The sequence below is a fragment of the Oculina patagonica genome, chromosome 1 (genome assembly GCF_052425735.1).
Source record: "Oculina patagonica isolate OP01 chromosome 1, crgOcupat, whole genome shotgun sequence".
NCBI lineage: Eukaryota > Metazoa > Cnidaria > Anthozoa > Scleractinia > Oculinidae > Oculina > Oculina patagonica.
The window spans coordinates 32,207,874-32,444,996 of NC_135758.1; the positions used below are offsets into that span (position 1 = coordinate 32,207,874).

Genomic DNA, 237,123 nt, shown 5'->3' on the forward strand with positions numbered 1-237,123 from the left:
AAAGATGTATTTTTCAACAATGACACAAGCATGGGACAAAAAAAATTTCTGAGTCCGGGCGGGAATCGAACCCATGGCCTACCAGATACCGGTTAGGCGCTCTAACCAACTGAGCTACGAGAGACTCGTGGTGAGCTGGGCCATTTACTAGGTTGATATGTGACATGCGTCCTGCATACTGCTGGGATCATCAATGTCTTTATTATTTACTACACACTTATTTGATGAATTCGACATTGCTGTAGACTGTTCACAGTCCTCTATTTTTTTCGTATTTTTTGGACAGTCTAGCATTGCTGATATCCTAGCAGTACGCGGGACGCGTGTCACATATCAACCTAGTAAAATGGCCCAGCTCACCACGAGTCTCTCGTAGCTCAGTTGGTTAGAGCGCCAAACCGGTATCTGGGAGGCCATGGGTTCGATTCCCGTCGGGGACTCAGAATTTTTCTTTGTCCCATGCTCGTGTCATTGTTGAAAAATACATCTTTATTAAAAACATTCATACTTTGTAAATGAGTAACGGAAACATTTTGATTTATACTGTTTCTCTCCAAGACCAAATTAAAAATGCTGGCGTGTAAGGCTCTCAGTGAAGATTTCAGGGTCTTTTAGCATCGAGATCATACAGGCATACTGCAATTACTTCTTGGTGGTTTTATTCACATGGATCTTATTTTATGGTTTATTTTACCACTGTGTATAGATCACAGAATTTGTTGTGGAGAAAAGCTGTTATGCTACAACAGTGGACAAGCGTGGACATGCATTTTGAAGACGGAACTACCGGGCTGGACGTTTCGATTGTCAGCAGTCCTCGCCATTGGCCGTTTTCACACTAGTTCTGTTATCGCTCCCACATTTGAGAGCAGTTATCTGACTCCAGTGTGAAAGTAGCTACTGTTCGGCTGTGTTATCTGTAATCCAGTGTAAGTTAGGTTAATTAGACCGAACCATCAGGGCTTGGGGAAATACACCATGAAAATAAGTGCCGTTCACGCGTTTTCGAGCTCTTAGCCGGCCGTGACTTATCATGCTGTTTCTCATAAAAGCGGTCAGAAAACAATGAAAGGAATAAGATGGTTTTTGCTTATTAGTCGATTTCAAGTACCCCAATCACCATTCGAGGCCTAAATATTGAGCTAACAAATTACGACTGAAAAAGTCTTTATAAAAATAATTTTATGATACAGCTATTGCTAGAGACTCCTTTGGTGCTCTGGTACTGACACTCCAGGAAACGAGCCAGTGGCTGATCCCGGTGACTTCCATACAAAGTGATATCCTATGAAACTCTTTCGGAATTTTTCTGCTTTTCCGACTACAACTACTTTTTCGCAGAAATGGTCAGGGATTTGCAGCCCCCAGGTCCCTTGGCAGGTTGTCTAGGGTATAAAAAGATCCGTGGTAGTCAGCTCGAGGGCTCAGATACCATAAATCAACATAGGAATGAATAAAGTTTCCCAGTATTTTTCTCTTATTTTTATTATGGAAAGCTTTACGTCAATCCATGTAATAAATCCGACCACAAAAAAAAAATCAACAATTACAGGCATTCCTATGAATACTGCTAAGAGAGGATAGTGCTGATCCGAAGTTGTAGCTAAGCCTGCGGCGAAGGAGTTTGCCGAGCTTCCCCTGACTTTTAAAACACAAAACTGTTCAAGTGTACTTCTTGGCTCCTTTTCTCTTATTCTTGGCTTGCAACCACTTGAAAAGGCGGCCATATTGGAGTACAAAGCAATAAAAAAAAGTTTTCGCGGAATTTGCTTGATAAAAGAGTTTAGTTCCCAGAACTTTGTCATCTAGCATCAGTATACTGAATCGTGCAGTTCGAATCTCCTTCCACGTAAAGTAACGCCACTTTGAACAAGATAATCACGAATAATCCGACTGCTCACCAAAATACACCAGCGACCTGCGTGTTCCTGACTTATAAGTTTTATAGCTCCCAGCTGAACAAAACCATCGAGACTCTCGGCGATTTCTAGTATTGAAAAGTCAGGAAAACTCTTAATTCTTTCGCCCCACTGTACTCTAAAACCAAGTTTATGTAGACTTTCATCCTTTGCATTTGTTTTTTCGTGTGAATGCTCGATTACAAAAACAGAAGAGCTGCCATCTACCGAATCAAAGCGATCTTTTGAAGACATTTTTGAAAACTTCTTTGCCTTACTACTCTTACTTCTTCGTGCGGTATCTTCCTCGCGAAAGTTTCTTGAAGTATTTTTGTGTTTGCTCTCATTGATGTCGTTGTGAATTTGTGGGAATAGTTCCTCTTGTTTTACGCCCGATTTCAAGGCCTCCTCCACCCACTTGGACGATTTTTTGTTCTGCATTGATTCAATGTCGAATATCCCTACACTGCTGTTGTGAAGCATTTTCAAGAAATTTGTCTTCGGTTCTACATGCAAGGGATACGTTTTTGATCTTGCGTGAAAACGACGCGATTGCAGAGTGGCGGTAACTTGTTTAGATTTTTTGACCTTGTTTTCCTCTTGACTTTTTCCTGATTTTGCAGTTTCTTCTTCAATAGTAAACGTTCCTTGTCTAACCAGAGGGGTCGCAAACGATACCGTTTTATTCTTAACTTGTGTTTTGAGTTTCGATTGCGCAGCGGTCTTCACACTTCCTCCAGGAGAACGCGTCTTTGCATCTTTGTTATCATGAATAACGATTAAATCTGCTCGTTTAATTTTCTTCTTGAGTGATGGAAAATCTGATCCTTTTGCCGGAGCATTATTTGAGGAAAGATTTTGTTCCTTAGCGGCAAGGCTGACTCTACAAAGTTTTCCTTTCTTGTTTTTTGCCAATGAAGAAACTGCGTTACCATGTCGACGGTTATTTTTTACTCCGTGATTATACGGAATTCCTCCTGGGCTTGAGAGAAAACGAGGTTCTTGTTTGTTAAAATCCACTGAATCGACATCGCCGAGAATTTCCAAAAACTCCTGCTCACCATTCTGGTTTTTCCTGTCACAGCCGATACAACCTCTACCGGTACATAAAATGTTACCTATCTTGGTGAGATGAACTCGAGCTTTTGCGTACAATGGAGCCGTGGATATAAGCTCGCTCATTCCTTCCGCTTTGGCGTACAGGGCAATTAAATAGGATTGTTTAAATCAAAAAGCGTACAGCGAAATGTCTTCAATCACCCCTTCTCTTGTTTCAATCCTTTCACCGAAAAAAACGAAAATTTATCATTCAACTGCGACATGAATGTCTTTACTGGTCTTTTTTAAACGTACGACTGAGAACGCATAAGATATATTTAAATTTACATCTAGTGAAAAATAAAGATAAGTCTTATAAATTTCATAGGTTTGTGATTGGTTAATGAGATCACCTGCTGGTTTTAATGAATTTGATTGGCTGGGGATAATCAGTTATTCAGCGCATTATTAGCCTACGAACGCAGAAAGAGAAACGACAGCCGGAAATACGTCTGTTTTCGCAGGCTAGCGCATTATGGGCCTACGGAACTGAACATTGTGTTGTTATTAATTAACTAACTGGACAAAACACAGTAAAAAGAGTAAAACATGAGAGTGTTCTGTTGGCATGACAACCAATCTTGTAAAGCGCCATTGGACCTGTGGATTTTGGTGCCATATAAATTATTACAGGAGCCGACTAATGGGTTTCTGGTACTTTATAATAGAGATTAGGGGAGTGCGTTCGACCCAAGATAGGTCCCAATTATTTAAATTAAACCGGTTCGCCTCTTTTTATATCCCATAAAAATTTTACTCTTTGCGTACAGCTCAGGGGTAGGAGAAACAAGAAGAATTTCAATATCGCTATTTCAGGAATGAGAAACCTGCTGCTGCACTGGACCTTATCCCTACTGAGAATCAAATAAAGGACAGGGAATTAACCTGCGATCAGGCGTTATTTTTCTCGCTCAACGGAAAAATGAACGGAAAACTGATCGCAGGTTAACATGGAATCGGATTGACTTCCCTATTCGAGATAAACTATTTACAGTCTATTTTTTCTAAACGCAAAAAGGACCGCCAATATAGTGTACGCTTACTCCCTAGAAAGACGTCATCTCTCTCAGTGAAGGCGGTGTTACACGCGACAACTTGCAACATAGAATTTTTGAGCAACAATAATCGAACGCCGTGTAACATACATACATACATATACATATACTTTATTGACGCTCCCTAAAAAGGGTTTTTCAGCTCAATATAATAAAATTACAAATACAGATTAAAAATTTAAAAATTTAGATTAATTAAGAATATAATTATAATTATAATTACAATAAATATGTCAAAAATATTCTAAATGTAAAAAAATTAACCTAATAATACATTTGCTAAATGGCGCCTAAAATTCCTCGGACATTTTAAAGACTTGATGTTACTATTTAAAGAGTTCCAGAGTTCAGCTCCTCTGTAGGTAAAAGAGCGTTGTCCTGTGGACAGGCGGCATAAGGGTATATATCCAAGGCACTAGACGATCGAGTTTGTCTATTATGGACATGGGAACGTAGTTTAAACATATCGACAAGATAGTCTGGAACAAGTTTGTTAATGCATTTGTGCATCATGGTTGCATCGTTTAGAATGAGTCTCTCTTTAATAGGAAGCCAGTTTAGTGATCGCAGCCCATCCGAAATATGGTCATACTTTCTTAGTCCCAAAATGATTCGTCCAGGGAAATTTTGGACTTTTTGTAACTTGGCAATATTGCTGTTACTGGTGTTACTCCAAACAGTTGAACAATACAGTAGTTTACTAAAAACAAAGGAATACATTACTAACAAAAGCGTTTTCCTGTCCAGCAGATGCTTGATTCTGTTAATTTGTTTCAGTTTAAGAAGACAATTCGAAACGGTTTTAGTGATATGTTCGTTGTAACTGAGGCATGCGTCGAGATGAACACCTAAGTCTTTAACAACAGGCACAGGTGTTAATTCTTTATCAAGCAGTCTTATACTGAATGATGAAAGTTTCTGCAACAGTTGTGGTACTCCAACGGCTAAAACTTTAGTTTTTTCCGGATTGATCAAAAGGGAATGTTTACAGCACCACTGAGATATTCTCATGAGATCTTCGTTCAAGGCAGAGATAGACGTGGATAGTTCAGCAGATGAGAAGGACAGATACAGTTTGCAGTCGTCGACATAGGAGGCAGATATACAATGTTTAGGAACAGAAAGGAGGTCGTTAACAATGTTAACGTAACATGAAACCGGGGACGATTTTTTGCACAACTTTTGACTCGGCAATACGTTGCGGGATTTTTAACCCAAGTTAAAAACTCGAAATGTGTAGCCAACATTGTTGCGCGAAAAATCGTTGTTACAAGTTGTCCCGTGTAACACAACCTAAGTGAACAGAGAATACGGCTGAAATTCTGGCTTCGCGAGGAACGTAATCGATGCGCGCGCGGAGTGCATGCAGTGGGGTATTGAGCGGAGCGCGAGTGCTCAAGTTCACTTTTTTCGCGATCGATTGAATAGTCGCCTGGCGCGAGTCGCCCCATCCTCGGAGACCCAGGGGCAGTTAGTGGGGCGAAACGAAGGAATAAACCGGTTTATTCCTTCGTTTCGCCCCACTTACTGCCCCTGGGTCTCCGAGGATGGAGTCGCCCGTGAAAGGGACAAGATGCAACTAAATTTATTTCGATTGCAAGGGCTACCTTATTGTTACTTCTCTTACTAATTTTCGCGGGAATTTAATTTCGCGAAAATAGAACGGGCATATTTCGCGGGACTTAATTTTCGCGATTAGGCCAAAAATACGTAATTAACATAAAACATATAATAGAAAACGTTTAAAATAAATTTTCGCGGGTCTTTAATTTCGCGATTTTTTGAAAATCGCGAAAGTTAAGTCCCGCGAAAATAAGTAACAATACTAAGCGTTTTAATGAAAAACATGGATGATTTCCTGCAAAGGCTGATTTGCTTTTGTATACACATGACCTGCAAACGCGTCATTTTACACAGCTGGAAATACGTCTGCGTTCGCAGGGTGTGCCCTACCCTGCAATGCGGGCGGTTTTTTTTTATAGAGCGAGCGCCATCGATCATGTATTCGAACTAGACTGACTAGAAGGAGGCTTGGGGAGAGATTTCAAAAGCGTCCTAGGGAGACGTTTGCGACTCCTACTAGGCCAGGAGCGCGAATAAAATTTTCCAACGCTCGCCCATCGAAAACGCATGCATTGCAGGCTATGTATGCCCCAGTCGGCTCCCGCTTTTCGCTGACTCGTACCCGTCGTATTCATACTCCGCACGGCGTGAGGTGGGTTATGGGAAGGGAGAAAGTGCAGAGAGGTGGATGGAGTCTTCGCTCTTCTTGCTCGTCACTGGTCACGTACTGATGAGAAGAGATTACGTGACGAGTGACAAGCACAAAGAGCGTCTCAGTAGGAAAATAAACCCGATCCAGCTGCTTGGATAATCATAACAGCAGGAGGGCATTTTGCGGGCGCATGCGTGCAACCGCTGTACAAAGACTGCGTGATCTTGGGAATAAAAATGGCGCGGAAGATTCAAACTTTGTTTTTTGTACTGTTTATCGTCACATAATTTAATATAGACGTAAATTTCGCTAAGAAAAAAGTGTTATGTGTGTGGCAAGACTCTTATAAAGCAGATTTTCTGGCCTGCTTCGGGATCGTTGTTGCAAATAATGGGAAAATATGTGGAACAGGTAGGAAAGCCTTCACCGACAAAAATCAAACAGGCCGTAAAAAGAGGAAAACATTTATTCGTGTGCTGGAGTGTGATATATTAGGATCAAAACTTCACATCAAACCAATTGCTGTAATACAGGCAGAGTGCGAGCAAAATTATAGCTTGTCGGGAGATGTTTTGCCTAAAGGGACGGCCACCAAAGAAAAGGGTTTTCCCTGAGGGGGAAGACATGTTTGGGTGTTCTGCACATGATAATGCAGCTCACTGATGACTCTAAAACAAAGCCAACTTGCCCTCGACTGGCAAACAGGGTTTCCTGGAACAAGAACTGCAGTCAAATCACATTTAGGCGACACAGAAGTAAAACAGTCGTTATAACAGAACGAACATCAATCTTAAACAAATAAACATTGAATGAAAAATTGAAAATAACATTGTTTATAGTCAAAAATTATTTCTTAAGACATTTTATGCAGCAGTTATTAGAACGTTTCTGAAAAATATATATATCGCTTGTTCGTTTCATGCTATTTTTTGACTGGTGATCAAGACTAGATTTTGATAAAGGAGCCAAAAATGTACTAATTAACATAGTAAAATGTAAACAAATAGTCTACCAGCAGAGAATTACCATAACACTTTAAAATTAAGACCGATCGCAGTAATTCTTTTCTTGTTCAACGGAATAATTGTGGTACATCGAAATGTGAAGTTATTTTGACCACTGCTTAAGTTTAAGGAAATAATTACAAACGATAGTTTCTCTCTTATAATTAACCAGCGAGAAGGTACGTTAAAGAAAGCTAAAAATTACCACAATAGACCATTTTTTAACGCTACCTTCGCAGCATTAGACGATAGTTCAAGTACTTCAGGCTCCATATATCATCGGTAGACGCTGGAGATCAAGGTTAGATTTTGAGATTTTCGCATCGTGAGAACGATGAAATTGCACTTTTATGAAAAATCTGAACAAAATCATGACCACTCGCTCAAACCCGGGATACTTGATTATAACATCGTATAGTTAAAACTGCTGTTTTATATTTTAGTACTAAGTAGCCGTAGCGCTTTGTCGGTTTAGATCTCCCGGCTATTAAAAACAAGGGCAAGGTATTTAGGTTCTCGACATTCGGTCGCCATTTTGTCCACGCGCAATGTTTTTAAAATACACATAGCCAAAGTCGATCAGATAAACGGCACGCCGACACCAAAGTATGCTTGTTGTTGTCAGAAGATAAAGCAAGGACTCTTAGTATTGTATACAGCAAATAAAACTTAAAACACCTTTTATTTTGAGCTAAAAATTAGGCCATAAATTGTGAAAAATATGTAAACAATCGATAGCAGAACTTCTCTGTCGTGCGCACTAGCCCATATCGACGCATGCGCACGCAAAATGCCCTCCTGCTAATCATAACAAAGAGAAGTTTTAGACGCAAAGAACATGTTATGACTAGCAAGCAGAATTTTAATACAACGGTTGAATCAAATTTCAATATTTTTTGTTTTATTTCGTTTTGTCAAAATTAAATATGTCGTATTTGACATAAACAGAAGCATGTGAAAGGGACCCTCACAACTTTGAGACTGCGTGATAAACAAATTTAAAACGATTTCGCGCTGACAATGTGCGCATTATTTGATAAATTTACATACGGTACGTGTTTGCGGCTCGTATTACTCAGTATCACCTCGAGGAATTTCGATCGGTCGAGTAAACGCGCACGCGGTACGGCGTTGCTATATATTCCGGTCCAGCGAGTACGAGCGCAAATCATGAAGCGCCCTTTTGGAAAATGGAAACGAATGGCTATATTGCCAAGATTGAGCTGCGCACGTTTGAGACAACACAGATTGAAACTTATCATGTTATTGGTTTTGTGTTCGTGTATTTTCCATCTTCTTATTATGAACTTCACTGGAACCGGGAGTATGAACAAACCTAACGGCGCAGTCGTGCGTTCACAGACGCAATATTCCACCTCCGTGGAAATCCAAGAAGATACTTCAACGTCTTCAACTCTAAAGGCTTCTAATTGCGAAACGAAGCCGTCGCTTTCGGGGTTAGGTTCATTTGGTTTTATTCATTCGAATGGTGAATGTGGCGTGACAGATGAAAATGCTTCGTTCTTTTTGGTTCTTCCTTATTCAAGTAAAGAGAACAACATTTCACGGGAGTTACTGGAAAATAAGTTTGCCTTCTGGAAGTTGAGCGAGTTTCTTAGTGCGATGAATGGATACGACGGCGCAACTTGTTTGCTGACAGAAGCCTCGACACACAACAGAGTAAACGATCACGTGTGGCAACACGAAGAAATCAACAGCACAAGGAATATTTACCTTGATTCGTCTTGGTGTCGATTTATTAAAAGAGAATGGAGTATTCACATCAGAAATACAGGCCAGGTACAAAATCTACAACTACAAATGAAACCCTTTAGAAATGAATCTTCATTGCGAAACGAATCCATACCAGTGGATTTCAACATAGAGGAAACGATTTTGTTTCAAAACTGTAATATAGTTGAAGGGCCATTTCTAATAAGAAAAGATGCATTCGACAGGACAGGAGGGTTGACCGAAAGTTTTGGAAAAGTCACTCTGTTAGAATTTTTCATTCGATCTAAAGGCCAATTGAAAATGGCAAAGCTGTCAAACTGCGCGTGGACACCTGGGATAACGCGCGTGGATCGTGGATCCCTCGAAGGGTCATACGACGTTTCAGAATACGCCTCCTTTGGGAATAAACACGGGGTTCTTCGCATCGTTACGGAAAGTAGAATTGAGTGGACAGCATGCGTTGCAAACTGGAAATTATGCCCGGAGAAACCGTACGTCAAACCGCAAGATCTTCCCAGTATAGCCAAACCAATATGTTGTAGCACTGTTTTGGGTCAAATGCTAGCGGACATTACATGGGCGTTGACTCGTCTTGGTGTAGAATATCGCATAATTTATGGTACTTTGTTAGGCGCTGTCAGAAGTCAGGCCATAATACCATGGACGGCTGATGTTGATATCGCAATAACTAAGTCTGCGATTGATAACGCTTCAACATTTACTGCTGTTGAAAAATTTCTTATGAACCAGTATTATGTAGGGAACTCTTTCATGGATGTGCCACGGGCTCACATGCTTATGGGGCCTTATATCGATGTTGACACGACTCCCTTTTTTGACGGACCCGATGATCTAGAAGGTAATTTGTTATTTAGCAGCGACATTGAAGAAGCAGTACGAGGCATGCTGCCGGTGTCATCAGACTGGAGAGGTCGTTGTTATGCGGACATTTACTGGTCTCCTTCGGCGTGGATGAACGGTTCTTCTCTTGTCACTATTAACAATCAACAATTTGTCACTGTGAAAGAAGTTGAATACGAGTTAACAAACTGGTACGGTAAGGATTATCGGGAACCAGCTATTAAAGAAAACTGGGTGGGTTTTTCAGACCATGGAACTGCGTAGCAAGAGCCTGATTGAAAAAAGAGCTACGCTGACTTTCTGTGTTAGTTTTGGCCATTCACCTGCAAATTGTCATTCGTACATCTCAGGTCGTCGCTCACATCATTAACGGGGTAGTTATTAAATAATGAATTGATTGACTGAGCTTTTCTTTTTCCGTATAAAAGGCCAGGTTCTATTTTTTACTCGGCTTAGTTTCCTTTTACCGGCCATTTCTCTCAAGCTTTTTTGTATTTTTGCATCTCAATTACAAAAATTGAAATCATAAAACAATTTAGTAAGAAGTCATTCAAGCTATTTAAAGCCCTATTGAAAAATAATATAGTTACGTTGAATGAATAGTATATTTATAAATGAAATCAATTAGTTATCAGATGTATATTTTTCATAATAAAAATTAAATATGAATGAAGATTAGCCTGTTAAATCTCGTCCTCGGATACCAAGGGGCAGTTATTCGGGGCGAAATGTAGTAAACTCGACATGAGCCTTTGACATTTCCTAATACATGTAATAAAAATATATGTCGGAAAGATCGAAAGTGACTCTCAGTTAGCAGGGGAATCTCACGGAGACAGTAAGGGCTTCAAACAGCAAAAATAAAAAAGGCCTGCCATCAGAGAATGATCATTTGTGCACTTTTTTACAGGTTGGACGCTTCTTCCCAATAGGTAACAGATCATTAAGTAAAAGAACAAGTCACAAAGGCGATGCTCCCGCAAAACCACATGATAGCCCCCACTGAACAACTCTATGCAAAAAGAAACTCTATGCATGTTCGCACGACAGCACCCAATCTGTAAAAGTTCCCAGTCGACAGGTGCCCCTGCAAACTCCAAATAACCAAAAAACAGCATCCATGTTATTGTTAGTAACAGAAGGTTAGGTTGAGTCCACTAACAAAGCAGCAATTGTGTCGACAGGGTGAGGCGCTTATCATCCCCATCACGATCGCGCTTCAAAGAAGAGGTAGTTAGCCTCCTACGCAGGCGCTCTTTGTGCTCGTTACGTTATCACTTCTCCGCGACGGAGGGGAAGAACACGTGATCAAGCGCAAAGAAAGTCCGCGTAGGAGGTTAGGGGGTAGCCGCGGAGATACTGGTGAACGCGAAGCACCGACCCATGCCCCAAACGACAAAATAAAAAAAAAATAAAAAACGCTTCGCGAGAATCATTTCCAGAGATATTAAGACGTGATCAAACAATAGTCCATAACCCTTCTTCTGCTAAAGGCGCAAATCAATAAAATTCGACAACTGGTCAACTTGGGCCATTTACTTGAGAAAACGTTAAGTCAATACGACTGAAAACAATGTAGTAAGTCTCAAAGGAACTTTGTGAATCTCGCTTCGACTTGAGAAAATAGCGAGCCAGTGCCAGAAGGAAGTGATCGCTTGCAATTGTCTGTATACATTCGTCCAGGTTTTTAAGGAAAAAAGCCGAACGCACAGCCCAGCTGATTTACTGTAGTGCCTTGTCCAGAATAAGTCGCAGTAAGCTCACACTGTCACAGCTTTATCTCGTAAAATTTAAACGCCTCAAAGAGACTGGTGTAAGGTTGGGGTAGAGTTTGAGTAGACATCCCGGCCAAAAACGACAAGTATCCCTCCCCTTTTTGGGAATTCGGTCTTCCATTTTTGAAATTTTTTAAGATTTTAGTTGGGGAGTGAAAATCACCTCAATTATAGTAACAAACAACCTTTAATAGAATCCATGTTGGTATTTTATTAGAATCAAATCAAAGTAGTTAAGGTGACTCGATCGAAATAAATGACGTGCTGTATGCCCGTCAAAAAGTTCTAATAACTTCACCATTTCTGACTCGATTTCCCTGAAACTTTCGCATTTTACTCGAAATTTACGCACGTCAATATGTCGATGTAATGATTACGAGTTTTGTGCGATGTTACTTTTATTGAACACACCTATTTGGATAAAATTGCTATTTACTGCAGAAAACTGAGCGCTAAGATTTCGTTTAAACTACTGCAATTATCTCATTATAACATCTTATTATGACTCTCTAAGTTTCCGAAAAATCGTCGAAACAGAAACCTCGATACAATTTGATCATCAAAATATTAATCTCGGGCAAACCTCGAGGCTTGGAACGCTCCAGCACTTCCACATTTCGCCCAAAAGTACCATAACCGAAGACAAAGAAAGTTCAATGCATCAGTTTTGTTAGCTCCAAATCACATTCGGCTATTTACAACGATGAAAAAGTTTGAGCAAATATTATAAACTCACCATTTGCGTCAAAATGTAGGAAGGTCTCCAAATTTACGTTGTTTTGAATTACATGAAAACTAACCGTACAAATTAAATAAAACAACCGGAACATTAAATTGAACATCTTACACAAACTTTGTGCTACTTTACGTTTCTGGAGCTGCCTTGATTTGGATGAAATAATGTTTTAAAGTGAAGCACTGCTCCAACTCTCTTTTAAACACGGCCATGTTGATGTTTGAATTCTACAGCTGACGCTATGCAAATTGCCTTGGGTTTGGTGAGAATTTGAAGAATTTACACATAGATAAGGGGGTGCATTTTACGCCATAAGACGGCGGTTATTTGAATTACAATAAACAGACTACAATGTCTTAATTTCAACTTTAGTACCAACCCTTTTCAAATTTCATGTGGCATAAATTAAGGACACCTCTGACATCAGAACATGAAGAAACCGAACACTGTCAATGCACCCCCCTTATCCATGTGCAAATTTTTCAAATTCTCGTCAATTTCAAGGAAATTTGCATAGCGTTAGTTGTAGAATCCAAACAACAACATGGCCGTGTTCACAAGAGAGTTGGAGCAGTGCTTCACTTTAAAACATTATTTCATCCAAATCAAGGCAGCTCCAGAAACGTAAAGCAGCGTAAAGATGTTCAATTTATTGTTCCGGTTCTTTTAAGCAATTCGTACTGTTATGCATCAGTCAATTGAAACCCCGGCCCCCCGAACCCCGGGACTTACCGGGGAATTTAACATGTACCAAGTGTTAAAACTCGGCTTATTTCCCCGCCCTAGGGGCCAAAACGTCTGTTAAAAGCCCCGCGTAGCGGCGGCATCCGAATCGACTTTCAGGAAAAAGCCGGACTTGATTTCGTTGCAGAAGTTGAAAAATCTATTTCTTTCATTTATTGTCCATATATAGTTATGAGGTAGGAAAGAAACCTGATGTAGTTTGTTTCCGCCAAAAACCTATTAAAATCGTTTTTCGTGGTCAGAGACACAAATTTGTCAAATTTCAACCCCGAAATTAGCCATTATGAACACACCTACCGGAAGACCCATAATATCGGGGTGTGATTGCCCTACAGAACGTATTTTAGCTTTTGTTGACCATCTACTTCAGCCGATAGCACAGCGACAAGCATTGAGAAGATTACACTGCCATGCCTCAACAAACTAAAAAAGCCTTCCTTGTGTCATTACCCATTAACACTATATGCGAAGCATACGAAGAATTTCATCAAGGAAACCCTTCCGTACCTAACAGGTTTTTAAGAGAGATTCTCAGTGTGATCTTTCAAGAAAGCTCGTTCCAATTCAGTGGAAAAGATTATCTTTAAGCACATCAAACAGCCATGGGCACGAAAATCGCTGCAGCTTCTGCTGCATGTCATCCTCATGGCCAAAATAGAAATCGAAATACATGTACTCAGACAAGCAGCAATAAGCCAATCCTTTGGAGACGATTTATTGATGACGTCTTTTCAACTGATGTGGGACACGAGAAAGAAGAGACAAAATAGAAGAATTTCTTCTAAAAGTAAACAGCTTTCACTCTACGATATAATTCACGGCTGAAATCTCAGAAACAGAAACTACTTTCTTGGAGACGATAGTGTACAAAGGTGTCAGATTCCAAGTACAAGGAGTCTATTTTTATCGTGCAAACACATTAATTACAAACCCAGGCGTCACGAAAGGCTTAATCAAGGGAGAAGCGTGGAGACTTCTTTTAGAACGGATTCCTTAGAACGAACATTTTGAGAAAAAAACATTTAAAAACATGTTAAATCCCGGCCGTCGTCCCCGCTTCAGGTGCTCGCGTGCTGTTAAATCACCGCTCCACGGCCCCGGTCTACTGACATTTTGTTAAAACCACCGCCCACCGGGGCCAATGCGCCGTTAAATGTGCGTTAAATCCCGGCTTTGGACGCGTTAAATCCCCGCTAAGTCCCGGGGGTCGGGGGGCCGGGGTTTCAATTGACTGATGCATTAGTTTTCATGTAATTTAGAAAAACGTAAATTTGGAGACCTTCCTACATTTTGACGCAAATAGTGAGCTTATAATATTTGCTCAAACTTTTTCATCGTTGCAAATAGCCGAATGCGATTCGGAGATGTCAAAACTGATGCATTGAACTTTCTTTGTCTTCGGTTATGGTACTTTTGGACGAAATGTGGAAGCGCTGGAGCGTTCCAAGCCTCGAAGTTTGCCCGAGATTAATATTTTGATGATCAAACTGTATCGAGGTTTCTGTTCCGACGATTTTTCGGAAACTTAGAGAGTCGTTATAAGATGTTATGAGATAATTGCAGTAGTTTAAACGAAATCTTAGCGCTCAGTTTTCTGTAAATAGCAGTTTTATCCACATCGACATATTGACGTGCGTATTATTCTTTGATAAATTTCGAGTAAAATGCGAAAGTTTCAGGGAAATCGAGTCAGAAATGGTGAAGTTATTAGAAATTTTTGACGGGCATACAGCACGTCATTTATTTCGATCGAGTCACCTCAAGGCTCCTTCACATGGTAAACACTAGCCTGTTCCAGGCGTTAGGTCACTCGGTGAGCAACGCGAAAAATGGCGACTGAAAAAAGACGGCTGATGCCCCCTCAGCCCTCGCCTATTCTCTACGCAACATTTTCCGTACTAATCACCAACTTAAACTAACCGAAAGCCTCAAACAGGTTACGTTACGCTAAAATAAGCTCTCTGAATGCCTTTTTTATGCATCATATCCCATAAATTGACAAGTTTTTTATTAAGGCTATTGCTACGCGGTCCCTTGGTCCGAGAATCCTACCCAGTTTCCTCTAATAGCTGGTTCCCGATAATTATTACCGTACCAGTTTGTTAATTCGTATTCAACTTCTTTCACAGTGACAAATTGTTGATTGTTAATAGTGACAAGAGAAGAACCGTTCATCCACGCTGAAGGAGACCAGTAAATGTCCGCATAACAACGACCTCTCCAGTCTGATGACACCGGCAGCATGCCTCGCACTGCTTCTTCAATGTCGTTGCTAAATAACAAATTACCTTCTAAATCATCGGGTCCGTCAAAAAAGGGAGTCGTGTCAACATCAATATAAGGACCCATAAGCATGTGAGCCCTTGGGACACCCATGAAAGAGTTCCCTACATAATACTGGTTCCCAAGAAGTTTTTCAACAGAAGAAAATGTCGTAGTGTTATCAATCGCAGCTTTTGTTATTGCTATATCAACATCAGCCGTCCATGGTATAATGGCCTGACTTCTGACGGCGCCTAACAAAGTACCATAAATTATGCGATATTCTACACCAAGACGAGTAAACGCCCATGTAATGTCCGCTAGCATTTGACCCAAAACAGTGCTACAACATATTGGTTTGGCTATACTGGGAAGATCTTGCGGTTTGACGTACGGCTTCTCCGGGCATAATTTCCAGTTTGCAACGCATCTTGTCCATTCGATTCGATTTTCCGTGACGATGCGAAGAACCCCGTGTTTATTCCCAAATGAGCCATATTCAGCAACATTGTGTGACCCTTCGAGAGATCCACGATCCACGCGCGTTATCCCAGGTGTCCACGCGCAGTTTGACAGCTTTGCCATTTTTAATTGGCTTTTAGATCGAATAAAGAACTCTAGCACCTTGAGTTTTCCAAAACTTTCGGTTAACCCTCCTGTCCTGTCGAAGGCATCTTTTCTGATTAGAAATGGCCCTTGAACGATATTACAGTTTTGGAACAAAATCTTGAAGTTCACAGGCAAAGAAGATTCATTCCCTAATGGTTTAACTTGCATAATTTCACTTTGCACCTGGCCCGTATTTCTGATGTGAACACTCCATTCTCTTTTAATAAACCGACACCAAGACGAATCAAGGTAAATATTTCTTGTGCTGTTGGGTTCTTTGTGTTCCCGCAGATGATCGTCTTCCCTGCCGTGTGTCGGCTGTAGACATGTTGCACCGTCGTATCCTTTCATCGCACGAAGAAACTCGCTCAACTTCCAGACGGCTAGCTTATCGTTTTCTAGTAACTCCTGTGAAATGTTGTTCTCTGTGGTTGAATAAGGAAAAACCACTACGAACGGAGCATTTTCATCTGTCCGGCTGGATCTACCGTCCGAATGAATAAATTCGAATGAATTCCACGTCAGCGCTAGCGGCAGTTTCGGTTTTGGAGTAGTAGGAGTGCTTGATGTGTGTTCATGGTTTTCCGAGTCGGTGAAAACAAATGAATCATTCCTCGACAGCGGCTGTTTCGGTTTAGAAATAGGGATGCTTGAAGTGTCTTTATATTTTTTCGCTGAAGCGAAATTGATTGGCACATTTAATCGATTTTCGCTATCAGAAGCTTTGCTAGTACGGATGTTTCCACTGAAATTCAAAATAACGAAATGGCATATGCACCAAAACAGCACTAGTGATATGAAAAGTCTTAGTCTATGTCTTCTTAAACAAACGTAGCCATACCATGGCGATTTAGATATTTCTTTCCCAATTCCTGCAATTCCAGCAAGCCGCTGCATGGTCACGGTCCTGGCGTTACGTGGTTGGAGAATGAAGTTGTTTTATGGTGCCATTCTGTAAACACTGGGTTCTCAGTGTATTTTACCATTCCTTTTGTTGCATCTGTTATCTTGAATACACAAACCGCAGCTTTCCTTCTTCTTCTTGTTCTGATCTGAATAAATTCCGTTTGGTGTTGAAACCTGATCCCCAGAGTATTGCATGTGATGGCGACTTTGCATTGGCGCACGACTACAGAAGCGGCGCAGCGAGAGACTAGTTCCGGAATGCGTTTTCACGTGGAACAAATTCTGGCTTTTGGTACTCAAAATTAGCTTTGCTTACCGTTTGTTCAAACTGTATACTCTAAACTGCAGCTGATGTAAATATGAATAAGGGTGCTCAATGTGTCGCCATGGTGAAAATTGCACCCAAAAGGAATTTGATTTTTCCGCTCTCTGTTTACCAGCCGCTGTTCGAACAAATGAGCCGGCGCTCCAAAAAACAACGGGATCCTAGCGGGACAGTGTCACAGTCAGCGGGACAATCACCCCGTGGGTCAGACCATGGTCAGACATCCAGCCATGAAGATGATGAATATTGCCCTTGAACTTGCTTATGGCAAATAATACGTTGTAAAAGTGGGGCACAATAGACACGCCACATCAGCTTATTTGGTTTATTTGAAGGTCTTTGAAGAAAAAGTATTTTTGACAGCGCGAGTCGGCAGCGCGCGCATACATTTCTAGCTTGGCTCACTGTTGCTAGGCTACAAAGTTCCATATCATCATGGCCTCCCACCGGCGGTGTTGTGAAGGTTTATAGCAATGATCTCAAAATTGTGATAATTTCCATCGAACAAAATGGCTTTTGACGTCTCCAATAAGGACTTTCCGTGGACTCCTGGTAAAGGGACGCCGTTGAAAACGTGGCAAAAGTCTAAGTTTGAAAAGCAAAGAGAAGAAGAGGTTCTTCGCAATGCTCACGAGCGAGGTTATTTACGAGCTCCCACCGTGAATGATATTTGGGACAGCATCGGCGAAAAGTGCGATCTTGAAGATATCAGCTACTTGAATATGAGCAGGATATGTCTTCATACTGTCCAAACAATTGACTTGTGTGCGAGACTTCGAATCTGCGTACTGCATTCCAACTACATTTCTTCGTTTGATTCTCTGTCTTTTTGCAGAGATCTAGTTTACTTGGATCTACATAATAATCAGGTAACTTTAGATTATTCCGCTTCTGTTTGTTATATTTCTTATTCTTATTGATTGTGGTTTAATACCTACCTTACAAGAAACAAGTAATACTTCAGTTTGAGTAAGCAAAGAGAACTCTCTATTTCTCCGTGAGAGAAAGTTTATACGTCTGCGATTTGCTCCCAAAATTCCATTATGAGATGCATTTATAGAGATCTGTGTAGTGTATCTGGTTTTGATTTTTGTGTGCAAGTAATGCAATCGGAAACACTACACAAAAAATCTGAGCTACTGTAAAATGCTGGTTATAAACTCTCCCCCCCCCCCCACTAGGGGCTGACTATTGTGGTCATTTTGCCTTTTGGGATAGTATTGCAATAGTTGAATTACTATTGTGATACTATTGTGATACTATTGCGATACCATCGTGATAGTATTCCATATCAGTTGCTTTTGTTTGGTACGATTCTAAAAGACTCTGGATGATCCTTCACAGCTAGGCTCTTACCGAAAGTGCTCGTAAAAAAAGCATTAAATGCTAAAAGAAGTGCTCGTTTTTTGCCGAAAAAGTGCTAAAATAATGCTAGTTTTTTAAAAAGTGCTCGTGGGTAACATAAAAATGCTCACTTTTTTCCGATTTTTTTAAACATAGAATATTACATTTTTCAGATTTTCAGTTACATTTTTCAACAATAAAATGTAACGGTCAATGTTTGGTGTTAGAGTACGCTCTCGAGCAATCTCTGCCTTGGCTGGCTGACTTCCATTGTTCCTCGATGACAACGTGGATGATGTCATCTTGAAACGAGTGTGATGGACTGGGTTTCTAGAAGGATACCACTGACGTATCAAACCTATTCCCCAGGCCTCCACGGCTCCTTTGACTAAAATGAGGGCTAATGCATCTTTCGACGCCATAAATAAAGTCAGATTGTGCTTTTTAACACAAAATTAGACAAATAGTCAGTCGAAAATCCAAACTAATGCTAGCAGTGCTTTTTGGGATAAAATGTAAAAAAAAATGCTCGCGAAGCCAAAATGCTAAAAAAAGTGCTAGCACTTTCGGTAAGAGCCTATTCACAGCTACCATGTTTGTTGGCGATGTGAAAGACAATTCTTCTAGAGGAGACAATTACTTGAACTACCATTTTCGTGATGCATCAGAAGTTTGATGTATCATTACACTTCTACCCCCCCCCCCCCCACTGAAAGGGTCCCTAAGTTACAGGCCCATTATTCAGCTAATGAAAACATACTCTGGTTATTGAAGCCTCTCAATTCAAATTACATGTAAATGGGCTCTAGGGTCAAGTAATAATTATCAAAGGTTACCTGTGGTAGCCAAGCATGGACCTTGAAGAAATGGTGACTGATTTCCTAGACAAGAAACTAAGGGGCAAGCTTCAAGGGGGTCCAGGGGCATGCTCCCCGAGAAATTTTTTAGTTTTTAACTTCCTAAAGTCCCCTTTCCTGGGTTTCAGAGTCATTCAGACAGATATACATTTATAAGTCTAAAAATTCTGAATGATTTTTCATAAAATGGTGGAAACCAGTATGGATCCGCACCTGGTATCTTTTCTCCTCCTTTGTGCCAAGAGTGTCTGTTTTCAGTAGTTTTGACTGTTTAACCTATATTTACTGAAAAAATAAATTTGATTGCTTTCTCATCAGATTGCAAAACTGCCAGGTCACAAGTTTTGGGCATCACTCACTGAGCTTAAAGTTCTTTTTCTTCACAACAACAGTATTTCTAAACTTGATAGTGTAAACTACATGGCAGCATCTCCAAGCATTTCTATACTGACTTTGTATGACACCCCACTGAGCCTGAAACCAAACTACAGACATCATTTGGTTAACAGTTTGTGGTCACTGAAATCTCTTGACAATTATGTCATTTCCGATGAAGAGATCATAGAGGATTCGTCCTTTGGTGGCTGCTTTAGACCTCTGCAGCCAAGTTTTTATATTAACTCTTCCTGTACTCTCACAAAGGCAAGTATATACATATTTTTTTTTTTCATGCACTGTGATACCCATGGACCACCAAACGTTGTGTTGTTTCAGAAAATATCCATACCTCGGCTGCATAGGCGTACGAGACGGGGGGGGGGGTGAGGGGGGCTGCAGCCCCCCCAGTGCCAAATTGTTTCGGGCAAAATGCTAAGAATTCGGGCAATAAGCCAGAGAAAAAATAGAAGATAGGCAGAAAAATCTTAACATTACAATTAACACGTCATTTATCTGCGTTCGTTTCCTCTCGTAAATTGCTATTATCATATTCAAATTTTCTCGCAAATTCTTCGTGACCCCTCAGTTTGATTCAGTTGCAATCATCTTTTGTATAGCTTTAACATTTACGCGCAGTGGACCCAGTTTAAGACCTTGAAAAAAAGCTGCAATACGGTTACAAATGCAATGAAGCTAATGCTTTTGACTCAAATGGTAAGTTCTCAGGGCTGGCTGAAAACTTTCAACAAAATGTTTCAACCCATTCATTCGTGAATGTTTCACACGCTTTTTAATTATATAACTTTCAAGTGGGGGAAAACAATGTAAATTGCCTCCCAAAAATTCGTTTTTTTTTTGCTGAACTTAAGTGAATAAAAAAATATTTCCGAAGAAAAAGGATTCAGTGCATTACACCTTCGGGCAACGCCACGAGATAAGTACAGAAGCAAGCAGGCAAGGTTTGTACACAACTATTTCAATGCACGTTGTGCTGTCCATTTCATATGCCTGTTTATTGTGTTTTTTTTCCGGCAATAAGGTCCCCGCCCCCCCAGGTCCAAAGGTACCCGTACGCCTATGCTCGGCTCCACCTTAGAAGGTTTTTGCCTCAGCCTTAACTAGTAGGGAGAAATCCAGGCGGGGGGGGGGGGTACTTGATGTATACATGAGAGGGGGTCAGACGGAGCTTCATTTTGCAAATCCAAAAAAATACACAAACCTGAAATTTCAGACCCAATAAATACCTGGCATCAAAATTTCCAACCCAAAAAAATACAAGACTTAAATACCTCAATTCTGAACTTCGCTCGAAGATAAGATCCAAAAATATATGTGTATTTTTTCAAGACCTAAAAAAATACATGACAGATATTTTGACCCAAAAAAATACCGAGCGTGTAAATTTTCAACCCACAAAAAAAACATCCGACCCCGCCGTCATAAATACTTCGAGTACCCCCCAGCGGCAGAAATTAAAATCTCCCTGTCAGTGTATCAGTGTATAAAGCTGGGAACATGGGAACAAGAGCTGTGTTTCTGATATTTTAGGGAACAGGGATCACAAAAATTGAAAAATATTTTAAGGAAACAAGGCAGGTTGCCTTCTTGAGTCTGGGTGGGCTCATTTTCCCAAAAAGGCGGCTGAAAATCCTTCCTAGGAACAACGCAACACAAGGAAATTTTTTTTTTTTGGGGGGGGGGGTGGGACAAGGGAACACGGATCCCACCTGGGAAGGGCTCAGCTATGAGCTAAAGGACTTGAAGAGTTGTATGATCATAAAGGCACATAGCCTTTGGCCACGCTTTCTGCTTAGGATTATATGGTGGTTGAGAAATTCTCAAGCAGTGTCTGCTTGTAAGCTAGCAAGACTTGATCTTTGTCTGTTTTTGCAAGCATTTAAACAGAAGTGACTTTGATGTTTTAGGAGAACACATATGAAGAAGCAATAAAGGAAGTTAACAGGCTCATAGCTGAAGTGAACAGAATTCAGGCAAAACACTGTCCCGTATTGATAATCCAGCGTTATATCAGAGGGCATTTGACCAGGATGAGGTACAAGTTTATTCAGGACATGAGAATATGGTGAGTGCGATGATCTGCAGCTTTATCATCATTGGTATACTTGGTAGTATGTTATATGGGGGATATGGACCACTTACAAGTTAGACAGCTAAAACCACACGCATTTGTTATTGTCGAAAGCAAAGACTTCTAGCTTTAAGGATTAAATCCTATGAAGGGCAAATATTTGCTGAGAAGAAAATCGCAAGCACTCAGTCGGCTGGCATGGGCGTGGTCAGGCACGATCTTTTGAAACCAACTTGCACTTTGCGCTCTCTTTTCCGTTTCTCGTACCCTTCCTACTGGCTGTGACACGCTTCTCGTACACTTGCTACTGGCTATTCAGACACGTCTATACTATACATTACAAGGATATTAATGGGTTGTTTTATGATATACCTTTCTCATTGCTTGACAGGGCTGCAGTCTCTATACAGCGCTATTACCGTCACTACAAAGGATACACCGAGGGAGGTACTCTGCCACCGCCCACGTCTCCAGTCCCTAGCCGGTCCAGCTCGGCTCTGACTCGTTTTGATTACGAGGCCTATTTGCATGGAGTGAAACCCGCCTATCCGCCCAGTCCCAGAGCTTCCGCGGGGAAGATTGCAAGACGACCCCGGAGTCGCAATGTGTCGATTACCGTAGAGCCCATTAGTAGCATCATTGAGGAAAGCGACAGGAGGACTGAAGGAAGGGTTACCACTTCCCCGGTGGAAGATCTTGAACTGATAAGAAAAGACAGTTTCCCTGTAAGAATCACTACTAGAATTTCCCTAAACCTCAAGAAGCTTGAAACCAGCACTTCTGACGTCATCAGAGCTAAAGAGGAGGCCGTGACTATTCACAGAAACCTGGGTCTGGTCGGTACCAAGTCCAGGAAAAGTGGGATCGAAAGTCGTGAATCGATGCGCATTAAGTTGGCCACACGGAATAACATCAGGGTGAAAAGCAAGGAACTCGAAAAGGAGGAAAAGAGAATGGAAGAGAAAGAAAAGAAAAGAAGGAAACGAGACCGCATTGGAAAGTACTCTGCCGTGCAAGTATTTCTGGGGCCAGTTGTCGACACCTACCCACGTACCGAATATGAACCGAGTGAAGCCGAGGGTGAGCCGAAGAAGCTGCGATTTCGATTGTCAGGGTTTCGCGCCCCGATTCAAACAGTCGACCCTTTGCGGGAAATGCTGATTTCGAAACGAGAGGCAGGGAAAGACGTGAGGCATGCGGCAAGGGAAATAGAAAGGAAGGCGGCGGAGGAACCTAGAAAGGTTGCCATAAAACGTCAAACTGTTACCACAGATCAAAGACTTTTCATCCGCACTCACGGCACAATGGGCCTGGCGTGCTTACGAGCAGTACAACATGCCTATAGAGAAAGAGAGCGTGCTGACGCTGTGTCGTCCAAAGCGGTCACTGTTGCACAGTTAAGAGAAGACCGAGAACAAGCTAAAGAACGCGTTAAGATATTCAAACAGGAATACAAGGAAGCGTCGCTAAGGAAAAGAGTTCGAGATGGTGTGAGGACTGCTGAAGCACTAAAAGAACGACAAGCGAAGGAGGTTATTGAACATGAACGGCTGTCCACTGCACGAGCTGTTACGGCAGAACAGGTTAAATCCAGACGAGCGGATTTGGCGTTCATCACAGACTTCAACTGTCAGCACACTTCCATATCGAACGCGCTGCAGCGCCACGATCGAGTCTCGCATAGAGACGAACGAGTGCAAGAAATTGAAGACACCGTGCGAAAAGAAAAAGAAGTTTCACAAGACCAGCAAGCTTTGGTGCGCCGGTACATGGAGCACAGGCAGTTGTTACGTCAGGCAGAGACTGCCATGGCGCGTGCTGAGCTGAACACGCATTTGACGCGGGAAGCCAATCAGCGCAAAGCGGCTGCAAAAGAGCGCGTGGCACAGATAAAGGCGCGAAACCAGGAGACGCAGGAGTTTTACTCGCCGCCGGTGACGCATGCGCCAGCCAAACTCCCGCCTCTGGCTGTTGTGTCGCCAGAGCAGCTGGACGTTTGGAATGACTTGGAGAAATTTGATTGGACGCCTGTGAATCATGATCGTAGCTACTCTGAGCCGTACGGAAGAGTGGTTTCTTCGAGGAGACAGCGGATGAACTCATTAGAGCCGACATACGGCATGGCATAGGGCACGAAAAAACTGCTTTAATTTAGATAGTAATATGTTATTTATTTGAGACGTTCTTATTTACATATAAACAATAACGAATGTTTGAGGCTCAAAAAACAGGCCCTGTGTGTCAATTCGTTGATTAATTTTTACTTGTTTTGCCTGTTCAGGTGAGTGCTCAATTTATTGATAACGTTACTCTAAAGAGCCGACTCGCCAATATCTTTGTAATTTATGTATTCTGGGTTAATAATCGAGGAAATTCTGTGACTCTAAACGAAAGTTTGATAGTCAATGTGCTATAAAGTAGGAGCTGGTTTAACTCACCACACATCGAAAGGTAGCTCGAGTGCATTTTAAATACCATAATTTATTGTTTTACATTTTTTTTTTTCAAATCAGAAGAGATAGTAGAGAAAGGAACTTATTCAATAGTCTTATATGTGAAAGTATATTATAAAGAAAAGAGAACAATAGAGATACAGTAAATAGTTGTACAGATCGATACAGAGTAAAACAGAGTGCAAAATAGTTAACAAAAAACGATTGTAAAAAATGTTTGAAATTATTTGTACAAAAAATAATGCGTTCATTAATTAAAACACTTTACATAAAGCTTGCCGCTGGATTTGATTTAAATAGAAAATAAATACAATTAAAACTTTATTAACCGATCATCACTCCCCATATTTACCGTAAACCTTACCTCTTTGACATGAGAGGCGCGGTGGCCTAATGGTTAGTGCGCAAAATGTTGCAACATTTTCATTTTTGCCACGACGGTTAGCAAAGCATGTTTTCAAAGATAATCAATAACTTGTGCACAACTTTTGCTGATACTGTATTCTTTCTAAAACAACGGAGGATCAGAATCCACAGGTGCCGATTGATTCATTCACAAAGCCCCAACAGATTCGTTTCCAGGCCCTGCTTATTCGTTCTCAAAGGTGATAACGACTGGAGAGGAAATGATATGGAGGTTGCAGGGCAGGCTGGGAAGGGCGAAGAAAAAGTATCGCTACCCAATTTCGTCCGGCCCTCCCTTCATGCAATGCGTTCCAGACAAAACCCATTCTCGTCCCATAGCCCTTTCGTTTCTCTTAGCCGGCTGGGCCTTGGCACGAGAAAACGAAGGGCTCTGGGGACATAGGATTTTTGAATTAATTCGATTTTTTTTTTTTGATTGGCTGTTTGGAACAAAGAATTACTAAACGGAAGTCATAAACGTAACGACTCTCTCATACATTCTTTTGAAACATGACTGCATACATGAAGACCGGAAGTCCTAGAATCTAGGACTGGAAATCCTGTGTCTCCAGAGCCCTTCGTTTTCTCGTGCCAAGGCCCAGCCGACTAAGAGAAACGAAAGGGCTATGGGGACGAGAATGGACAAAACCGCCTCGGGAGCGACTGGGAACGAGTCTGAATCGTCTGAAGCCCCAAGTCGTCCAGTATACTTTATATTGAAAAGGACTGATGGTCTGCGCTAAGGAGGGTCCCCCATCTTTTTCAATAGCTTTTACTCGACAAAAATTTGTGGATTAATCAGTATTCGGATACAAAGTATTAACTTTCCGGAGACGCGACCAAACCGAGATGTTTCTATTTCGAATTCCCTCCTCTTTTTACGCTTGCCACGCAGGCTAACGAATCCGGTAAGTACAAAACATCCCGGGTTCATCGTGAATCCGGAAAAATATCCCCTACTAAGTGTAAACGTAGTCTGAATGGACTAGAATGAATGAGACCACTCACGTCTCTTCGATGGCCAAATGCCTGATCTGGCGGGAGAGGTTTTGCGTCAAATTCCCCAACTATCAAGGCAAATGCACCGGAGGGGCGCTCTTGGATGATTTGACAGATACAAAGAGACACGCCCAAACAAAAACGCACAACTGCATGTAACACAACTGTATGTAAACTAGCCTTTTATTATTCGTATGTATCGTATTACAGTAAATCAAAAAACTGATCGTCAAGAAATTTTCTCGTTTCTTTTTGACAAGGCATTTTATAAACATAAACCTTTACATGACTGTAATCTTATGTATATATATAGCTATCCAGTTATATGTATAATTCTATTTATTACTATTTACAACAAATTCTACATGTAAAACAAGACAATTCTGTACATTGTACAATTTGCGATCTTATTCGTGGCAAGACCACTAAGAATATTATAAATTGAAATACCGTTTAAGGTTTTATTAAAGGTTCATTAAGCCCCACGACGGAACTTCCTTTTTTTCCAAGACAATGTCTGGGATGGGAAAGTAAAATAGATTATGAAACGCTACCAGCCGTCTAAACGAAGAGCGCTTTATTGTGTGTATTGTTATAAATACTTAAAATGGTGAGTTTTCTCTCTTTACCTATCTTTCTAATGCAAATGGTTTTTTCTTCCACAAGTTAAATCTTCTCTCTGTTGTGAAGTGGTATTAACCTCTGAATTCCAGCAAAATTAGCAAGTAACACTTTCAACTTGTAACTCATGTATAATTGCTTAGCATTCAGAGAGGGTCTTCAAAACCACGTTAACAAATTCGTTTTAACGTGTCAAATGTATTCATCATTGTACCTGCAATGGATATTTTCTATCATAGCTACCTAAACTTGTAAAATCCTTGATGAGACGTTATCGCCCCAATTCTCGTTGTAGAAAGGGGGCTGATTTACAGTCCGGCATCTTCTTCAATGGGCTTTTAAAGCCCTTCATTCCATATGTTTATACAAGTTGTTTAATTCATGGCACTTAATATTCTTTTGTATTGGGTAACAATGTCACCTCAATTTATTTTTGGATACAAAGCATCGTAAATTAAGGCGAGCAATGTTATTTAACCCCTAGGGGACCAACGACGTCCACAGACGTCGAAAATTACGTCACCTCTTTTCTGTTGTTATTTTCAGTGTTTCCGTGGGGAATGGGTACAAATATGTTGTTAAACCGCTGGCTGAAATAATAAGGCTCATTTCTGTGAAAACAGCTCATCGAAACTCAAAATGGACGATTTTTAGCGAATTTTTCGCTCTGTTACTTGTGAATTTCGCGTCGGCCTTTTAAATATGGCGTCGCCATATGTTTAGTGTGAAAAGTTTTAGCGAAATTATTCGAAATTGCGGCTGCAGAGCCGACTAATTTGGCTTTGTGGACGAAGACGATGTCTCTGTTTCGTTTCTTCGTGTTGTCCACGCGGATTCTGACAACGAATTCACGCTCTGTTGTCGATCGTAGCGAAGAAGAAGAATCGGCCGATAAATGTGAAGAAGAAAGCGATGACAGCGAGGACATTGAGGAGCGTGAGTACTCAAATTTGATGCGGTTATCCGTGATTTGAACTCGACAAGACACAGACTGCAATGAAGAGGTTCGTACGAGAGTAGAAATGGATAAACAACAGCAGTTATCCTAAATATTTTGATCTGTTATTCACTGATAATGTCTGCCAGCTGGATTTGAATGAGACCACTCGGTCAGAACGCCGAATACTCCGTCTTGATCGTAATTCGCGAATACTCAAAAGATTTGCATTATTTGTTATTGTTCGGTGCTTAGGACATGTCTAGACAGATATAGCAATTGATATTTGAAAAAACTAATGTACCAACAAATGTTATTAACGAAAACGCGACCAGTTTTGAAGAAAGAAAACCGATTCATTTGCATTTGTGGATTTTTCATATTTTTTCTTTAAGACAGATTAAGTTCATTTTAGCACTAAAAGAAAGTCCAGGATCTCTTCTGTTCAAAAATGTATGGGTTTATGGGGATTTATGGTATTAAAAGACATTTACAGTGGAAAAACTTGTGTCATGTCTGAAAATGTTGAAAAAACCCCCCTCCCCCCCAGTCCCTGAGGGGTTAAGGCCCCTGTTGGTTGGTAACACAGCCACAGTCTGGTGGGAAATTGTGGCTTCTCTCTAGACTGTATAATTAAAATCAGACTCACCTGGCAGTTATGTTACTTATAAAACGCCATTTAAAAGCAAGCCATAAATATCATAAATACCTATTGTCAGTGTACGATCGATATTCAGTGAATGGCCGTTATGATTTTAAAGATGCGAAAGGATAATGTACAATCGCAATGCAATATTAAAATATAACGATAAGGAATTGTCTTTTGAACTATTCTGTAAAGCTTAACCTTTCTTATATTTTAATTAACTATTCCGTAGAGCTTCCTTATATTTCAGGGACCACGTAAAGGGGAGAGGGGTGTTGGGACAAAAGGAGATCTTCGAACTACAAATAACACTCCCGTGCCTGTTCCACAAGCTTCGCTTAATTCCACTTGCTTCGTCAGTGAAGTCTAGCTGAACTTACTTTATGGCTGACTGCTATCATTAAATGTCTGAATCTTGTCTAACCCTCAAGGTAGCATTTCCTCTCAAGGCAAAACAAAGACTCTTTCTTCTTATAGATAAAACCATTTCTTATCAGTGGAAATCTTGACCGCTATGCGTTTGGTTGGCCATGACCATGAAAGATCAGTTCCACACGTCACAAAAAATTGCAGATGACACTAAAAAGCACAAAACCATTACGCAGGCATACAGCGGGTTAGTATGACTGGCGAACACGTGTTCAAGAGGATTTTATGACGCCTCAGATTATTTTGACGCTGCATCGCACGAACCTGCAGGGGATTGTTCGTAATGCTACACACTGTAGACTGGCATATTTTACTTCTTCTGATCACTGCTTCAAAAGACTGTAAAGATCGCCAGTTTGTTGTCTAGGTATTTGTCAAAACAATTCTAAAAGATCCTTGCAGTCTCATGTCAGCTTTCAGTTTCAGAAACATAATCAGGTCCCTAGAGAGAGAAAAGACCAAGCGTTAGATCATGCACCTGCTTTTGTGATAAAACTGGAAATTTTTTAAATTTACTATACAACTTATTTTAAATCTAATCATCTAAAATTCGTTGCCATATTTGTTATATAATGCCACTGTTCAAAATGGTTTTATTTGTGTGTATTTTGCTAGCCATACATATAACTTCAACGAGACAATTGTACTGCCAAAAGTTGCGCGTTTCATGCAAATTTCTGAGCATAAAACAATACTTTTGACAATAAAAACCAGCCCCATCCCTGAAATAACATTAACAGTAACAACACAGAAGCTTACTAACCGCATCAATTTTTTGATCAAGCATTCTGAAAAACTCTAGTTGAGACTTTGTCATCTGCCTAATGGAGAGAAAAAGGAGGCACTGTGAGTGAAGCAAACTCAAGATCCCTGAAGCAAATTACAAGAAGAGGTACAGAGCACATACCGTATTTATTTGATTAAGCGCCCAACCTCGAATAAGCGCCCACATAAGCGCCCACCCTGTAGGTAGGAAAAGTTAATAAGCGCCCAGCCTCGAATAAGCGCCCACCCCCCACCCCCTTCAAAAAATACTGAAGTGCACAAGGGGAGTACTTTGATTATTATTGAAATTGAGATTGAAATTGACTAAGTACTACTAAGAGGCTTCCCCGAAGACCGAGTTTTCTTAGTTTTTAACAGAAACTTTCAATGAACAGTAAAAAATTTGGTTTGGTACATCTTTACGTTTTATTATTATTCATTGTTTTGTTGTAAAATAAACTTACCACTTGCGAGAAATGGCGAAAATTTAATAAGCGCCCAGCCTCGAATAAGCTCCCATTCTCAAGGTCCAAAAATTTAATAAGCGCCCAGAGCGCTTAATCGAATAAATACGGTACATCTTTTACTGAGGAGTGCCAAAATGCAAGGTATAATGGCTTGCCAAGAGTTCTGTAAGTTCTACAAGCAGGAACTTACAGTATATTTCAAAAGCATAAAAACAATACTCATACTAATTAACAATATTGCTGAAATATTAAGCAGCTTAAAACAACTGTGTTAGCTTATGATCTTGATCATTTAGTGTTCAAATTAGATCTGCAATACTTACACTCTGATTTGGTTAACTGGAACAGGCTTTGGAGTTGTGCAGCAGTTGTCACTAGACCTGATAAATAAAAACATGATAATAATAAGAAAATAGCAACTCGAAAGTTATTTTGCTCTCTATAAATGTATCATAATATTTGCCTCACTAGATACTGCTTAGAGAACAACATTCATTTTGTTCTAGAGAAATAACATTTATATCCACAGAGAGAAAAATGTATACACACTGATCTGTTTTAGGTTAACCCCTTGCCTACCAAGGACGTATATATACGTCCTCTCTGTTGTCACGCAACGACCGAGGACGTATATATACGCCCTCAACCAAAAGACATCACTGAAAGCCTGGTTGTTCGCGATGCCTTGAATAAATCATCCCCGGTTGTTGAGAAAGGTCTGGCACTACTTTTGAAACACCGCTGACCCAATAAAATTGCTTTTTGCTCGGACAATGTACAAAATGGCGGCTTGTGTGCGTGAAGCCAGAATGGACACAAATGAAGCTATTGCTGAATTTTTTGCCGATCGCGATTCTGATGTAAGCGATTTAAGCCACAGCGAATTAATGCCAAGTGATTCTGAAGAGTATGAACAAAAAGAAGAAGAAGGTGGCGAAGAAGAAGCCTCGATCGATCGAAGAAATTGAACCTCCAAATGCACATGGTCAAGGAGTTCGCCGGGGAGCTGTACGAGTCAACAGTACAGTAAGAGAATGCGGAAAAGGCAGAGGAACTCGTTGTAAATGCTTAATCTAGATGTACTTTAATATTTTATCTGAAAAGATGCTATTGCTTAGCCAAATTTAAAATCTCATTAAAAATTCAATATGGCCGCCGGTTGCTTGGTGTGTTTGGCTCTGGTAGGCAAGGGGTTAATAATTGATTGCATCGGACACATATTAGAAGCTCAACTAACTATAATGATAGTGATAGCTGACATTAGTGCCCCTGCCACTCCAACATCCTCTCTAGACTTTCTTTCCAAAGCTGTACTTATCTTTTGCCTTGGCATAGCCATTAAAAGCAGTTAGAAGTTAGAAAGAATATCATATTAATTTTGTGATATTTCTAACGTAAGTAATATAAGGTATCAGCAGTTTATTGGTAATGCCAATGGTGCAATCACCAACTAACGTAAAACAAAGGAATCAATTTAGGTTTCTGGGAAACTGCTCACCTACCCCTCCCCAAACCTAACATTTTGCCCAAAGCGATAAGTAAGGGTTAATGTTAGGTTTGGGGAGGGGAGGTGAGCAGCCCAGAAACCTAAATTGATCCAAACAAAGGAATCAAAGACAATAAACTATACCCACACAACAACACATATCTAATAAACAATAGTTTCTGCAATGCCAAGATATACCCCAGGTATCTTCTAAGTGTTTTTAATTTACCTTATTGGAATAGGCTTCTTTGACAAGATTCGATCTTCATTCTGAAAAAGGGCCCAATATTGTACTCATTAATATAAGATTAACAACACTGACTGTATCTTCCTTATACCTACCATTGAAAATTTAGTCTATTTTTGGTTTTACAACGTTGGTTTATTGGCATACAGTCAACTCTCTCTACAATGGACACCATCTGGACCAGCTCCAGCTGTCCGTCTTAGAGAAGTGTACAGGTTACAGGGAGTTTTTTACAGTAAGTTGACTGGAAATGGCAAGGATGGGACCAACACCAGGTGTCCATGCAAAAACATGTTTTTAAAAATTATGCCAATTTTAGTATCTTAAGCAGACAAAGTTATTTTTGCATTGACTGTCTCTCTCTTCTGGTTGAGGAGCAACCAATGCAGGAAACATATTTTCATTCACAGCTGGAAGTCTGAGTGCTAGTATGAAGTAATGGTGGAGGCCAGGAGGGCGGGAGCCCAGGAAAAAATGACGGGAGACAGGAGAAGAGAGGGGGGAGGGGGGAGGGAGTGGGATTCCTAAGGTGGCGGGAACTGGGAGAAAACAAGTAACATTTTGCAACATTTTGTTATATTTTGCAATAGATATGGGGCAAAGAGGAGGGAACCACTATGGAAAGGGACGGGAAGTGGCAGTAACAAGTACCGGAAGTGGGAGTAAAAGGTACAGGAGGCGGGAGGTTCAGATCTCCCTGTCTCCCCTCCACTATAAATGTCTTGGTTGATGTCAGCTTCCATTTCTTTGTTGCTGTCAACCATTGCCTGATCTTCTATCCACCTGCCCTTCTAAATCATACAGTGGAGATGTTTGTGACTTTGTGGCCATGCAGTGCACAAAATATTATACAAATTTGACAGGATTTCCACAAACATCTTCACTGTATGATTTAGAAGGGCAGGTGGGTAGAAGGTCAGGCAATGGTTGACATATATGAAGTTTCCATGGCTCCCAATGAAGTGTGTGAAAAGGCAACATTTTTACTTTAAAAATACTTAAACTAGGTCAGAGGTTAAAAATTATAACGCCTGAAAAGTTTGACCGCATGTACTACAGGATGAGGATTTTTACCTTGTCCTTGGATAGTATAGAAAACATGTCATTTTTTGGTTCTGGGATATCAGGCTCTTTGATTGAGGAAATACTGTTTGATGAATCTTTTCTCCAGCTGTTCAAGGCACTGCTTTCCAGTGAGTGTCTGGGTACATCTGCAATGTGTTTCAAACAAGTGTTAATCACACAGTGAGCGGCACACATCCAACACTAAAACTCAAAGTGATGTGCACGGTATTTGTCTATGTATTAATATACAGGGTGCCCCCCCCCAAAAAAAAAAAAAAAAAAAATTTGAGCCCTTACCAGGTGAGTGAACTGCGCAACCATTCTCCTTAGTTGAGTGGGAACTGGAGCTGACCTCTGGACTTGTAGTCATATGTTTACCAGCAGAACATCCCATAATATTAGCCCACAAGGGGCGAGTCTCTCGCCAAGACCACCCAATGGTGAAAGGGCTTATACCTTGCTGTTTTATTTATTGACAAACTGTAAAGATACAAAATAGAGACAAATTAGCCTTAGTGTTTACAATTATGTGTCAAGGGAACTTACTATGTCATAATTATTATTTAACTGAAAGCACATCAGACAACAGCTTTTCACTTGGCTCTGAGATGACTTCCACTCAGGTTGTCAAAATGTCAGTCACCAACAACAGTTCTTTTCAGAACTATTCTCACCCCCAGGGGGGTACTCCGGCTTGTTAATGACGGGGATGATCGAATGGAGGCAAAACTCAGGACCCAAAAAAATCCCTAAGTCTTCCGACATTACCCAAAAAAATCCCTGGACCAAAAATAACCCCCCAAAAAACCCCTTGTCAAATTACCCCTAAATTGCCAGGAGGGGCAATAACATAACACAAAGAACACTCGGTTTGTTTATTTATGATACCATCAATATGCCAAGGCCGTGCCAAGGCACTTTAGTTCGTTTTTAATACCCAAAACAATCCTTTATCTAAATCAAGTCACCCCCCAATAAAACTTGCCAAATTTTTCAACCCCAAAAAATCCCAGAATCAAAAATTTCAAACCCCAAAAAATCCTTCGATCATCCCTGTCATTAACAAGCTGGAGTACCCCCCCCCCCTGGGCTCTCACCTGGACCATCACACTAAGATGAACTACATCAGTTGTAGTAAAGAAAGCTAGTGGATAGAAATTTTACACATGTCAGCTTCTTATATTTTTAATTAACTTGGAACCGTTTATTAGTAGAAAGCAATGCCGGAGCCACTCTTTCTTTTTTCAATTCCCATCTAAACTTTGACATGTATGAGCTCCATATATAGCTAGAGAATTCTTACTTAAACTTATATATATGTTTTGGTGTGCTAAATCGATCACTGAAAATATTTAACTTACCGGTATTTATAAATGTCTGATCACTTCTTAATACAACTCAGCTCATAATCTTACGTTAGAAGTATATTTTCTTGTGACTGGATTATTAGCAAACTACTTGACCTGTAGTCTTTAAATTCTCTTAGAGTGTATAAATTATTAATAAATACAAACAATAAACCTTAATAGGTTCCAAACTTTCGTGATCAACCTGGCTACACACATACCACATCGAGACACTGACTGAAGTATTGACTTACCGGGGTACATTAAATGTCAAAAGTTTTACATGCAGCATGGAGAATTTAGGAAGCACATTCACTTAACAATTTTCAAAGGTCATATTTTCAGGCAAGCTGAATTATTATTTTAGACAGGGCACTTTCATATGATTATGTAATATCTGTTAAATCCCTGAATTTTTCCAGGCTAAATTCTTTCCCCAAAATGCTTAATTGGTCTGGGTTCACAATGAGAATGGTGTCATTGCTTATGTTCCAGCTCGTTTTGATTCGAAACTGACAGCATGGTGTCGATGACAAACTGCAAACATATCAGAAAGACTTTACAATAGGCAAAACATTATCAGGGACAATGAGACAGGAATGACACTTGGAGTCTCGTGTATAAATGGCTGCAGCTGCTTCTACGTTCTTTCTATATGTAACAGTAAAATATTAATGCCATTTATTTAATGGTAAAACGTTTAAAATCTGGGTTCAAAACACTCTTCAGAAGGTGAAGAAATTCCCTGATTGTATTTTTTCGCAGTTAATAATTTTTTTGATAGATTTTTGTATGTTTTTTTAAAAAAAGGATGTGCAGAAAACCTTTAATACATCACCAATGCAATTATGAATAATAATTATCAAAACATTTGTAAATCTAGAGCTTCAGTAAGTGCAATTGAAAGGCAGGGAGTGAAAGTTAAAGTGACTCGGAGGAAATATAGCAAGTTCCAATGCAAGCAACAGAAATTAAGGTCATTTACAACTATGTACAAGGTTATCATTCTGGGTTATACCTACAAAAAATGAATGACATCGTCAACCACAGTGGCTTGTGGTGAAAATAAAATCCACTATAAATTTTACACACTCGTGTCTGTCAATTATACATTATCAAAATAAAATGCCATTTTAAGTGTGTTACTGTTTTAAAGTGATTTCCAGTCCGTTTGGGTTTTTTTTTTTTTTTTTTTTATGAATAAAAAAAAAAAAATTTAAGTATGGTATGTGTTATCACAATTATTAACATTACCTATCTCTAACAAGAAGCTTATTTGCCTGTCTCTGTTGTCAAATGAAAAGCAGACATACCATATCAGCTTGACATATAATTGTATGCTGATAGCTATAAGCTTCGAAAGATCCTCCAAATTATCAGTTTATCAATTAACATATTACTCTGTTAACTTTGTGAGTGCTTTAAGACAAAATCAAAGTAGCTTTATTGGGCCAATGAATCTGGAAAATAAATACAAAACCAGAATATAAAACTGCAAATTTTAACAAATAACGCTTTTCCAGAACAAATCTCGTTTTTAACCAAAAGGTTCAATCCCCTTTCCGTCAAATTATTTACATTGAACCGATGCAAATATATCACCTTTGTACATCATCGGATAATCCAGCTTAACTTCCCACACTTATTTGCATTCAAGGTAACTTGGACTCCCAGCCAAATATATTTAAACTGACGAAACTCAGTTCAATCCAGAAACCATTAAAATAATAAAAAAAACACATGGTTGTTTGCATTTGCAATGCCTGTTATGTTGCAAAGGTTAAGCTCCAGCGGATTAAAAACAAAAATGTAGTTCCTAATTATAATGACCATTTCTGGCTGACAGCCCCGGGGGGGGGCACCCCATATATGAGCTATATAGGTATGTGCCGCTGTGAAGGGTAGGGTTTTCAAGCAGTTTAGTCTGGGATAGGGTTAAGAAATCAGAAAGTTTTGGTCTAGAAAAGGGTAGCATTTCCGGAAATGATCTTTTATGACGAATTTAGTCCAGAATAGGAATAGAAACTCAGAAGAGAAAGAGGCTTTCCTAAACGTAAATAAAATCATCGCAGCATCGTTGTTGACAGATGGTTTTCCATTAAAAACTGATAGTGATACAGTTCTAAAAAATGCAAGTCTGGGATAGGGTAGGGATTTACGGTGTCTAGTCTGGTATAGGGTTGCAAAAATCAACTGAACATGGTCTGGTATAGGGCAAGGGCTTCAAATTCCCAGCGGCACACCCCCACCCAAAAATATACAGGGTGCCCCCCCCCCCCCGGGGCTGACAGCTGACTCACTGTGAAACAGAACTTGCTGGACCCTTCAAGCTGATTAGGAGTAGACAACACCTTAACGGGGCCATGTCATGGTATATTTGGTATTTTTATGCTCAAGGTTACCTTCAAATTCAATGAAACATCAAAACAGAATAATGAAACAAAATGGGACAAGGATTGTTTTAATTGAGGCAGATTACATATAATAAACTTCAAAAATTTAGGCTAAATTTCTCAAGATTGCCATCTGTGACAAACATTACACATAGAAACCCCACACTGAGAATGCAGCCCAGTTGGAGTATCAATTTTTTTTTTTAGAAATATATAGCCATCCCTATATTAAGTTTTACTATGTGATGTAAATGATTCAAGCCAATTACAGCTATAAAAACAAAACATAAAACCACACAATTCTGCATTTATATGCTCAGGACAGAAAATAACCAACAGAACTTTAAACCATAAAAACGAATTCATTGATGAATCACAGATTGATCAAACATAATTCACAAGTAAGATTTATTTAGCTGTTTCCATAGCAACAAACTATGTTGAATGAATTGTATCTTCTAGTTGACAGTTGCTTTTGGACTGTTTAAGTCAAATTGAACCTAAAACAAATTATTTTAAGCCTTTAATCATATAGCAACAGCGACTATTTTCCATACATTAATTTGCCACTTTTCAACTAATCCCTAACAATAATGAAGCCCACAGCAAGTCACCAAAGAAAAAATGTCTTCAATTAGAACTGTACTCTTATTCGGGGATGTAGCTATTATAAAATTAAAAACCAAGCCAGCTCACTGAAAAGCCTAGCCAGCTCTTTATACATCCAAAATTACCCCAAATCTTTGTTTTCTTGTGAAATTTCAGTCAGCAGTAAGCTCTCTTTCAACCGGCATAGTTACTAACTATGCAACCGGTGAAATTATCCATTAGCGGGCTCTTAGCTTCAACCTTGCTTACTAGGCAGCTTACAGAAATATTTGAGAAGAGGTAAGAAGAATATCAATGCAATCATCGAGGTAAATAAAATTTACAAGTCAAGTAAATGGAATCTATTTGAAAAAGAATACAACATTGGCAAATTCATGTTTGTACTCAAATTTTTAGTTTGGACTGAGGAGCTATAGAAAAAGAAAAATATTGACAAACGGTAGTCGTACAGTACAGTACTTTGCTGTATGAATATTATAAAGTTCTCCTCTCATTAAGCAGGTGAATGCTGTTTTTATGTCAGTATCATATCTTCCAAAGAGGAAAAAACTCGTTGTGTTAAAATTTTATACAGCAACTCCAAAAACAGTTATCAGATCCAAGCATTAATGGTTGTAAACTTTACACTTCGCTACATCAACAAGATGACACAATTTCTTCGATGAGTCCAAAAAAAGACACAATCCGTCGAGCGTTTCTTTAATATTGACATCTATTATTCTTGAACGTTATGAAAACAATAAAAGTGTTTAAAACATTTCCAAGGAAAAGGAAACTGGGATTTATTCGTGCTATACATAGCCTATGGGCATTGCTCAGAGAGCGAAAATGTCTAACACCAATAAGGCGATGTATTGCTTCAATGGCTATTCATTATCGCTCCTTGGTCCATAATCCTCGATAGGTGTGAACTTGTTCCGAAAAAACAACCATTTCATTGCTTTAATTTATGGTTCCATGCCAACAAAATAATACTCACGCCCACCGCCATAAATTAAAAGCTAGCCGCTCTCGTGACGCAAGGAAGAACCGAGTTTTCAACAATTCTAGAGCACGAAATACAACGGAGCGAGAAAAATTAAATACAATAGCATTAAAGTTACCATACAAAAACTGCAGCTGTGCAGCTGTACATAGTAACTCGATGCGCCAGGTACATGTTGCTCAATCGTGGCGAAAAAAGAAAGTAAAACTCAATTAGCGCCAACCGCCAAGGTGTGTTCCCTAGCGAGTCTTTCAATTCTCAGTAGCCATGTTCGTTTGTGTCTGGTAATCCTTCGACAAACAACGTCAAAACAAAGAGATCTCACACTGTTACACAGAAAACGGATTACCCACTATGCAAATGACCAACATAAAGTTCGCTTGCTTCAATAATCCTCACATATTCCGGACAATTCACTTCAGTTTGTCAACGTTCTAGTCCGTTAATTTTTGCACAAAATGAAATGCTCTGGTTACAGATGGAAAGAATAAAAACAGTCTACAAGGTGTATCAATTTAAATCATTAAAAAATTACGCGACAGCAAGAGAGCGCAATGTAGATTCGCTTAGCTGAATATCGATTAACTGCTTGTTTTCAAACGGTGAACGAAGCGAATGATTAGTTATTTTAGCAAAACAGCAAACAGCTTACCTCGTGATGAAACAGCATCTATTTTGCGTCAACCATTTGCCGGATACAAAAGTTTAAAGTAAGTTCAGCGACATTCGACGATCTCTGCATTGCCTCATCTATTTATAACGAAAATGTCGCGCCAACGGGGAGTTCGAAGCAACTTGCTTACATCGCCGCAAACTGGAAAATATAAACCGTCGTAACTATGTTTTAAACACAGTTAACGCAAAGCACCGCTAGGAAAACGTAAAAGCTTTCGAAGTATCCAACGATAAATCTTAACATGAATAACCACGACTATATTACGAACGAACCCTTTGATCATAGCTTTTAAACACTACACAATTCACAATTCTCACCACAATCAAACGTGGCCGACAGACCTCACGAACAACCAACACTCCGAAGGATTCGTACTCGAATGATTCCGTACTGTCCACTTTTATAACGAACTCTTTGTCCAGTGACTATACAGTTTATTTTAACGCCGTTTGGACGCTTGTAAAAAAGCTCTATAAGAAGGGTTGATGGCCCGGCTTATGTGTTTTTCTGAGCGAAGTTTGTGACGTTGCCACGGAGAACGGAAGGAGGGAATGGGTGACGGGAATGGCCCCCTGTCATCTCCGGTCGGGGATAATTTGCGGCTCGTTTGTGTACCCGTCCGGAAATGTGGATCTAAAAAAATCCAATTTTTAACATTTTTTGGCTGTGCTTTTTCTTATTTATACCAATAGCACTTTTAGATCTTTTAGAATGCACTGGAATAATAATAAAGAGGTAATAGGTTAGGAATAACAATGAAGCATTCATTAAAACATTTTTGGTTCCTGACATCACGTCATATCCATAAGATATAAGACTTTAGACAGTCTTGTTTCCAGTGATCAACAAGAAAATGACATGATCCTTCCATACAAACAATTCCTTTAGTTTAATTACAGGTAGAAAAGGTAAAAACGGTAATTTTAAACTCCTACTCACTGGCCTAATGGCCCACTCAATTACCGGAGGTTACTCCTCCGAGTTTCCGTGGCATAAATAATGTAGTTGAGTAGGTCCCTGACTTTGCTTGTCGTTCATTTATAAATCTGCAAAAGTTGTTCAATAGATGGAAAATGTTATCCACTGGCTCTTGTCGACACTTAGCAGGCTGGAGTATTTATGTGGATCACCAGAGCGTTATCCACACTTTGAACATCTGGGGCAGGTCGTTGGATCATGGAGAAAGACACTGGCAGCCGGGGTAGTAAAAAGTCGAAGTAAAGAGCTGGTTCACGCGTGCAAACGCAAACGCTAGGGAAAATATGTGAAATTGCACAACGGAAACGCAAGGGCAAAAATATGGAGAATTGTCGATTTTCTCGCACCTGGCTTGCGCTTGCATTTGCACTTGCTTCGCGTGTGGTCTGGACATTGCTAACTCAAATGCAAGTGCAACTGCAGCAAATGGCTCCTGGCGAAGCTCCGGCCAGCATACGACCCATATGTAATGGAATCCATGCTCCATGGCAACCATTTTAGGGCTCGCGGGCTACGGCCATCCCCTTTTGGGACCCTGAAGCGAAGCGTGACTTGCTTGCCAACTTTGGAAAAGACTTCAACTGCGTCTGCGTATCTTACGTTCCTTGCGTTTGGGTTTCATGTGTGAACGTCGTTTGCATTTGCGCTTTCGTTTGAGTTGCACGTGTAAACCAGGGCACGGGCGTGACGAAAGCCGCGTGTTATGAAGCTGTAATGAACTCGGCTACTTTACATGCGCCTGTAGACAAATAAAACATTTCGTGTGTGGGTGAACTTTCATACTTCAGGAACAATTATTACAAAGAAATGAAAAACAGCTTCCGAAATATGCATCAAACTGACTAAATAAAGTTTTAAGCAACACCTGCAAGTTTTTAATCGATACCTTTAATTGCGTATTTAGCTTATGTATGTATTCTGTGAAGACTGTGAACTTCTGGTGCTAACATATAAAATGCTGCACGTTTGGCAGTGAATGAAGCCCAGGGGGGGGGGGGGGGGTACTCCGACTTGTAAATGACGGGGATGATCGCATGAAGGCAAAACTCAGGACCCAAAAAAAACCCTAAGTCTTCCGACATTACCCCAAAAAATCCTTGGACCAAAAATAACCCCTAAAAAAATCCCTTGTCAAATATTACCCCTAAATTGCCAGGAGGGGCAATAACGCTCGCGTTTGGTATTCATCATACCATAAATACGCCAAGGCCGAGCCAAAGCACTTTAGTTTGTTTTTTGATCCCCTATTTGAATCAAGTCACCCAAAAAAATCCTTCGATCATCCCCGTCATTTACAAGCCGGAGTACCCCCCTGGGGAATGAAGGGCCTCCTGTAGGGGGGGGGGAGGTATAAATCCCAATTCCATTTCCCAGCCCAAATTTTGCCCAAATCCCATTTTCCAGCCTATTGTTTCCCAATTTTTTCCAAATCCCAGTTCCAGTTCAGTTTGTTTGTGATTACGTCCCAGTGAGCTAAATTTGCCCAAATCCCAGTTCCTATTTTACCCCTTCAGGACCCTAAATGAAACTAAGGTTACTGTCTACACTCTAGAAAAGAATAGAGGTAAAGCAACACGCCCGCAAGAAAATGTCGGGTCAACGAGTGTGGCGTATGTCACACCTAGCTAATGACTAAAAGCTAAAATGGGGAAAGGGAACAGCTAAGTGGCAGTGTGCACCCAGATTAACTCCAAAATACTGCTTGTTTTAGAAGATTACGTAAATGTCATTACGATACACGTGTCAATTAGTATTTATACATTCATTTTTATGACATTACTAAGCAACTATTTAGGGGTGTGTCAACACGAGCCGTGTGCGACGTCTTTTATTATGTCTTCTCAATCAAAACAACATACTAATAAATATTACAAACAACTATGTGCAAGATAGCGAAAACTTAAAGTACAACTGAATAATAACTATAACTATAACTGAATAATAGGTGTTTTTCACTGTCATGCTACTGTCACGCCGCAAAAAAAAAATCCAAAACTGTTTAGTCAAAAAAATCAAAAATATTACAGGTTGTAGAAAACTACTATATAAACTACTTGCCCAAGTCTCAGATCTGTACGTTATTCCGTACTCGAGTTATCCGTCAACACGTTTCACGCAAATTTAAAGAGCACAGTATGGAAACGCCATGTTGGAGCCCAACTGCTTGGGCTCCAACATGGCGGCCGGAAACTGATCAATGAAAACATCTGGCATTAAATTCTGCTACAAAGTCAGATTACCCTCATGAACAAGTAAACATTCACATAAACACTTCTCGCAAAACCTCAACTGTCAAGATTGTTAAAAATCACAGGATGAGGCACTTTTTAAAGAAAACGTGACAGCCTTCTGGCGGCCATCTTTAATCTCGTGTTGCATGAAACTCCAAAATTCGAAATGCTCTATCTTAAAGACGGCGAATGCTATCGAACTAAAAACCTTCAACAAGATATATACTAAGGACGACTAATAACCAGTGAAAGATAAAAACTCAGGGGGTTGCGATTCTGGGTTTTAGAATTTTGATGACGTCACGTAAAACCAATAATAATAATAATAATAATTATATTTTTTCTTACATTTATTGTCACTGACACGCCCTTTTGAGGACAATAATATTCTTACTTACTTATTTACTAGATAACTAACTAAATGACTGACTGACTGACTGACTGACTGACTGACTTATACAAATATCAAAAGGAAGAAAAGGATCTGTAGTGTAACGATATCAGTATAAAATTCATCAGCTCATATCTCAGATGTTCCTATCCAGTCATGGATCTAGGGAGGAGTGGCCCCCTTTTTGAAAAAGGAGAAGTCTCACTATCAGCTTGTTACTCCACCATCTATATTTGAACACATTTAGATCAACCACTACTCTAGTGAGTAAAGAAAGTGGAACGCTCATTTAGAAGACTGCGAATGCAGTCACCCCTTATCGCTCCCGGCCACTTTGGGTGTCCGCGAGAGAGCTCTTTCTCATGACCACCCAAAGCAGACGAAAGTGATAGGTGGCTATAGTCGAGGGACGAGTTTTCTTAAGACACAAGAATAGCCAATAACTGGAGCCTGGACACATTTTTGAGGTTCCCTCGCACAACTGGGATCAGTCGTCAATGTCGGGTGTGAAGTAGCTAATACAGCAGACCATGAGAATAACCAATGTGAAAGGAAATAAGAGCAGTCCTATTATCAGATAACAAAAAATCAGCAATGCCAGTTGAAAAGGACTCTTGCCGTGCATCATGCAAAACCAGCGGGTGCATTTTCTTACAAATTCTGCCCCCTCCTCTTCCGTGCTGACACTGGAGGCTTGTTCACTCTCGTAACCTGTACGCGCTACTGACTCGACAATCGGCACCTCGACGTCCACAGTGACGACCTCAGTCACGTGATGTATCTGCTGGAGGCTTTGAGTGGTACTAGTACTCAGGTTTAGCTCGGCGCCAATTGGATTTTCGTTCCCAGTAACACCTTCAGCAGCTGCGGCATCAGTATCAACCGCCGATGGGAAATAGCTGCGGCCCAGGCTACTTGTTGTGGAGGATTTACACACGGAAAGCATTAAGTCGACAAGAGTGCGGGAAGTGATTGAGGATCCCAGATCTATTCCCTGAAAGCCGTCTTCATCTTCCCCATGTTCGTCTGATCGACAACGGCGACTGTTTTCCCTGTAAGATGAGAAATTAACAAGTGATGGTCAGGTCAGTAAGCTACTCTAAAATTCGAGAGGAAATAAAGTTTATGTATGTATGTAGTTTCTACGCACTTGCTTTTATAAAAATGCAAAATTAAATAACACTTTTAATTAAAAAAAAGTAAAGTCTGTCTCCGAGCCATGAGGCCCATACAGCCGGAGCATATCCCGGTTTCCGTAGCATTAAGCGACTAGGAGTATTGCTACTCCCCCCTGGATGGGATGCTTGTCCATCGCAGGGTTACCCCCCAGCAGTAAATTCGCCGGAACCCATTTATACACCTGGGTGGAGAGAGGCACTGTGAGAGTTAAGTGTCTTGCCCAAGAACACAACGCAGCGCCCCGGCCAGGCCTCGAACCCGGGTCGTTCGACTCGGAGTCGAGCGCGCTAACCATTAGGCCACCGCGCCTCCCACATACACTTTTAGTTGCATGTTTTATATTTTCATGAAAATCAACCTCAGTTCAGTCGGGAGAATAAGTGCCATTTTTGACAAATCTTCGTTGAAGCACTCGAAGGATTTCCGAATCATTTTATCCAATCAAAACCTAGCGGGAGAGCTCACGGGTACTCCGAAAGCCATCGCGCGTATAAATGCGTTACGTTGCTTAGCAACTTCTGGAACAAAAAACGCGGGCTCAGTCACTTCTCGGAGAAGTGATGTCGCCATCAACTGGCACTTGTTCCCCCGACTGAGTTTTAAATGGAATGGTCAGTTTTTTCCAGGCCATTTAGTTTGAGCAGAGTTAGTTTGGTTTGCCGGAGAAAGAGCAAGATGAGTGAGACAACATCTCAAAAATCGCCTGCGTCCAGTAACCGGCTCCTTAGTTCCAATAGTAATCTGTTCCTTATATTACTTCATTAAAGATTCCTCTTATTACATTTCAGACATTTGTGATCTCAATATTATATCGATCGAACAAACTATAGTAAGGACGTGATGACTCCAATTTTTGGGGGAAAACGGATAGAAATCTGCTTTAAAAACTGATTAATACCTTTTTCTGCCCAGCCATAGAAACGTTTTTTAACTTAAGGCTTTTTTAAGAAGATATGTCATTGAAAAAAATAGCCAGTGGTAAACCAACTTATTCCTGTCATACAATTGCTCAAAACAGCCTTAATTAGTAAAAATTCATGCTATTCCAGGCGGTCGGTTAGAGCGCAAAAATGACACGAAAAACGGGATTGACGCGAGGAACGGCAAATGTAAAAATGGCAAAGGATTTTGGGCAAGGGAACGTCTCTCCGACCTATCCTTTTTTGCGGTTAAGCGCGAAAGAAAATGGCGGTCCAGCCCCCTCCCTATTTTTTCGCTTTTCCGTTTTCTTCCGCTCTGTTCCCCACTAACCAAACTGAAACGCCTATAACAGTCATAACAGACAACAACTGACCCTCGGGGTTTTTTGTCTGTTTTGCTTTCACTTGCAGTTCTTTGCGCTGCTCACAAACACACCTAACGCCTCGAATAGGCTAGTCTAAACCTGGCAGATTCGTACAATTAAATACGATACACATTATCAACAATTTAAATCTCACCCATTATCTAATTTGGAAGTGGACTGAGATTCCTCAGATTCTTCACTTAAATCCGTTTGACAAACATTCGCTTCCTCTGAACGGACCCTGTTTAAAGACACGGCATGCACGACTTATTACAAACAAACGGTTTGCTTTTTCTTCTAATTTTCAAGGATATTTAAGTCATATGACTGAATAAGAGACAGAAGAAAACGTTAACATTTTGGCAGTGCTGCGTTCCTCCACAGGTAGCCCAAGCTCCTAAAGGAGCCGTCAACATATGACATTGCGTAATAACGTTTATATGTATGGAGAGGAAAACAGAGAACCTAAAACTCACTGGAATCGCCCTTAAACGCCTCCAAATGGCATAGAAACACCAGATATACACAGAAGGGGGCAGGTAAGTAGATTTTGTTAGAACCTTTCCCCTATTTTGAATTATTTTTTACGATCGTTATATCCCCACTGTATTCCCATGCAAACTCTTATAATCACGTTATTACGCAATGTCATGTTGTCGCCTCTTTTACGAGCTTGGGCAACCTGTGGTACCTCAGGTCTAGTTTGAACACTGTTAACCGAACTTCGCTTTCTTTGCCTAATCATATTGTTAAAACTACCTTGACTATTTTTTCGCAAAATGAATTGCATATGGATAAACAAAAATATAGAATTTGGTCAAAACTCGGACAAAAATAGTATGAGCGGTTGAGATTTGCCGCCGTCATTTCACCGCTACGAAGTCGTCATGCCTGCCTTTGTAGAAATGACTATGCAATCGAAACTCATTGTGCGACTTGGCCTGTTCACAGAAGTTTCTTTCTTTCTTGCTTACGTTTTTCTTGACGAACTTCTTTATTGAGAGGACATAGGGGGTCTGTGAACAGACCATGTGCGACCACCACTTTAAAGAACACCTCCCGTTGTTACGAACAGGATATTACTAAAATCCTGCAAATGTGCAATGTTTGGGGCTCACGGCTTTAGCGTCATACTCTGCGCGTAATCTCCTTTTGTTAGTCATATCCTGCGCACAATAATCTGTAGGAGTTTCTGGGTCGGAGAAAATTAGCAAGTTGACTAGATCTGTTTTTGTGTGCTGCTCACTAGTTTTAAAGTAAAAAAATTAAAAAAATCCGCGTCCGAGCACTTCGAGAAGGTAAATAATTGACTGATACATTACAAACTACTTGTATGGGATGAAAATTTTGCTGCATTTTATTTATTTTTTTGCGATTGGGAGAATATTTGTGTTTGACGGGTCAGATTTTTGCAATTCGGATGGACTTAAATTCCCTACAGGGAACTATTTTTTTGTGATTTCCAGAAGGTTTTTTGTCACTTAAGAAAGGGAGAAACCGTTAGAATTAATTTTTGAATTTAACGAATGAATGAATGATTTTATATTAATTTTCTAAATAATCTAGCTGAGGGTAAAAATCCTCTACTAATAGGGGACACTTAAAATAAATAAAATAAAATATAAAATGTATGATTTAAGATATATCATCGACTTAATGTCGAAGAGAGGGTACCGTATGTCAAGGACACTAGAATACCGCGAGAAATAAAATCGCGGCTCCCGCTAGATTTTAGACTACACTCAAAATAATAGCGTAACTAAAATCAAACGTACAAGAAATTATCTAAAGGAGGGACTCATAATAGGAGCCGCCGAAAGAAACAATGTAAAAAAACCGAATTGAATAGGTTGTTTCGTACATCGTAGATTATTCTTCAAAAATGCGGTCATATTGTCCGAATAACGATCTCCGAAAATACAGATTTGGAATGGTTATCGTGTTACACGAAAAACATTCGAAATGAGATTTAGCCTGACTGTTAATTACGGATTTGTTTTGAAGGGGACAATACCGACCCAGCCCAGTTAACGCATGCTTAGTATCGAGTTACCGTACATGTTGAGCTCCATGTTGTCTTGAACAGGTTGACTAGTTCTCCTATCTTGTGGAACCTCATCTGCTGGCCATACTCTTCCACTTTCACGATAGAGAATCTTAAAAGGCAACGACATGACAAATCAACGCTCAGACAATAACACGACTAGAAATCTCCATCCTCGAGTTATGTGTTTTGATACAATTCACTCCCTTTGATCTGTACCGATTATTTAGGTGTTTCCTCGTTATCTTCGCGATCAGTGGTAATAAATTGCGGTAAATATTTTGACGTCATTTCATCTTCAAGATAATTGGTCGACAGCACTTCCGACAAAGGTTACCATAGGGATAGAGTTTTTGCTAATATGAGGGCGTGTTTTGTATTTTCGCGATGACTGGTCGGTGAAGTTTGTAATGAAGGGCACCATGGCAACTAACTTACAAACTTGATTTGCCTGACACAAACCCCTTAATTAAGGATGTACGGTCATTTACCCTCATTTTGGAAGAAATCGCCTCATCTCATGCTAAAAACAGCGGTTACTGAAATCAAGATGTCAGCCGACAATTAAAAACCCAACAATACCGCCAGCTACGCAGACTACCCTGTGAGTTTCTCTCAGTTTTCTTATTTTCTCTTGAGAACGTGAATTTCAAGAAATCCTTCGTGTAATCGCCATCGTGCTTATGGATATCAAGATATCCATGAGTGCAATACGTCTATCGGAATTTTAAATGAAAACAGTCATTTTATGACATTATAGGACGAAAACAAGCATAGCACATCTATTAACTTTTTAGCTTTAAATTCTAATTTTAAAATCACACTAAATCTTCAATATTTCTTTATATTTCTCCGAATTTTACTACTCCTTTAAAGAAAACTATCTCCTCCCAAAAATTCACCAAAAAATTCACAAAACTTCCGCAAAACGGCATAGATTTGTGAAATGAGCAGGGAGTTTTTGGATTGTTAACGAGATATTCGCAATAAACCCACATTAAACAGTGGGAAAACGGCTTTCAGGTGAACCCCCGCCTTGAGGAATGATAAAACAGAATTTCAGTCACTGAAAAGAGGAGGCTAGGGGAATTTGGAAGACTGTAATCTCGGGAGCGGGAACTTCACTATTAAAACGGTAAAAATGGGGGTGACCCAGGGCCCCCCTCCCCGTCCCGGGAGTGACCCAAAGTGGGGAAAATCATCGCGTTTGCCCAGCAGGTCAGCATAGAAGGACGGGGGACGCCCAAGCGCCTTAAAATAACGTCGTTTTGCACGAGTTACGTACACTTTTCGCCGTCCCTCGCGCCTCTAGAAGGACAGTTGAAATTTAGAAAATAAACTGGTATAGGATAATGCCCGAGGCTGAAAGTGTCTGATACCTGTCGTCCGATTTTGTACCACGTGAGGCCGATTTGAAATTATGAGCTCGATTATAATTTTTAATACTGTTAAAAATCAAATGAATACATAAATAAATATTGTTGAGAAGATAAAACAAGGGCTTAAAGTTTTGTACTAACAAAGTAATCAGACATCACTCAAGAGAAAAGTGACTTCATAATTTATTTCACTTTACCATGCTGACTGTCAATGACCTCACTATACATACTGTTATATAAACAACTACCTAATCTTCCTTTTCTCTTGTTCCAATATAAAAGAAGATTGTTAAATGTGTACAAATATTACAAGACAGATTGCAAGTACCCCTTCCTTGCACCCTAGATTCTCCACTTAAAAGTGGAAAAGACAAGCCATGAAGTCTGTACAAAGGCTGGAGGAGTTTCCAGTGCTTTCTTAAATAAAAATGTCTTACGTGTGACTAGCTTTATAATAATGGTCAATAATAGGTTATCCAATCAAGGAAAAACTGAATTTTCCATCGATTGCCAACTGTTGCATGATTTTTGGTTTGTTTGTGTTACTTGTTTTGATTTTTTTGTTCACAAGTTATTTTTGGTTTATTACACAAGGCACAGTCCCAGGATATATCCATACTACCCACCCCTGGGAAGGACAACAGAAATTGAAGTTAAACTGGAATTTCCAGAATGGCGGGAGGCTTTGTGTTAAGGGTGCAGATATATTCTGGAACAAAAGTCAATACTGTCGCCACAGTGATTGATCACCAAAAAAATCACAGTTTTACGACAATCATTTGAAAGCTACTCTGGAACACAATGTTTGCTAATAAAATCTTGAAAGTTTCTTTGAAGATGTTGCTGATGTGACAATAACATTTGGCATTTTGTCTTTAGTATGAAAGTTTACTGGTAGTACAGCTCCAAGTTCATACCATCATGAATTTCATCTGAAGTAGTCAATCAAGGAAAATAGCAATGCAATGTAATGCAAAATGTCCCCAAGGACATTGTCATCTAACACACAGCAAATCTGTTTTGCAAAGTTTTAGTCTTTACTCTAGCAAAGAGCCAGAGCTTATCCTGGTTTCTACATGAAGCAAATAAATAAATTACATTTATTTAGACATGGTAGCATTTAACCCTATAAGCTTGTGGGGCCATGTTTTCCTGACTGAATTGGAGTTTGGAAGTGTTGGTTTTAGTGAAATGAGGAAAACCGGAGAACCCAGAGAAAAACCCTCGGAGCACGGATGAGAACCTACAACAAACTAAACCCATATATGATGCCGAACCTGGGCTACAAGTTTGAATATTTCTACTCCCTCACACGTTACATATCCCCAGAATTTTGACAGGTTTCCCAAACAGTTCACCAGTAGCCATGTATACTGCAGGGTAGCGAGTTAAACTGTGAGGGTAAAGTGTGATGTCCAAGAACATGACACAATGAGCCTGGCCAGTAGTGTAAAATTTGACTGCTCAACCTTAAGTCCAATGCTGTAACCATTCAGTCACTGTGCTAAGAGAGATACAGTAAAAACCCGCGTGTAAGAACCTGCTTTTTTAGAGTTTGGCAAAACAGGTTCTTATATTTTGGGGTACTTACTGGCATTTTTTAGCTTCCCTGTGCAATTCTTGATCTCTAAAGACATCCTTTTTGATAAAATACAGTTCAGGGTTGGAAATTAGCGCTCGCCCGCTCGCCCAGGCGAGTGTGAAAACTGTCGGGCGAGTACAAATCACGGATCACTCGCCCGGTTTGGCGAGTACAATTGTCATATCCAGAATATATTATTCAAAATAAGCGAAACTTTTACTTCCCACTTTAAAATAATCTACGCTGTCCACAAGCCGATAGCTTACCAACATTTTGAAATCTCAAACAAAGCTGTGTTCGCGTTCGTAAACAGACAAAAATGGCTTCCGTTTGGTGCATGTTACATGACGGACGTACTTATACAAAGTAATACCTCTGGTCAAAAATTCACTGACTCGTCCACCGAGCCGCGAAACGTAAACGCGGCAAGATGGCCATTTCTCGCCTCTTTTCCTGTACAATTTCGCTTGCAAACAACGAGAATTTGGAAATACGTATCAAATAAAACTGCGTTTCAACTTTTGAAGTAAGTGTGCGCGTGTTTTTATTGTGGAGTAAGGTCTATATATGGCAATTTTTCACTGAAGAAATAGATTGCAGTCTGTTTTGCGATTGACCACCAAAGTTGTATATTTTATTATTCGTAGGGGGAGGGGGCCTAAATTTTTCTTTTTTAATGGAAGAAGACTGGGCGAGTGAAAATTGATCTGGGCGAGTGCAATTTGAAGGTCACTCGCCCGGATGGCGAGTGCTCCGAAATTTTAGTTTCCAACCCTGCAGTTATTGTATTATAAATAAAATAGTTTAACCCCACATATAAGAACCTTTTGGGGTACTAAGGAAGCAAATATCTGCCAGGAGGTTCTTAATTTCTAGGTTCTTACACGCGGGTTTTTACTGTATGAGGGAAATAACACACATAAAGCCCTGTAGTTAATTTATATACTGGCAAAGGGATTTATTATCAAAGGATACAATCTTCAAGTGTTATGTGATCTTTAAATATTGTATACCTGCAGGAAAATACAGAAATAGAAAAGGGTTATCAACCTTTTTTTATCAGGCTGGACTTAAATTTCCATAAGTCAATTCAGTTAACTCTAAAAGGGTTCTTTGAAAAACACAGTTTAAATTTTACAGTCTATCTTAGTATATAGAAGTTTATTCTGTTAATATGTTTAAAGGAACTTTAGCTAAATTTAGACATGAGTAAATGGCCACCAAATTGAGTGAAATATAAAAATAACCACTTCAGTCAATAAGACAGTGAAGGAACAGATGAAAAAAATTGAAGAAGATTAAAACAGATTGCGATGTGGCTTTTTGAAAAACTGTTTAGGCTGAACAGTTTTCAAAGTTAATCCTGTTTGTTTGTAACACCTAAGAGACATGTTTGTTTGTAATGAAGCAAAAGGTCATTTCAAGCACAGTTAGTTTCCATTAAAAGGAAAACGTTACACTATTACAAGTGGGGTAAATGACATGAAGTCCAAAGGAGTACTTGTTATAGTGACAAACATTTTTATCACAAAATTGTAATTATTTATCTATCTATAAAAAAAACACTTCTATGTACCATTTCTTAAGCACTATCCTTTCCCATTTGGTTCCTGTCTGAGCAGCGATAAGTTTCTTCAAATCTCCAACAGTATCATCAGGACTAAAAACAAAGTCAAGAATTCACAACAGACTGGCTCCAGTAAATGGTATTACTTCATACACATAATACTTTATTATCACCTATAGCAGTGCTTGGTAGCAAACAAGGTTTCAGTGACTCTTTTCCAATTTCAGATATAGAACTTCCAGCTTGCTCAGATATATTAGCCCGAAAGTCATTTTTAATAGCCCCCCCCCCCCCCAAAAAAAAAGTCTCATTAGCACATTAAGACTGCAAAAACCACTTGCGAAGACTGTGTTAAGAGTACAATTACACACGTGGTAGATTGCCATAGAATTAAGGCTACTTCATTTCTTAGCAATTATCGATGCTAGGGACAAATTTTGATTTTCTGTTTATTTCATGATCACTAGACTTTGCAAGTATTTTGTTACATTCTTTTAGGAATGATATTGGAAGTAATCTGTTCTCTTTCTTTAATTTAAGGGAACAAAATAATTTCATTAAAAGGTTTTGCCCAGCTTGTTTTCAAAGTATTATGTCTCCAGCAAAGAGACATGCATAATGGGTTTTCTATATGAGTGCATGACATTCAGTAGGGATGTTTATGATTGTGTGATAAGTATAGCTATCATGCAAAAACAATCTGCTTCATTGCACCGACAAATGATCATAATGTAACGCAATATTAACTTGCCAAAGTCCTTCCTGTTTGACACACACTGAAACTTAATATCATCTGCAGGGCTGTCACTAAGGGCTGGGGGCCGGGAATTTTCCCCTGGCTACAACGAGTTTGAGCCCCGGCTACTTTGATACAAAACCAAAACATGGAAAGTGAAAAATACATCAAATACAGAATAGTGAATAAAAAACAAACCAATAGTTTATTAATTCAAATTATTTTTTACCTTTTAGAGAGAGCGATTGACATTTCATGTGAGGCTGTGATTGAAAACACGTAAATATTGAACAATCTTTGAAAGCGCATGATTTCATGTGTTAGTTTCATTCGGATTCTCTTGTTGTCGGAGATTCCGGCTCCGCATGGAAATGTCATCGAAAAAACGGAGGGCAAAAGTGGATAAACGAATACGAACTGAAGAAACAACAGTTTGGGCTTCAGCATTTCTCTTTCGAATCGACAAGTGACCTGGATGATGCATGAAGGAGATTGCACGACCCATGTGGCCCAGTAATAGTCACACATGTACTTTCCATAGTTGAACTATAAACACTTTCCACACAAATAAAATCAGCCATCAGTTAACTGTAAACTTGCAACATTATGTGTGTTCTCCTCTTGCTTGTTTTAATGCTGTTTGATCAGCTACACGTCAATAAACACAGATCAGTCGTACAGGGCTCGTATGCGTTATTACATGTACTTTGTATGACAAAACATTGGCTTGTCTGAGTATTCTACATAAGTGCAGAAAGTTTTGTTGTGTGAATTTCTCAAAGCAATGGTTTTGGTTCAAGAAAAACAAACAAAAACAAACCAGTTTGACGTTCCTGACGCCATGTTTTTTGGTCTTGGTCACAAGTTACTTTCTCTCATTCCCAGTCTTCCTCAACTTTTCTTTTCTGTCATGCCATTAGTCACAAGTCAGGCTGTTTCAAATTCCATAAACGATAACTTTTCGAAAACAGATTCTTGTCGAATGGTGTAGAGAAAGAGAAAGTTGTAAGTTACCACGGTGTAAAAATTGCATAAAAACAAATTCGTATTAGAGTTTGATCGTAGCGCGAGTCAAGTTCGAGCCCGAGTCAACTTTGAGTCACGAGTCAAGTTCGAGTCAAGTTAAATTTCTTTTTTTTTTGCAGTTTTATTTTTAATTGCTGTGTGAAAATTATATACGTACCGGAGGTATAAGAACAGCAAGATTTGAGTCATTTGACCTCTAATTCTTTCTGTCGATTGCGACAGTTTAGTCCTGCATTTGTTCGCAACTGCTTTTCAAACATTCCTTGGGCATTCATAATAGATTTTCCTCACAGATTCCTACCTGTATTAATTACACACAGCTGAGGCAGAGGTTCCATTTCAACAAGAAAGCGTGAAAATTGACGTGAAGTTCAAAAATATTAGCCCTTCTTGACTCGAGCGCCATCTTGTTTTATCCACAGGGATCCCATACAAGAAATAAAACATTCTAGCCCATTCTCTCCACGGTCAAATTGGTGGAGGACATGTTGTTTACCTGTCAAACAGTTTATATCATTTCTTGCATCAGAATAACCACGTCCAATGTATTTTTTGTGTGTGCGGGTTTTACAGAGAGAATTTGTCTAAGATTTTCGAAGCACCTCATAGCTGTGAATGGAAACATTATCAGTCTTGAAAACGCAGCAAACGTTTTGGAAACTTGAACGACAATTCTGTCGCTGGTGAGTTGAAAATTGTTTCGTGTCAAACCAAACAACTGATGTTTATCTTACCTATGCGACATTGTTTGACAATAACAATTACGGTATAGTCAAACGATATTATTGAAAAAAAAGTGAAAAAAAAGTGACTTGAACTTGACTCGTGACTCGAAGTTGACTTGGGCTCGAACTTGACTCGTGCTACGATCACACTCTTCGTATTAGGAACAATTTTTGTTGTTTCCTAAACCCTACCCCACCCCCCCACCCCCCTCAACAACCTACAACAGAAAAATCTTGTCCCCCGGCTACATTTTTCATTTCCCCACCTCTTGAAAAATTAGTGACAGCCCTGCATCTGGTCAGCATTTACAAAACACTTTGCTGAATAGGATAACTCTATACTGCTTGTGTATTTCAAAGGATACTTGCACTTGACCCGAACTTTCTTCCCAAGACGATCATTACATGTGACTTCAATCATCCTTGAATACAATAAATAAATAACAAAATATTACTTACAGGCTCAGTCACAAGTTTTTTCCATGACATGACACTTTACATGGTGTATTATTCCGCCTTGGTTATTGTCATTAATGAGATATGGAAGCACAACTCCGACCAGAACTAATCCGGTACGAAGTGGCAAGAATATGAGAAAAGGGTTCCGGGAACTAAGGAGCTCAGGGCAGACAGGTTACTTGTATTTCACTTAATCAACTGCAAGTTCCCGGAACACCTTCCCATACCGGAGATGGCATCAACCCCGGCTTGAACTGGGTGGGTGGGTGGGTGCCAACTAAAGTTCCCTCTTTGTCGGTTTGAATTAACTAATCACGAGTTACAAGCGTCTTTTTCCCTTTATATTACCCAGCGACCAATGAGCAACAAGTCCTATTGCAACACATAGCTCTGCATGTGCTGAAGGTGATTAATGACCTAATCTCAGCGGAATATACATATTTACATGACTGTGCATAGTGTAACAGTTTACCAAGCAATGTTCTACATAATAACATTTAAAGTGATGAAATGATCCTTGCAGTGAATTGCAATTAAAGAAATTACAAAGAAAGAAACCAGAAAAAATTCTGGCTCCAATGAGATTTGAACCAGTTGCAATTTCTTTAATTGGCCTTCACTGCGAGGACTATTTCATCACTTTTCATCTCATATGCAGTTCACATATATGATTTACTTCATATACTCTACGTCATTCTATTCCTTTTTATTTGTTATAGCAAATAGCTAGAAAAGTTACACAATGGATATTACACTGTTCACAACCCTCCAAGTTAATTTTTTTCCTTAGTGGCCATTTGCCCACCACTGCTCAAGTTTGGTCGCCAGTGAAAAATTTCAGTTGCTAAATTAAGCAAACACTTTAACAATAACAATACAATGTTTAATGTGGTCATTACACTTAGCTATGGTTTCGGTGCGTCCCTTCTTCTCAATTTTAGTCCCCAGGCTGGCAACTTCGGTTCCAATTCAGTCGCCAGCTCCCAAATTTTAGTCACCATGGCGACTAAAATGGTCTTAACTTGGAGGATTGTGTGCAGTGCATTTGAAATTTGTCCCAGTTTTTCTTGGAATATTATGCTGATTACGCATACAGTGTTTAATATTTGTTATTTGGTTTGTATTTTTAGGGAAGCTTATTTTACAACAGATCAGTTCTTTTGGACTCACTGATACTTGAGGGTGTAATTAAGTGGCTTGAGCTTACTCAAGCCACTAAGCTTAAATCTGCATTTGTTCTAATCTTGGGATCAAAGCAAAGAATACTGCAAAATACAGTGAACGCATGAAGCTAAACTACAGTCTCTTGCCCAGTTTCCGGCCACTTTAGTTTGTAATTGCTATAACTTCTCATTTATGCATGGAAAGTTACTGATTTTTTGTTCAAAGACAGTTCATTTACTTACCTTAAAAATGTACAAAAATTGGCTGTGCACGACAAGTATTAAAGAAATTATGCCATTTTTTGCAGAACTAGTAAGTTGCCCAGTTTCTGGCCAGGTGGTCCAGTTTCCGGCCGTCGAGGTAAAACACACTTTTCCCTACAACCGCTCGACTTAAACCGACTTGTAAGTCTCTTGGCAAACGAAAAGTGAGTTTCAATATCAGTTTATTCGAATTTGCTTTCTCGCCTGCCGTTTTATGGAATATTTCCTCGTCAATGACCCGTTACCTTTTCTTTCGCTTATTAGGACGCATTGGCAGTGTATACATACATGTATAAATGTTGTAGTTTATCACGCTATGCTTGCTTTAGTCGCTTTTGTACTCTTTGCTAGATTTCATTTCATAAATTTCTCGAGCAGGAGATACTAAAATTCAGTTATTTCACTTAATAAAAATGCTTTTGTACAATGTGCTACTTGGTGGCCGGAAACTGGCACAGCGAGTCCAAATCTTTGTTAAAACTATGACTTCTGAAATTCAGAAACAGCTGGATTCAGGCTTGTGATGACAGAACCCCTAATCACTTTCATCTTTAATCTAAATTCTGTCAAAAAATTACGAAGCTTCTCGAAAAGTTTCCTACGAAACGAGCTCTTTGTTTATGTACGGTAGCTTTGATGTGCAGTGAAAAGCGCAAAAATTGGTCGCCTAACGTTTAATCGCGTAAACAAAGCTCGACCTTGCTCGTCCGTTTCTTGACCAAAAAGCCTGCCAGAACCATCAATTTGTAGCTGAAATGTTCCTTTTTCTGTAGGAAAGCTTCGGTGGACGAAAATAAAAGATAAATACGAAAATAACCGACGAATGTATTTTTTGGCCGGAAACTGGTACCGGCCAGAAACTGGGCAACAGACTGTATGATTCAAAGACATGCAGCTGTTGGTAAAACTTACATAAGCTTATTTTACTTTGGTATTCTTGAACATACTTACTTCTCAAGAATAACCTCTACCCTGCTAGTATTCGCCTAAAATTCCTCCAATATCGTGCAGCAAACCGTAAGGCAAATAAACCGTCAATACTGCGAGATAAAGAAAGTCGAGAAAAAGTCGTGGATCGTCAAGAGGAACTGTTGCGCGCCCGCGATCTCTGGCAGTACTGTAGTTAAACTCGTCATGTAACACAAACTGCAATGTCTCCAACAAACCCAGGCCAACAAAGTTATAAAATTGGTCAATCTTGTTGTGATTCGCACCTAAAACGCTATAAGGGTCCTATAAAGGGCTGGCTTTGACCAGGTTGGTTATGTAAAAAAGTAATAAAAAAAGAGAATTTAATTAAAAGCAAGGCAGTTGATGATTATTAGATGAAGTAACCTTGTCTTCGCTTCAGCCGCTGAACTCATATAATGAGGCGCATTTTTACATTCCAAAATGGCGGCTCCTTCTTGCTTCGGAGCACTGCACGGTGGCTACAATCATCCCACTACAAGAAGCTGGCAAAGCACTAACACAGAAATCACGAGCAAGAACTTGATCTACCCTCTGTTCATTTCGTAAGTGCGTGCAATTTGGAATAAATTACCTAAGGAACTAAAAGTATTAAAAACATATAGCCTATTTAAAAAATCAGCGAAAGTCTATGTGCAAAATCATATGTATTCCTTAAGCTAGATTATAGTTAATTTTTAAAAATAGAAAAACCCGTGTTAGATACTGCATTTATAGAAATTATATCCATCTGCTATATTATTGTTAGTTTTTAACATATGGGGATCTTCTTTAGAAAAGCTCAGTAGAGCTTGCTAAGATCTCCAGTCATTATATATTAATATTTTTAGGAGATATATGACATTTATGTAAATTAGAAATATAATGGACGAATAAAACTACATACTGCAAGGTGTATAACCTCAGTGCAATCATGTACGAAAATCATTTTACTGTTCACATGATATCAGACATACCATACACCCCATGCCAGACACTGGGGAGCCCGTGGCCGGGATGAATCGGGAAATACGCTACGGTGGCTACAGTGTATAATTACATTACATCAAATAAGTGTTTGACGTAGAAGATAATCGTGACATACAGGTTGTAAATAATCAAGGAATAATAATTTAATTTTTCTTAGCACCAGGGCTTATATCAAAACTTACTGTCTTTGTAGAGATGAAGCAGACGCATTGGAAGAAATATCAAGCCTTCCCGGGCAATACAGGTAGGCTATATTACAATGATAGTGATAGCTGATTTCAAGATTTTTGTGTGCAAGTAACACCTAATCTTGACACTGCACGCGGGGAACAGGGGGTAGGATCCCAGGAGAGTGGGGGTGTGAGGGGTACTGGAAGAGGGTAAGGTACTAGGGGTGGGGGGGGGGTACTGTCATCAGTATGCATTTTTGGTGGTTGAATTTTAGACGTCTCTTTTTACATGTACTTGGATATAAATTGAGCACTGTTCTTAGCAAATATGCTTTGCCCATTCACAAGGCCCTGCAAGTGCTATACTTTATATAATTTTCTAGGTGCAAATCTGGATGTATATACTGTATTTATTCGATTAAGCGCCCAACCTCGAATAAGCGCCCACCTCGAATAAGCGCCCACCCCCACCCTCCTAAAAATAGGGCACAAGAGGAATTTAGATTATTATTGAAGTTGAGATTGAAATTGACTAAGTACCATTGAGAGACTACCCCGAAGACCGAGTTTTTAAAAGTTTTTTACTGATCAGAAACTTTCAATGAACATTTAAAATTCAGCTTTAGTACACCTTTACGTTAAGTTATTATACATTTTTTTCTTGCAAAATAAACATACGACTTGCTAACAATGGTAAAAATGTAATAAGCGCCCACCCTCAAGGTCCAAAAATTTATAAGCGCCCAGGGCGCTTAATCGAATAAATACGGTAATCAAAGAAACCATGTGCTGATGGATGGCTGGTCAGCCCTCTTTACTCACCAAAATGTTAAGTTGCAGGCAGCAAATTGAGAAAGAAACGGTCTGCTGTCAAAAGGAGTTGTACACTTTTTGAATATATAATCAATCATTTGCAGGTTTGGCATTAACAACATAGAGAAGATAGTTTCACCCTTGGTGGAAAAAGGACTCAAGTCTGTTTTGTTGTTTGGAGTCATCCAAAAACTAGAGAAGGTAAAGGTGTTTAGAATTTTTTTTTACTACCACTGCACTTCATTGCCTTGGGTGTTCAAAATTTTGTTTTTCTGAGTTTAAGTTGCAATGCAAATATTTCTTGGTGAGCAAGCTGTGAACCGAAAGGGTGTCTGGGTTCCCTGTGGATATCAATTCTGAAGAAATTATAGGGAGAAACACCAAACAAGTCATGTGCAGTTCAATTTTGCCGGATGAGTTAAGGTCATTGCCCCGAAATAAAACTGAACATAGATTTTTAACCAAACTTCGCCTACTGGTTTATTACTTCAAGGGAACTTAAATTTTGAAATAAAAAAGGGGGGTCACCAGATTCGTTTAGGAGCAGGACGACCCTGTATATTCCATATAATTCCTTTATAATTCCTCTGCGAGTACTGGCAAAGTACACTTTTTTAGCGATAATTTATTTTTCAAACACATGAATTGATCTGTTTTCATTTTACAGAAAGAATTTGATCGCTACACCCAAAATATGAGAAAAAATTGATAGGTCACCAGGCTCGTTTAGGAGAAAGTGACAATATACTTCTCTCGCGGACTAAGCCGCATAGAAAAAGCCGCCATTTTGTTGATGTGCTCGCGCGCGCGCGCTAATTACACGTAAAATTCTGCGCAGTAAGGATGCGCAATGCAAAACAGGGCAATGACCTTAAACAATACTGTGAAGGGTTGTAATTTCAGAATATTTGATAGAAGAGTTTTAAAACACTGTGTTATACCTTTGTTGAATGTGTTAGTTCATAACTGAGAAGGAGAGGCCTTTATTGCCATTTGTAGATATCATTATCCCAAAACTTACTTCCAGTAATGCAAAGCTATCATTTGAACCAAGGTCTAGTGTAAGATTATGAGAGATGATGAGATGATTTTAGATACATTTGACAAGACAATAAATAGAATTTTTGTCTCACGATGCTTTAGACTGCTGATGGTTACAATGCAGACAGTGAAGATTCCCCAGTGATCCTTGCCACTAAGAAATTATCTTCCTTGTATCCTGATCTGCTGATATGCTGTGATGTTTGTATTTGTCCTTTTGCAACTCACGGGCATTGCGGTATGTTATTTGCAGTTTTTGACATCTTGTGAAGTCTGAGTGAAAGGCACTTTGTCCTGCATCCTTTCAATTAAAATATTTCATTTCCTGGCCTTATTACTTTCCAGTTAGAGAATCATTTACAAAATACAAACCAATATAATGTTGATGAATTTATAGTAAATACCAGTACATGCACATGTTCAGTAGTGAGCTAGTGAGTGTAAACCCCGGGGGGGGGGGGGGGGACTCTTTTAGGGGTCAAGAAAAGCTTGAGCCACACCCAGATTGGTCTCCTTTAGGGGTTCTTTTCAAAATTTCCGACGAGCATCCCCATCTGTTTCATATAGGAGTCCCCCCTCCCCCCCTGGGGTGTGAACCTCGGCTACAGGCAGATGTAACAGAGTAGGTTATAAAGACAGTTCCAAAGTACAAGAACTCAATCGGCAGACAACGCTTATAAACTTCACTTTTCACTATTTCAGTTTGTTCAACCAGTTGCAGTTGTGTGCAGCATAGGCGTATGGGCAATTTTTTTGCCAAGGGGGGGGAAGGGGGGCAGTGATCCATTTGCCCAAATAACCAGCATGTCAATTAGATCTGATACAACTTTGCAGAAATTAATTATTGTAGAGAAAAAAATAAAGGACACTTTTACCGATAATTGGCAAATCACAAATTATATCGACTGGAACTCCTTCTTTGATGTCCTGTTTACAAAGAATCAAGGAAATTAATTAAACTAAAAGCAGTGTATCTCTATCAGGTATTCTCAATGATGATGGTTCTATCAACAATGCAGCAAGTATCAAAAGACTGGCTGAAATATCTTTGTCTTATGCTAAGGCAGGTATGAAAATTAAGCTGGAAGATTCAGATTTTGGTACACAATTGAAACTATTTAAATAAGTTGAAAACTTTGATTTTTTATTTACTGATATACCACAGGAACTCGGTATCTTTAGTCCAAAAGTGACGTCAGGTATGGGTTTTAGCCCTGACCCTGGGATCATTGTCAAGTTGCATTCTTGGGCAAGACACTTCAAACTTAATTTGACTCATGATTTTTTTACTAAATCTGTTGTTTAAAGTATATGTGAGGTCCATGAATTTGGTTAAAATTTGTGTGTGACATGGGATCCTCCCAACCCCTCCCCGGGGGGGGGGGGGGTGGACTCCCATAAATTTCGGATAGGGGTGTGCCGCCAAGGTTCTTAAACCCTGACCCTATTTAAGGATAAAGAAAGCGAAAATTGATACCCTTTTTAAGGCCCAAAACCGAAAAATGACACCCTATTCAAGGGAAATCATACCCTATCGGGCGGCACATACCTATCTAGGCCACATATGGGAGTAACGCCCCCCCCCCTTCTACTCTGTTAACGCCAACTTGCAGTGCTTTTTTCCACCTAAGAATGTAAATGGCTGCTGATAAATTGCTTCAGGGCAATGTGACAATATGCTATAGGGTAACCTGCCATGGACCAGTGTTTCATCCAGCAGCAACACTCCTACACTTTTTATACTATAGAAACCAGAGTTAAGTGCTCATACTGATGAATCATCTGGATCCTCAGACCCTTTGGAATAAAACAAACTTCTCAATCTCATTAATAATTCATCTAGTTGAAACAAAGGAAATCAGAACCGTGACGGAGTTTGGAAATCTGATCTTAATTAGCATAGATTTTGACGATTTTATTTTTCCGTTTTCGTTGTAGTTTTAGTTTCGATTGAGAAGATATATCAACCACTCGACAGAATGTTTCATCACATTTTAAAACACCTCGAAGTTTGTCAAAAATACCCCGCTGCGTGTCATACTTTCAACTCTCTTCTCGGTGTTTGGAAATGTGATGAAAAATGCTGTCTCGTGTTTGATATACTACTTCAAGCTTGTATTCCATGCAGAATTCTTAATTCTTTCTTGTTAACTGTCATCTAGGATGCCATGTCATAGCTCCATCTGACATGATGGACAACCGCATAGCGGCCATTAAGGAAATTCTACACAAAATGGGTTATGGCGGAAAGGTACCAGCATCTTACAAAACAATGACTAACTCTTGCCTTCTTCAGTGTGATGATAACTAGAGATGGTTTCTTGAATGTGTCACACAGTATGTTTTGTCTGTACCTCCTTATCAATGTTTGCAATTCAATCAGCAAAATTTGATTATGTGGTACAACATAAGTATGATGCCATGCGATACATATTGTAGTGGCAGTTTTAAATCAAATTACACCCTTATGCAGAAAGTTGATTCTCAAACTAACTTGTTCTGGAGACAAATGAAAATGGCACATAAAGATGAGGAGTAGTGTTTATCAGTAAGTATTAAATAAATAATTTAATATTGAATTTTTTGACCATTCATTATATATGCACTGTACTTTCATTATTTTTAGGTTGCAGTTATGAGTTACAGTGCCAAGTTTGCCTCTAATTTTTACGGCCCATTCAGGTAAGTTGCAAAATACTGACAATAATATATTTTTTCTCTGGTGACTCTTACGGTTAAGGCCTATATGATGTTTGGTTGTGTTTCATGTGGTAAATGCCATTAAAGCTTCACTTTCGAACTTGTAATTTTAGTCATGAATGAATTCCCCAAAGCAGCAAAGATGAAATTAATACCCTCACGAAACACACATGAAGGTACCAGAGGTTTAAGAAGGATAATTTTTACATCCATGAAGCTCTGAGTTGACAAGCAAATGTAATCAGACAATAGACCTACATGCATAATTTATGTATATTGACATTCCCTCTATCTGTAGTTGTAGATTCAAAGCTAAGAAACTCTGCCTGATATGAAGTAGAGTTACAACTAGACTTGCATACAAGTCGAGCTCACAGAGCATGGAGTGGGAAAGTGAGCGCAAAGGGACTTTGAGAAAGTCTGAGTTGCAGCCAGAAATCAAGATCTTTATTAAAAGTAAGCTACATGTATTTGTAGAGACGCAGCTAAGAGTGCACCAGCCTTTGGTGACAGGAGATGTTATCAGTTGCCGTTAGGTTCCAAGGGTCTTGCAGTCAGAGCTGTCGTAAGTTTTGTTTTGCCTGCTGCATACTGTACTACCATATGCCACACCTCAACAACCTGTTAAAGGAGCTACATCATGGTATTTAAAGCCCAGGGGGGTACTCCGGCTGTAAATGACGGGGAGATCGAGGATTTTTGGGTTGAAATTTCGATTTGGGATTTTGGGTAGAAGATTGGCAAGTATTTTTGGGTGACTTGATTCAAATAGGGGATCTTTAGCGTATTTAAAACAAACTAAAGTGCTTTGGCTCGGCCTTGGCGTATTTATGCTATGATGAATACCAAACGCGAGCGTTATTGCCCCTCCTGACAATTTAGGGGTAATATTGACAAGGGATTTTTAAGGGGTTATTTTTGGTCCAGGGATTTTTTGGGTAATGTCGGAAGACTAGGATTTTTTGGGTCCTGAGTTTGCCTTCATTGATCATCCCCGTCATTTACAAGTCGGAGTACCCCCTGGGATTTAAAGTTATTTTTCTAAATACAGTCAACTCTCTCTAAGAGGGACACCTTCTGGACGGACCGCAGCTGTTCGTCTTAGAGAGGTGTCCGCTCGAGGTAACATGACAACAGTAATTCTGAAGTAATAAAGATAAACCTTTGCACAATGCAACAAACCTTTGCTTACTGCAACAAGAGTAAAAAAATAAAAGGACCGTGTTTGCCTTTTAAAGCAAAAATTGAGAGCTTATACAAACTGTAATACTGTAAGTAGAGAATGACCTCTTTAGTGTCCATATACCTAAGCAAAGAAGTAATCCTATAAAGCGTCATTGCGTTTGTAGCTAGTAAGCTTGGTATACACGTATCCTTAGGGCACTGACTAACTTTGCGATGTTTGGAAGTATTTTCACTAAATTAATAAAACATGATTAAAAAAACACTTCTCAAGTGTCCGTTGTCCTTCTTAGAGAGGTGTCCGTCTTATGGGGAGTTTGGTTACAGTAAAATGACTGAAAAACAGCAGGGACTATCACCAGATATCCGCCTTATGGAGGTGTCCGACTTAAGAGGTGTCCGTTGAGAGAGAGTTGACTGTTTGACTTTCAAATTGAAGGAAACCTCAAAATAATAGTTTTCTAATGTAGAAAAACACCAACGGAGTAATAAAATGCTGAAAATAAACAAGGATGGCGTCGACTGAGGACGATTAAGGTAGATTATGAATGACAAACGTGAAAAAAATTGCCAATTTTTAAGATGCTTTGTTTGTGACATAGCTACTTTAACAACTTGAACAGAAGTCGAATTATAGGCATTAACCAATCACAGTTTATATAGAAGATGAATTTTCACTCACTTTCTAACTAATGACTCATTATGAGTGTGAAATGCAAACACCATTTATTATATAATGGTCAGCATCTGTGTCAAATCTTAACATTATTGCTTGTGTTATTTGACCAATGTCTAGGAGCGTGATGTCAAAGAAGGTGCAGATATGCTCATGGTGAAACCAGGGATGGCTTATCTTGACATTGTGAGGCAGACTAAGGATAAGGTATTGCAGGTTTTGATTATTTCAGCCAATGTTGTACTACAAAAGAAATATCACATTTTGGCATGAATCCCAGTATAACTGTCACTTAGTGATAGTCGGGAGAAATGCTATGTCTTGAATCTTCAATCCTTTATGTCTCCTCAGGGAGAATAGGGCCTTATGAAGTTGTCCACCCGAGTTAGGCAAGTCGTCGTGCTTGATCCAGTGTAGACTGTCCTTAACGAATCTCTGGTTTCCGTAATCAGTAATTTTTTTTATGGTGCAGGGTGATTAGCCCTGCGACCAACTCCAAAAGGAGGGGTTGGTTTGTTATAGGGGTTTTCCTTCCCCTTGGCAGCTCCCTTCTGGGCTGACAGGTGCTACCACCTGAGTTTTAGTTTGGAGTTTTCCATCTCCTAGATGGGCCGCCTTCCACAGCTATTGAGCCCCACCTTCCCTTTTTGCCTCACCAGCCTGGTTGATGCCTAGCCACTAAATAAGAGAAAAATGATATTTGGAAAATAATACAATTATTTTTACTTGTAGTCTCCCATGCAGTCATTTTTAGGGGCAATTGTGTGGAGTGAATCACGATCACCCCTAAAAAAACTGTGTGGGATTCTATAACATACATACATACATAAACTTTATTTAAGTGTCAATTGTATTTAGCTAAAGAGTAATTGGGGACACTAAAATAAATATACAAATATAAAATATAAAAATACTAATATTATATAAATAGATATAAAATATAAAATATAAAAACACTAATATTATATAAATAGATAAATAGATAAATAGATATAAAATATAAAAATACTAATATTATAAAAATATATATATTTTTATAATATATCTATTTTACCTGGGAACCCCAGGGGAAGTGAATATGCCATGCTACAACTTTGTGAAGCACAAGAAACCACTGCGGCTTGATTGAAAAGATTAACAATGATTATAATATATCAAGCAGTTTGATACTTCTCATCTTAATATTACTATGTGTACTCTTTGTTGCTTTATAGTTTCCTGACTTGCCCCTGGCAATTTACCAGGTTGGTTTATAAATAACAATGTTTTGTATAATTTTCATTAAAACATTTCTGGAAACTTTTTATTTATTTAATTTTTAAGTATGGAAAATATGTTGATTTACACACAAATACACAGAAGTTCCATAAACTCAGTAACTAAATTATGTGAGGCACACATTCAATGGCTTTCAACTCTCAGAATTCTCAGTCTTACTCTCTATATGCATTAAGCCCTAAGTTTGTCACTGTTGTAATTATCCTCTTTTTAGTTTGTAAAGAGTTGTTGTGAATTTTTGGATGTTTCTGCAGCTTTTTGTTTTTTCTCGTTTCTCCAAAACCCACAAAGCAACATTTCAATTAGAAGACCGCTCAATTTGGTATTGTAATTTCCCATCAATGCCACTCAGACTGCACTCTTTTTTTAAGAAGGTTGCCAGGCGACCCGCTCTATTCGGGGTGTCTCATTACCCTGCAAGTTATAACAGATCTGCACAACAAACCGCCCAAACCCCCACCCGGGGGGAAGGAACTAAGCACAACAAAAAGTATCTCAGATTCCGACTAGGTCTAATTCAGGGCTGTCATTAAGTTTTTACATAACTGTTGCATTGCACTTATCACCTGTAGCATTTTACTCTGTTTGCAAGTGTAACATAACACCATGAATTGACATCTTCACCCATAACATCAGTGAACTCAGCGTAACAGTAACTGATCATAAACTGTTCATTTCATTGCTACAGGTCTCAGGTGAGTTTGCCATGCTGTACCATGGGAGCAAAGCTGGAGCTTTTGACTTGAAGACAATCGTGTTGGAATGTTTAACATCAATGAGGAGGGCAGGTAATAGCAACTGAAATAACAATAATTGATTTAAACTACTGTTATAAAAAGAGTATGTTTTGGAACTATAGTCATTAAACACGAAACAATGTTGGTCAGCGGCCTCCCAAGTCATGGACATGGGGGTCTGCAGGGGGTCGCATGGTTTTACAGCTCGGCTTAAGAGGTCAACTCATTTTTACATGCACTTTTGCAATTTTAACTGTGCGCGACTACGCTCCCTGCCCTCCCTGATGGTTCGGGTACCTGGTGGTTGCCGCTCACAGGGTTGTCATGGTTACCTAACGCACTAGGCTCGAGGGTCCACGATCATCATTCCAGGTACGTTTCTCAAGCTCATCTATTGTATACGAGTTTAATGCTTATCTTCACTGTTTTATTGTGTTTCAGGTGCAGATATCATCATAACATATTTTGTTCCACAATTATTGGACTGGCTCAAAGAAAACAACTGAAGTTCAGTGACCACAATCTTGTTACGTAATATCTTTATGCATCATGTAGGATTTGGCAAGCCCATGGGGAGAATTAAAAAAAAAAAAACACACACACACACACAAGTACAAGTATTTTTAGCTAGGCAGTTTATTTCTACAAGGCAGGGAGTATTTTGCGTACCTTAAACTGAGAAAGGTACAAGTAAGAAGTAACAGTTAATTGCTAAACTAAACGGAAAACTATGTATTTTTATGTTTTTCAGACTTCCACCTAAAAAAAATGAGCATAAGTTACAAACTCGCTAGCATAAAATTTTATTATTCAGGTGACTCTGAAACAGTAATACTGGTACTTTATGCTGAACTGTTATTAGATGTCTCTTTTGAGGGAAACAAAATACGGTACATCTTGAGATAGTGGAACTTCAAGATGCACTGCACTTTAGGAATTACCGTAGGCACAAGGGTTACATTTATTTTTTAAACAAATAAGTGGAGTAAGAAATTGTAGATAGTATTATAATAATAAACTATTTTTGCTAATAAAACCACCAGAATGGGACAATACAGAGTAACTGTTGATATTGCTTTTTGTGTTTTTATGAATTTATTAAGGTTATTCATAAATACATTATATATTTTTGTAACTGCACACTTCTGCTGCTTGTTTTTATAGCAGCCTTCAAATTGTTTAAATAATATTAAATGAATTTAATGCCAAAAAAGCTGACAATTATATTTCATGATTTCATGCACATATTCTTTCACCCAGTTACATTTTTTGAAGAACCATTTCTGTTCCTATGTACACCTTATTACTGGTATTTTGTTGTAAAAATAATCTTGAATTTTGAAATGGATAAAATAATTCTTTGCGCGATTCAGGGCAGGCCCTTTAAAAATCATTTCACAACATTATGTGATTATAATTCAACACAATAAATATAGATTTTCAGCTTTAGAAGCTCTTACACACATTTTAATTTTATGATTCCTGTTTTTATGTATTAAGTAATTCTTTTATTGCTGAACTGTCTGCAACATCAACTGGTCGGCAGCCATCATTGTCGGCAATTGAAGAATCTGCTCCAGACTGTAACAATTCTTTTACTATTGACAGAAAGTCACACGTGGCAGCTGTAATTTGGAACAAACAAACATTTTTAAATTAAATATTTATTTAGCTTACATGCCATTCTCATCCCCACCTATACCCCTTTTTGTTTCTCTTAGCCGGCGGGGCCATGGCACAAGAAAAGAAGGGCTCTGGGACACAGGATTTCCAGTCCAAGATTCTTTCCAGTCTTCATGTATGCACTCATAATGTTTCAAAAGAATGTATGAGAGAGTTGTTGCGTTAGTTACTTCGGTTGAAGAATTCTTCGTTTCAAACAGCCAATCAGAAAAATTCGAATTAATTCAAAAATTTCATGTCCCCAGAGCCCTTTGTTTTCCGTGCCAAGGCTTCACTGGCTAAGAGAAGCGATATGGGCTGTGGGGACAAGAATGCTTACATGCATTCCCAAACTACATGTACCTGCCCACAACTAGGGCATGTTAATGAGATTGATGAAAGCTGCTTTGGCCATTAGAGCAGTTTTCAATTGAGTGTCGTAAAACCAAAAAAAAGTATTTGCAATAAAAAAGGAACAAAAAATAAGTAAAAAAAAAAAATAAAAAAATTTTTCACAGGGGGGAAAAGGGGGGGGGGGGGGTTTTGTGAAAGGGGGGACAAAAAAAAAAAAATAAAATATCAAAAGAGGTTTGACAAGGAATGAGCCTCATCCTCATGCTACTTGAATGTCCAACTAGTTGCAGTATTTACGAAGTAGAAAGGAAAAAAATTGTAAATAAAGCACTAAATGCCCGAAGTGTTTCAGGTAACAGGGATGTAGCTAAGATTTCCAACAGGCAAAATTTTCTTGATCACATGCAGAAAATTTGGGTCACATTAAAGAAAGATCTAACCGGACACAATCTTTTAGCCAGAAAAATCAAGTCCTCAGGTGGTTATTTTTTTTCGCCTTCCACCTAAAAGTATTATTTACCGGTACATCCCTGGGTAAACCCCTTCATCGAGTCGAATGATACAGACCCATATGTCATATGATAAATTACTTCTACAGAGTAGTATGATTCGTTTAGCGCCCGGGCGTTTTTTTTTTTTTGGGGTGGGGGGGTTTTTTTTTTAAAATTTATTTTTGGGGGGGGGGGGGAAGGGGGGGGGGGGGGGGTAGGTCAAAATCAATCTGCTGATTAAATCCCTCTTTTAGCACTTGGTATGCAGTGATGCTCATCTTTTTAAGTTTCTATCTCTTGACTAAGATGGTACCTACCATAATGTAATGGTGTTTGGCCATCAGCATCCTAGTTTGAAAAAGAAAATCAACTTTACAAATTAATGAAGTCTGGGCATTACAAACTTTTGAGTAAACCATGTTTTCCACCAGTCTGCCCTACAGCAAAAAGCCAGGCAATAATCCAATTCAACAATCAAGAGTGGCAACAAAGACTAATTCTTGAAGCTTGGCATGCCGTGCGAGATAGGAATGCTATAAACGAACACATAGCGCTACCAAACATATACAATAACATTAATGAGTTATAGAGTCATTAAGAATAATCTAGATACTACTGTTCCACTTAGAAAGTTTCTTCAAGGTGTGATTTAGTTTTATCACACATCGTGTACATATACAGTATTTATTCTTTTAAGCGCCCTGGGGGTTTTTATTTTTTTTTTTGGGGGGGTTTTTTGGGGGGGGGGTTTTTTTTTTTTTTTTTTTTAAAAAAATATTTTTTTTTTTAAAAAAAAAATATATTATAAAAAAAAGATTTTTTTTTTTTTTTTTTTATAAAAATTTTTTTTTTTTTTTTTTTTTTTTTTTGGGGGGGGGGGGGGGGGGTGGGGAAAATACTAAGCAGAAGGCTGTTAGACATTTGCATTTTTTAACTTTGCTGAAGAAGGCAACATTAGTGGGCGAAAAGTCCAGAACAATATATTTTTAGCCAGTGTTAACCCTTTTTAATTCTTTTTACCAATATTTTTGTAACATGTCTGGCTACACACCAAACTCAGAAATCTGTTAGTCACCTGCTGGTCAGGAAATGACACAAACAGTAGGCTGATTACTGACAATATAATGTGGATGTATTTGCCAGTCATGTGTTACCTGTGTGTTTACTTCAGCCTTGTTTTTTATTAGATATGTCACTACATCCTCATGGCCTCTGTCACAGGCCCAGTGAAGTAAAGTCAATCCCTAGAAGATGACAGATACAAATTAGCATTACACATGCATGATTGCCCTGGTGGGCACATGCTATGTTATTCAAATAAAATATGCTAGGTTTCTTGTAAATATAAGTAAGCTGGATATTTATTGATAGTCCTATCACAAGCAATATATCAAAGCAATTGGGAATATTGCTTGCTCCCCTGAATGGGATGCTAGTCTATGAAAAGTAAATCCCAGCATTAGTTACTGGTGAAAATCTTCCAAGGATCTTCAAAGATCTTCACAAGACCCTTCGAGGAGACCCTCAAGGTCTTTCAGGGTCTTGCACATTTTCTAAAGGTTTTTGAAATGATTCCCAAGTACCCTGCATTAATCCTCAAGGATCCTCCAGGATCTTGCAAGATCCTGCAAAAAAATTCCTTCAAGTCCTTCCTTCTTTGAAGTCCTCATTAAATTTTTGAGGATCTTGAAGGATTTTTACAAGGATCTTTGTTGATATATTTTTGCCAAAATATTTGTTAGATCTTCATCATCAAGGATCTTTTTAGATCTTTCTAAGAACCTTAAAGAATCATTGAAAGGTCCTTATCTTTTCAGAGTTTTGGCAGGTCTTTGATGATCTTCAAAAATCGTGCAACTTTTTTTTTTTTTCCAAGGGTGCCAGGTTTTCCCTCCGAACAATTTTCCAATACCCATTTGTACACCTGACTGAAGTAAGGCACTGTGAGAATAACAAAAAAAAATTTCAGCTCTCACATTGTGCCTCTCAAGCGTATACCTTTAATTTATTTGTATGCTCAGTAGCTTACCTGATCATCCTTATCATTAATGTTTTCTCCTCTTGTAAGAAGAACATCCATCTTTTTGACATTACCTTCCTTGCACCAATCAAACACTGATTTGTTAGCATCACTGTACAGTGGAATTAAACCAAACATATTCCAAAAATTAGATGAAAAGTTTAGCCCACAGTTTCAGTACATTAACTCCTGAATGTCTTAGGATTGAGTGCTGATGCACTGAGATATTCAGTTTGCATGTCAGACCAAAATTTGTAGTTTATTATTAATGGTACTCCATTAGAAAATAGAAATCACTGGCCATATGTGAACAGAGGTCTTGTGACCAACAAAAAATTGTGTCAAGTTTCTAATTTCCCAGTGCCAAAACAGCTGGGTAAAACATGCCAACATTGAATATTTATGTAACAGGACAGGTGTAACCAATGCAATGAGTCCATTTCAGAGATAGAGGGTCAAACACCCAACTTCATCCAGCAACACATAGCAATATAGATTATAATAATATTAGAAGGCATTTTACCTCACATGAATTCTGCTTACAGGGCATTTTGGTTTCTGAGGAAACCACTACAGTTTTAAAGGTAGACTGTAGTGACATGCTGAATGCTGCATGTTTCTTTTTTGCCCCTTAATCAGCCCTATTTGATAATAAATTACAGACCTTATAATATCATCATCATCATCATTTCCTCGCAGTGTGCTGACAGCAAGGCCCATTGTCTGCTTTTGAGCTGGCTTTTCACTTTCCTTTACAGTCTGTGTCAAAATATTGGAGTTAAACAAGATTGAAACAGCTTTGCAAAATTCTACACAGTCATATCACAACATAATTATCTAGTATGAGTTGAAATTTGCAACAATTAGGAATAAACAGAAGGAATCAAAACCTCTAAGGCCTTAAGCTGTTATGTCCATAACAAATTTTAAACCAAAAAAACAGAAAGCTAAGAATATGTAAGACTTCTTTAATATTTTTCTACGTCCTTAGTACAACAAGGGACTTCTTAATTATTATTTATAACCTACCAAGTCATCTGTGACGGCATATTTTGCCTCCCATTCTGGGTCAGTTTCAAACAGTCTCTGAATATAAAGCTCTGAGGCTTCTTGTTTAGACAAGTCTCCAAGCTTTTTCCATGAGTCCCTTTAGAAATAAAAGATACCATCCTTTTATAAGTTATTAAAACTTGTATGTTTTACAACTACTGTTTTTTTTTTGTGCTACAGAAACTATGATAAGCTCTGCTTAGACTTAGGTATGGCCAACCGGTTAGCTCAGTTGGTAGAGTGCCCGACTACCGTGCGGGAGGTCTCGGAAACAGATCTGCTTAACTATTTTATTACTCTTATTAAAATACATATTTGGATAAGTAGGAAACATGATGTAAAACCCAATTTTGATGTGTTCAAACAAATCGTCAAGGAAAAAATTCAGGACCGAAAAATATTTAGCGTTGAAAAATAACACAGAATGTAAATTTCAGGCTAGATGGCTACCTTATTTAAACAGTAGATTAAGAACTTAGATTAACTCAATCTTAGAGCTTTAATTTAATTTAAATATGATAACAGGACACACAACTGTTAATTCCAGTGGTGATAAGTGTTATAACATTCTCATTAAGCAAAATTGCTGAAATGTCAGTCATCTCCTCATTCCTCAAACTTTGTAAATAATGTATTTACTCAAATAAGTGCCGCCCCCTGAATAAGCGCCGCATTTGGGACAAGAAATTTAATAAGCGCCTCCCCCAAATAAGCGCCGGGTGCAAGAAGTTAAGACCCCCTGCCTCCCTCCTGGTTAAAGAACCTGGTCAGTGTCAGGATAGTCAATGGTTTGAATCCTGACAGAGGCTGAGAAAGGCTTCCATTGTCTGCATTAAGTGGGAGGTGTCAAATAAGCATTAGGCAAAGTGTTTAGCTTGAGTGTATGTAAATACTGAATTACCACTTTGCTCTTCCTACTATGTCCCAAAACCCTGGTCTTGAAGTATTGCATGGTCCTTCTTTCGCCTTGCACACAAAAAAAGCAAACAAGCCATTAGTTTAAACAAAGAAGATGTGTTCTGATGAATTCTGTTTTAAAAATATTTGTTCAACTAACAGTTCAGTCTTAAAGATACCTTTTTTTCCGCGAGAAATAAAAGAAAATATTTTATCCTGGTCTTTCCTATAAGCCTTACGTTTCACGGGCTTTTTGCAGCATAGAAATGTTTCCATTTTTAAATCAGTTTAACAGACAATGATGACTTTTAAACTATATTTGGCCAATTTGGAAAACTGTATTTGTGAAGTGTGTAAATATAAAACGGCACTTAAAATAACATAAAAGGAACCAACCTGCTTGAAAAGAGCATAGAAGGTAAGCTTTTTCTCGTCACTTAAATTTTTTATAGTTCTGACATATTCCGTCGCTGCTTGAAAGAGCTTTTCCAAGTCTTCCGCGTCAAGAACAACTTCATCAAAGTACTCCGCCATCTTGGAAATTCTAACTGCTGGCGTATGGTGGGCTCACGCCCTAAACCTCGTCCCCAGTTACCCGTCACCAGACAGTCACCAGGGTCTTCTGTTTGAAATCGGGGACTCTTTGAAAGATGATATGGCAAGTAACAAAATGGAGAATTGGATAGTTTTCGATGGGGATATTCCCCTCGACGAGTTTTTGGAGAAAAACCGGCCTTCTGCTATCAAGTTCATCAATATGGGGGTTTTCGCAGGTGATCCAAAACAACGTCCAAGCGAATTCGAATATCCATTGGCGATTCCCGAACCTCAAAAACAGACGCTTCTTGAGGAGTGGGGGAAAAGGATAAAAAATCCTCGAAGGATCACCAAAGAATATGTTCGACATTTAGCCGAGGAATATTCTTACAAGTCGGGAAAGTGGTTAATTTATTGTCCAAGGTAGGACGAAAAGTAATGTTTTGTCTGGATACTATAAATAAGGTCGAGGAAGCAAACTTTAGAGAAATCAAAATAAGCTTTCACGCTTATAAAATTTCACAGGTGTTAATTAAATTTTGATTCAAAACGGGGCAAAACAACAGTCAAGAAAAAATGAAAATAATATTCATAAACAACAAGAGCGATTTTGACATTTTGTTTCAAATTTCTAATATGTTATACTGAAAATGTGTTTATTCAGAAACGTAGCTTGTTTTTCGCCAAGGTGGAAGTAAAAAAGATTTCACTTCACTGGGGTGGTGGTCGTCGTGGCGGGGAGGGGGGCTGGTTTGGATCGTCGTTTTCAAGCACCGGATTAACCTGCGATCAGGCGTTTTTTTAGCCCCTGTAAAGACAAGAGAGGGTAGTATTAGTAGATAGGGAGCAGAGGGCATGATTTCAGGTTAGTCCCGGATGTGAAATAAGCCCGTAAACTATGCAGGGTCCTTTAGCTCAGACCGAACGAAATCGAACAAATTTTTCATCGAACTCAATCGAACGAAATCGAATCTAATCGAACGATTAAATTCGATTTTGTTCGGTCATCGAGCGAAATCGGACAACAATTTTTTTGTGAGTTCGATTTCCGAACCAAATCGAACGAAATCGAATTAAGCGTTCGATTAAGTTCGATAAAGTTTGGAAATCGAACTTGAAGCTAAAATTTAAAATAACAAAATTAGAACCTAATGAGCGTGTAAAAAGTTAATGATTATCAGGGATTATTCCTTAAATGGTTTTGGAATAAGTGACTGGACACGGTATTGTATTAAATATTTGTCTTTTATTTGATCCTAAACACCCTAAAGAAACAGAACATAATATTCGAGCAATCTAATACGCCCGGGAATACGTTGTATTCAACGAACGCAAAGCTTTTCCTCGCGCTTATGTGCCGTTATGAACCGGGTGGGGGTCTGGTGCCCCCCGGTTCATAATCTACCCGGCGTTTTTTTGTTTTTTTTTTTGTCGGTAGGGCATTGAAGGTCACGAATGTTGATTGGCTTAAAACTGGTCATCTTTCATCACCCACTTGAAATTACCTCAATGGGGCAAGGGGAATGGGACGGAGGAAATGTTTTAAATTACTTGCCACTTGAGGGATTAAAATTACGTGCGTTATACGCGTTTTCCATGTGTTTAACTTAACAATAAATCATCGTTTAGACCACAGTGCAAAATAGAATTGCTGCTAAGTTGGAAATGACCAGTACGAGATATAAATGAAAGAGTCACGTTATATTTTATGAGTTTTAAAACAACTCTGATATATCCACCTTCAAAGTCTTCAAAAGTGATCAATGTGCCTTTGACCTTTCATACTGACGGCCGAGTATCGTATATCGCATGTCACGCTTTAGCATAACGCACTACTTGTTGAACAGCAACAAAAGGAAATATAAATGCTACTGGGTTCGTCTAAAAGCCTTAGGCTTTCTTGTTAGCTAAAAGAGTGGTTAAACATTAACCACTCGGTTTCGAGCTACTAAGTAGCTACTTGTTCAAAATTAAAATGTCGCACTAACGCACGGATTGGTAGCGCGAGCACCAACAAACTTTCACTTACTCTGATGAAGGTGAACAGATGTCACCGAAAATTTAGAAAAAGAAAAACAGATCGGCTTAAAAAAACCTTCTTTAAATACGTAGTAAGCCATTTATAAAATCGTATGAGGGATCTAATTATACAGAAATACTCAAATACAACCCCCGGCGTATCGGCGTATCGTTTCAAGTGAAAACCGTATTTTAGAATAACATTTTGCGAATTAAAACTTTATATGATTTAACAATATAGCATTGCACATGGGGATGAAGGTGCATGCCGTATGTGACATGTTTTAACCGTAATTTTATTGTTGTTAGTGACAGTTTTATTTTTCCATTTTGACATAAAAAGTATAGAAATAAAGGAAACATAACTTTAGATGGCTGGACCGATTGACGCATTTACTCGGGCATTTATCCCCGTAATCATCAAATGAAGGAAAACTGAACATTCGCTCGATTCAGATCATATCGGACGTAAGCCGCTCGCTTTGGTGTCGTTCGACGCCCGAACTAAATCGAACGTCATCGGACTTTATCGAACGTTCGATTTGGTTCGATTTGCATTTATTTTTTGTGAGTTCGATTTCGTTCGATGACCGAACAAAATCGAATTTAATCGTTCGATTAAGTTCGACTGCGTTCGATTGAGTTCGAAAACCGAACGTTCGATGTGATACGACATTGTAGTGTCGAAAACGAAGACCGAAGACCTAAAACCCGATCAAAAACGAAGACCCGATCGAAAACAAAACATGATCGAAAACAAAGACCTGATCGAAAACGAGGACCCCGTTGAAAAGCAGTATTGACCCAGAATTGCGTGACGGAAGCCGGAAGTGACAGAATAATATTGAAGCAGACGGAGAGTAATATACTGAGATCGTATTGTCCAAAATTTCATTGACATCCTTCAAATATTTGTCTTAAATGTTGATACTTTTGTAATATTACCTCTCGGCATGTTTTTGAAGCACTAAACTCAGTCGAAAGCAGTGTGTACGCCGCGCCGCAGGTTCATAGTTCAGATTAGAATTCAACCATCTTGGCAGGGATGCCGGTTGAATGCCCTAGCCTGCGATTCGGCGGAGAGAAACGTCTGCCGGTAATACATGTGTTCGCAGACTACGGTTGCCCGGGTAAATGCCTGAAAACAGGTTTTTGTGCATTTTGTCAACCTTGATTTATTTTAGTTTAGTTTAATGGGGTCTTCGTTTTCGTCTGAGGTCCTTGTTTTCGATCAGGTCAGTGTCTTCGTTTTCGATCAGGTTTTTGTTTTCGCGATGTCTCTCGCTATGCTCAAACGGTACTTAAAATTGCTCAGGTCCGCACTGTCTCGTGTATTGCGCATGTGATTAACTGGTAGAAACAGCTGATTTGCTCATGTTTATCCAGTAGGGGACCGGTCCCTTGTCAACAGCCGCTTATAATTTAAGGAACGATTCCGAGTAACAGACCCGGTCCGTGTGAACAAACCCTAACATTTTATTAGCAACCAATGTTTAACCTTCATCTCCTTTTCTCTCTTTCTTTCCAGCGAATGTGCGATATTTTTTCCTTTAACGCCAAAATCTAGCCTTTTATCACGCCAAATACTCGCTTTTATGCGTATAAACTTGAAAATTCGCCAAATTTTAGAATCGCTTGCGCTTCTGGTAATCAGCAAAATATTTTGCCTGCTCAAAAGATGCTCCGCTCAAAACGGCGTATTTAACCCCCTCTGGGCGTATTAAACCTTAAATTTTAACGATGCTGCAGGGGACATTTTTAACACGAAGGCCTGGTTTTTGAAAACAATATTAACTTTGCTTTACAGCACTCAGATAGACGAGATATGGACTACAGTTGCCAAAGCAGTGGTTACTGGCACCCTAGGAAGTGCTGCCAATGTGTTTAAGACGGATGATTCAGGGGAGGAGTATTTAATCTGTGTTTACACAGAAGATTTCACAAACAAAGAGGACGTGTGGGCTGTGGAAAGGAGTATCAGGAAATTGGGAGTCAAGTTTACACTACGCTACAAGCCAAATATTTACACAACATTGGGAATTTATACTGGTAACGAATGGCAATTGAGGCCAACAATATATCGTTCATGAACAAAGTTCTGATATTGGAAGCCTGGAGAGACTCAGTAGACTAGTGGGTTTATTTATCGGTGTAACTTAACCTTCGTTAAACCCATGGGAAAACGTGTTTTGTTTCTTGGCATTAACTTTGAGATAAGCTATCTCTCCCAAGCCATAACGGGATTTTCGAGGGATTTATAATGATTGAAAAAATATTCAAGGTTTTGTGTAAGTCATTTTTAATCTTTCTCTTAATAATAAGCCGACTGCCGTTAATTACGTGGAGCGTTACCATTATTTTGACCCCAATTTCTCGATACATTCCAGACGTTTTTGGCTCCTAGGAAAAAGCATTATTTTATTGAGAGTGGAAATCAGCCGTTATCACTTAAACTACGAGAAACGCTCGAAGCGGCCAGTTTTGGTAAAATGAGTACCACGAACATTGTTTCCGTTAAAGATTATACGCCTATTGTTGAAATAAACTTGTCCTGTTGTCTCAACAACTTTTGGTGTCTGTTCGTCGCGTTAATTTCCTTCATTTTGAAATATTCCCCCTCTCTCGCGTTAATTTCCTTTATTGTGAAGTAAGTTTTTCCTTCAATTCGCGTTAATTTCAAATACCTTAATTAACACAAGCGTTAATTTCCCATTATAAGGTACACCGGTACTTTATAAACTTCACTGGCTACCTACATAGCTTGATGGGTTTAGCACCATCATATCTGTCTGATCTGGTTGAGAAATATGTCCCGAGACGCAACTTACGTTCTATGAATGGCCATCAGTTGCCCAGGGGGGTACTCCGGCTTGTAAATGACGGGGATGATCGAATGGAGGCAAAACTCAGGACCCAAAAAAATCCCTAACTCTTCCGACATTACCCAAAAAAATCTCTCGTCAAATTACCCCTAAATTGCCAGGAGGGGCAATAATACCCAGGATAATATGCTCGTGTTTGTTTATTCATCATACCATAAATACGCCAAGGCCGCGCCAAGGCACTTAAGTTCGTTTTTAATACCCAAAAATATCCCCTATTTAAATCAAGTCACCCAAAAAAATACTTGCCAAATTTTCCAACCCAAAAAAATCCCGCAATCAAAAATTTCAAACCCAAAAAAATCCTTCGATCACCCCCGTCATTTACAAGCCGGAGTACCCCCCCTGGGATCAGTTGGTTAAGGTTAAGTATAATTTGCGCAAGTAATGCGCAAGTACGGTTTTCGATCATTTACTTTCTGACATTCGAGCTGTCGATAATATACCAGAGTTTAAGCGCAAATTAAAGACATATCTTTTTAGGAATGCTTTAAGTTAGGTATTTTTATAATTAAGTGTTTTCTTTTTAGAATTAATTAATATACTATGCGAAATAGCTTGTCTTTTTAGTCTTTTATTGATCTTTTATCTTTTATTATTATATACATATTGTAACGTTTTTTATATAGATTTTTTATTTTAACATTGTAAAAAAACTCGTAAAGCGCTATTGGAAAGCAATAGAAATAGCGCTATATAAATAAAGTATTGTTACAATTATTATTATTATTATTAATAAAAATTATTATTTAATAATAATAATAAAGATAACGATAATAATAATAATAATAATAATAATAATAATAATAATAATAATAATAATAATAATAATACAGTAGAACCCCGGTAACTCGAACTCTGAAGTAGACTACGAGCAGTCCCTATTTTTTTGCAGAGTCCGTCGAGCTTGAAGCGAAATTTTTTTTCCCAAGAGTACGTCGAGCTTGAAGCGAGAAAAAAAATGAACGCGCGGGGGGAGGAGGCGGGGCGAGGCGGCTTCTCGCCTCGCCATTTTTTTTCTCGCTTCAAGCTCGACGTACTCTTCGAAAAAAAATTTTCGCTTCAAGCTCGACGGACTCTGCGAAAAAATAGGGACTGTTAAGAGTGGAAAAAGGCTGTTAAAAACGTGATCTTCGTTGCTCTAATCAATGGGCATCCGTGGCGAGTTGCAAGAACCGAAATTCGAGTTATCGGGGTAAAAATTGTTTGACCCAAATTTGGATCAAGGGAAACGAAATTTAGTTCGAGTTAGCGGGGTTTTCGAGTTATCCGAGTTCGAGTTAACCGAGTAAAAATGACTGAAAAGTGAGTTCAAATCCAAGGGAAATGGAAGTTAGTTCGAGTTAGCGGGGTTGTTCGAGTTATCCGAGTTCGAGTTACCGGGGTTCTACTGTAATAATGGTTTAATGATGATTCCACAAGGTGGCTATCACATCATCACATGCTAAAATAATTTAGTGAGAAAACCTATAAGGACAATAAAAAGAAAAGCAATTGAATTTACAAATCTACATAAATCGTAAATTCCTAAATTATACAAATAATAAAGTTTGTCGCATTAGTCTACAGATGCCATGTCTCTCAAGTCAGTGTCAAGTGCGCTCTGACTTCGTGTTTAAAAGTAGTAAAGCTATATACTATTACACTTGAGCACTGTTCTGCAAGGAAATGCACATTATGAAAGTTCGCATAGTGAAGAAGCCTTTTTTACCAAAATAAACGGGGATTTCCCGGGACCGAATGATTGGAAAATATTTACCAGTAGATCATTGATGCTGAATATTCCCCCTATGTTAACAACTGAGATTGCTCCGCATTTTATTGAGTTTGAATGTTTTGCTTTGCCGTTTAAGCACTTTCGGCATCCTTTTGAATGTTTTATTTTCGTTTAAACGCTTCCGGCTTCCGTTTGAATGTTTTGCCTTGCTGTTTAAACGCTAATGGTAACCGTTTAACTGTGCTTGTCCGTTTAAATGGGCTAGAAGCCGTTTACTATTCGTTTACTATCCGTCCGTTTTTATCCGTTTCGCGGATTTTAGTTAGTGTACGTTTTCCCGTGTGAGGTCACAAATGAGTGAGGCCGGGTTGTAAAGAAAAGGGAGTGGTGGGGCTAGATCACGTTTCATGAAAAAAAAAAAAAATAGCCATTTCCCAGAATGAATCAGTTAAAGTCATGCTCCGGTCATGCAATTCATCACACGTTGTCTTATATTCAGACGCTTACTGGATATTTCTTTTTGAAGAAAGAAAAAATCACGGTTTACAGTCACATTTCCGACAAATAAACAATATTCATTTCGCAATTCTCATAAAAAAAATTGCCGATTCACGGTTCGCGAATATGTAACCAAATCACGTTTTATGAGAAAAAAAATAGCCATTTCACAATTCACAGGGAACATTATCAAAAGGCCTTTCACGGATCACGAAAAAACCCATTACGACCCTCATGAGTGGCACCTCGCGTTGTCATTTTCAGCGTCATTTTTAACTCGGAATGGCGAGGACCCCATCACAGAAGGTAGGAATAGGCTGTAGTCTGTCCGCACCTAACAGTATTAAGTGTTAAAGCCAGTAAAAATCATAGATGATCGTCAAAAACTCGGTCATAGAGCCCAAATATGATTTCGCCCATACTTTGTATATTGGTAGACCCAAGTCCGATACACATGCCAAGGATATTCATTTACTGTAATATTCACTTGTTTAAGAGAAAAAAGATTAAAACAATTTGCAGTATTTTCTTCAAAACATTTTCGCAAATTGACACAATTTGTGGCATTGTCAAGTCAGCCAGGCGACAGTTTGAAATGATTTCCACACAGGTTCAGTTTGATTGATGCTTCTGTAATTGAATGACAGTGAAAGCGGTCCATTATCTCTGCTCACAAATTTAATATATTTTTTTAAATAAGTGTACCTAAATCCTCTCTGAAGAGTGATCGTTGGGACATCAAACAAACTCGCCAAAAAATGCATGTGGTACGCAATGAATCTCAAAAGTAAAACCTCCTGAGGCAAGTTTAAGGATGGTTTTAGTTTTTTACCGTTTAGTTTTTTTAGGATCTTTTAAAGCAGTAAATTAGAGCATGCCCGAAGTTAGCGAAATTACACTATCTGCCATGATCCAATATGCAAATTAGGTCAACACTCGAAAGATTGCCGCCTTCGCATTCGCAAAGAATTTGACAATACAAATTCCCCTTGGCGTTTATTGGGCGACGTAAGATTAGCAGAATGAAGCAAGTATTTGTCTGAGCGAAATGTTGAGATAAACTGAATAAAAACCAGTCGAGCATTCGTAAACATTTTGAAATTCGCTTACCTCAGTGTCCTCATTCAACAATCCTTCGTGATGTTTGGCTGCGTTTTGTTCGTTGCGCGGTAATTTTTGCCATATCCTTAACACCAGTCAAATTTGATACTGTAAGAAATCCACCTTATCCGACAATGTTTCATAACAGAGCACTGTTCGCTGTTGCATGGCAGAACAACATCTCGCTGTAAACATCATGACAATATTGGCAGTTTTCACGGTCCGATTGCTAAAAGTCACGCAACACGATAGCCGTGACTAGGTTAGGAGAATTTGACGCTGAAATAGGCCGAAAAATTTTGAAAAACGTACACAGAGTGTGACGTTTGTTCTTTCTTATAAACTGCTTAAGTTTGGCACCCTAAACGTCCTTTTTAAAAGTAACCTGGAAACATAACTTCTTATTACCCTAATATCGGGGTACATTAAACATTAGGGACGGATCATTAGAAATAGCCGGAAGGGGGTGACTTTTACCACAAAATTCCTGCAAGCGAAACTTGTCAGAAAAAAATCCTGTACGTGGTTGTGACTGAAAAAAATTCGTGCAATGGAATAGGCTCCTTTCGATATATTAAAATTCAGCCTGGTAGCGAGGCCTAGAGGACACAAACAAGAGAAGTTTCAAAAGCATGTTTTTTCATTTCTTTTGTTTGTGTCCTCTAGGCCTCGCTATCAAGCTGAATTTTAATATATCGAAAGGAGCCTATTACCTGTAAGTGTTGTATAATGGCATATATGAACCGCCCATCAGAATGCCTAATAAAATAGCGTTTTTGAGGTTCTTTTCCCGGGGATCATGCCCCCCTAGTTTGAGAAATACCAAGCGAACAGCATCAGCTCAATACTATCAACTATTTGGTTGCAAACACACTTTACCCACACTAACAATTGCCGGCCTCCCATCAGTAAACAGTAAATCAAAAGCACAAACAGTATTATCATCACTTTAAACTGTAATTTTGTCTGATATTCATCTTTTTTGCAGGGAGACCAGGGTTTACATTTCTAATAAGGGGGGTGGGGGGGTTATATTAAACAGGCACTACCTATCCAATCACTTCAGCTCCTTTATAGAATCAAAGTCTCTTCGAGATGTCGACGTTTTTGCATGAAGTATGAGTCGAAGGTTTATCCTGTGCATTGTTCTTCGAACTTATCATTACAGTTTCTTTGTAGTTTAGTTTAACAATTTCCTATCTTCGCGGAGGAAATGCAGCCATATAATTTTGTCAAAAATGGCTCGTCCGCGCCGGGTATTTATACACATATTCCTTAACATTACACAAATAAACAGTGCAAATTTCACCGAGATCTGACAATTCTATACTTTAAAATTGCAAGGACCTTTCGAGGCAGTCGATTACGGCAGCGAAATTAGCAAATGAAACAGCAAAATATGCGTTTGACGCTTTGTTTTTGCGACGCCATATTTGAATTGTTATAGCCGGGTAGACCGCTGTTCAATGTGTTCAAGGCCGTATCGTTACGATTGCTCCACGAAAAAGCACGAAAAAAAATACGGATATTTCCGACTAATGTCGGAGAAAACATTGCGCATATAATTGGGGCGTAAACAAATCGTTACACTCAAGCTGCGTTTTGTCTAGGCTCTGCGAGGGTCGGATATCAAGACCCAGGATTAAGACCCAGGATTAAACAAAAGCCATATATACAGTGAATGCTTTCGAATTATATTTGAAGATGAAATACGAAAGAATTTTGCTGTCTTTGACTGAAATTCCACTCGAACTGCGTAGATACGATCGCATGTTGTAAAGCCGATTCATGCAACATTGCTGTCATTCCCTGTCAACGCGAGGTCACGTCCCTAACGACCTAGGCTGATGACGAAATAGAGTTGCGCTTACATGTAGCGACCAAATTTGGCCTAATTTTTAACCGCTCCTAAGCTAAAAGAAGCCCCATTTCTTGCATTTGTTTTAACTTCAATAATATCTTTGAAAAGAGCGAGTTTTTTGGTATGGTTTATTTTTGACGTTTGTAATTTTTAAACGATGTAAGTGCTAGTGATTATTTATTCGTGTTTTAGTTACGCAATCCATTGTTTGTGCGACGCTTTTTATAGATCGCCTTTCAGACACACGTGCGTTGAGATAAGAAAGCTGACATGTCACTTTTAAAATTGTTATATAACGTTTGTAAATGTGACAAGTCACGTTTTTTTTACGAGATCGCAAGTGATCACCCACAGCGGAAAGTAATCCCTTGAGAAATTAAAACGGTCCCTTGATAAATTAAAAAAGTCCCTTGAGATTTTACAAATATGTGGTTCCAAATTTTGTCCACTAACCCCTATTCTACGTTTTTAGCTTGTAAACAAGCAAAAACGTCGAAAAAATGAACGGTCCTTGAATCAGTGTCGCTCAGTTCAAGGAACAAATCTGCGGAAATGTAACAATGAGATGCTATTTATTAATGATAATTGTTGCATGAATCTTAGATGCGTTACAAAAAAAATGTATCTTTGGGCGAAAAAATATTCATGCAAAGCTTCAGCGTCAGAAAAAAAGTTCCTGTAGATAAGTAGGCCTTCAAATAAAAAAAAAGATTCTGCACAGAAAATGTTTTATCCCCCCCCCTCCTGTTATTTTTTAATGGTCCTCCCCTTATAAAATATTGTATCATAAAAAAATGAAATAAGAAAGATTGTTGATTTTATTGTTGTCGTTTCTTTATACCAAAAGAGAGACGAAAATTTACTGATCCCGCATGACCAATTATTTGCTAAGGAAAAACTTTGTAGTGATGTGTGCGGGGAGAACGTTCAAAATCTCACCCTAAAATTTCTTCCACGATTTTTGTCTTTTTCTCCAGTTTTCTGCCTAATCTCGGCTTTAAGCGCTCAGGCTTATGGCTTGGATTATACTAGTTACAGTTCCAAAGCAATAAGCTTGCGAGAATCTTCTCCGTTCTTTGAATATTCCATTTCTTACACACTTGACCATTTCTAAAGATAACCGATTCCAATCCTTAAATGTGCAGCTTTGAATGCAAGGGGTAACGCGGGACGATAAAATAAGGAGAGAATAAATAACTGATAGCTTCTCAGACTGTACAAAAACCCGTTTTTGTCAATTCCGAAACAGACCGCACTCAAAAAATGCTTGCTACTGCTGCACAAAAGCATCCTGCCTTGCGAATGAATAAAAAGGTTCTCTTGGTTCTCCGGTCGAAAATAACTCGTTTTTTTTTTAGAATTCAGTGAGGGTTTCGGTAAGTTGAAAACAAAATTCGCTTGTTAGTTTACCAATAACTGCAGTTCAGTTTTTTTTTTCAAAAGCAAAACGTTTGGAAAAGACAGAAATATGCAAGATGCTACATGTCGGCGCGACAAAAAGTCGCCGGTTGTCTTTGATTAATCTTGAAGGTTTTACACGAAAACATCAATACCTCCGTTTCTTAACGAAAATGACAATCACGAGATCAAAACATGGATTTTATCTGTAAATTTTTTTAAGAAAATTATCCACCGAGACCATGGCCTCGGGGACTATAATTTAAAATTCCGTCAAAGCGCAAACAAAATTAATTAGACGATAAAACAAACACGATTCTTAGTGTCACGCAAACTGAACAGACAAAAATAGTGCTACACGGGCAAATACGGTTACGTTCAGATAGGTTTATGGCCTAATTGCCTAAACTTTAACTGGGGCTAACTATACTGCGCTTTGTAAGAAAAAAATTAAAATAAAGTTAAAATAAGGGGTTATTGCAGCAATCTTCATCGTGTTTACTGTCGTGCACGTAAGTCCATGCCAAAATGTTTTTCACGGTTTCTACTGACTCAAGTACTCTTATTTATTATTAAATTTTCACGTATGGACTAAGATTGCCAATCAAAATACGAAAATTTGGATTCGTGCATTTTAACAGTGAACATTAGAGATTTGAATATTGTTAAAAATATATAAACCTCATCATGATAAAGTTGGCGTCACGGGCACGCATGGACCCCACCCTTCGCTCGGGTCCTTGGCTTATCACGAGGTAGGATCCTCGGTCTTGAATCTGGTTTATCTTTGACTAAAAAAAAGGCACATGCCATTCTCAACTTAAAACAATTTGCAATGTAGCCAGTTCATTTTCTTGTGGGTACAACTTAAAGAAAACGAATTCTAAAAACTTTTTATTCTATTAATGAATTTATATAAAAGCCTGAATCAACCACATATTGATTACTGTAACGCCTGACTGTGACGTTGATTGGGATAACTGCGGCATCGTTTTTTCCGAAATGCTGCAGACGCTCCAAACAGCTCGTATTATTATGTGAGGGTGCATAATCAGTCGAGCCGTAATTCCCCCCCCCCCCCCCTCAAAAAAAATAATAAAAAGAGAGATATAGGGAAATCCTTTCTATAAGTCAAATTTGGAGAGAGTCAAGGGGACTTTTTTGTCGGCCGAACAAAGGAACTACTTGATGAAACTTGTTGTTACTAGAGGGAGTCTGGTAAAAAAAAAGACGAAAAATAGTTGACATAATTCAGTCACAGTTTGTATTCGTATTGCGTGACAGATACCACTGGACCGTGAAGACTGCTAACATGTCAACAACGAACTGTAACAGTATTTGTTTATGGCCTGCACTGAACAGTGCTTTAAAAGGAAGTATTGCTGGATGTGGTGGATTTATTTAAATACTAAGCTTCAATTGCATTAAGGATATAGCAAAATTTACCACACAACGAACAAAACGCAGCCAAACATCACGAAGGATTGTTGAATGAGGACACTGAGGTAAGCGAATTTCAAAATGTTTACGAATGCTCGACTGGTTTTTATTCAGTTTATCTCAACATTTCGCTCAGACAAATATTTGCCTCATTCTTCTTATCTTACGTCGCCCAAAAACGCGAAGGGGGATTTGTATTGTCAAATACTTTGCGAATGCAAAGGCGGAAATCTTTCGAGTGTTGACCTAATTTGCATATTGGATCATGGCGGATAGTGTAATTTCGCTAACTTCGGGCATGCTCTAATTTACTGCTTTAAACGATCCCAAAAAAACTAAACGGTAAAAAACTAAAACCATCCTTAAGCTTGCCACAGGAGGTTTTTCTTTTGAGATTCATTGCGTACCACATGCATTTTTTGGCGAGTTTGTTTGATGTCCCAACGAACACTCTTCAGAGAGGATTTAGGTACACTTATTTAAAAAATATATTAAATTTGTGAGCAGAGATAATGGACCGCTTTCACTGTCATTCAATTACAGAAGCATCAATCAAACTGAACCTGTGTGGAAATCATTTCAAACTGTCGCCTGGCTGACTTGACAATGCCACAAATTGTGTCAATTTGCGAAAATGTTTTGAAGAAAATACTGCAAATTGTTTTAATCTTTTTTCTCTTAAACAAGTGAATATTACAGTAAATGAATATCCTTGGCATGTGTATCGGACTTGGGTCTACCAATATACAAAGTATGGGCGAAATCATATTTGGGCTCCATGACGGCCATTTCTTTGATTCTTACTGGCTTTAACACTTAACATCTAAATGATACCAACCTTTATATGTATGTGTACGGTTTATGTACGAACATGGTTGCCACAGATATCAGTTTCAATAATTGCCCGACTTTTCCCTGACCAAATAAATACAAAATGTCGGCTGTAGTTGCGGTCTCTGGCTTCCTCTTCCAGAAAAAAAAATCATCGCTGAGATCACGTTGACCTGAAATGTTTCTTCCAACTTTCAAATGTGTTAAATTAGCAGTGTCACAATTTCAATTTTCCCTGACTGTTCTTAGAACTTTCATTTTTTCCAAAATATAATTCCCTAACTTTTTCTGGCCTTTAAGAATTTTATTTTTCCCTGGCCTTTTACCCAGGCAATGTCAAACTTTAGGCAATGTCAAACTTTATGACAATGACAAACTTTATTTACTCACGGTAAAAACATCAGCAAAAGAGGATAAACTTATCTATTCTACTGTTTTACGTGTTTGCCGTGTGGGTGCCCGTTGGGGAGTAAAAGTCATTGATTCCCTTTCTAAAGCTTGCAAAGGATAATGGCTTACGTAGTTTGGATGGCAGTCCGTTCCAAAGAACAACCCCGGAATAACCAAAACTGCGTTTGGGCCAACCCAGTTGGTCCACTTCAGTAGCTTTGGGCATGTATGAGTTCGAGAAACAAAGAAATAAATTGTATTTCATGCGTTACTATATAGCATAAATTTTAATAGTTTTGAATATAAAATCCTTAAAAATCAAATAATCAAAATAAAATCTATGAAATCTATTGACTAAGAGAGTTTGACTTGTTAAGTGGAGTGTAAATAAATTAACAGAAGCGAATTGCTTCAATACGTATACAGGGTTCGACCCTGACTCATAAATAAATACATAAAACTAGTAGTTACATGACAAAAACATCGCATTCCTAAATTTCCTATCTTTGGGATTTAATTAAAACTACTAATGTTGGTGTATTCAGCTACACTGTTGTCCTAAAAAAGGCTAAAATTGGCATTTCTTGGTGAGCTGTGGTTTGCCTTCACAGGACTCCAACATACACTGGTACACACCCATATTTGTTGTGGAAACGCAAATACTGAAAGGTTAAAAAAAGGAACGAATAAATAATTAAAAAATAGAGGTAAGAGACAGAACTGTGGTATAGCTGTACAGAAAAAAAAGTGTTATGATAAGTTTAGTGTAAATTGAAAGTGCAAATGCCTCAAACCCTGAAGTATTAAAACGTTACTACATTACATGCAAAAAATTCGGACGTTAAAATTTCGGACGTTTAATTTTCGGACACTTTCTTTCTCATTTCGGGCAAATTTCGGACACTTTGCTGAAACATAACTGAAGCAAATTTACACCTACAAAACACGAATGAGACCGAAACACATATGTGAAAATGATAGTTTTACTGCACCCTCAGATACACCGACGCGAGAATAACAAATACTATCAAGCCGTGTCTCAGCTAGAGTTCGCCCCAAAAAGGAAACTAAAAGCTTTGGAGCTCAAAGTGGCTTAATGATCTGCTAAAGATCTTCAAAAGTGTCATCTGGTTCTAGTTCCTTTGTTACAGCTTTCACCATTTCTGCCATTTAAAAGCTCCTCCTTGTCACATCAGGTTTGTTTGGTACTGTAAATATTTCGGACGCTTTGAAATTTTCGGTGGGTTATATTTTTTGGACATTTATTTGTCTGGCATTAAAATCGTCCGAAATTTTTTGCAAGTAATGTATAAAGTTCTAGTTAAGGTAACTGAACTGCTGTACCTTCCATCATCCCACACACAAAGGTCTGTCAGTGGACCCGCTCCAGAAAAGTCAAGAGAAGTAACACATTCTGAAAATATACAAAAAAACTTTATTTTACCCTAAGCTTGGTACAATTTGTTTTTTTCCTTTCTTCTGGTGTATGGAAATACACCAAGGGAAATACCAAGGGTAAAATTGAACGACATTTTCTCCACTGGAAAGACAATGTCAAAGACCCAATTTCACCTTGCATGCATTGCGTGCTGAAGTACATTTTTCACATAAGAAAAACATAATCTTGAAGCAGTCACCAGCTTGCTTGAACACTGGCTCGGAATGAATCATTTTTATCTCGAGTGCACAAAGACGGGAGCCATACTTTTGAATCAGGGGAAAGGTAGGCTCAATTTCTGGCCATTTTGGGAGTCTGGTGTGTCATCCTCCTCCCAACGTGGTTTGGGGCAAGGAACATGGGCTCCCAAAATGGCTGGAAATCAAGCCTAGGGAAAAGGGGACAGACCAATCATAGGATGCAATCAACCAATCATAGCAAGAACCAAACAGCTGCTAAGCAGGCAGGATGACAATGTTACCTGTTCCTTCTCTGTCCCAGATTTTTACAGTTGAATCATGTGAAGCTGTAGCAATTCTGGAAACAAATAAAAGTGATACCTTACTAAATAATAACAAGCACTTTTTTGTACAGGTCTGCAAGGTCGATTGGTTGCCTAGGTAGTTTTGCACAAGTTCACATTAATACACTTTCACTTTGTAAATTGACAACACAAAAACATATTAGCTTTGGAAAAAATAAAAAAAGATAACTTACAGATCTTTTGACCAAACATGTTCCAAATGAGGAAGAAAAAGACAAGCTGATGTAGTTTGATAGTGGCCAATGTACCGGCAGATCATCTGTTGTGCCCTCACATCCCACAGCTGTCAATCAAACAGATGTTAGTGCATGTAGTGGATTTGAGATAAATAGGGGGAACTGCTTGTTGAACCAAGTGGAAGGCAGGGTGGCCTAATGGTTAGTGCATTGGATTCCACATCAAGTGTTACAGGTTCAAGCCCTGGCCAGGGTCATTGTGTTGTGTCCTTGTGTAAGACACTTTACTCTAACAGTGCCTCTCTCCACCAAGGCATATAAATGGGTACCAGTTAACTAAATGATAGAGCTCGAGGAGAGAGGTAACCCTGCTAGTAGACTAGGATTCCATCTAGTGTGGATGCTACTGGTACTAGAGACAAGGGCTGACCTGATGGCATAATTTATATACAGAAAGGACAGTCCTCATGCTTGTTTTTTTAAGCTAACTTTCTTATCAATAAGAGTACAATACAAAACTAGTGCAACTCACAGTGGTTTCACAGCCTTTTCCATTGAATCCATTGCTACATGTCAAAATAAACTTTCCATCCCTTGAACAATCACAGTATGTCTACAAATAAAAGTTGGTAAACCCTCTAAATTTAAAATGACACCGTGATACGTCTGCAATGCATGCACAGGGCTACAGCTAACCTATTGTGTTCGTAAAATGCTGGAAAGTTGCTCACTGGAATGCAAAATAAAAAAGCTAATTTTTTTTCCTTCCTCTGACAATTCATTGCTAACACTGACTGCAATGGATCATAAAATATAAACAGTCCTCAAACAGATACCAGCAATTAACTTTTTTTTTCAAGAGATGAAAATAGAAGTACCTGAAAGTATTGTTGAGCAGGAAATGTGAATGCAGGTTGCATGTTTCTTGTATCCCACACTCTGATAAAAAAGACCAAAACATGCAGATCAGTTAATAATCATTATTGATAATACATGCTTACTCATCTTTTTTGCTATGCTACTTGACGTTTCTCACATTGGCTCCTATGACTATGGACAATACCTTAGTTTCAATTTGAGGCTGGGGTGAACCTAACAAATGGTAAATGCCACATGTACCGCATGAGTACTATTGTACTATTGAGTTATGGATGTAAGTGGAGGTTGCTAGCATGAAGGAGCATAAGAGTCGCTCCAGGTGATAGCGTGATCTGAGAAACTTTTAGCTTTTTGATTGCTTAGCAAACTTCCCAAGTGCATCCTTACCTAACTCAATAGTGCACAGCTGTATGTGGTATTTACTAATTGAAAATAGTAAATGTTTTACAGCATAACTTTAAGATGATTTACTACTTAACAGTTACTATGAGACACAACTGTGTGTGCTAAGGTTACTTTCTGAATTTTGAAGTAACATGTGCAGTACTCATTCAGTCCCCAACAAAAACCTTAAAAACAGATCAAACTTCTGCACAGGTATCACGTTTATAGTGTCAGATGTCATGTTCTTTTAACTAGTGAGTCATTAGGAACATACCTGACCATTTTGTCCTCTCCAGTTTGAGCAACTTGAGTCTGAGTTCCAGGAATCCATTTCACACAACTTACCTATCAATATTAAACCAAACCACATTAAGCATCATAAAAGATAATGGGTTAATAATTCTTGTCACAAGGTCTGAAAATTTCTTAGCAAAGCTTTCGACTGCATTGCACAGTCGTCATCAATGATTGAAATGATTATAATCATTGATGAAGACTGTGTAACCAAAGTCAAGATGAGCGTACATAGTTATATCATAAAGATGTTTTATTTAAATATCTTGCTTTGAACCCCACCCTTACCTCCCCCCCCCCTCCCACCTCTCCACAACTTAACTTTACCTCTCAATGTAGCTCTTAACTTTATCATGTTCTAATTTTTATAAGCTGAGAAAAAACCAATTAAATCTTACCAGATTTCTAGACACTTCTGTTTCACTGATACTTGTTTTTCTTGTGGTATTCCACAGCCTCACACAGTTATCTCTTGACCCAGAGAATAATAATGTTCCATCTACAACAGCCATTGGGATAGGGTGGTGTTAGAACTTAGTTGGCCATTTCTGAGTTCCTTGCTAGTAATTTTACTTCAGGTTGACAAAACCAACCTTTTATATGAAGATGAATTCCCACAAGTTCATTTTCACGCCAAGGAAACATGTTTCCGTATCAAAGGTTTAGGATCAGGATCAGGACTTGTTGTTGAAACTGGGAAAAGAAACTTGAAAGGGCTTGGAAGGGCTTGGAAGGGCTTGAAGAAAACTTCCAGCTTGCCCTTCAGACAAGCAGCTCTCAAATTTTGCTGGCTCTGAATAGTTGCATGCTTGTCTTATTTTTGCCCCCGCAGGGCTTTGGCCCAGAAGCCAAAGTCCGAGGAGGCATTATAGTGGTCCCCACGTATAAGTAGTTACAGAAGGAAAATACAGAGGAAATACAGTACATACTGTCAGAAGCCAGAAAAAATCTCAACTTGGTTGAAGTGAGCATGCAAGGTGGTCTCGGGTAATGATGACGTAACAAAAGGGTTTGCCTGCAAATGGTCTTGGGTAATGATGACATAGCAATAGCGCTTGCCCACAAGGTGTTCTCGGGTGTTCTTGGGTTTTGGGTAAAGATGATGTTAAAGCAGTTTCCCAGATTACGCGTCCTCACAATTCCACAACTCTCACCTCCACATGTTGTGAATCATATTTTGAAAAAATCCAAACAAATACCCTTACCTTGCAAAAGCTTAAAAAACTCAACTGCCACGTTAAAAATCGTTATAGTTTAGTATTTTAAAATTGAAAGAGAAATAAATATTTTACAATAAAATTGAGCTATCTTCAACTTCTCACTGCCCATAAATGCCTCACGCAGTACCCAGATGCGATAGCCACTCAACCTTGTGACACTACACCGCAAGCTACAGTTTCGCGCACATTTACAACTCTCAAATATAAACACAAACAAGTTTCCATTTTATTCAAATCAGATAAGATCAAAAGATCGGGGGCACTTTTAGTGTCAACTACCCCTGGGCCCTTGCCCATCAGGCAAGTGAGAATAAAAAGCTACTTGCCCAACAGGAAAATGTTAGTCTTACAAAAGTGTGAGGCAGCGAGGCGTGCAAGGCGTGCAAGGCGGCGAGGCATGCAAGGCAGAATTACCTGCTCCAAATAGAAAGGCTAACCACAAGCTGCCTACCTGTAGGCTAACCAAAGTGTTATTCAAGCTAACCAGAGTGCCATTAAGGCAAACTGAAGTGCTATATAGGCTAACTGGAATGGATAAAACACCTCGCTGTCTTGCACTTTGTAACTACCCGGAAAATTTACTTGTCCTGGATGACTGCATGGCTCTTTTTTGAGCTCTGCTAGAAATACATTTCGTATCATTACAGTGAGCTTTACACATTGTTTATTAGGGTCATCCTGCCACCACACTTCCCACTGGCAAACACATACCGTAAAATTCCGGTTATAAGCCCCCCCGGTTATAGGCCCATCAACCTGGAAACAAAAAAATACATCCTGTTATAAGCCCCCCCGGATATAAGCCCCCCTCTACTAGATGACAGTACTGAACAGGGCTAAATGACGCTTTTTGTGCGTTTTTAACTTAAAAACGTATTTCGATCAACACTCCCGAGGCTCGTTTCGAAACATTTTTTTCCTTCCGCTTATAAGCCCTCCCGAATATAAGCCCCTCCACTTATAAGCCCACCCAAAAACCCTTACGAAGTTGTATAAGCCCAGGGCTTATAACCAGAATTCTACGGTATTTGAACAGTATCACTGTCACAATTTTTTTATCTTACCATCATTTAGATCTATAGCAGTTACCACCAGTCTGTGACCTTCAAATGTCAAAAGAGGATCATGTCGCTCATTATGGACCTGCCAAGCCTTTATTGTCTTATCTCTAGAAGAACTATATACAGTGGCAGCTACATGTTTTACCTGTTAAAAATAAGAGAGCAAAAACATATGTGTACCACATCATATTCGAGTGTTGTCATAATTCCAGGTGTTTTTTTTTTTGTCATGATTTTGCTATCTAATGAAGGGGGGACCTATTGAAAATTTGAAATTCTGAGGGGAGTGGAGCTTCATAGAGCACTAATAGTTTTCGCATGGAAGTAATTTAAGTTCTTGATCTGGAAAATGCAGGTAATGCTTTAAAGAGAAGAAAAAGAAAAAAAAACTTAAGGAGCATTCTCTCATGGCCACTCAAAACACATGAGCTTTTCTCACTTTCCCAGCATAACAATCGCCTCTTTTCTTCCCTGGATACATGGCTTGGAACCTCAGGCAAATAACACCTCAATTTTCAAACCAATAGCACCTGCTAGTAAATGTAATTTTATTGTTTTTGCATATTAGGCTTGTATACGAGTTCCATACTTTGTATACTGGAACCTACTTTAGTGACATCTCTTGTATGACCAGTCCATTTATGACGTGGTATGCCTTGCTTCCAGTCAAACAAAACCACAGACTGTCATGTGAAAAAAAAAAAAAAGATAAATAAATAAACAAACATTATAAACATTGAAGAGCATATAGATTTCTCTGCACAATATACATGTAATTCCACATGGCCTGTCTTAGTATGACTTTAACATCCCCACCCATCCCAAGAAAGGTAATTGGAAATTCTGAGGAAGGGGGGAGGGAATTTCAAAAGCCAAAGAGTTTAAATGCAAGCCGGAGCAAATGAGCACCCACTAAATTTTTGTGAGCATTTCAAGCTTACTCCTAAATTTTGCAAGCATGCAAAATACCGGTAAGCGTGCAAAATGACCCCTCTTCCCCTTCAAATTTTTTTTGACTATTTATTACTAGAAACTATTAAAGTTAAAGTTAAGGTACCCATTTGAATTTTTTTATTAGGTCATTATGGCAGAAAAATATATATATTCCTGGTAAACTTAACTTTAAGGTCTTTAATTTTCCAGGAGGTGGTAGTGGTGGTGGTGGGGAGGGGGGCGGGTTATTTGTCATAATTGACCACCTTGAGAGAGCCATGGAAGCTATATATTAGAAAAATTGAAGTTCTAGCTTCAGCACTGGGCCGAAATAACATCCTTCTCCAGACTTTTTCAGAGCAACATGCTTCACCTTGTGAGCTCCCTTGTATAAAGGTGCATATATGCGAAATCTTGTGACGCCCCCAAAATTTGCTCTTTTTAGTTTCAAAACTTCCATCGAATGTCACAGTCATTTTAATGTAGGATACCCCTCACATACTTACGTTGTCTTTGCTTCCCGTAACACAAGTTCCAGGTGCGAATGCGTCGATACAAGTGACAGAATCTCCGTGAATTGCTCTGTATTCCTTTACCACTGTTTGTAAAGCCTTGCTCGCTTCATCAGTCAAGTTAACCCCATCATACTGATCGTAACCTTCGTGACGTCGGGGCTTTGACTTTTTCAGACCCATGCACAAACTACCGAATCACTGGAAACAACCTGGCTGCATGGAAACGGTAATACATTCATGTATTATAAAGAGTCTAAAGCCTTGTAAAGCTCGTCAAAAATTTTGTTTTGTTGACGGATCGTCGCCAAACGGAAGTTTCACTGCAGGTTTTCAGCCAGCGGCTTCTCCGGTTGTTTCATGTAAATACGTGGTGTAACAAACATATAGTGTAGATCCGCTTCTACTTTTGGGGACACTTTACTTTAGGCAGGGTAGCATTCCCCGCCATCCCTTTCCCGGAAGGTTAATTTCGCCAACTTGGTGAACGACTTGCTCCAAATCGTTCGTTTAAAATTGTGGACCTCTAATCCTGACTAAACCTTACTGACCTATGTATATGTACTCTAGCAAAGCCAATTAACGCTATCACAAAGCGCGCGGATGCTTGCCTTTACATTCTTGAATCATAAATATCGTAAATCGAGCAGATAAATACTCAGATACTTACTATTTAAAGGTCAAATTCACCTTACCTTTCGCGTAGAAGAAAGGGACTGATAGGGTCAGACCGACGATCAACACTGATGAAATGATTTTTTTTTTCAATGTTTTGAAGGGGTTTTGAATTTCCGCACTTCGCGTTATGGGCAGGAAAACACATTGTAAAAATAAGTAGTCACTAAAAGCAAGGCATTTTAAAGCAATTAATTTTTCTCGGCAACAAAAAAAGTTGAGTGTATCACTTTTCAGCAAAATGCAGTTAATCAAGGAAACGTGAAACGAGAAATCAAACAAATTTGTCGTGATATCTAATTTAAGTATTTTTTTAAGTTTTGTAATCTTAATTTTTAGTCCAATTTTACTTAATTATGCATTTTGATTTTTATACAGGAAGCAGCTTTACAATGTTTCCGTCAGCCTGTTTTATTGTTAACCTTCTTTGGCTGTATTTATTAACAGTGTTTATCTCATACATTTTTAGTCATAAATTAAATATTTCATATTTTTATTTACTTTTTGTTTATTCTTTCTTTCTTTCTTTATTTATTTATTTATCTATTCATTTATTTATTTACCAATTTCTTGGCCAGTGATCTACTGAGCAGTTCTTCAAAGGCGGAATTTAATGACAAATTTAAGGATATTTCATTATCAAGAACAAACAATTAAAATTAGAGAGAACAGCTAGCGACTTCAGTATTTTAATGATTGCTCAGCGCCGAGCTTTGGATGCCAAGTTTGTTGAATTTTAGCTAATTGTTTGATGTATGTTTTAATTTAATAACGTTTGGAAATCATATCACCGTCCAGATACTCGAAGAAAGCTGATTATACTTGACTTGTTTTAACGAAAAATACTGAGAGCACTGTCTTGAAAGTTCAGCCCATGTAGAAACCAAATCTCGTTCAATCTCAGGCTTTGGTACGTCGTTTTAAAATCGTGTCCCTCTCTTCGTGGTAGCTTGCAGTCAATACATTTATCCTTTTAGCCATGTCTGCAAATCCCTGCTTTAAACTATTGGTATCTTCTTGAATCAGTTCCACCTGCACTCGAACGTTTGCAAGTCTTGATAAAGTAGTCGCAAGCGAGCTGTCAGCTTTAATAGCTTGTGACTTTATTTGTGCTTCCTCCATGCTGAGTTTCGCTCGGGTAAGATTAACTTCTGTAGGCTGGTTCGCTCACCAAGGTGTGTACGCAATTCAGGCAAAGCCCTCGTCGATGGATTATATGTTTCCGATTTTCGAGGTTGCGACAAGTCAAGTGCCCTTCGACTCGTAACCTCATTCAACAAAACGAGTACCAAATCGAAAAGTGGAATTGATTAAAATCTGGTAGAGCGACATCCCCCGCTTTCAAAGTGATAAATTGTTGTCAAAATGAATGCCAGTTCGCTGTCATGTCTTCATATGAAAATAGCGTCCTATCGCGTTGCGATTATAAACAATTCATAAACAGGACGCAGTTCAATGCGCGATATCAAGGCTAGCACCTGCTAAAACTTGCTTTGTATTATCTGAAATTTGCATAGCTATCGCTAGAATTTTCCTTGTGTTCTTTTGAGGAGATGTAATTTATTTTGCCGTTTATTTTCCGTCTTTAAATGATGTTAAGTAGCTTTTATGAAACGTTGTCGTGGACTTACGGTATAATTCAAATGCATTTATTTTAATTTCATGGGCAGGTAAAACCTGGGTATAAAATCTTGTTTAGCGAATTACAGCTCAGAGGAGGCGAAACCACAAAAGATAGACATAATGGCAAACCGCTAACCTCAGTAAACACTTTGATGTATTCGGGAAAAAGCGAGCTCAGTATCTCTCTTAGTCACTAGCGAAAACTACTCCATTTTATTTCTTGTTTGTTAACATGTTATGTGTCCCTAATTGCTATAGATTCAGTTCCATTTGTCATTTCATAATAGTCATAATTATAGCTTGTAATCTTCTATCAACCTTTTTAAGGTTCTAATTTCGTTTCGAATCCGTCGAATAATTTGCCCTTTTATTCAGATTACCAATCAGTATGATATACTAAACGAAACAAAATTCAAGAGTTCGAATTATTAATAGGAAATGTTGTGATTAGTCAATCATAAAGAATAATCGCGCACGCTGATTGGTTAAACTTGAATCCTCTTCACTCTTCCGACACTCTTCTCGTCTCCAGGACCGCTCCATGTAAAACTCCGAAACGAAAATGTCTCTAGCCAGTTTCTATATATTCAAACTGTTTCACATTTCGTTCGCTACTTTTGCGCGGAAGTCGATGGCCGTGTAGACTAGGAAGAGTCCCTATTTTTTCGCAGAGTCCGTCGAGTGTGAAGGGAAAAATAAATTACCTCCCCCCCCCCCCCCCCCCACGCGTTCATTTATTTTTTGGCTTGTAACACAATCCGCTGCGATTTTAGTAAGAACAAAACAGTTTCTTTAGATACACTAACACAATTTACTTTACATTTCTTAATGAACGTTTCCTATTGCTTTTACATGGTTTTTCTTTAGACAATAAACTAAAATCCTCTATTGTTTTAACTACTTGTTAAGATAGAGACGGCTGTTTCTTTTAATGATTAATTCTTCTCTCAGCGGGAGTTGCAGGTACATTCAACTCGTCCTATTATGCAAGTGTCTCATGTAAATATTTTATCGAACTGAATTACGACAACTGAAAACTAGCAGCCATAAGGTAGGTAAATGAAATCGAGATTGCTTTCGCATTTCTGCTTAATATTACCAGTTCTTCATTGGTAATTGTTCAAACAGAAAAGTGTGACCGATATTTTATTCTATATAACTTAGATTTTCGGAAAGCCAGAAGGCTAGTTTCTGGCTTTAGGCGCGAAACTTAATCCGAGACTGCACTTGCTGCGTTCAATTTTCACACCAATTTTGAGGACGGGCTACGATATCGAAATTTATAACTAGCAGCTGCCTAAAGCATTTCTCTTTCAGAACCGATGTCTTTTTCCTCATTTTTTATCAGTCTTTTTTCTGCCAATAATTTGCCATTTGTTACATGCACTACCCGCATGCAACATCGACAACTCAAGTGAAATCTTAGAACATTAAATATAAACAGCTTCCCTTCACAGACGAATCATCTTAACATCATTAAATTGAAATCAGGCCTTTGCGCGTCCAAAAACACTACGGAATAACACTCAGATGTCTAAAGAAATTTTCCATTTTCCAAAATGCCTTACCGTAGACATTGTGTTGCATGCTGACTTATTTATGGAGAAAAAATTAAAGTCGTGTTGCCAGTTATCGAGAAGAAGGTAAATATGTTCTAATTGCCTTGATGCTAATTACACTGATTCATGGCTCAAAAAGAAAGTACAACATGTTGCATTATTTCTTTTTCAGAAACTATTCTTCAGGCGTTTGTTTTGAAATGAGATCTAACAAACAAGTTGCGTTGTGGATGTTCATCTTTATTACGTTGTGGACGACGCTTCAAATTCAAGGGACCTCAGGTAAATCCGTTCATACACATTATAAAGCTATGAAATAAAATAAAAAATGGCTGCATGGAGCAGGATCGGAGGAGCAGTATTTGTTGCGGTATTTCGAGGTATTGATAAGGTGTTGATAAGCAGAGTTTGTTGAACAATTCCCCGGGGGGGGGGGACACTTCCTATAAATGGGCTAATGGGGATGTGCCGCTGGATGGGGTCGCATTTTCACGACTGGACTGACTATAATGGGGTCGCCATTTCAAGCATTTTTTATAGGGTGACTAGAATGGGGTCACACTTTTCCGGGATTTTGAGAGTACGAAAATCTGGCAAGTTGTGATTTATGAACGGAAATATTCGCCGAAAAAAATGTTACCGTATTTATTGCTGTTGTTCAATATTTGACAAACGGCTCCCAGAAAGTGACTAAGTTGGGGTCGTAAAAATTAAATTTACCCAAAAGTGACTAAGATGGGGTCTATAATTGGCCATAGAATATGACTATAATGGGGTAGGGGTTCTGAGAGGCTAGCGGCACATACCCAACAAAAATTTACCCAAGTACCCCCCCCCCCCCGGGAACAATTCTCATTCTTAGCCAGACTGAAGACATAACAATATCGTGGTTTTTATATTGAAAGCTGTCTGTGTTTGTTTAATTAGTGGATTATAAGTTACAGAATCATTTATATTTGTTAAGTCGCATCCACACGAGCAAATTTGATGTGATAAATTTTCTGTGGCAAATATATTTGCTCGTATACGCGACGCGACAAATGTTATGTTAAAAACTTGTTTCCATACTCACCAGGAATGCCTTTGAACAGCAGAGACATGCATGCAGAGGCCTGGGGCCTGTTTCTCGAAAACCCCCGGGAATTATCGAATACATCATTAGCCCGCAGTTCACATATATGTCTTTAATATATTCACTGTGTCATCTATTCCACTTGCGGGACATTAGAACCTATAATTGACCTGCTCCCAACGTATCAAGGCTTCATAGCTCAGTTTGTAGAGGAACGCATCGGTATCGCGGAGGTCATGGGTTCAAATCCCGTTGAAGCCTTGAAATTTTTTTCAAGCTAAAAAATGCAATTGATTAAATTGCTCACACAGTGCGAGGATTACTTTATTCATTTCATCATTAACCCGCTGTTCAAATAAAGGTCTTTTATATCTTGATGTCAAAGATAGAAATAACCATTTATTTTGTCAAGTGATGATGCGCACACTTTAATTGTTCGTTTTCTTTTTTAGGTTCTCCTCGAGAATGCAAACCTGAAGCAGCGCAGTTTAATGTGACTATAAGAGGAGGAATTTTGTCAGGGGAATTCCCATATCTTGGCGAGGTCGCCAACATGAAGGAATGCATTAAACTTGCTTGTAATAAAGGCGAGGGAGATCTGGCATACCTGTTGGACGATCGATGTTTTTTGGTGAAATGCTACACCACATGTGACGTGGTCCAGGCCCCACATGCTAACTCAGCCGCGGCTCGTCTTGGGTGGTCAGGTAGGACTGGGTACTATTTGTAGCCTAAAACTAAATTTAGCAATTTGGGTCCAGTTGTTCTTAGGGTGGATAACGCTATCAACCGGATAAATCACTATCCAGTGGATAAGTAAACACTTATCTTTACTTATCCACTGGATAGAAATTTATCCTCGGTGGATGGCGCTATCTACCCTTTGAACAACTGAGGCCTGGTTTATCAATATTTAGTGACTTTTTAATTTAGCGATTTCTTCAATTTTAAGACTGCGATTTCAGCTGAATTTAAAGCAATCCTTAAATTTTAGTGAACTTTAAAGATGATAAATAAGCGATTTTTCAGTAGATTGGGGACTGGCTTAACTCAGTATATTAACTAAGTTGTTAAATCTACTCTCTCGCCACACAAAAAGTAACGATAAAAAATTGTAGGGGACAAATAACTCCAAAATGATATATTTATACCTCAAAACAATTGTTCTCTTGTAATAAATTGTCTTTGCTTACAAATGTGGGAGTTGTAGATGATTTCTAGACAAGGGGCTTTTTAGAGAGCGAGTGTGGGGAGGAGGTCCGAAGTCGGTAAATCTTTTACACTAAATTGTTCCAAACTACCCTTCTTCGCAACCAGATGTAGATACTTACTATCAAAAGAGTTAAATGGACTACTCTCTTGTTAGAGTTCAATATTCTAACATGAATTGAGGTTTACAAAGTAAGGAACTCTGCAATATTATTTGTCCTTGCAGGGGATCCTATTCATACTATTTTTCCAAGTAACATCGACTCTACAACTGCCTCAACAGCCACGGCAACCACGGCAAAACCAAAGACCACTGAAACTCCTGAAAAAAGAGGTAATACGATTGAGCGATCTGAGCGTAAACTAAGCCACAATGAAGAATACTCGTCCCGAATTTCTGGGATTGCAACTAAAGCGCTTTTTGCTTTGATTTCTTATGTTTAAACTCATTTAACCCTCCCTATATATCTGACCGATTTTCCAAGAACCTGGCGCCCAAGGCCCAAAACAGCCCGGGGCTAGTACAAGTCCCCAGCCCTCCCCCCAGGCTAGAAAGTTGTCACCCAAGGATCCCAACTAGTTGGCAGCTGCAACACCGGCCGGGTGCCTTCTACACAGGGAACCCTGGACCGGTGTCATTCAAAATATTCACAGACTACACAGGTGCATTCCAAGTTCACACAAAATTGCTCAAAGGGGCCAGAACCTCGCTAGGCCCAGCGGTCAAAAGTGACACCCTCCCCTCCCCCCAGCTTTTGACGGCTACCCGCCAGCTGGACACCAGCAGATCGCCCAGTGCCTGGGCAAGGTCCCCACACCATGGTTGACATAAAGCCCCCTCAAGTTAAGGTTTCTGGCTAGGTTTGAACTCGGGCGAAGCCCGAGTTCAAGCGAAAACCTGGCAGCCAGGTTTTTGCGAATTCTCTGAGTATATAGTGTGTTATTTTGACACATTTTTGGTAGAGATGTCGCAAACAAAATGACGTAACAACTTCTTGCAATCACTTCATTACTTTTGCGTTTGAACATATAAAGAAAGATATAACTTTTATTTGGGATAAAAAAACGAGCTTCGACTATAAATATCGATTTTTTGTGAAGTTGCGCGGAAACAATTTGAAAAGTAAAGCCTCGCTTTATTTTTTTCAAGCTATCCGAAGCCAAAGACGTTTGTTAACAGTTTCAGTGCTGCTAATATAGCAATTATTAACAAAAAAAATGGACCATTATTTTTCAGTTTAGGTCTCCTAAGGCACTAATATAAAGTTTGGCTGAAGCCCCTTTAATGCATACATGACTTTAGCTTCTGCATTTGTTTTAATTTAACTATTTTTAGTTAAACCGGGAGAGGTTGGTCCAGATGATAAAATCGCCAAGTCAGTAGAACATCGTCTCCTCCAGGATCTGATTTACAGTACCAGTTACAACAGAGAAGTTCGACCAGCGCTCAATAAAGACGATGTGGTCAACGTAGCGTTCTCTCTGAAGCTTGTTCAGATTGTGGATGTAGTGAGTTGTAACTTCCTATTGTTAGATAAGTAAAACATAGCGGCAAAATGGCTGAATTCCGATTCGTTTTTGAGGCCAAGAACTGCATTTCTATTATTATTTACTTTGATGAATGCGAAGATTAGCAGTGAAAACCGAAGATTATAAAGTACATTCGAACCGCTCTTCGAAGATTTCCGAAGAAGACCCAAAGACTTCCGAAGATTTTCGGGGATCCGCATCGGGACGCCACTCGCCAGTAAGTTTCCGATTCTCCCGAAGATTGCCGAAGATCACCCGACGTATTGAATACACTTTCTAAAAACGCGTAAAATCAATTCTCATTATTTTGTACTTTATGGCTTACCCTCTCTCTCTCTCTCAACGATAAATCTGTTACATTGTAATGTGATTATATTCTGTGGTTCTAATAGGACGAGAAAGCAGAGACACTAAAAGTTAACGTCTGGACAAGACAGGTTAGTGAAATATAACTGATTTTTTATCAATTTCGAGTAGATCAGGTTATACCTTGGTAGCCTAACAACATCAACTAAAGCACAGTAAATGGTTCGAACCTAGGAGTATCAGTAGGTCGTATAGTGTGATCGTCCGGGTGAGTAGTTCTGAAAAAAAAAAAACTGTTGTTGGTGACTGACGTTTCGACAACCTGAGTGGAAGTCATCTTCAGAGTCAGGTAAATAGTTGAGTCAAGTAAAAAGTTGTTGTCAGTCGATGATGTTATAAGACTGGTCCGTTGAAGCTGATTGGTCAGTTTGCCGTGATGTAGTTGTTGGCATCTGTTGATAGGCGTCTGTTCTAAGTGTTTATCAGCTGTCTAGAGTCAGCCGTTGAAAATAGTTAGTACTGTAGGTTAAACATTCAGCAGAGTACCAGTCGATTTTGTGATTAAACTACAAAATTAACAAAAACAAAGATAATTCTTGCTTGGTAATGAAATAAGGAGCTGTCATCTGTTTTCTTATTTTGGGAAATGACTGATATATTTTCTCTTTTCCTTAGGAGTGGAAGGACCCTTTTCTGCGCTGGAACCCAAAGTATTACGACGGAATCAGCAAAATCAACGTAGAACCAAATTTAGTGTGGCTGCCTGTAATAATCCTATATAACAAGTAAGAAACAATTGTGTACATAAACAAGCCTCTTCCCACCCAGGAAGAATGCTTAGTTTTTAATGACACTGATTCTGAGGAACTTAGCCAAATATATCCCATGATCAAGTGAAATCCAGTTATGGGCCAGATGGCTGGGAATTGATTACAATATAAAAGACCTGGAAACAACAGGCCAACATTTTAAAGCTGCCCTCGAATAGCTTTGATATCTGATGGACTGCGGTACTACGTTTATCAGTTAAGTGTGCAAGGAGGAAAGTTTCTTGCCCAAGTTTTACTGTTAAAACTCTGCTGTTGTTAGGAGCGACAGAGCTAGTTTCCATTGGAAACTTCTCGTTCTATTGACGTCAGCAGTCCCGTCCACACGAAAATTGAATCACTGATAAGTGCAACAGACTGCTGACGTCAAATAATAATAAATAATAATAATAAAAAGTATTTTTATAGCGCCAAAATCCAGTAATTGCTCATGGCGCTTTACAATAAAAAATATTAATAAAATGATGTTAAAAAGTTAAAAACTCTAAAAATTTTAAAAACGGATATTTACAAATATCCAAATAGCACGAGATGTTTCCAATGGAAACTAGCTCTGTCGCCCCTGACAACAGCATAGTTTTAACGGTAAAACTTGGAAAAGAAACTTCCCTCGTTGCATACTTATCTGATAAGCGTAGTCAATATACCCGTTAAAATTCCGGTTATAAGCCCTGGGCTTATACAACTTCGTAAGGCGCTTTGTGTGGGCTTATAAGCGGAGGGGCTTATATCCGTGAGGTCTTATAAGCGGAATAAAAAAAACGTTTGAAACAAGCCACGGGAGTGTTGATCGAAATATTTTTTTAGTTAAAAGGTTAAAAAGCAACATTTAGCCCTGCTCAGTACTGTCATCCAGCAGAAGGGGGCTTATATCCGGGGGGGGGGGGCTTATAATCGGATGTATTTTTTTGTTTCTAGGTAGATAGGCCTATAACCGGGGGGGCTTATAACCAGAATTTTACGGTATGCGGTTAACTGTAAGAGTCAATTTGCAGTCGCTGGGAAAGGGTACGGGGACCGTATCCTGAACATTTTTCGACCCAGACAGGTTAGTTTGAGCCGTAGACAAACCAAAAATCTTCACTATTTTTATACAGGATTCAGTAAAATGTCCTTGATGATCATTATTCTTCCTGTATATTTCAGCGCTGCCAAAGGTTTCACGGGTGGCCTGGAAAAGTACAAGACCAAAGTGGTGATTGACAGCAACGGTACGGTCACGTGGTTTTCTGCTACGCAGTTTATCTCGTCATGTAAACAGAACATCCGCTTCTTTCCGTATGACGAGCAGTTCTGTTACTTGAAATTTGGGTAAGTGCAACTGTGCACCGGCAACATCGTTTTGCCTGTTTTGACACTGATTCCTGGCTTAATAAATATTTTTAGTAGTTTCACTTCAAGACGCTACGCAACAGTAATTATCACAAGCAACCCTCCACCTCTGGCGTAATTTCGAGTAGTGTAGACTTTAAAACTTAGTACCCTTCAATACGGCTGATATTTTGAGTATAAATAAACAATAGCCTCCATTTGGCGCGAAAATATTTAACAATTATCCTGCGAAATCGCGCGGAATATCGCCTGATACCTAGCCGACGAGGCCGAAGGCCGAGTTGGCTAAAATCAGAAGATATTCCGCAAGATTGAGCAGGATAATTGTTTAATTATTCAACAAATTGTCAATGAAACACATTTTGCAGATATAAAAACTGTAATTATGCAGCGCTTTACAAGACTTCGGACGAATCTTCGCAACCTACGTATATCGCAGGATATCTGTTATGTACGGATGACAGATAACGTTAACATTTTGACTATTTATGGGCAGCGCGCACATTTGTTGAATAATAAGCACTGATATTTGTCCGCTGACATTATCTGTTCCGAGAAGCGAACAGTTTTCCGAGAGCGAAGCTCGATAAAATAGAACTTGTAAACAGATAATGTCCAAGGACAAATATCAGTGCATATTCATAGTTTTGAAGCCTAATGGAGGTTATTGTATTTATTATCCTTCAAATATTTTTTCTTAAGATCGCTTATTTTAGGAGACCTTTCCTTTTCTGTCGGCATTCAAAATATTATTGGTCTGTTCAAAATGTTCAGTTCTATTCAATTTAACAATTTACTCGGGATGAAAACTAAATGTACGAATGTAAACCGCAAAGTTCAAAAAGTGGGGAATATCACTTGGGAGATATCATTTGTTATTATTCAACAAATGCGCGCGCTGTCCATATATGGTCAAACTGTTAACGTTATCTGTCATCCGTACATAACAGATATTAAAATTATCCTGGAATTGGGTTTGTGTTTTTGGGGGGGGGGGGTTTTTTTTTTTTTTTTTTTTATTTAAAAAATTTTTTTTTTAATGGGCGGCGCGGGGAACTTGCGATATACGTAGGTTGCGAAGATTCGTCCGAAGTCTTGTAAAGCGCTCCATAATTAAAGTTCTTCTATCTGCAAAATGTGTTTCTTTGGCAATTTGTTGAATAATAAAACAATTATCCTGCTCAATCTTGCTGAATATCGTCTGATTTTAGCCAACTCGGCCTACGGCCTCGTCGGCTAAGTATCAGGCGATATTCCGCGCGATTTCGCAGGATAATTGTTAAATATTCCCCAATTTTTGCTGCATCAGGTGACGCGTTTAGAGCAATCGCGCGTGCGAAAAGATATTTGATAGAGTAAAATAACAAACGCGTACTTTAGTGTACTTTATGGAGAATTTATTTTCTTCTGGATTTTCCACAGCTCTTGGACGTACAGTACAAAGTTTCTGGACATGAACACGCACCAAAAGCAAGCTGACATGTCGTCCTACATTAAAAACGGCGAGTGGGAGGTCATAGATGTCCCCGTGACAGAAAACAAGCTCTACTACGTCTGCTGTCCCGACGCGTACGCTGACATCACCTTCACCATCCACATGAAGAGGAAGGTGCTGTATTACATATTCAACCTGATCGTGCCTACCACCATCATCGTCACCTTTATTCTGGTGGGCTTCTGTCTCCCGCCGATCACGGGTGAGAGGATCACCTTGAATATCACAGTGCTACTGACAATGACAGTGTTCTTGAACATTGCGTCTAACACTCTGCCTTCCACGTCGGACAACATTCCCTTGCTTGGAGATTATTACCTCATTTTGATGATCCTCGTGTGCTTTGCTATTCTCTCCACGTGTATTGTCCTGCGGTATTGCTACGCTGGACCAACGCGCATGCCCGAGCGACTACGCATCATAATCAATGAGTGGATCGCCTCGTTTCTGTTTTTCGTCATCACTAGGAAGCCCAAGGGAAAAGGCATCAACCAATGGTGCGGCAAACGAACCGAGGAGGCGTGTTTTGACTGCGACGAAACTAACAATCTGATGGCTGCACAGAGCTACATTGTCCAAAACGAGAACAACACAGTCGAAGAACGAATTGCTTTGATCGACATAAAATCAAAAAATCACGTCCCGCGGGCCAACGGGATACAAGACCCGCATCAGCGGGCACCGTTGGCTACATCATCCCCAATGAAATCAAAGAGCGAACCAGCCATTAACCTCACTAGCGGTCCCTCGGGCGCGGGCGCGGGAGCTTCAGAAAGGCGGATACGACGGAGAAAGGTGTCGATCGTTCCCAAACGGGGCAACGCTCTGAATACAGTGCAGAATAGAGTGATGGACGGGCTTGGTGTCCTGACCAGGAAGGTTAAAGATGACAACGAGCGGGGAGAAATGCTGGAGGAGTGGGAGTTCGCGGCCATTGTTCTCGATCGCTTGTTCTTTGTATTGTATTCTTTGACATTTGTGATTCCGCTGCTTGTTTTCTTTTTGACTTCTCCGGCTCCAAAGCCAAGCCTGGTGGAGCCACAGTGATGCCGAATGTTTGATGTTCATAGTACTGCAGCCAAAAAAAATTTACTTGCGCCCAATTCTCAAAGGTGGCGCTGTGATTTTTCTATTTAGAAAAGGAAACTGATATTGAATGGATTCGATCCTGTGTAAGGCTGACTCCTTAGCACTGCCAGTTACAAATACTAAACCCGGTTGATAAACTTGAATTACTAAGCCATAACCTCAAATATTAAACCTTCCTTAATCTTAAATACTAAACCACTGATTATCATCAAATACTAAACCATTACTTCACCAAATACTAAACAATTATTACTTGACCTCAAATACTAACACCATTACTTAACATCAAATACTGAACCATCAAATGCTAAATCATTACTTAACATCATCATCATCATTGTCAATTAACCTCACCACTAAACCCTGCATTATTTAATCCCAAAAAAGTCATTACTTAACATCAAATACTAAAAAACCCTTAACCTCAAATACTAAACCACTGCTTGACCTGAAATACTCAACCATTGTTTAATCTCAATTGATGATGTAGCAAGGTCTAGTATTCTCAATCAATACATTGTAATCAGAAGGAGAATCTGTGTTTTGAGCTGGAAATTGTAATGTTAAGAGCGGAGCGGCGGCAACGACAAATGTTTTATTTAGACGAAGTGTTTTGCACGATCCACAACCTACAGGCAACCTTTACCTTTTTACCGACTAAATTTAAGTAGTTCACGCAGTAACGTAAAATGCAGCGATATTTAATGTTTGGATTTACATGTACTGTTAAATGACTTCTATTGTAGTTATTTAGTTCTTTGTATAGTCTCTCCAAATGTTGGCAGTTTGATACGAGACTAAATAAAATGGAGTGAAAAAAAAACGTGTAATGCAGCTTCACTTTAAGGCAAAAATTCACCTAATGTTCGGTTACAACCAAATAAATCTTGCACAGTAAAAAAAATAAAAATAAAATGCAAAGAAATATTAAGTAACGGACTTTTAATTGAACTTCAACCTTTCGACCACTAGTATCTGGGCACCGGCAAAAAATATCATCGTGTTCACACACAGAAAACCAAAGTACCATTAAGTGTCCGAGTACTCGGCACCGTGCCCGAATTATGGCATGGGAACTTGAAAAAATGGTATGTTCACATTAGTGCCCAGCAAGAATCGTACTCGGCACCATGCCCAGGCACCAAGTGTGAACACAAGGCCTAAAATTGCCAACTACTTGGGGATGAACCACCAAACCCTCATAAGTAACAGGTTAAAACATGTGTGGTAACTACTTAGGAGAATTCACATTTCGAACTTGGCACGGGAGCATCAATTACGAGACAAGTCTATTAAACAATCGAGATGTGTTTATTGACTCGCTTTCCGAATATCATACAAATTTCACTAGATAGTTTATATATACTACAGTTTAATTTATTGCTAAAAATTTCGGTACCAAAATAAAAATATAAAAAATATAAACGATAAAAGAAACAAAACATGCCGTTGGTATAAAATGCGCTTATTTACAAGCTTAAAAATAAACACGAATAAAAAATCTTTTTACACAGCTGTCTCTAAAAGGAAACAGATATCGGAAAAGTTAAATTATCAAAATAATTTCCTAGTATTTATATATTAGTTGATGAGATTCACAAGTTCGGCACGCAACGCGTACAAAGTCCAGAGAGTTTTACAATTTTGTGGATGAAGCAGTCGAATCTATTATTATATTACAATATTTGTGGCCGTTTGATATATTAAGTTGCGACTATACGTTTGATACAACGCAGGGATTATGTACATTGTCCTATACTCTCTTTACAAAAATATACGGAGGTAATTTATTTATTTGTCTTCTACAAGGCCTGTAAGGTTGCTTACGCTGTTGCGAAATATTTACATGCTACGAACGTGTGGTTGACTGGCTTTCCTTGCATAAGACAAAACAGCGGAAATGAATACACGGCTTGTGTCTGCGGAAAAGTTTCAACGTGGTTTAGACGCAAGGCGTCGAAAGTCAGTTAAAGTTGCGTCCGTACGCGCGTAAAAATTACGCGTCAATGGTAAGCAACCCTTACATTACGAAAAAGTCCCACTGCTACTGTCTCTTTCGCTGCCGCTATTTGGGTCACGCAACGCTTTTTACCTGGAGAGAAGCATTGCGTGACGCAACTTTGTTCCCAGGATTTTCTCTTCTTACGCTCTGGGGGCGAGGAGCGAGAGACCCTGGGAACGACGTTGTGCGTGACGAACCAAATAACGGCTGCGGGGCTAGCTTCGACGCGGTATGTACTACTCTCTCATTTTCTCCTTTACACTTCAATGTGGTACACGAAGGAGAGGAAGGACTGTTGCTCTGCGTAAATTAAAGCTCTAGATGAGTCGTTCGTCCTTCTCCAGTTGCGTCATGGGATAGGCACCACCCTTGAACTCCTCGTCAGACGGGTAATACCTGCCGCTCATTTTACTCATTTGTTTCTTGCGGTACAAGAACAACAACACGGCCGCCACCAACGCCACAAGCAGCACGAATCCTATCGACAATCCGAGTTCCATTTGTTTGTTTTGTTGGCGCGCAGACGCCGTGGGTTCGACCACGATCGGTAACTTGCGCTCGCACAACACTCCAGTGTAACCAGGTGCGCATGTGCAGTTGTAACCACCGTTATTATCCACGCACTCGGCGCCATTTTGACATGCGTGTTCACCACTTGTGCATTCGTCTACGTTGATATCACAGCGAAATCCGTAATACCCTGTCCCAGTACAGCTGCAGTAGAAGCCATTCACGAGATCGACGCATCGGCCATTATGAATGCACGGGTCACTGGCGCATTCGTCGATGTTCACTTCACAGGTTTTCCCGCCATAACCAGCCACGCACGAGCACTGGTAAGAACCGTCGTTGTTTCGACACGTTCCACCGTTAAAACACGGCGTCGATAATGTGACGCATTCATCTACGTCAACTTCACAATGAGTTCCACTGTACCCAGACCCCGAGCAGTCACAGAAATATGAGCCCACGGTGTTGTTGCAAGCGCCGTGAACGCACGGAGTCGAGGCGCACTCATCAATGTCAAGTTCACATTGTGAACCATTGAACCCAGTCCCTTCGCAGTCACAGTGATAGTTGTTCACGTCATCAGAGCAAATTCCACCGTGACGGCAAGGCACTGAAGAACAATCATCAATGTTAATTTCACATCGCCTTCCTGTAAATCCGGGAACACAAATGCACGTGTAATTGTTGATTGCGTCTTGGCAGGTAGCACCGTGCTTACAAGGGCTGGAATCACACTCGTCAATATTAGTTTGACAGTTTTTTCCTGTATAGCCTGGCAAACAGTTGCAAGAGAAATCTCCAACAAGATCAGTGCAGCTAGCTCCATTCTTGCAGGGGAGTGTTGCGCATTCATCTATATCCACCTCGCAATTTCTTCCCGAGTAACCAATGGCACAGTTACACGTGTAATTCGCGACGCCGTCCACACATGTAGCACCGTGTTTACACGGCTTTAACGCGCACTCATCTATATTGGTTTCACAGTTTCTCCCCGTGTATCCCTGTACACAAGCACAACTGTAGCTTGCAATCAAGTCTGTACACGTTCCGTTGTGTTTGCAAGGATCTGAAGAACACTCATCAATATCAATATTACAATTTCTTCCTGTGAAACCCGAAACACATTGACAACTGTAGTTGGCTGTAAGGTCTGTGCATGTTGCGCTGTTCTTGCAAGGCCCAGAAGCACATTCATCGATGTCAACTTCACAATTTCTACCAGTAAAACCCAATGGACACCGACAGCTATAATTCCCTACAAGATCATCACATGCAGCGCCATTTTGACATGGGTTAGGAGAGCATTCGTTTACGTCTGTTTCACAGTCTTTACCAGTAAAACCCGTAACACAATTACAGGTGTATGCTGCTATAAGATCAATACAAGTTCCTTGGTTCTTACATGGGTCAGATGAACATTCGTTGAGTTCCACTTCACAGTTTCGTCCTGTGAAACCTAACGAACAGCTACAGGAGTAGTTCCCTACCAAATCTGTGCACGTAGCATTGTTCAAGCACTGATTAGGGGAGCATTCATTAATGTCTGTTTCACAGTTTCGCCCGGTGTAACCCAAGCTGCAGTTGCAGCTGTAATTTCCAATTAAATCAGAGCATGTACCGTGATTTGAACAAGGATTTGAGGAGCATTCATTAATGTCTTCTTCGCAGTTTCTGCCGGTGTAACCCGTTATACACTTACAGCTGTAGTTTCCAACAAGATCCGAGCATGTACCATGATTTAAACAGGGATTTGACGAACATTCATTGATATCCACCTCACAATTTCTGCCGGTGTAACCCGAAATACAATTGCAGGTGTAGTTTCCAACAAGATCAGAACATGTACCATGATTTAAACAGGGATTTGAAGAACATTCATTAATGTCTACTTCACAGTTTCGGCCGGTGTAACCCGTTGTGCAGTTGCAGCTGTAGTTACCAATCAGGTCAAGGCACGTAGCATGATTTAAACAGGGATTTGGAGCGCATTCATTGATATCTACTCCACAATTTCGGCCACTATATCCCAAAATACAATTGCAGGTGTAGTTTCCAATAAGATCAGTACATGTACCGTGACTCCCACAGGGGCTTGAAGCACATTCGTCAATATTAGTTTCACAGTTTCTCCCTGTGAAACCCGGAAGACATCGACAGCTGTAGTTGGCTGTAAGGTCGCTACATGTTGCATTGTTCTTACAAGGCCTAGAGGCACATTCATTAATGTCAACTTCACAATTTCTTCCAGTAAATCCAATGGGACAACTACAGCTATAGTTTCCAATTAGGTCATAACAAGTTCCTTGGTTCAAGCAAGGGTTTGGAGAACACTCATTGATGTTAACTTCACAATTTCTCCCCGCAAAACCGACTGAACAATGGCAGCTGTAGTTGCCAACTAAATCATTGCATGTAGCGTTGTTAAAGCATGGATTCGAAGAACATTCTTTTATGTTTGTTCCACAGTTCCGTCCTGTATATCCTTGCGAGCATTTACAGCTGTAATTGCCAATCAGATCCTCGCATACACCATTATTTAAACACGGATTTGGAGAACAATCATCGATGTTCGTCTCGCAGTTTCTGCCAGAAAAACCTGAGGGGCAATTGCAAGTATAGTTACCAGTTTTATCGACACATGTTGCGTTGTTTTGGCATGGATTTGGAGAACACTCGTCAATATCGACTTCACAATTCCGGCCAGTAAAACCCGCAACACATGTGCAACTGTAGTTCCCACTGCCATCTGTGCAAGTAGCCTGATTTAAGCACGGATTAGGAGAACATTGGTCGATGTCAGTTTCACAGTTTTTCCCACTGTAACCCACTGGACAACTACAGGTGTAATTTCCCACAAGGTCTGAACATGTGCCTTGGTTCAAGCAGGGATTTGGAGAACAATCATCAATGTTAACTTCGCAGTTCTTCCCTGTATAACCTACTGTACAACGACAGCTGTAATTTCCAACTAAATCATCACAAGTGGCGATGTTCAAGCACGGGTTTGGAGAGCATTCATTAATGTCCACATTACAATTCCTACCGGAGTAACCTGAGGTGCACACACAGCTGTAGTTGCCCACATCATCCATGCAGGTCGCCTGGTTTTTGCATGGATTTGGAGAACACTCGTCGATATCAGTTTCGCAGTTTCTGCCAGTGTAACCCAACGCACAACTACAACTATAGTTGGCTATTAAATCAAGACACGTTCCTCGGTTAAAACAGGGATTCGGCGAGCACTCATCCACGTTAACTCCGCAGTCTCTGCCAGTAAAACCTGCAGGACACAGGCAGGAGTAGCCACCTGTCAAATCATTACACGTTCCGTTGTTTTTACATGGACCGCTTGCACATTCATCGATATCAGACTCGCAGTCTTTTCCGGTGAATCCCACGGCACAGGCACACCTGTATCCTCCTGATATTTCATGACACGTGGCGCTTTACCTGCAGGGTGTGGACTGGCAATAAAATACCCTGCTCTCGCAATACCGACCAGTATATCCCTGGGCGCACATGCACCTAAAACCGTGCGTAACATTGACACACGTTGCGCCGTTCGTGCAGTTATTTACCGTGCAGTCCGGAATTCGAATATCGCATTTGTCGCCCGTCCAACCCGGGTCACAAGTGCAGTTGAAACCATCCCACGATGGCACGCAGACACTGTGCGCTGGGCAAGGGTTGGGTGAGCAGGTCGAGTTTCCATGACAACCTACTGTTACATGTTTCTTATTGACGTCAAGGCCCTCTTGAGAGTTGGGTGACAGATAGTGAACCCGGCGTGAGTTAAACTTGATATCCTTAATACATCCCTTGAAAGTCTTTGGTGCTGTAAGACCTACAATAGAAAAAACACAAAGTATTACTCTTTCTGTAGTAAGAAATATGGCACAATTATATGAATGTTTCTGTTAGAAGTTACCCTGGGCGCCAAAGGCTTTTCTCGCGCAATGTTTGCTCCGGTCAAAGGTTTATCAAGTCTCCTGAGCGCAAGAAAAAAAGCCCCTGGTACTCCTTGGTAGTTATAAGTGTAAATATAAAATCCAAGTCTCGGGTCGTTAAGCGATAACCAAATAACCACTTAAATTCGAAGAAAAACTACTCTCTACTCTCTTTACTTCTCTGACAAGGGCATGATAGTAAACGCTGCCATAACTTAAACAACTTTCAAAAATTGCAAAGAGCAGTTTACCTTTGGCCTGTGTTACACCAGCCGGGAGCCCCCCGATATCAATAGAAATCACAGGATCCTGGGCAGCACTGAACTCTGTGTCTGCTCCAGGCAGGTCCGCCTGTCCCGTGGACGTGCCATCTAATGTGAGTGTAATGTGCTTGTATCTTCGGGTCCAGGTCACGTGATGCCAGTCACCATCCGACACGGGTCTATTGATCAACACCGCACTCGAGCCTGAAATGCGCGACAATGCTTAGTTGTGGCAAATTAATTGGATTAGAACTGTAACCGGTATCAATTCAATTGGATAAATTAAGTGTTGTCAGTTAAGTTGACCCTGGCACTGGTTACACGCATTCGCACAGTGCCTGCTAACTGGCTCGTGCTTAACCTGTGTTTTTTTTTTTACAAAGTTTCCTTTATTTTGTATATTTAGACACGGTAGTATTTAGAGCTAGAAGCTCATGGGGCGGTGTATTCTGGATCGAATTGGAATCTGAAAGAGTTGGTTTTTGTGGTGGGAGGAAAACCACAAAAAACCCGGGGAAAAACCCTCGGAGCAAGGACGAGAACTAACAACAAACTCAAACCACATATGACGCCAGGACCGGGAATCGAAAGCGGACCTCATTGGTGGGAGGCGAGCGCTCTCACCAACTGGACAATAACTAACAATATTTAATGGTTTACAAAAAAGAAGAAGGCAAAATGAAAACAGTCAGCCGTTCTTTAACCTGAATTTTATGCCTGGTGAACGGCAAACTTTATAAACCTTGACCATGCCCGGGAAAAAATTACGTTGAGAGTTTATAGGTCTTTTACCACTGGTATCAAGTTGTCAGTAATAATGATTTCGTCGTATTCATTGAAAAACAACTCCGAAGACAGTCAGATAAAAAAAATGTCGTGAGCAGTAAACCCGAATGTAATTTCTTACAGATCAGTTACTTCTGAGTTACGCTGGAACAAGAATCATACCTGAACCAAGGTCAGCAGTAAATCTAGCCTGACCGGAAGTGACGTCAAGAAGAAGGTATTCTGTATTCCCTCCCCCAGGCTTCCGCCCAGCGTACATCAGTAAAGCTTCCGTTTCACGAGTCCTAAACCACAGGGATCCACTCTGACCAAAACTCCAATGCGATGAGTTCAGCGACAGCTCAACGTGGCTATCGTTTGATAGGAATGACGTCTCAGAGACTGAAAGGGAGACGATAACCACTAAAGATCAGCAGATAGTGACTTGCACAACGAATAGACCATTTCCGAGTTACCCTTTGCCTCTGTTTCAAAACGAGTCTACGTGCGAAACCATTGATATGAAAATGAGTTTCCATTTTCATGCAAATCAAACTCATTTTCATTTGAATGGTTTCGCACGTAGACTCGTTTTGAAACAGAGGCAAAGGGTAACTCGGAAATGGCCTATTGGTTCACCAAAATGGTACAACTTTTCGCAAGGCTCTTAATACTTGTTAGTAAACTAAAGAGGGTTGCCACTCATTAGAACCCTAAAAATTCTCTGACTTTTCCCTGACCTCAAAACAATTTTCACTGGCCTTGCATTAGGCGAATTATCAAATATGCCAAATCCACTTTTACATTTGCTTCAGCTTCTTCTGCAGACCATCGATATTCTTCTCTTCATTTTCGATCTCTTAACGTTTTTCACGGGATTTTGAACGCATGGAATTTGAACTCCCTGACTTTTCACTGACTTTGGCAAGAACTAAGATTTTCCCTGACCTTGAAAAATTTTCGTTTTCCCTGACTTTTCCCTGACCGTGGCAACCCTGTAAAGAGACGGATATTTAACTTTTTTATTTTTCCAACCAGGGTATTTCACTTACCATTTTGGCAACGGTTGCCAACAAAATCATTCAAACAGCCACACTTGAACCCAGTCCACGTGGCATCGCACGTTCCTCCATTTTTACAGGAGCTTGGTGCACAGTTCTCATCTTTCTTACAGCTCGGTTCCGGCAGAGGAAAACTTCCACTTCTCTGCGCAGTTTCAAACGTAATAGCATTTCCATTTATTGTGACGCTTCTTGAACAACCGCTAAACGTTATTAATTTGCCGCTCAGAGCAAGCCCCAAAGCTGTAAACTGGCCCAAAAGACCTCCCATGTACAAAGTGACATCAAGATCCGCGATGGCCTGGGAACCTCTCGGTGGAGTCAGAACAGTTTGAAATACGTCTACACCAATCACCACGTTTCCGGAAGTGACGTTGACTTGTAATTTGTGCCATCTACCGTCAGAGAGGTTTTGACCAATCACATCGGTACTCCTTTCAAAGAAAGACTTCACGTATGCTGCTCGTAAACGTCCATTGTCCAAGGCCAGACCAAAATTTCCTTGCGATGACTGAAATGCAAGTTAGACATAAGTTAAATACAAATTCTTCTTGCTGGTCTCTATACATTAAGTTATAAAGCCAGTGGGGATAATTTCTTTGCTTGACAAATTGAATGCATTTGCTTGAAAGGCTCCGCTCTGTTCTGCTCTTCGCTCAGGAAACATCTGTTTCTCGAGCGGGTAGAATGCTTGCAGGCTAGTTCTGTAATTATTTTCCCGGATCTATGACAAGACGACACAAAACTATGAGTTCATTGCCGTACTGTACCAGTTTAAGAGCACCCGTAGACATAAGCAAAGACTACAAAAGATCAATCAAGCGTTCACTGAGACATCTTATTAGTAATGTAGCAGCTCTCGTAAGCTTGCAATTCTACTTTTGCAGCAGTTGCTATTGTTTTGAGGGCTAGGGGAATTTTTCCTGTTGTTTGTTCTATTGTTCTCCAGAAGGGTAGCGACTCAGCAGGGCTCGAGACTAACGGTAACCAACTAGCAATAGGCTAGTAGAAATTAAGTTTTGGCTAGTCGGTTTTGGGCTTTCACTAGCCAAAATGGCTAGTAAAAACTTCAGGCAGTTTTGTGAAATAACGAAACCGCAAATTGAAATCGGCTCTGACAGAATATAAAGGATTTGGACATGCTAAAATTACCAAAAAGTGAACAAACGATAACTTTGTTTAGACTTTTCTGATGACGAAAGTGACACTTGAAAGAAAACTGTTTCTGGCAATTATAAGTTGCCTGGGAGCGCTGATCGGTGATCAAATAAGGTTGCATGAACAACGAGGACGAGAGGTCACGTACATGGGCGCTTTCAAAAAAGCGTGTTGAGAGGGCATGATGTTCTACTGTTCGCGAAGAAAGGCCGATTTTGTCACATTTGTCATCTGCTTGTCTCAGGTGACAAGCGGAAAAGAAGGAAAGAAGGAAATGAAAAAAAGAAAAAGAAAACCATGCTTGAAAGTTCTGGCTAGTAGAAAATTGGTTTTTGCTAGTGAAAGGTGACACTAGCCACTGGGCTATATAGCAAGGTTAGTCTCAAGCCCTGAGCGAACCATTCATGTAAGACTTTGCGAGAGCTTCTTACCGACCCCATCTTATACTGATTATAAAACGTTAACAACGTGGATTATAGAAATATTTGCCAAGTACTGGAATCATAATACTCGTACATGTATATTCTGAAATAATTAGGGCATTTCTTGTTGTTGTGAAAACTATTGTTGGTTAGTGACTGTGCTGTGGTTTGGTTACTGTTTATTTGCGTTTGAATCCTTTCATTAATGTCACTTGGTAATCGTACCATCCGCAACCCCAAGAAACAGCCGATAATTTCCACTTTTTATCAGTTCCCCTTCTTTTATAACCCCATGTCAACATACCGTTGTGAACGCCAGGACTCCGCTCGGCATTGTAGGATCAATTGAAAACTCCAAAGAAAACGAGGTAATGTTGGCGGCAGAAGTGAACTTTAGACCAGAATTATCATCACTATCAAACGTGGCTGTGATTTGATGCTCGCAAAATGAGCCCACGAATCCTTGAGGACAGCGACAGCTGTACTGACTCCACTCATCTACACATGCGCCACCATGTTTACATGCATGGTTACTACAGACGTCCTGTCTCTGGCAACCGGTGGAGACTAAGTACGACTGAGCAAAGACATTCTGCAGACCAACATCCACATTGCCGAACAAAAAGTCCTAAAAAAGAAAGAAAACAAACGATTGATGTTTTTCAACTGTATGTTATGGAGAGGAAGTATAACCTTAAGACCCGAATAGACTGATGAATGAATAACTTTATTTTAGCACGATGAATTAATTGCAAAGACAGTGAGGATTTTATTACAAATACTGACAAAGTATAACAGTAAAACTGTAAGTGTATATTCAATCCTTAAATGGCTGTCTAAGTACTTCGTTATCTACTTCTAAACTATGTACATTTCGCAAATTGGCAGAGCAAAAGTCTTTTATTAGCAAAATCACGGTCACATAACAAACTAGGATGATTTTCGAGCATTGTAAATGACACTTTTATAAAAATTGAGATAAACTTGAAAAAAGTCGGGCCGACGTTTTTCAAGTTTACCCGAACGCAATCCGTTTTAATCTTTTGAAATTTTGTCCATCCATGCCCCTTTTTGGCTTTTCTGTGTTTCTTTTGAGTTCGTCTACAATTTTAAACCGTTATTGTGATATTTCAGTTAATTGTCTGACCAGTGACGAAATTGCCTTAAATTGCGTGACATAGCCCTTTTAATCAGACGGTAAGCACAGGACAAGTTAAGTTTGTTTAAACACGTGAACCTGACACTCCTTAGTAATGCACTCCCGCCTTACTATAAATACCTTGATGCATCCCACAAATGAGCCATCAGTTACAAGCTGATGTTTTATCTGCGGGACCAGCCTCCTAACACCTCCGAAGTAAGGTTGACCGAAAAACTGCGAGGTGCCATCACTGGATGTAGAGACGACCACTGAGGAGCAGACCGCACCACAAGTATCCTTATCGATGTATAAAGTAGCCTGGGAACCAGATATTTGAACGGTTATCTGGTGCCAGGCCCCGTCGTTGAGTCCGCTGCCTAACTTGGCCGTTGCCGTGTCCAGGCCAGTGTTGAGTGACAGGCGAATTGAACCGTTTGTTAGCTCTAGAATCACATGATCTGGGTGCTCCTTTGTGAGGTCCTGGAAGAAACGAAAAAGAATTATATCTACTTGTAATTTATGAAATCCGGGCAAAACAGAATTGGGATATGCGTACAGAATATCATCTTCTGACTTCAGCACCTCTCAAAATAGTCTTTTGCTTGACACACAAGGAAAGATAAAATTTGGTCGCTCAAAAGCAGACGAAAACAGGAGAAACACGATAGAAGAAGAAACCAACATAAGAAACAACTAGATCGAAGTAAGAAAAATTTACTTTGGCAAAAATCCACGATAAACAGTTACGATTAAATAAGATAACCGTTCATTTTCTGCTTACCGCTCCTTGGTAGAATAAGAGTCCATCTGGCAGAGTGGTCCGGAATTTAAATGAGAACAAATCCGACGGGAAGAGCGGAAAATTTAAAGCAGGAAGGTAGGACCCACGCTGAAAGCTAACGGCAAACAGCACTTCGCATGTTCTCCCTCGATATCCATCAGCACACTGACACAAGTAACTATCCACATTGTCTACACATGTGCCGCCATTTGAACATGGATTGGAAGAGCACTCGTCGATGTCGACGTCACAGGTCAAACCGGTATAACCGGGTTTACACAAGCAGTTAAACCCGTTTCCACCAAGCTGGCACGTCCCTCCGTTCTTACACGGCTGCGCAGAACAGTCATTCAGTGGTACCTCACAGTTTTTACCAGAAAAGCTCGCGGTACAAGTACACCGGTAGCCATTGACCAAATCCTCGCAGGTACCCTGATTCTGACAGGGCTCATCAAGACATTCATCCACGTGCTTATCACAGTGTGTACCCGTGAACCCTGCTAAGCACGTGCAATAATAGGCACCGGGCGTATTGTGGCACGTGCCTAGATTACCACATGGTGATGCGCGGCATTCATTGACATCGATGCTGCAGTAAGGACCGGTCCAACCGGCTTGGCACGTGCAGTTTGATCTGTTGTTGTGAAGTGTGCACGTGCCATTATTTTGACATGGACTTGGTTGACAAGAAGAACTGCTGAATTCACAGTGAAGACCTACAAGGAAAAACAAGGGTGTTCTTAATTGGCCAAAAAATGACATAGAAATTAATAAAAAGCGAACAAAAAATTTTGCTCATTGGCATGATGCAATGGTTAAAATGGATGGTTGTGATGACAAGGATTAACATGTTTATGACTTGCAGAACTGCGTTCTAGCAGAGCCTGGGTGCCACAGGCGACTTACTTTTGTCTTTGCGCGGCATGTATGAATTTGCTATCACAAAAGCTTTTAAAAGCTGGGCACCCAAGATTTTTTGCATAAGAGCCTGCAGGTACTCTGCAATTATTCTAAGAGTACAGCTTTGACTTCTGTTACCTAAGTGGGATTTGAGACACTTTCATCCCAATCTTTTGTAGCTTGACCAATTTCCGATTCGCTCTATGAGAAATGCCTGCAGGGAATCATGTTAGATGTATTGAGCACGGCCAACTCTAGGACAAGTTTTGTTGAATACAACTACCTTAATTCCCTGCAGGCATGTCTCATAGAGGGAATTGTGAATTTCCCCCCTCACACCCACTCAAAGCTCTTTTGTCTCAAGTCTAAATATACATGTAAAACCTACCTTGAAATCCTGTTGGACAAGAACATGTGTACCCGACTAGACCAACGCTCTCTACACATGTGCCGTCGTTTTGGCATGGGTTGGACAAACACTCGACAATGTTTGCTTCACACTGACTGCCGATAAAACCAGCAGGACAATCACAAGTGAAGCCGTTTAGTTTGTCCTTACACGAGCCACCGTTGAAACAAGGTTGTGAGGCACATTCATCAGTGTCATTTTCACAGTGCAGCCCTTCAAATCCTGAAGCACATGTGCAGGAATAGTTACCTGGAATGTGAAAGCTACACTTAGTGTCCATCACAAAATACATCGAGTTCTAAAACTTACCAGTGTATTTAATTAAAAAATTCCACATCCAATGCCTCTTGGCAATGCCAATATGTATTGATAAGCAGATGACTCTAACTTCTTTTGATACATTTTTCTTGTCACTTTCTTGACAACGGAATATTAAATGTGTATATTGTGCCAATGTTGTCTAATATCAAAATATCAATTTTCACTATTGATCACAACAGATTTCTTTCCATACTGGAATTTCAGGTTACAATGATTTCAAACTAGTTTGATTTGTACTTTTCGTTGTTTAAGGGTTATAAACCTGGGACAAAGCAAAATACAAATGAAACTGGTCTACATGTATAATCATTCTAACAGCTCACTTTCTACTCTGACAGTCAAAATCTCACCTTGAAGGTTTTTGCATGTTGCACCATTTAAACATGGCTGGCCCGAGCAGTAATCAATATTAACATCACACCATTGGCCAGTTTTACCAACAGGACATATACACTGATAACTGTTAACCCCATCAACACACTGCTCAAATGCTCGACAAGGGTTCAGTGAGCAATCATCAATGTTATGCTCACAGTTCAGACCAGTGAAGCCAGAGACACAAGTGCAAGTATAGCTGAAAGAAATAATATTTTAGACGTTATAATTAAACATGAGTTGAATTTTAATCACAGAGGTTGAAATGGTTAATAGCGAGGTACACTCCCTAAAGTTGCAGTCCTTCACTAGACAGCAGTTTGAAGAAGGGAACTGCATGCTTTCCAAAACAAGCATGACACATTTTTTGATAATTTATATCATCTATTAGTTACAAAAAAATCCAAGACAGTTAATTTAATGTACCGATATATGAATAAAATTGCAAATAAGCAGCAGGTATAAAATTAAGTGAAGAAATGACCACCATACATGTATCACCATTTGGTTTGCAATGAAACTAATAAATAATCCTGAAAAAATTCAGGCTTAAGTGAAATTTAAACCCATGATCTCTGTGTTAACAGTATGATGCTCTTCCAGCTAGAAGCTCTGAAGCCACATAAACTGGGTGCATGTCAGTAACATAGTTATATAGCATCACAGGCATATAGTGTGTACAGAAAGCTCTTTGCACACATTGCAGGCCTATGATAGCAGGAGATACTGGTACATGTAATTTTGCACCAGTCATGCTAGTAGCTTACCCTGACAGATTTTCCACACAAGTTGCACCATTCAGACAGGGGCTGCCATCACACTTGGTAACTGACACATTACAGTACGGTCCAGAGAAACCAGGTGGACACTGACAGCTGTAGCTGTTGATACTGTCAACACAGGTACCGCCGTTATGACAGGGAAGTGCTGTCTGGTTACACTCGTTTATGTTTGTCTCACAGTGGATTCCTAGGAAAATTAGGTAACAATCTGAGAAACTGAGAAATGGGGGGGGGGGGTGGGGTGGGATGGTGGAATGTGCAGTTCCTGAAAATATTCATACCCACCCCATAGAAGGTCATTAGAAATTCTGAGGGGTGGGGAGTCTCTAAGGGCAATTATGAAGCTTAACTGGTGGGTGGGTGAGTCAAACCAAAAAATCTTCCATTAGGGTAAGTGTGGATATGAAACAAATGGGAAAAAGAAACAAATGCTCCGTGAGTGATTTCAATGTAGTGTCCCATTGATATCTGGGGTGGGGTGGGTGGTGAGTTATTCAGTAGCAACTACCTACTGCAGTTGCTTCAGCCTACAGAAACATTTTACATAAATTTTGATTTCCTGAAATGTGTAACAGCTTAGCTAATTTAAATAAATCAACCACTTTTGAGGTGATACCACCCACCAGTGAATCCAGCATGACAAATGCACTGATAGCCTCCAGTCTGAAATCTTTGACACACAGCATTGTTCTGACACAGGTTAAAATGGCACATGTTTATCACAGCCTCGCATCTTTTTCCTGTTATGACGGGAATGGTACATTTAGCAAGCATACATGTTAAAGCAACTGTCTACCTTAAACTTTCAATTAACATAGTTTATTGACTGAGATCACAATTTGATTGACTCATGTACTCAAAGTACAAACTATGAAAAATGACAGGGGGAGAGAAGGTCAGGATAGGATAAGAGCTAACAAAATGTTATTTGCCTTTTGACAAGATTTTGGCAGGGAGTTAATGAATAATATTCAGATCAGGGCAATTAAATTTTTTAAATAAATAAAATTAACAAATTATAATACCAGATATAAAAATTTTTGTTTCATGAAAAAAAAGGTATGTAAGGGATTAAGAAATAAACAGTCTTATTATATGACTAGCTCCGTGAGCGGTCAAGATGAAACGAATCCTGTGCTCTGATTGGCTACCCGAGCGGTCAAGATGGAGCCATCTTGACCGCTCGGGATCGCCCGCTGTTCCCGCAAGCGAAAAAACTTTTCAGTTCTGTCGACGCTTTAAAAAAAAGCTTTTCCGTCGTAAACTTTAGCTATGGAACCATTTTCCGAAACAACACAAATATTTTCTGCCTGTTTCTAGCGAAAGAGAGTCTTATTACAAAGAAATAGGTCTTCAAGCGAACGAGAACAAACTAATTAAACAACAAATGTTAACAAGTTTTGTGAATTTTATTTGCCACAACAACCAGCTATAAATACAAAAATTAAAATGCAAAGCGACCTGAAGACATGATATAGGTTTTGTTCAGCGGAAAAGGGAGAGAAGTCAGTGACATACCTGAAGAATAAAGAATTCGACAAACTTGTCAGATGTCGTTTGCGAGTGTAAATCTTGATGGAGAAAGCGGACGGCACGGCGAACCAGGCACTAAAAGCTTTCAAAACATCTTTTCACTGAAGCCTCTAACGCTCACGTCGAATAAGGTCGAGTCGAACAATTAAATCAATGATGTAGGAAAGTTCAGGCTTTTCCCGTGAATTTATAAGTAGGAAAGTTCAGGCTTTTCCCGTGAATTTATAAGTCCCAAACGCTCTCAACATCACAATTTCAATATTCAGCTCGTGTCAACGTGACGGCAGGTTAGCACCACTCTGAAGCGCCAGCAGCGAGCAAATACTCTGCAAAACGTCCAATAATCAAACGCTGGCGGCCAAATGGAATGGACATTCTTGTTTTAAGGCTTCAAACTCAACGTTGATTCGCAATTTTAGCCATTTCAATATCCTTTTGACGGTTAAAAAGAGTTGAATTTCGCTGTTGTCGCGTCGTTTTACTTCGTCTCGATTCATTCAAGAATTTGACAGTCACTCATTAACCAATGAAAGCGTGCGCCATTGAATGTGCATGCAACTGGCTTCCTTTTCAGTACTCGAAAAAAGTCATATAATAAATCCTTTATTGACCAAGCTTGTTCGGTCAAGAAGGCAGGATATTGGCCTCGTTCTTTTTTTGCGCGTTTATGGACCTCGACTTCGTCTCGGTCCATAAACACGCAAAAAAGAACTTGGCCAATATCCTGCCATCTTAAACTCACGCTTGGTCAATAACCCATATATATTACTTTTGAGGACCCATTCTATTAAAAGCAGCTCTTTCTGTCGGTTTGTAACTTGTCACTTTTGAAACAATCTCAGTGATCTAGTGCAGATACGGTATCTTATCTCACCTGTAAACCCAGTGGGGCAGTTACAAGAGTAGTTATTACTGCCGATCTCAGTACAAGTTCCGTTAAAGTAGCACGGATTGGAAGAACACTGCTGACCAGCTACAGTGTACAAACCTGAAAAAAGTATATTACTAACATTAGTTCAACAGTCGAGATTTAAATTAACCTGAAGACCACTGAAAAAAAAAAGACTAAAAATACATCTGTACAGGGTTAGTCTCAATTTCCAAGTAAAATATTCACAAATATCACTGATACATTAACTATTTCAGCTCTGTGTATTGTTGTATTTTGTGAGCCTGGGCTCGTGAGAATGGGCATGGATTAGCTTTCCATCCAGGACCAGGGATTAGTAAAACTTCTAGTTTCCTTATGCTATGGAAACTGCAGTTCAATCCCATCGGTTACATCCCAAACAGTAAAACAGGACTTAACCTTTTCAGAAGTCCTATTCATCTTGGAAAATTTCCAGGATTTCATCCTTGACTGGTTCACTGGTAACTTCGTTTTTTAACTTCGGGATTATTTTAACAGTATAGTGTTGAAATAACAAGGATGCATCACACCATTTCTTTATAGCAACTATACTCAGAAAATTCTTGGGGGCAGATCATCACAAAAAAAAAATATACTATTTAAAAAAATGCAAATGTGCTCTTGATTGCATGGGAGGGTTAGAGAAGGGGGAAGTTTTAATTTTTTTTATTTACTGTAGGGAAGTATGCGTGTTCTTAAAAAATTCCATTATTAAATTATTCATTAATTGAGTCGGATTATTAACGTGCACATACCAGCAGTGAAAACAATAAGCCACAAGATCCAAATAAATTGAGAATTTAAAGCCCTGTCTTTAATCATGTCTCCATAAGAAGCTTCTCCACAACAGTTCAGTACTTTGGAAGGTCACATTTACGCCACTCTGCACCGGCTGCCTTTGTTGGAGACTCCTTTAGATACTCTGATAATAAACAGGACAAAGATAATTTTAGAAACTACACTTCTCGTCTGCATGTGTGAAGACGATCAATTACGCGTAGGTGTTTACAAACGCAAACAGCGACAAAATTCTCGTAAGAAATTTTAATCTCGCGCGAACTCTCGATCGTCCACGCATTTTGTTTTCTTCCATCCTTCGCGCGTCGTTTTTGAAGCTGTGGAACGTTATAAATTCAAACTGTGGTCTTGTTCAGCTAGCGACGTCCATATTGAAATATAATCTTCAGTAATAAAGTTAATAATGAGCTCACTGTGAACTGTATGAAACTCTGGAAACGACATCAGGAAACTCTGGAACGTTGTAGAAACTAAACGTCTGAAAGACTACTGTGTCGCCTTAACGCTCAGTTTATAATTATTTTCAAAGAAATTCATTTGCAAAAACCTCTTAAGGAGGCTTTGATTCCGTTGAAAAAGTCACCGAAACAAGAATCGAAATCAAATATCTCCCTGACACTTACCTCGCTAAAATACACACGATGGAATCAATCGCACCACAATCCATGATGAAGCGAACATTGGTAAAACGTTTTACTGTGAAGTTTCCTAACTTCAAATTTCTTGAGTGTTATATTCGATGGAACAGCTGCTTCGAGAGTTTTCAAACAAAGTGCTCGAATATTTGACAACCCAATTTGTATGCAACGCTTGCGAGTTTCTATGCCAGCACAAGATCGAGGCTACCTCATCGTTATTTATGGCACACCTTGAGAACCAATCAGAAACAAACATAGCGACCCGCTTCCGTTTAAAAGTGTAAACAAAGAAATCATGGGCCAGCTTAGGGCCTGTTTACATGGAGGGAGGGTGCCCCGGCTAACCGAGTTACCGGCTAGAAGGGATAAAACCTAGCCCGCCTTTACATGCAGAATTCACAGCCCTTCTACCCGAGATGAGACAGCGTCATTGAAGCGTGTCACGGCGTGGGAAAACAATGTAGCTCCAAATGATTGAAGAAAAATATGACTTTTTACTGAATAATCAAGGCTTTTCGTCTTCAAACCTATTTTAATTTGATGTGCAAGTTCTCAGAAATTTACTGCGTTCATTTTTGGCGAAATTCAATCGAAATTCAACAGTATTTGGCCGCCAAATTGAAATTAAATTTGTTGTGTCGTGAATTAGGATAATCATTCCCACGAAAATTTCGAATTTGCTCAAAGAAATGTTTCCAGCCGACCGATAAAACTAATTTTGATCAAATAGCACTGTTTGGGTCCAGAATTTATACATTTTATGCCATTAACTTCAAATTTAGTTTAAAACACGCGCGAAATTAATTAAAACTTATCCCGGTGTCGCAGTGATCTTGGTATCCCCCAATTTTAGGCACCCCCGTACCAAGATCACTAAAACAGCGTCGAATACAGCAGACTGGGGCAAGTGAAGCAAACCAAAATTCCACTCAAAGACCATTTTGCTTTATCACAAAGCTTTGTTCGTAAATTTAATCGTTCTTAGCAAACAATATTAGCGTCTTTGCAGATATTGGCAAAGGAAAACAAACCGTTTGTCGGTTTGATTCAAGTCCGCGCAATTATTCTTAAAGCCGAACCACGCGCCGGAATCCCTTATACTAACACGCACATGGTGCTTATCGATAAACTTTTCAAGGCAGGTTAATATTTCAAACATAAACGATTGTAAGAGATTCCAATTTGCTCGGTGGATGAAAATTTCACATGCGAAAATGCTTGATCAAGAAACCGACAAAGGACTGTCACGCAATAGAAACTCGATATGAATGCAATCACCAGGCTTTGAAAATTGACCTCTCGAGTCTGTCAAAGATTTTAATAACCTTAGACCAAAGATTTTGTTTTTTGATTTTTTTATTAAATGCTCATTTATTCCATGTGAACTAATCCCTTTTATTTGTATCGTTATTAACAATATAGTTAAGTGACAAATAAAACAGGTATGTGTAAACAAAGAATACGTAGTCTGATTGGGATAACGTAATAACCTTTACTCCTGCACATAGTGATTTATAGGTATTTGATCATCGTCCCAAGAGTACAACGAACAGCCAAGGCACAAAGATGAATAAAGAAAATCTCGAACGTTGAAAACGTGGTAAGGACAAGACATATTAAAACGTCAGGAGAGAGAGATATATTGGGGATCAGGGGATACCGAAATCCCTAGTGATATGGGTATCCCGTCCTACTACAATGTCTCTGATGAGTATGATGAAGAGAGAATTTACCAAGAGAAATGAAAAGTAGGTTAAATAGACGAAAAACGTTCAAACGGTAAAAAAAAAAAGTTATTATTATTTAAAAGTCTTGTTATTTCTATATATAATTAAGTTAACCGATAATGTATATTTCATAATGGAAGGGGGTACGCATATCGCTAGGGATTTTGGTATCCCCGTAGCTAAATTCCTCTCTCCTTACCTTTTCTACAGGTTAGAACGCTTATCGTCTAGGTAACACACCTTTTTATCTTTAGTGTTGGTTACTTTTCTATTCAGAATTCTAAAAAATGGGATACAGAATGGGATACGGAAATCACTAGGGATTTCGGTATCCCCCAAAATTCCTCGTCCTCACTTTTGTACCCGTTTGAAAGCCTTGCTTTTAGGTAACTTCTTTTGATAGGTTAATTCTCAGAATACTCATCGGAGATAATATAGTAGGAAGGGATACGCATATCACTAGGGATTTCGGTATCCCCAATAAATCACTCTCCTTAGATGTCTTGTCCTTTCAACGTTTTCAACGTTTTAAAGTTTTTTTTATTTTTTCTAATGGTAAATGTTCTAACCTTGGGTCGATGCTCGAATACCTATATAGACTAAACCGAAATCACAAGATAAAAGTCATTAAGTTAACCCAGTATTTATTTACCCCATTTACCCTAACCTGCAATAAAACCTTTTGCTGATAACAATACAAACAAAAGAGATAAGTTCACAGACTCGAGAGGTCAGTTTTCACGCCGGGCGATCGCATTCATATCGAGTTGCAATATTGCGTGACAGTCCTTTGTCAGTTTCTTGATCATGTTCGCATTTTTTCTTAAATGTTCATTCACCGAGCAAATTGGAAGCTCTTACAATGCGCTTTTTATGTTTGAAATATTAAAGGTTAGCCGGTATAAGGGATTTCGGCGCGTGGTTCGGTGTTAACAGGTTTTAAGAATAATTACGCGGACTTGAATCAAACGGTTGTTTAGCTTTGCGAATATTTGCGAAGTCGTCAATACTGTTTGCTAAGAACGATTAAATTTATGAAGACAAAGCATTCTGATAAAGCAAAATGATTTTTGAATGGAATTGTGGTTTGCTTCACTTGCCCCAGTCTGCTGTATTCAACGCTGTTAGTGATCTTGGCATCCCCTGAGGGGATGCCAAGATCACTAGGGATCTTGGTACGGGGGTGATAAAATTGGGGGATACCAAGATCACTGCGACACCGGCAAGCCGGGATAGCTCGGCCATAACCGTTTACATGGCAAAAAGCTATCCCGCCTAGAAGGGTGCCCCGGGCAAGTAGACCGAGTGCCCCGGCAAGGCGGGTTACCCTTCTAGCATGTAAAGACTTCAATACGTTTTCTTAAGAAACGTATGAAAAGTTGGCTCGCCCAGGGTAGCTCGGTTAGCCGGGTAACTCGGTTAGCCGGGGCACCCGCCTTTCATGTAAACAGGCCCTTAGATAGAATTTTTAGTTATCAAATTATACCGAACTTTTCTTTTTCAAGGTAACAGTCGGAAAGAAAATTTATTATGAAAAATTATGCACGTAAACGTGCATAATTTAAACTGGCAGTCTTTAACTATTTTTTAAAAAGAATCGAAATAAATCGGGCTTGCTTTATTTCTATCTCCTGTTATTTTGATGTCTGTTCCTGGATCCATTTATGATTTCTTGTGTTTCAATTTCACTTAAAGCTGATTTCCAGTCCGTACTGCGCAGACTCGGGGTTTGTTTTCGTTTTTGTTTTGAATTCGTTGAAACGTTACACTTCGGTGACAGCATACATGAAGTTTTTTAGTCCGCCATTACAGTTCGTTTACTTCAAGAATTTCCGATGAGCTGAAACGTCGGTTTGAAATAGCGTCAAGGTTCCTCTACTCGTTATTTTTTGTTCTGCAAGGATATCTGGCGTTAATAATGAAGAAAAAGGTAAGTTTGTCGCGGAATTTTTAGTTTTGCTTGTAAACATTCTTTCGTGTTGGGCTCCGATTCACTGGCGAAAAATGTCTGATTGGTCCGCGCGCAACCACGTGACACCATTCAAAATGGCGGACGATGCGGACAAGATGGAAAGTTGTAATGCGAAGTTGTGGACGCATACTGAAAGAATACGGATATTTTTTCTTTCTAGAAGAAATCTTTCATGCGAGGCCAGTGCTCGAGTCCGTATTTACGCACAATGTAACGTAAAGGACGGCCGAGGGAGCAAGGAGCTTGTACAGTTGAATGACGATCATGGAGGAGCTCATTTCAAAAATCCGCAAAAATCAAATGGTTTCATTGAAGTGCAATCAAATTGTCGGTAAGAAATAGGGCTGTACTTTACACTACAGTTGCAAGATTGGTTTCCTTCGGGAAAATGGAACCGATGCGTTTCGTAACAATAACATATAAGCTTATTGAACCTATTTGGTTTGTGAGGTTGTCATCCGATCGACCATATTTTTGCACGTTCGTCAATTAGTCATAAGACTTATTTATTCATTGTCCAACTCTCTTTATAAACGAAGTTGCCAAGACAAGTACATCTGTCTTGTGACTTGAGGTTAAATTTCCTCTGGCATTTGTAGCTCGTTAGGTAGTAATATGAATGATAAATCTGTTTTGGCTTTGAAATGAACAGTTTTTGTAAACAAAATTGATTATTTGTAGCATTTCTAATAATTTCTTATAGGTTGCATGCACAAATACCGCTATACATATGTGAATACTGTATTATACATCAGTCCCTGAAAATTATTGCTTTTTCTTCATAGACATTTCTCGTGCATAAAAGGGGAAATATCAATTCAATGTATGCTATTATTTCTGTACTGTAATGATATTCAAGTTCTCCAGGGGTGTATCATTGCACTGATTTAGTTTGTTTTTTGTAACATCTACTGAGTGCTATGAGAAAGATAAAATTAATTAAAAGGAACTGTGAACATTGGTTTTCAAAGGTTGTGAATATTTGTTTTCAATACATGTCTTATCCCTTTAGCACCCCCCACCCAAACTGCATGCAGCCATCCCACCTGAAAAAAAAAAAGACCTGGTTGCATGCTATTGAAAACAAATTGCTTACACTTAAATGGTTTGTTGTGCGTTCCTACAAGTTATTTTTTTTAACAAGACACAGTGTTTTGAATTCATTAACAGATTCACTGAAACAAAATTGTGACACAAAAATATCTTCAATTTCAATACAACACGCTGAACTTTGCATGAGGCTGTCAAAAGGTATCACTATGTGGGCTGGAATGAGCATCTTTTTACTGTAATTGTTACTGAAAAACCATTTTATTGGAGTGACAAATAAAGTTTATTATTTTTTACTATCTAACATCTCCCAGTAACTTATGCGAAACACAAAGAGAGCAGCAGTCTGAATGAGAGCAAAAGAATTTCAAATTTATTGTCATTTTAGTGATCCTACAGTCAGTAAACACTGGTTTCTATTTGTTGCCATTTAGCCAACTGCACAACCTGCAAAAATAAAATATTATTTGAAAGTTAATGATTGCTGAAAAAAACTGAAAATGCTGAAAAAAAAACCTTTAGGGAAATGGTCAAAACTATTGTACTCAGACAGGACCCACCACTCTGCAAACAGACAGGTGGTCTCTTCATGCCCCCCCCCCCCAAAAAAAAAAAAACCCTTAAAAGATGGTTTCTTGTTTGTATAGATTTGTATAGCCCCCACTCTATCAGGATTAGAAACTAGGAAAAAGGTTCAAACCTTGTGCCATTTCTCCAGCAATACAAGCTTCATGCACACTGAATATGAAAGTATCAACTTGAATTTTGAGGCCAATAAATTTTGTCCATATGGCTAATCAGACAGGTGGTGTCTTGCATAGCCCCCCTACCCCTACATGAGGTGGATCCAAGATGACCTTCAATCCAACACGGTATCCAAATCTGGATGGCTAACAATGTATAAAGATTAATTCAAAGGAGAGTAGCAAAACTGATTTTTGAGGCATGTAAAGCTTAAAAGGAAAGATATCAGAAAAGGAAATAAGCAACAATTTTCAGTAGTTACATGTATGAGGCCCCTTGATGATAAATTTTGTTGAATTTTACTATTTCCTGCAAATTTCAATTTTCAGTAGTTACATGTATGGGGCATCAGTTAGTAGCCTTCTGCCACACTGCCTGTCAATCTTTTACCAAACTCCCTCTTTTACTGAACACTGTTACTTGTGCAAATTCTCCTCACTCTGCAGTTGGAGAGCAGTCATTTACACACAAGTTGTCAGCTACATTTAGTTATGTTAATTTGATAAATTTCCTGAAAATTATTGAAGCTCTCCTTGTAAAACATCATCGCTTCTAGCATTGGGTTTCATTAATTTGGAGTTGTTAGTACTTAAGTTGATCCTGAGTCACTGAGTTTTTGCTGAACGAAAACTTTGATGTACAAAGCTAATAATTTTGAGGTCAACCTATTGAAGCAAAAGTCAAATCCTTTGATTGTTCCAGGGAATGTACAAGCAGTTATTTTCCTTTTGTCAGTCAAGCAAATAAAAGAACTTGGAAGATTTCAAAATGTAGCTTTTGCTTTAGTAAAACATGTGTGACATGTAGTAATTTTAAACAGGGTACATTTAAGTCATTACAATGTACATTGTATCATAAATTTTGTTATAATTTGTTTACCCATACATAAGTTACATGGTTAAACCTAATTCTGTTTTTTCGATTAGGTATCCACATCCTTAATCCTCTGTTGCAGTTAAACTATGACAAAGCTTTATCTTGTAGAACAGCATCTTGCAACACATTCATGGTGTGTTGTAAATAAAGCTACAAAACCAGATGGATATGTGAAATGAATATTCCAAGATGTATGAATGCCATATTTTAAGCCCTAAAGTTTGCATTTCTTATGTAATTGACTGGCAATCAAAATATCCCCAAGCCAATTAAAAAATCCCACTTCCCTACACAGAAAAATATGCATCCAAACAAACACAAAGTGGGGTGAAACTGAACCCAGAATAAGCATTTCCTAAAGCCTGGTTTTCATCAGTGAAGCAAGCACAAGTGTAAGTACAAAAACTTGAACTAGAGTTCAAACAAACACTGATAAATGCAAGTGCCACACAAGGATGAAGACATTTTGATGCTTGTGTTGGCACAAGTTGATGGTGAAATCCTGTGCACAAGACTTGACTGAGCCTAAGGTGTTTGTTTTTTATAGATACAGAAAATTGTAAACATCAACAAAGATTTGCCAAGATATTCTTACAACACATTGAAACTGAGAACTGAATTTAACCGGCCTTCTTGCTACAGTGAAAAGCATCAAAATTACATGTGGGATGCCAAACGGAAACTGATGTACCAGTACATGTAAACAGCTCATGAACAAAAAGAGCATGTGGTATACTTGACAGTTGTACTTAATATCACCGGTTTTAAGAAACTAACAAAAGTGAAACCAACAGGCAATGTCAATTAAAATACTGTACAGGTATAAATGCCATTTGAACAAATCTGGAACTCTAGAAAATAAATTTCTTTTGTATTCTGTGTCTGTATTTTTCTTTGAAATTAAAGCCTTCTTTATTTGTACTGCAGTTCCAAAAGGAATGTCTAACATACCGAAAGCTACATATGTAGGCCTCTGAAATATAACAAGCCTTCTGGGGAGCAACATTTAAACTTAGGAAGTTTTATGTTTATAATGCAGTATTCTGGCAAAGAGTTTTTAGAAAGAAAAGATCATCAATACATGTCATACATGATATTTATATTTGGACCAGACAAGATCAAGAAGAAACGAACAACTGAAGAAAAGAAAACTTCCAAGGTAAACAAATACGAATCTCTAAGGCCCTATTCTCCCAGAGGAGATTTGAGGATTCAGATGAAACAAATCCGAAAATATAGACGAAAAAGCTATTTCTTCAAAATTCTTGCCATGTTAGGGAAAAAAAATTACACACAAATTAAAGATTTACAATTCCATGGAACCATTCGCATTTACACCCGTGCCGCAATAAATAAATAACAAATTAAGCAATGAACTATCGAATTGTACGATAACAACATCATTTTTATGTAGGATCGATCAGCCACTAAAACAGCTCTCGGAGACCCATTATTCCTTTGAAGGAAAACTTGAATACACTGTGCGAAAATCAATTTTTGGGTCGCGTTTTTATAGTGGAATATTGTTCTTCGATATTGATTCGATAGACATCGATGTCGAATTCTCTCTCCAAAATACAGTCCAAGTTTCAGCCAATTGCCACTCCCCTGCAACTCGGTACAAGCTAATTTATATATCTACAAAAAGCCTAGAAAATGTACTTTTACTTACTTATAATCCCTTCGTGTACCGTGCTGCACGAGACATACCGTAAGCAAAAACGTGAAATTCACCCACCTTTTTTGCATCACTTTTCGTCGCGATACTCCATTCCTGAACGCCACTGACCGTGAAATGCATTAACCAACTGCATTTGTTAATCGGTCCCAGGATGCAAGAATAACTGGAGAATGCGATACATTTAACAACGTGAAGAAAACAATCTTTGATCTCTCACAGAGGTAAAAAATCACAACACCTTCCTTGGTAAAAACGGCGGCCATTAACTTCTTCAATTTTGCCGGCATCTTCGCGATGAGCCAATAAAAAGGCTGGAAAGCCGTCACATGACTTTTTGCACAGCGCATGCGTATTACATTTTTCGCCAGTGAAGGGCTCCGATAAACATTGCAGCCGAGATTGCGCAGTACGGACTGGAATTCATCTTTAAGGACGTTCGCGCTAATTGTTTATGCGCATCCTTACTGCGCACGTAATTCATGTCGCAACGTCACGCCACGTCATGCATGAGCGCGCGCGCTGAGAAAACTTTCCAAACACATATAGGGTTGGTAGCCGTTCCGTTAACTTCGCTTGCAGTTTCCTCTCTTAAACGGTCGGTGACCTCCACTTTTTTCGGGATATACCAACTTTACTAATAAATCTCTACTGATTGACAAAAAATGAGCGAAATTCCAATGTTGGAACTTTGTTCTTTTTTCATTTTCTCCCCTCGCGCGCGACCAAATTAGTCACATTTTCCAGTCTCGAGTGTTCGCAAATCCAATTCTTTAAGGCAAGATTTTCCTTAAGGGACTTCAAAACCGAAATATATTTGTACAATAGACCCACTAAAATAAATTCAGACAAAGAAAGTTAGCCTACATCAATTACTTTAAAATATTTTGTCGCCCGAAGCCGCTGAGGTCATATCTTGTGACGAAGTGAAATTTATCCAAATACGCGCCATCTTTCGGTTATCGTATTTCGGAAACGAGGTCGGTGACCCCCACTTTTTTTTATATTTCTGATAAAAGTAACTAATAAACTAGCTCTGGTGAAATTTTAAGAAAAATTGCAATGTTGGAAGATTTTCGCGCGAACGTCCTTAAGTAAAACAACACAAAGAAAGAAATTCGTATACAGAGTCTGGGCCGCATTATGACAACGAATCACCAACAAAACCAGAAGCTAGATAAAGCTAGATTAAAGTTTAAAACGGGGACTGGGACGACTACTGTATAGAAAATAAATCAAAAGAAAGAATAGATTCACGCTAAAAATAATTTTACTCGTAACTTTCTCCAGAACACCGAGATCTCAAAGTCTTCTATAACGACAACAACCTCGATCCCAGGAAAGTGAGCCTGGAATGGAGGTTGTATAAACCACGAGCGCGCGTTCCCTTGTCAGCGCGCGCTTGCTGCTCAACGTTATGACGTCACAATGCAATGGATCAGTTTAAAAAAAGTTGAAAACTTGAAAAGCGCTGTGAAATCAAATCGCTCTTTCAAAGAAATGACTGCAACTGACTTCAGCGCTTCAAACGACCTCCTATCACAACAAAAAAGACGACTAAGAATGTGATCTAGACTTTGCAAAAAATTGGAACGGCGCAAACTTGCTGGTAGGTAGATAAAATCGTTTGTTTAAGTTTAAGCTTTTAGCCATGGGCGGCAAGACATGAAGCCATATGTAGCCTTTTCCAGGTTCTCGGTAGTCGGGGGAAAGCGAAAAACGCGGGAAAAAACGAGGAAAAAAAATCGAGGATTTTTTTTTCTGTGAAAAATTTGAACGGTGGTTCAGCTGGAGAAACAATGCAAAAAAATGAGATTCCGCAACAAAGTTGGAGAACGAAAAACATTTTTTTATTGCAAGAAGTCGCCTTTTGCTCGCGGTAACCTTGGTAAATGTCTCGTTGTAACACTAGAGAAAGGAGTATTATGTATAACACAGGAGAGAGGAGCAGCACATATAACACAGAAGTAGGGAGCAGTGTATATAACACAGGAGGAAGGCGCAGTATATATAACACAGGAGGAAGGCGCAGTATATATAACACAGGAGAAAGGAGTAAGTATTTATAACACAGGAGGAAGGCGCAGTATATATAACACAGGAGAAAGGAGTAAGTATTTATAACACAGGAGGAAGGCGCAGTATATATAACACAGGAGAAAGGAGTAGGTATTTATAACAAAGAGGAAGGCGCATTATATATAACACAGGAGAAAGGAGTAAGTATTTATAACACAGGAGGAAGGAGCATTATATATAACACAGGAGGAAGGCGCAGTATATATAACACAGGAGAAAGGAGTAAGTATTTATAACACAAGAGGAAGGCGCATGTATATATAACACAGGAGAAAGGAGTAAGTATTTATAACACAGGAGGAAGGCGCATTATATATAACACCGGAGAAAGGAGTAAGTATTTATAACAAAGGAGGAAGGCGCATTATATATAACACAGGAGAAAAAGAGTAAGTATTTATAACAAAGGAGGAAGGAGCATTATATATAACACAGGAGAAAGGAGTAAGTATATATAACAAAGGAGGAAGGAGCATTATATATAACACAGGAGAAAGGAGTAAGTATTTATAACAAAGAGGAAGGCGCAGTACATATAACACAGGAGAAAGGAGTAAGTATTTATAACACAGGAGGAAGGCGCAGTATATATAACACAGGAGAAAGGAGTAAGTATTTATAACAAGGAGGAAGGCAGCAGTACATATAACACAGGAGAAAGGAGTAAGTATTTATAACAAGGAGGAAGGCGCAGTATATATAACAGAGGAGAGAAGGCGTAGTATATATAACACAGGAGAAAGGAGCAGTATATATAATACAGGAGGAAGGAGCAGTATATAACACAGGAGAAAGGAGTAAGTATTTATAACACAGGAGGAAGGCGCATTATATATAACACCGGAGAAAGGAGGAGTATATATTACACAGGAGGAAGGAGCAGTATATATAACAGAGGAGAAAGGCAGCAGTATATATAACACAGGAGGAAGGCGCAGTATATATAACACAGAAGGAAAGAGCAATATATATAACAGAGGAGAAAGAGCATAGTATATATAACACAGGAGGAAGGAGCAGTATATATAACACCGGAGAAAGGAGTAAGTAATTATAACAAGGAGGAAGGCGCAGTATATATAACACAGGAGAAAGGAGTAAGTATTTATAACAAGGAGGAAGGAGCAGTACATATAACAGAGGAGAAAGGCGTAGTATATATAACACAGGAGAAAGAAGCAATATATATAACACAGGAGGAAGGCGCAGTGTATATAACACAGGAGGAAGGAGTAAGTATATATAACACAGGAGGAAGGAGCAGTATATATAAAAAACAGAGGAGGAAGGCGCAGTATATATAACACAGGAGGAAGGCGCATTATATATAACAAAGGAGAAAGGCATAGTATATATAACACAGGAGGAAGGAGTAAGTACTATATAACACAGGAGGAAGGCGCAGTATATATAACACAGGAGAAAGGAGTAAGTATATTATAACACAGGAGGAAGGCAGTAAGTATATATAACAGAGGAGAAAGGCGTAGTATATATAACACAGGAGGAAGGCGCAGTATATATAACACAGGAGAAAGGAGTAAGTATTTATAACAAAGGAGGAAGGCGCAGTATATATAACAGAGGAGAAAGGCGTAGTATATATAACACAGGAGGAAGGGCCAGTATATATAACACAGGAGAAAGGAGCAGTATAGTATAACACAGGAGTAAGGAGCAGTACATATAACAGAGGAGGAAGGCGCAGTATATACAACACAGGAGACGGGAGTAAGTATTTATAACAAAGAGGAAGGAGCAGTATATATAACACAGGAGAAAGGAGTCAGTATTTATAACACAGGAGGAAGGAGCAGTACATATAACAGAGGAGAAAGGCGTAGTATATATAACACAGGAGAAAGGAGCAGTATATATAACACAGGAGGAAGGCGCGGTATATATAACACAGGAGAAAGGAGTAAGTATTTATAACAAGGAGGAAGGCGCAGTATATATAACAGAGGAGAAAGAGCTAGTATATATAACACAGGAGAAAGGAGCAGTATATATAACACAGGAGGAAGGAGCAGTATATATAACACAGGAGAAAGGAGTAAGTATTTATAACAAGGAGGAAGGCGCAGTATATATAACACAGGAGAAAGGAGTAAGTATTTATAACAAGGAGGAAGGAGCAGTATATATAACAGAGGAGAAAGGCGCAGTATATATAACACAGGAGAAAGGAGCAGTATATATAACACAGGAGGAAGGAGCAGTATATATAACACAGGAGAAAGGAGTAAGTATTTATAACACAGGAGGAAGGAGCAGAATATAACACAGGAGAAAGGAGCAGTATATATAACACAGGAGGAAGGAGCAGTTCATATAACACAGGAAGAAAGGAGCAGTACATATAACACAGGAGAAAGGAGCAGTACATATAACACAGGAGGAAGGACGCAGTATATATAACACAGGAGGAAGGAGCAGTATATATAACAAAGGAGGAAGTAGCAGTATATATAACACAGGAGAAAGGAGCAGTATATATAACACAGGAGAAAGGAGCAGTACATATAACACAGGAGGAAGCAGTGAGTATTTATAACACAGGAGGAAGCAGTAAGTATTTATAACACAGGAGGAAGGCGCAGTATATATAACACAGGAGGAAGGAGCAGTATATATAACACAGGAGGAAGGAGCAGTATATATAACACAGGAGGAAGGAGCAGTATATATAACACAGGAGGAAGCAGTAAGTATATATAACACAGGAGGAAGGAGCAGTATATATAACACAGGAGGAAGGAGCAGTATATATAACACAGGAGGAAGCAGTAAGTATATATAAAACAAGAAGGAAGGAGCAGTATATATAACACAGGAGGAAGGAGCAGTATATATAACACAGGAGGAAGGACGCAGTATATATAACACAGGAGGAAGGAGTCAGTATATATAACACAGGAGGAAGGAGCAGTATATATAACACAGGAGGAAGGAGCAGTATTTATAACACAGGAGGAAGGAGCAGTATATATAACACAGGAGGAAGCAGTAAGTATACATAACACAGGAGGAAGGAGTAGTATACATAACAGAGGAGGAAGGAGCAGTATATATAACACAGAAGTAAGGAGCAGTATATATAACACAGAAGGAAGGTGCAGTATACATAACACAGGAGGAGGACGCAGTATATATAACACAAGAGGAAGGAGTAAGTATATATAACAAGGAGGAAGGAGCAGTATATATAACACAGGAGAACGGAGCAATATATATAACACAGGAGGAAGGAGCAGAATACATCACAGTGGAAAAGCGGTACACACTAAATAGGGGGAAGGTGAGAAAAAACACAGGGGGAAAGCGAGTAAATACCACAGTAGAATTCCAATGGCGAGAGGTAAGGGGATCGTGGCCAGGAAACTCTGCGAGGCGCCCAAAAGTAGTATCTTGTGATCACCATTTAATGGCCCTTCCAAGAAGACGTGGTGATATCTTCTTTCTTCTAAGCTCGGGTAATCAATCAGTCGTGAACGACAGAAACGCTCTAAACAACTCAACAATTATCGACCTTGTTCAAGATACACAGGGATGACAGATGGGATGGAAGACTGACTATAAAAGGATCACCCTCGAACATTATGGGCTGTTTTTTCCCCACTACAAAAACAAATATAATACCGCTAAACAGAGAGCTCTGTTTAATATACCTTATCTGATCCCTTGTACACTTATCTTCACAATTATTTTACATTATATCTAGGGATTTTAAATTTTATTAATGTTTGGCAACTTATTATGTTCCAAACAAAGTCGCAAATAAAGTAGCAAAAGAACAGTATGCTGTAGTAGGAGCTATGTCACGGGGATTTCACGGATTTTTGGTCTTAACTATTTTAGACTTCCGGTTATAAGCCCCCTCGCTTATAAGCCCCTCAAGTTATATTGCTTTTGCATTCTGGTTTTACAAATTACTACGTCTTAGTGATTGGCTTAAAAATTTAAGCGCCACTCTTCTCAGCCGATCAGAACTAGAGCCAGAACAAATCGTGACTCTCTTACGCACGTTTTTAACTAAAAAACGCACTTCGTGCCAGGCTCCATGTACTTGCTTTGAAACGGTTTGTTTGATTCACTGGCTTGTCTCCTATCCTAAACTTCCTTGACGAGAGTATGTACTTTAGTTCTGGTCTTACGACACGCAATTTAAAAGTACTCTAAAATGAGTGGTAGGTGGTAACTTAACCCACGAAAAACACTCAGTCTTTGAACATCCGAGGAAAGCTATAACCGAATTGCGGAGAGAAGTAAAACCACGGCTATTAATATTGATTTTTTGAAGACGCGCGGAAACAACTTGAAAAGGTTAGCATAAATTTAAGAAGTTGAAATCCATTTCCACCTTGGCCATACGAAACCAACGATGCTTGGTAACAGTTTCGGTGCTCTAATAAAGCAGTTGTTAAGAAAATTTGACCATTTTATTTAGGTTTCCTACGACACAACTCTATATTTTGGCTGTTCAAAAATCTGTTAAAATCCGTGACAAAGCCCTTTTCAAACAAAGGACGCTTAAAAACAAAATTTAAAAACAAAATAAGGAGAATTTCCTTACTTTTGCCATCCTGTATGTACAAAACAATTGGCGACAAAATTTACAAATATATTCGCCTCGGAAACAAAAATTACAGATAAGCAAACACTACAAAATTAAACGATTTCAACGAGCTATAAGCCCTGTGCACAAGGAATCCAATTATATCATTATCATAATTTTATGGTTTTTGCTACCATTATGACTATAATTACGTTTACATGAACTGACTTCTTATTTGAGGTGTAATAACAGGTCACCGTTATTAGTTGTTGCCTGTTAATAAGTCCATGGCTTGATGCCACAGAAAAGAAAAAGACCCTGGGAAAGATTTTGCTGCATCGCTTAATAATCTTAAGAAACTACTCGCTGTTCTGCTTCTCTCCACGGTTGTAATCTCTTTTGGGTGGTGACTACTGTGCGCACCGGAGGGACTCGGGTGGGGCACTCACATTCAGCCGACCCTTTTTCCCCAGTAAATATTGTTTTCAACAAGTGCTTGTCGGATTTCGAGACGCAAAACACTGAAAGTGGAACAAGAAACAAATAAAGTATTGTCCTCGTCTATTTTTTTTTTCTCTACTGGCCGAATTGATAAAATCAGGGTCATGGTTCAACTCGTGTAGGAAGAGCTCGGAATTCTTCTTCTGGGTAACATCTTTCTCAACAACAGTTACTGTGAATAACTTTTAACAAAATAATAATAATAATAATAATAATAATAATAATAATAATAATAATAATAATAATAATAATAATAATAATAATAATAAACACTTTTAATAATAATAAACACAAGAAGGCACAACTTAATAGCTGTTAACTAAATCTCCAATAAACCTATCAGTTACACTGTCGAAAAAGAATGTACATGGCCAAGGCACTAAGCTAATTTCAGTTCAAAGCAAACTTAGTCAATTGCAAGATATCAGCTAACGGACTCATGATTTCTGGGTCACAAGACTATGAACAACTTGCAAAAAATAAATCACTTCCCGGCGTCTTTGACAAGACTAATTCTCTTGAACCATGGTTTGCTTTCACCAGCTGCAGCTTCAATGGCCGCGAGCCTGTGCTCTAACTCCTGGGAACGACACTCGGATTCTACCAGGGAAAGCTTGGTCTGCGCAAGCTCCAGTTCCAGTTCCCTAAGGCGCTGCTCGGAATCCACCACTTTGACGCTTGTTCTGAATGCAACAGTGGCCTCTCCATCCAGTGACACGTGACCTTCCTCTGAGAAGAGCATAGCGCAGTTTTCACACGATCCAACGCGTCTCTGGAAAAGACAAGATGTTGTTGTGAGTGGCCATTTCTGTAAGCTCACAAGCGTACTTGTCAACTGCATTAGCATGAATTAGAGAATATCAATGTGGGAAGGGGGTCTATTCACTACAACAAATGGGAAACTCTTGCTTAGCTTTAAAGATATATATGATTAAACATCTGCAAATGAATATTAAAATGGTTATCAATAAAAAGGGTCACTCTTAAAAGAACGATCTCTATTCTCGCGGAGTAAAATCGTTAACTATGAGAATTGGGGCGAGCCAAACATGGCACAGGAAGTCAGAGCATAGCTAAAGGGTAGAAAAAAGCTACTCGTCTAAATTATCATTACTCGCCAACCCGACGTAAGAGAATTCAAGTATTTATTTTTATACCTTGACCTCCAAGAGTTCCTTTTGTAAATCTTCCTTTAACTTTTCACTTCTTTCATCCACTCTAGAGCAGATCTAAAAAACAGAACAGTCAGTTAAGCCTTAGTAAATGACCATGTACAGAAAAACAAAACAAAGGACATTTCACGGCTACCTTTTTGTATTCCTCTATAATGGCGGTGTGCCGCTTCCTCTCCTCTTCTGCTTGCTCAATGTTCTCCCGCCACATTTCTTTTATCTACAGAAAAAAAGTTGAAATGTTCAGTTGCCACGTTTGCCGTTATTCCCGGCAGCTTAGTTTGTTTGTTTTTTTACTTGATTGTTTTTTGTATGTTTGTTCACATACCTGAGCTCCCTCCTCTTTGAACTTTTCTCGTTGGTCCTCTGCTTCAGCCAGTGATATAGTAGTATTACTTAGCGCCTTGGATAATTCTTCTACTTTCTCTTCTGCCTGTAAACAAACAAAACCACAGGGTAACGCCCAGATTTAATATTACCAAAATGAACACTTCATATATAAAGCTTATATTCATCATATGTCAGTCGAATAAACGAGTTCCAGTTCCATGATTCTTCGTAAAACATACGAATAACTTTTAAAAAACCCTCATCGTTAACGTTTATTAGGTCACCACGCCTCATACATGTACGTATGAGAACATACCTCTGCGAGCTTGGTGTGTAATTCCACTTTAGTAGTGACTAACTCGTGAGCAAGATTATCATTTTCTTGTTCAAGTCTCAAGTTGGCTTCAAAGAGCCTCTTGTTTTCACGCTGAAGAAAATAAAGAAAAAATACATCAAGAATAACTGAGGTGCTTTGATCAGCAACTAAGAAAAGGCAATGGCGAACATATGAAAAAATCTTGATAAAAAAAAACCTTTTTTGTCATTAAAAGATAAACTAAGAAGTTATATATCTCTCGCTTCTGTTTAAATTATGGCCCAGTTTCAAATAAGGCGCTGGCGAGAGAACCCCGTTTAAGAAGGCAAGTGAAATGAGGGTCATGGGAAGAGTGAACACACGAACTACCCCCATGCCAATTCAATCGGTTCAATTAGGAGGCAAGCGTGGCCGAGTGGTTTAGGGCGCTGGTGTTGTAATCCGGAGGTCACCGGTTTCGAGGCCTGCCCTTGCCACTAGCTAGATTTGTTTCTCGGTAGTCCCGAGTTCAAATCCTCGACCACGCTTTGTTTATAACCAACTGGTCTGCCTCCTGCCAGTTGGGATTTTTAACCTTGTTATGTCATTTATAAATTATTTGTTTCCTCTGTTTCAGTGGCATGCCTGTAAACTAGCTATCTCGTTGAGATATGAAGCTAAGTGCATGACCACTATAAATACATATTTATTGTTATTTTTTTTTCCTGGATTGAAAATTAGGCAATGTAACAATCAAATAAACAGAAAAACAACAACTACAAGGAGCTAAGTTATCAAGAACCGCAAGGAAATAATTTGAATCATTGGGAAAGGTAGAAATTCACGGACACGATCACGATAATGATACATACGCACAAAACAGTAGCTAATATTCTGTTTCTAGTTATCTTAAAGCTCTGTACAATTTACCTGAAGCCTTTCTACCGGGTCTTCAAGTTGTGCCTCTTGCTCTTTCTGTAACAAATATTCCTTTTCGTATTTCTTCATCTTTCTGTTGGTGACCTGGAATTTAAAACAGATGACATTTTTTTTTTAAATGTTAGCCTAATGACGCCTAACACAGTCCTCCCAGCTAATCCTCAGTCAGGTCTCAAGAAAGACTTAATAAAAGAATAAGGTAATCCGTAGAGTATCGAGTAGAGTAAGGCATTGCAGTGATCTACCCGACTAGTTACAAATGCACAAAAAAGAATTGAATCTGTAGAATATTCGTTGAGATATTTTCTAATGCGGCCAATGTTATCTTGTTCATGATTAATTATGTGTGATTTGCTAAACACTTGTATGCAATGTTTCCTACTTGATATTTCTGACTAAACAACTCTCCAAAAATTCAATCCATACAAAAAACGCCCAAATGTTGGGGTAGATATCTGTTAACACTTCAAACACAGAGATGGTGATCAGTAAGGAAGGACGATTTAGCATGTGACATAATAAAAAGTCAAACCGTACCCTAAAACCCAGAGCAGAGGTGATGAGTTTTTTATATTCTTCTTCGTCCAGGTACTTTTTTGGCATGGACACTCTGAAATACTTCAGAATTTGTTCAAAATCCATTTGAATGAGCTCTCTACGGGACGCCTGTTGAAGATTACAACAAAAATGTTCGACTGTTTTAAGTACTAGAAACCATTTAAATCAATGGTTCAATTAAAACAATCCTTATAATAAAAAGCTCACTTGAAAGACGAACAGTTCTGCGCCAAAAACTTTGACATATGAGAACAGTCGAACAAACAAACAAACAAACAAATAACAAGGGAAAGAGATGATTTACCTTTAAGAGGCCCAAGGCAACTTGAAAAATAACACTCATTCCCTATAAGAAAAATAATGAAACACAATGTACTGAATAAAAATGTAATACCAAAGGTTTTGCGTCATTATGCAGGTATAGAGACTATCTGGCGCGCTGATTTTTCTGGCAAATCCTCCAAGTATCAGAAAATCACCGAAAAATTTCCGATTCTTTTACTCCAAGAGACAACATTTCGACTTATAAGTTGTCTTAACTTTTTGCCTTTTCCTAGTTCGCCTTTTCTCTGTTATTCTAGACTGTTCACAGCCTCTCGATTTTTCAACGTAAAAAAAGCAGACGAAGTTAGCGCGAAGCGCGAGCGCGCTGGGGAGGGGGGCGGGAAGTCTCACCGCGCGCTCATCGATCGAAAAACACGAAAAAATAGAGGGCTGTGGACAGTCTACTGTTATTCTAAACCACCTACTGACTTACATGGCAAAGAAAAAGATCCATGATGCGGTAGACCATTGACAAAGGAAACTTGGCAGTAAATAGAGTCAGGAACCACTGCGAGGCATACATGTGGGTCTGGATATCATTATACTGAAAATGGCTATGGAGGTCTGGCATTGAATCCTGAAACAAACAAAATAAGGGTTACTCTATCACCGAAAATATTTTCTGAGGATGGCGAACTACCTTTGAGTGTGCTTTGTCAGAGATTGCTCCCATGATTACCACCAGCAAAAATGACTTGTATCAAGTCCTCTAGGTTTTACACCATAGATCAGATGTGAAACTCAGGGTAATAATTTGCAGTACATGTATATACCCCAGCAGTTTGACAGGTTCTGCCAAAAAACTGCTGGAATCCATTCAGCACATCAAGTTGGAGAAAAGAAACTGTAAGAGTGAAGTGTCTATAAAGTGTCATTGAAGAGACTCTACCCAACAACTTTTCATGTTAAACTTATTTTCAACTACTGCATGTACCTGTCCTATAATTGCTTACTATAATGATAATGATAATGATAATGCATTTATATAGCACATTTTCCATATATATATATGTTCAAATGCGCTTTACACATACTGTAATTTAAGATACAATTGTAAAGGCCAGACCACAACACCGGGAGCTTCGTGCCCTACTCTTTGTGAATAGTGTGTGGGTTCTTTAATGTCCCCTAGTAGAAGACTGAAGATACAGGAGACGGGACCTACGGTTTATCGTCCTTTTTCCGAGAAGACTAGAATGTCTAACCATTTGCAGATGTAATTACAAAGGCAGCACATTCTCCTCAGTTATTTTAAGAACCTGAGTGTTGGTTCGGTCTGGGGTTCGAACCCACGACCTCCCACACAGCAGTCCGGGACTTTACCAACTGAGCTAACCAGGCGGCGGTACTACAGAAATCACCCCATGAACACCCGCAGTGAATGTTAGATCCTTCAATTTCTCATTGGGTCCTTACTTCAATCATTCTTTCCAGTTGGAAAAACTTCAGGTGAAGCTGCTCAAAGTCTTGTTTGAAAATATCTCTCAGTCCATAATCACTCATTATCTTCACTAGCAGCGCAAAGGCTTGCTCCTCTGGAAGCTAAAAATTAACTGATTTTTAGTAAAAAAATACAGATATATTGAATAAACAATAAGGTATATAAATGAAGTGGAATAGTATAGCCAATATAGAGCCCCTACCAGGCGTTTTAAGCCTGGGCCAAACGAGGATGAGAGTTGATGAGAGTTGAAACTCTCACTCTCGTTTGGCATGGAACTCTCATGCACTCTCATGCGTTCTCATCGACATTGAACGTGCTCAAATTTTTCATGAGAGTTGATGAGAGTTTGACGCACTCTTGCTTTTGTTTGGCCCGAGTTGATGATAGTCGATGAGAGTTGACGAAAACTCTAATTAACAATTAGACTACGAGCCCAAGTTTTCTATGAGCAAATAGTCAACGAGGCGCAGCCGAGTTGACTATCGCTCATAGAAAACGAGGGCGAGTAGTCTAATTGTTTTAGTAGAAACTCTAAAGGATTGCAGTCCAAAACCGACAATATTGTGCACTTTGAAGACAAAAAACAAGAAAATTTACCGCTTAAAGAGCTACGTGAGCGCGCGATTGTTTTCTATCGGCGAATAGAAATCAGTGGGAGAACCAATCAGATTCGCGGATTTCCATTAGAACACAGCTGAGTTTCTACTAATGAGAGTTAACTCTCATCAACTCTTATCCTTGTTTGGCCCGGGCTTTAGGGAACAAGGGAACATGGCCATAAAATAACAGGGGAACATGGGAACAAAAGCTGTGATTTCCTGATTGTTAGGGAACAGGGATCACGGAAATTGACAAAATACTATTGGGGAACAAGGGAGACATTTTTTGGGAAACAAGAGAACAAGGCACATCCCCCCCCCCCCCCACCTAGAAGGGGTTTAATATAGAGAATATTACTTACATGCAGCAGCAGCACTGCTGACAGGAATGACAGGCCTTGGCAGTAACCTACTTCCTCGTCATAAACAGAGTACGCCTGCAAAGAAAAGAATAAGAGATTACTATAACAGGAAACTTCTAGATACAAGCAGGCATGTGCTCTTATCTGTTCCCTACTAAAAATATGTAAATCCAATGCTGCTTACTTTGCTGATTTTATACAACATCTCCTGACCCTCCCCTCCAGTGCTCTTAAAATATTCATGTGCTGGGAATGTACGATGAATGTCCCACACGATCACTTGCTCTGTTGGAGATTCCTGGGGACAAAAAGAAGCACTATAAAATTTACTAACAAAAGTACATGTAACCTATGAAAAATAAATAAATAAACAAGCAAGCAAACTAGCTACCTAGCAATCAAGCAAGCAAGCATACAGGCAAGCAAGCAAGCATGCATGTATTGCAAGCAAGCAAACAAGCACGCAAGCGCACAAGTAAGAAAACAAATCCATCAAGTTTAAAGATATACTGATCACTCTACCTTCTTAATGAAATGCTTGTAGCCCTCAAGAAGTTCATCATTTTCTCTCAGACCAGCCATCATCTGCCACACTTGACCTCGCAGAGGATCGGGTATGCCCTGATGTTATTAATAGAAAGGTCAAAAATACTATTAAGCTCTGCAGCTGTAAATTGGCCCATCTATCTTTGGTCTGCTATAAACTGATATAGTAATTATTATTAGCAAGAAGAAGTGTTGCACGATGACTAAAATAAGAGGTTGAAAGGAGATTAGTAAGCTGTGCTGTATTGGAAATCTGCAAATCTCATTGGTTCTTTTTCTTGATGGTGAGCACATTGCTGTATAAAGGGAAAATGGTTACTGATTTTTGTAAAAATATCTAAAAAGGCCTGTTAAACAATAACGAAACTACTCTATCATTTTCTGTGAGCAATAGTCAACTCTGCTGCACCTCACCAACTACCTCACAGAATAGTTGGGCTCATAGTCTTATAATAAGTCTAGTCATTACTTTTAGCCAATTTCAAGATCAGTGGATTTTTTTTTCTGAGTTGATTCTTGAACTTAAGTTCCCCACCTTTCTGACAAGTCCAGGGAGCTGTCTTGGTCTTAGGGTGACATCCTTCCATTTACTCAACAGGTCAGCCCAGCTTCCTAGCTCCTCCTCAGTGCATTCTTTCTGTACCGCTCCTGACCCAGACAGAAGCGGCTCGTCATCTTCATCATCATCTACACATGAAAGTGAACCACAGCCTTGTGTAAGTTATCAAAATAACAGCCAGTCAATGGACAATGTCTACTCAAAGTGACAATTTGTCCGGACAAAGTTTAGGTTTGCCAGTAATTTTGACCAGACCAGTCACATACATGGCTTTTAAACTAATTATTAATGACATGGAAAAAAGCACATTATTGATACCAATTTTTATTTTAAGCATTTGCGCAGTTTTAACAAAAACGTCAGGGATGTTCAAATTTTGCCACAGTTACATGTAATTGACTTGTCACTAACACATCTTACATGGATATTAAGAAACAATTTATTCAAGAAATTTGCAGCCTAAGCAGTGAATAAATAGCAGCACGAACAAACACAATTCAATGAGCAGCAAAAACAAGTGCTTATTTAAAATTACTATTTTCACGATTTTGACCAGTCAGACACAGACCGAGCTAAAATTGGTTTGGCTGGTCAACATGCCCAACAACTGTATGAAAATTATTTTAAGCCCTGCCCTTCAGACCACAGTTGCAAACAGGTCTTTTGAGATGACCACTAGTAAACTCACCATCAGAGTTTCTGTCCCCTCCAGACAGCTGTCGATTAAGGCTGGGTTGTCTTTTTGACAAATTTTTAGAAGCTTCTATACTGAGTTCAGTTTTGATACTTTTCACTTCACAGCTTTTCTGCCCTGTTTCAGTGTCAACAACCTGTAATGAAACAATTCTATATTCAGGCAAAACAAAAATACACTTAATTACATGTACTTACTTTATGTTAGGACAGGAGATGCTGAATAATCAGAAACCTATTTGTAAAGGTGATGTTGGCTTTTACAATTTTATAGCCTGTATACCAATCTATACATAACGTCTTTTTCTCAATTATGTCTTTAAAAAGCTTCAATCTCAGTGATTACTTGACTTCCAAATGCTTTTAAACTGGTCATATCCCAATTATTCAACAATGTACATGTAACTGTATTCATCCTCTCTCCTCTTACGGTTTGGCAATAGTTCATTAAGAAGACCTTATCTAAGTATAGCCCGCAGTGGCATTTATTAAATACCAAGAAAATTCAGTTCTAACCTCTTTCAGTTCCATGATGTAAGTTTCATGGAATTTTGGTTTACTGGGACTCCAGAAGAACTTTTCTCCACTGGGAAAAATTTTTGCTTTTGTCTCCACAATGAACCTCACTGGTTCAGTTACTCCTGTGACAACCAAGTCCACAGCTATTGTCACGAACAGCCGTGTATCTGCAAAAAAGTAATAAACTCCTTATTTTTTTCATACTGTAGTTGAGACTTTTTTCATTCAACATAGAGATTGGCCAAGGCTTAGTAACATGAAGACTGCCTTTTCACATTTGCATGGAATTAAGTGAGTAATGTATAGGAGTACATTGTAGTTACTTCCCCTGGATCAGGGTTGGATGCTAGTCCATAGATCTTGGGTTACCCAGCATTTTTTTTTTTCAGGTTTCTGACCTGGCGCCGGGGGGGGGGGGGGTACTCCCATATGTGGCCTATATAGGTATCTGCCGCCCGATAGGGTATGGTTTTTGAGGTTCTCGGTCCTTAAATAGGGTATCATTTTTGCTCTTTTTGGCAATGTGTTCCCAGTGTGATCCTTAGATAGGGTACCTAAATTCTATTAGCTAAAATAAACGCCCAGCTAAACGAAAAAAAGATATCTTAAAACTGAATTTTCTGTTCAGGTATTAGAAAAGCGATTTTATAATGATTTGTGTCTTGTCGTGCGCTGTTAGCCGTTATTTGGGTCATCACGGAACGCTTCTCCTCCCCTTGAATAGGGTGTCATTTTTCCGTTTTGGGCCTTAAAAAGGGTATAAATTTTCGCTTTCTTTATCCTTAAATAGGGTCAGGGTTTAAGAACCTTGGCGGCACACCCCTATCCGAAATTTATGGGAGTAAAAATGTTAGTTACGAGAATATGGTGCTGCAAGAAGGCAGCATTCCCAAGTTGATAATTTTCTTTATGCTCATCCTCTCCTTGACAGTTACTAAAAATGCAGTTACAAGAAATTTGAGATAAAGGTTCATATCAACAATGTTAAACAGATATCTACCTTTAGGGGTTTCTGTGTTTAAAACTAACAAGTCACGTACAGCAGGATTCCATAAGCCACTTATGTAATACGTTTTGCCACCATCTGCAACTTCCATTGATACCTGAAGGAGATTCAAAATAATTCATGCTAATCAGCACTTCACTTCTCCAGAAGGAAAGTATAATGAGGTTAATAATAATAATAATAATTATTTAATAACAATAATAATAATAATAACTTTATAATATTACATTATAATATTAAATTCTTTTTTCTTATTTTTATTTTGTTTGAACAACAATGACACACTATGTTTGTTCCACATAAATTTATCTTCAGGAAACCCTAAGGCCCCAATTACCAGGGATGAATACTGTACAAATGGTTGTTGGATAAAATAGAGGTTCACAAAGAGAAGTAATCCCCATTGCCTGTGCTAAGAGTAAACAATGGCGCAAGGATCATTTCAGGTGAAAATACATAATTTTAAAACATCATCCAACTAACAGATGGGTCAACAGAATATATTTACTGACTTGCATGCCCTCAATTAAGGTGTTGAAGACAGTGCACCAATTTTTTTAGTCAAGGTCTCATTTAGGGTTGCACGTGAAAAAAAAAAAATACTAACATAATGTATTGGCAGTCTAGACTGATCAGGGGTCAAAAAAGCTTGACCCACACCCAGATTGGTGTCCTTCAGCAGTTTAACTTGAAAAGTTCTGTCAAGCATCTCTGTCCTTTTCATATCGGAAATTCACTCCCTCACTCCGTCCCCCGGGGGAGTGACTCGCATATGAAAGTGACGGGGATGCTCGTCGTCTCGCTTAGGGGTGTAAATTTCGGATTTTTGGTCTCGCTTAGGGTGTTCCAGGCAAAAGGCCAATATTTTTAGCCATAATGGTCTCGTTTAGGGCTACACACGAAGAAATATACATGTACAAATATAAATTATATTTTTAGTTTTTGGTATCTTTTAGGGGTCAACAAAAGGTTGAGCCACACCCAGATTGGTCTCTTTAAGGTTTTTTTTTTTAAATTTCCGACGAGCATCCCCATCTGTGTCATAAAGAAGTCCCCCCCCCCCCCAGGCTCCGTCCCCTCCCTTTTGTTATGCTCTATCAGTACACATGCCAGTAATTTACAATAGGTCAAATCTGCTTTAAGCAAGCTAATTAGCACTTAAGATGCATTTTTAGCCTACCTCGCTCAATAGGTGCATGTCAGAATACCGAACATTCTTCCCTGGACAGATCAGAAGCCCAAAACACCTAGAAATACATGTAAAAACAATGTGAGGTTAACTTATAGTAGCAATACAGCTATAAACTTTTAACCACAGAGATCAAAGTCAAGCAACACTTTGCTGAAAGTTAATGTCATAACTCGGGCTGAGCCAAGGTAAGTTTTCAGTCGCGTTCTTTTTTCTTTGTGTTGCAATTGTCCTGATAAGGATGGGCCAATACTCGATAGCAAATGCTTGATATCATACATTATCCAGTCCAGTGCTGTCATGCAATATCTGTTTACAGATCATCTGGTAATAACCGGCAATTATATTCCCACAAAGGTTGCCTTGGGCAAAAAAAAATCAACAAACTACTGTCTCTTTAAGCTGAACCTTCAAAAAATAAGTTATGCAAAAGCACATAAAACACTGTCTGCATTTAAGTTGGTCCGAGTAAGAGCTGATTGCAGCTTATTCTTTTATGATAAGTGACTGGATAAATTTACAATCACAAACCTTTCCACAATGAGATGTTTGTTTGTTAGTTGCTGCACTGTTATTGAAACTTTCTTTCTCAAATCTTGTCGAAGTTTGAAGCAGTTTTTGTCTCTAGCAGCAGAGGAAAATCCTTTGTTGTCTTCCTCAAGAATATCAAGAGTCACATCAAATTTGAAGACAAGGTTGCTGACACCAGTTACCAATGTAGAGGAGTCAACAGAAGATTGCTGAGACTGCTGCTTTCTCTTCAGAAAAAAAAAATTGTTACTTAATTGAAGAACTGATCAACAATGATCAAGAGACTGTGGCAGGCTACTACAACCAAGAAAAAACAACATGAAAAACTGCATGTGTTAATGAAATACCGTAAAATTCCAGTTATAAGCCCTGGGCTTATACAACTTCGTAAGGGGTTTTGGTTGGGTTTTTAAGTGGAGGGGCTTATATTCGGGAGGGCTTATAAGCGGAATAAAAAAAAAAAATGTTTCGAAACGAGCCACGGGAGTGTTGATCGAAATACGTTTTTAAGTTAAAAACACATTAATAAAGCAACATTTAGCCCTGTTCAGTACTGTCATTCAGCAGAGGGGGGCTTATATTCGGGGGGCTTAATATAATCAGATGTATTTTTTTGTTACCAGGTAGATGGGCCTATAACCGGGGGGGCTTATAAGCGTTGGGGGCTTATAACCGGAATTTTACGGTAATCAAATTCTGTCAAGTCTGTCATGTGATTGTCAAGAGTAGTTACAGTATGTAACCAGCAATTACACATTTGTCAAGGAACTAGTAGCAATCTGTGCATGAGGACTGTACATGTAATTAAATATGGCTCGGTTTTTTGGACAGAATTTTGTTAACAAGTTCAACTTAAAGAAATTAAATGCTGTGTTGAAAGTGAAACACACAGTTAATTTCCTTCACAACATCTATTTTAAACTTTATGTATAGACATTTTTAAGCAATTAACAAGAACAAAATAAAAATGTACATGTACGGGTAAGGCAAAAAAAAATTATTTTCTTAAAATGTTTTTTTTATAGTTTATAGCTGGGTATAACCGGTTGTCAACAATGTAATAGTAGGAAAGGGTTCTTCTAAAAAAATTATTACCAGTATATTAAAATGCATAAAACAATTTAACTGGATGTTTTCTCTAGGATAGTTTCAAAAAAAAATTTAACCTCAAGGTTTAATGGTTACAGACAACTTAATCTACAAGAAAGAAAACAATTTTTTGGCAAAGGTAAGAGCAAAAAATACATTGACTCTTCAAGTATTAAGCAAACACTCACTACAGAATATTTGTCCTCCAAAGAGAAAGCATGTTGAAAAGAGAATAAAGAGAAAAATGTCTAAGAAAAGCAGAAAGATAATTTATTTGTGATGACAAGATGCTAACTAATGACACCAAACATCCTCTCTCCAACTTAATGCACTTAGTAAATGTTGCTACTGACAATGTACAGCTGTAGTTCAAGAAAGAGAAAGAATTTTCGAGAATATGCTCAGCACTTTGAAGATCTTACATGATATTAAGATCCCAATTTGCTTTTGTCAACTATAAAGTTTTCTGAATTAGATAGTTTCTAAGTCTTTTTTGACAGACTTTCAAAACTGAATATTTAATTTTAGTTTTAGTTTGTTAATTATCATCAACTCTAAAAAATGCTTTTTACTGTAACAATACTTGACTTGAACCGTTATGTATAATTTAAATAATAAATACTACAGCATATTGATTTGTTTATTTATTTATTTATATATATGTTGCAGTTAATTTTTGATCTCAGTTAATTTTTTATTTTAACTAGTTAGTTTTTTTTCTAACTAGTTTTTTTTTATTCTAGGTTAATAAGTAGAAAAAGTAGAACACCCCCCTCCCTTGATATCTCATACCCCCCCCCCCAATACTTACAAACCCTCCCCTGCTATCTGCTCTTTTCCCCCTCCCCTAAGCACTATGATAATCATTTATTTTTTTTTTATTTTTTTTACCAACCTGCACTGGATTTGAACTCTCAACCTCTGGATTTGCTGTCCAACCCCTTATCCACTTTGCCACGTAGGAAACGTTGGGTGAACCACTATTTTTTTTAAATATATGATACCTTTACCCTAACCCCATTATTTAACTAGTTAAAAAAAATCAACTAGTTAGAAAAAACTAACTAGTTAAAATGAAAAATTAACTGATATCAAAAATTAACTGCAACATATATTTAGTTTATATTCATTTTTAAACCAGTTTGATTTTTTATTTTCCTGTGTCTTATAGTCAATATCATAATCTGAATGAAGTGAAACCAAGAGCAATCCAATTTGAACTAACCCAGATTAAATTAAAATCACAACGTTTTCACTTGCATGGTAACAGTTTTGCTAGAAATAATCCCTAGTCAATTTACTTCACATCAAAATTTTGATAATAATGATAATCTAGTCATGTAGCATAGCGCAGTAGAGCTAGTACTCATAACACCTCTACCTTTAATGAAATTCTTGTCTAATAGGTAATGCAAGCGCAGAACCAAACTTACCTTCCTGTGTCTTCTAAAGGATAAAGCAAATGTCTTCAAGATCTTTCCAGCCTAAATAAAATCAATTACAATGAAGTCAAGTTTTATGAGCCTGGATAACACTTGAAAAAAAAAACTAATCAATTTGTGGCCCTTAAAAAAGAACATTTCACTAGTGAAGTATGGTGTATGAGAAAACTATGGTAGCTAAAATATATATTTATTCATTCATTTACAATCACTTGTCTTGCATTTAAGTGGCATTAAGTTGCATAACACAGCAAAAAAAAAGAAAACATTAAAGATTTCCAGTAGAAATCTGTTGATCAAAGTTCACCAACCAGCCATTTACATGACTCTATAAAGGAAAATATAAAGGAAAACATTTAAACTTTCACTGGTCAGTGTTCTAAAACCTTACAGGTAAACATCTAATGTCTATGGTTAATTTTATTTTCTGACAATCTACATGTTTAAATTGGGTGCAACTGTGGTGCAAAAATATATCACTTGTCTTGGGAATATCCATTCTGTGAACATATTATACAGTTTACATGCTTCTCAGCACAACTACATTGAACTTTTTGTAATAAACGTTTCTACAGTGTGACTATGTTTGTATTCTACCAACATCCTCCATGCTAGTGTCTATACTCTACAGATCCTTTACCTTTTCTGGATCTTCACATCTGAATACATGGCAATGGAAGATATCTGAGTCTCCATGGACAGTATTGAAGGCAAAACAGTCCTTTTCACTTCCTTCAATATCACCACGACCACAAAACAAAATCCTTTGTATGCGATAAGTTGCAATATCAGCCTGAGTCTCAGGGTCCTTGAGTCTGATCATACTCTCTGATGTTGAACCAACATAAAGCAAAACATCAATAGTGACTTCCGTCTGCTCTCGCAGGATAGACATTGTCCTTTTCAGTTCAATTTCGCTGACAGGTGCATTTACTGTCGAGGATCCTAAATAAGTGATCCCGTCAAATAAAATGGCACTATCATCACTTTCGTCATCAGAGTGCCCTGGGTGAGTGCTTGCTCTCACTCGTTCTCCACTGTTGAACTGAGCCACATTTGCAGCCTGACCTGTGTTGGCGTCACCATCTGATGACGAACGTTGTCTTACCAGACCACCATCAGGCTTGTCATCTTCCGCTTGTGTATCATCTTCAACAACAAGTGGATTGGCAATATGGTTTTCGCTGGCTATTTGTCCATCACTACCATTTGTGCCTGCTGAATTTACGTTACTTGGTAAACCTTCCTGAAGGTCCTCTCCTTTGTCCTGACCAGGAAAAACCTCTTCACGAGAAGCAGAGGTGTGCAAAATATCTTGTTTTGCATCTTCCACCAAATGTTGTACTTCTTCCTCAGTCGGGCCCTTCTCCAAGGTAGCCTCCATGTCAGGGGTTATAACATCAGCAAAACTACTCACACTACTCCCCTGGGATTTACTTTTGTCCATAGAAGAGACTGACACAGCAGAGCCAGAATCAGATTCAATATCAGGCGCAGCTAGCATGACATATTCATGATCACTGTTTGTCGACTTAGAACCTGGACTCCGAGGTTGCTCTGGACTGCTGGAATTGCTTTCTCCTTTTACACATTGTTCACTTGCCCCTGTGTTTTGATCTGCCATAAATAATTTTGCCTGCTTTTCAAAAGATGTTTGAGGTCAGCTTATCTGACTGTTTTCCCAACAAAGCAATGTCTCGAGAAAATTTACTCCGCTTCTTTTGCCGGGGAAAATTAAATTTTCTTGCTAAGAGGTTTAATTTATCCGCACTGTGGCATCAATATTTTATGCACGTCAAACGAAACCGCTCACAGAAGACCACTTTCGAACTTGACAAATGCCGACGTCTTCCAAGTAGAGGATAAAATGATCAACAATGTCGAGGAGCAGAAAGTTTCTTCGCGGCGATTATTCAAGGGCAAGTCTGCCGCCGCCACAGGCTGTTTATAAAGTGAAGACTGTCAGATGATGGGAGTCGTTCTCGCCGGTCTGAAAATGAGAAATCCCATTTATTTGCTTTACAAATGTTTGTTTCTGAAATGTCGACGATCGTATCAGAAGGCGAAACGAATGCCAATACAAATTTACAAACCATAAGTTCTTACCTTTGTTCTTTCTGAAGCCGGCGAAGGTCAAAAAGAAGGCCGTCGATCGCCCACACATAAGGTTTTATTTAAAATATCTTTAGCGAGACTAGAGCTGAGGCAGACTGATCAAATGTGACGTCAAGCGAGGGAGGATACCACTTATTTACCTTTCAAATGGTGGCTTATTGGGTGCGCCTTTTACATAACTTCATTCCCATGCCACAAAGCTTTTTAAAATAGACAAAATCATTTCCTTCGGCCCACATGCACGACAATACAATAACGTAAATTCCAACCAAATCAAATCGATCAAAATATATCAAGCTTAGCTTCGTCTCACCACTCGCGATGCTCGCTGGGATTCATGCGATGCTTCAAGTTTGGTACATGAAGTCAGTTTTAAGGTTTCAACATGGCGGCCTTGCACGGCCTCCGAACGGTTTGGAATATTTCATCTTTTAGAGGTAGGCATCGTTGTTTTTTCAAACAGATGGAGTTCCAGGTTTTTTTTAACTACTTCCCTTCTATTTTTCTTCCAGTAAACACAGTGATCTCGTCTCTTTTGGCACCAGTAACAAGATTGAGACAGGGTTGTTCTATACATAGCTCTGCACGTTCCAGTCAATTATTGGATAATAATCAGATACAGCGAGAAAACAATTCCTCTGTTGCACAAAGTCATGAAATTAAAACAAATGATGATGGTAAGACTGCTATATACTACAAAAAAGGACGTTGTAGTCACAGCCCACTGGCCAATATTCCGTTGGGGGAGGGGGTGGGGGGTTGGGGAATTGCATATTTTCATTGGGATCAAATTTGAAGTTCAAATAGCTCACACTCAGTGCCAGTTGTTTTGTAGATAGCAACTACTCAGACTACTGTATCACAATCTTAAGGTGGCTCGTACCAGTTTTTCTTGCGTAGGAAGTCTGGTGACTAGCGCGCGCGTCACGCTTCAAACCCACGAGTCACGCGCGAGATTTGAAAAGGAAAACAAACATGGCGGCCCAATGCGAGGTTGCTTTTCTTCAATTTAAGAAAAAATTCCGCATTCAACTGAAGTTGTTTCAACAAGAACATTTTAAGTCAACTTAATGTTCGTCAGTCAAAATGTTTTCGGATCTCACTACTCGAGTTACAAAAGCGAATTCGCATGTGCTACGATCGATCTTGTCGGAGATCGTGACTCAATTGCACTTTTTTTGTTTCAGCTTATTTGACTTCGCTGTCAAACACATGATTATTCAGACAAAGAAATACTTTTAAAAAAGTAAAAGGGAGTAACTACAGAATACCCCGCCACATCGAGCCCATTTTGAATTTATTTTATTTTTATACTCGAACTTTAATTAATTAGTTTCTGCGTACCGCGTAGCCGGCTACGTGGAATTTAGTTCAAGTGGCAGGGTATTCTGCAGTTAAGCCAAAAGGGAGACCTAAGAGGCACAACTGGCGCCAACTGAAACTGGGTAAATCCCATGAAATCCTGAGCTGAAAAGTTTCGCAGACAAAGCAAGGGTCAGCGAGGGGAAGTCCACGCGTGTTGCGCGTGTATGCGCCCGCAAAGATCAGCGGTAGTCAGAACTGAGCATGAGTAAATACCAAACTTTTAAAATCGAAATTTTAAAGTGCGCGGAAACGCGCGTGGGAATTATTGAGTTCGCGAAGGCTTTAGCAAGAAAACTAACCCGATGACCCCTATTTTTTATTGCCCTAATATTTTCCTTTTATGTAAAGGAAACGCCAGAAAAAATCTAAAAAAATTCTACGAAAGGAATTTTTAATTACTTACAAATTGCCCTTTTTTGCATTTGCAAAAAATCCGCTTCGTAGAATTTTTTTAAAATAATTATACAGTTTCTTTTTCAGGTGCCAAAAGTTATCACGAGAAAAAAAATGGGGGTCATCGAGTTAGTTTTCAAGATATAAGCACCGGAAGCTGAAAAGGGGTCCTTAAAATCATTGCCTATCATTGCCATGGTAACCACTGATGACGTAATTATTGGTATTTTGGAACAAAAACACAATGGGTAATTTAATTATACAAAAATTTTGTTACGATCTTTCATTAATTTTTTGGCCATTTTCTTCCAAACGTCGCACAGTCAAAAACCTGAAAACTGGTACGAGCCACCTTAAGGTAATTTTGAACTTGAGCCAAAATTAATGAGGTTTGGAATTCCAAAATTGGAAAAATGGACCAGGCTGGGGATTTTTACATTTTTTCCTCTCATGGGTATAATCAAATATGTTCTGCAATATAAAGAATAGGAACAACTGTTGGACGTTTTAGCTGGGCAAGTTAACTCTGTCATGTGTTCCTTTTCATGCAGACCCTGTTATCACTCCTACAGTTGAAAACGTCCTTGAGCATCCAGATTTCTTTGAAGTTCATAAACTTTTCACAGTGAGAGATTTATTCAATGCCAATGTACATCTTGGTCATTATGAAGGCTGCTGGGAGCCACTGATGAAGCCGTACCTGTATGGCATAAGAGAACATCATCATATCATTGATCTCAACCAGACAGTGGTACATTTGAGGGTATGCAAATTATTAATAATACAACAATTGGATGGGGGTTTTAGGAAAATCTGAATTAATCAACCTTTATTATTCTGGATATTGCAAAACGGAATCTGATGTTTTATTGCATATTGTTTTAAAGAAAGTAATGGTTATTTTACTTTAGTAAATGGTTTGAACCCAGGAGTATCAGTAGGTCGTATAGTGTGATCGTCCAGGTGAGAGTAGTTCAGAGAAGAACTGTTGTTGGTGACTAACGTTTTGACAACCTGAATGGAAGTCATCTTCAGAGTCGAGATGTTATTTTGGTCGTTTTTTTTTACTATTGCACAAAACACAATGGAGACATGTGGACTCTTGGAAATCATGCATTCCAGACGCATGTTATGGTTCAATTTTACCTTTAGTACAAAAACCTGGGTAAAGATTTCCAAGAAAAATTGATTATGTTTTAATCATATCCTTATTACGTTTTATTTCAAAGTCAGATTTATTAAACCAATCTTTGGAAAACTAAAACAAAACTAGGGCATTATTCATCTGAGTAACACCCATCAGTAAGAGTTTCTTGCCTTCTGATTCATTTTATGATTTGTGGAATGGGATCGATATTATTGAAATACGAATTATTCACTTTTAGCAATAGGGATTGAAAGTCATTAACTATTGTCTTTTCTTTACTTTCAGCTGGCCTTGAATGTTCTTGGACACATTGCTTACAGAGGAGGAAAAATCCTATTTATCTCAACACATCCACAGTTTGAGGAATTGACGCAGCGCACTGCTAGAGACTGTGGAGAGTATTTCATTACTCGAAGATGGCGAGGAGGAACTCTAACTAATTCTTACATGTTACTGGGAACGACCAAACATCCTGATATGATTGTATTTTTACATTTGCCATCACTTGGAAAAAAAACGCAAGCAGTGACAGAAGCCGCGATGGCAAATATTCCAACTATTGGTATAGTGGATACTGACTGCAATCCGAACCTTATTATGTATCCAATACCTGGAAATGATGATACCCCATCTGCTGTCGAACTCTATTGTGACTTGTTTAGAAAAGTCGTATTAAAGGCTAAGGAAGTGAGAAAAGCAAAGGATGAAGGCGCTAAGGAATTGGGTGAGATAAGGTTACAAGATGAAGTTGAAAACCAGGGTGAGGACGTGACAAATTATTGATGCAATGACAGCCTTTTGAAATTAAATATACCGTCCTTAAGTACACTCTTTTGTAAAAAATCAAGTACATTTACTTCTTGGCTACTTGTAGATTCGTCTACTAGCTCATAGAAGCTGTGTAGTGTTGTATAATAAAAGCCTTATAGGTGTTTTACCATTTCTTGTCACTGGGTCATAACTAGTCGAGAAAGTCAAGGAACTCATCAGCTTAAGGAAAATTAAGTCGTTACTTCAAACAATGTTCCCGTTAGGAGTACGATAGTGATGTGACGAAGATCCCAGCAAATAGAAGAATGAAAAATTGTCGTTTTTACTTTTTTACTCCCGTGCTGCGTGCTGGATTCATTCAAGTCAGGCAATGCCTTATGAAGAGGTCATCTAAACAACGGCGAAATTTGCGCGACTCAGTTTAGCTATCACAAAAATATTCCCTCGCTTCACGCCAGTCTTTTATTGTTTGGAAGATGTAAAACGGTGTAAAAAATATCCAGCTTTTAACGATTCGTATTTTCAAACGTTCCTACCAAGAACATCTCTGCACGAATTTTCCGTGATGAATCAATCAATCAAACCTGAGTTAAAGTTTCCAGGTTATGAAATGCGAAATTTTTTATTTACAGTCGAAGCTCTCTTTACGGACACTCTCGTAAGCGGACAGCTGTACTTACGGCCGCTTTGTCTGAAATAATTGTTAATGTTCCAAAATGACGCTAAAGAGCGGTATAAAACTGCTCTATACGCCTCTATAGCGGTATAAAACTGCTCTATACGCAGATAGTGGTATAAAACTTCGTCACATCACTATGTGCGGTATAAAACTGCGCTTTGTCTGAAACCCCGTTTTAACTCCCATACAAACTCTGTATTTTAATAATAATAATAATAACTAGTAATACGTGACTCGCAGGGCCTCGCGAAGCTCTGGAGTGGATTATTTGAAGTTGAACATTGTACATTTCAATTTTCCACAGTAGGCAGGAAGATATATTTGTTAAAAATTAGTAACGGGCATGGCCGCGACACCTTCGTTCCCAGGGTCTACTCCGCTTTGAAGATGGCGGCTCTTTCAGGTTCGTAAAGAGGTATAAAGCGTTGGGAAGCGCAGGCTATTTTCAAAATCATCGACAAATTATTGGATAGTCGCATTTTGGACATTTATTTGAGGGCATTAAAAAAAAGAAGAACGAACGGCAGGAGGATTCGAACCCTCCGCCCGCGCGCCCCTGATGGCGATGAAAGGTTTATAGCCTGAATAGGCGTTGAGGGAGTATTATGTGGAAATCAGTGTTATTTTAATCCGAAAAGAAAAACGATAAAAATGAAAGGCTCAGGATTCGAACCCACAAAAAAAATAAGGAAAAAAAAAAAAAAAAAAAAAAAAAAACCCTAGCCGGATTCGAACCCGCGCCCTCAGTCCCGAAGATCTGATTTCAAGTTCGACGCCTTACCATTAGGCCACCAGCACGCGGCGGCCGTGTGACGTCATTTCCGCCACACACCAAGCTCACAAATAAATAAATATATATATATATATGACCGTAAACTCCATACGAGATTTCATCCCGCCTGAGCCCTTTGAGGGACAAAATTATACACCCCGCTACGCTCGGCCTTCGGCCTCGCTTCGCGAGGAATAATAATAATAATAATAATAATAATAACGGCTTTATTGGAAGAGCTTCCACAGAGTGGCTCTTCGTCTTCCAAATAAACTAAATTTACAGAGTTATTAAAATATATAAAAGATTATTATTTACAATAAAAAATAACTATGAAATCTGAAACTTCTCATAAAATTACACGAATACTATAAAAATGGATCACTAAAAAGAAAAAAAAGAAAACTGAGGGAAAAATTAACCTATGCGAGACTTTGCATTTTTTGAATAAAATGTCTTAAACGGTCTCCCGTAAGCGGACATTCCCGTAAGCGGCCGCGGACACTTTCAGAGATTACGACTTATTATGGTGGATTTCCACTAACGCGTAATTTTTTACGTGCGTAAAAAAAATTAGAGACAATGTAAGAACGGCTTGCGTACACGTTTACGCAGGCCGTTCATACATTGTCTCTAATTTTTTTCACGCACGTAAAAATTTACGCGTCAGTGGAAATCCACCATTAGACTTTTTTCTTTGTTTTTAAGCTCCCGTAAGCGGACACCCCAAAGAAAATCCTTTTAACAACCTCTGTATCTTGTTTTTATCAATCAACTTCACATCGCCGTGCGTCACAAAGATTTTACAGTAATTACAGTATCATATTTCAGTGTTTGTTTTGTCGTCAACCACGCCCGGTTACATTTCGAAACACCACTTACCGTATTTTCTCGATTAAACGCCGGGCCCCGAATAAACGCCGGGTCTCCAAGTTGTATTTGAAAATAAACCCCTTAGACAACTATTTAAGGTTGAATATGCTTTAAAAATAATGTCTAATTATATAGCTGTCAAAAATAATGAATAAAAATCATTTCTTAGAAACATAGTGCTTGAAAAAACTCCTGAATTCAAATAAACGCCGGCCCTATAGCGCCAAGTTTAAAATAAACGCCGGGGGCGTTTAATCGAGAAAATACGGTACATCAATATTAGCATTATGTTAGCTGGGCAAGCTCTCGTAAGCGGCCATCTATCCCCTACACCTCTAGTGGCTGCTTACGAGAACCATTCTCGTAAGCGGCCAGCTCCAGCCGCGGACACTTTTTTCGCGTCCCGAGGGTGTCCGCTTACGAGAACTTCGACTGTATTTCTTTCTGTTTTCAGTGTATACTTAATTTCTTTTTTCTACTTAAGTGTTTCTTAATAGGCCATTTCCAATATATTAAAATTCTAACTTGGCTGCGAGGCTTGGGGGAATAAAACAAAAGATATCACGTCGAGGTTCAGGAATGAATAAATCATTTCTTTTGTTTTATTCCCCCAAGCCTCGCAGCCAAGTTAGAGTAAAAATATATCGTAATTGGCCTATTCCATCTGGTCATTTCTTCCGTAGTGTAACAATAGTGTTCCAAATACAAAAGAAAAAAGTTCTTGTTGTAGAGCATTCAACCTTCAACGCAAGAACGATTGCCATTGAAATGAACTTAGCTAGTTACTTGTTATAAACAATGTATTCTAGTTTTGCGGCACTCAATGATGTGTTCGTGGACTAAAAAGGGTTAGTTTCTGTTACTGTATTGTCCGTCGATTTGGCCGCCTAATTTTTCGAGGACGACTTGGTCGTCTAGACGGACAAGTCGTCAAAAAGCCGTCTTAAATTCACACTATACGAACAAATCGTCAGACAACTTGCCCGTCTTCTAGTGTGAAAACGGCCATTAACGTGTTCGACTGCAGATCAAGCTGTTTAAGCCCTGATAGGGACACTGTGTTGTGTCCTAGGAATGTTCAAGGTTCTTCTTAAAGTTTCCACCGTTCATGGAAATCCCCCTCCTCCCTCCCTCCTTCTGGGAAGTAACATTTCTTACAAGAGACGAGTGTGGGCGCGAAACATGATAAGAAAACGCTTCTTCAGCGGACCGCAAGTAGCACAGCCCCACCCAGCTTGTTCCAGACATTATCAGCATACCGTAATAACGTTGATTCCAGGCTTTTAAATTAGGGGTCATGAATGTTCCCTCAAAATGTCGCAATGCTCGCAAAATTTTAGTGGGTGCTCGTTTGCTCGTGCTCGCACATTTTTACAAGTGCTCGCATGCTCGGTTTTTAGCGGAGGTAGGTTTTTGAAAAGTGCTCGTTGCTCGCAAGGCTAATTTTTGTCAATGCTCGTGCTCGCAAAGAAAAACCCTGTGCTCGCATGCTCGCAAAGACCATTTGATACCCCTTAAATTAACGTCTAAAAAAGCTTTATTCCTTCATTTTAAGGGATTCCATGCTTGGCACAAGAATTTAATATAAAACAATTTTCAAAAGTTGAACAAACAGTATTTACAAGTGTAGTCACTAGAACTACTCACAATTCTGATTTAAATTTATTACAATATTTTAAATTTAATTACTAAAACCTTAAAAGGATTCATTAAAAGTAACAACTTCTTTCGAATACTAATTAACCAGGGAAAGAAATGTAGATATCAATTGCTAAACTTTGTGTTTTTCAATTTAAACTGTCGTCACATCTAACATGAGCGGCAGTTTGCAAAGCACAATAAGTCGTGCTGAAAATTGCTGTAGGACCTATAGACCAGTCCAACATCCCTTATCCAAAACCCGTTTTAGAAGTAACGTTCGATACTTTGGTATACTAATACTAAATTAACATTACCACTATCTCGGACATTAGTCCTCGCCTTTTTCCTACAAAACCATGGCTGATATCTTATCAAGGATTCAACCTTTTTAACAACTTCCAGAAAAAACCTGCGAATACAGTTCGTTTTTGTGTTCCTTTTATCGCAAGATAAATTCTTTTTCAATACAGAAGGCAAGGTTGTCTTCAAAGGGTCAGTAAATATTGAGGGAGGGGGGGGGGGGGGGAGATGGGGCGTAAGCCCGGGAGAAAAGGGGCGGGAAACGGGAGAAGGGATACGGAATTCCTCAGGTAGCGGGAACCGGGATAAAACGAGTAAAGGTCTGTAAAATTTCGTTATGTTTCGGCTACAGAAAGGGGCGGGAGGAGTAAAAAATACGGGAAGCGGGAGTAAAAGGCACGGGAGAAGGGAGGTTGAGACCGCCACCCCCCCCCCCCCCTCACATGTCCCCTCCCATAAATAAGCACGAACAAAATGTAATTATAAATATTTGTTCAGAGGCAAAACTTTGACAGCAGCTTCAATTTCAAAGTAAAGCAAACTGAATGTAAAAATAGTTACAATAAAGCTGTAGAGCTTTCAATCCCACAGATCAACAACATATTAATTTATCTGTCAAATGGCAAATTGTCACATTGTGCCTCGTCTTTTGGTCCTCTTCGCAACATTATGATGCGTTAAATTTAGTACAAGGAACATTATAATAAAGTATAATAAATAAAATTGCGGGTTTTTTTACTGTAGTTACATTATTGGTGACATCACCTAAAAATATCAGATAAGAGTTTTACTAAAACTTACAATGACCTACAATGTCATATTATTTTCCTATCGAAAGAAAGCCAGAGAGGCTATCAATTCAATTCTTGTTCTTGCACAATTTGCGCACAAAATCTGTTATTAAACTACAATTATTGTATTTAAACTTCATGTTGAAGAAGTGTCCTTTTACTGCAGGATTTTGCTTAGCAGAGAAAGTCTTGATCTGTATTGTAATCCTACAAGTAACTGTTTTTTATTAGCTGGTACAAAAATGACACTGCCATAATTTGTGATCCAATCGAGAAATACACGGCAAGAAGACATCCAAGCATACACCAGCCACTGCACGTGATAAACGTCGGTAAAAGTTTTTTCCTGCATGATAAATTCGCAGTAACGGAGGGCAGGACCACAGAAATGTCTTATTTTCTTGTTGCTGTTGTCGGTGTTTCTCGACCAAGCATCATCAGTTAGTGCTTCTTTGTGGTGAGACCATTAGCACTTGTTACCGAGCACTGAGCATGGCAGTTCTTCTCTGTTCAGTAATGCTGTTAATCTGCTCACAGACTCGTATTGGGTAAATCATCATCAAGCATGTCTGGATCAGCAGCTTCCTCCTCTGTATCTGACGTGTGTGTGTTACAAGGACGAATCAGGTAACTAGACAAAACATTAAAAACTATTAATGCAGTTATAATAATTTAGAGTGATTTTCGATTGAGTGTCACTCTGGCCAATCACAAAGGACACAGACAATCAAATGAACCAATCAAAAGTCAAAGTAAATATAGGTAGACGGCGCGAAGCGCGGGAAAACGTGTGTGAGCGAGTCACGATTTTGGTTTTACTTTTGATTGGATGAAAAAGTGGCGCAAGTTTCTTAAACCAAACATCAAGCGTTGTAAAGCTTTGACATTCAAGTGAAAACTACTCTATAGAAATCAGATAAGCAGTTTAGAGTACCATGGTTAAAAACAACAATGTTAATAAATTCCGTAGGACCAGCAGACAGGACATAATCTCAAGGAAGTTGAACACAGTTTTAGTTTTTAATAAATTTAAATCTGTACAGTAAGTTTGACATGTTCTCACTGCGTATTTCCCATTCTCACACACCACTGGTAGCCATGCCAGGCCGACCGCCACCTGACCTTTATTTTAAACTCAACAAAACCATACATGTACATCCTGTATCACAGGGAAAAATTGCACAATGGCAAAGCTAACAAAAAATACTGCACAAACTAAAAGGTCAGCAATGGCGGACGCAACAAAAACAACTGCTCGCCAAAAGTCACATGACCCTTTCCCAGGTCCCAGCGGTGTGTGAGAAAAACATTTTCCACTTATTTCGTTTCACTCAGCCAGTGGAAAATAACACTTATTAAAAACTCTCTCTTTTGAAGCATAAGGGGCGAAAAGAAGCTTGAAATTAATATCAAGTTAATCATTCTATTTTCAAGTACGATAATCATATGTTTTCTCCTATTAAACGCACGGTAGTCGGTAAGTAAAACTATTAATACACTAAGCATGAGATTCAAATGGTTTAACTGAACAGAAGTGGATTTCTGGTGTGTCTTACATGACGTCCCCTTCTTGAATCTGGAACTCAGGATTAGGGTTAACTACCACATAGGAATTGCCTGATCTGTGGCTCATGTCAGCTGCAAAAATAAAATATCACAATCCTTAATACAACGAGAGAGCATTCAGCTAATAAATTAATCTATCAATAGTAGACAGCTTCAGATTTAAGGAAAAGCTTTCAACGAAATACTGAAAAAGTGGATCCTCTGAATAGATCCAATAAAGCTTTATATTGTAAAATGATGTGATTGATTTTCAAGTTAAAGTGGGTTACCATTGCCATTTCGCGATTGTAAAGCTGTGAGCCGCTACAACAAGTTAGCAAAAACTCGCAGTAAAACGAGGCAAATGGCATCAGGTGTGGCCAGCTGATGGTCTCAAAAATCCACAGGTAGGGTGAATGGGCCTTTTGCAGTCGGGGGGGGGGGGGAACAAGTGCCAGTTGATGGCGACATCACTTCTCCGAGAAGTGACTGAGTCCGCAGTTTTCGCACGTGGAGTTGCTAAGCAACATGACGTATTTGTACGCGCGATTGCTCTCGGGGTACTCGTAAGCGCTTGCACATGTTTTTAATTGGATAAAATAATTCGGAAAAGCTTTGAGTGCTTCAACGAAGATTTGCCAAAACTGGCACTTATTCCTCCGACTGTTTGCAGCTAACGATCACATCTGACATGGTACAAATTAACACCTTGCTGGATGGAGCTTGCACTCCAGCATGACGGATTTTGTACCATGTTAATGTAAGCTGCAAAGGGCCCATTCTGAATCGACTCATTAACCAAGGCAGCACGGTTAAAAATAACAGATACTAAATAAGGAACAAGTAATCATGCATTTGAAAACTGTTATTTAAATGAATAACATAGATTCCTACTTCCACTTCAAGCAATATCTTTCTCTCAGAATTTGAAACAATTCCCACTAATGTCTAGCAAATATATAGCTGTACACAGCGCATCATAGTACCAAGGATTCCTCTCCTTAATTTCAGTTAAACTTACGACTTCCAACTAGATTCAATGTTTTCATCCTGTGCTCTATGATGTCTGAGATGTCCCGAATTTCTTTCTTTCTTCTCCTTGGAAAAGCATCTGTAAAGTCCTCCTAGAAAGGATTCAAAAACGAATATCATGATTTTGTTGATTTACTCGCCGGGTGAAAAGAACTATTAAAGTAAAGTAAAAAGGTGCCTTTGTGCTTTGGTTTTTGGAGATAACCGATTTGATAAAAAAAAAACATCAGTCAAAGTTTAGGTGTACGGTAAACACCCGCATATATACTATCACTAGTATAAGTAAGCACATCATAGTACTTAAATATGAGTTACTGCACTGCTTTCTTATACTGGCATCCTATTGTTTTAACATAAGAACATGTTTTTTTATCAGGCTGAATTGGTTCTTATATATATGGTGCTTTAATGGCCAATTTTCAGCCTAATGTTCTTAATCCACTTGTTCTTTATAGGCGGGTGTTTACTGTATTGAACATCACAACAATTGCCTTCTCACCTCTGCCACATGTGATCGATAAAGACCAATAGGAATCGCACAATTGGTCGAGCAGAGTCGTTGGAAAAGTCTTCCGTAAGTGTCAATCCAAATGTGATCTTCAGTTATTTTCAACTAATAAATAAGAAAATTCATGCCATTACAAAAATATCCAGCAACGCCGTCCTGTTTAAAGTGCAAAGGCGATGCTTAGCATTCTTGCATACTGCTTAAATCTTTTATTATTTCAGTCAGAGTTATTTCGAACTTGGAGGAACAGAGATTTTTCTTACCATTGTGACCATATAAAAACAATGTTATCAATAGGCCAATTCCGATATATTAATATTCTAACTTGGCTCCGAGGCTTGGGGGAATAAAAGAAAAGAAATGATTTATTCATTCCTGAACCTCGACGTGATATCTTTTGTTTTATTCCCCCCGGAGGCCTCGGAGCCAAGTTTTTTAATATATCGGAAATGGTCTATTGCTTGCTTAAGTGGAGGTTGGGTGCCTGGGACATGCAGGAGCTTCAACTTTGGCTAGTCAGCTCCTGGATATAGAACTATCAGTCCACATGGCTGTAAATTCAACCACCCCACCCATGAACCTGTCCAAGGGAAACAGACATCCGTCACTAACAAGACGGTGTAATTACGACGGCAGCAGGGAGAGACGCTGAGGCCTTAAATATGTAGGAAACCTAAACAAACATCATCCACTACTTAAACAACAACACACTCGATACTTGAAAACAAACAAATATGGCACACAAAACACAAGTCAAGTACCACTGATCGTATCGATCGTAAACTGCTGCCTGATCTCTAGTACTCTCCGTGTTGTTAGCTGTATTACATTGCATTCACCTGCATTTAACAATGCGAATTTGAACTCTTTATAATGCATGATGTAAAACAATAGAGATATGCTGTTTCCTTACTGCGGAGAGATATCCTGATCCGGGAGACTGTTCACAGCCTAACAGCAGTCTAACCAGGTATATCATGTACTCCTTCACAAATGCCTACAACAAGAAGAGCAGCATTAAGCGCAACAACTTGATGGAAAATGGCGCTTCCACAAGCGTTCTCCATGCACTCCTATAAGTCCTCTTGGCACATAGGGTAAGACTACACTCCTTTAAATTGATTCTCAAACAAAGCACATCTTTGAAATTGATGTTGATGATTTGAAAGGTCATCGACTGTAATACACGGATCCAGAGTTTCAGACTTCCGGTCCAAATTCAAAGAAAAAGTGAGCACTCATTAAGTCAGACCATTGTTAAACATTGCAAAACACAATAGCCTGACTTAATGAGTGCTCACTTTCTTTTGAATTTAGACCGGAACTCTGAAACACTGGATCCGTGTATGCTGATCGGAATTTCTCAAACTCATTAATAATTCATTAACGATAATAATTCATTCATAATAATTCATTAAAGAAAATCAGAATCGTGTTTCGTTCACTCCGTAGTTTTTCTTTCGATAGATATATCGAGACAGTGTTTCATCGGCTATCCAAAAACCTTGAATTTCATCAAAACTGAATACTCCGCTGCGCGTCGTATTTTTATCTCTCTGAAACACTGTCTCTCGTGTTTGATATATTACATCAAAGACGTTTTTTTATTCCTTTCTGCAGTGATTTAGGGAAGTGCGTGTATTTACCTGATAGAGCAGAGTATCCAGCATGCTCATACTGAACACGTGACCAGCAGCAAAGGGTTCACGGAACATGTAGTTGAGGTGGTCCTTGTTCTGCTGCTTGATTCGCCTCTACATTGAAATGTGAGTTGATTTAATTTTAAAGAGAAAACAATCTAACAATCAATCACTTCTTGGAGTTAAGTAGTTACAGGGACCTTAGCAGAACTCTTTGTAATACATAATGGGTAACAGAAAAGAAAAGAACGTGATAAACGTGTAGCATCAAACGGTTTTAAAATTAGCAGCCTTTTTAATTTCATTAAGCTCTTTCCTTGTCTACCACCGTTTTTGATTGACAAAGTCAGTTGCAGGTGGGAGGGTCCTGCCAAGAGCTTATTAGCACAGGCAACACAAAAAACAGATTACTGTCGGTACCTTGACACTCTCTCTGAAGCTTCGTGTTTTAAAGCTGGCCAATGATTCACTTTGTAGTCCAGGTGGAAGAGACATATCAGCATTGAACTTCATGAAGCGCATGTTTGAGGCGTGTGTCAGCTCAACAATCAAAGTTGCTCTTGGAAAGCATCTGCCAACCAAAAAAAAACAAATGCTGAAGACACATTTTCAAACGTGAAAAAGGCCATATGTACGATTTTTGTTTTGTTACTGGAATATAACCGTGCAGTTTTTCCCCGATTATTACCAGATTGTAGTACAAACGTAGCGAGGGGGCATGGTTAGTGTGTTGTGAGTCTTAACCAGAAGAGCTAAAAAACAAGCATGCTCAACAAAACTACAACATACCGATACCTAAGGGCAGTATTTTAACTTGACGTGTGACAAGGAAGGAACAAGTTCGCATGTTAGAGGCGTGTGTCAGCTTAATAACCAAAGGTGCTCTTGGAAAGCACCTGCCAACCAAACAACAAATTGTACAACACCTTGGTTACACATTTTAAAACGTGAAGAAGGCGGCCCTGTGTACGATTTTTGTTCTTTACGGAAATATTGAGCAGTTTATCTCCTAATTTAATTAGGGGATAAATTGCACAATATTTCAGTATTGCCAGATTGTAGTACATAGGTAGGGAGGATCCAGAGGCAAGGTTAGTGGGTTGTGGATCTTACTCAGAAGAGCTATACTGCCAAACACGCTCAACAAAACTAGAACATAACAAGTGATACTAAAGGGCAGTATTTTGACTTGACATGTGGCGAGGAAGGAACAAGTTTCATTGTGAGTGTTTACACCATAGAGCCTTAGTTTTAGTTCTGTGACCTCTAAGCAAAATTGCAGTCAATATTAGAACTTCAAAAGTAAAGTTGCTGATCTGCACTAATATGATCAGTAACCTAGTCAACTAGTGATCAAACAAGGGGCAATCACTCTTTGCCAAAGACACGGTTTAGTGCACCGTATGAGCTATGCTGAGCTGAACTGTACGTTTTACCTGTAGATACTCTGTACATCCACTATGGTGCTGGCGTCTGCCATGTGTTCTTCATCATACATCTGACCATGAGACCGATAACCTACAACCACTATGCTGTCAGCGTGAAGACAACCAGCTTTGAGGAGGTCATCCAGACTGAAAAACATTTATTACTGTTGATCAGAAATTAACTTTATTCAGACATTAAAGTAATGGTGATCGCAATAGTAAACAGATGGGTAACTAGTGAAAAGGCATGTAGGAAGTAAAAAGTAAAAGTGAACTAGTAGAGCGGTTTTCACTTGAGTGTCGAAAGTTAATTGCGTTTGCTTTGGTTTTGCATTGCTACGCTTAGTGATTGGCTTAAAAATCTCGCGCCACTTTCTTAGCCAATCAGAACTAAAACCAAAACCAATCGTGACTCGCTCGCGCACGTTTTCCCGCGCTTCGTGCCGGCTACATGTATTTGCTTCGAGTTTTGATTGGTTCACTGGTTTGTCTGTGTCCTTTGTGATTGGCCAGAGTAATTACTTTGGTTTTGGTTTTACGACACTCAATTGAAAACTGCTCTATACCTAAACGGTATAAATACTTGGTATAAATACTGCCAAAGGGGAAGAACGATGTGGAAGTACGTGCTTGCAGTAACTTTATGAACTGTACTACTTTTTCTGTTTGAGAAGGTAAAGTAATGTGAATTTGAACTGAGACGTGGTAGCAGTTAAAGCTATAATCTTGTGGAGCAGTGTATTCCCGATCGAATTGGAATTTGGAAGTGTTGGTTTTTGTGGAGGGAGGGAAACCGGAGAAAAACCCTCGGAGCAAACACAAGAACCAACAACAAAATAAAGGAATGTCTGAAGAAACTGATGTTTCATAAATCCGTTATCTCCTACTTTGAATAAACATAGCCTGCAGCAAAGAGGTGTTCCTTACCTGTTTATCGTTCCTATCATGTAATACAGCATGGGAAAGTGGCAAACTGCCATCAAGAAATCCTCACTGGGTCTGCAAAAAACCATATAAGTAAGCTTATCGTTCAACTGCAGGTAAGGTGTATGATCTGTTATACATCCACTTAGTGCTAAAGAAGCAATGACACGATCTTCATTGTGAATCCACTAATTTAAGCAACTGGGAAAAGAAGCCTGAAAAAAAAAAATTCACAGCCGAGCTTCCACTTGTACTATTACAAAAAAGACTAGGCAGATACTTAAACCTTTCATTACACTGAATAACAAACAGGGCCCGGTTGTTCAAAGCAAGATTAAGCTAATCCAGGATTAGCGTGAAATTTGATTTCAATTTTATAACATTTCATGAAGGTTTTCTGTTAATATTTTCTGCCCCCCAGTTTTGACGTGGATCAATCTCAAGCTTCACAAAACATTAGAAAACCCTTATCACAAGAGAACTGAATTAAAACCTCGATCAACTTTTACTCCTGGGTTAGCGTTAATCGCCTTTGGAACAACCCGGTCCAGAAGATTAACCCTTTTAGCCCCAATATCCACATACAAATTGCCCTGACTGATCTCCGTACATTTTCTTATAGCACTGTTGGGAGAATTTATTAAACGCTCAAAGCAATTTCTCTTAGGTGACAATGTTATTCATTCTCATAACCTGTTCTCTTGATTTAGTATTCATGTTCTGAGGATAAATTTGATGTTGGTCACTCTTGGGTCTTAAGGGTTAAATTTCTTCAAAGATTTCTACTGTACACTACGAACATAAAGCACAGGTACACGTGGAACCGGTACAAAAAGCGTTGCATCCTAACAGCCTAACCTTGAACAATGGGTTTTCTTCAGGGTTAGTGGATAGACTTTACAGGGACGACTCATTGTAGATCTTACTATCAAATATGTTTGGAATTGTGGATTCTATTCAGCCCTGGTGATGATACCAATGAATTCCAACACTAATAGCTCTCTCTAAACGCCCAAATGACTGTTACTTACTCTTCTTTGAGAAGAAGCACAATGGGTTTAAGGGTGCACTTAGGCCGCTGGTAAGCTCTCAAAGGAAGAATGAAGTTGTACAATCCAGCTTCGGCAACAGGGGATGCCACGATGATAGCTCCATGCTGCCTCTGGTGTAATCTAGCACTGTCATTTAAATCTCTGTCTACACAAGCCTATCAAAGAAGTCAAACATTTCATGAGTCACAGGTTACCATTCGCCCAGTCCAACACAAAAAAGATGGGAGAAGGTACAGGGAGCGCACTCTCCCATACCTTCTGTCTAAAGATAGCTAAGAAGGCAAATGTTTAAAGAGCAAGAAGAAGGCAATGTTCAAGCTAGTGCTGAGAATGTGTACGTCCAGCAGAACAGCACCCAGTGTCCAAAGCATAGTCTTTGTTTTTAGCGTTAGCCACTGAACTCACCTCATTCCTAAGTCCTAAACAACAAGATTTTTTTGGAGTCTTCAGAAGATGACATCTTATAGGAGTACGACCAATATACAAAGCGCAAGGTGGGACTCCAGTCACATAACTGTTAAAATGACAAAAAAAACACAATTCTGTATTATTCAGGAAACTCTACAAACAAACTTTAAAACAACGAAAACAAAACGGCAACAATGTAAGGTTAAAGACCTATTTGCTATCCTAACAACTGCAGGAGCCGGATGGCTCACCAAACCAAGTGCTCTGAAGCAGTGGTTTCTTAGGCTGCTTGCAGTCTCTTTTTTTCCTTGTATGGGAGGAGAAAACATGAATGCGATCGAGGCAAAAAGGGAGCGGCGAGCAGCAAAGATGCGAGCCTTGAGAAGCATAGGCGCCCTTACTTCCCCCCTTGTTTCCCGCCTTGCCTTTACATATCTTTCACGTTTCCTGTCGCGGGTAGAATTTCAGTAAACTGATGCTCGCAGTCTAGTGGTTTCTGTAGTATTGCTACTCTTGGTCTTTAGCATAAGTCAACTTGGCTGCACCTTGTTGACTGTTTCCTCTTAAAAGCTAATAAAACAAAGGCAACTGATCTAAAAATTCTTGTTTAATATTATAGTTTATATATTATAATTCATACCAAGGTATTCTACTTGTGTCATCAAGCAAATCTAGTTCCTGTTCAGAAGCTTCTTCTTCCTCCGTATCTGATTCATTAGGTACATACACAGAGTTTGATGAGCGTCTGCTGGAATCGCCTATATCAAAATTAACTTCCTTAGTTCCCCTTGACACTTTCTTCTCAGGAGATCCCTGACCATGCCCTGGTTTGAGTGTCGAGGAAGGCATGCCTTGATCACTGGAGCTACCATGTCCAACACCATTTGTGGGAACCTCATCAAAGTACTTAAGGCCAACTAAATTGGTAACGTAAGATGTGGGTTAATAGGACATAGGTTATGAAATCAAATGGTTCTCAATTAGAAACAATATGCATTCAAAACATACTGAAGTGGCATGGTTGCCACTTATAATAGTTATTAGAACCCCCCAAAATTCCTGACTTTTCCCTGACTTTTTACTGACCTCAAAACAATTTCCTATGACCTTGAATTAGGTGAATTAACTAATAAGCCCAACCGTTTTTCACATTTGCTTCAGCTTCTTTTCCAGACTATCGATAGTCTTCTCTTCATTTTCAATTTCTTTACGTTTTTCACAGGATTTTGAACGCATAGTATTTAACTTCACCAACAAATCCATTTTGTTTTCTTGTTTCAGCCAAAAATGCTTTCACTGACTTTGACAAGAACAAAGTTTTTTACTGACTTTTTGCAAAAATTCCTGACTTTTCCCTGACATTGAAATTTTTTTTGTTTATTCCTGACTTTCCCCTGACTGTGGCAACCCTTTAAACAAAACTATTAACAAAACATGCATTTATAAACTACAAGGTACAATCAAGGGTATAATCAAGTATCCTGGTCACTGCCATTTTGGTAGTAAGAACAAAAAGAGAAAGATCTGCTGAAGGGCTGACAATAGTGACATCCTTTTTCTTAACACTTTCACCTAAATTTGACCATTTTTCTTAGAAATTTTCAAAACTTCTCTTGATTTTGGGTACGTTTTTACCCTTTTCCTCACAAAAAATAACCTGCCTAATTAAGATTGTACAATCAATACCGTTTTCCTATTAAATTCCCTGTTTTTCCAGGCCTGGAAAATGAAATTAAAAAATTCCATGACTTTCCAAGTTTTCCATGGCCTGCATGAACCCTGTAAAAAGAAAATCCCACCTCCAAATTCATTTGTTTTCCCACTGTATTTAAATCCCAGGACCAGAAATTTATTATTAAGAGGTTTTTTTAATTTTGTCGTACCTGGTTCGGCTCCATCTGTTCTTAGTTCAAGAGCTACAGAGCTTGCAGTGATAAAGGAGTCATTTTTGTGGCGAAAGCTGCCTCTAAACAGGCTGACTTGCTGTTTTGGCTCTTTGTAGGCTTTGAATGCAGTGTCTTCTTCGCTTGAGATTGCAATGTAGAAGCAACGATCTTCATAATTCATTACATGTGAGGGACCAGGGTTTAACATAATGCGTGAATTTTTCCCAACTGGACGAACTGCAAATAGTGTCACTCCATACCTGAAGAACAAAAACTGTAAGTGAGATGAACATGAAATACAACCTTCTAGATTATTACGGGAAAAGTTTGCAAATCATTAGCACATCTGACTTGATATTTTATTGTCAAGCCCTGGGTTGAAAAGTTTGTGCATGCATGCGTGTGTGCATGTGTTCCTTCGTTCGTCCCATGAAGTTTGGGGTGATGGGCCTTATAAATTGTTCTGATGAGACCTTGCATCCAAACAATTTTAAGGTGCAATAAGACAACTATGCGACAAGTAATCAAATCTCTCTCGACACATCTGATTATTATAACAATGCTACTTAATATATGACTGTTGAGCTGTACTATAAGAAAAGTTATAGCTCACTTCTTGTGTGCATGAAAGGCCGCATGCGTGAAGGTCTTGTAAGCATATGGTCTGAAGATCTTGCTGTCGCCCAAGCGAATGTCGTATATTTCATTTCCTGCACACTTTCCATACATATCATGCCAGTCCTCTGATCCACCGCTCCTGAAGGACAGAGTTACACAATTAGTAATAAACCTTTGTTGAAAGTGTCAGGGCTCGAGACTAACGGTAGCCAACTAGCCAAAGGCTACTAAAATTCTAGGTTTTGGCTACCAGGTTTAGCATTCCTACTAGCCATTTGGCTAGTGAAAAACTCGGAAAAGTCAGCTGTTCTTGATAGAAATCAATATACCTGACTAGTGAAAAATTACTTTTGGCCAGTAAAATCTGACATGTCACTAGCCAGCAAACCAGTGAGTTAAAAAGTAAGTCTCAAGGCCTGAGTGTTCACTGATATTTTTATTACCGGTATTATCGTTAAGCTGTATGAGCATGATTGAACGTTGCATGAGTTATTTTTTTAAGAAACTGCTAAGCTTTATAGGAAGGCAAGGTAAACAGTCAACTGCAAATTTAAAAAGGGGATGTGCACTTCATTGAAATGAACATTAAACATTGTTTTTTCCTTCTCTTGATTAGCTGTAAGTATAAATCAAGGATAGGAAAATTAGGAGAATATTCTCTAGAACAGCAGGATTTTCTCAGATGGTAACTCACTGTTCATGAAGAGTGTGGAGAAGAAGAGTAAAATAGGTTGAGATCCCTGGACACACACAGTTACTAGCCAAGAGTGCATGTTTGACTTCATCCTCACAGACTACATGCTCTGAAAATATAACAATAACATTAATTTTGGACACTGTACTCTAATGGTACTAGACCTTCTTAAAATGTAACTGTTATGAGACTTATCTTCAAGAATGAAACAGTTTAAAAACTAGAAGCAGACTCAAGGCTTCAACAGAAGCATGGTGGTCTATAGCAAGCAAAATAGACTCCAGATTGAGGGGTTTGGGTTTGAAGTCCAGGTTGTCATGTCTTGTTCTTGGGTAAGACCCTTTACATATCTCTCACAGTGCCTGGAGCTCTACCCTGGAGTATAAATGGGGACCAGGACTAGCATCCCAACCAAAGGAAGAAGCAATACTTCTGAACAGTTAATGCTACTACTATAACAGAAAACAAAGATTAAAGTCAGCCTGCTTAGCCACCTAGGATAAAAGATAGACATTTATGACACCTTTGACTGGAAATACTGCTGTAGTGTGTTTTGCTATTTCTTGGTGTCAACTGTGACTTCAGACATAGGAGGCAGAGCCTCAAAGGAAATAACTTTGGTTTTAGCAAGACCAGAATTATCATTTTCATACCTGCAAAGCTGACATGGAACTTGTTCTCTGGCTTAAGGATCTGTACATATAAAGGTGTGGCTGGAGCAAAGTCCTGGATAGCCCATGTCCTCAAAATGGTGTGCTTGTCCTAAAAACAACATGTTTAAAAGAAAAACAACCTGATTATACATGTCTGCTGGATGCTGTCAAAAGAAAGAGTAAATGCATTAACAAAACTTATAAGTATATTTCACATACAGCAGCCTCCCTGTCATCGGCGTATCTGTCAGTGAGAATAAAGCATCCCTCAGCATCCTCAACCCTAACAAAATAAAAATGTTAGATTTAACAAGTGTATTAAGATATAATGCACCCTGTGATTGGCTAACTTAGTCAAGGCTAGAGTTTCCCATAATGCCCCTGGGCATTATGAGGTATGTTAATACCAAACTGGATGGAAAACTAGCAGCACAACTTATTAACTCTGGCTAAGCTGGGGACTGAATTGAGAGAATATCGGATTGGTCATATCATATGGATATCATTCTTGTAGACCTCCCTTACTTGGTCCATATCAGAAAGACCTCAGGGCAATATTCTCCCAGTACAGCCATCACCTTTGATAAATAAAAAGTAAACATTAGATGCACAAGTTTCAACACTTATTGCCAACTCATACCTAGCTCTGATAAGATCTTCATCAATAAGGGCAGATCCTTTTAAGTATGTTACCCTCTGAGACCACAGTGGTACTTGTAACAGGATTCTCAATGTGCTGTCAAGCTCCGAAGGGCAAAGAAGAACCACATGTACATCCTGAAATTGGATGAAAGGGAAAAGTACAACATTCATTTAATGCACCTTCACCTAAGGAATAAAACCCCAATCTCAATGATTTTGTGCTCCATGAAGATCATAACCATGTTGTTTTCCTAAGATGGCACAGAGAGAACCCATTAATAGGACTCTGGTTAAGCCCCAAGAGGAGGGGCACAGGTGAGATGGACCTTCTCCCTCCGCACCCCTCCTCTGGGGAGTAACGATGGGAAGAGCTCTTTCTATCAGAAAGATGCTTATGAGAATCCCAGCTATTGTATGAATAGCAACTAACATGTAAGTAGTATAATGGGGTCACTGAGACTTTTGTTTCAAGTTGGTCATGACTTATTGTGTGAGCATATAGGGATGTCAGTTGTAAAGAAAAGTATCCATATATATTGATAAGAAAATGAACAAACCTGTAATCTGGCATCAGCATAGAACTCGTTTAAGAAATCAATCAGCATTGTTGGTCTCAGAATTGTTGCACATAAAACCACATGTTTCTCAGAGCCAGCTAGCATGCGATTAAAGGTCCCACCTTCCTTCTGACGAGTGACCAGTAAGAAGGCCAGCTGTTCTAACTAACAGAAAAATTGTGAATGATTAAACAAGGAAATACATAGAAAAAAGTAAATTGTTTCTAAGATTAATGTCACAGTTACTAATCTAATGTATGCACTATTTTTCTAAGTAACTTAATTTCTTACTAGTAGAGAGTAATGGTCTGCAAGTATATACAACAGGGAATTCTCATCAATTTGTGGACCGGACTTACCTCAACAGGAAGCAAAATGAGAGCACAGGCAATCATGATTATAACAAACGTCTGTGCTGGCCAGTCATTTGGAGTATATTCACCATAACCAACTGTACTGAATGTCACCACCACAAACCAAATACACACAAAAAAGTTCCACTTTGAAGCTGGCCTTTCAAGGTGATGGATGCCACATATTCTGTTTTGAATCACAAATAATAGTTGAACAGAATTATTGCCAAAACCCAGTATGTCATGTGGATTACACATACCGTATTTATTCGGCTATAAGCCGAGCGATTTTTTCACCAAATTTTACTGAAAACTGGTCAAAACTTAACAAATATGTTGATTTGCTGCACATGGATTGTTTTATATTTTGAAGGAAAAATTGGGTCTCGGCTTATAGCCGAGTGTTTTGGGTTTATTTTTTGTCAGAGTCGAACTGGTTCTGAAAACCAAAAGTTTAGGGTCTTGGCTTATAGCCGAATAAATACAGTAGCTAATAAAATGTAGTTCAGCTACAACTGTAACAATTTCTTTAGTAACAAATTTGGCTGCTTATCAGGCTGGTAGAATGAAGCAAATAGGATCTTGGACTTGGGCTGATAACTTTCGGCATTTGCTAACAACCACAAAATTTTATCGCTACTTTCAGTGCAGGGGGTCTTAACATTTGCAACTTTATGGTGCCCTTATAGATGTCTTATACACCAGTTGAAGTCACAAGGTCTAATTTCAAAATATTACTTATGCTTTAATTTCTTTTTTTACATAATTTTCCCTTTCTCACTTTGTTCTTTTCTTTTTTTGGGGGGGGGGGGGAGGGCTGGCTGACATATGCCCACGACCCCACCCATGCCACTTTCCAGGAGAACGGGCAATGGAAAATACAACATAACTCATCAGGAAGGTCTTACTTAATGGTTAAGGTACAATGATGTCAACAATATTCAAACCTACGACAAGCTTACCCCGTAAACAAGATACAGCAAACTGTTCCAAACACTATAAGAACTTTCTGTGATAATGCAGACTGCTGACGGAGAACAAGTCTGTGAAGGTCATTCTGCAAACAAAACACACATAAATCTCAATTCTGCACTCTTTGGAAAAGGAACAAAAAATCAGATACTACAACCACTGGTTTACAAAATAAGGACATAGATATAGGACCCCTAAGGATCCTATTTAAGGATGGGATAAGGTCTTAATCAGATATACAACCCTGCTTATTAGGCATACTCACAAGCATTGTGTCTAATGCACTCTTAGCAAGCCAACAATTTAAAAACAAAGGGAGCCACAAATTTCTCAGTGGAATATAAAATATCTGCAAAACAAAAAGTATTGTGATCATTATTGTCTAAAAGTGGAATTACCAAAAACTTGTATTGAAGGGCAAAAATAGTAACAAAATATTTAAAGCTTACTTACAGATACTAAAAAAGGTAATCCTAGAAAAATCTCTGCAAAGAGACGGCCATTTACAATTTGATTAAGGATTGAGCCTCCCTAGAAAACAAGAACAAAATAATTATCATGAAATGTTAAAAATTCATGCCGGGACAATGCACCATAAGACAAATATAATAAGTATTAGTATAATTTCAGAGGTGATTATAAGAATTGAAGCATTCTGATTGGTCGAGAAGCTCGGCTTATGAGGCTATATTCACCCCGCGCGAGGTGATTATAGCTTTGAAGGCTTGGTTACTTAGCCACGCCACCTTTGACATCCAGGGAAGTAAACATGGCCGCTTTTGCTGAATGAAAATTTCTTTGATTTGAAAGAAACCAGTCCAAGTCCTGGATATTTTAAACATTGGGAATTTTTCAAATTAACTACCAAGACTTTTGGACCGAAAATATTTTCAAGAGATGGTTCTCAAGGCATTAGAAATGATCGTAAACACGGCGGTTTGGGCGATCGATGAGAAACTCAGTCAGATCGATTGAGCAAACATTATCTAGTTCTCTTTTCACCGGAGCTACTCATTTTAAGAGGATTCACACATTCGCTTAGAAGTCATCCACAATCATACAAAGGTAACGGACATCTATCTTTCTCATTGTGTTTGTTTTGTTCCGTTTTATTGCTTTAACTAAATAAATTCTGATTGCAATCGATGATTTAAACTGGTTTACACCATATGCAAGCGAACACTTGTGTTTGCTGTTTTCTTGTTTGCTATCGTTATTTTTTTAAGTTCTTGATGATCACCTCTAAAAATTATACTAAAACAATTATTTGCCTCAGGCTCAGTGATTATTGTTGAATAATCACTTCGCCTTCGGCGAATAATTGTTAATTATTAGAGAAATTACCTTGTAAGTTAAGTAACTAAGTAGAAATGCATCCAGCATACTATAAACTGCAATGATTGTCTAAAAAGGAGAAAATTAATAAAAAGCAATTATCATAAATTAGATGAAGTTTTAAAATTACTGATAGACAAGTTAAAGGCAGTGGCTTAAACTGGCATATGAAGGGGTGTCCAATGGTAAATTTGAGACTTTCCAAGAGGGCGAGACCCATGTCTTTACTGTAAGCCTGAGACCTTTATACCCTTGCAAAAGAAATTGAGACTCTGAGAATGTGTCCCAGAAAAATTCAAGACTACAAGACCCCTGAAATTTGGCTAAAATTCTGCAAGACATTCATTTTTTGATTAACCATGTCCATTCATCACCCCTAATGAGGCTTACCTAGTACAGGTAAAAAAAAGTAAAGTCTGTCTCCAAGCCATGAGGCCCATACAGCCGGAGCTTATCCCGGTTTCCGTAGCATTAAGCAACTAGGAGTATTGCTACTCCCCCCTGGATGGGATGCTAGTCCATCGCAGGGTTACCCCCCAGCAGAAAATTCGCCGGTACCCATTTATACACCTGGGTGGAGAGAGGCATTGTGAAAGTAAAGTGTCTTGCCCAAGAACACAACGCAGCGCCACGGCCAGGCCTCGAACCCGGGCCGTTCAACTCGGAGTCGAGCGCGCTAACCATTAGGCCACCACGCCTCCCAACTACCTAGTACAGGAGTCATACATTATTGCAGGTGTCATGAGGACACCCACATCATCATACTTCAATTACATAAAAATAGAGATGCAGAGAACAAGTCAGAAACAAGAAGTTCGGTATTGATATAACTGTGTTGGGAGACTGCATTCAGCAAATCGCAAAGTGAATAACAAATGGTATTTCCTGAGATTGTACTCATTCCTTACATTATCAGGGATGTAGTTAAGAAAACACTAAGCCTGCTCATCAACAAACCCAGCTAGCATTTCTGGCTTTGGCAGCTTAAAAAGTAAACCTAACTCTTTTTTTCATGTGAAATTTCAGCCGGATTTAAGTTCTCTTTCAGCCGGTGAAATTAGCCGGCAGCCTGCCCTTAGCGACATTCCTCAGATGTTTATTCTTCTGAAGCTTACCTGTATAATCCATAGTTCAAAAGGTCTATGAACCCACAGCAATGACCACCAATAACTGAAAAGACCAAAAAGACATGATTTTGACTTGACATGCAATATGACACATCAATGACCAACAACTTCAATGAGTAATTAGCTAAATAGTCATTCCTGCCCCTGGCATTAAACAGAATTGATTTTACATTTCTTTACTTGATAAATCATTAATTAAAAAGGTCCTTTAAAAGTTTGTAGCAAGAAATTGGGTACTTGACTGTAATTAACTAGATACAAAAAAACATATTGATCACTGGTAGTTAAAGGTAAAAATGTTAAGCCCTGAAGATGAAAATGTACAGTTATGGCATGTAAGATGATTTGTGTAAGATTCAAAATACAACTTACAATTCTCCTTCAATGTATTCAGGACATGACCACTCTGTGTTGGCAGTTCTATTTTCTGGACATCCAAAACTATTGGAGTAAAATGTAAGTTTATATATTTATCTCCATAACAATTAGTTATAGTGATAGTCAAGACAGTAGAGCTTTTATGACATACAACTGTATTTTCAACCCTCCAAGTTTAGACAATTTAAGTCGCCATGGTGACTTACATTTTGGAGCTGGCAACTTAATTGGAACCAAAGACGCCAGCCTGGCGACTAAAATTGAGAAGAAGGATTGAAACATGAGCTTAGTTTAGCGACTAAAATTTTTCACTGGCGACAAAACTTGAGCAGTGGGTGGTGGGTGGTGATTTATAAGGGTCTTTTAAAATAATGTTACCATAATTTAAAAGCATTTTATTGAGCCATGAGAGCTTAATAGAGTTTTGACACCTCTCTCACAATAGACATCTTGTTGAAGTACAAATGAAGTAAATGAACTAAACAGAACTTGGCTTCCTTCTAAAGTAGTCAAACCCATTTCTTAAGCACATCTGCTTTAGAGCAAGTAGAATCAAATAAAAAGTCTGTATTACAGACCAGCTAATGCCAGTCTCGGGACTAGGCGTTTTGACTGCCCCTGGATGCTAGTCCATCGCAGGGTTACCCCCCAGCAATAAATTCACCAGTACCCATTTATACACCTGGGTGGAGAGAGGCACTATGAGAGTAAAGTGTCCTGTCCAGAAGCACAAGGCAGTGACCCCAGCCAGGGCTTGATCCCAGACTGATCAATCTGGAGTTCAGCGCACTAAAAATTAAGCCACTGTGCCTTCCCAAGAACCGCATTATGGTGTACATATACTTACCCGCCTGCTTGGTTAGGTTCTGTGTCCTGGACACTACGAACAACATATAGTGCACATGACACTATCTTCAACGTGAAGCGGAATATCTGCCATCTTATACCTATTCGGATAAATTAGTACACTAAATTAAAAAATATTGCAAAACAAAACACAATTGACTTGAACATGTTAAAAAATTTTATGTTTTTGTTTTATAAGGAAATTAATTTTTCACAGAGCTATAACATAATATATTTAGCATTTTTTTAGGATGTACAAAATTATTTTCAAATAGTTTATTTTTAATAAGGTTATTTAACAAACATCAAAGACCTTAATGAAAAGAATGATAATTGGCCATTTGAGTTATCCTTTGCCTCTGTACCAAAACAAGTCTATGTGCGAAACCATTCATATGAAAAAGAGTTTCACCTTCAGGTCCATTTTTATGCAAATCAAACTCATTTTCATTTGAATGGTTTTGCACGCAGATTCGTTTTTGAAATAGAGGCATAGGGTAACTCGGAAATGGCCTTCTGTGTTAACAAAATGTTTGAAAGATTAAGGCTCAATTATTTGAGAACGCCATGTTTTGATATAGTTCCTTCGATTCTTCAAGCACTAATCTATAAGCATTTCTAAAATTATTTATATGATTCGTATTTTCAGAATTCTTGCTCTAATGTTATTTTAATATTTAACCAAGTCATAATCAGTAGTTGTTACAGGAACAGATGGTAAACTGCGATATGACCAATTTGAATTTTTGTTTCTTTAATAAAAAGAAAATTTAAAAAATTAACGGAATCAGAATTTTTTCAAGTGACCAAGAAAAACTATTCAATAATCTCTTTAGAATATAACATGGGTAGAAAATACAACAACAAAGTTATCTTAGCTCTCTTTTAAAAGTAAACTAATTTTATTGCTTCAAAAGCAATTCATGTACATGTATAAAAAATATGGGAATAAAAATCGTCAGAGATTAATTTTTATTTGAAACTCTGAAAAAATTTAAACATTTAACTTGGTTTAGTAAGTTTTAAACTGATTAATAAATTAAAAATTCAGTGATCATCATTAACCTGTATTACTTACTAGATCTTTGATCAGTTACAAAATAGAATTTAACTCTCTCTTTAAATGACTTGTCATGTACATAATGCTCAACGTGCACCCTGTAAAAATTAAATTAGAGTTATCTGAGAAAACATTGACAGTAGAGTCACTTTCAAGAAAGCATATAGGCATATATATTTAAATTAAAAATTGACATTTATTTTACAGATCTTGATGTATATACAATTACAATTAAATATATACCTATGGGAATTAATTATCATGTCAAATGACTGTTAAAAACATAATTTTTTAGATATTATTACAAATATTTATTTATTCAAAGAAATAAAGTTCTGACCCATAGATCAGTCTGGAAATAATTCTACAGCTGCTGGAAACGCAGCTTTAGGAAATGAAAGCTCAGTTTAGATTGCAAACTCAAATTATTCAAACAGGATTTTACAGTCTTCAAAATTATAAGCTTAATTATTATTCACAATCAGGCATATCTGTTAGCTTCCTGTTTTAGACTAATGGAGGTTGAAATTTGAGGTGAATCACCATGACACAAATGACGCCACTCCTGTCATTAATTAGGCAGGTAAAGAGCCAACCTCCTCCAATCATTATTCCTACACAGGTATTATAAATTTATCAAATGTAAGCATTTTTGCTTGATATTTAGAATTCAAATTCAAACTTTTTTCAGTAATCAATCATAAAACAACAATCAGACAGAGTCTGTCAATTCACACCACAAAAGAAAAAAAATTGTACATATTATTTGCACTAAAAGAAGTGATTAGCTTGAGCATCTTGTGAATAAAACGTTGATCAAATTATTTAAATTGCAAATCACCCTCTCAAAAAAATAAATTTAGTAAAAAATTTGGCCAATCCACTTCAAAGCAATTCACTAATCGCTCCAAACTATTAGAAAGTACAAGCTTTCTTATCGCCAAAAATTGATGATTTACAATTTGAAATCTACCGACATCAAAATTAATGAGGATAATGCTTCAGGGAAAAAATGTTTCGAATGCAGCTGCTGCGCGCGTTTTGGAAGTGAGAGTTCTCAGCTCGGTATAAACACTTCATACATACAGTTCAACATAAACAAACTCAGAAATGTTCGCCTTTAATATTTAAAAGCCAACTTCTCTGGTTTTCTGAAAGGACTACATATTAAGCTTAAAATTAAACAAAACCCTTGGACTATTAAAATACAATAGGAGAAAATATATTTTTCTTTCGCGTATTGACCGCAGCAAGCGGTTAAAAAAGCTCTTCAAAGCTAAAATACTGCCATTGGCAACTAAGGGTTTCGAGAAAACAATTACCGCAAAATCGGCAATTTTATTCATCGTGTACAAACGGCCCCCAAAAAGAAAGGGTTTGACAAGATGCGATTTACTGTAAGAAGCTTTTAAATAACCTACAAATGGCTCTATCACTTATCACTCTAAATTTTTCGAACGCCATAAAGGGCGAGTACATTGTAAATCATCTCTTCTTCTTTTTCCCCCCGATTTTCATTTAGCATAATCAAGAAATAAAGCAGGCTAGTTATATGGTTAATTCACTGCAACAAGCTGGGCAGATAAGAGCTTTCTTGACAAGATATACAGAATAGGGTTACATGAAAACAAATCATCTCATTGCGTATGAACTGTCATGAATGATAATTAAACGCCTACCTTTCCTTGTCCTCGCCTTTATCTGACGAAAGAAGATCCCTCAGTCGATACCTAGGGACAAGAGAATCGAATTCATTCGCAACAGTAGTGATAGCGACCGGTTTGGGGGAGTTCTTGACTTTAGTCTGTATTCTAACTTTCTTCCCTCCGCTCGACGCCATATTTTTTTTCAACTGTACGTGCAGTCATGCGCAAACTCTTGGAACCGTTGATGTTTTTGTTTTTGTTTTTTCGCGGGAAAAATCAGCAAGGCCCAAAAAAATTCCGCGTAGGTTTTCGCAGAATTTGAAAACTATTTCAGCTTAAAATCAGCCCACATCAGTAGACATCATTACTACAATCTTCAGCCCTCGTCAAATACTTTGAAAATTCATGAATTATTAAGTCCGTCGGCAGAGTAAACATCACATATTTTTGGACCTGACAAATTTTAAATTTAGTGAAAAAGTTAATGAAAACTTTGTTGCAAAATGAAAATGAAAAGTTTTTTTCCCAAGGAGCCAACCACTGTTTTTTATGGAAAATAAAGTCGTCGCTCACTAATAAGCGAATTTTGCGGAAATGTAAGCCGGTATTTTAATTAAGTCAGGCGCCTTTTCTGGCGGTCAAAAAGTAGTTTTCAATAGTTTCTCAGGGGCGTCTTGTGGCTAATCAAGAAAAACTAAAAAGACTTTGTTTCCTAAATTCCTCACGCTATTATAATCCAGTAATAAAAGAAAAACAATTCAAAAGTGTCTTGGAGATCAAAACATAAAATGGTCGTAACCTGGGGGCATAATTTCCGAATTTAACAGAGAAAATCACGCTGAAATATTTATTGTTCATGTCCTGTCTGCTCTCGAGAACTAATCTGAGAAAATAACAACTAAAGAATGAAAAATATTCTTTAAGTTCACTTGGAATCACTGAAAAAAAAATACAAACTAATTTTCCACAAAATATTTTCTTTCAACTATCTTTACCGGAGAAATTGCCGGGAAAATACTATTGTTGTCGGAGCAGACGATTAGACTCATCTTATGAAAACTAAATGACATTTAACTGAAAACACCGCAGAAGTTAAATTGAGTGCAATGATCTAGAAGAACGTGGTTTTTTATTTTGAGGATATGACAATAAACCGCCAGGTGAAAATCTTTGCGTTTTGGTTTCGTGGCAACGCAGCGGGAACTTTAACGTAAACAACAATTCGATGCTCACTCTGTGTTTCAATGAAAATATTATAAATTAGTGAAACCGTAACCGCATGTGTGAAAAGGGTGTTTCTTTATTCCTTCGAGTATGTTTTTCTTCTCAGTGTGATATTGAAAGAATTTATATCGAAATTTACGGGTCGGTGTGAAAAATTTATACATCGTTCACGCTATGCGTGCGGAATTTAATAAAAAGTTTTGCTTCTGATGAAGATCAGTTTTACTGAAAACACTTTCCTTAAAAGTATTAAAGATACTTTTTTATTTTAATTCTTTTAATACAACTGCAGCTTTTAACTGAAACTACTCAAACAGCATTGAAACGTAATCAACTGATACAAAAGACCACAAAACGCATGTTAAGAAATACGAAGTAATAGGCCTGCAATGCGTGAAAAAGAAAACGCGTGGACAGTAACAAAAACGCAAAGACGTATAAAGTTCTTTAATTCTGGCAATTGGTTTGATTTACGTTAGGTGACGTATTTCATCCTCCACAGAATATCATCTCTTTTATATGAATTTTTAAATAGCACATATAAGCTGTGACTTTTGTTAACAGTGTTCAGTTACCATCTGTACAGTAATCGCAACCAATGCAAAGATCTCGAACATGCCACATTTATTCAATAAGAAAAACGTGATACATCTCTCTATAGTGTACATGAACGTATGCGTTGTTAGATCCCAATTAGTTACAAAAATCGAACTGCAACGATGGACGTTTTGTGTTGGAAATTTTCCCCTGCGCCCCGTTCAGTGTTGGAGATGCGAACTGAAGATATAAACAACGACTTTTGAAACAACATTGCACTGGGGAAAGGGGCAAATTTTTTCCAACACTTGTGCCCATGGTTATGTTGACGAAAACATTACAAGAGACTTCGTTCAGTTAGAAAGAAAAATAAAAGCTCAGAAGACATCGTTACGCTAGTGAATGATGTAAAGCTAAGCCTGCACGCGGTTTCCGTATGTTACGAGAGATTTTTCAGGTAGAAGGTAGAATTTTTTCTGGTTTAAAAATATCGTGATCAGTTAAGCCTTGTGATAGTGAGGCAAATAGTACAAGTGTTTTAACCTGCTGCTAGAACGGAAAACTTACTGGTTGTGGTGACAAAGCCTTGTCGTATTTATGAAATTAGCTTTAAGTTGTTGTAAATTTGAACGACGTATTAATGAGATTTTTGCCGCCTATTTGAATGAGTAATCAGATACACAATTCTAGTTTCGTCATAAACTCCTGTATGCGGTCCTCTAACCATGGTGCTTTATCCCCCTAACAAGTCCCCGATGCACGTAAAATGAACAACTAGAGCTATTGCCACTCACTCCCCCTGTATGAGATGTTTGTTTCACACAGCTTAGCTATTAACATTCTGTCAGGTTGCTTCAACATTTCAACGGTATCTATTAATACTCTTCGGGAAAAGAGAGAGGCACTTTGAGAGTAAAGTGTCTTGCCCAAGAGAACAACACAACGGGACCGCAGCTAGCACTTAAACCTGCACCGCTCACCCTGACACAATTCAACAAACTAACCACCCCCTCGCCTCTCTAAAGAGGTAAAACCAGAATTTATAATAACCGATATTTTTTTTAATTAGCCTGCCTTTTCTACAGCTGGTACGATGTTCACAACATGCTTGTAAGTTTTCTCTTTTTCTTAGATGTGTAATAAACCTTAATCTGTAAATTTCTGGACGTCTGTGAGCTTCAAGATTAATTTTAAAAAAAATGTGGAAATTGACATGAAGACCTTGTTTTTAACAGGAACGTGACGCTTATCTGAAAGATTCAGCAAAAGATCAAATAACCGGCGAGGACATTAAGTATTAAGAAAAGGGTTTCATCGCATTAGAAGCAAATTAAGAAAACCATGCGATCCATTAGCGGCAGGGAGTTGAGTAGTGCTTTATCAGATTGACTGGGTTTTTTTTTAATAAAAATATCACATTGAGAAGACCTTTCAGGAAAAAAAAGGATTTAGTGACACTTTCCTCTTGCACGATTTACAGTTTTCAGATGACAAATGCGTACATAAGATTCTTTATAAAGGAGAACTTTGGATGGAAGAGAACAAGTCAACTGGTTCTTCTCGTTTCTTAATACGTCAGAAGATTATCCCCTTGCTCGCATACATTACATGTATGCGAGACTAAATTAATAAATTAGGGTGAAAACTGTCTACTGCATAAATTATTTTTTATATATTGAATGATCGGAAGGCAGTGTCAAACGCCAACCTTAATAATCAATTTTTGGACAGACGTTCTAAGTATTTTCCTGTGGAACTTCTTCAGGTTAAGGATATGAACGATAACATGTACACATGGTGAACATCTTCGAGCATTATTTGTGTTTTAACCTGTAGCTATTTTCCGGTACTTGTCACTTTTTAAATCCCTTCTTAGAAATCATCGTTGATCATTATCAAATTCGCTCAGCACCGCTTTAGTAAGATTCAAATGGCCACAAAACACTTGAGCACACGTCTCATCTTATCTATTGACTTGAATCTAAATTCTCCCAAAGGTAATTTGAAGAATTGTATGACAAATACCAAAAACATTAAAGAGAGTTTGTATGTTGATCTTTCGGTAACAGGTGCGCTGGCTATGACTAAGCTGTCTCTTGTGTGACTGGTTGTATTATGGGCTTGCTGTCGGCTAATTCCAATTGTTTTCCGTCTCTGTTTAACTTTGATCGTTATAAGCGTTCGCCCGAGTTAATGAAAAATAAACAATTGCAGCTCTGAAAATTCACACGCAAAAATATAATAATTTTCTTCAGCAAATTTTCTGTTTTGGTGGTTAAGGCATCAAAATATGTGCCTGGCTATAAATTTAATATGTCGATGTTATTAAAATACACACACAAAATTTCCCGGACATGTTGCGCTTACATGACAAAGTCCGCTTTCTTGTTGTCAAAACATTAAACTCATTATCACTTGTAAAATTTCAGTTGTCCTTCTCGGTTACTAAGCATTTTTTCCGCTTAGAATGAACTGATCTGAATCGCAATATAGTGTTTAACAATTGATGAAACTGCCATTCATAATTCACGTTTCGACCTAGTAGCTTTTAACACTGCTTGGAGTTCATATGCATATTCGTATCATGATTCATTTCTCGCGTAAAACGCAGGCCGGATCATTATCATTTGACATTTTCAAAGTTACAAACAGTACGTATATACCTTGACATAAGCACGTCACCGGGTGTCCTTTAAATTAAAAATGGTTTATATTCAGAAAAACAGCTCATAAGCGCAGATGATATTAAAAAAAGTTGAGGCATGCAATGAGAATGGCGCTGAAACCAGAAATTACTATAAATTATGATCTGCCTTATAAAACAGTCCAGGCCATGTACGAGTTGTTTTCGAGCGACAGAATATTTGCAGTCGTAACTAAAAGAGAAAACAGCGGTTTGCTATGAGTTGACATCAAAATGGCATGCATTGCCAGTGTTGTGTTGCTGTGAGAGACCAAACAATAAACTATGCCTTGGATGTTTTGTGAATGTGTTGTGCATGTGTTGAAAGTAATACGAGCCTCAAGTAAATATCTCGCTGGCAAATAAAGGGAATAAATTCGAATCTAGTGGCGATATTTTTTAAGTGGATGACCGCCCGAGTCAATCGCTTGTAAAAAGAATTTCCTGTTTGAAGCGAAAGTCATGTTATGATGCCGTGAATGCATGGGCCCCTGTATTCACGCGAAGTAACGCATCATTCGCATTAAACTCCAACCCACGTAGCGGGGATGTATGCGCTTTACATATTCAAGATGTGGTTTGTTTTTGTACAATACCTTGGATGGCTTGCTAAACTAGGAGGCAGAGGTGGATACAACATAGGAACATCGTCAGAAGATTGGCGATTCGCCGTAATTCCGTTTGCCATCTTGCAAATTTTGGTTAATCTAAGGAATTATGAAATTTCCAAGCGAGCATATATTATTGATCAGCAATATACGAACAATATGACACTCGAATGGTTTCCAGCGGTTGCATGGGTTCCTTTTGTAAAATCGACCAATTAGACTACAAGTTGATCATCAGACAGACAGGTGATTTACCTTCTTCTTTATTCAAATACATTAGTCAAAAATTATTAATAATACTTGCAAATAACGCTGGCTTGAAAAATTACTTGTCTTGGTGTTTTTGTTGTCAGAAAGCCTGAAAAACGAAGATTTTTATCACAAAAGCTTCGTAATCATCGCCTGCGTATTTAGTTATAATCTCAAAGCGAAATGTGAATATCCATAGCGAAATACGCGTCGATTTTTTTCTGTATTTTACTGTACGTAATTGCCCACAAGTAACTACAAAGTTCACGGATTAAAAGATTTTGGGTTCAGACTAAAAAATGATATAAATACAATGAAATAAATACAAAGTAGTGCTTAGTGACGAAGGTGTCAAAAAAAATCATTAATTTACGGAATACCGGGAAACGAAAGAATTATCTCCAAATTATCATATCTCCCTGATTCGTGCTCATGACCACAATGGGAGTATACACTTAAGATATATATTTTCCTAATGGTCTTGATATAAACACAATTAGTTCTTGTCTCCCTCCGCGAAGACAATAGCACTCAACAAATAGGAATAAAAATCGCTGGTATACGTCCCACAAACAGTTTCAAATATTTCTGCGACGTTGCCAGCGATTTTCACCGGTTAAAAAGTTTAAAAATCTTGAAAATACCTACCTGCAGTTATAAGTCTATGATTCGAATGTTGTGAGCTCGAAAATAATTTTTTTTAATAATGTACAAGTTTAATTTCTTGCAACGGATCAAATGATCAAAATTTCGTAGGGGTTTAATATTATTAGTAAACATAAGAATTCTGTCAACAACAGTATTGAAATGAAAATCGGTCGAAACTTTACAGTTATCTTGGGAACTTGCTTTACCGGCCCCATTGAATTTTTTTTGTGTGTTTGTGTGTTAGACTTTCCCCAAGTCGCTCGTTTTTTCTTTGCATCTATAGTTACTAAAATATAATCGCTTTGAAATCAAGCGCAAAAGACCACTTGAGTAAAATCGGCTTTGAAATCGCGCGCAAGAGATAGCGCGGGATTCATTTCTGTGAACGCGCGCGCGAACGAAAACAAATGGAAAACCAATTATCGGAATAAAATAGTTAGAAATACACGGAGAAACGCTAAACGTGATCAGAAATAATGACATCAAATGCTGGTTCTTCCTCATTCACTGTGATACAGTAAATGCTACGGAAATTCACAAAAGTTGAAATGAGCATTAAGTCTGAGCAGGGCGCAAACAGACAACAGCTGCTTTTCAGAACGCGCTCAAACTAATTCCACTCGAGATAATCGTCCGCATCTATCCGCTAAATTTTACGCGTAATTAGCGCGCGCACATAAACAAAGTGGCGGCATTTTATACGCGGCTTGGCTAGCGAGAGATAAATCGTCGTTTTCTCGTCAACGAATACGGTGACCGATTAGTTTTTTCTCTATTTTGAGTGTAGCCATTAATTTCTTCTGTAGAATGACTACAGGTCAATATTTATGTTAGAAAAGTAAACTATCACCGGAAACGTTTACTTAGCCAGTACTCGTAAAAAGATAAATGTGGCCTCGAGAACACTTCGTGCTTGGGACTTATTTAATCATTGTCAATTAAAAGTGCGTGTATTTATCATGAAACAGAATTCCTTGCTTGATGCACTACTCACGAAGTGTAACGGGGAACAGTTCAAATAAAAACGTTTCTAGAAGTTGATGAATTAAGGATTTATACGGTATATACAAGGTCTTCCTGTTCCTAATACGGAGATCTCCCCCTTTTTTGTTTCAAAAGGAAAGTTTGAAAGTATTTCAGGGGAATCACCTTAATTGGTTATTAGTGTTACCTACACGCAAGGAACAAATCGGAGACTACAGATCACCGAAGACCTAAGTCATCTGACTGACTTGTCCCCAGTCGTCTCTCGGTGTCGTATTGAATATTAACGGTGGAAGCGCGGGCGCGAGCGAGAGGACAAAAAAGATTGGAGACGTGTCAGGTGTATTGAATCTCATGATGTCTCTCACACGGGAGAAACGCGCGAGTAAAAAGTAACGTCGGTTTATTCAACAAGTTAAGACGCAAAATTTTGTTGCGCCAACATGTTGCATCTTTTTTTGAACTGCTTTCACAAAAAAACCTGCAGCGTTGCATTAACATCGAGCAGCGAGCGACGAATGTCTGCTCACGCAGACTTGATTGAGCCGCGAAACTAATCAGTTTTTCGCCCTGTGATTGGTTAAACAAAAACTTGCGTCACCCGGCTCAACCAATGTGATTAAGAGAAAATAAAAAAGCAATTTGCTTCTTAGTGAAACACATTTTCTTACATTTTCCCGCGCTTGGCGCTGATCATGCGTATTGGCTTCAAGTGTTATTCACATTCGTTGAAATTGGCCTATTCCAGTTGCATGTAATTAGTTTGGTTTTGGGTTTACGGCACTCAATTTAAAACCACCGTATTGGCCAAAAATAATTGCACGGAACAGCATTCGGTGAGGGCAAACCCAATTGCATAATAATTATCGAAAACCAAAAGCAACACTTTTGAGTGTTTAAAGCTTGGAATCTTGCGATTATGTTTTTGCATTTGCATCGTTTTTTTTTCGAACTCCAGTTGTGAATTTTTCTTCTATATTGACAAAAGGAATGAAAGTCAAGCAAACAGCGATTAGAGCAGGTTTTAAGTTTTTAACCATGTAAATCATTCAAGAGCTGGATTGATCAACAGGTGAAAAAATAATCTCCAGCTTAACTGCAGCTGAAAGCAGTTCGTAGATGACTTCGAAGTCCATTAAAGTTTGATTCTTGAAGTGACGCTCAACAGGGGGTGGGTGAAAAAGCGAGTTATTTTGGCGGTAGCATCATCATTAGATGTTAAGACATTTTGTGTTGTTTTAGTGATCTGTTGAGTTGTTGAAAAGGATTGCGTGTTTTTGCAGGATCGCGCCGATTACGCTCGCATAACCCAGAAAGGTTCACAGACATTAAATTTAGCCTTGACATTTCCGAAAGATACAACTAGGCGTCACTAATCGTCTAGCACACCTAGAAGCTCGTGCACAGTCACGATTCCTTTTCTTATATACCACGATTCAATTGATTGATTTACCCGCTTATCGTTATAAAGCTAACCTCTTTAGAATCTGTGTAGTATGCTACCGGCCTGTCAAACCATTAGCACGTTTTAATAAAACGCTGCTTCAGTCTTTTAATACAAGGTTTGTTAGGCTAAAGCAACAAGAAAACTTCCTAATGTCTAGTTCAAAAAAGCGCACCAATTGCTATCAACTGCATTACAAAAGCGTTTCACCAAAGCAGCTTTTAAAGATTTTTTCAACGTTGATGTATTCGACCTTGTAAGGCCACCTCGTTGTTGCATCTAATAACAAGGTATTCTTCATTGTCTCAAATAAAGTCTGAAATATAAAAAATGTTTTGTCCTGTAGTGTCTCAAATATAGAAAGGCTCTCGGTCTGAGGGCAATTTTTCGGGTTTGAATTAAAAAAAGATTTCTTAGAAAAAAAAAACTCTGGGTGAGATTTCTAGCAGCGCCCTGCAATGCGCTTACCCGCTCCGCAGCTGGAAAGAAACAGTAAAACACCTTTAATGCGAGAATAGTTAATGAAAATATAAAATTGTTGTCGACCTAAAGTTAGGTTGCATCACGAGATATTACCACAGTAAATTTTTAACCGATGCAAGGCAAACATCGCGACAAAAAGTAGGACATGTACATTCTGTCAAAAGCTACGCATATTCAGTGACTTTTTTCGTTTTAATCAAATACATAACTAATATTTGCTATTTCTAATCATTGTTTTCTACAATATTGCGCATCTGACACTGATCTAATGTGCTCTGTGAAATTAAAAAAAAGTGGTTCGCAAGATAATCCCTTTTTTCAGAAATTTTAATCAGCTCTGCACACAGGTTAACTCGTTGTAAAAAATGTCTACAATAACACAGCTTCAACGCGACGCCGGCTGAAAGGTATTGTTGGCGACACTATATAATTTGTAAATTACAGAAATTATAATGTAAATTTTCTCTAGTGACAAGCGTCTCGCTGTTAAGAACTCCAACCTTTGAATAATATTCTCCGCGTCTTTCGTTTACTGAATGTAAATAAAATTGTGCAATTGTTGCAATTTGTAACCTCGGAAATATCAATCCGGATGACAAGAGATGGGTTTACAGCTAAAGCAAATCTAACCTCATTTTATCTGATAACAGCGCCTTCGGCTGTAAAACAGATCGCGAAAACATATATTTATTAAATGAATGCTTCAAAAACTTAACATCAGTGTTGTGTACACTTTGCCTGCTGAGATACTGCGCTTAAAGTGGAACTGAACAAGCCATGTCCCTGATATTCGTCGTTCTGTTAGGCAGTCGGTCACTAGTAGAAATGATGCGAATTTTTTTTGGAATTTGTAAGGTTGCAAAGGTGCCAGACAGGTGCCTCGTATGAACAATGTTAATAATATCAATGGCCGAAGACCAATACTGCCGGACTTCGTTGACAGCAATTTGAATCGCAAAGAATTTATCAGCAAGAAATAATATATGTGCGCTTCTCTCAAAATGAAGGCGTGTAAAGGTGTAAAAGTAGGGAGGGTACAAATTGTACAATGTGGAAATAACTACAACATTCTAAAATTTTGTATAAACACTTAATTAAGACAGCTACCGTGTAAAAACATGGACCGATAGGCCATGTAAGAGATGTAACAAGCGGGAGCTCTATCAGACGGCGTAAAACGTATACTGCTAAGTATATTAAACACTGGCCATTGTCACTTCAATTTTAACTTTCACTTGGAGGACACGCCGAAACTAGGGCAACTCAGGTTAATTTGGAATAAAAGGATTTTCGAAGGCGGAATTCCCCAAATTTAAATATTCCCGATCCTTCGCAAGATCATGATAACAAGCGAGATTAGAGGGTGTTTGACTGTAACACCGACATCTTAGCAATAACCGCAGAAGTTCATAAATACACGAAGCACTGATTAATACAAATTCATCTACTTTTTCCTCAAACCTTGACTCACTGTCGCCAGGAGCAAGCAGGTCCCGGAATATGGATCTCCTTGGAGCGGCAGATAAGCTTTGCGATCGGCTTTGGCAAGATGGCGCAGCTTGTGTAGAATCCATTTTTATTGCCGCGGAGAACTTAGTTATCACCGCGCGGCAATGTTTAGGTTTTGATGTTTCTCGGCAAACTTTAACAATGCGTGTTTATCCCGCGATGCTTTACAACGCATGCTCCAAATCTGACAGCTGGTTACGAATTCAGTAATGTAGGGAATATTTCAATTTATGCATTTTGACTTCTTATGTGTTTCTGAAGCCTCGACTTGTTTTCTCCTGGAATTATTTAGCCAGCCGCGACTATACGTCATACAGTCAGTCACCGAATGGACCATCAACTCAAATTATCGTTTGATTGCATAGGAAGTCGTTTGGGGGGTTTCAACTTCTTTTTTAATAATAATTGCAATTAAAATTAGAAAAACAATGATAAACTATGGGTATTTTCACACGAAAAGTCAAATCCTTTTGTCAATAATATTAAAGATAGTAAAATGAAACAATGGAAGCAAACTAAAAGCAAAGAAGTTTTAAGGGGCAGCGCAAAATCTTAATTGCATATTATTTCTCAAGCAGCTGCATGCCTTATACCGGAATACACATTATTTCTTAAGGATAATTGCCTTAAATTATAATTTTTATTACGGCGCAAAATACTGGCTTTTACGCTGCCATGAAGGTATTTTTTCAGTAGCAAGGACGACTTTTATGATCAACGCAATGTTATAAAGTTCAAATTGCTATTTAGTGTAATTTTTAACCTTAAAAAAATAAAATCGTTAATAAGGCATTGAACGGTGTGTTGACTTACTTGTTTGACATTTTCTCTGTGGTTACGGTTGTCAAATTTACAAGTCCTTTGCCATCCGCTGCGATTCAGTGTTTTCAAAGCGATCAATATAAATTAGCTAGCTTAAAGCCATTTTGACTCTACTTGTTGTTGAAGATGATGCGTATGCACTCGAACGCTGTAGTAGTTTCAACACGGGAGCCTGTGCTTATCAATTGATCAACACTGGTCGCATTTTGCGCTAGCTATTTACAAAAACTCTTTATTCATTCGCATAAATTGACACCAGGATCTGATGAATAATCCATTTTTAAAATCATTTTGTTTACGTTAAGGTATACCACACTGGGATTCGTCGAAAATTGCAAAGATGAAAGATGAGGCGGGGTTGAATTTGACGAAGGGTTTCAAACTCCCAAAAAGAATACGAAAATAACAGACTTGTTGCTGCACAACGAGGTGCAGGCACAAAATGTTATTGACAGGTAGAATAAATGATTCCTTTAATGACCTGTTTTCAGTTTTTGATATGTATCGAGGCTTTAGAAAAACGTTTCTGCCCATAAAAATAACTAAAGTAGCTTAAAGTGGATCGTGTTATAGCCCCTGTTTTGACCAATCAATCGAAGCTTCGCAGTACGAAGTCGCTCTATGCCATGACCATATATCTATAGATCACTTCGCAGACAGAACTCATAAATATATGATGCCTTTTTTCATTAATCTATCTACAATATTTTGTTTTGCTATTCTTAAAAGTATTAGTATCACACAATTGTTGCACATCGTGTTTCACAATGGGATGCAAAATGATTAATTTAGGCCTGATAGGAAATCGCTAAGGAAGACTGAAAAACAGCATTTTTACTGTAACACTAAAATGCCATTAGTTACATTTCAATTATCCAAAGTAAACGTAAACACGATAAGGATAAGTGGTGATGGTTTGTTTTGATATTGCGTGTGTAAGGAAAAATATCGAGAGTAAAACCCTTAAGAACGTTGAGATATGAAAGAAATAGGAAGGTTTCGCGCCTGAGGTTTCGCGCCAGTATAAACACGGCGCAGTTATTGAATGCCCTTCTGAACTGTTCCTGTGTCTTTACGAGTAAAGAATACTGCATCTGATTCAAATTTCTTTATTACTAGTGTAATCTTTTAGACGGAACGTATAAATATCTTAGAGTATATTTATCTTTCATCAACCTGAGCGGATCTTTTAGCTCAAGTGGTATGACATTGCGCCCTGCTTTGGTTACTGCCTGTTTGACGTTTGTGTTGGTAAAATATGCATGAATATATCTATATGCTTGGCTTTTATTTGGCAAACTCAAAATCGTTTTTACCAGCAAAGCAAACTTTGTGCAAATAAATATTCCAAGTGCTTGTCCATATTTTAACTTCCACTGAACATGTCTCTTTTTAGTTTTGCGCATGATGAGGTTTGATTGGCTCACGAAACCTGGCCAGTTTAATCTAACCAATCAGTGACATCAGCTCGGAACACGTGGGATGTTAACCAATAAGAGGTCAATCGGGCCCATTTGTTAAAAGGATGGATAACAATATCCGCGGGATAAATCGCTATCCAGTAGATAAGTGTTGACAAAACAATCTACGCTATCCACCGGATAGTGATTTATCTGGATCCAGTTGTAACGGCTTAGAAAGTAAACATTTAGTCATTTTTTTTACACTTTATATGAAATGGCATGAAATGACACCTCAAAGCATTTTTGAGGTGTCGAGGGCATGGTAACATGCCACGTGAAGGGTATTTCCCGCTTATATTGAAAAACTGAAGTAAATTTTTACGTCCCCTGGGCATTCCACTGGAAATACACTACTTATAACCGCTTATTCCTTCTACTTGAATGTTCAAAGGGTGGATAATGCTATCCACCGGATAAATCATTATCCGGTGGATCGCGAAGAAGGATTTGTAAGACAATTATCCACTGGACAGCGATTATCCGTTGGATAGCGTTATACACTCTTTAAAAAATTGGGCCCTGTAGTGGATAGCGTTATTCATCCTTTGAACAACTGTGGCCAGGTGCAAAACAAGAAGTTAATGTGATTGGCTAGTGCAACCTTTTCTCGCCATTTCCCAAAAGTACACGTTTGTACTCCTGATTGGCCTACTGTACATTACGCCATGGCGTCGGCTTTGTGTTGTCTGATTTGTTTCTAGTTTTTAGAACTATTTTTTGTTAACTATCAATAAACTAAATCCAAATCAAACTGCAGAATTTTTTAACAAAGATCTTTGTTAGTACGTGTACGTCTTTTCAAAAGTTTGACAACACATCGGACTCAAATCACCTCCTATTAGCAAGCAAACACATGGTAGTCTTTGCGCGTTATCGAACAAGCAAAATAACTGTTAAAGTTCTCGCTAAACGTAAATTCGTTTAAAACTGCTGTGCTATAAAGTTCCTCGGCTGTTTTGGGAGACGGCGCGGGGCGACGGTTCCCGACTGTCATTTACCAATAAATTTTCGCGCGATTTCATGGGCTGAACTGCGTCACGTGATACAAAATCGCTGAAATGGAGGAAGTTGCAAATACGAAGGAATTTTAACAAGAATACTCAAGACTTCTACTACTACTATATAAACTTGTTTATACACGAAAAAAGTACAACCACAGCAGTATTCGATGATAAGAAAAATTGATTATTTTATCTGATTGATGGTATGAAAATTTAGTTATGTTATTGATCACTGTTATTTTTAAACGTTTTCGATAAAGCTTAGTGGAGAGAGGCTGGAAACTTAGTGGAGAAATAATTTTATTACCGTTCTAGTGTTTAATAAAACTTCAACCCAATATCAACAACAATAGTGACAACAGCGGGCCAGCAAAAAAAGCTAACCGTGTAAATAAACTAATAATTTTAAAGTATAGTTGTCTATGACCCCGTCCACACTGACCCGGGTTAATTTGAAAACGCATCCTTTTTTTCTCCGGTTAGGCCAACCGTCCACACTGAAACGGCGTTTTCGGTCACCGAAAACGGAGCTTTTCAAAAACGCTCACCAATGAGCGTTTGGACTTGGAGCGTGAAGTAGTGTATTTTTATATTTTATTGTAAATAATTTTAGAGGGCCACTGGTTTGTTGGTATTTTTTATGTTATTTTAGTGCTACCCGTAAAATAAAGACTTTACTTTTACTTTTACTTACTAATGAAGCGTATCGTTTTCAAATTTACCCTGTTAATGTGGACAGAAAACATTTTACGCGGCGTTTTCAAATTTCTCCGTTTTCAAATTTACCCGGGTCAGTGTGGACGGAGCCTATGTCAACAACAGACACAGACATATAAACTATATAATGAATATTTATGACATGCTTTTATGAAATATTTACAAACCTCTATGCAAAAAAATCTTACACAAAGCCTTAGAGCAAAAAAATCCCCTTGACAAATTAAAATGCAGAGCGCAAGAGCAACATTTATTACTGTTGAAGTAACCGGCTTGTTTGTATCTTGTTTTCTGTTTTCCCTTCTATACGTTACAACCCAAATAATGCATGCTAATTTTTGTAACTACTCAGCTCATTTAGTTTTTACTATTCTAACTATTTTTTCTGCCTAATTGTTAATGTTTTGCCCGTTTTTCATGTTTTTTTATATTGGACTTGTGCCAAAATAAAGTGGTTGCTGTATCCAAGAGCCTTTTTACATGATGCCGGAATGACTTTCATTCCGGAATGAGTTCATTCCATTCCCATATATTTCTCTGTTTCTGTTTTCATGATACCGAGATAATTTTGTTGCCGCACAAGTCATTCCGGAATGAGTTCATTCCGTTTTTTATTCCGGAATGAAACTTTCGTTCTGGAATGACATCTCGGGCCATGTAAACACAAAACGAATTTCGTTCCTAGATGAAGCTGCATCTTATGAAACCGCATACGGAGGCCACAGTTTGAACTTAGAGCGAAAAAACGTAAATTTGTTTCCCGTTTAGCCCATAGAAGAAGCACTACGGTCAAATTACTCGCCAAAATTGCAGATTTGGCCATAAATGTGGACAATCATATGTTTGCCCGAAACACGCCCCATCTTTGTTTTTTTATTTCGCGCGAACGCCACTCACGTTACAACGCTTAATTTTTGAGCCGGTCGACTTTGATATGTATATGCAGTATTCCGGAATCATGTAAAAGGGCCCTTACAGTCTCACATGGAGAATATTTCTCATTGATCAAAGTGTTCACAGGTGCGTGGAATCCATCAGCTGCAGCTCAGTGTCGTCATCATCAAGATCCAATCGGTTGTATCTTCCGTTTCTGTTCTCAAAACTCGTCACTGTTCGGAAGTGTATCGTCTACGAAACAGCATCTCCGAATGCAAACGAGGCCCAGCGAAAACAGAGTGGCCGCAACCAGGATACCAAAGCCAAGGATCTGGGACTGCATGTGGACTTTAAGGAGGCTTCCCTCGGATGGTTTCTAAGGGAACAGGAGAAGTCAACAGTAAGTTTAGTGACAAAAAATTCGAAATACTGAACATGGAAATGTGAGCTAAACTCGGATATTCAAATCGACGATAGGGGGAAATTCTTGATGGTGAAAACCCTGTGGCCCTCTCTTCCCCATTCTGTATTAAACTGATTAAATAAAACTAAAGTTTTTTTGCCTGTTGTAGTTCCCCATTATCTTACTACGCTTTGAAATTCGTGGGTTTATTTCAGCACTTAAAACTACTACAGTCGATGCTCTCGTATTAAAGCAACCATGTCGGGAATTCGAAAACGTGTGAGGGTATTATTTAAGTGTCAAGCTATCCAAATAATTGTAAAAAAGTACATGTAAATGTTATTTATAGTGATCATGAATTTAGATTCATATCTCTTCAAGATCGCTATGTAGGCTACAGGCATGCCACTGAAACAGAGGAAATATATTTTAAATGAACATAAATAGTAAAAAATCCCAATTAGCATGTTCGAGGATTTCAACTCAAGACGACAGAGAACAAATCCAGATGGTGGCAGGGTGGAGGTTTTGAACCCGGGACCTCCGGTTTACAACACCAGCGCCCTAAACCACTCGGCCACACGGCCACGCTGCCTCCTTCTGTCTCCTTCTACTTAAAGGGACTGTGTCACGGCTGAGTTAAGTTTATTTAATTAAGTTTTTTTAAATACTCGCTATGAATCTTAATGTTTGCAAAGAAATTTCTTCTATGGATCTAAATGACAAAACTATAGCTTTATTGCAACCAAATATGTCTTTGAAAACTTTTTCCTTTCTTACTTGCAGGTTATCCGTGTAGCACGATGTACAAAGCGAGCCTAAACTGGAACACACGAAAAATTCTCCTTTCATCAACGCGATGGTTATGTAGGCCATCGGAGCGAGGAATGGCTGAAAAACCCACGTCAGTGACTTCATACGGTAATTACATCTTTCCGTCACATGTTGCAGTCGGCTCGTTTTCAGTATAGACTGCCAAAAGCCTCCACTCATCATGAAACCGAGGCCCAAAAGGAATAGTGCGGGGCCCAACATCATAACGAGGCTGTACATGAAGTAATTGGTGCAGGGGCATCTGTCAAAAGAAAAAATGTATAGTTGAGCCATTTTTGTGTGGCTTACACAAGGGGTATTCCACACTTTGTCAGGGACGGCGAACCTTTTTGATGTAGTTTTGGAAAGAAATTATGATCCTCAGCAGTTAGCAGTCAGAGCATAGATTTTTTTCTTCGGCAATCAAATGCAAAACCGCCGTCAAGCTAAAATAGTAGTTTTCTTCAAGATGTTTCCCGTTTTTCACAAGTTTACAATACCTGTTCACTTGGTTTAGGATTGGGTTGTCGTTAATTTAATTTCAGTATGTTAAATTGAGATTTGAGAATCCAGTGCTAGAATGTAGCGGGTGTTTTTGGAGAGGGGTCAGGTTGCTTTAGTTTCTTATCGTCCAGAGAAAAAAGGGAAACTATCATAAAAATTTAGACGAAACGCAAAAGACAGCTCGATTGTTAGGAAAATCACCGTTGCTTGACCACACAAACCCAGAAAATGAGTGTGTTACAAATATACGTCAAAAACTATGGTATCGTTTTTAAAAATTAAAATTATTGTGTCTAGTTTTTTCTCGTGTGGCATTTGATCCACTAACAAATCAAGAGAAATCACATCGAAAATATTTCATTCAATTTGCGTTATCACAACACTTGGACTAAAAGTGCTCATGTAATCGACTTGACTTACAAAGCCAGTAGTATAGGGAGTCACCATACCACCTCGAATTAGACGCTACAGCTGGAGTGCGTGGAGTGTAATGAGTCACGGTAAATTCCGACTGTTACCCAGCGGAAAAAACAAAATGCAACCATGTTCAGGTTTAACTTGACTGATGTTTAAATAAGCTAAGTCTTCAATTTTACTCAGCTAAAATTCTCACACCAGACGCGAAGAAAAGTGAACCGACAAGAAAGAAAAGTCATTCAGCAAACGCTTATTTTGTGTGTTTCTTTCAATACCAATCAATTATTGATCCACGTGGGTTGGTGGTTTTTTAATTCAGTACAAAACACAAAAATGCAGTAAAATTAGTAAAATTAATAGACCAGCTGGAATGTATAGAAAACGAGATTTGATTTCTATAATGCTCTGAACCTTTCGTCAATAATTATCCCGCATTTTTGGCTTTTAAGTTCAAGACTTGATGGCTAGCCCCCTTTTGTTCAAAAATAAATAAATTCAATATCCCACCGGCTCGAAACTGGACAGATGTGCGATTTGTTTTGTTGAATTTATGTTTTAAGCAAAATGGCCTGAAACCAGTGGGAAGACATTTCGACATTATTCGGCATTATTTGTGGATAGAATCTCAATTTCTCTTAACTTTTAGCGCTGATTTATTTATCTTTTCTCACTACAGGCTACAAATAAACTATTTTATTTGTACTTAGTGATTCACCAACCAAAATTTTAAGATTTTAGGATGGAACAAAGATTCCCTCTTTGTATAAGAAATTTAAAATTCAGTTTGGGGAAGCCTAAATGGCAGGGAAAATCACGATTATTTATAAGAACAGGCCGCTTACCTGAGCAATTGTGTTCTTATAAACTCCTCAAATCCATAAACTATTACAAGGATGATTGAATTTTGAATTGGCCCTTTTGTGTGCTTAAACCGTCTTTCAAGAACTTCCAGCAAGTTTTCCATTTTCGCTTCAGTCACTTCCGTCAAAGAGGTCGCCGCTTTCGTTTGTATATCGATTGACGAAGTTGACTTATAAAACTGGTCTGATTTCCATGACGATCTTTGACCAGCTAAAACCAATGATGCAAATGAGCTGAGTGTGCATTGAATGCACACTCAGCTCATTTGCATACGTAACTCGATCATGTTTTTTAGCACCTCGCAGAATCACTGGAAGAACCAAAGTGTTATTTTAATTAGTTGTGCGCCCTAAGAAATATCTTTGCTGACAGATGGTTACAATTCATTGCAAGGGTAAAAAGGTAATTTTAGCTAAGTGGACAGATGACTAAATAATTTCTATTTGACTGCCAATATAGCTGGCGGTATTTTTTCCCCGGGGGGGAGGGGGTACTCCCTATAATGGCCTATACGGGGAGGCTCCGCCCGAAAGGGGTACCTTTTTCAGGCTTTAGGTATATAAAAGGGTAGGGATTTCACAAGTTCAGGTATACGAAAGGGTATAGAAATCTGTCATTTAGGTTTTTGAAAGGGCTTTTAATTAAAATATTTTGAACAGATGCAATTTAAGGCTGTATTATTTCAATTTTTTAAGCGCTACTTGAAAATGACAAGAAAACGTTATGTTTTAAGTCTATACCATGACTTTCAGGTATATGAAAGGGGTACCTTTTTTCATTAATAAGTATATGAAAGGGGTACAATTTCTGGCAAAATGGTATATAAAAGGGTAAGGGGTAAGAGCTCGGGGCGGAGCCTCCCCGTACAAAACTTTTTTGAGTACCCCCCCCCCCCAGGATTTTTTCGCAGGAGGATCGGAAACATCACATGTTCGAAGAATTTAAACACGTAAAGCCGTCATGTTTATAAATCTCCGTAGCCACAAAACGCAAACTAATTTTAAATGCGCTTCTACGGCAACAATGCATGCGCTTTCCACAACTAAAGCTAATCTGCGCTTCTGCATTTTTCGCACAAGGGCAAATGATTTTTTGGGCGGACAATAGCATGAACCTCTTTCTTCAGCACCAAAACACTTTAAGATAAGGCTAAGACAAGGAAAAACGATATACTGTGAATTAATATTATCTAACACAAAGCCTTAGATCAAAAAATCCCCTTGACAAATTAAAATGCAGAGCGCAAAAGCAACATTCATTACTGTTTAAGTAACTACTTGTTTGTATCTTGTTTTCTGTTTTCCCTTCTATACGTTACAACCCAAATAATGCATGCTAATTTTTGTAACTACTCAGCTCATTTAGTTTTTACTATTCTAACTATTTTTTCTGCCTAATTGTTAATGTTTTGCCCGTTTTTCATGTTTTTTTATATTTGACTTGTGCCAAAATAAAGTGGTTGTTGTTGTTGTTTGTTAAAGCTACGAGTATCTCTAGTGTCCAAGAGCCTTTTTACATGATGCCGGAATGACTTTCATTCCGGAACGAGTTCATTCCATTCCCATATATTTCTCTGTTTCTGTTTTCATGATACCGAGATAATTTTGTTGCCGCACAAGTCATTCCGGAATGAGTTCATTCCGGTTTTTATTCCGGAAAGAAACTTTACTTCTGGAATGACATCTCGGGCCATGTAAACACAAAACGAATTTCGTTCCGAGATGAAGCTGCATCTCATGAAACCGCATACGGAGGCCACAGTTTGAACTCGGAGCGAAAAAACGTCAATTTTTTTCCCGTTTAGCCCATAGAAGTAGCACTACGGTCAAATTACTCGTCAAAATTGCAGATTTGGCCATAAATGGGGACAATCATATGTTTGCCCGAAACACGCCCCATCTGTGTTTTTTATCTCGCGCGAAAGCCACTCACGTTAAAACGCCTAATTTTTGAGCCGGTCGACTTTGATATGTATATGCAGCATTCCGGAATCATGTAAAAGGGGCCCCTACAGTCTCACATGGAGAATATTTCTCATTGATCACAGTGTTCACAGGTGCGTGGAATCCATCAGCTGCAGCTCAGTGTCGTCATCATCAAGATCCAATCGGTTGTATCTTCCGTTTCTGTTCTCAAGATGAATGACAGCATTCAACGCTTCTTTGGCTTTGTGAAATGATTCTCGCACATCTCTGTGGGTTCTAATCTGAAACGCGTCGTTGATCCTCTTCTTTAAGTCTTCTTCCACCGCTACGTGTAGTCTCTCTCGGAATAACTTCCCAAGTATATCTTTCTCGAGTTCGTCAAACTCGTCACTGTTCGGAAGTGTATCGTCTACGAAACAGCATCTCCGAATGCAAACGAGGCCCAGCGAAAACAGAGTGGCCGCGATCAGGATGCCAAAACCAAGGATCTGGGACTGCATGTGGACTTTAAGGAGGCTTCCCTCGGATGGTTTCTAATCGAGGTAAAAAAAAAAAAAAGGTAAAGTCTGTGTTCGAGCCAAGTGGCCCATACAGCCGGAGCTTATCCCGGTTTCCGTATCATTAAGCGACTGAGAGTATTGCTACTCCCCCCTGGATGGGATGCCAGTCCATCGCAGGGATTACCCCCTATTTATACACCTGGGTGGAGAGAGGCACTGTGAGAGTAAAGTGTCTTGCCCAAGAACACAACGCAGCGCCCCGGCCAGGACTCGAACCCGAGCCGTTCGACTCGGAGTCGAGCGCGCTAACCATTAGGCCACCGCGCCTCACACATTCTAATCGAGGTAGGAGTAAAAAAAACAGTAAGTTTAGTGACAAAAGAACTCGAAATACTGAACATGGAAATGTGAGCTAGACTTGGATATTCAAATCGAAGATAGGGGGAACTTCTTGAGGGTGGATAACCCTGGGGCTCCTCCCTTCTCCATTCCGTATTCAAACAACTAAAGTTTTTTTTTGCCTGGTGTAGTTCCCCATTATCTTACTAGGGATAACGCTTGGATATTCCGGCATAGGTTTATTTCAGCACTTAAAATTACTAAAGTCGAAGCTGTCGCAAGCGACCGCCTCGGGAATTCGAAAAAGTGCTAGGGTATTATTTAAGTGTCAAACTATCCAAATAATTGTAAAAATGTACATGTAAACAAACGTTGTTTACAGTGGTCATGCACTTAGGCACCATATCTCTTCCAGATAGCTAGTTTACAGGCATGCCACTAAAACAGAGGAAATAAATATTTTAAATGAAAATAACATACTTAAAAATCCCAACTAGCAGGAGGCAGACCAGTTGGCTATATACAAAGCGTCATCGAGGATTTGAACTCGGGACAACCGAGAAACAAATCCAGCTAGTGGTAGGGTGGAGGGTTTGCACCCGAGACCCCCGGATTACAACCCTAGCACCCATAACCACTCGACCACGCTGCCTCCTTCTGCGTCCTTTTTCTCAATTGCAATTGAAAACTACGTTGACGGTCTTTCTTTCTTACTTACTTTCAGAATATCCGTGTAGCACGATGTACAAAGCGAGCCTAAACTGGAACACACGAAAAAGTCTCCTTTCATCAAGGCGATGGTTATGTAGGCCATGGGGGCAAGGAATGGCTGAAAGAGCCTCGTTAGTGACTTCATACGGTAGTTACATCTCTCCGTCACATGTTGCAGTCGGCTCGTTTTCAGTATAGACTGCCAAAAGCCTCCACTCATCATGAAACCGAGGCCCAAAAGGAATAGTGCGGGGCCCACCATCATAACGAGGCTGTACATGAAGTAATTTGTGCAGGGGCATCTGTCAAAAGAAAACAATGTATAGTTGAGCCATTTTTGTGTGGCTCACACAAGGGGTATTCCACACTTTGTCAGGAACGGCGAACCTTTTTGATGTAGTTTTGGAAAGCAATTATGATCCTCAGCAGCTAGCAGTCAGCTGCATAAATTTTTTCTTCGGCAATCAAACACCAAACCGCCCTCAAGCTAAAATGGTAGTTTTCTTCAAGATGTTTCCCGCTTTTCACAAGTTTACAATACCTGTTCACTTGGTTTATGATTGGGTTGTCGTTAATTTAATTTCAGTATGTTAAATTGAGATTTGAGAATCCAGTGCTAGAATGTAGCGGGTGTTTTTGGAGAGGGGTCAGGTTGCTTTAGTTTCTTATCGTCCAGAGAAAAAAAGGAAAACTATAATATTTAGATTAAGACGAAACGCAAGAGACAATTCGATTGTTTTTAGGAAAATTGCCAATGCTTGACCACACAAACACAGAAAATGAGTTTGTTACAAATATACGTCAAATACTATGGTATCGTTTTTAAAAATTAAAATTATTGTGTCTAGTTTTTTTCTCGTGTGGCATTTGATCCACTAACAAATTAAAAGAAATCACATCGCAAATATTTCATTTAATTTGTGCTATCACAACACTTGCACTAATAAAGCCAAATAGTTAACTTGGCGAATGTATAAATAAGTTAATAAATCTTTAACTTTACTCAGCTAAAATTCTCACACCAGACGCGAATTGGGAGAAACGTGAACGGAGAAGAAACAAACTCATTCCGCTGAGCACACACTTATTTTGTATATTTTTTTCAGTACCAATCAATTATTAATCCACATGTGCTGGCGGTTTTTCAATTCAGTACAAAACAAAAAAATGCAGTAAAATTAGTTAAATTAATAGACCAGCTGGACTGTATAGAAAACGAGCTTTGATTTCTATAATTTTCAGAATCTTTCGTCAATAGGTTTCCAGCACTTTTATCTTTTAAGTTTAAGAGTTGATGCCTAGCCCCCTTTTGTTCAAAAATAAATAAATTCAACATCCCACCGGCTCGAAACTGGACAGATGTGCGATTTGTTTTGTTGAATTTCTGTTTAAAATAAAATGGCCTGAAACCAGTAAGAAGAGAAACATTTCGACTTTATTTGTGGAAAGAATTTCAATTTCTTTTAACTTTTAGCGCTGATTTATTTATCTTTTCTCACTACAGGCTACAAATAAACTATTTTATTTGTACTTAGTGATTCACGAACGAAATTTCAAGATTTTAGCATGGAACAATGATAGATTCTCCCTTTGTGTAAGAAATTTAAAATCACGACCTCACAAGTGAACAGACACACAGTAATTCCGAGTAATTTTAGTTCGATTCAGTTTGGGAGAACTTAAATGGCAGGGAAAATCACGATTATTTATAAGAACAGACCGCTTACCTGAGCAATTGTGTTCTTATGAACTCTTCAAATCCATAAACTATTACAAGGATGATTGAATTTTGAATTGGTCCTTTTGTGTGCTTAAACCGTCTTCCAAGAACTTCCAGCAAGTTTTCCATTTTCGCTTCAGTCACTTCCGTCAAAGAGGTCGCCGCTTTCGTTTGTATATCGATTGACGAAGTTGACTTATAAAACTGATCTGATTTCATCTCCCGGCCTCAGCCTATGAAAAAACTGTGAATAATAATCTTGTTAGGCAAATTATCTTGGGATGTTATCAATAACTTTACTTATGGCATGTATTGTTTTGAGGTATTCATATGGGTTTTTGCTTCCGCGCAACTGGCTGGGACATTGACCGCAGAAATATATCTCCAAGAAAAGTCGGCGTTCCAGTATGAAAATGAGTTATGACACTTCATGAATCTTTCATGTCTGTGTTTATATTTGTACAGACGGAAAGCAAGCACTTTCCTACGACTTATATTATACAACTCACTGGACAGCTAAAAGTTTCGAGAAGTATTCGAACGCAGTCATTTGTAAAGAAAATTCACACTCAGATTTTTCATTCTTTAGTACTTATCGGGCTGATCGGAACGAAATCACATCTGTTCATGTCAACAAAACGTTTCGAAAAGTAATAAAACTTTGGGGGGGAAGAGCTAAGCATCCTACAAGAGCTTTTGAAGTGCTGTTAAACTGAAAACTTGATACATTTTGAGCATGGCCGAGTTTGAAAATATTTCAAATCCAGCGTTCTTTTGACCAGTATTAACTAAGCTAAAAGTCAAGCCCTTAAAGTATAGACTTGTTAAAATGGACGAATACTAAAATCATGTCAATCACCTATAAGAGTATTCAATAAAAGTCCTTGCACTCAAGTAATCATGATATTCCGAGTCGGGAATCATTAACTTTGCTTCAAAACGTTTCTTTGCAATTCAGTAAAGTTTTCGTAGGGCAAACAACGGTTTTTGGGATGCCGAACGCTAAAACAACAAACAAACTGAACTAAAACGGAAAAGAAGGAGAAAGGAAAACAAGAAATAACCAAAGAAAAAAAAATCAAAATGGAATTTCTTGGGGAGGAATTAGTCAGCCCCCAAACCTGATTGACAGTGATTCCTTGGTCTTCAATAGACTCAAATCTTCACCTGGGGGAGAGGGCGGGAGAGGTTATTCGGCCCCAAGCCAGCTCTCTAAGAGCGCGTACTCTGCTATAGATCAGTTGAAATGGACTTAAATCAGCATCACGTGGGAAAAGTGCTTCAAAACAATCTAAGCTTTGAAGAGATTTCAAATCCAGCGTTTTTTCCAGTATTTAGTTTGGATAATTATGATTTGTTCAAAAAGTAAAGATTGCTCTCAGCTCGTAGCAAATACAGCTCTCTGTCTACAAGTACAAGATATAGCAGAATCTAGGATTTATCAGTCAACGATCCGTATCATTTAAGCTTGGTTCTCATATGATCGTCCCGATCGTCTCTGTCGCTTCAAAAAGTTTGCTTGCTCCAATCACCTCAGACTTTGCAAACGACAGAAGCGACAGAGACGATCGGGGCGATCATATGAGAACCAGCCTTTAGGCCCCGTCCGGGAGCCCGTCCACAGTAATCCGGAAAAAAATTGGAAAAAGGAGAAATTTGAAAATGCCGTATAATATATTTCCGTCCACACTAGACCGGCCGATAAATTTAAAAACGCATTCTATTTTGGTCAAGAACGGATAAAATGCGTTCCTAAATACTCACTTTAAAGAGCGCTTGCAAAACTGAGTTCCTATTTCAAACTGTTTTCCATCCGAGCAAAGCCGGCGTGTTCAAATAAGCGGTCCACTTTGAAGAGCGTTTTCGAAAGATCCGTTAATGGTGGACAATTTTTAATTTGGACGGCTGGCCAAACCAGAGAAAAAAAAAAGATGTGTTTTCGAATTAGTCCGGGTTAGTGTGGACGGGGCCTTAGTGCCGCTCTAAAACGCATTATGTTTATTTCAAGAAGTTATGGGGCTCCCAAAGGCTGTGTAAGTGGTATTAGAGAATCCATGCACCTGCTTTAGTAAATGTTTAAATAGATAAATATAATATAGCGGGTGTATGCAATTCTCGTGAGTCGCGGGTCAAGTGTCGCAGATCACGGGTTATCGGTAATTTTTTGCTGCTCGCGAGTGAACTGATTTTGCAAGTAAATTTGTGTTCCACAGTGAAAATGAAGAAAGGAATCGAGGAATGCGCATAAGCCGAGCCTAATGTATCTAAGGTAGCCACAAATGCGAAGGAGTCAAGTTGAGATTGGCACCGTTTTGTCTACAGTTACCACTGGTGATGGTTTCTATGATAGCAATGAAGTTTTAAGGGAAAATGTCACAAAACGTCCCTGGCGCCATACTTACATGATAACCTTAGAAATGATTGCAGCAGCTCAACGTTAGAGGGCGGTATCAAAGTAACAAATATAACGGTTGAAGTTTCGTATTTCACGACTGTATAACTACCTAATAATATACAACCCCCCCATCGTTTCATAAGCGACTCTGAGCGTGGTCTGAAAAAACTGGCCAATAGCTTATTTTTCTCTCAATCAAATAAACACCCCACATAGAAGAGCTGCAATGTATTTGCATTTTGCATAATGCTGTAGAAAGCCATTCAGCTGCTTCGCTACCAGTATTAATTTCATCGCTGTGGTTAAACAGGCGCTGGTCAAGCCTACGGCCAAGGTCTTTAAAACAATAAATGACCGGCAGTGGATTTTTTTTAATTCTTGTAAATCAAGAGAACTTAGCCAATCCAAAAAAATTGCTAAGCGATTCAAAAGAGCGCCATAGATCTCAAATTCAACTGGTTCTTGGTTTACATATACGCTGGGCATAGAATACGAAGCAATGAGTTGTGACGCTTGACACAGTTGGTAGTTCTGAACCATATGGCCGTCCTTAAAGGGACCGTGTCACGGATTTTAGCCAAACTTAGGCATAGGAAATGACCATCAAATTTGTTTAAATGTATAAAATAACCTCTTAAAACAGTGAAGGAATATTTAAATAACACACCAAATGCAAAAGAAGGTTCGGATGGCCAAAAGTGTCAAAGATTGAAACGGATTGCGATGTGGGCTTTTGAAATATGGTCCGGCGGAACAGTTTTCAAAGTTAAGGTCATTGCCCTGTATTGCATTGCGCATCCTTACTGCGCAGAATTTTACGCGTATTTAGTGCGCGCGCGCGCGCGAACATCAACAAAATGGCGGCTTTTTTCTCTATGTGGCTTAGTCCGCGAGAGAAGTAAATTGTCACTTTCTCCTAAACGAGTCTGGTGACCTATCAATTTTTTCTCATTTTTTTGGTGTAGTGATCAAATTCTTTCTGTAAAATGAAAACAGATCAATTCATGTGTTTGAAAAATAAATTATCGCTAAAAAAGTGTACTTTGCCAGTACTCGCAGAGGAATTATAAAGGAATTATATGGAATATACATGGTCTTCCTGCTCCTAAACGAATTTGGTGACCCCCCTTTTTTATTTCAAAATTTAAGTTCCCTCAAAGTAATAAACCAGTAAGCGAAGTTTGGTTAAAAAATTGTGTTCAGTTCTATTTCAGGGCAATGACCTTAATCTTGTCTGCTTGTAACTTTCATTTATGACGCCCGGGAGACACATTAAGCTGCAATGAAGCTATGGTTTTGTCATTTAGTATCAAAGAATTAATTTCTTTGCAAACATTTAGTTTCATAGCGAATATTTGGCAAAATTTAACAACATAAGATTAACTTAGCCGTGACATAGTCCCTTTAAATCAGCATTGTCATTTGTGTGGCCTTTGCCAAAAAAAAAAAACAGAAACGAACAATGTAGCGTTACCTACGATAAACGACGGTTACAGCCAAAGGAAACGTTTCACAAAGGCTTTAGCTCCGCGAGATAATTCAGTTTCAGTGAACTATCGTATGCCTTTAAGGTGCTCTGAGGCTGTGGTCGTCTTTTGACGAGGCTTCATGTTAAGACATTGAGGACCATTCATTTTTTATGAGGTAGGGGAGAGGGGGGGGGGGGGGGCATGAAAAAAAATATGGCTTCAAAGGGGGGCGGGGCAGCCAAATGTTGGACGTTTTGACATGGTCTGTAAATATGATCATTGAAAATAATTATACTTTTTAAGTGTTGTAATAGTCCGTTGTAACGGTCCCTTGGGGGGTGAAAACGTAACAAACCGCTTAGAAACAGCAACAACGGCGACGTATATTTCAAAAGGAAAAGAACCAAGAGTGAATATTTAACAATTATTCCATGAGCCCGCGTTGGATACGAGGTGGTAAATAGCCAACGAGGCGCGAAGCGCCGAGTTGGCTATAACGACTCGTATCCAACAAGGGCGAATGGAATAATTGTTTTATTAAATTCTTCTCAAGTTTAAATCGACTGGACATTTCATTTTGATGTAAACGAAGTGATAGTATGAGGAGGCGCGAAAATTTCTGGCGCGGTGTTCACTTCTTGAGTTGAATGAAACATACGAGGAAAGCGAGCCAGAGAGTTTTCTTTCCAAGATTTTCCTCGAACAATCCCCTCTAAAGTCGTCTAAATATCCTGGAAATTGTGACAACAGTTAAGATTTACGAGAAGATCCGAAGCAAAACCTTTTCTGGAAACTACAAGTCTTGTGCAAGTCGAACGAAGCAAGTGTTTACATTGTACTTCTTTACGGCTCCACGGCTGTCATCAAGACTGCTATATTATTTGAAGCGAAATTCAGCTTAAAGTGGAACAGGTTTGTTGAAGTATAAAAGGACAAAACCAAGATTGAAAGGTAACAAACTTTACGGAAGTGCTGAGCCTAGTTTTATGACGTACACTGAATGAAACTGTGTCAGTTTGCCGTTCTTTCGTAAATTATTTGCTGCTTTTCTACTTTATTGACTCGCTCTTGTTGTGTGTTTACAAGTATTATTAATTAAACTTTTCGCATCAATCCTTTTGTTTTGCGTAGTTAATTTTACTATGGCATTTCTGTGGTTGTGGTAGGCACCGCTGATTATTTCTTGTTCATAAAGTTCGCCAAATTTGCTGTTTTTCAACCATTTTTCCGATGGAACTGTCGCTTCCCGTAGAAAAATTTTAGCTTGGCAAAAGTAACGCAATCATTTTCCAAATAAGGTCAAACTAAGGTATACGAGCTGACAACCGGGATTGAGTGAACCAATCAGAATGCTAGAAATGCAATATCCGTGGCTGAAAATTTAATAATATCGGATATTCATTGTATGACAAGGAAATCAAACGTATATTTTTTTTCTTTTTATTATTCACTTTACCACAAACAAATAATCGGTGATAAAAAAACAAATCAAAACATAGGGCTTTCCACCGTAAATTTTACCTTAGAGCAAAGAAATTTACAAAAAACGGCATCACTGAATACTGGAATGTTTAAACATGTTAACAACTTAATCACTACTTGTCAATGTAAGAATATTCTGGCCCTTTCCCCCACTTGGGGAAAAAGAACTTTAAGCTACCATAAGTGTATACAAAGCTAAAGCTATTCTGTAGATCGACTGCATAATTAAGCACAGTTTTTGACAATAGTAGCAAAAATACGTCGAGCATTATTTTGAAATTGACTACTGCATAAATTTTTCAACATGCATTAAATAGATAAGCGTTTATATAGATTTAAACTTTTTTATCAAATATAACCAAAGAAATTTCTTTTCTAGATAAGTATATTTAACTTACAAATAGTTATTGAAAACAAGGCGATAGAACTCAACTGACGACAACTTGAATAGCCCAGATACATTGCAACATAGTTGATATAATATATATTTACTCTTCCAAGCATCCTATGATCTTTTGATCTGACAGCTTGTATGCAATCATACAAAAGGTGGTCACGTAGTTATCAGGAAAAACATATGTAATGCATATCTATAAATAATACTAGTAGAACGACATGTTGCAGAACTAATTTCCTTCAACGTATTTTCTTACAATAATTCTAAATTGCAATTATCTCATGCAATAATTATTTCAAGAGTGATAACTGTGATTTACTTTCTGTATATCATCCAACATTACAAGATGTATCTGGGCTAAAAGACATTAATCATTGAAAGGAAATTAACTATTGTCGTCAGTGTAAGTTCTTTGCCTTGCATTATTTTTTTTTTAAATTATGAAAATGTTATTACTTACAAGACTTAAAAACATATAACAGACAAGTTTTGATACAAAATCTTAAACTTGCGACAACAACTATCTGTCCATGCTATGAAAATACACGTAACAAAATAATGTAACTTCATTTGAATATACAATATTAATCACCAGAGTTTTAAAACTTGTATCAGGACTATCCTTTGTGGAAAAATATAGAGATACCAAGTCTGTATAAAACAAAAATATACAACTTGATTTGGTCTGTAATTTGAAACATTACACACTACTTGAAAATATGTCCAAGATCCTTCACTTATTTATATGGATTACAGCTTCACTGGAAAAGAAATTTATTTTTGCGAGAGAAAAAACTATTTATAGAATATACAATAAAACATGATATGCTTTAAACCAAAAAGAAGACTGACAACATTTTCAACTTCCCAAGTAATATAATACACCCTGGTTTTTTAAACAACATGGGGGTGTTATAGATGTAGAAAAAAGCCACACCCACTAGAAATTCTGAAGGGGGGGGGGGGGGTATTTTAAAGCCAAAGTTTTTTAAGGAAAGTATAAACTCAAACCATACATTTTTTTGTTGGGGTGGGGAGTGAGTTAAAACCATGACACAATCTGTAGAAAGGGTGTGGCTATTTTCTGAAACCACAAAATCAGGACCAATCAACTTCACCTGTGGGCTATATAAGCTTGCTTAGATATGAGTGCACCTTTACATACCTCATTCTGCTCTAAGGAAGACCAAGCAATTATATTGTCACAGTTACACATTTATCTGTGATATAATTCAGATTAATAACAAGTGACATAAACACACACTATTCACTTCCACCCTGTAATCAACAAAATAATACCTTGCTAGCATAATCACATGAAAGTGACTCCCTGTATCAAATTACAAAAAATTAACCAAAAGTTAATTCCAGCATACTACAAATACATATTTTATGTCCAAAATTTTTTATGAAAATTGCCAGAGTCCTTGCACTACCAATAACGTTTTTTCTTTGAAAGGGATCATTGATAATAATTTGCTTGTTAAATCCAATATCTTTACTGTTTATTTTCCCAAACTATTTTTTCAATCTAACGAGAAGATTGTGAACCCAAGAAATGAAAGTTGGACAATAACTTCATACTTTCCCAGGTCTGGTTAACTGGTCAAAATATTTGTTACAATTTTTCCAGTTAATTTGTGATACACACCTTACCCTCCCCCTTCTGGTATGTACATATGTAGACTGACTTTACTTAACTTAGTTATAGTGTGGGGGAGGGGGGAGTCATTCTTAAGTTATACTTATAGGTGTATCAAATGGTCTTTGCGAGCATGCGAGCACAGCATTTTTCTTTGCGAGCACGAGCATTGACAAAAATTACCCTTGCGAGCAACGAGCACTTTTTTAAAAGCTACCCCACTAAAAACCGAGCATGCAAGCACTTGTAAAAATGTGCGAGCACGAGCAAACGAGCACCCCCTAAAATTTTGTGAGCATTCCGAGCAAAAGCTTAATTTTGCGAGCATTGCAAAATTTTGAGGATCCATTCACGACCCCTGCTTATGCCAACATACTGTAAATACAAACTAACTCTTCCACTCCCAGAGTGAAACCCCAAGTCAATAATTTTGCTTTGTCACTTTTAAAACTGCAGGCAAGACACTTAATAACACTCACATGAAAGCTTCCAAGCAGTATACTAATGTTACGCTATTCACATTTCAAAAGACAAACTCTAGAGTTTTGCGCTCACTTTTGACCTTGCAAAAAGTGCCAAATCAGAGTAAAAGATTAAACAAATGACTGTAACTTATACCCCTTTCCACAATTAGCAGATGGAGAATTATTATTATATTTACTCCATTCATCCACCAACCATTCTTCAATTACAGTTACCACATCATCCCTTTCCATATCTTCAAGAATGGCTATAAACTTCCCAATGCAGCTATTCTTTTGAGAATCAAATTTCTCTACTATTGTTTTTGTTGGATTCCCCATCTGTTCAAGCAATGCAGTCTCATCTTTGTCTAGGCCAACCTTTTCTCCAAGCAACCGAAAATCATCCCAGAACAGCTGACGGAATTTGTCAAGCTTTATACAAATCTTACTAAAAAATTTGTATGGGATGGAAGACATTCTTTTGCTTAAAAGGCTGTTTAGGAAGTCCTGTGGAATGTCAGCTACTTGCAGGGCTGTGCCAAACATGTGAAGCCCTGTTATTGATGTGCTCTGATCTAGTGCAGATGGCTTTACCAATCCTATTACAAAGAAAAGAAAGGTCAAAACTCTCCAACAAAATGACAAACAGACAGAAACAACAGGCTTGGTTACTTTGCAAACAAATCAATGTCACCGTGATTATATGCTAAATATAAAACAAGAAGCTCACAGAGCTCAGAACTCTGCCTTGCTACTGTAAGTACTGATATAGCTGGTTTTTGCATGAAAGGCATGGTGCAGCACAGTGAGACCTTTGAAAAGGCCAGCTACAAGTCACATAAACATAAAAGTCCAGTAGTGTGCCAACTTGTAGTTTTACCGGTACTCAGACCACCTCAGCAAAAGAATCAATGGTGGCAGTCTTTGCAAAATTCCAGTGTATTGGATGTCAATAAATTTGATGCCTCACTGAATGTATTAAGTACGAAAATTTACCTTTCACAAAAACAGTTCTAACGTGGCATAAAATTTTATAAAAAAATCACATACTTTCTTTGCCAGGTACTTGAACCACCACATCAGCAGACTGCACAGCATTTTGTGAGAATTCATCACAGCCATCCTTGCCAAGGCTATTGGAAGGCAAATAATCTATTGCAGGTATTTCAGTTGCCACAGGAGCTATGGAAGTGAAACATGTCAATATTTTGATTTCTTGCAAAAAGAAATAGAGTCAGCTAATAATTTCTGGGCATAATCAACACAAGACTCTCAAATTCAAGTTGCTTACAAGTGCTGTTCACATGAAACAAAGAAATTATAACAAAATTGTCAGCCAAAGCATACCGTAAAGTTCCGTGTATAAGCCGCACCCGTAGATAAGCCGCACCCTTGATTTGGAAGCTCAAATTTTGGAAAAAAATATACAGACCATAAAGTTTGAAGTTCAAGTGAAGTTCTATTGGTAAACAATCAAGGGCAAACAAGCACAGTTTCGAGACACTGACACGGTGGTTGTTGCAATGTTTAATATAAATTAAGACTTACGAAAGCTAAATTTCACTTGTCATACCTCCTTTTTAGTTTGAGTTCACAATATCTTAAACTTGGATGCTCTCTTGATATCATTTTTTCGAGATTATCACTTTTAAACACTCCTGAAACACTTGAAATTCGTTCGAATCGTTCGCGAATGATGAATGCTTAGTAGCCAAGCTCTAAATTGTATAGAGGAGTCTGGGCATTAAAAACAAACATGGCGGCATTTACTTCGGAAGAAACCACGTTTTTATTTCAAGATTCTTGGAAACTGCTACCCGCAACAGGATTAAAACTTCATGCAGAATAAGGGTTTGTTAATCCAGCAGATGTATTTGCTGTGAAGGTCAATAAAAAACCGAAGCGGTCAGCAATTTGCCTTGTGAGTATTTGCGTTTATCTTGGTGCCTTCTCGCACGCGGCGGAAAGACATGATTCGAAGTGACTGGCACGCTTCACTGCAAACAGCTTTGCAGAGGAACTAAAAGGTAGTGAACAACAACAAAGTTTTCATGACGTCTTGAGAAGTTTTTTTTATGAATATTAATTAGGCCTTTGAGAACTCCAACCAGAGATGTTTCCGTAGATAAGCCGCACCCCCGATTTTTGACTTGAATTTAGAGGAAAAAGGTGCGGCTTATACATGGAACTTTACGGTAAATATATTGTCAGGTATGCATTATTTCAGGGCATGTTGTTGATAGATCGATCACTCACCAGTGCTTTACTAGTTGCAAACTACCCACCCCACTGAAGGTCTCATTGGAAATGGTAAGGCCAGGGGAAAGCCAAAGCTTTTAAAGGGATGTATTCTGGAGGGGTGGGGGGGGGAGGGGGCTCAAACCAATAACCTTCAGTGGGGGGAGGGAGATATGGACATCTTCTGGAACGACACAAATATAACAAAAAGATGTGCAAGGATTATGCAGATAGAGCTGACCAGTTGCTAAAATACAGTTAAACAATAAATGTTGGTACAACAGGGATATTGCCCACTCAGGACTTGAAAAAAAGTGAACTCCAGCTTGCCCTTTGGATAAGCAGCATTTGCTTAAATATTTAACAATAATTTATTCCACGAGCACGCGTTAGATATGAGATGGTAGATAGCCAACGAGGTGCATAGGGCCGAGTTGGCTATAACGATCTCATATCCAACAAGCGCCAGTGGAATAATTGTTTTATTAAAAACGCCCAAAGAATTGCAATATTTTAGCTCCCAAGCTGTTTTCATTGACGCATATCGGCTACCATATTTGTGTTCAATAGTATATGAGCTCATATACTACTACTGCCAACCAATCAAAACGCAGGAATTGCAATATACCATAGCTAGTTTTTAATAATTTTAAATATACAGAAAACTTACTGTATCCTCTTCTTGCTAATCGTTTGATTCTTGGACTGCTTAACAACTTTTTGAAGCCACTCTTGAAATCTGATATTTCCTGTGCCTTGCTTAGATCCTTGAGAGCGCCTGGGTGGGAGTTTGATCTAGGGATTTTAAACGTTGACTTTGATAAAGTTTCAACCGGAACAGAGAGCAGCCGTTCATACATTGGCCTCTTCACTGACTTAGTTGTCATCTTTGCAGAACCTGAAACAAGTCCAGCAGAAGTTGTGAACCATTAAAATGATAGGAAAGGTAAACGTATATTTGTTTGTCTCACAGTGAAATTGTTTTGAGGTGCCGATCCAGATGTTTCGCTAGCCTTCATCAGGTTACTACCTTTATCATCTGATGGAGGACTAGCAGTATTGCAGTCAAAACATTGTGATCTATACTTCAAAGTGATTCTATCATGAGACAAAGGAATACACATTCATCTTTCCTACCTTACACCACAATAACCACATCATCTTTAATGACATTTAAAAGATATTTAGGAGGCTTTGATTGAAATGATTGTGATTAACTAAGATTTGCCAAAAAGAAAATATAAAATTTAGACTAGTACAGTACGATGCAAGAATTCTTTGCTGCTCTGAGTAGCCTTTTGAATATTTCTGTGCCATATTTTTAGTCCCCTTTTACTCCTGAATTTCACTGTCGTAGAGTTCTGACCAAAACAAAATCCTTGTGAAAAGTAATTACTGCAAAACTTACCGTAATTCCCCACTGACAATGATTGTGTAGTTCCATAAATTATCCATACCTCCCCCACAGAAGCTTCAGCTTCATACATTTCCTTACAGTTTCTGGCCTTTGAGACGCCTCCCACCCCCAGGAATTTTCAATCCCTTCTGTGGGGGGAGTATGACCATTTTTGGAACCACACATAAAAAGAATAACTTTATCAAAATAGTTTACTATATGCATTAATAATAGTAATGTGAATAAACTAACAAATTAATGATAATCACCTGAAGCTAAGGTTCCTGGCTCTTTGCCATTTTCTGTCCAAGGACTCCCACTCACATGAACACAAGGAGCTGATTCCAAGTCGTGGTCTAAAATCTCTCTATTGACTTTGAAATGAACGGAATGTCCACCACTTGACCTCATTAGATTACAGAAACAACAACAACACCCTTTGAGGACACTTTTGACTTGTTGCCAGCTATAATACTTCCAGATTACAACAATCAGAACTATGATGACAAGAAATACTGTGGAACTAATTGCAATAGCTGCAATTTCTAAAGCCTTGAGACTTCCTTGACTTGTTGGTTTGTGATCTTGCCTTTTACGATCAGTCGGATTGTGACACTTAACATTGTTTTGTCTGCACTGCTGCTTAGGTGGAAATCCTGAGTCCTCGCACTGTTTTTCGTGGTGTTTATCAACTTCACCACAACACTCACTGCATGGATGACAATCTTCAGTTATCTTGTCCCAGTAAAAACCCTTGTAACAGGTCTTTAAACATTCTGTTGTGTCTTCTTCACTAGTGCATTGTCCTGTCTTATTTTCATGCTTGCCACAGTTTTTACAGCTTTTGCAGGTAGAGTAATCTTGGGTACTAGAGTAATTTACCCCTTTCACACAAGACACACACTTTATCGGTACGCTGATTGGAATACTGGTCCCGCATTGCACATTTAATCCAAGTCCTGGCTGGCATTCTGAAGTTGAACATTTCCAAATAACAGAATGTGTGCCGTTAATTACTCTTTCAATTTCATCAGGTCTGGGTTTCTGACGTTTTGCCTGGACAAAAATGAGCTCAGAGACTGTAATAAAAGCAATTACCACCTGCAATAAAGGAACATAGTCAGTTATTCTGGTCTAAAATAGATATGTTTTGAGCACTCTGGTCTTGCAAAATGGTTTTTATAAGAATGACTTTTTTTTATTATTTATTCATCTGTCTTAAAAAAGGTCATTTTTTGAGGGGGGGGGGGGAATTGGTAGCCTCCCAGATTTTGAACTTTTTAAGCTGGCTTCCCTGTATTTTACAGACCACATGCTCTTTTTGCCCAAATACCTTAAGATTACTACTGTTAGCAGTTATTAATTTTAGCCATCTTTTTAGCGAAATTAAGCAACTATTTTAACTTTAATAGCTATTTGAGGAAAATGTTTAAAAATGTGATATTATGTAAATCAGTTTTTAATAAACATATCGCTAAGATGAAAATTAATGTTCAGTAAAAGAACAAACTCACTTGAAATTGAACAAAAAAAGAAAAACCAAAGTTACAGACATCAATTATAAGAATTTTTCAAGTCGACTATAGACCGATTTACACAACAAGGGTTTTGGCACGGCACTCCTAAATTTCAGTACCTGTGCCTTAAAGTATGGCCCGCCAACTTTCCATTTACAGGACAAAATTGTCTTGTTTTACGACACTCCTAATTTTCTTTTGGGCACTCCTAAAACGAGAAATGGCACCCCCTAATTATTGAGCCTGTCCATCCATGCGTTTGCGGTTTACCGCTTTTAGGCATGCACTTTATGTAAACAGAATGTCGGACATCACACAATGTGCTATTTTCATAAATAGGCTACAGAAGGGAAAAGTGCACTTTCATTTCCTTCTTTTATTGGAAAAATCAAAGACTCAAAATGTTCATTAAGGCCGTGCTTGCGGTTTTAAAGCAGCCAAAATCAAAGGGTTTAATTTATGGATGCCTTTATGATCATCACCAGCACTGTTTTATAAATTTGAGCCAATTCTTTGTACTTTTTTGCTACGTACAGTGATAATTGTATTGTCTTAACACCAAAGATCTCAATCATATACAACATCACCTCCTCTGACCAAGAAACAGCCTGCGGAGTTTTGCGAGCAGTTCGTGTTTTGCCTAAAGAACAAGACACCATCTTGGATTTGCTCCTGTTTTTTATCCACAAGGCTTAGTGAAATTCAGCAAATTTGGGCATGGCACCCCTAAAAAGGGGGCTGGGACTACCTATTCACATGGTCCTAGCCCTCATAACTCCTTTGCCACACCCACCTCGTTTGTTTATACATGACGAGAATCATCCTATTTTAAATTCTAGTTGAATTCGGTGACCCTGAAACGTTACTTAATCTTATCGGAAGCAATTGCTTTTTTTCAGGATTCGTTGTACTTAAAGAAGTTCTAAGTAGTTATCTTAAAAGACGAAAGTAAAATACCGGTAAGCTAACGGGACACAGTTTCAAAATTTTACAGATAAGCTTACAAAAGCTTAAATTCTACACTGGACAAACATGAAAATATGTATATCATAAGTGTGTCTAAGTAAGTCTATATGAAGGTTTTAACAGTTTTCAGTTTTTTCTGACCAGAAATCAAAAGAAAAGAGTGGCTAGTTTAGATGTGTCTGTTAAATTCTGGTTCACACTTATCCATTAAATGCCCAGCTACTGTCAATTTTTACGCTACCGTTAATTCTACGATGACGCTGCACGTAATTAAATATCATCACGTTTACGCATACAAGCAGTAGGTAAATTACTGCAGCTCGCTGCTCCAGCTTATATTTTAAACCTAAAATTACCACCTTTTATCATATTTAATGTTACATAAAAATGCAAACCTTACAGGATTTTAAATTAAGTTAAAATACCTTGTACATACCCAAACGAGTCTAGCTGATTTCATCGGAGTCACGTAGTCCGCCTCATCGCGAAGGCTTTAATTGAAATATTCTGGAATCACACACAAAATACAAACAATTTGAAGAGTAGGTAAGATCAACCGGTAGTGTTTGTTACATCTCAACATCGATCGATATTTCTGCATTAGAAAAAGAGCAATCGTTTGTGCAAGGTACACGAAGATAACCTAATTAAAATTCTTCTAGCAAGTTATCCAAGTTGAAAATTTGCAGAGCCAAAGAACAAGTTAAAAAGTGCTAGATAGTTAACAGCACAAAACTTACCACTTTGAACACTATCAGCTACAGCCAGAATATACCAAATATCAAACCTTCAAAGAGCAATAAATCGGATATTGTCAAATTATCAAATACAAAACCCCAACTTTTCCACACTTCGACAACTTGAGTTGACAACTGCTTTTTGCGGCAGTCGGGGATTCCCCGTATATTCCTCCCGTATTCCCGATTGGCTCGAAACTTTACACGTGACCATATAATGCACCAATCGAAGTGAATTTCATACGCGCTTTTTCGCGGGAAATCAGACCCGAACGAACCCGAACGTGGACTGCAGTTTTTTTGCAACCAGGGGCAACTAATAATATCACATGTCGATACATGTAATAAATGAAGCAGTCATTAGATAAAATATATCTTTGTAGTAATTGATTAAAAACATAATCTCTTTCGGTGTATATAAGTAATCCATACAGTGGATAACTTATATAAACCGTACGGGAAAAACAGATGACTATTAAACACAGCCAACAGGGCACAACATAAAGTCATGTTTTTCCATAATTCGTCCCCGTACTGACAACCTTGATTATGCTGGGTTTGAAATTTTTAATAACTTTTCTGTTTCCTGTTCTTTTCATGAGCGTTTTAAGTTTTTTTTTTATTATTTTGCGCTAAGAGCCTAAGAGTAATGGGTGAATGCACCATATATAGGCATAAATAGATTGTGCCCGGCAACTTTTGAAAAACTTTTAGCATTTTGAGCAACTTTTTGTAGTACCAGCAACCTAGGGCAACTTTTGCCTTCCTTGGCAACTTTTGAGCAACAAATTGATATAAAACCGATCCAAACCATAAAAGGTCGTTTCATTTCGAACTATTTTTATCTTTTTTTATCTTTTTTTAAATGTCTTATTCTTATTTTTTTTATTTTTTATCTATCATTGAAGTTATGTTGAGTTTAGCCTGCGTAGCTGGCGGTATTTTTGGGTTTTAAAACGCGTCCAAGCAAGCGGCGCAGCCGCGAGTGGCTGCGTAGCTGGCGGTATTTTTGGGTTTTAAAGCGCGTCCAAGCAAGCGGCGAAGCCTCCTCCTCCCCAAGCCACTCGCGGCTGCGCCGCTCGTTGTCGCGGCTTCACCGCTTGCTTGTACGCGCTTTATAACCCAAAAATACCGCCAGCTACGCAGGCTATGTTGAGTTTAAAGAGTATATTGGTAACAACAAAGTATTTATATTTCTCATATAACAATGGCTTTTTGGCCTTTTTTAATGATGGTAATAATATTCAGTGGAAATGTTTAAATGGCAACACACAAAACAAAACGACTCTAGAGAGCAAGCAACTTTTCTAAATTTTGGTGGCAACTTTTTGATATTCGAGCAACTTTAGAGCAACTTTTGGGTATGTTGTGAAGCAACTTTTCCTGAATTTACTAGCACAATCTATTCATGCCTAACCATATACCGGTCGCCCTCTGCGGTAAGGGGAGGCATGTGCCGCTGGACAAGGTCCCATTTTTGAACTTCTTGGTTTGTGATGGAGTTCCAATTTTGGTCTTTTTAAACACTTTTAACTATAGAAAGTGCCAACAGACAATATAGCAAAGGAGCCTGATCCTGGTGGATCTGATCAGCAAAATGTGTAGAAACAAAAATGAAAGACCCAACTGCTGGCTAGGGGACTTACATTTTGCCCTATGCCGCGACAAATCGACTGAAACTGTGAAGGTTAGAGCCGATATAAACGACTTTTCCGACGCATGCGTTTACTGGCATGGAATATCTCCACGACTTTCCATCCCAGACCGATCTCGACTTGTTCCATATCAAAAGCACTTGGACCGGCTTCCTCCACACACTGACAAAGCTCTAGACGCTTTCTTGAGTGCAGTCGAGCATGACATTCCTAACCTTTCTTCCAAACCCTTCCTCTCTCCCTGATTCGCCGTGCCGTTAGCACAGTCTAAATCTTATCATCTAATCTAGTTTACTTTGTAACGTTTTTTCTTTAGTTGTTCATTCCCTGATGAAGTCAGGCTGTGCCTGAGGAAATATTGGAAGGAAATTATAATAGTTCAATCCCACCGTACCGTCAGACGCGAAGGATTACCAGCACGTGCCTAGCAATGTAGGCACGAAATGCGTGCAGACCGCTTCAAAGCTCAGTCAGGAGCCCATTAACCTGCCAACAATGCAACGCCAATGGTTTCTGTAACACCGATCAGTACCCATCCCCGTGACAATAGTGAAGAATTGTGTATTTTTACTATCTCAATTTAAATTTAAACTTACGTACAGAGGTCCTGGACCGGATTGCTCAAAGCAAGATTAAGCTAATCCGATATTTAGGGCGAATTTTTATTTCAGTTTTATTATCCAGCCTTTTAGTGAAGTTTTCTGTAATACTCACTGAGCCACTCTTTCTTTACAACCAAAGTAATAAATGTCAAACTGTATTACCAGTGTATTTTTACTGAACCAATCTTTGGGCACAAATTCATGCTGGCATTGCACCAGAGGCTTTAAGGGGCTAGGTCATGCAAGGTTTGACAATTTCAGCACTGTGAACTGCAGGAGTCTAATTGTGGGCTACTGCCAATGGGTCATTGAACCATAGTTAGTAGAGGAGAGAGTCCCATCTACTAACTATGATTGAACTAACTGAAATATCACAATAAAGGCTTAAAGCTGTGAACTGAGAACTGAAAAGAAACACAGAAAAGCCAAAAAGGGAAGTGAATGGACAAAACTGGAGAAGATTAAAACGGATTGCATTTCAGTAACTTCAAAAATGCCAGCCCAACGTTTTTCAAGTTGATCTCAGTTTGTTATCATGAATTTTGTTTATGAAAAATGTGATTTCTAAAACTTAGAATTTTCCTTGTTGGTTATCTGGCTGTGATTTCCCAAGAGGAAAGACTGTTGCTCTGCCCATCAATTTGAAATTAATAGCTCTTAATAATAACGAAAATATTCTTAACAGAATAACTTAAGATACCGTGACGTTATAAAGGATTTACAACGGTAATCTTATAGGTAACTTTTCGTTTGCTGTATTATTGTACATTGAAAAATAGAACTAACTCTATTTCTCGGTACAGAACATGAAAACTAGATTACAGTGAACAGCACTCATTAAAGTACTATATTACAGAACTCTTTATTTTATTTGACAACATACAAATTTACAGTACTTGTACTACTATAACCTTGCTATTAAAAACCTGCTATGCCTGAAAATGTTCCGGGAATGAATAGTTGCTTTATACCATATTCTACACAGCATCTATAAAAAATTGTAAACAACACCTGTGCAAAATTAAATAGAAAAGCGGTTTGATCCTGAAAGCTTTCGCACACAGTGACATTCTTTCTGTAGTCACCCTAATCAGCATTAAAACGCAACATACAAAGCTTTCACTTGACACATAGTAAATACATAAAGTAGTCAACATACAACCAATTGTTATACAACTTCATACTGTTTTCTGTCCTCAAAGATAAGCTCTTATTATTAAAAATCATTACACTATAGTACACTGATCATGATATTCTTTTATTTACAATGTAAACAAATATCCCTTGCTAAAATCACAAATTGGAAATGTGATCAGGAAGTTTTGAAAACTACAAAACACCCTGCATCTGATCATACAATGTAAAATAACAAACTTAACACGCCTAGCTGTGCAATCAGTATTGAGTTTGTAAAAAGTGTGAGCCATGCAGTTAATGATTTACTTGACATAAAATATACATATAGTTTTACCCTTGCCTACAATGAAATTCTAACCATTCTCAGGCTAACCAGTGCTTATTTAATAGGTTAACCAGAGTGTTTTATACCTAACCTTCAAGCGAGCCATGCAAGCCAGAAAACCCTAAATTATCCAATAAAAATGCTAATCACATTTAAAGCTACCTTGAGTTAGCAGAGGCTAACCAGTGCGCCATTTAGCTTATCAATGTGTATGCGGAATGTTAGCGGAATGGCTTTCATGACTCACTGACTTGCTGGCTCACACTTTGTCAAGACCAATCAGCATCCAGTGAGCATAATTGAATTTCTTTAAAATGTGCTGTGGTAATCTTCACTTCACATTCATGCCTAATGATTCATTTCATATACTAAAAAAGTAATTATGATAATAGCGCGCAGTGACATACATTATTCTACATTAATTTACTGTAGAAAGATTACAAAATTGCTAGATGAATTGATTTAGGTCACTGTATGTTTCAAAAACTAGGGATTTATAAATTTATTGCACAATATGATTATTTAATAAGGTTTGAAAATGGGACCACCAAGTTAAGCTGCAGTATAAAGTCAACTGCTTTTTGACATGCCATCTTCTTCCCTACTTTATTAAGGACGTTCATGCAGAAATCTTCCAACATTGATTTTTTTTCTTAAAACTTTCACCACTGTGACATTATGAGATAATCATGTCAGAAATGTAAAAATGGGGGTCATCAAATATGCTGCAGAGATAAAAAGTCCAAAAGACCACCTAAAATCTGAAAAATCAGGCTTTGTTACTGAACATGGCTACAGTGTTTGTTAGTCCAAAAATATTGCACATAAATCTCTGAATTGCAATTTTATCATTTTGCAGACACAAATCTGCACTGGCCTAACAGCCAGTAGATGGGAGGATTCAATGCCATGTGTGGGCAGAAAAATTGAATGTGAGCGCTCGATCTATGGCGTGGCACAACATTTCAACATGAATTATGTGCACAGTTAGGATGTAATTAAACTGCATGTCTTTCAATATAGGCTGCATGTCTTTCAGTATAAAGAAAAGTTATGTACCTTGCAAAAGGGCACTTTATCCCCATGGGGAGTTTTCAAGTAAAAAAATGATGAGGAGATGCAGAGGTTTTTGGGGTATTAAAATTAGAAAATATTAGTATGTGGTTGGGTAAGTCATGGGTTTGAAAAAGCTGCTCAAAGGTATTTTGAGGGGTGTTAACTATAGCTTCACTCATACCTGTTTTTTTTTTTTTTTTCATAGACTGACAAATTCTATGAAATAACTGATCTTAGCTTGAAGGTCAATTATTTATTAGACTGATGATGTCGTCCCTTTCAATTTCTCTCATTATTTTAACAAAATCCCCAACGGCCAGAGACGACTTCTTAGATAGAACAACAGAAGTGATCGAATTATGTTCTGTAATAGCTGCCTGTTTAAGAAGGGCAAGATCACCAACTGAAATTCCAAGCCTTTCTGCAAGCATTCTCACATCATTGCCATCAGCTCTCAGTATATCAAGTGTGAGACAGATCTTGTACAGAAGAGGAAATGGCATCTCTAAAACCTTTGTGTTGTACTTTTCTTCCTGCAACAATGCTGACCAGTTGACGGGTCTTCCTTGCTCCAAACCATCAGTGTTTGGAACAATCCTTTCGATGTTCACGACAGATGATACAGGAGGAACTAACTGGGTATGTGGCTGGACAACTGGAAATAAATATGATCTAGGGTCAGCATATTGGTTGTGGTCACATCAAGGCTATTAAATAAAGTTACTAGACAAGGCTATTTAAAGTTGGCTATTTCAGTTATGTGGCATCTTCTCTGTTTACTGCAACTTAATATAGTCAGGAAGTTTACGCTTTGGTAATACAAAACAGTACAAACTAACTTAAGTTATATCCAAGCAGGATGCATTTGTTAAACTCTAGTTAACAAAAGAGGAGCCATAAATCAAAATGTGCATTGTTTGATAAACATCATGTTTGGTTGCAAAATTAACCAAGCAAACATATGCTTACTTTGAGAACAATCATTTTCACAGTAATGAAAACAATCAGTTTGTCTGTAAGGAACTCCAAACATACAATATTAATGAAGCCCCTGTATATGTATGTCCAGAACAATGACAAATAAAAACATAATTATATAATCAAAACAAATGACAGGTTAACTAAATATGGTACAAAATACAAACAATGATGTAAACATTAGCCACAAACATAATAATTTTACAAAAAATACAAATTTTATTGGTAAACTTTCACAACAAAACAAAACACAAACAAAAAGCCTCTAGCAATTATGATTAACAGAATAACAGCAGGACCGTAACTAGCAAGAGGCAAGACAAGGCACTTGTCTCATCTAGATTTTGCCCCAAATTAAATTTCTCTCAAGAAATACGTCATGAAGAATGTCTCTGAAAGAGTTTCAGAGCTTCTAGATTTCAAAATTTTCTAGAGGGCATGCCCCCAGAACCCCCTAGAAGGATCTTGCCTTGTCTATGGCAAAGGTCTGGTTTTGGCCCTGAACAGGACAGCAAGATGACATAAGTATGCAAAATGAAAACCTATTCATGACAAGAACTCACTGTAGTCTTTTTGTAGTTAGGTAAGCTGGCATTGGTGTGACTGCCATACAAAATCGTCACTTACCCATGTAAACACTGGGTGTATTTATAAATGCTGTTGCACTGTTGAGCACTGAATCCTTGGTTGCTCCTACAGGCTGAGATGGAGGGTCTGGCAACTTGAAATGAGGACTGTCATACAATGGATTGCCTGCCAGGGGTCCAAAAAGAATCACTCAATAACCTCTTTATGGAGACTTACAAATGTGTGAGACAGCGAGGCAAGACAGTGAGGCATGCGAGGCGAGGAAGCGAGGCATGCAAGGCAGAAATCCCTTCTCCAAATAAAAATGCTAACCACAAGCTACCTAAGCTAACAGTAGGCTAACCGGAGTGCTATTTAGGACCAAAGTGCTATTTAGGCTAACCGGAATGGATCGCATGCATTGCTGCCTCACAATTTGTGACGACCCCTCTTTATGAACTAGATTCTAGGGAGGCTGCATAATCAAATGAAAATTGCATGTTTATGTTCACTTTTGACTAGATCAAGGAAAGCCAGAGGGAACGTTTGGGACACCATTGAAGTTTTGTGACTTTAAGACCTTGAAACACAGTAAATGATGATCTGCCAGTAAAATGACAATAAGAATGAAATTTCATCATCCCCAAAATAATATCCCTGATAAGTTTTAGAGAAATTGATGTTCAAAATACAGAGAATTAAAGCTTTACAAAATAACAGTGCCCAATCAAGAAATTTGGCTAATGAATTTATTTATTAGCAAGGGTCCTGCATAACCTTAACATAAAATACTGATGTTCAAAAAAATTTTCCATTCAGTCTAACTTAGTTAGACAAATAAAAAATTAATAATAATCATTACAAGTTTTTGTTGTTGCACACCCTAATGACAAACATCAGTCCAAATGAAAACAACAAAATTAAAAATATATAATAATAATAATAATAAAAAGGTTCTTATTGTGCTTACAATTGCATATGATTAAAAGGATAAAAAATCGGTCCGCGATGCGTACGTGTGGGGGCTTGACAATTTCAAATTTGATTCTTCTTTTTTGTGAATTCATTTAGTACATTCAATTACCTTAAGGCTGCTATTTATTGCGGCAAATAATCTTTGCGATTTTTTGCAAATTCATTCCTTGAAAATTTATGAGCAGCAGGTGATTCAAACATTTCTTTGATGCACATGATAACAGATAAACAGCGGAATGTCTATTACATTGATGTACGATATTTTCGCCTTACGTCATTAAGAATGTAAGAGTAGCACAGTCGGGTAGGCATCTGACTGGGGAACGAGAGGTTGCCAGTGGCCCAAGTTCGAATCCCAGAGGGGACAATTTCTTCTTTTTTCCTTTTTTTTTTCTTTTTTAACCAGTAGCACTAAAATGGTTTGTTTATTATATCGCTCCGTAGGTATGCATTGCAGAATAATTTACATATATCAGAACATATAGCCATATAGACTGATTCAAGTACAAATGTATTAAATTGTGCTGTTTCTGCGGTTCTCAATATTGGCTTGCGTAAGCGTAAAATTTAAAGCTCCTCTTGAATTGATGTGCAACCTGCACAGACTTTCAGCCAAACGAAATGTTGGCTAGTATGACTTCGTGAGCTGCTGTAATGACGAGCAACTACAGAAACAGCTGAAATCAAAGAAACCACACGAAACGACACGCCAAAATCCAATATGGCCTACTCGACAAGACCGCCGACTCATCCCCAGGATCTCTCGCGAAGACCACGTGACACAAGCAAACCCACACACAAATAAATTAATCCCTCAGTCGATGACAATGTGCAGGCAGAGCCCCCACAAAAAACGATAAAAGCAAGAACGATGTTAAAAACAGAAATTCAGTACTAAGATAAAAAGAGTAAAAAAAGAATCTAACTAAAACATGCAATTATTAACGTCTATGACTAGGTTAAAAACTATTACAAAAAAGAAATGTTTTAAGGTTCTTTTTAAAAATCGCTAAGTCTCAGACTGCTTGATATAAAAAGGTAGCTCGTTCCAAAGTTTTGTGGCGTAAAAAGAAAAGGATCTTTGACCGTATGAACATGTTTCCACATCAGGAACTTGCAAGAGTAATTGGCCAGATGATCGAAGAGAACGAGCTGGTTTAATTTATAGGCGTTAAAAAGAGAAGTTAAGTAGGTTGGTGAATGACCATTAAGGGCTTTGTAGGTTAAAAGTAGGATCTTAAAATGATGCGTGAATTGACAGGAAGCCAGTGCAGGTCCTTGAGGGTGAGAGGAATGAATAAAGGAATGAACATAAAAATTATAACCTACAGCAGCTGGCATGAAAAGTGCAGGAAAATGACAAAGTAAAGTAAAAAAACTCAAATACATGTGAACTGAATATTTGCGATATGAAAATGTTATAACATGTACAATAAATAGTACGCAATACATGTAACATATTGAAGTAAATAATTAATAAATAATCACTTTATAAATAGTTACCAAAAGTTGCATCAAGAGTTGATGATATATCCCCTTCAGGTTGGAACATCAGATCGCTATCTTCCACCTTAGATATACCACTGTGAGGAGAACATGAAAATGCAACACTGTTAGTTGCCCAATTGATGTTGCAAGTTTCAGAATGAGATACGCAAGGCCGTGGTTGAGCCAATGGGGTAGAGGTTCTGTCAGCTGGATTCACAGGTTGCTGCTGCACTTCATTGCCTTGAGAAGGAGATGCATTAGGCTGCAGTTGAACTACTGAGGTAGCTGTTCTGCCTGTCAGCACCGCGGCCGGTCGCTGCTGAAGTTGTTTATTTTTCAGTTTTGAAATTTTCCATATAATAGCTATAAATGTGACCAGGAGACATGCTGCGCTTAGTATGTAAGCCAGTGTGTTCTTCTTCCATTCTGCATAATCTCCTGAATATGGAAGTGCAGCACTCTTGGGCTTTTCTGTCGTCTCAGATCCATATTTGATGCTCGAATGAGCAAGAGCAGTGGAGCTAGTTGCAGGAATGACCACTGAATGATTGATGATAGTGTCTGATGAAACAATGAGCTTGGCAGATGAGGAGATGGTCTGGAGTGTAGGAGTCGGATGTCCTGTTTTGGTACTAGTCTTAGTAACAATCACAGGGTCTGATTGTATCAAAACACACTTTATGTCTGTACCATAGGGAACAGTTGATCCACAAGGGACTGTTGAAGTGTGACCCTCATTACATTGAAGACAGGGAAAACAACTGATGCACTTCCCTGTTGTAACGTTGACCGTTTTTATAGATGGGCTTGTGCATGCTGAGCATTGAGTTCTCACTCTGGCAGGTACCTACCAAAAAAGGAACAACATCCAGTTATAATGCACCTGACAAATATTGACCCACTGCCTGCAAAATCAATCTGTCAAGCATCATCTTTAAATCGTCATTAAATGAGGAGCGTTTAGTGCAGGTTGACATGATGAAAACTAAAAATAAAACTTCTAGCCAAATAATTATTGTGACCAACCTATAACCCAGTTAACTCTCAAACTATTGAATGTTTCTCATTCTTTCCTTGCAATTTCTGACTAAAGAAAATCGCATTGATCAGATTATTCTGGCTACAATTTTAGGCACTGTACGTTAGACTTGAAATATGTTATGAGTTCAAGATTTCTACCGAGTGTGATTTCTACAGTGTTTATAAACGAAAAAATATTATTAAAGCTTACAATTATAAAACCAACAGGGACAGTCAGTGACCCGTGGAAGATTATTTATGAGAAGCTAACTGCAAAATCTTACCACTAACAGATGAAAATCGGCACTTAAGAACGAGCGGCATTAACAAAATAAAGAAATAATACATCGAGGTACTTCGGGCAAGAGGAACATGGCGCCCACCGCCTTCAGTTTGCTCGCTCTTGAAATCGAGGCTGCTTGATCCTAGAGCTTCGAAGGACTCGAAGGAATGTCGTCAAGCTTTGGAAACGCTGGATGCGGTACCGTAACTTATTTTTTGGGAAAGCTAATATTGAGGGACATATCGCAAGATCGAGACATTATACTCGCCTTGTGGTGTCGGCTGACCACAGTACGCTTTGCTACACCTCTGGGCTATTTGTTTATTAGCTTTTATTTGTTGCTTCATGTTATTTTAGTGTTATGAAAAGAAGCAAACTTACTGTCAAAATCAAGAGAAGGAAGATTCCGCCTGCCGACTGCCCAGTAAAGCTTCTTCCAGTTCGGCCGAAAAGTGTTAAAATGATCATCTCCTGGGAAATAAAAACAAAAAGATTAGCATCTTCGATCAATAGCGTGCACATCAACAGTGATCAAGTATTATTTTAAACTCGATTGAGCTCGGTTTAAATTTTCTGAAATTTAACAGACTTGTAAAAAAGAAGAATTGAATGATAAATTGAACGCATACTTATGGAGTAGCTTGCAAGATTCGATTCAATACTTACGACTACATGTTGAACACGACAACCGAACGGCAGGTAATCCTTGATGTAGAATTTCAAAAATGCTGAAAGATTTTAAACTGGTTTTGTCAACTTTTGTGAGAGCGGTTTAGGGGATTCCCCTGATTAATATTATTATTCATTGTTCACTTTATAAAGCGGGAATATCTGGAATGGACTAAACTGTGGACGGAAAAACATGGGTCAGAAAAGAACTAAGAAGTAAAAGTCCACGGAACGTCGAGAATGATGTCTGAGAAAGAAAGTTCGTAGCTGCAGAAATTACTAAAAGAAAAACAACACGTTTTTAACCGTTAACCTTCTCTCTAAACTTGCAAGAAATGCACTTCCTAGTAGGAAGTAGCAAGGGTTGACAGGCCGCACAACTTCTACCCTTATGAAACATTTGAAACCTTTTGTATTTTTGCTCTAACGAGTATAAACTTCAAGAGAATGACACCCTGTGTGTTTTTAACGGGCGATATATGTTATAATGTGAGGAGGCTTATTGTTTATACTCTAGCAAATTTACAGAGGTGATGTTTGATTTCCTGTCGGGTTTACACCCTGTGGAGCTTAAAACACCTTCGTAGATTTGCGATATTTATGTTAGTTTGTTTAGCTCGTTTATGTCGCAAGACATATTTTCGGCTCTATAATGTGCTCTGGAAGAAGTGGATATAAAAATATTCCGTATAGAACAAAGCTTTCTTGCATTGATTGCGTGTAGGGCCGGGCCCGGCTCTCTGATTACTGTGTGAAAGCCGTTGTAAGCTTAAGTGTCGCTTGAAATAACGGATGTTATGTTTGTCCAAGTCCAGAGGCTACTACGGTAGCTTATATATATAGCTCCAAAATGTGCAAAGCTGTTCGCCTGAAGCGAAGTACTTGTTTCTTGCATTAATTAAAACGAGCTTTCAGTTAAACTTATGCTTGTTATCCTCCTTTAGTCGTTGTGTGACGATTTGGCGCCGCACAAATTAAATGTACAAATTTTAATAACGCAAGTCTATTGACTGAACTTGACTGTTTTACGCGTTAATTGTATATTGCCACTATTAATTGCAAATTGCAAATTTCCTCGCCAGGTTCACGTTCCCGGATGTTATAGGCAATGGTCGAAAATAGACTGGAAACAACAAAGTGTATTTTTCGGGGAATATTTTTGGCGATTTTTTCGTATTTTTTCAGAGAACAATAGTTTCGTTACGTCACGCGCCGGTATACCCTTTTCTGCGTATATTCTGGACTGTTCCTCGCATTGTAGCAAGATTTTGACGACGATTTCATGTAAAAGTGTACAATTTCCCCGT

The 237,123-nt window shown here is 38.7% G+C and overlaps 19 protein-coding genes, 2 long non-coding RNA genes and 1 pseudogene across 26 annotated transcripts; 7 read left to right on the plus strand and 15 right to left on the minus strand.

The window, feature by feature from the left end:
• Positions 1-1,467: 1,467 nt before the first annotated feature.
• Positions 1,468-3,228, minus strand: LOC144650011 (uncharacterized). The gene has a single exon (XM_078509646.1). It carries the CDS (start codon positions 3,078-3,080, stop codon positions 1,812-1,814), a length of 1,269 nt encoding a protein of 422 aa, XP_078365772.1. The 5' UTR covers positions 3,081-3,228; the 3' UTR covers positions 1,468-1,811.
• Positions 3,229-8,263: 5,035 nt separating this feature from the next.
• LOC144664408 (uncharacterized) lies at positions 8,264-10,736 on the plus strand. Its single transcript, XM_078525526.1, has one exon. It carries the CDS (start codon positions 8,291-8,293, stop codon positions 10,127-10,129), a length of 1,839 nt encoding a protein of 612 aa, XP_078381652.1. The 5' UTR covers positions 8,264-8,290; the 3' UTR covers positions 10,130-10,736.
• A 3,629-nt stretch (positions 10,737-14,365) lies between these two features.
• LOC144664419 (uncharacterized) lies at positions 14,366-17,307 on the minus strand. The gene has a single exon (XM_078525535.1). It carries the CDS (start codon positions 16,886-16,888, stop codon positions 15,143-15,145), a length of 1,746 nt encoding a protein of 581 aa, XP_078381661.1. The 5' UTR covers positions 16,889-17,307; the 3' UTR covers positions 14,366-15,142.
• Positions 17,308-17,637: 330 nt separating this feature from the next.
• Positions 17,638-24,557, plus strand: LOC144664429 (uncharacterized). Its single transcript, XM_078525546.1, has 4 exons — positions 17,638-18,091; positions 19,742-20,065; positions 21,727-21,884; positions 22,282-24,557. The coding sequence occupies exons 1-4, from the start codon at positions 17,732-17,734 to the stop codon at positions 24,017-24,019; spliced, it is 2,580 nt and encodes an 859-aa protein (XP_078381672.1). The 5' UTR covers positions 17,638-17,731; the 3' UTR covers positions 24,020-24,557.
• Positions 24,558-25,912: 1,355 nt separating this feature from the next.
• On the minus strand, positions 25,913-38,953 carry LOC144664722 (uncharacterized). The gene is made up of 8 exons (XM_078525928.1): positions 38,737-38,953; positions 38,396-38,557; positions 32,708-32,890; positions 32,420-32,556; positions 31,328-31,368; positions 29,936-29,992; positions 29,144-29,201; positions 25,913-28,822 (listed from the first exon to the last, which is right to left on the minus strand). Exons 3-8 carry the CDS (start codon positions 32,802-32,804, stop codon positions 28,790-28,792), a joined length of 423 nt encoding a protein of 140 aa, XP_078382054.1. The 5' UTR covers positions 32,805-32,890; positions 38,396-38,557; positions 38,737-38,953; the 3' UTR covers positions 25,913-28,789.
• A 9,119-nt stretch (positions 38,954-48,072) lies between these two features.
• On the minus strand, positions 48,073-56,530 carry LOC144664731 (ubiquitin-like protein 5). The gene is made up of 5 exons (XM_078525938.1): positions 56,380-56,530; positions 53,908-53,964; positions 51,065-51,148; positions 50,464-50,501; positions 48,073-48,838 (listed from the first exon to the last, which is right to left on the minus strand). The coding sequence occupies exons 2-5, from the start codon at positions 53,961-53,963 to the stop codon at positions 48,795-48,797; spliced, it is 222 nt and encodes a 73-aa protein (XP_078382064.1). The 5' UTR covers position 53,964; positions 56,380-56,530; the 3' UTR covers positions 48,073-48,794.
• Positions 56,531-56,803: 273 nt separating this feature from the next.
• On the plus strand, positions 56,804-66,925 carry LOC144664655 (delta-aminolevulinic acid dehydratase-like). Its single transcript, XM_078525831.1, has 12 exons — positions 56,804-56,942; positions 57,560-57,610; positions 58,454-58,550; positions 59,493-59,628; positions 60,374-60,457; positions 61,553-61,641; positions 62,017-62,072; positions 62,568-62,655; positions 64,069-64,155; positions 65,163-65,192; positions 65,915-66,014; positions 66,405-66,925. Exons 1-12 carry the CDS (start codon positions 56,821-56,823, stop codon positions 66,467-66,469), a joined length of 1,005 nt encoding a protein of 334 aa, XP_078381957.1. The 5' UTR covers positions 56,804-56,820; the 3' UTR covers positions 66,470-66,925.
• Positions 66,576-72,992, minus strand: LOC144664694 (acyl-CoA-binding domain-containing protein 6-like). Its single transcript, XM_078525895.1, has 8 exons — positions 72,834-72,992; positions 72,442-72,506; positions 71,520-71,637; positions 71,155-71,249; positions 70,500-70,602; positions 69,625-69,714; positions 68,788-68,818; positions 66,576-67,588 (listed from the first exon to the last, which is right to left on the minus strand). Exons 1-8 carry the CDS (start codon positions 72,969-72,971, stop codon positions 67,452-67,454), a joined length of 777 nt encoding a protein of 258 aa, XP_078382021.1. The 5' UTR covers positions 72,972-72,992; the 3' UTR covers positions 66,576-67,451.
• A 75-nt stretch (positions 72,993-73,067) lies between these two features.
• Positions 73,068-77,883, plus strand: LOC144664711 (UPF0696 protein C11orf68 homolog). Its single transcript, XM_078525917.1, has 2 exons — positions 73,068-73,397; positions 76,801-77,883. Exons 1-2 carry the CDS (start codon positions 73,093-73,095, stop codon positions 77,081-77,083), a joined length of 588 nt encoding a protein of 195 aa, XP_078382043.1. The 5' UTR covers positions 73,068-73,092; the 3' UTR covers positions 77,084-77,883.
• Positions 77,884-86,722: 8,839 nt separating this feature from the next.
• Positions 86,723-94,880, minus strand: LOC144664438 (WD repeat-containing protein 31-like). The gene is made up of 11 exons (XM_078525558.1): positions 94,547-94,880; positions 93,716-93,790; positions 93,111-93,252; positions 91,225-91,325; positions 90,807-90,877; positions 90,148-90,208; positions 89,802-89,882; positions 89,267-89,376; positions 89,031-89,086; positions 88,456-88,525; positions 86,723-87,773 (listed from the first exon to the last, which is right to left on the minus strand). Exons 1-11 carry the CDS (start codon positions 94,733-94,735, stop codon positions 87,680-87,682), a joined length of 1,050 nt encoding a protein of 349 aa, XP_078381684.1. The 5' UTR covers positions 94,736-94,880; the 3' UTR covers positions 86,723-87,679.
• Positions 94,881-97,870: 2,990 nt separating this feature from the next.
• On the plus strand, positions 97,871-107,501 carry LOC144664617 (neuronal acetylcholine receptor subunit beta-4-like). Its single transcript, XM_078525757.1, has 9 exons — positions 97,871-97,901; positions 98,582-98,691; positions 99,934-100,188; positions 100,917-101,024; positions 102,027-102,199; positions 102,613-102,657; positions 103,202-103,311; positions 104,500-104,664; positions 106,108-107,501. Exons 2-9 carry the CDS (start codon positions 98,610-98,612, stop codon positions 107,225-107,227), a joined length of 2,058 nt encoding a protein of 685 aa, XP_078381883.1. The 5' UTR covers positions 97,871-97,901; positions 98,582-98,609; the 3' UTR covers positions 107,228-107,501.
• A 1,060-nt stretch (positions 107,502-108,561) lies between these two features.
• On the minus strand, positions 108,562-126,163 carry LOC144664462 (uncharacterized). Its single transcript, XM_078525594.1, is given in 14 exon segments — positions 108,562-113,625; positions 113,980-114,195; positions 114,940-115,158; positions 115,809-116,328; positions 117,702-118,025; positions 118,677-119,018; positions 119,320-120,035; positions 120,608-120,877; positions 121,300-121,523; positions 122,092-122,293; positions 122,730-122,846; positions 124,514-124,627; positions 125,305-125,460; positions 125,971-126,163. Coding segments are annotated over 13 exon segments (7,368 nt in total). The 5' UTR covers positions 125,372-125,460; positions 125,971-126,163; the 3' UTR covers positions 108,562-109,588.
• A 4,922-nt stretch (positions 126,164-131,085) lies between these two features.
• LOC144664740 (uncharacterized) lies at positions 131,086-134,459 on the minus strand. Its single transcript, XR_013572843.1, has 2 exons — positions 134,093-134,459; positions 131,086-131,181 (listed from the first exon to the last, which is right to left on the minus strand). It is a non-coding gene; the product is annotated as an uncharacterized LOC144664740 (long non-coding RNA).
• Positions 134,460-138,040: 3,581 nt separating this feature from the next.
• On the minus strand, positions 138,041-139,287 carry LOC144646568 (uncharacterized; annotated as a pseudogene).
• A 953-nt stretch (positions 139,288-140,240) lies between these two features.
• LOC144664586 (rab GTPase-activating protein 1-like) lies at positions 140,241-157,124 on the minus strand. Its single transcript, XM_078525715.1, has 22 exons — positions 156,874-157,124; positions 155,408-156,757; positions 154,759-154,809; positions 152,237-152,463; positions 151,697-151,763; positions 150,511-150,613; positions 149,508-149,677; positions 148,987-149,128; positions 148,275-148,426; positions 147,716-147,814; positions 147,378-147,491; positions 147,194-147,268; positions 146,205-146,330; positions 145,222-145,365; positions 144,769-144,810; positions 144,444-144,572; positions 143,898-143,990; positions 142,989-143,099; positions 142,671-142,775; positions 142,479-142,562; positions 142,328-142,399; positions 140,241-141,942 (listed from the first exon to the last, which is right to left on the minus strand). The coding sequence occupies exons 2-22, from the start codon at positions 156,389-156,391 to the stop codon at positions 141,655-141,657; spliced, it is 3,378 nt and encodes a 1,125-aa protein (XP_078381841.1). The 5' UTR covers positions 156,392-156,757; positions 156,874-157,124; the 3' UTR covers positions 140,241-141,654.
• On the plus strand, positions 148,337-151,892 carry LOC144664746 (uncharacterized). 2 transcript variants are annotated; one of them, XR_013572845.1, is made up of 5 exons: positions 148,337-148,455; positions 149,200-149,238; positions 149,745-149,801; positions 150,832-150,962; positions 151,835-151,892. It is a non-coding gene; the product is annotated as an uncharacterized LOC144664746 (long non-coding RNA). The 2 variants fall into 2 exon arrangements; XR_013572844.1 differs by lacking the exon at positions 151,835-151,892 and having other exon boundaries at positions 150,832-151,566.
• Positions 157,125-157,150: 26 nt separating the features above from the next.
• On the plus strand, positions 157,151-160,729 carry LOC144664663 (small ribosomal subunit protein uS2m-like). 2 transcript variants are annotated; one of them, XM_078525851.1, is made up of 4 exons: positions 157,240-157,319; positions 157,395-157,559; positions 159,192-159,403; positions 160,073-160,729. In XM_078525851.1, exons 1-4 carry the CDS (start codon positions 157,268-157,270, stop codon positions 160,568-160,570), a joined length of 927 nt encoding a protein of 308 aa, XP_078381977.1. In that variant the 5' UTR covers positions 157,240-157,267; the 3' UTR covers positions 160,571-160,729. The 2 variants fall into 2 exon arrangements, with proteins under 2 accessions (XP_078381968.1, XP_078381977.1); XM_078525842.1 differs by having other exon boundaries at positions 157,151-157,559.
• A 4,462-nt stretch (positions 160,730-165,191) lies between these two features.
• LOC144664540 (potassium channel subfamily T member 1-like) lies at positions 165,192-198,292 on the minus strand. Of its 4 annotated transcripts, none has more exons than XM_078525713.1 (30): positions 198,100-198,292; positions 186,951-187,001; positions 185,290-185,369; positions 184,213-184,312; positions 183,360-183,428; positions 182,976-183,030; positions 181,870-181,929; positions 180,979-181,056; positions 180,791-180,874; positions 180,516-180,610; positions 179,560-179,740; positions 179,201-179,365; positions 178,642-178,778; positions 178,221-178,284; positions 178,002-178,110; positions 177,349-177,457; positions 176,650-176,793; positions 176,034-176,296; positions 174,791-175,067; positions 174,148-174,256; positions 173,722-173,897; positions 172,694-172,765; positions 171,776-171,913; positions 170,760-170,910; positions 170,346-170,453; positions 169,613-169,696; positions 168,691-168,804; positions 168,181-168,283; positions 167,171-167,252; positions 165,192-166,245 (listed from the first exon to the last, which is right to left on the minus strand). In XM_078525713.1, exons 1-30 carry the CDS (start codon positions 198,108-198,110, stop codon positions 166,146-166,148), a joined length of 3,369 nt encoding a protein of 1,122 aa, XP_078381839.1. In that variant the 5' UTR covers positions 198,111-198,292; the 3' UTR covers positions 165,192-166,145. The 4 variants fall into 4 exon arrangements, with proteins under 4 accessions (XP_078381839.1, XP_078381837.1, XP_078381838.1 ...); XM_078525711.1 differs by lacking the exon at positions 198,100-198,292 and adding an exon at positions 197,239-197,544; XM_078525712.1 differs by lacking the exon at positions 198,100-198,292 and adding an exon at positions 191,958-192,110.
• Positions 198,293-202,385: 4,093 nt separating this feature from the next.
• Positions 202,386-205,270, minus strand: LOC144664457 (calcium homeostasis modulator protein 6-like). Its single transcript, XM_078525581.1, has 3 exons — positions 205,145-205,270; positions 203,349-203,643; positions 202,386-202,541 (listed from the first exon to the last, which is right to left on the minus strand). The coding sequence occupies exons 1-3, from the start codon at positions 205,264-205,266 to the stop codon at positions 202,386-202,388; spliced, it is 573 nt and encodes a 190-aa protein (XP_078381707.1). The 5' UTR covers positions 205,267-205,270.
• Positions 205,271-205,292: 22 nt separating this feature from the next.
• LOC144664448 (calcium homeostasis modulator protein 5-like) lies at positions 205,293-210,836 on the minus strand. The gene is made up of 3 exons (XM_078525568.1): positions 210,366-210,836; positions 208,646-208,940; positions 205,293-207,621 (listed from the first exon to the last, which is right to left on the minus strand). Exons 1-3 carry the CDS (start codon positions 210,575-210,577, stop codon positions 207,214-207,216), a joined length of 915 nt encoding a protein of 304 aa, XP_078381694.1. The 5' UTR covers positions 210,578-210,836; the 3' UTR covers positions 205,293-207,213.
• Positions 210,837-215,628: 4,792 nt separating this feature from the next.
• Positions 215,629-225,171, minus strand: LOC144664638 (uncharacterized). The gene is made up of 6 exons (XM_078525806.1): positions 225,065-225,171; positions 224,761-224,831; positions 222,111-222,942; positions 221,116-221,343; positions 219,258-219,389; positions 215,629-218,806 (listed from the first exon to the last, which is right to left on the minus strand). The coding sequence occupies exons 2-6, from the start codon at positions 224,782-224,784 to the stop codon at positions 218,337-218,339; spliced, it is 1,686 nt and encodes a 561-aa protein (XP_078381932.1). The 5' UTR covers positions 224,785-224,831; positions 225,065-225,171; the 3' UTR covers positions 215,629-218,336.
• A 4,062-nt stretch (positions 225,172-229,233) lies between these two features.
• Positions 229,234-235,869, minus strand: LOC144664647 (uncharacterized). Its single transcript, XM_078525819.1, has 5 exons — positions 235,814-235,869; positions 235,529-235,618; positions 233,860-234,691; positions 231,442-231,567; positions 229,234-230,491 (listed from the first exon to the last, which is right to left on the minus strand). Exons 2-5 carry the CDS (start codon positions 235,613-235,615, stop codon positions 230,082-230,084), a joined length of 1,455 nt encoding a protein of 484 aa, XP_078381945.1. The 5' UTR covers positions 235,616-235,618; positions 235,814-235,869; the 3' UTR covers positions 229,234-230,081.
• Between the last annotated feature and the right edge of the window lie 1,254 nt (positions 235,870-237,123).

Coding starts and splice junctions, on each gene's coding strand:
- LOC144650011 (XM_078509646.1), bottom strand. CDS start 3,080: ATGAGCGAGCTTATATCCACGGCTCCATTGTACGCAAAAGCTCGAGTT.
- LOC144664408 (XM_078525526.1), top strand. CDS start 8,291: ATGTGCGCATTATTTGATAAATTTACATACGGTACGTGTTTGCGGCTC.
- LOC144664419 (XM_078525535.1), bottom strand. CDS start 16,888: ATGCAGCGGCTTGCTGGAATTGCAGGAATTGGGAAAGAAATATCTAAA.
- LOC144664429 (XM_078525546.1), top strand. CDS start 17,732: ATGGCTTTTGACGTCTCCAATAAGGACTTTCCGTGGACTCCTGGTAAA. Junction 18,092..19,741: donor TGGATCTACATAATAATCAG/GTAACTTTAGAT, acceptor CTTTCTCATCAG/ATTGCAAAACTGCCAGGTCA. Junction 20,066..21,726: donor CTTCCTGTACTCTCACAAAG/GCAAGTATATAC, acceptor TTGATGTTTTAG/GAGAACACATATGAAGAAGC.
- LOC144664722 (XM_078525928.1), bottom strand. CDS start 32,804: ATGGGATGTTCTGCTGGTAAACATATGACTACAAGTCCAGAGGTCAGC. Junction 31,369..32,419: donor CTATACTATCCAAGGACAAG/GTAAAAATCCTC, acceptor GCCCTTTTTCAG/AATGAAGATCGAATCTTGTC. Junction 29,993..31,327: donor AAGAAGCCTATTCCAATAAG/GTAAATTAAAAA, acceptor TTTATTTATCAG/GTCTAGTGACAACTGCTGCA.
- LOC144664731 (XM_078525938.1), bottom strand. CDS start 53,963: ATGATTGAAGTCACATGTAATGATCGTCTTGGGAAGAAAGTTCGGGTC. Junction 50,502..51,064: donor AGGATAGTGCTTAAGAAATG/GTACATAGAAGT, acceptor ATTTTCCTGCAG/GTATACAATATTTAAAGATC. Junction 48,839..50,463: donor TCACATAACACTTGAAGATT/GTATCCTTTGAT, acceptor TGACTACTTCAG/ATGAAATTCATGATGGTATG.
- LOC144664655 (XM_078525831.1), top strand. CDS start 56,821: ATGGCGGCTCCTTCTTGCTTCGGAGCACTGCACGGTGGCTACAATCAT. Junction 57,611..58,453: donor AGCCTTCCCGGGCAATACAG/GTAGGCTATATT, acceptor AATCATTTGCAG/GTTTGGCATTAACAACATAG. Junction 58,551..59,492: donor TCATCCAAAAACTAGAGAAG/GTAAAGGTGTTT, acceptor ACGATGCTTTAG/ACTGCTGATGGTTACAATGC.
- LOC144664694 (XM_078525895.1), bottom strand. CDS start 72,971: ATGGCGGAGTACTTTGATGAAGTTGTTCTTGACGCGGAAGACTTGGAA. Junction 72,507..72,833: donor TCTATGCTCTTTTCAAGCAG/GTTGGTTCCTTT, acceptor TTTGTGTGCAAG/GCGAAAGAAGGACCATGCAA. Junction 71,250..71,519: donor ATGCCGTCACAGATGACTTG/GTAGGTTATAAA, acceptor ATTTTGACACAG/ACTGTAAAGGAAAGTGAAAA.
- LOC144664711 (XM_078525917.1), top strand. CDS start 73,093: ATGGCAAGTAACAAAATGGAGAATTGGATAGTTTTCGATGGGGATATT. Junction 73,398..76,800: donor TGGTTAATTTATTGTCCAAG/GTAGGACGAAAA, acceptor TTTGCTTTACAG/CACTCAGATAGACGAGATAT.
- LOC144664438 (XM_078525558.1), bottom strand. CDS start 94,735: ATGGGTCTGAAAAAGTCAAAGCCCCGACGTCACGAAGGTTACGATCAG. Junction 90,878..91,224: donor CAGAAGTGTCTAGAAATCTG/GTAAGATTTAAT, acceptor TAATATTGATAG/GTAAGTTGTGTGAAATGGAT. Junction 89,377..89,801: donor GAAAAGGCTGTGAAACCACT/GTGAGTTGCACT, acceptor TTTGATTGACAG/CTGTGGGATGTGAGGGCACA.
- LOC144664617 (XM_078525757.1), top strand. CDS start 98,610: ATGAGATCTAACAAACAAGTTGCGTTGTGGATGTTCATCTTTATTACG. Junction 98,692..99,933: donor TCAAATTCAAGGGACCTCAG/GTAAATCCGTTC, acceptor TTTCTTTTTTAG/GTTCTCCTCGAGAATGCAAA. Junction 102,200..102,612: donor TTGTTCAGATTGTGGATGTA/GTGAGTTGTAAC, acceptor TGGTTCTAATAG/GACGAGAAAGCAGAGACACT.
- LOC144664586 (XM_078525715.1), bottom strand. CDS start 156,391: ATGGCAGATCAAAACACAGGGGCAAGTGAACAATGTGTAAAAGGAGAA. Junction 149,678..150,510: donor AAACACAGAAACCCCTAAAG/GTAGATATCTGT, acceptor ACTTTTTTGCAG/ATACACGGCTGTTCGTGACA. Junction 143,100..143,897: donor ACCCGGTAGAAAGGCTTCAG/GTAAATTGTACA, acceptor TATTTTCTTCAG/CGTGAAAACAAGAGGCTCTT.
- LOC144664663 (XM_078525842.1), top strand. CDS start 157,268: ATGGCGGCCTTGCACGGCCTCCGAACGGTTTGGAATATTTCATCTTTT. Junction 157,560..159,191: donor AATTAAAACAAATGATGATG/GTAAGACTGCTA, acceptor CTTTTCATGCAG/ACCCTGTTATCACTCCTACA. Junction 159,404..160,072: donor AGACAGTGGTACATTTGAGG/GTATGCAAATTA, acceptor CTTTACTTTCAG/CTGGCCTTGAATGTTCTTGG.
- LOC144664540 (XM_078525711.1), bottom strand. CDS start 197,351: ATGGATTCTACACAAGCTGCGCCATCTTGCCAAAGCCGATCGCAAAGC. Junction 176,794..177,348: donor CTCCACACTCTTCATGAACA/GTGAGTTACCAT, acceptor TCTGTCCTTCAG/GAGCGGTGGATCAGAGGACT. Junction 166,246..167,170: donor ATTCAAGAAGGGGACGTCAT/GTAAGACACACC, acceptor TGTTTTGTCTAG/TTACCTGATTCGTCCTTGTA.
- LOC144664457 (XM_078525581.1), bottom strand. CDS start 205,266: ATGGAAAACTTGCTGGAAGTTCTTGAAAGACGGTTTAAGCACACAAAA. Junction 203,644..205,144: donor ATAAGAACACAATTGCTCAG/GTAAGCGGCCTG, acceptor TTCTTTTGACAG/ATGCCCCTGCACCAATTACT. Junction 202,542..203,348: donor GCTACACGGATAACCTGCAA/GTAAGAAAGGAA, acceptor CTGTTCCCTTAG/AAACCATCCGAGGGAAGCCT.
- LOC144664448 (XM_078525568.1), bottom strand. CDS start 210,577: ATGAAATCAGATCAGTTTTATAAGTCAACTTCGTCAATCGATATACAA. Junction 208,941..210,365: donor ATAAGAACACAATTGCTCAG/GTAAGCGGTCTG, acceptor TTCTTTTGACAG/ATGCCCCTGCACAAATTACT. Junction 207,622..208,645: donor GCTACACGGATATTCTGAAA/GTAAGTAAGAAA, acceptor TACCTCGATTAG/AAACCATCCGAGGGAAGCCT.
- LOC144664638 (XM_078525806.1), bottom strand. CDS start 224,784: ATGAAATCAGCTAGACTCGTTTGG. Junction 222,943..224,760: donor AATCAGCTAGACTCGTTTGG/GTATGTACAAGG, acceptor CCTTTATTGCAG/GTGGTAATTGCTTTTATTAC. Junction 221,344..222,110: donor GCCAGGAACCTTAGCTTCAG/GTGATTATCATT, acceptor GACTTGTTTCAG/GTTCTGCAAAGATGACAACT.
- LOC144664647 (XM_078525819.1), bottom strand. CDS start 235,615: ATGATCATTTTAACACTTTTCGGCCGAACTGGAAGAAGCTTTACTGGG. Junction 234,692..235,528: donor TCCTTCTCTTGATTTTGACA/GTAAGTTTGCTT, acceptor CTTTTTTGGTAG/GTACCTGCCAGAGTGAGAAC. Junction 230,492..231,441: donor TACACCCAGTGTTTACATGG/GTAAGTGACGAT, acceptor ATTTATTTCCAG/TTGTCCAGCCACATACCCAG.